General features: G+C 36.5%; 16 protein-coding genes and 4 pseudogenes across 28 annotated transcripts; 4 read left to right on the plus strand and 16 right to left on the minus strand.

Moving 5' to 3' along the window:
• Positions 1–2,053: 2,053 nt before the first annotated feature.
• On the plus strand, positions 2,054–2,869 carry LOC116127317 (V-type proton ATPase 16 kDa proteolipid subunit-like). Its single transcript, XM_031412971.1, has 2 exons — positions 2,054–2,316; positions 2,812–2,869. The coding sequence occupies exons 1-2, from the start codon at positions 2,054–2,056 to the stop codon at positions 2,867–2,869; spliced, it is 321 nt and encodes a 106-aa protein (XP_031268831.1).
• A 3,357-nt stretch (positions 2,870–6,226) lies between these two features.
• On the minus strand, positions 6,227–8,481 carry LOC116127345 (4,5-DOPA dioxygenase extradiol-like). The gene is made up of 3 exons (XM_031412993.1): positions 8,130–8,481; positions 7,300–7,670; positions 6,227–6,605 (listed from the first exon to the last, which is right to left on the minus strand). Exons 1-3 carry the CDS (start codon positions 8,352–8,354, stop codon positions 6,413–6,415), a joined length of 789 nt encoding a protein of 262 aa, XP_031268853.1. The 5' UTR covers positions 8,355–8,481; the 3' UTR covers positions 6,227–6,412.
• An 11,104-nt stretch (positions 8,482–19,585) lies between these two features.
• Positions 19,586–22,337, minus strand: LOC116127318 (annotated as a pseudogene).
• Positions 22,338–23,091: 754 nt separating this feature from the next.
• LOC116127319 (N-lysine methyltransferase setd6) lies at positions 23,092–27,599 on the minus strand. Its single transcript, XM_031412972.1, has 4 exons — positions 27,505–27,599; positions 27,020–27,397; positions 25,296–25,578; positions 23,092–24,080 (listed from the first exon to the last, which is right to left on the minus strand). Exons 1-4 carry the CDS (start codon positions 27,513–27,515, stop codon positions 23,397–23,399), a joined length of 1,356 nt encoding a protein of 451 aa, XP_031268832.1. The 5' UTR covers positions 27,516–27,599; the 3' UTR covers positions 23,092–23,396.
• A 10,452-nt stretch (positions 27,600–38,051) lies between these two features.
• On the plus strand, positions 38,052–39,002 carry LOC116127320 (protein BPS1, chloroplastic-like). The gene has a single exon (XM_031412973.1). It carries the CDS (start codon positions 38,052–38,054, stop codon positions 39,000–39,002), a length of 951 nt encoding a protein of 316 aa, XP_031268833.1.
• A 4,457-nt stretch (positions 39,003–43,459) lies between these two features.
• Positions 43,460–46,899, minus strand: LOC116127255 (putative nuclease HARBI1). Of its 3 annotated transcripts, none has more exons than XM_031412896.1 (5): positions 46,725–46,899; positions 45,635–45,871; positions 44,727–45,211; positions 44,407–44,638; positions 43,460–44,290 (listed from the first exon to the last, which is right to left on the minus strand). In XM_031412896.1, the coding sequence occupies exons 2-5, from the start codon at positions 45,843–45,845 to the stop codon at positions 43,818–43,820; spliced, it is 1,401 nt and encodes a 466-aa protein (XP_031268756.1). In that variant the 5' UTR covers positions 45,846–45,871; positions 46,725–46,899; the 3' UTR covers positions 43,460–43,817. The 3 variants fall into 3 exon arrangements, with proteins under 3 accessions (XP_031268756.1, XP_031268755.1, XP_031268757.1); XM_031412895.1 differs by having other exon boundaries at positions 45,635–45,897; positions 46,725–46,898; XM_031412897.1 differs by lacking the exon at positions 45,635–45,871 and having other exon boundaries at positions 46,725–46,898.
• An 821-nt stretch (positions 46,900–47,720) lies between these two features.
• On the minus strand, positions 47,721–58,897 carry LOC116127284 (CCR4-NOT transcription complex subunit 11). Of its 2 annotated transcripts, XM_031412945.1 has the most exons (12): positions 58,572–58,897; positions 56,012–56,122; positions 55,646–55,732; positions 54,856–54,909; positions 54,576–54,721; positions 54,285–54,435; positions 54,059–54,196; positions 51,366–51,437; positions 51,204–51,277; positions 50,958–51,099; positions 48,701–48,779; positions 47,721–48,202 (listed from the first exon to the last, which is right to left on the minus strand). In XM_031412945.1, exons 1-12 carry the CDS (start codon positions 58,716–58,718, stop codon positions 48,099–48,101), a joined length of 1,305 nt encoding a protein of 434 aa, XP_031268805.1. In that variant the 5' UTR covers positions 58,719–58,897; the 3' UTR covers positions 47,721–48,098. The 2 variants fall into 2 exon arrangements, with proteins under 2 accessions (XP_031268805.1, XP_031268806.1); XM_031412946.1 differs by lacking the exon at positions 56,012–56,122.
• Positions 58,898–98,574: 39,677 nt separating this feature from the next.
• Positions 98,575–100,418, minus strand: LOC116127417 (serine carboxypeptidase-like 12). Of its 7 annotated transcripts, none has more exons than XM_031413070.1 (8): positions 100,398–100,418; positions 100,094–100,202; positions 99,838–99,991; positions 99,630–99,675; positions 99,390–99,476; positions 99,045–99,295; positions 98,874–98,936; positions 98,575–98,756 (listed from the first exon to the last, which is right to left on the minus strand). In XM_031413070.1, exons 3-8 carry the CDS (start codon positions 99,879–99,881, stop codon positions 98,735–98,737), a joined length of 513 nt encoding a protein of 170 aa, XP_031268930.1. In that variant the 5' UTR covers positions 99,882–99,991; positions 100,094–100,202; positions 100,398–100,418; the 3' UTR covers positions 98,575–98,734. The 7 variants fall into 7 exon arrangements, 6 of the variants coding, with proteins under 6 accessions (XP_031268930.1, XP_031268928.1, XP_031268929.1 ...); XM_031413068.1 differs by having other exon boundaries at positions 100,062–100,202; XM_031413069.1 differs by having other exon boundaries at positions 100,299–100,412.
• A 4,122-nt stretch (positions 100,419–104,540) lies between these two features.
• On the plus strand, positions 104,541–105,734 carry LOC116127424 (annotated as a pseudogene).
• Positions 105,735–117,716: 11,982 nt separating this feature from the next.
• On the minus strand, positions 117,717–120,750 carry LOC116127423 (isoeugenol synthase 1-like). Of its 2 annotated transcripts, none has more exons than XM_031413074.1 (5): positions 119,857–120,739; positions 119,002–119,136; positions 118,597–118,825; positions 118,248–118,451; positions 117,717–118,132 (listed from the first exon to the last, which is right to left on the minus strand). In XM_031413074.1, exons 1-5 carry the CDS (start codon positions 120,118–120,120, stop codon positions 117,936–117,938), a joined length of 1,029 nt encoding a protein of 342 aa, XP_031268934.1. In that variant the 5' UTR covers positions 120,121–120,739; the 3' UTR covers positions 117,717–117,935. The 2 variants fall into 2 exon arrangements, with proteins under 2 accessions (XP_031268934.1, XP_031268935.1); XM_031413075.1 differs by having other exon boundaries at positions 118,002–118,137; positions 119,857–120,750.
• A 20,114-nt stretch (positions 120,751–140,864) lies between these two features.
• On the minus strand, positions 140,865–142,118 carry LOC116127322 (heat stress transcription factor B-4b-like). Its single transcript, XM_031412974.1, has 2 exons — positions 141,811–142,118; positions 140,865–141,437 (listed from the first exon to the last, which is right to left on the minus strand). The coding sequence occupies exons 1-2, from the start codon at positions 142,051–142,053 to the stop codon at positions 140,865–140,867; spliced, it is 816 nt and encodes a 271-aa protein (XP_031268834.1). The 5' UTR covers positions 142,054–142,118.
• Positions 142,119–145,232: 3,114 nt separating this feature from the next.
• LOC116127323 (pentatricopeptide repeat-containing protein At4g21065-like) lies at positions 145,233–148,139 on the minus strand. The gene has a single exon (XM_031412975.1). It carries the CDS (start codon positions 148,137–148,139, stop codon positions 145,233–145,235), a length of 2,907 nt encoding a protein of 968 aa, XP_031268835.1.
• Positions 148,140–151,270: 3,131 nt separating this feature from the next.
• LOC116127325 (zinc finger BED domain-containing protein RICESLEEPER 2-like) lies at positions 151,271–152,079 on the minus strand. Its single transcript, XM_031412977.1, has 2 exons — positions 151,738–152,079; positions 151,271–151,654 (listed from the first exon to the last, which is right to left on the minus strand). Exons 1-2 carry the CDS (start codon positions 152,077–152,079, stop codon positions 151,271–151,273), a joined length of 726 nt encoding a protein of 241 aa, XP_031268837.1.
• Positions 152,080–170,060: 17,981 nt separating this feature from the next.
• On the minus strand, positions 170,061–173,722 carry LOC116127391 (HIPL1 protein-like). The gene is made up of 7 exons (XM_031413036.1): positions 173,632–173,722; positions 173,354–173,511; positions 172,210–173,004; positions 171,904–172,120; positions 171,366–171,544; positions 170,896–171,137; positions 170,061–170,649 (listed from the first exon to the last, which is right to left on the minus strand). The coding sequence occupies exons 1-7, from the start codon at positions 173,720–173,722 to the stop codon at positions 170,247–170,249; spliced, it is 2,085 nt and encodes a 694-aa protein (XP_031268896.1). The 3' UTR covers positions 170,061–170,246.
• Positions 173,723–177,385: 3,663 nt separating this feature from the next.
• LOC116127279 (HIPL1 protein-like) lies at positions 177,386–181,351 on the minus strand. Of its 3 annotated transcripts, XM_031412939.1 has the most exons (7): positions 180,947–181,351; positions 180,645–180,787; positions 179,532–180,332; positions 179,233–179,449; positions 178,670–178,848; positions 177,969–178,228; positions 177,386–177,885 (listed from the first exon to the last, which is right to left on the minus strand). In XM_031412939.1, the coding sequence occupies exons 2-7, from the start codon at positions 180,723–180,725 to the stop codon at positions 177,492–177,494; spliced, it is 1,932 nt and encodes a 643-aa protein (XP_031268799.1). In that variant the 5' UTR covers positions 180,726–180,787; positions 180,947–181,351; the 3' UTR covers positions 177,386–177,491. The 3 variants fall into 3 exon arrangements, with proteins under 3 accessions (XP_031268799.1, XP_031268798.1, XP_031268800.1); XM_031412938.1 differs by having other exon boundaries at positions 180,645–181,351; XM_031412940.1 differs by lacking the exon at positions 180,947–181,351 and having other exon boundaries at positions 179,532–180,298; positions 180,382–180,762.
• Positions 181,352–181,502: 151 nt separating this feature from the next.
• LOC116127283 (protein EARLY FLOWERING 5) lies at positions 181,503–186,879 on the minus strand. The gene is made up of 9 exons (XM_031412943.1): positions 186,606–186,879; positions 186,182–186,275; positions 185,513–185,598; positions 184,838–184,887; positions 184,663–184,732; positions 184,492–184,573; positions 183,972–184,375; positions 183,206–183,727; positions 181,503–182,069 (listed from the first exon to the last, which is right to left on the minus strand). The coding sequence occupies exons 1-9, from the start codon at positions 186,684–186,686 to the stop codon at positions 181,845–181,847; spliced, it is 1,614 nt and encodes a 537-aa protein (XP_031268803.1). The 5' UTR covers positions 186,687–186,879; the 3' UTR covers positions 181,503–181,844.
• A 601-nt stretch (positions 186,880–187,480) lies between these two features.
• LOC116127281 (protein NUCLEAR FUSION DEFECTIVE 4-like) lies at positions 187,481–189,775 on the minus strand. The gene is made up of 2 exons (XM_031412941.1): positions 189,157–189,775; positions 187,481–188,931 (listed from the first exon to the last, which is right to left on the minus strand). Exons 1-2 carry the CDS (start codon positions 189,655–189,657, stop codon positions 187,738–187,740), a joined length of 1,695 nt encoding a protein of 564 aa, XP_031268801.1. The 5' UTR covers positions 189,658–189,775; the 3' UTR covers positions 187,481–187,737.
• A 129-nt stretch (positions 189,776–189,904) lies between these two features.
• Positions 189,905–192,597, minus strand: LOC116127282 (protein NUCLEAR FUSION DEFECTIVE 4-like). Its single transcript, XM_031412942.1, has 2 exons — positions 192,099–192,597; positions 189,905–191,348 (listed from the first exon to the last, which is right to left on the minus strand). Exons 1-2 carry the CDS (start codon positions 192,561–192,563, stop codon positions 190,146–190,148), a joined length of 1,668 nt encoding a protein of 555 aa, XP_031268802.1. The 5' UTR covers positions 192,564–192,597; the 3' UTR covers positions 189,905–190,145.
• A 543-nt stretch (positions 192,598–193,140) lies between these two features.
• On the minus strand, positions 193,141–214,610 carry LOC116127326 (annotated as a pseudogene).
• A 30,190-nt stretch (positions 214,611–244,800) lies between these two features.
• Positions 244,801–261,585, plus strand: LOC116127328 (annotated as a pseudogene).
• The last annotated feature ends 26,773 nt before the right edge of the window (positions 261,586–288,358 follow it).

The following is a 288,358-nucleotide window of genomic DNA, read 5'->3' on the forward strand; positions in this document are numbered from 1 at the left end:
TGATTCTTGCAAACTATCTTACGTCTGCAAACTTCACAAATCCCTGTATGGGCTAAAGCAAGCACCCCAGGCGTGGTTTGACAAGCTTAAGTTAACCTTGGTTAGTCACGGTTTTACTAATTCTACATCAAACTCCAGCCTGTTCTACTATCATCAAGATACTACAGTTGTCTACGTACTTGTTTATGTAGATAACATCCTATTAACTGGTAATAATGCTTCTCTTATTCAACATGTTGTCACCTGTTTGGATGAAACCTTTGGCCTTAAGATTCTTGGTCCTAACCACTACTTCCTTGGCATTTTCATCATTCATTCACCTTATAGTCTCCAACTAAATTAGCAAAAGTATGCTGAAGAAGTTCTCCAACGTTTTGGTATGCAACATTGCAACCCGTGATCTACCCCCATGGTGCTTGGTTCTAAGTTGCAGTTTGATGATGGACCTCCTTTTGATCAGCCCTCCTTGTATCGCAATCTTATTGGTGCTCTTCAGTATCTTACAATGACTAGACCAGACATATCTTTTGCTGTTAATAAGCTGAGCCAATTCCTAAAAGCTCCAATAACTAATCATTGACAAGCTTGTAAGCATGTTCTTCATTATCTTCAGGGCACTATGAGTCATGGCCTTACCTTTCGAAAGAGTTCTACCTTGCACCTTGAAGGATATAGGGATGTCGATTAGGCAAGTAATTTGTCTGATTGGAAATCTACCAATGGTTATTGTCTCTTTCTTGGGTCCAATTTAATCCAATGGAGTTCCAAAAAAAATAGCAGGTGGTAGCTCTCTCTTCCATTGAAGTTGAGTACCGTGCCTTGGCTCAAGCCTCAATTGAAGTGGCCTGGCTCCAAAATCTTTTTCGTGAGCTTCATATTACCATCCCCAGTGTTCCTGTTCTCTGGAGTGATAACACCAGTGCAGGTGCTCTTGTTGCCAATCCTGTGTTCCATGCACGCATCAAACACAATGAAATTGACATTCACTTTGTTCGCGAAATGGTTCAGTCTAAACGCTTGATGGTTCAATATGTTGCTTCTTAGTTTCAGGTTGCTGACATCTTTACCAAGCTGTTGTCTGGTTCTCGGTCTAAAATTCTTCGTGATGATTTGTGTCTTGTTGTTGCCTCCTCCCCATTTGAGCTTGAGGGACGATCCTTCGCATGTCAAGCCTCAAATTCTGAGGATTCAACAGTAGAAATAAACAATCCCTGAAAAAGAAAATCAATCCAAAAAGAAAATCAGTCCAGTTTTTTTTTACTCAACCTCTCCCTACATTATCATTTTTTTTACTTAAGTTCAACTTGAGGGATGATGTTAACCAAAAGATCAAGCTTCACATAATCAAAAAGATCCAAATAGTAGAAAACACATGCAGGGTCAAATTTGTGCCAACTTCAATTCACACTTTTTATCATCTACTAACGTCATGCAAGTGGGAAAACAACTTGCACTACAAGTTGCATGCAAGTGGGAAAACAACTTGGCCTTATCATCTACTAACGGCATGCATGTGGGAAATACAAGTTACAAAATAGATACAAGTTGGCCTGCAAGTGGAGATGCAAGTTGCAGATCAAACGAACCATATTTCTTATATTTACTTAGTTTGTTAGTGATCAAACGGTGGAGAAGAATAGTCTGCAGTATAAATTTTGTAATAGTTTACTGTTCACGTAATGAAATATGAAAAGAGTTTAGTGCTCTGTTTTTTCTTTCTTCATCCTCTCACATTTTCCTTTACAGTCAATTTTCTCTCTCTACTGTGTTGAAAGTTTTACAGTTATCGTAACATTTTAATATCAAGTGTTATCATAGATAGTCTATAGTAACACTTTAAGGAAAAGTGCTACTGTCCAGTGTTACCGTAGGCTATTTTTGTTATAGTGACTACTACTATCGTCATGTCCAGTGTTACCGTAGGTTATTTTTGTTGTAGTGACTACTACTCTCGTCATCTCCTGTAAGAACCAAACACACATCAAATTAATCTAGTTTTTTAGTGATTTATTTGGCTTTTCAATATGGGGTTTTAATTGGGTGTATCGCAGGTATGGTAGCTGCATATGAAACAGCGAAAAGTGGAATAGGTGTGGCGGTGATGAGGCTAGAACTGGTGATGAAGTTTATTGTGTCAGTGGTCATGGCAGGAGTGTTGGGTATTTATAGTTTGATTATTGCTGTTATTATTTGTACTAGGATTAACCCTAAGGCTAAATCTTATTACCTCTTTGATGGCTATGCCCATCTTTCTTATGGCCTCGCTGGTGTCTCTACGGGTATGGCGATCAGAATCGTTGGTGATGCTGGTGTTAGGTATAATCATTCTTTCCAATCTCAGTCATGTATCTAAAAAATTAAATTGGTAAATTTCTTTAATTTGGATTGCTTATAGTGAAGAATGGTTGATTTTTTGTAGCGCTGTAACTTTGATTGGATACTATATATTGATTAAATATGTGTCGTGTTTCACTTCCTTTGTGAACTCAATGACTTTCTATTTAGAATTATCTCATTGTGATATGAATGCTTTATGCTATGATTAAACATAGCTATTTAAGTAACGTTTGGTGCGGCTTAAAGAACCACCAAAAATGGCCACAAAAGATGAGGTCACTATTTTGATATATCTTCTGTAAAGTTTTGCTTGTTTGGTTCATAAGTTACAATGCTTAAAATGTGAATTTCATTTAGTAAATTATAGAGGCTAGAGGGTGAGCACTTCATGTGATTTTACAAGCTTTGCATTACTGCTCTTCATTTATTGTTTTATTTGTTTTGTTTTTCTTTTCTTTTCGATGTTGTAATAAGGCTTTATGGGAAAATTGTTAATCTTTTTAGAGGTTTAACCAAAGACATGAGTGGGTGAAAGGGGACTTGTAGTTGGCTCTATGTGCAAATGCCTTACATATTTCAATTGAGTTAATGTGCTATTGCTATCTGCTTTCTTTCTAATTTTTCTCCTATGTTTGTCATTGCATTTTGTGTCTGTCATAAGGTTACGAGGAAAACTCATATCGTGTCTGTCTTTTGTTTAAAATCTAAATAGATATGAATTTGCCTGAAATTTGAAACTTCTTAACTTTTGGGAAATGGGGATTGTAGTTGGAAAAGGAGGAAAGTGCAAAAGGATTAGGCTAGGGATGGGTTTTGGGGTAGAAAGCGAAAGAAAAGGGCATCTTGAATGCAAAATGCTCTTTTCTACAAATACAACATTTAGATATTTGTTTTTGACAAAAATTGAAAAAAAAAAAATAGATTGACTTTTTTTTTCAAACGAAATGGTTGTATGAACCATTTACAAAAGGTTTGTTATTACTTGTGCACAAAAAATTATAGCCCCTTAGTAATGGTTCACAGGGTAAGTTAAGATTGGACAAAGGAATATAATGATTCCCATGACTACAGAGGATTGAATATATGTCATCGTTAAGGCAGATATCTTGGTTGCATTTATGCCATCTTCTAGTTCTCATTGAGTTTTTTTGGCATTTAAAATTAATGTCATGAATCTGGTGTTTGCCTATTAGTGCTCTTATTTTTAGTTTGACATGATATGTTGTGTTATTTATTTATTTTTTAATGTTTTTACTGCTGAAAATCCTGATAGTGTATGGATGGAGACTTCGCACCAATGGTTGAACTTGTGAAAGTTCGTGGCTTTTAGTTAGTCTTAGATGATGTATCATTAAACATAATTATTATGCAATTTGCATTCCACTTTTATTCTCTGCACTCAGTCAAACAGTCAAACTGAATATTCATTTTTATTATTAATTTAAATAATTATTAATTAATATTACCGTTTTGTAGGTAAATTAAAACGACGCCACAAAATGCTTGGTTTGGGTAGAAAAGTACTTAATACTTATCCCAGTTTGTTGATACGAAGCACATCTATCTTATTACTCTCTCTCAGCGCATACACACAGTCACACACTTGAGTAACAGGAAGATTGAAAAAGAGCTCAAGGCGAAATGCCTTCACTGGACGAAAAATATGCCATGGAACTCGAGGAAGTCAATCATGAACTACTACTTTATAGTAGACTCTCATCATCACCTGTTGAGATTCCTGAAAAACGTCTTATTGGAACCTTCCAAGAAAGGACGGTGCTGGAATGAGCTTAAGAGTAGAGGGATGCTCAAGTGGGGTAAGAGGAAGAAAATTCAATTCCTGAGAAATGATGAGACAGAGAAATTGTTAAAGAAGCAATAGGATGATGTGACTGTTATAACATACAAATGAAACAGCAGTGATGGTGGTCTCATTTTGGTTGTTGATATTCCAGGTTGGTGGAAATTCTTAAATGGTCAGGAAAGATTGCTATGACATTGAAGATTCATATTTTGTAAAAGAAAATTAGTTGATAACATTTTAAATTACTAGGATAAAAGATTTTATAAGTAAACAATTATTTGGTTGAAAATGACTTTATTCATGTTTTATTTTTTATATTAGATTTTTCTTATGACGTCATACTATCTATTTAATATAAAAATATTGCTATAAATTTGTAATTATTATTAAATTTGTTAATTATAGTAATATTTGTTACAATTAATTTTAAACGAAGCAATAAATTATAAATTCTTGATATAAATTATTTGTTCCATTGCAAATAATTATAATATTTAGCTACAAATTAAAAGTATTCATAACAAGTAATTTCAATGTTTAGCTATTAACACAATATACCCATAACAATATCTTTTCATATATGTATATGACTTTTATATGTCCGTAGCAAATAATCTTTTTATTTAGTTACGAATTTAGTGGTTACATAGCTAAAATGTCAATATATTTGCTATGGATATTATTTTTGTAGCAAAAAATTTCAAGTTTTAGTTACAAATTTATATTTGTGTAGCTAATATGCAAACATAGCTATACAGACTATTCTCCATGGCTATAAAGGCAAAGCTTTTGCTACAAGCTTACTATTATTATGGCAAAAACATTTAAGTTTTTAGTTTCATATTAATCTCATCCATAGCAAAAAATATAAACTGTTAACTACGCAAGCAAAAAGTTACATGACCAACTTTTAGCTGCACGACTTCTAGCTACGACAAGCTACAAAATATTATATTTGTTGCTAAATCATTTATCCATGCAAATTCATATTTTTAGCTGCAATGACCGTCATGACTAGAAATGCATAATGTTGTAATGGATATTTGTTTACGGACTAATAGTGAGGCAGGGGAACAAAGCCTATCTCTACAAATCTAAAGTACAGTACTATTTTTGCATGGGAGAACGACATGTTCCCACCCAAGGTTTAGCGACAAGACAATTTTCCACTTATCAAGTTTCAAAACGTCACTTTTCCATCCACCGTTATTTTTTGTTACGAAAATCCTTTCTCTAACATGATATAAACAATGTAAAGGCCCTCACATAGCAGCCAAGCAGCAGGTATTTTCTTCTATTTTTTTCTGTGGGTTTGGAGATAAAGAAAAGGAAACTGTTTGTGGGTTTAGAGAGAGAACTGAAGGGAAAGATATGAAGTTGTAATTGCTTTAGTGTAGGTACAGCCGTATAGGTCTTATATCAAATGGTGGCTATGGTGATCTTTCTTAGGGCTACAATATATCGAGCCCGAGTAAGCTCGCCAACTGCTTGAGCCGAGTTATTGGAAGCTTGAGCTTAGCTCGACTCAACATGTGAGCTACTCAAGTTCAAACCCGAACAGCTCGCAAGCAGCTTGGCTCGAACTACAGCCGTAGGAAACACATGCTATAAAATAAAAATTGGGAATCAATGATATGATTTTCCTCCCAACTTGTATAATTACTCTCTGAATTCTCAATAATTTCTCTTATTTTGTCTCATTTATTCTCATTTTTTTCAGTAGCCAATCACCAATTAAGAACATAAAAAATATGAAGATTACTGAAAGAATTATTTTTTCTTCATATTTTATAAGATCTGAAGTAGTTATTCGATTTTCAGAACATAAAAGTATATACATTTAACAATTGAATTGACACTATAATACAAATTATCAAAATTATCTCTCTTCCCTCCCTCCTCTTGTCTTCTTTTCTCAATCTATTCTCATGTATAAAATGTTTTTAGTAAATGATACATTTAAACAACTTTTATATATGATAAGTTCAAGTCTAATACCGTTTGTGTAAGTCTTAGTTTTATAACAGATACAAAGTAAAAGACATTGAAAAATCTTAATTGTAGAAATTTATACGAAAATAAATATGAAGTCCCCAATGTTCTTATAATCCAGTAAAAACAATATTTTCACAATGATACAAAGATACCGGATCATGAATTATAATATCAATCTTTATCTTCTTCACTAAAACGTAATATTATAAATTCAGAAATGAAAATGGAATATGTATCAAAGAGGCTACAACACAGTTTTACTTTTACAATGGGAGTTTAAGCGGGTGTTGTGAACTTGTAGGAGGCATAAGAAAGAGTACCGCCTTGCCAACTACTGTGAATGAGTTGTGCCTTTGCAGTTTCGCCGGCGGCACCTATAGCTACATGTAATGGATAAAAATGGTCTGGCCAAGGATGAGCCATTTTTGGATTTGGTGCCTTCTCTTCATAGTGTTTCACATCCTCGTATCTGTAAAGAGTAGAATTAATAATAAAAATCCTTATATATAATGTAAAACAATTAACATGCAATGCCTAAAAATATATATTAGTCTTTCCTCCTTTATTAATTAAGTCAATTATATAAAACGTATATCATAAAAATATTTTACTTTGTATTATGGTTACATTGTATCTCGTGATATTATGATTTTTCTGAAAATATTGAAAGGTGTTTCAGTCAATCCACTTTGTACATTGAACTCATTTCCTCATATAAGAAACCTTCAACTCACATACACAATGTAAATTTAAAGACACAAAAAACACAAAATAATTCTATCATTGCAAACCAAACAAATACATTTAAACAATTCTAGACTGAGATATATCATATAAAAAAATATATAAAATCTTTTTTTTTCTTTCTGGCGAGAGAAAAATTATTTAAGAAGAAAGAATAAGGCCCTTCTATATAAAACCTTATGAATGAACAACACCGAAGTGGATTAGATTATCAGATGTATATATAAATCCATCTAATCATACTTTGATAATTGAAAGCAAGAAATTGTCGAATGGTACTAACCCATGTTGAATTAAAATCCATGAAATAACAAACTTGTAGGCCGGTTTCATATGTTCTTGTCCAGTTGATGCAAAATCAAATAGACTTTAAAATATTATAACTGAATTAAGAAAGGGCTCAAGCACTTAACAATTACCTTCCTTCAAGGAGAGTATCTTTAAGCCAGGTATCAAATTCCTGAGCCCATGAAGGAACAATATTGCTACTAGATCTTATAGCCCTCAGGTTATGCACAGCACTTCCGGAACCAATAATGAGGACACCTTCCTCTCTGAGAGGGGCCAATGCCTTCCCCATATTGTAATGATAAGTTCCGTCTTTATTTGTTTGAACTGAGAGTTGGCACACTGGTATATCGGCCTCTGGATACATTAGCATCATTGGAATCCACGCTCCATGGTCAAGCCCACGTTTTGTATCTTCTTTAACATCTTGGAAGCCTGAAGCTGTCAGCAGTTCCTTCACTCTCTTTGCCAATTCTGGAGCCCCTGGTGCCGGATACTTGAGCTGCAGATAATAGCTGGATTTGATGAGATAATTGAAACATGAGAGAAGTTAAATAATAATTTCTGCTAATTGATTACAGGACCAACATGTTTAAGCCCTGGAAGCAATTTCCTTTCCTTTTCAATGGCATAAAATCCATTTCAAGATGCCCTTTTTATTCGATTTAGCAAATTAATTACAAATAATGAAATCCCTCGGTTCCAGTTTTAAATTATGATAAGTCAAATATATAGGAAATTTAAGAAATATGAAATATTTCAAGCTGAGCCGCCAGAGCCGATGAACCGGGGAAAACAATAACCCAATAAAAAAGACTTCAGAGGCAAAATACTAAAGCAACAACTGAACATAGTCCATCAACCCTTCTAACTTCATATATTCATATTTAATCAACTGCCGTGTAAATGATCTTTCATTTATTATTTTATGTTTATTAACAACAAGAGCGTAGAGGCGTACCTTGTACATTTGGCTTGGGAAGCCATAGAAGTCATAGATGATGTCGTTCTTTTGAACAACATTGACAGTGGGAACATCGGTCTCCCAGTGGCCAGATATTATGAGAACTGAATTGGGTTTCTTCGTTAACCCTTGCTCTTGCCAAGTCTTCAAGAAATGTCTGGCGGGCAGCGACTCATCAATGGCCAACGTCGGAGCTCCATGTGATATGTAGAACGTGTCCATCACACAACTATCGGTTTATATGATCTATCTGTATGTATTTGATTATTAATACAACAAAAACGAAGAGAAGAGTTATATATAATATATGATCAAGCTTCCGTTGTTCAACTTTCTTTTGTATTTGATTATTCTATTGTATCGTCATAGATTTAATTTTTTGTTCAGATAATCTCATGCTTTCACGATAAGGACAGCAATGTTTTAAAACCCGGTGTCAGCAGTGACCCGGGTCTCGGGCCTAGCGATAGAACCGGTCCGACCCGCCCACTTTCAAGATAATCCTCTTCTTTGTTTTAGCCTCCACCCTCCATCTCCCTCTTAACCCAACCCAATCCAATCCAATTAAAGTTAAAAAAAAAGTACAAAACTTTCATTTCCTGAAATTAGTCTTCACAGTTTTTCATAACTTTTAACTCTAAAAACAACTTTAGCAATCAGTATTCAACGGACTCTAAATTTCGTAAAGCAAAATTGAAAAACGAAAGAAGATTTAATACCTTTATTGTCGAGGGTGAACTGGTAGCGAAACGAACAAAATCAGGACCGTTAGCAGACAAAAGAGCTGATCTAGCAAAAGAACTGCAGTTTCGCCGTTGAATTAATGCGTATGATGCGTACCTACTCTTTTAATTGAGTTTATACATAGAATAAACTAACTATTTAAGAGACATAAATCTCAAGGTTCGAAAGCGTATAGGATTATTAATTAATATATATTTTCAACCCTTTAACATTAGTTTAGGATGTGGTTTTTCACTGATTTGAAATGTAAGGTAAATTAATTATTATTTTATGAATTCGATTTTTTGTTTTTGGTAAATATCTTGAAAATGATTTATTTAAATGATTTCTAAAAACAGTATTTTGACAACAAAAAAGAAAAGCCTATTCTACATGTTTATATGGAAAGGTTTTTTTGAATCATTTTCTACTTTAATTTTAATAATTAAGCAATTATTAATATTCATTATTCTTTTTATTGATACTTAATTCAAATCCGTGGATTTTCCATATGAGTTTTTTGATGTTTTGTAGTAATTATTTATAATTAATTTCAATTTTATTTATTAAAGTTACTAAAAGTTTTAATAAGTTAGAATGGTATTTATATATGAAATCATTTAAAAAAGAAAAAAGAAACTGGTTGAGACACATTTTTATTGACTTTTTAAAATATTCTTTCTAGAATAACACATTCTGGAAAATATAAAATATTCTAGCTAAGGTGAAGTTTGGACTTTATATAGTAGGTGTTTGTGGGGTGGGGCTATTTGTTTTAATATATATATATATATAAAGGTCGTGGGTGGGGCTATTTGTTTTAATTTTTAAATAATAGTTAAACAAATATTATGAAACAAATCATTTACCACCGACAACAACCACTTAATGTTTGACCGAATAAACTTGATTGGGTTTTTTTTTTTTTTTTTTTTCCATGCGGAACATGAGAGAAATTAATAGAAAGTTATACTAATTGACATGTCTTTCTGAAGATGACTTGATTTATGTAGCTTTGATAATTTACACTTTGCATTAGTTAATTGATCACATTTATATGAGTTTTAGTTTAAAGGGAGAGTGTTATTTTTCTAAGTTGCGAATAATGCTTTTGTAATTTAATTTGTTGGTTATTATTGGTTTGATGTAAGAAGTTAATGTCTAACTCCTGAGAAATTTTATTTTGTCTTTAGCTTTGTTTTCATTTGTTTTTGAGTCATATGTGATGATTGTGGATAGCATTGTTGTAAACTCTCACGAGACTATAACTCGTCCACTAAAGGACCTTAAAGGGTTTAAAGCCCAAGGAGCAGAATAAGAGAGGAATAAAATGAAAAGAGCAAAATAATATTTGCCTTATAATTGCAAGTCCAAAACGCAAAGGAATTGAAAAAGCTTAACTTGCATTTAATAACATATGACCCATTTTTTATTATAATAGTAAGAGTCATTGGCATTGGCTCCATTGGTAACAAGTCTTTTACTATAAATGATGTATTACTTATGCATGGATTGAAGCATAATTTATTAAACATTATTCAATTGTGTGACAAAGGTTTTAAAACTGTTTTTCAATCCATGCGTTGCGAGGTTGTTGAGTCTAGCACCAATAACATTGCATTTATAGGTTATAGGCATTCATATGTGTATACTATTGACCTAGGTGACATTGCATTTAAGGACCTCTGTCTTTTGTCTACAAAAGAAGAGGATAGTTGGTTGTGGCATAGAAGGTTAGGACATGCTAGCATGGATGTCATTATAAAACTTTCTAAAAGGAATTTGGTAAATGGTTTGCCCAAACTTGTTTTAAAAAATGATCATATTTGTGATGCATGTGTAAAGGGCAAATAACCTTGTGTGTGTTTTAAGCCAAAAAATATTGTTTCAATCTCTAAACCTTTACAATTGTTACATATGGATTTGTGTGGTCCCGCAAGAACAACAAGTTTATAAGGTAAACACTATTGTTTTGTGATTATTGATGATTTCTCAAGATTCACATGGGTGTTTTTTCTTGTACACAAAAATGATGCATTCAAATCATTTTTGCACTTGATTAGAAAATTACAAAATCAAGTAGGTTATGCAATTGCATGTATTAGAAGTGATCATGGCAAAGAATTTGAAAGCACGGATTTTGAATTTTATTGTAATGATCCTGGCATAAAACACAACTTTTCTACCCCTATAAAACAAAAAAAAAAAAAAATAATAAAAGAAAAGATAGAGCCTTAGTTGAAATGGCTAGGACCGTGTTGTGTGAACATGACCTACTTAGATGTTTTTGGTTGAGGCTGTCAACACTTCATGTCATATCATAAATAGGGATATGATTAGGCCAATCCTTAAGAAAACTCCTTCAAAGTTATCCAAAAGGAGAAAGCCAAATATTGCATATTTTCATTCATTTGCTTGTAAATGTTTTGTTCTTAATAATGGTAAGGACAAACTTGAAAAATTCGATGCTAAATTAGATGAAGCAATTTTCCTTGGTTATTCTTCACATTCAAAAGCATATAGAGTTTTTAACAAAAGAACACTCTTAATTGAAGTATCTATACATGTGTTAATTGATAAATCTTCTTTTGAGGATATGGGAAATAATAATTTGGAAGAGATTGATGAGTTGATGAAGGACTTAGAGATAAATGATGAAGCATCACCATCTACCATGCTTAAAGAAGAAGAACATCAAGATGAGGTAATGCTGAAAATGATACACTTATGGAATCTCAAGAACAAGCAAGGGAGCCTTCATTTGTAAGAGTAAAAGGTGAAGTGAAGGATGCAGAAATCATTAGTGATCCTGCACAAGGAGTAAGAACAAGAGCTTATACAAGGAACACATCAATCCGTAGCATTCTTGTCTCAAGTGGAACCCAAGCAAGTGGATGAAGTACTAAGTGATGAGAGTTGGGTTCTCGCAATGCAAAAGAAACTTAATCAATTTGAGAGGAGCAACGTTTGGGAACTTATGGCAAGAACAAGAGATCATCCATTCATTGGCACCAAATTAATGGGTATTCAAAAAAAAAATGGATGAACAAGGTATTGTGGTAAGAAACAAAGCTAGGTTAGTTGCCCAAGGTTACTCCCAAGAGGAAGGGATTGACTTTGATGAGACCTATGCCCACGTAGCTAGATTAGAGGCTATTAGGATGTTACTTGCTAATACATGTCATTTGGATTTCAAACTTTTTCAAATGAATATTAAAAGTGCATTTTTAGATAGTCTTATACAAGAAGAGGTGTATGTCAAACAATCACCCAGTTTTGAAAACCCTGAATTTCCTGAACATGTTTTTAAACTCTCAAAAGCACTTTATGGTTTAAAACAAGTTCCTAGAGCTTGGTATGAAAGGTTGAGTAGTTTTCTTTTTCAAAATGGTTTTACAAAAGGAAAAGTGGATGCAACCTTATTTACAAAAAGGCATGAGCAAAACATTTTAGTAGTTCAAACATATGTTGATGGCATCATCTTTGGTGCCACTAATGAAAATTTTTGCTAAGAATTTTCTAAGATAATGCAAGGGAAGTTCGAGATGAGCATGCTGGATGAATTAAACTACTTTCTCGGACTGCAAATCAAGCAATTAAAGGATGAGATCTTGTTAAATCAATCCAAGTACATCAATGATCTCCTCAAGCAATTCAAGATGTATAAGGCAAAGGATCAATCTACTTCTATGAGCACTTCACTCAAATTAGATGTTGATGAGGGAGGTAAATATGTTAATACACAGCTTTATAGAAGCATGATAGGGGCATTATTGTATTTGACAACATCTAGGTCTTAGATATTGTTTAGTGTATGTATATATGCACGTTTCCAATCAAGTCTTAAAAAGTCTCATTTGAATGCTGTAAAAAGAATTTTGAGATACTTGAAAGGAACTCAAAACATAGGCTTTTGGTATCCTAGAGGTTCATCCTTTAGTCTTATAGGATATTTAGATACCAATTTTGGAGGTTGTAGAATAGACAAAAAAAGCACTAGCGATACATGTCAATTCTTAGAAAACATGCTAGTGTCATGGGTTTCAAAAAAACAAAATTTAGTTGCAACTCCTACTGCAAAAGATGAATATGTTTCAGCAGCAAGTTGTTGTGCACAATTTATGTGGATGAGAGAACAACTTGAAGATTTTGGTTTTAAAATGCATAGCATACCCATTCATTGTGATAACACAAGTGCTATTAATTTCCCAAAATGTGTAGGATTTATTTAAAAAAAAAATCTAGTCGTAAAATCTAGTGACTTACCAATTATACCCTTAATATAATAAAAAATGATATATTCCTAATATATATCGTTAGACTATGCTAGATTATACAAGACTCAATAGCCTAGCCTTTAACAATACCATTTGATAGTCTAATTAAATCATGCTAGATGGTGGTAGACTAGGTAGTTTAGCGCATTCCGACTATTTTTGTCCTTGTTATTTTCATGAATGGCAATTAGGTTAAGTCAAATGATTTTACGGCTAATTTGTCCTTTAAACAAAACCTTGACATTTTGGGAATTAAAATTAATAAGGATAGCTATATATGAGAATATCTTTTTAAATAACAAGTTTAGTATTGTTTGTCCATGTATGTGTTTTTTAAAAGATAAAAAGAAAATGATACTGAGAAATCATATATAGTTGTAGAAATTCATACTGAAAAAAAAAATATATATATATATATATAAAGTCCTAAATAATTTTTTTTTTACTCACTAATTATTGAAAAAAAGATTTCACAAAACAGAAGTTAAAAGAACACATACTTCTCAAATTCATTGTATTAATTTTTATCTTCTTCAATAAAACATAATATGTTATAACCCAAGCCTAATTAATCAACTTGCAACACAAACAAACACAATCAAGATTCAAGATCAAAACACACACACACAAAATCAAGGCACGAAATTTACCATGGTTCGTCTATCCAATCTTGGATAGACTACATTCACGTTGAGCTCCAAAATACGGATACTCACAGCACTAAAAGATTGTCCAACAATTACAAGAAGAAAAACCATACAAATCTGCCAAAACAGAGCAACACTCAACCTAGGCCTATTCGCTCAAGAATCTCTCTACAATCTGCAAGAAACCGAGGACTAACCCAGCCTCAAGAAGGAAACGCAACCCTCTCTCTAATCTACCCAGATTATTCCCAGAAAGCCTCAACAAATACCCAACCCTAGTTTTCTCTAATTTTTCCTCACGAATCCTAACCTTTCAAATTAACAAAAGCTGCGGCTGTTCACGACACTATTGCTTCTTTTATATATGCCCATATCAGCAAATGTCAGCCCTTGGATCTGTCTTGATCTGATGGCCAGGATTCCTTCAATTAACTTAAATGAAACGACCTCGTTTTGGCTTCACATTATTTTCAGTCTCCACCTTGAAGTCAACTCCCTTCCTTTCATTTATTTCCTTTTTCATTGTTGGACTCCTTTTTAGTGCAGTAAGCTATCCCACATTTCTTCTCAGCTCTAAGAGAAAGTGTTTATCTGATGTGAAGCAAGTTCAAGCAGTGCTTGAACTTGGCTATGGTCACTACTTTGGTTCCCATGTCTGATGGATTCTTTTCAGTAGGCACCTTCAAAAGATTAATTTCTCCATTTGCAATCAGGTCTCTGACGAAGTGATGCCTAACATCCACATGTTTTGTTCGTTCATGATACACCAGGTTCTTCCTCAGGTGGATGGCACTCTGACTATCAGAGTAAACTGTTGCTGTGCTAGTCAACAGATCAGCTTCTGTCAGAATCCCTTGCAACCATGTTGCTTCCTTGAATGCATCTGAGACTGCCACGTATTCTGCTTCAGTAGTGGAAAGTGCAACTAGTGGTTGCAACTGTGCTTTCCAGCTAACAAGTTGCCTCCCAATGTAAAGTAATAAGCAGTTGTGGACTTCCTAGAGTCTCGATCACCTGCAAAATCTGCATCTACATACCCAACCAGATCAAGTGATGCATATCTTTTACAGAAAATTAAACCAATCTGAACAGTGCCATTAATGTATCTCATCAACCATTTTAAAGCATTCCAATGTTCATTTTCAGGATTTGACATGAACCTACTTAATAGTGATATTGCATATGCTAGATCAGGTCTGGTGGATATCATGGCATACATTACAGAACCTATGACATTAGAATAAGGGACATTCTCCATTTTTAGCCTATCTGAATTTGTTTTTGGGGATTGAGACTTACTAAGTATGAAATGGTTTGCTAAGGGCATTGTCACTGCTTTGGATTCATTCATACCAAATTTTAAAACCAGTTTCTGTAAGTATGAGGATTGATGGAGTTTAAGGGTATTTGCACTTCTATCTCTATCAATCATCATTCCTAGTATTTTCTTTGCCTTCCCTAAGTCCTTCATATCAAATTCAGTATTTAATTTGGCCCTTAAAGCATTAATATGAGACATGGACTTACTAATTATTAACATGTCATCTACATATAACAGAAGATAGATGGGCAAGTTATTCATACAGGCAAAGTAGAAACAATTATCATACATGCTTCTAGTGAATCAATTTCCTATTATGAATGCATCAAACCTCTTGTACCATTGTCTAAGGGATTGTTTAAGTCCATACAGAGATTTATTTAGTGAGCATACATAATCAGGCAGTTTTTTATCCTTAAAGCCTAAGGGTTGACTCATGAATATTTTCTCATTCAACTCATCATGCAAGAAAGCAGTTTTAACATCCAGTTGTTCTATCTCTAAGTCATATTGAACAACAATTGCTAGCATGATTCTAATAGTTTTAAATTTAACTACTGGAGAAAATATTTCAGTGAAGTCAATACCTACCCTCTGAGTGTAGCCCTTAGCCACTAACCTTGCTCTGAATCTTGGTGGATCAGATTCATTTATCCCTTCTTTCAGTTTGTACAACCATCTGCATTCCACTAACTTCTAATTCTTTGGCTTTGGAACTAGTGTCCAGGTTTTGTTTGAGTGCAATGACTCCATCTCTTCTTCCATAGCAGTCACCCATTCTTTTTTGTCCCTTGAACTCGTTGCATCATCATAAGTGTTAGGTTCTAATCGATGTACCTCTAAACCAACCAAGAGTGCTGTATAGATCAGGTCAGCATAGCTGTACATAACAGGAGGTTTGATCTCCCTTCTGACTCTGTCTCTGGCTAACTGATATTGGGCCAGATTACCATGTTGATCCACTTCAGCATTGTTAGGAGGGTGATCTTCATCCTCCTGCTCTTGAGTTTGCTGTGGATGATCTTCAAGTGGATCAGTCTCATCTATTTGGATGTATTGATCAGGATTTGTTTCAGACTCCACCTCAAACTAAGTTGTCCCAGTTTGTCCAGAAGTTTCAGAATCTTCTTGTGAGCTACCTGCACTGTTAGTACCAGATTTGCAAGGAAAAACAGTTTCATTGAAAATCACATCCCTACTAACAATTACCTTAACCCCTGGGGCAGCCTTTTCCCACAGCCTATAACCCTTAGTTCCCTCTTGATATCCTAAAAAAACACACTTAAGAGATCTTGGCTCTAACTTTCCATCTCTGGTATGTGCGTATGCAGCACATCCAAAGACTTTTAGATGTTCAAGAGATGGTCTCCTCCCAGACCATTTTTCTTCAGGGTACTTAAATTCTATTGAGCTAGAAGGGCTTCTATTTATAAGATACGCTGTTGTACCTAGTGCTTCCCCCCAAAAGGTTTTTGGTAGACCAGTTGTGAATAAGAGACATCTAACCCTCTCTAGAAGGGTTCTATTCATTCTCTCAGCAACCCTATTCTGCTGAAGGGTTCCCCTAACTGTCCTATGCCTTAAAATTCCCTCTTCTACATAGTAAGAGTCAAAATCTAGATTACAGAATTCTAAGCCATTGTCTGTCCTAAAGGTTTTCACCTTCCTATTAACTTGGTTTTCAACCAGGTTTTTCCAGCCTTTAAACTTAGTAAAGGCTTCATCCTTGGACCTAAGCAGGTACACCCATACCTTCTTGCTATAATCATCCACTATAGAGAGGAAATAGCAATTCCCTCCATGTGTCCTAACCCTTTCAAGACCCCAAAGGTCTGCATGCACATAATCCAACCCTTTTTCAGCCAGATGAGTTCCCTTTTGGAAACTCATTCTGTGCTGTTTTCCCAACACACAAACTTCACAAAAAGTTAATTCAGATATAGATTCCTTACCAAAATAGCCTTGTTGGCTTAACACTGTCATACCTTTTTGGCCTATGTGGCCAAGTCTCAAATGTCATTTCTCTATAGCAGTCAGATCAGTAGATGATAGAGCAGAATTTACAGTGAATGCACAATGTTGATCACACAGAATGTACAACCCATTTTGTTTGACCCCTTCAAGCAAAATTTCATTATTCTTATACACAACTATGGACCCTTTTTCTGCCTTATAACTACATCCAAAGTTCCTAAGGAAATCAGGTTTCTTTTAAGGTCAAGTATAAACCTTACTTTGGTTAACATTATGACTTTACCATTATTTAACCTAATGGTTATGTTACCTATACCTTGAACCTTACAAGAGTGATTATTACCCATGAAAACAGTTTCTAACTCTCCTTTCCTAAAGTTCTGGAACCATTTGTTGTTTAGGCTCATATGAAAAGTGCATCCCGAATCTAGAACACATTCCTTACTACTGGCTTGGTTTGAGACAGTGAGGGCTTCTGAAATTTCAATGCCAGTGCTAGTGCTAGCTAAATTGCTCTCTGTATTGTGTTGTTTTTGTTTCTTTATCCAATCATAGCAGTTCTTCATAAGGTGACCTAGTTTATTACAGTGAAAACACTTCCCAGTTTCTCCCTTAGACTTGTTATTCTTCCCTTTTTTCTTAGTCTTAAAGTTCATGTGTTGTTGGAAATTCTTGTTACTATCCCTTCCTAATTGTCCAGGATCTGTCCTACTCTTGACAAACAAGTTATTCCCATTACTTTTCTGTATTTTCAACTCCAATTCCCTAGATATCAGGCCAGCTATAATCAGGTCAACACTAGGAACTGTCTTAGTGTATTGTAAAGCATTTTTCACCACTAAGTACTCATCAGGCAATGAATTTAACAGTATCATCGCCAAACTAGAATCTCGTAACTCTTGATCTGTACCTTTCAACACTAATGTCATCTTAAGAAACTCATCAAGGTTTTCTTCTACAGACTTAGTAACATCCATCTTATAAGAAAATAAGGGTCCTTTAAGAAATGCTAAGTTTGGTGCAGACTGTAAGGAATAAAGGGATTCGAGTTTACCCCAGAGTGTGAGCGGTGTTTCCATGCCATCTACCTTTCGCAAGACTGCATCGGACAGATTCATTATGATTAGATTATAGGCTTCCTTATCCACTTCAGTCTTCTTTTTCAGTTTCTCTTCAGACCACTTGGTGGTGTCTTTTTCCAGAGCAAGCCCTACCTTATTATGTGAAAGTAGGGCCTTTGTCTTTTTTTTCCATGTATTAAAATCGATCTTTCCATCGTATTGGGAGATCTCCATACGAGTAATGCTCATTGTATTGTAATGACAGGACAGGAGAGTCTAAGGAGTACGTGGCGTTGTTATACCAGAGGTTGCCACGTACTACCAGACAGTTTTTAAGACGGTTACTGGTGTTCCAGCCGAAATACCCTTAAACTTTATCAAACAAGACGAAAGTAACAATACTACTACAACCCCTAGGCAATACCAAGATTTCTCCCCTGACTCGTGTTTGTGACTCAGACTAACCAATTCGACCAGATTCAGGACGATTCGAAACCCTAAAGCTCTAGAAGCCTTTAATTTGAAAAAACCCCCAAATCCTAACAAAACCCTAATTTCGATTTTGCACGAATTTCGTTGATCCCCTGTGTTTGTAACCTAATCTCACGAATTAATCCCAAGACTCAACAAGATTCGAAGACCTAATGATCTAGGAACCTTTAAATCAAAAAACCCCCAAAAACTGACAAACCCTAATTTTCGAATTCGTCAAGAATTAAACGATTTCTAAACCTAGATACACCTTAGAACTTTGGCTCTGATACCACTGCTATAACCCAAGCCTAATTAATCAACTCGCAACACAAACAAACACAATCAAGATTCAAGATCAAAACACACACACACAAAATCAAGGCACGAAATTTACCGTGGTTCGTCTATCCAATCTTGGATAGACTACATCCACGTTGAGCTCCGAAATACGGATACTCACAGCACTAAAAGATTATCCAACAATTACAAGAAGAAAAACCATACAAATCTGCCGAAACAGAGCAACACTCAACCTAGGCCTATTCGCTCAAGAATCTCTCTACAATCTGCAAGAAACAGAGGACTAACCCAGCCTCAAGAAGGAAACGCAACCCTCTCTCTAATCTACCCAGATTATTCCCAGAAAGCCTTAGCAAATACCCAACCCTAGTTTTCTCTAATTTTTCCTCACGAACCCTAACCTTTCAGATTAACAAAAGTTGCAATTGTTCACAACACTATTTCTTCTTTTATATATGCCCATATCAGCAAATGTCAGCTCTTGGATCTGTCTTGATCTGATGGCCAGGATTCCTTCAATTAACTTAAATGAAACGACCTCGTTTTGGCTTTACATTATTTTCATAATATAACAAATAAAGGTATATATATAAGTAGCTTTGGAAATAATAGTTACTTTAAAATTGAGAAATGAAATATGAAATTTATATTTAACATAAAGGCATCGACATGGGAATCAAGTGGTTGTTGCAGACTTGTAAGAAGTGTAAGAAAGAGAACCCATTTGCCTTTGAATTTTCCCCAGCAGCACCAATTGCTACATGCAACGGATAGAAATGGTCTATCCTAGGATGGATCATTTTCGCAGGCGGCGCCTTCTCTTCATAGTGATTCACATCCTCGTATCTGTGTGCAAAAATTAATCTCATCTAAGTCATTATTAAAACATAAACAACCAACACTTGCTAAAAATATTAGCATCTCCTTCTCTTTTCCCAAGTCAATTAAGATACATATAAAAGAAAACTGTAATGTTACACATACAAAGTTAGTATCCTAATTTTGTATCTCGAGTGATGTCACAGCTTAATTCAGTATCATATAAATTACAAAGAAGTTACTAACTTATTCAATTATCATATAATCAATGTAATATTGACACATAAATAACCTCATCATTTGGGAACTTTGTATATGTATATTTAATATTACTGAAAATAATATATTACCTTCCTTTATTTAAGGAGAGCAGCTTTAAGCCAGGTATCAAATTCCTGAGCCCATGGAAAAATGGTATCAGTACTGGATTTTATAGCCCTCAGGTTATGAACAACATTTCCGGAACCGAAAATGAGGACACCTTCCTTCTTGGGAGGGGCCAATGCCTTCCCCATGCTGTAATGATAAGTTACATCCTTCTCCGTCTGAACTGAGAGCTGGCACACTGGTATATTCGCCTCTGGATACATCAGCATCAATGGAACCCATGCGCCATGGTCAGACTCACCTCTCTATCTTCTTCAACATCTTTGAAGCCTGACGCTGTGAGTAGTTCCTTCACTCTCTTTGCCAATTCTGGAGCTCCTGGTGCAGGATACTTGAGCTGGTAATGGCATAACAATAGCAACTTATTACACAGATTTGAGAGAATTGAAAATTATATCATATGAATCTTTACTAAACAACCGATTCATGACACAACACATGGTGAGTTGGTTTTTTTTTTTTTTTATTTATTTTTTATTTTTTTATTTTAGTTTCTAATAAGAAATAATATATATTATCGATGCGTAATTTTGACACCAACGACTTCGCACATGCAAAATGTTAATTGAGTCTTAGAAGTTACACGTGATTGGTTTGAGAGTTAGGATAAGGTTACAGTCAAGTGCAAAGGCTAAATAATAAAAGAGACAGTGAGAATTATATAGTGGTTCGGATGCTTAAAGCGATTCTTATATCCACTATTATTTTATATATAAGTGTTCTTGATTATTAGGCAAATTAGAAGAGGTCGTCAACAACGAATAGAAGTACAAAAACTTAGTATTCAGAAGAATATTAAGTTAGCCTCTTTCTAGTAGGTTGTCTTTGATATTTGTTTTTATGAAAATAGAGATCCTGATTTTGTAAGGGGGAGTCCTCTATTTATAGCCGCTGAGTTTAAGGTAATGATTATATGTCTATAAGTAGGTAGGTGTCGTGCAAGTCTTTCCTTGCGTCCCATTGACTAATAACTTAGGAAATATCATTAAATTATATAAGGCTTGGACAGGTGTACAGACCTCATTCATTTACAGATAAAACTTGAGCATGCTGAGTTGGTGACATCCGTATTCTCTCTGTCTTAGGGCGACATGACAGATCCTGAACAGCACAAAGTCTTGCTGAACTCTGATTGGTATTCACTGATGTAAGCTTACATTAGCTCTGATTTTTTAAGCATAACATATATTTACGTGGAAAATTAATGAAAGAAAATAATAATTTTGCTAGTTGGACATGTACTTAATTAACTTGAGAAGGCAAAATACAAAAATAACTCGCCAAAAAGAACTAAAGCACAACTCAACATAATCCGTCAACCCCGCTAACTTCATCTTATCATATTCAATCAAATGGCATGTAAATTTAAACCTTTCAAAATAATCCAATTATTTTTCTGTTTCTTAACAACAGAAGGCTAGCAGCATACCATGTACATTTCGTTCGGGAAGCTGTAAAAGTCGTGGATGGTGTCGTGTTTTTGAACGACACAGACAGTGGGAACATCGGCCCCCAGTGGGCAGATATGACAAGAATTGCATTGGGTTTCTGCAAAAATCCTTNGTGGAAAATTAATGAAAGAAAATAATAATTTTGCTAGTTGGACATGTACTTAATTAACTTGAGAAGGCAAAACACAAAAATAACTCACCAAAAAGAACTAAAGCACAACTCAACATAATCCGTCAACCCCGCTAACTTCATCTTATCATATTCAATCAAATGGCATGTAAATTTAAACCTTTCAAAATAATCCAATTATTTTTCTGTTTCTTAACAACAGAAGGCTAGCAGCATACCATGTACATTTCGTTCGGGAAGCTGTAAAAGTCGTGGATGGTGTCGTGTTTTTGAACGACACAGACAGTGGGAACATCGGCCCCCAGTGGGCAGATATGACAAGAATTGCATTGGGTTTCTGCAAAAATCGTTTCTCTTTAATTTCCAAGACTAGAAAAAATGTCTGGCTGGTAGTGAATCATCAATAAACAAGGTCGGGGATCCATGTGATATGTAGAATGTGTCCATAAGAACCGTATATATATTTGATCTACGTGTTTTGTATTTGATTATTAATACGACAAATACAGAGAGAAGAGAACAAAGTCCATTTTCTTATGTAGTTAATTATAGTATTGTATTGTGATACATCAGGATTAATGTATTCAAACTAAACAGTTAATTATATATACGAACATTCGTTCTATGGAAGACTTTTTCATCCTCATAAAAGGAACTATTAATAGCAATTAAAGTTCAAAGATAGTATAATAGTTAATAAATTAGATATAAACGTGAACTATCATTCTACTTATTGAAAGGGTTTAACATTTTTTTGGTATTAAAGACCGATAAAGGAGGTTATTGACTGATTTTGAAATGTAAAGAGGTCAGTTAGGATTTTAAAACATATGATGTCTCATCACCTAGCGCTAAAACCCCATGGGAGGGTAAAATAACACAAAAAACACCTATTTCATCATGTCGTATTTTGGTTGAGAACCCGTTTAATAATATAATTAATTAAATAGGTCTATACAACCCTCGATTACTTTTTACACACAATTACTACTTATTACAAGTTTTTTAACCAGAATTGGTAGCGGTAAAAGAAGTATTTGTCTCAATTATTAAAGTTGATATGGGGTGTAACTATAACACTAGTTTTACGGACTTATAACACCCCATCGACATGGAATACATTTGCTCCAATATTAGTGGTTGGTTTGTTTTGGTTATAGTATTTGGCTCCATTTTTGTATCAACATCTATAAATCTCTAAAAGCTTAAAAAAAATAAAAGGGTTATTTATTATTATAACTGCAATCCATCTAAAATACTTTTCATTCTACAAAATCTCTTATTCCGAAACAGCGCCACTTAATATGAGAATTTTATCCAAATTAGCCAATATGTAACAAAAGAAAAATATGAAAAGGAAGCTGTTCTATTGAACAGGAGAATTTGTCACCTTATTTGAAATCTTCCGAAAAACAAGCTTAGATGAATAAGTGAAACTCATATATTTGAATACAATTCAATCAATCAAAATGGCACAGAATTACAAACATAAGCTACATGGCATCTTAAGTGATACAATTGCATTTGATTAACACAACTATGAGAAAAATTACCTTAAATGAGATTGCCAATGTATTACTGACCAGTTATTGTGTTAGCATCATTGTACTCATTGTCGTTGCTTGATAAAATTAAATCTGACAAGATAACAGAGAGAAAGCAGGGAAAGAATAACCATGGAAACTGATTAGACGAAAGAATTAATGCTGCATCCCATTCCTCTTTAATCTCTTTCTCATAGAGCTTCGCTTAGCAGGTCTCAGTGACTGCATAAGAGCAGCTGCATAATTTCTTAAATTCTCCAGAATCCTTCTCTCACTTAAACGTAATACCGAAGAATGGTACAACTTCCTATCTTTTGTGGAACCACTTCTCAGGACTTCAATATCATCTTCTTTTGACTTGATGGCGTAACAACTCTCCCGCATATCCGCCAATGAAGAGAGCGCATTACAAACACTTTCAGTGAAGAATAGTTCTGTGCTCATATCTGAAGTGTTTTCCAATGCAATGTTGTTTTTCTTGGACAAAATCGTACATATTGCTTCATTGTAACTCTCACCAGCTGATAAACTTAGATCCAACGTATGATATGTATCTTCAGGTAGTAAAATGAAGTATAATAATATTAGCAACTCAATTTGGGGCTCTCCATTGAATGCTATCTCAAAATATTCAGAACTTTGACTGACACATCCAGAATACCCTAATCTTCTCCACAAGGACAACCTTGCTCTAGTGTATCGGCTAGAAAATAAAGAAGAACTCCATTGAAGCACCAACTCCAAATCAATATTCACAATATCATAGGAGTTTTCTGGCTCCGTGAACCCATATCTGTGAAGCAATGCAGCATTTCCTACCAACCCATAGGTATTGAAAATCTATAAAAAAATAAATGCCACAACAGCACGTAGAAAGTAATTAATAAGAGAGAAGCATCTTTCAACACCTTGACTAACTTATACATGATTTATAATGATGATCAGATTATAAATTTATATATATATAATTATGACATTTGTTTGAGAAATAATATTCTCAAACACTAATTTTTTATAATGATAACATTATAAAATTGGTGACTCAAGAAAAAAGAAAAATAAGAAATAATGATCACATTATATTGCCTCCCTAAGCTTAGACCAAAATCATCTACATGACAGTTTTTTTTCTCTTTCAATGAGAAAATATTTCACTGGGTCATATGTTCAACACACTACAACTACATTAACGCACTAAGTTAAAATCTCCATTTTGATAATTAAGATAAGTGATCCTATTTCACATGGAAAGTAGAGTGTACATTCTTATATACAACTTAATATACTAACTGTCAATAATTAAAGATATACGAAAATCTCATAATATACATCTTCTATGCATGAGACTTTTCATAAGCATGATGTAGATTATAACTCACAGACCCTCAATAGTATACCGTAATATCAAATTAATGGTAATCTAAAAGGGGCTATCATCATTCAACGGACAGAAGTTATAAAAATAAAAAGACACAATTATCATTTATATTTAGAAAACAATAAAAACCATAACCAATCACACCAACTTTACCAAATGAAAGGAAAAGACCAGAATGAAGAATATTGTGGAACTCAAAAAACTGAGAGCACAATTTAAAAGACAAATAAAGGCCTATATATGATAATAAATCAACTAAACAACAACTCAATAGCTCAGGCCAGTGACATATCTAATACTCTCACACAACCTTCAAGTTAAGCCTAGAATCATAAATTTCTATTACTTGTACATCTTTCTTATAATTTAAGGCCAACAAGATCTCGTTGGAAGGTAGCATAAGTTTCGCAAAGGAACAAATATAAAGCAATATTCAACAGGTAGATATGTTGGTCGCTTAAACACGAAACCAGATTGTTCAGTTTCACAACAAGATTAACCAAAAAATTGCTAATTAATTCAACTACTAGTGTATTGTTAGTTAAATCAACTCAATGCACACCAAATTCAAAATCTACCCAGAGAACCTCATCACTCAAGCCACTGATTAAAAAATAAAATAAAATAAATTATGAAGGACACAACACAAGGATATCTGTACAAGAAAATACACTAACCTCAATTCCAACTTTGACATCTTTCACCATAATCATTTGCAACACTGAGGAATCATCCCCTGAAACAGAAGAAGGTTCTGCATCACTGCTATCAGAAGAATTATTTCCCATGGAAGGATCAGTCTCATCTCTATCCTGGTCAGAATTTTCAGTTGATGGTTCATCATCATCACCAGAAGCATTAGCATATTCATGATTGTCATCATCATCGTCATTGACAGATTCATGATGTGAAGAAACAGAAGAGAAGTGTACATCCTCAGCCCCAGTTTTATGATTAAAGCTGCATTGCAAATGATATTACATGTAAGGACAATAAAAAGAGAATTATAGCACTGAGATACTGTAGGTCCATTTCTGGCAAGCATAAGCAGCAACTTATGCATCAATGTNTTTTGTCCATAAGTGATTATTGAACAAGCTACAGCAATCCAAACTAAGCCTTAGTCAATAATCACAGTAAATTAAACTTCTATTTTGGTAAGATAATAATACATTTATATTGCAAAGGTATGGAATTACCTGTTAGAGTTTCACACCGATTAGGCACGTTCAAGTCTACTGGTTTATAAGAGGGGGTAATCCTCCCATTCAAAAAGGTCTCAATGGGTGAGGAATCAGACCCACTTCAAATTCTATCATGGTATCAGAGTTCAAGTTCAGTTGAACTGAGTGCTTGACTAGCAGGTGAAAAGTTAGAGCCAACAACTACCTCCAATAACAGACCTGACCCAACATATGGGCTTGACACTAATGGAGAGTGTTGGAGTCTCACACCGATTAGACACGCTCAAGCCTACTAGTTTATAAGAGGGGGTAATCCTCTCATTAAAAAAACCTTATTGGGTGAGAAGTAAGACCCACCTCAAATTCTATCATTACCTATTTTAACTTTTTTGTAGTTTTATTTTATATTTTTTTGTCATAATCATATGCAAATTCTTTATCTACTAATTTAGGGTATTTCAAATGTAGATAATAGGTTCAAGGTGCTTATATTATAGGTAACTTATAATTGCTTTTGGAACTTGAAATTATTTGATGGTAACGGTTATGAGGGTAAACCACCGTAGCGATTTTGAGAGTAAACCACCGTAGCAGTTTTTGAAGAGTTTTTAGTAACGGTTTTAAAAACACCCAACCTATGCTTGGGAGTTTATTTTTCAGCTGTTCTGATAGATTTTTGAAATGATAAATTTACATATATGCCCATAAAAATACCCCAATTTCAACCAGTACTCGGGAGTTTTGTTTTTTCAATTACAAGGTAAAGGTTCTTTATTTGTTTTCTACTTATTAGTATTTTATAACTTCAAATGTGATAAAGTCTTTTTATTGTTCTTCGCCTTTCTTTGCAACATTTGGAATGATTGAAAAATTGTAACTCTACTTCTCCAAAAAAGCATCTAGAAATGAGATTTAAATTTTTTTTTTTTTTTAATCATTTTCAAACCAATAGTGGCAAATTAAGTCTATCAAACAATCCAAGATAACTAATATGCAGGCATTGCTTCATTACTCTGTCAAAAATACCTTAAAGCACACCAAATGTGAGGGACTCAAACTAGAGAACTTAAAAAAGCACTTGACCCGAAGGTCAAACAACTTGACCTAATCGAACCCAAATGCAGTTTTTACTGCAATTATTTGATAAAAATAAGCAAAGCAAATAAATTTTATTTCTTTATCTCAAACTAACAATTAAATTTCACCACACAATTTACAGTACCTTGTGGAGCTCAGTCCCACACAAAAGAGAATCAACTTCAGCCAGAGACCAAGCAAAAGGCACACACTCTTGATGAGGTAAGAGCTGAAGATAACCAGCCCAAGAAGATTCCTCACCCAAGCTCCTCTCATACATCAAAGCAACTGATAAGCCTAAAATACCACCCAAACCAGCTGCCTCAATCATTTTACAAGCCCCACTAGTTTTAACAGTGAGACATGCAGTTTTTGGAATTGTTGCCACCACATCACCTTCCTTCAAATCACATAAGGCGACAACGGAGATTCCTCTTTCTGGGTCGTCTTTGAAATGGAGTGCGTCGCTGTATTCAATGCCGTGGGAACTCATCCACCGCTTAAATGCTCTTACTCGCCTAAATAATTACAAAATATGTATTAAGCGCGTTGTGATTATATGGGAAGTATAAACAATGTGAGTATCAGACAAGAAAATAAAAAAAGAAGAGAGTTTAAGTTTTACCTGGAAGCCATGAGTGCGCAGGAAAGTAGGATGTTTGACCGGCCAGAGGCCCAGAGTTGTTTTGTCTGAGTTTCTAGTAGGGTTTTACGGTCTTGCTACTGCTATTCGGAATAAATCCATATAAAAGTTATACTTTAACAGATTAATTTATTCTTAAATAAACCTTCTTTAAATTCTCTTATGTATTTCCTTTTTGAATTATAATTTTTTTTCCTAATTTTTGTTATTATTATATGAGAGATGGTATATAATGAAATTAAGGCCAATATCTTTGCCATATAATCTAAATGGTCAAACCACATCCTTTTATTTATTTATTTTTTATTTCCAAATAAGAATCAAATTTGTATATATATGTATATATTTTTTTAATGTTCTATACAAAGCCAGTATTATTATTTGTAAAATTTACTTAATTAATTTGAGGGCGAATTGATAATCACAATTTTAAAGTCTCTCAACAAAGACCATCCTCACCATTTTCTCCCTTACACCATCATGTTCTCCTCAAAATAACATCTTTATAAGAAAAACAAACGGATTGGCTACATTAACTATGAATCTCTTAGCTTCTAAACAGACGTTTAAAGTGAATTACAAGATTGTTGTAACTTTTCTCATAATCACTTATTTCATAATCTATAATCCAAAAAGTAATGTTACATATATAAACTAATTATACAAATTATTTTCAACAAACTGATGTGGCAACTCTACATATTTGACATATAGTCTACCTTAATTGTTAAGTTTATCTCTAATTCAAAATTATTCAATCACATTAAAACACGTTAGTTTGTGTAGATGGGTTTTGTATGAAAAGTGATCGATAAACTAATTTGAAAAAGAGATTATACAACGAAATAATTTATTTTATTAAAGGATTCCAAAGTAAGTTTTTCTAGCTTTTAGATTTCACACGCTGCTTTTGAAAGGATTAATTACCAAAAACATCCTATGATTAACTTAAATTCTATTTTTGTTCTATAAATGATTTTTTAATTCAATTAATAATATTATAATAAAGATTAAAATTCAAAAAACTTAATTGAATTAAAAAGTTCAGAATGTTGAAAACTTTTAAAATCCTAGCCGATGAAATAACCAGCCGAAACTACTAGTGGTGACCAGCAGAGTCTCTGACAATGCATCCAATGACATTGTCAGCACCATTAAGATCGTCGAGAGATGAACTACTCGATTGTGCGGACTCATAAGGTGTTGCGATAGATTTTGAGCGTAGGAGGCCAACAAAGTTTTGGCCAAAACTTTGTTGGCTTCCTTCTACAAAACTCCACAGCCGATGGTTGACGCCCCGACACTATTGATTAGATTGCCTATTGATGGTTATCATGGTGCCAGTAGTGTCATCGGACACACATCTGGCGACTCCACTGATCATCGGTACAATTCTCGGCCAACTACTTCGTTGGCCAGGATTTTTTTTTTAATGTTTTAAACTTTTTATTTTAAAATATAGTTATTAATAAATATCCTAAAAACTAAAAGAAGTTATTGATAATAAACCTATTTTTGTAATTTTACACATACGAAAATCATTCTTTCAAAAACAAAAGTAAATTTAAAAATTAAACACCCTACAAATTTTATTTAAAGTTGGTTATTTTAAATTTTTGTCCATAAGTGATTATTGAACAAGCTACAGCAATCCAAACTAAGCCTTAGTCAATAATCACAGTAAATTAAACTTCTATTTCGTAAGATAATAATCATTTATATTCCAAAGGTATGTAATTATTACATGTTGGAGTCCCACACCGACTAGACACGCTCAAGCTTACTGATTTATAAGAAAGGATAATCCTCCCATTCAAAAAGGTCTTATTGAGTGATGAGTCAAACCCACCTCAAATTCTATCATGGTATCAGAGCCTAGGTTCAGTTGAGCTGAGTACTTGATCAACGGGTGAGGAGTTAGAGCCGACGACTACCTCCAATAACAGGCATGACCCAACATATGGGCTTGACCGTGAGGGGAAGTGTTGGAGTCTCACACCGATTAGACATGCTCAAGCCTACTGGTTTATAAGAGGGGATAATCCTCCCATTCAAAAAAGTCTTATTGGGTAAGGAGTCAGACCCACCTCAAATTCTATTATTACCTATTTTAACTTTTTCGTAGTTTTATTTCATAATTTTTGGTCATAATCATATGCAAATCCTTTATCTACTAATTTAAAGAATTTGAAAGCTAGATAATAGGTTCAAGGTGCTTATATTATAGATAACTTATAATTGCTTTTGGAACTTGAAATTGTTTGATGGTAGCGGTTATGAGGGTAAACCATCGTAGCGGTTTTGAGAGTAAACCACCGTAGCGGTTTTGAAGGGTTTTTAGTAGCGGTTTTAAAAACACCCAACCTCTGCCTGGGAGTTTAATTTCCAACTGTTCTGACAAATTTTTAAAATGATAAATTTACATCTATGCCCATAAAAAAACCCTAATTTCAACCAGTACTCAGGAGTTTTGTTTTTTTAATTACAAGGTAAAGGTTCTTTATTTGTTTTGTACTTATTAGTATTTTATAACTTCAAATATGATAAAGTCTCCTTATCCTTCTTCGCCATTTTTTGCAGCATCTAGAATGATTGAAAAATTGTAACTCCACTTCTCCAAGAAAGCATTTAGAAATGAGATTTTAAATTTTTTTGTTTTTTTATGATTGCATAAAATTATTTTGTATTTAATATGGTTGGAGATACGCACAATATGGTTAAAAAAAAAAAATTTGGATATAATTGTGATAGTTTTGTAGTGGATAGGGTATTTGTGGAAACAAAATTTTAAAATTAACCAAAACACCCCAAAAATACACTACACTGGTTCGGGGGAATTTTTGAGCGAGTCAAAACCAATGCATAAAAAATTTGGCAAGTAATGGTTTTAGAACACCTCAAAACCAATTTAATTAAAAACAACTCAAAACGAGTGAAAACAAAAAAACTCTCAAGCACACCCTAAAGGAATATTATCACTTACCTCCCTTGAGGTTTCCATAAATTAAGTTACATCCTTGTGGTATTGAAAATCCTACCTGACCTCCCTTCACATTTGATTAAATTTTCATTTACCTGCCCTCACCTAGAAGTGGAACAAATGGGTCGGGTTAGGCGGGTCAACCTTGACTCGGCCCGCATTAAAGAGGGTTCAACCCGAACCGCCTATAAGGTGGGCCGGGTTGAACCCGATCCGCATGCAACCCCCGGGCGGGCCGGGTTTTTATATGGCAACCCGGCGGGTTGGCCCAAAAAAATACAAAATTAATTTTTTTTTTTTTTTTTTTTTTTTTTTTACAAATGCCCATTTTACCCTTGAAATATAGCCGTTTTATAACAGTTAGAGGGGGCTTTTTAGTCATTTTCTTTTCCCATTTTTTTCTATAAATAGGCCATAAACTCTCATATTTTCTCACATCCCAAATTCTCTCGTTTTCTCTAATCTCTATTGAAATCTCTCAATTATTCTCTTTGTTGTCAATTTGCTCTCATTTTAATTTTTATTAGTTTTTGCAATTTTCAATTCATAATTCCAAATTCTAATTCTCCTTGTTTAATTTTTTATTTCTTCTATATCAAATTTTTTTTTAACTACAATGGATAGATATTTCCATCCCGTCAATTCTAATGATGAAGGAAACTACTATCCTATTCCCCCTGAATTTACTAACATAAATGCAGTAAATTCAGATAGTCTCGCTTTCCCAGTCTCAGAATCTGATACACCTCATAATATTCCTCCGATTCCTCCCCATACTGCTACAACTACCGGTGGTTCTAGAAGTTGTCCTCGTAATCGTCGTCCTTGTCCAACTTCATCTCAAGCTGAAGTGGGTTCATCAACTGCTGTCGAAACCGACGACAGACACACATCAGACGTTTGGGTGTATTTCGATAAGTTTTACGAGACAGAAAATGGAGTTCAAATGAAGAAAGCAAGATGCAAGTATTGTGGAAATATTTATAAAATTGATTCAGGTAATGGTACTAGTAATTTAAAAAGACATGCTAATAAACATATTGCTCAACATGGAAATAGAGAAACCAATCAAACTCAAATAACTAATATGAGTCCTATTTGGCGTTATAATTCTGATGTATATAGGGAGCAATTAGCTTTATATATTGCTGCAACTGATCAACCTATTAATATGACTGAAAATAAATATTTTGAAAGATTTATTAAAAAATCATTTTTTCCAGGATTTAAAAGTTATTCTAAAACTGCAACTAGAAATGATTTAATAAAATATTTTGGGAAAATGAAATTAGAATTAAAAAATAAAATGCATAGTTGTCATGTTAGTGTGGCTCTAACTGCCGATATTTAGAGTGGTAAAGCTAAACAATATTATATTTGTGTGACTAGTCATTATTTTGATAACGAATGTAAATTAAATAAATCTTTATTATGATTTAGATTAATGGATATGGATCATAGTGGTCAACAAATTTATAATAAAATTGTTAAAGTTTTAGAAGATTATGATGTTATTAATAAAGTGATAAGTTTAACTTTAGATAATGTAAGTGCTAATAGTACAGCTATAGATTTTTTTAAAATTAATTATCCTTTTTATAACAATTTGAAGTTTTTTCACCAACGTTGTTCATGTCACATTATTAATTTAATTGTGAAAAGTGGTATGAAAATAATTAGAGATAATATTGATAGAATTAAGGATTCCTTAGCTTGGATTACTAGTAGTAATAAAAGAAATGCTGCATTTCAAGATGCTTGTATAAAATCAAATATGTCTCCTAGAATTTTTGATAAGACATGCCTGTTAGATGGAATAATACTTATTTAATGTTTGATTCATGTTTACCTTATGCAAATTTAATTAGTTATTTTGTAGCAAATAATAAAGATCCTTATTATTTGGTAGAAAATGATTGGCATATAGCTAAAATATTTCATTCTTTTCTTAAATTTTTTTACCAATCCACTTTACAACTTTCTGATGTGTATTATCCTACTGGTCTATTGGTAATACATACAATTATAAAAATTTCAGAGTTATTTAGAAAAAAACATAAACAATGAAATTTTAGGGGGACCAATAAAGGCAATAGAATTTTTTTTTTTTAAATATTGGAAACCCATTCTTTTTCTTTATTGTTTATGTGCTATATTTGATCCTAGAATTAAAATAGTAGGTTTAGAAAATGGTTTAGACACATTAACTGAAAATTTACAAAACGAAGCATATGCCAATCAACTATGAGAGGTAAGAGAGTGTCTTATAGAGGTATATTGTCAATATGAAAACAAGTATGGGAACCAGCAAAGAGACGAAATACCCAGGGAAGTTGCATCAGAAGAAACAAATGAAGACTTCTACTCCTAAAGTGCACTTAATAGGCCGAAGAGGACCCGAACCCGAAGCACAACCTCCTCTTCAAAAGCACCTACAACGAATATACTGTCCTCTACGCAGTCACAGAATAATGAGCTTCACCAATATTTAGGAACCCCCGAAATGTTACTAGTAGATCCACAACAAAGAGCCAACTTTGATGTCTTAGAATATTGGAAAACCAGAAAATGTATTTTTTCGGTATTATCAAGACTTGCCTTGGATGTTTTCGCTGTTCTTGTCTCAACCGTCTCATCCGAATAAACATTTAGTGCAAGTGGAAGAATTTTAAATGAAGGGAAAACTAAACTTTTACCAAAAATGATTGAAGTCCTCACATGTCTTCGAGATTGGGAACGGTCACGCCATCAAGATCAATACGAGGTTGTCGACGATACTTTAATAAAATCATTTCAATTTTGTAATATAGATGATACGGATGAGGGAGGTCCTAGTCAACCCCCAAATTAGTTGTTTTGTAAATTGTAACTTGTAAATTAATTGTCAATTATTGCACTCTTTTTTCTTTACCAAGTTTTTGTCTCATTGGGTTTTTTGTGAGGTTTTTAAAGAGGCAATAATTGTTGTAATTTCTTATTTTATTTTTTGATAAGTGAATAAATCTAATTTCTTATATTACAATTTTATGTATTAAAATTGAATTATATTGAAATGTTAACAAAAAAAAAAATTAATTTAATTGAATTATTGATATTTGAAAAATAACTATACAAAACAAAACAAAAATAAATAAAGGGGGGGGGGGGGGGGGGGGGGGGGGTGGGGCGGTTTACTTTTCCAACATCCTCACCTTCGTTTTCTAACGATAATGTTTGACTGAAAATGTACAAAATCCTTTTTGCCCTTACAATCTAATTATACAATTTTTAAAGAATTATCCAAAAAACTTAGAAAAATTAAAAGAAAAAAAACAAGTAGAGGCAAAGGCCAACGGCGAAGCATTGAGGCATGCACCGCCAGGCCAGATCGGAATCAACTCCAGAGCTCAATGACACTTTCGATTTAGGCTCAAAAGAAGGTTGGTACAAAAGCGATAGACATTCAATTCAACAGGAGATGCTGGCAAGGACATCTCATGGCTAAAATGAATGAAGCGAAGCCATCCCTAGTCCCTAAATTGAATGAATGAAGCGAAGCCATCCCTAGTCCCTAAATTGAATGAATGAAGCAACCCATTGAAAGCTGTCCAAAAAGAAGAGAAAGAGCTAGAATGTTCCTACATTTTTTTTTTTTTTTTTTTTGACTAGGGATTTTGAGCCAACTAGCGCGTACCTCAACTAATCCCTCTGAAGCAGAATAAATCTCCTCAGTAATCACCCCTATTAGTGTCTGGGGGACTCAAACTCAAGAACTCATATCAGACCCTTTTTGCCATTTTACCGTTAAACCACTTAGTGGTGGTTAGAATGTTCCTACTTGTAGGTTTACAGGTTCCATTTTCTTATTTATCAACTGAAAGAAAGGAGATGAAGGGAAAAGGTTTTTTTTTTTTTTTTCTCAATTTCTTAATTTTAAGTTTGTTAATTTTATTAATGTATTTGAAATGCTTTTAAATCCACGTGTCACTATTATTGCTTTTTTTGACTTTTTTAATTTTATAACTTTTTTTGACTTCTTAAGTTCCAATTCTGTAAATGTAATCAAATGTAATTTTGTAAAGGGAGATCAGGTAGGCTTTTCAATACCATAGGGATGGGAGTGACAATTTATAAAAAAGAAAAGATAATACTCCGTTGTCTAAATTGGATGGCGAATTCTTGAGAACCTGGAAAACCCCTATTTTCTAGGTTCAAGTGCGACTAATGATTTTTCAGCACGCTAGGGCCAATTCACTTAAGCGTCTGAAATCCCCTACCATATGAATGAGTGAAAAAGTGCTTTCCTTGTTGCGGAATAACAAGTTAAGCACCTGGGCCGTCGGCCGCTTGAATGGGCCTTAAACCCAATTTTCTTTTCTAAATATGAAAATTTATTAAATAACTATATTTTATTAAACTAATATGAATAAATAATTTTTTTATTTTAAAAAAAAGTGAAATTTGTTAAAATACATAGAATAAATAAGGTGAGGCCCTCCATTTTTTTTTTTAAGTAAAAATTAATAGTAGAATATTTTTTTTTGTAAATAGATAAGGTTCTCCTAACTCCAAATGTTTGAGCGAAATTTGTAGTTACTCAAAATAAGATGGTTGAATGCATTCCCTTTTTTTATCATAAAAAAGTTCAAGACAATGACTGGATATAATATTTGTGAAAAATAGTAGTATGACAATATTTGATGCTCAGATTTTCTTCCTTGAGTAATACTAGTCTTACAAAGAGACATACAAAAACCCATACAAATAGTCAAATTCAACCCTTGAAAGAAGAAAAAAAGAGAAAAAAAAAAGAGACAATCATAAATTTTAAAGACTAAATTTTAACTCTTTGTATATATATCTCGTTAGTATTACTCTACTTCCTTCCCCTTTCTCCCTTGTGTCTTCATCTCGTACCTTGTCACGAACGTGAAGCTTGCTTCTATTGCTTTTATTATCTGAGGACTGAGGTGAGTGGGCGTGATTGATTTGATTCTTAACCTCTTGTCTTGTCCCCATTTATTTGATTTGGACCGTCTTAATTGATTTGCTTAAGCCTTGTATCAGTTTTGGGCTGAACATTTATTTTCATTTTGCTACGCTGAATAATTGGATGTTTAATGAATAAGCCATTAAAATTCTTATAAACCTCATTATTAGTTATCGAGTTTACTTCAATCCTAAAGTTAGGTTATATGTTCTCACTCTAAATCCTTTATTATATTTCATAATTGAAACTGAAATTCATCAAATTATGTTCCTTTTGCCTCAGCTAGAACTACGGAGAGTCTTCAAATGGCTTTTCTAATGTTGTCTTTGGCTTCAGTTTATTTGGGATTCAACAAGAAGATGACATGATATTCTTACCATTACTTGCATGAGCACCTTCGTCGACAGTATTGCCCATTAAATGCAAATTAACACACTAATCCAATAACCCATCAACCTAAAATATATCACTTATTAGGTAAACCAAAAGCAAAGAAACTATACTCTTTGGAAAATCAATTGTGTTCTTGAAAATTACAAAAGTGAATATTATTTTTTGCATAGTTACAGAATATGTGATTTAGAACTTTGTAATGGGAATGATTAAACAATTATACAACAAAGTGTTTTATCAGATATTCGATTATAATTTTTCCTCAAATGTCTAAAGTAAACAATTGCCTCATAAAATACCTGAAATATGTTATTTACAATTTTGTCCTTTAAATAACAAGATAATAAAGTACACATTAAAAAATACACACCTTGTGTTTCAAAATATCTTTGTAATTAAACTCAACTTGCAAAGACTTTGTCTGCCAACAATCACACGTCACAGCCTAAACCTAACTTGATTATGAGATGCACTATCATTCTTTTATATCAACTTACTTATATTATAATTTTAATTCTCTGTGGTGAACCCATTTATTATTTCATTAAAATATACTTCAAATTTATTGTTATCTTTTCTCTAGGATTCAACTATTACTACCTCTTACTTAATTTTAATTTCTCTTAATTATATAACTTCCTTGTTAAGAATGCATATTGCCTGTATTTGTTCTATAATTAATATATAATAAATAGATTATTAATGAGTACTAAAACTCTGAGAGCCTGTAGAAGTACACATGGTACATGAACATGTAAAGATGATGAGAAAATTAAGCATATATATAATTAGCTGAGAGAGCCAATCATCAATCTGCCAGATGCCCTTTCTCAAAAGGAAAAGAAGAGTATATAAAATTAGTGAAGTGAAACAGTTTCACCTGGGAATGGATTGGAGAATCCAGATCAAATCTAAACTTGTCTAGAGAATTGCTTTAAGTTTTAGTGGGCAAATATTTTAATTTACATTCATGCATTAGTCCTTGTATGTACGCAATAATTGTGCTGTACGGCTGGAGCAATGTATCCGTCGATTTTAATCAATTATTTGTACTAATGTTGTAATCAAATCTATCTGAGATTGTTCAATGTAACATTATTCAATATTGTTTGAATTATATAATTATGTATTTGTTCATGTGCCCAGCAATTCGGTAGACACATTCAAGTCTTGTTGCTTAATTACAAACCACCACAGCTAATATACATATTACATAAGGCATGCTTGAAGAATTATTTATCCATCCCAAATGATAGGAATTAACAATAAATAAATAAACAATCTGAAATTAATGTCTATCGAACAATCAATACTGATATGCATCAACATTTAACTACCATTGTTCTTTTTAGTCACTGATACCAACAATAATGATCATAATAACCTAAAAATTAAGAAAGCTAATATTATATATATATATATATATTGTAGATGATGAACGTGGCAAACAAATGGACAAGTTATGTAATATGCAGGTTGGTGCCCGCCATGTGGAAGAACTCATTCACGACACCCCCATTTCTTTCTACTCTTAAAATCTTTTGGAGATCTTCTTCTTCTCTTTTCCAATCTTTTTTCAAAATCACATTCCTAAACATAGGGCACATTGCCTTAACACATCAAACCCTAATGTTTTTATTTATTTTTAATTCAATGTTTGTTACATCCCACCATGCTTCTCCCTTTATTCTCGAATTATTCTTGATTGTGACTTCTTACTGAGTTAAAAACGAGTGATTTCCCAATGAACTCGGTCGTCCCCAAAAGACAGCTCAATATGTGCTTAGATTTGGATCCTACCTAGAGGTAGTACGTGGTACTCTCTTGCCAGACCACGATATCTAAGACAGCTCATAATCTTCAATTATCAATCCTCCCTATTATTACCTAATCACATCACCTGCTAACGTGGCCCCTCTCATCACCCTTCATTTGTCCCTCCTTTAAAGGAATCCAGGGAGCAACTTACTAGTAGTAGGACCCATTCTGCCTTTGTTTCTCCCCAAGCACTTGCTACTGCCTACCATATATTTTTCAGAACTAACTTTTGACACGTGTTAGCTCCTCCTTTTGCATTCTTTTCTATTTAATATTTTCACCCAGTCTCTGTATAATATGCACAATATATAAATGAAACGCTAGCTTTTCAGTCTTACATGTTCACACACAAACAAGAGAGGAAGAATAATGAAGCCATCATCCATTCTTAGAAGTCTTTCTTCCTTGGTGAGGCTTTCTGCTTCTTCTGCAGTTGTGCCTTTACCGATCACAAGCTCGTTTGATGAGCAAGTCACGGCGCACCTCGATGGTTTGCAGTTGCAGAAGGTTTCTCAGATTGAACAGATTTCTTTTTTGTTGCATGCTCTTGATGCTTCTACCACTACTCAACAATTAACTCTAGATGCTCTTGCTAATGTTCATATTCAAGACTCATATCGAGAGGTCATCGATAAGTATCTTGATTATAACACCAAAATGCTCGATACTTGTAACGAATTATCGGAGAAGATAGAGATTATTCAAAAGTATTTAGACTCATTGAGAATCGTCTCACACTTGCTTGAAGGAAACGGCGAACCTCATCAAACAACATTGGCACGAGCGGGAGACGTTTTAGATTCATGCCAGGAATTGGAAAGAAGATGCAACGAGATTGAAAAGTGTAACTCAGGTTTGAGAAAATCGTTCAGCTTTCAAAAGGTAAACCACTGCGAAACGTTCGGTTTGGGCGAGATCTTAAGTGGGTCAATGGCTGTGACTTCGATGGTATGTGCGATTCTTGGAGTTGCTTTGTCGTTCAATTCTAAACGTAGCTTACCATCAGTTCAAGCTCAGAGTTTTAGTTCTTCATGGTCGTATTCATTGAAAGAACTCCAAAAGCAAGTGAAAGAGCAGAAGAAATCAGGGTCAGGGATGATGTTAGTGGAGCTGCAACACTCAGTCGTGGCGGCTCGGGCGTTGCGGGATCAAATAAAACGTAGAAAGCAAAGTGAGGTTGAGCTCGATGTTGGTACATTGAAAACAAACTGCGGGAAATTAGAAGAAAGTATTGAGCCCTTGGAAGAAAGAGTAAAGGATTTATATAAAGAATTGATAAATGTTAGAATGGCTTTACTGGGGAAATTGTCTCAGATCTAAAGCATTATAAGATGGTACTTAGGGATCCCATTAAGGGAAGTTGTAAAAAAAGAGAGAAAACAAAAATCATTTTTGTTGATTAGTCTCTAATGTATAGCTTTGATGTGAGACATTATTAACAGAAATATCTCCATCGATCAAAATTCAAATACAATTTGCTTTCAAAACTTAATTATTCTGAGTGTTCTCTTTCAGCTTTAATGTTGTTGAATCATCTCTTTCCTAATTGTCACGATTAGAAAAAGATAGGGGTTCATCATAGCCCAAATCTCACCATTGATGTTAGAAATAATAGTAATAATTTTCGTCCTTCAAAAGTGTTGTTATAAATTTATGCAACAAGTAGCGAAAATTGATTCATCTAGGTGAAATCGGATTAGTTGTGAGTGTAATTAATTAAAATCAACAAGAATATGAAAGAAATAACACAAACGATTTTAAAGTGATTCGGTAAGTTCAAACTTAAACTTATATTCACTGTTATCTTATTGATGTTTTGTGTACAAGAATAAGTTTAATCTTTCTAAAATTGTTAACCCCTTACCATGAGTTTTATGGGGGTATTTATACAACAATTTGGTAACTGTTTATCGAGGGATTATAAAGATTGTGGCTTAATCATAGGAAGTTAATCACACGATTAGCTCGATCACGTTAAATTCGAAATTATATGATCTGATGTCGAATTTATCTCGGGGGATAATGCTTATCTGTGGCATCTGAGACAACTATTCATCTAGCTTGTCTTGCCGAGTTTAGCTTGCTGCCCCAAGCTTCACTTTCTCCAAACTATCACTGATTCCAATTTCCAAGCATACTGTAAACTCTTGCACGACAGAAAGGATAACTCAAATCCTAACAATGCTGTAAATTGTTATAGAGGGCTTGAAATTTTCTATTGTTGTATAAGAAATATAAATGTAATTAATAGAAAATAAGAAATCTTTGGATTAATTGATTATCTTAAAAGTCTATTTAATTAATTGAAAGGATCAAAATTATAATGGGATGTGAAAAATACTTAACATTTGACAGAGATGCGCAAGAATATGACAAAAATGTCAACATCTCTGTAAAGCAATAGCAGTGGCCACAACCAGAAGAAAATTAATATAAAATAGAAAAGGAATCGGAAAGAAAATTTACATGAAGATTTGGTTTTAAAGCTACATCCTAGCCAATAGCGTTAGATATATCAAACAATAATTAGATTAATAAATACAAAGCAAGTTGTAGATCAAAAGCTTGACTGATAACAATCTTTGTGAGATCACACAAACAATAATTTCTCTTCCTAACTTTAAAGAATACGAGATATACTTTCACCAAATTGTACATTCTCTCAATCTATAAAGAAGGAAGAACAAATCCGAGGATTCTACCACTTCTAACAGATATGAAAAACATACTATGGTGTTAGGAATCAAATATAATAATACATTTTTTATTTGAAAATACTATGCATCTTAAGTAACAACAACTTAATTTTTTTAATTCTCTTTTTAATCTCAAATATTGTTTTTCTATGTGACAATGATATATCAATAGAGTAGCATTATACTTACAACTTTTTCATATAACCCTGATATGACAGTTCGCAATAGATCTCATCTATCCAAATATAAATTGACCAATTGCGAACTACCACCTCAAAGTTGTATAAAAAAATTGTAAGTGTAGTTTTATTGATATAAATAATGAGTTAATGTGACCAATGATATACATTAATTAGCCATACACACTCACATACATCATTACAAAAAAAGGTATATTGTCCAATGAGTAATGTTAGGTACACAACTCAATCTCACAACTTTCTCTTACAACTCTTAACGTGGTAATTTATCATTGGTCAACTCGCAAAATAAGCCCCGCATGCTTGTATGTGTCTCGCTTGCTCATTTGCAAACTATCTAGTGATGAGTTGTCATGTCGGAGGTTGTAGATTTAACATTATTGATTGTCCAACATAATATGCGATCTTGAATGTGAATTATCTCCACTCAAACATTTTCATTTTTTCTTCTATGGCCTCAAACATTTGAATTTTATCATGCATTCGTCTCATTTTTTTTTAGACCATTAACGCATGATATCTCTCGATCTCAACATACATATTTAACAACAATTTCTGAAGGATAGTGTTCTTGTTTTATATAAGGAAACATAACCTTCAAGAAGAATGAAAATTAAGAGTTTAAAAGAGGAGAACTTTTTATTGATTATTACCTGTCAAACTTTTGCTGTTTTAGATTTTATATAACCTTACAAATTATTCTAATGGTAGAATGGCTCTAATTGTCTAATTCTAATTAAAGATATTCTAATTATTTTAATTGGATAATAACATAATTATAAAAAGGACTTAACCTAGTTCTAAAAGAATCTTAACAGTTTCAAATATCTCAACTTGATTTCTAGAAGTTTTCAAACGTACTCCAAGCTTATTTCCAACGACCCACCAATGCATTTACACCACCTATGAATATTTTCTATCTCCGGAATCTTTATCATTAAAGTGATTGGTAGTTGTCAATTTAAAAATCTATGTACAATAATGTATTGGTTAGTGGTATGGGTGACGAGGTATCCCTATAATTCATAAATTTTTTCAAACACTTGCTATGACATTTCTATCATCATGATTGGTGTTTCTTTAAGAATATTTTCTTCTTCCAATCTACACAGTGAGTTTAGAAATATGTTTAAAACAAAATTTATAAACTTATATAAATATATTGGTTTTCCAACCATCTACATCATTGTTATGAGTCTATTCTAAAACAAAATCATTTATGTTTCTTTAGGGTTTTTATACCCATATTTCATAGTGCTTAGAGCTTCTCTTATATTTCCTAATTAGGTCAAATATTACTCATCCTACCCTAAAAACTACATCTTTACAAAGTTACGTTCACTGCAATGGATCTTCTTTTACTAAAATGATTAACAAGAATGATTTTCTAAGGAGAAAGTGGATTCGCGTTGGCGAATCCGCGGAACTAGATAACTTCCTCCTCTAATCTTTTTGAGCTACTACTTCAACAAAATATTCTAATGTTTTAGTGTCTTAGCCCTTTAATTACTCACTAGTTTTGGTTTTTGCATCGGTCCAACCACGGGTGTAAGTGGACAGTTATAAATTGCTGGTTATTAGCCTCAACCAGCCCGGCTCACTAGCTGGGTCCTGGTTCAACCAGTCAGGCTAGACCGAGTTTTAAAACATTACTCATTTTTTTTCAAAAAAAAAATTATATCATTACACTGTGAAGGCGTGAACTGCTCTGTTTGTCGTCAGTTGGGGTACCGAGACTCTCCTTTCATTTTACGATCTCCTCTGTCCTCTCTTCACTCTTGAGTCTTCACTCTTCACCGTCGGTCTGCTCTGTTAATTCATCGTCGATCTCAAAGCTACACCATCAATCTCCTCCTCTTCATCTTCAACTGTAGCTCATCTTGCTCACGAACTGTCGCCTCTTCCTCACATTTGCTCGATCTCATCTCTTCACAGTTCATGGTCAAGCTCCACCTCTCTGAAAGTCAACGACAACTCATCTTCACCAGGTAACTGTCGCCTCTTCCTCCCAATTGTTCTATATACTCCCTGTTTACTTTTATTCATTTACTTTAATTCACTTTGTCATTTCTTTTGACGGACTGCAATTATCCGGCGGGTTGCCATTTCCTTTGTTCTCTATACTTTGGCTTGGTCATTCAGGTGTTGATAATCTCTTTGTTTTTGTGTGTTTATGATAAGTTTGCTGGTGTGTTTCAGTAGAATCAGTACTACTGCAGTACTGTGTTCAAGAACTTCTTAATTAATTCTTAAATGTATATGCAAATCATCTATTCCACAAATGCTTTCAATTATTAAATTCATTTACAATATTAGTTTGATTTAGTGCTGGAGCATAGTGATTGATAGCAGAGTATATCACTTTCACGCACAACAGCCTACTTATCAAAACTCATAGTCCAAAGTTTATGATGCTTTGCTAAGGACTTTTTATTTAGGAGTTTATGATTTGAATCCTGATTTGAGAATTCTGTAATTCTGAACTCTGTAAACAGTAAATTTGTTGACGTTATCATGTCAGCATAATAACGTCACTAGCTGAACCGAGAATCGGCCAGCTTGCTTGGTTTTGCGTCGGGTCGGTTTTTAAAACATTGGAAATGAGTTTAAAAGATTAGTCACGGAGTGTGGGATAAATCATCAACATAACATTATACTTTTACTCAACAAAATTGTAACAATTTCAAATTGGTATTTCGAAGGACAGCTTAGTCAATTTTACGAAAGATTTATTGTAAAAATAAGTAGAATTGCTTTCAAAACAGTTTTCGAATACAATCTTAAAAACTAATATAAAATCAAAAAACAATTAAAAGTCGTCTTCACAATTTTCTACAACTTTTAATCTAAAAACAATTTTTAAATTTTTATATGGGACACATTTTTTAATATTAAAAATATTAAGATACACATTTTCTAAAGAATCTACATTACCCACATCCCAGCATCTTAGAACAAAGCAATAGCTCGTGCTTAGCATCTGCTTTCCTAACTTCCAATCTCAGCCACACCGGTTTCCACCATGTTCAGCAGACAATCATTGATGCAAATTCTAATCATGAACAGAGACAGACTCGCCAATCTATAAGGCCAAATTTAAACTTAAATTTCCAAAACTACATAGCAATTGATCATCTTCCTGTAGGAAAAGGCACATAGGTGTAGCAATATATTTCCAAAACAAGAAACGAAAAAAACTATACAGCATCAGTACCAACTTCTAATACCTGAGTTCACAATCACCACTCATCCCATTTGTTTATAAAGTCACTCCACATAGCTGTTGCAATTGATTCTCGTAATGCTGAAGCAATTTGCTCTTGAATGGAAGAAGTTAAGTGCATGTCAAGTTGATCATCAAAATAAGGTAATTCTTCCACTGTCACTCCCTCAACATTATTAAACAACCAATCGTTTCGTTCTTCACGTCGGATGAAATTATGTAGAACACAAGTAGCTATAACAATATCCCTTTGGATTTGAAAAGCATACTGAGGGGCAAGTTTCAGAATAGGAAATCGAGCTTTCAGCAAATTAAAAGACTGCTGAATGACATTTCTAAGGGATGCATGCCGATGATTGAACAGTTCCTTTGCATTTCTAGGCAATTTATTAGCACCTCTATATTCATGCACGTGATACCGAACTCCTAGATATGGAGCTATAAATCCTTCTGTATTTGAGTAATCCATATCAACCAAATAATATTTTCCTGTAACATTCAAGACTTGATCAAAAGTTGAGTATTCATATCTATCATAATATGAAAAGTATGCAAAGTATATAAAACAATTGAAATCCTCAGCAATATATATATCTGGGGAGAACCTTCGGGAATGCTAGGGAAATTCTGATCTGGATCATCTAGGACTGCTCTCAGCACACGTGAATCTGCAGCAGAGCCTTCCCATCCTGGATAAATGAATATGAACTGAAGGTCAAATGTACAGGCTGCCAACACATTTTGTGATAATAGACCTTTCTTATTACGAAATTGAGATTGATCTTTTGCTGGGACATGTGCAGGGATGTGCATGCCATCTATGACCCCGATACAATCCTGAGCACAAGGAGATGAAATGAATGGCAAACAATAATGCAAAAATCAGGAGAAAAAAAAAAAAAAACAGAAGTGATCAGATATAAACCTTGAAATATGGGTAAAATCTATTACAATTGATAATTTCAGGAGGAGTGTTAGGTTGAGGTGGCAATAAAAATTCACGTGAGAGGGACTTGATTGCCTTCAGCACATTATTGAAATGTCGGCTTATGGTTTCACCTGAATGTTGAAACCGCTCTTGGATTACTCTGTTACGCTCATTATGACCCACAATGTTCAAAAAAATTGCTAGTTGTTCCTCTATCATAACACCAGCTGTATCGCGTAACATGCCTCTTTGTCGAAGTGTGCCACAGAATTTGCGAAAAACATGTTTATCCATTCGAAACATTTGCCGGCATACATCATCATGTCCTTCCAGCACTTGAGTCATAAATCCACTTCCAGCAGGTGAGATATTATGTTGAGGTAGCTTACTTAAACTATTGCAATAATAATAGCCAGCAGCTGCAGCAACTAATTCCATCTCGTCCAATTCTAAGTCAAATTCATCCATGGTGGCTGAGGCATCTGTAGAAATTGAATTAAATGCAGTATGTATAACGAAATAAACTAAAGTATATATATGCAGTGAATTTCTATTGAAAGCATTCTAGTAACTTGTAACCTTCAAACACAAGCTCTTATAAACCAAGATCGGAAAGCAGACATTCCAGTTATCATTTAAAACCATTTGACAAAAATAAAACAGCCATCAACCACATGGTCAAACTAATTACAGATGTAAGTGTTCCTCAGTAGTACTATGACCAATATCAGGAACCAAAAAGTACAGAATCAATTATGTTACTTAAATTATTCAAACTGAGGAAGCACTACATTTTCCCTGCAACCATGGCAACCGTTTCTCACTCTTAAGAGAAATAAATGTTTCTCTGGCATTGGGATTTTCAAATAAGTCCAATGCAAGAAAATAAATTCTTTGATCAACACCTTGCATGTCATCCAATACTTTAATGCATTTGCTTATTGAAAACCGATCTTCATTCTTCATGATTGCTGCTGCCCTCATTTTTGAAGCAGCAGCTATTTCTAGCATAGCATCCACAATGGCATCACCAGTAGCCTTACGACTTCTCTTGCGTCGACCAGAACTTGATGGCATCATGGACTGACGCTTGTTGTGTCCATCTAACATGTTCATATCATCTCCAGAGCCCGAAGTAGCATCTTCATCCAGATAATTCATTGGTGCACTAGGATCAATAGACATTATTTAAGTTTAAACACATATCAACAATCATGTACTTATGTTTTAACAGTATTCATTTAAAATAAAAATAAACCATAATCAAATCAAATCACAATAACCACAATTTTTTTTTCCCAAAAGCAATTAAAGCATCCGTGAACACAAAGGCTTAAATAAAGGGTAAAAAGGAACACACAGACACATTGCAGGAAGAATAGGCATATATCAATCATGAACTTCTATTTCACAGAATTCAACATTTCCAAGTTACTTTTATTATCTATATTGGCATCTCCATGGTATCTCCCGCAAACACAAACCTGAATCACTTAACAGTAACTCTTTATATCCTCTTAATTGAAATAAATTTACAGTCAGATCTCTTGCGCCTAAAATCCTTGACCCCAAAACTTCAGTTCCCATGAAAACACAAGTATAAACAAGATAGACTTTTTGCATTATAACCATTTTGTATTCCTTACCACCTTTCACTCCAAAAACTCATAAACTTATGGAGAGCTTAGTTTCAAACAGACAAAATCACTAATTAAAAAAAAAAAAAAAAAAAAGTTTTCTAAGAAGCCCTTTCCATAAACATTTCCAAAGGTTGAAAATCTATTGTAGTTCACTCTAACTCTGAAGCATGAATTGACCCATTAGAAATCAGATCAAAATAGAGAATTGGGTTAACTTATTTGTCCCCATCAAATAGCATGAGAACTGCAGGAAGAAATAAGAATTAAAGAACGCAAAAAATTTATAGAGTAGACATAAAGCTTGGATTCTTCGTACATTTACTAAATAATTTAAAAAAAAAAAAGTAGAACTCACAGTTTAGAGAATGGCAGTTGGTGGGTGTGATTTGGTGAATTACAGGGAGAATTCAAATTCTAGGGTTTCGGGGGGTTTCAGTTTGAATAGAGGGAAAAATGTTGTGAATTCTAAAATTGAACAAGTAGGCGTAGAGCTAATTTAAGTTTTGATTTGAAGGGAAAAGGTAATAAAGAGAAGAGAAATGATATCTACCCGCTTGTGAGATTCTACCAGAAAAAGACGACATGTCATGAGCTTAGCTTATGTGGGCTGGGGTTTATTTTGGGGCCCATACAACCAAATATTAAATTAAAGGGAGGATTTATTTGTATTAATTTTTATTTCAAATTCTAAAATAAAAAGAATGAGATTATTTTTACTTTGAAATGATTGCATACGTCCATCTGTTGGACAAATTAACTGACAACATATTGTGAAACATCTTCTAAGTGCATCATATGTGACAAAGTTTAAACAAAAAATAAAATGGTAGTTCATAAATTCTTATAAAAACTCATTTTCTCAGTATTTTCATTAAAAATATACAAATCACTGACTGTTTAATTATAATGACTCTTAATATACTATTGTATTTAATTTCATTCATGAATGTTCGAGAGCCCTTTTTTTTGGGTCAAATTTTAACATATCAGTTTCACTTAAGTGTATCAGGATATTAAAATGGACAATTATTGATAGAAAGTATCGGTTAACTGACATTATGTCTATGATACTGTTAAATCCCAATAGTATCATAATATATCATCAATTACTCCACCTTTTTTTCAAAAAAAAAAAAATTACTATATTAATTTAGGTAAAACAAAAAATTTTAATGCATTAATGCTTTAAATTTATGAAAACAATTTTCCAAAACATTTATATAAAAAATGTACTCTTTGTTTCATTAATTTTCTTTTAAAAAAAATATTGTATCAAAAACTGCCATCAAAGTTTCCGTATTTCATGACCTGGTATTCAAAATGGCTATCAAATAAGCAAGGAAATACGATATGAAAATACCTATAACTCCATTGCTTAATAAGGAATTGTCACAAAGTTCACTACAATCTGCTCAATTATAATATAATCTACAAAAACCGTCCATAAATAAAACGGCTGAAGTAAATAAAGCCAGCTGCTAATACTAAAAATTAAAATCTCATTCTGCACACAAAATCAACAGAAAGTCCCGGAAATGGTTTGACGAACTATGCCAAAATTATCTACCTTATTGCATAAATGGCCAACGGTATTCTATTCCTAAACTTCCATAACTAACGGTAACTTAACTAGAACTCCAATACCAATGTTTTTATCTACAAACCCAGAAAAGAATAGAAATGAGATACAGCAGTAGGACTAGGACCAACTTAGAATTGCTAACGTCATTCATTCCAACCCCAAGGTCTTCAGAAGCCTAAATAATGTCGCTGCTTCTCTAATTCGTGAGAACTCGATGCAAAAAGCCTGAACTTCGATGAAAAGATCCTTAACTGCAAAGCCAAAATCAGAACTCCTGAGAATCAGAGAAAATTGCTGCCAACACACATTGATACATGTGCCTTTCTTACTTGCTCCCAATGTAGTTAGTTATAGAAGAATGTGAAGCCAATCAATAAAATAAACATGCATCTAGTAGTTCATCCAATCACCAGAGTATTTTCACAAACAAAAATTTCCAATGGGCACCTAAAAAAGGATCTAGGCATGTAATTTTAGTGCATGTGTACCATGATGATAAGCATAAGCTTTATATATATATATATATATTTTTTTTTTTTTTTATTGGGAGTACTCTAGAGAAGCACACATATACAAACACAGATCCCTTCTTCTATAACTTCTGACTCCATTCTTTCCAAGTCCATTTCATAGAACTTTGAATAAAACATACATAAACACATAAACACAGCCAATAATCACTATATTAACTACTATGACAAGACACTATAACTAACGAATACAAGAAAGATACTGCATAAAAAACTCACCATCAATAATTCTATTACGGATTAGACTCTGTAAGAAAACACAAACAAGCCGTACCAGTCTGTTCTGCATGTACTTATCCTGCAAAATAGTAGAAAGATTTGTGAAACTCTACTCTAACAAACTTAACAAGACTAAAGATTTTAACCACTGAATCAAATAGAAAGGCTAAAAATGTGTAACCATTTTAAATTTTCACGTAAAATATTTAGGTTAAAAGATCCCGAACAAACTAACATTCTATATAAGTTGCAGGATGAAAGATCAACAATTCAATAGGCACAACGCATCCATCACAGCTTCAGACACTTGATCCACTATTTTGACAAAACTTCAACGGTCTTAGAACTTGTATGGCCATAAAATTTTAAATGTTAATTCACCAGAATAAAAATCTTTTGAGGGAGAACTAGCACACCAAACATCATCGTATGAACTGTGTTGCATTTGAAACTCTCACTGTATGAACTTCAAGGTTCCTTTGATTATGTCTGAGCCAGAAAACAAAAGTACCAACTACAGCTTCTAGCTTGGACCACAGTGCATGAATTAATAAATACTACTGATTTTTTTCAATGAAGTCCCAAAAATCTGTTTGTGCCCATACTGGTGTGGGCATTGTTAGAGTGTAACAGACAACATAGATCACTTGTTTCTCCTTTGCACAATGGCTTTAAAATTAGGGTATAAATTGTTTCAGGTAGTTGTTTTGGGTGATTCTGAAATCTGGTGCTTCATTGGTTATTCAGGATTTTTGTGCTTTCAGGGGGTGTATTAAAACCGGTAGTGTATGGAGCTGTGAATTTCAGGTCGCTAATTTATTTCAGGTTATTCGGACAGGAAGTAAGATTATTTTAATGAATATAATGAGGAAGATGTTGAAATTTTATGGATTAATTCTCATGTTCTTGCTTCGCTTTGGGCTTAGGTGACGGTAGTTTTTAGGGTTATTTTATAATACTTATGTATCATCAATTAAATAATAATTCTAATAATTTTTATCTCTTGATACAGTTAGAAAATTGTTTAAATATTTTTAATTCAATTAAAAAGAGCTTTAGATAATCTCTTATCTATCTCAAGACAAAGAGGCAACCCTAGGATGCTGATAAATAGCTGTTATTGCCATGAGTGAGAGAAGGGACAAAGGATCATGGGAATCTCTCTGCAAAGGATCAAGGGAATCTCTCTGCAACTTACCACATAATTTGTATATCCAAAATGGTTTGATGTTACTCATACACACTAATTGATAGAGAGACATATGAGCAGTGATTTTGTGTGTTTTACTATGGTTGCATTTGTACAAGCACACACATTACAATGGTCACGAAGGCAGTATTTTAAGTTACCAACATTACAAGAAAGATAAAGCTTGAGGCTTGTCTGTGTAAATCATAGTTCATTACCATGGTTTCTACTTGACCAAGGTCATCAAGCTACACGTGGAGAAAGGCTTGTTAGGAACAAACTAGCAAAAGAATATTAAATCCTTATTGGAGAAAATAGACGGTAGATGCAAGGCAACACTACTAAAGGTGACAAGCTGTTAATAATATTTGACCTAGCTTTCGTGAGGGATATGGTCCAACACTACTAGTAAGAAAGTGTGTTGTATCACCATTTAATCATAGTGGATTATCACTTGGTTGGATGCTGTCCCATGGTTTTTTACCCCCAAGGAATTTTTCACAATAAAAGTTTTTGTCTATCCCAAATAGTTGGCCATAATGAGATAGATACTTTGACCCCTTAATTGGAACTAAGGGTCACATAGTTCAACCCATCCCTTGGGTGTAAAGGAATATAAATCTCAGAATGCACTGACAAATACAAAGTACTGCTTGTATTACCAGTGAATCAGAATGGTTGAATGCATAAATCCTTGTATAACTTTAATTTGAATTTCTCAAAAGTAGTCTAGTAGTAAGGAACTTACTATGCAAAGTCTCCCACATTCTGATCTCATCTACCTTCAAACTGTATCCTGCCTATTTATGAACTCAGTCTATCTCTCTGTAACGTCCTAACTGTGGGTACAAACTAGTTTAGCTAGTACAATTTCTAATAAGTGAATAAAAGATATTGGTGACTTGTTTACTTGCAACTCCCCTATATCATTGACCAGTTAGATCAGATCCACTACCCCAAATCCAGCAAAACGAAGCAGGTACCACATTTTACTATCTTTCATTATACAATGCTTTACATATGTTTAACAACTAAGAAAACTACAGGAAAACATAGCAAAGAGTTTACCTTGATGTTCTGACAAGATGATATACAGTTAGTTATGTACATGCGTACAAATTCCTTTGGAAGTTCAACAGCAGTTGTAAGCCTGTTTACGACTTCCATCGAATGTAAACTCATATCCATATTGACAAGAACTGTATAGTACCTGCATGTACATACACTAGGAATCAGAAACTTCAAATATCAAACAAAGGACATCACTTCAACAATAATAGAAGAGAAACATGAATCAATATGACAGAAACATACTCAGAAATTTCAGGCGAATTGATTAACTTCGTAAGAACATCGACTGCAATCAGTGGATTGTTTTCCACCAACTCCTGATAGCAAGAGAAGAGGCCTCGAAACATAAATGCATGATAAATTATGTACATATAACAAATGAACCATGGGATTATCAAGTCATACTGGTAATTTCCTCGGTGTCAGTCCACAATGATATACGAGCTTCGGATCATTTGCCAACTCAACTACAACTTGCTGTAAAAGAAAAGGGCAAATTTAGCCTCTTTTTTCTCTTCAAACTATTGATATAGCAAATAGTAAGAGTGATGACTAGTTTACAATGTTTCTTTCTTGAAAGTGATGCAAACAAAGAGCTTAAACAAACCAATAGCTTAAACTATTTGTAATTCCAGTTAGTGCATTTAAATGTAAATAAAATTATCAAAGGATTGAACTATTCTTCAAGCTATTTCCCCTGCTTCCTCATGACAATAGAATAAAGAGACATGAAAGAGATTTATTTTCTACTCTTCTGTTTGCAATTCTAATTCTTGAAGGATTGAAAGTACAAGAACCTAGAAATCCAACAATAACTCTTTTTGTTCATCCCTTCAGATTTCAAATATAGCTTGATATTGATAACAAAATGGAAGCTACCAAAGGAGACTGTTAGAACCCACTCACTCAACCAAATCAAACAATACAATAGTGACAGCCAATTAAACAGAAAATCAGAATATAAAGATAAACAACCAGAAATATCCAGAACTGATGAAGATAGATGTATACATATTTGGTAATGGAAGATGATAACAGCTACACCAAGAAGGAAATAGCCAACCCCAACCCAAAACAGAAAGTAAACAACAAAGAAAGACACAAAACTATTAAGAACCAAGCTGGACTTCGAGGGCCAGCATCCTCCCCAAGTTTTCCCCTACTATTTTCAATAATCCCTTTTCATTTCCCTTTTCCTCTGCTATATTCCTTTGCACTCTCTCTCTCTCTTTAACCGAATCCTTCTCATGTCCCACCTATCACTGCCATCTATCCACTCTACAACTAATTTTAACACCTCACTATCAGTCGAAACTTCCTACCAACATCCCATAATCCACTACATGGCTCTCTTGGACTTCCTATCATACACCACTACTCTGATGGTCTCATCATTACCCTCCCCGAGTAGAGCCACCTTTTCCTCAAGTGGAAAGAAGGAAACTGACAATTGAGAGTGGTGAAATCTTCCCACGTGTTTTCATTAGGAGGCAGTCCCAGCCATTTAATAAGAACTTCGTGGTTTCCATTCAGTAGACGCCATATTTTCAATACTTCTTCAAGTTCAACAGTTAGGACCAGGCTCTCATCAAGGTTGTCCAGAAGTGGTTGGGTATTAGGTGGTGGTGAAACAGCTTTTTTGAGCTGTGAGACATGAAAAAATTATGGATGCGGGTTGCAGGTGGTAGTCTTAATCAGTAAGCGACTGCCCCTATCTTTTCTTTGCCCTGGATTTTTGCCCCTTTCCCTGCACCTGCCCTTGGTTAAGGATTCTTGCCCCTCATTGGGTTTCTTCAAACCGATCAACAAAGAACAAAATAATCCATTAAAGAAGAGGTTACCAGAAAGTTCTCCTTTTGGAAAATGCTCACACTGATACCAAGCAACAAAAAGCTGATAAACTGGATATGGGAAACCCACAAAGTACATCAAACTTGTCTCAATCAAAACTAAACCTCTCACAAAATGAACGCCAAATAAATAGATGGTAAGTAGACTGCAAGCTTCTCGTGTGACACCACTTTGGTGGTGAATAGTTTCAGGAATGCAAGATGACAGGAAAAATAAAAGTTTAAATTCAGTAGAGATAGACAAGAGTTCCAAATTAAATAAATGATTACTCATCAAGATCCACACTTTATCTTGTTTAATCTTTAAAATAGATTACAAAATGCATAACAATTTTCAACTTCCTATTGCATTGCACAGTCCTCTTTTTATTAGCATTATCATTACTCAAGAAGACCAAAAGAAATACCAGCCTATTTTATTATTAATTTTTTAGTACGTAATAATGATTAAAAAGTGGCTAAGGGAACACTATTCACAACCTTGTGGTAACAAGCTGTTACAGGGGTCATTCTAATATGAGTAATGCTACACCCACAACCTCTTCTCATAAATTTTCTCTCACAACCCCGACGTAGCAGCTCGCAATTGGTTAGTCACAATTTATCAAGTGGGACCCATTGTGAGTTGACCAATTGCAAGCTACCACGTCGAGGTTGTAAAAGAAAGTTTGTGAGAAAATGTTGTAAACGTAGCATTTGCCTTCCAATATATATTGGCCACAAAAACGTCAAGACATCAAAATCAACTAGAACTAAAATCCATCATCTAAACAAGCTTACTAGGTTTTAATATATCTATCTTACATGATAGAGAGTTAGTGAACTTAAATACTAGCCAGATTCCAAAAATAAAAAATAAAATATTAACATCTTTAGAACAAGGAACAAATTTTTTTTTGTAAAAGAACAGAAATTATGCATCATGTCTCATCTATTTAACCCAATACTATAATGCTTTTACCTATGGTCTTGTACTAAAAAGATCTGATTAACTAATAACCACTCGCAAAGAGATTAGTCTTAGTTGAGAGAGGCAAACATGAAATTGAACTAATAACATATTTGTAAAAAGAAACCAGATAAATTTCAAAAAACCTCACCACCAATTGAGAACTTAGTCCAACCAATGAAACAGATGCATAGACTATACCTTGCTCGGATAAGTTACAATTAGATTTTTAAATAATTAAAATTTGAGGTGTGAAACAGGTAAAATGTGCATGTAAAATGTGAAGTATATGTTAGAACCTCATATTGTGTAGGCAGTAGGGGTCCTTTTAAAGCTTTAGTGATCAAATCCCTAACTGCAGCTCCTCTACTTGTATCAGCACACATACCATGATCCCAAACAAGCTCATGATTGTTATCAGGAATAAGCCACTCAAGCTGGAAAATGATAGACAGGTTTAAGAAAACAGTTAAATAGAACCAATATCTTAAATCTTAATAATAAATATCTTCAAAAATGTCGCACCTCCCTGTCCAGAACAGGGAACCTTGGTGGAAGAGGCCTGATCCATCGAGGACCTAAGCCTTTCAATGAAAGATTCGCCAACAATTCAGTTACAGCCTCATCTCGATCCCCAGCTCCAAGTTTAGATTTGGCTCCAGTTTGCACATCAAACCTAAAATGAGACCCTCAATGGCATAATGAACAAAATAAAAAATAAAAAATAAACGAGCACATAGGAAAAACTAGAATTGAATCTGAATTATAAATGAAACGGAAAATAAAGGTCTCATAGCATAATCCCAAAAGACATACTCTGGTGAATTTGCATCACAGCCACGGGGTACATCAGGGTCTGGCAACACATTGTTCACGGCAGCATTTCTATATAAGGAATTGTATGGTTCCGGATGTACTTTATCACAATACTGCTGCTGCAACTGTTCTTGTTCGGGGAAAGACTGGCAGTAAGCAGATAAAACAAAATATCAACCAAAGGGGAAAAAACATAATTTTTAGGGAATATTTTCAGTTATTAGCCCCAAAATGAAAAAATTTTGTTGAGCCTTAAGGTCCATCTACATGAGTGACTTACATGAGATGAAGGATCAAAACCGTTGATGTAGTCGGCAACTGACTGTTTAAGAAACTGCAACAACAGAATAAAAAGTTTCGTAACCAACCCCAACAAGAGGCATTACAGAAAAATGGTTAAAATGTCATGACAAACAAAGCCAAAATGACAAATACCAGGTTTGTCATCAACTAAGCATTATAATCAGCCACAGAAATCAAACATCTCCTAACCAACTAATTTTGTTGAAAAATTTTATGCAGGCAAGTTTAATGAGACATACAGTAAAACTGAAATTCCATGATGCATGGAGTACAAGTGTCTTCAGAATGCTGGATACAGACCCAACAATATAACTAACTTGCTAAAAGACTACATTACTGGATGAGAAAAAATAAAGATACATTTACTATTCTATCTCTGTAATACCCAGGGAAAAATATAAAATAAAAATTCTGGTCCACTTCAGTACCTGCCAATACACCAGGTTCTGATATCTGAGACATAAACATCTCTAACACATGTCCAAACCTCATAATTCCATTTAAGACAATATATAAATTCTTCAACTCAAAAAAAGTGCTTCTAGATTACACAAAAGTCTCAAGCAGCACAATTGACGATCACTTCTAGATAATACAATTGTTCATAAGGACATCAATCATTAATCTGCAATACGTTTCTAAGTTCTAACTTTAAAAAATTCAGTCTACTTCCATAGCAACATAGCAGTAGCAACTTTAAAACAGCACAAACAACTTTATAAGATCCCTCAAGATGACAAATCATAGGGATATAAAGAAAGTAACACCTCTTTACTACTACTGGAGCTTCCGGAGTTTAACAACTGGAGAATAAATGCTCTCTCATATTTTTCAGCTTCATCATCACATGCAGTCTGCAAAAACCAAGGATTAATAAATATAAATAAATACATGAAGGGATCACATCATCTATCAGTAAGCAACAAATGTGGGAGGGACATTGCCATGAAACACACCCACATATTCATACATTTAACATATATCAAGCAAAATATTAGACCCCACAAGTAAAATACTTATAATTAGACCCCACAAGTAAAATACTTATAATTAGACCCCAACCATACATGGCCCACTCTCCAAAAAGTACAAAACAAATATAGATAAACTTTCTTAATAACAAATTAGATTACATTTATTATTAAAGATATAAATGGGTTTGCAGAAGATTTTTGGGAAGAATAAGCCTGATATAGAATGGAAAATGCAACTAAACGTTCGGTTGCATTCAGCGCCCTTTTATCCTGCAAGTTAAATATCAAATGGTCAGCAAGATACCATAGAAAAACTTATAGTAAAAGCATGATAACTACAATAATAAAAATAAAGACTCAACTCTTATATACGTGACAACTAAGAAATGTCGATCCCCTGTTTGTATGAGAGAGATTGAAACAAAATTTTCAACAATAATTTAATCTTTAACCAGAAAACAGTAAGCTCAAACTCAAAAAAATGTGCCCCACCATATTATCTTTTTAGATAGCATAAACCGAAAAAAAGTCAATCTTCTGTTTGATAAAAGATTTAATCTTTTATTTTCATATCCATCCATAAACAGCTCATAATATTTTTCTAACAAGAGCTATTAGTATAATACTTAAACAAGCTGCAAAAGACAAAGGATTGTTTGACCTGACGATGAAGGCCATTAAGGGCCTTAAAATCTTTTCCATTTTCAGAAGGGTGTTTGGTGAAAAAAGTTACTTCTTGCAAGAATAAAACACTTCTAGATAAATTAAACTTACAAAAACCTGAAGAATTCAATAGCTTTTTAATATGTCATCTGCTGGAAACAGCTGAAGTAAATAAAAAATAACATTAACGGATGTACTAACATTTCGATGTGCAGCTTGTAATTTTTCCCTTATACCAAAAAGGAGGCAGCATCTGGGCAGAAAATCAGATTATGGAAAGGTATTTGAGTAGGTGAAGCAGCTTTCTATCCACTCTTTCCTAGGTTGTACAAGGTGTCTGATGGCATAATACTTGTATTGCTAACATGGTAAATGTTTGCTATTCTCATTGGGGGTAAAACCTTAAATTTTTATAGAAACCTAAACGAGAAAGCGTCTCATTAATATGCTGAGATTCTATCATGGTTAGAGAGTGCTCCTCTTAATGAATTGCAGGAAGATTGTGAGGTATGACTTCCAACATGTCTGAAAAGTTTTCTACAAAATCGTTTTTCAAGAGTCTCGTTGAATCTCCTACAACCCCTCTTAATGAGCCATCCCATCAAGAGTGGTTTGGAAATCTAAAGTTCCCACCAAGGTGAAGGTGTTAGAATGCACTATAGCTCTAAAAATATTAATACAAACAAAATATCATTCGAAAAAAAGAACTTCCTTCATTTTTCCTAAATTGGTATAAATTGATATTTAAAAAAAAAAAAAGAGAGATTTACAAAAGGGTGAACAACTATTCACACAAAGTTTATGCAAGTGTTGGTCATGACAGCTCAAAAAACTCACAATCAAAGAAAAAAAAAAAAAAAAAAAAAAAAAAAAAAAAAAATAGAAAGGAAAAGAAAAGAGTTCTGAAGTAAGCAAAAGTAGGTAAATTCAAGATTTAGATAACATAGACACCCAAATAGAAACATGTCCTAGTTATGGCAAAAGCAAAAGAAAGGTACATCTGGAATTTTGATGGCACAGAAAACAAAGACACCGAAAGATAAACTCATGTCTTGATCTCAGAAGAAATAAGTCTCCCCTCTCTTGTCTTCAAAAATTCTTCTATTTCTTTCTATCCAAAACAACCCAAAAATAGCCATAATTGCACAACCCAATAACAGTCCAGTTCTTCAGCTCCCTCCAAAAGTTTGACTTCTTTCAATGAGGACCAAGTGACATGAGAAAGAAACTTCCATCCGAGCTTAGAAGAAGAAATGAGACTAATCCACAAGTGCAAAGCAATAAAAGCTAGTGTAAACTTATCAATTCTTTGCTAGACATAATGCAACAAAGGAGATATATGCACATCCTAGGTCTTCTTATCTGAAGCATCTCATTTGTATTAATATCCCCATGGCCATACTCCCAAATCCTTGCTGTGGAGGAGAATTTGGCTTTCCATAAAAAATTTCTGGCTTCAGGAAAGGAGGATATTATGATCTTCAACCAAACTTTTAAGAGTAAGACTTGGTAGAGAAAACACCGAACCCTAGTTCTATAATCCTCTCTCATTATCAAACGGATGACTCTTATTACGTTTAGATGATCAGGAAGCTGTAAACCCTCTCTATGGTTCAAGTTCCTACAGAGCTTAAGATCCCATCCCCTCCATCCTAACAACAGAAGCATTATGCCAGGATGAAAGCCTATAAATCTATGGCAAAGACCACAGAAAGCAGCCTTCCCCACGCCAAAATGATCTCCGAAAATCTTAGACTTAGCCCATTACTCCCACCAACCATACATCGGACAAGATTAAGCGACTATCTAACAAATTCAGGCAAACCGCTAAGAGCAAAGAACTCGTTGAAACATAGTGAACTTTTCACTAGCGGTTCAGTCACTAACTAAAATTTCACTACTCAAAATTTCAAAGACATATGAACATACAAATAAAACCCTAGCCAAAATCGTTCTTCAATTAATATTTGAATACCTCACAAAATCTTGACGAATATTGATTTGAAACCCTAACCAAGAGGACACGAATAGCAAAAGCGAGAGGAAGAGTAATTACCTCTAGCAAAAGAAAGAGAGAGTAGCAAATAGCAAAGTGGCGCTGGAGAGGGAATTTGGATATGAAATCGGAGACTATCTCCTCCACCGGCTTTTGGTCTACTTTCAAGATTGCAAATAGCCTAACGGATTCTTCTTGATTCAACATCTTCTTCCGTACTTGGCTTTGCTCTGTTTCAATTTCAGTTTCAGACAGAGCACCAATGTTTACACGACGTCGCGCTGACCGTTAAGAGAGAGTGAAAGGGAGTTCTGTTTACAGTGTTGAAGAAATCGGGGTTCGGATACTCTCCGGTTACCTTCGGGTCTCTCTTTTAATATGACCAGTCCTGCGTCGACACGTAAGGTGTAAGAATTTATGAAATTAACTGTATGACGCTATTTAAGAGGATCAGATTCTCTCTAAATCTAAATTTATTTATCTACGTATAATATTATTCATAATTAATAAAAAAAATTAAATAAAAACAAATCTCAATCATATATCTTTAGCAATGTACATGTATTATAAGAATTGTAAAAGTTTTAGAACTCAATCACATGTATATTACTATTTTCACATGTCGGTTTGATTTTGTAAAATTTTATAGAACTAGCACGAGAAAAACATCTTAATTGGATTTTCTGAAGTTAACATCGATTCAATCGAATGATTTTTCTAAATGAGAATTTTTTTTTTAAGAGAATGAAATTAGAATTAGATTTATTATTTAAATGACCAAAAAATGCGAGATTATATGAAAAGAACTTGTTGAGAATCTCAAAGTCGCCAGACTCGTGCCACTTGTCCTTTAACCAAGCTAAATCGAAGCAATTAGAATTATCTCACGTGTCACCTCCGTGGAAAGCGATTTAACCAATGAGCTCATCAGTTTAAGATATGATTATTTTGGCCTAATAATTACCCATGTATAATGATTAGTTTGGTTTAAATATAGGTGAAATGCTGACTTAGATCCAAATTAGAAGGGATTGTGCATACAAATCGCCCCAAAATTGTCAACTCCTAGCCACTGGAATGCGGAAAGGAAGCTAATTCCATTTCAAAAGAAAGGGAACAGCCCGAGGAGTCATCTCACTCTGCACATGCATGCAAGTTGAATGCTACTTTTAAGTTAAACATTGCCTACAAGTAAAACACTGACAACAAGCTAAACTTCCATGACCATCATAAGTTTACTACTATTACAACCTATATAAGCTAATCTTTCACCCCAAACGAGGCTCTTTTCCATTCATGTTAACCCTCATGAACAAAGACATATTCTTTCTTCTACCCAGATATCTCATGGAGAGACGAGAGCAACTCTTTGTAATTTGCAATCAAAGGAAAAAACACCCAAAGCAATAACATAACGGTAGATGTAGACATGGTTTTAACTTACCGAACCATTTTAAAAATCCTTATTTGTTTCTTCTTACTTTAGACCTGTTCATATCTCATTGTTGGTGTAACGCAACCACACACCCATCCAACTCAATCCCAGCAAGGTCTATCGAGTCTCACTAGTTGTTGTGAATTTCCGTAACAACATAACTAAAATTTGAAACCCTATGCCTTTGAATCCAAAAAAGTCAGTTTCCCTATTTTGCCCCTCATATAAAAGGGCAAAATTTCTCATTTTTGCAACTTTCCTTGCAACAAAATATTGAAGTCACCATGGTTCTCGACAAAATTGGCCACTAAAATTCGACAAGTCAGCGACAAAAGATTGTATACTCGAGTTCATTTGCATGAAATCAAGATGGGAAAGAAGCTTTGTTTTGTTTTGAAATGAAAAGTTAAAAGTTTCGTTATGTTTTGGGTTAAGGTTTATGATTTTGTTAAGTTTGTGTGTGTGTGTGTGTGTGTTTTTTTTTATTTTTTTATGATGTTAGAATGACATATATGAAGTTTTTGTATGATTACTTGTATAAAACTATGTTTTTGGTGTTAGAAAAATATGTTATCGGTTGATTGGAATCAATCCATAGCCGAAATCGATGGTTGTATGGTCGATTCTCGATTAGTGTTCAATTTTCGCATGAATTGATCAATCAATGCGAAATTCTCACACTAACTGAAATTTTTCGCACGGACTAACGGAATGTTAATTTTTTTTTGGCAGAACTAGCAAAAAATATTAGTCTGTGTGAAATTTCTACATGTATTATGAATTTGTTTATTTTATGTTAATTATTTTTATTTTCTTTTTATTGTACAAAAGAATATCTATTAATAAGTTAGAATGTTGATATTTGTTTACAGAATGTAATTTACAAGAAACAACTAAGTTTTGTCAATATGTCAGCTAGCTAATTCACGCCCAATCTTCTAAATAATTCCAGCTAATTTGTGAACAATCAATTGCCAGAAGTCAGGTTGATATCTTGTCAATCAAATACTGAATTGTGGGCTGGAAATCGGGAATGATTGATCCTGTTTATTAGAAAAAAGGCCAGACTGATGGTCAAATTTTAGTTCTACGTACTTTGACTGGTTCTTATTCTTAATAATATATGCTCAAAGAGTCATTGATTTTATGAAAATTTGTTAGCATTGAAGGCATTTCTATAAGCTAGTTATGAATTTTTTTATCGGTTGGGTTATTGTTGTGAGCAATAAGGGTATTGAATTCAATATCTCAAAAATGGGAAACACAAGAAGAGCCAGTTTTATGGAACTCTGGTGGAGACTGGAGATCCATGCAGTGGAGCTCACATGTGACTGTTCCTATGAAAATGGTTCAACTTGCCTTATAACTCAATTGTGTACTTTCTTTCTCTCTACCAAATTTCGGGAAATTTTCGTTTTTAACTTGAAATTTGCTCATCATAGACATATCATATTAAACTTCTCCTTTTTTATAATGGGTTTTGGGTTAATTTTGTGTTATTGGCATCGATTTTTGAGTTATTAATAACCTTTAATCCAACTCTTTTAAGTTATACTCTATAGATTACTTTGTGATGCTTTAGATGGATCTTAATTTTTCTAGTTTGTTTACTCTTTTGTAAATGTAAATAATAGCGTTACGGCTTCTTCTAAAAGTTTGTGTTAAAACCTTCCCTAAAGTTGTATATAAAATTTATTTGGTAAGGAAGTGTGTAAGGGAGTGTGCAACTGTAGTCAAATTAAATTTGAGGTTTGGTCCATTAATTGGATGAGATCTGGATTAGATAGTCTTATAGTCTCAGGTATTGTGGATATATTTCATTCACATTATTTCTAGTGAATGTCAAATAAGTCGAAACATCTTCATCATCTTTGATGTCCACAGACATATTGTTCGTGTATATTTTGGCTTCATAGCAAGTTTAATGTAACACCTTGTACAAACTATAAGTAGACGCTTGCTTAGTAAATCTACCAACCCCTTCCAATTCAATGCAATATGCAATTGCACAATCTTTTGCCTCTTTCTAACATAACTGTGTGTGCCATCAACCATTCTCCATTCTCCTCTATAACAAACCATTGCAACGACGTGTTCCATTTTGAATGATTTTACAATTCCAACACATACATTTGAGATATATGGTTCCAAAAAAAATTACATAATAAAAACGTAAAAAACATAACTAAAACCAAGTTCGTGTGACTGTTAGGGCCAAAAATCGTCCTTGGCCCAATTAGGGAAACAGGATCGCTGGTGAAGAATGACCAGGCCCAATCTTGCAGAGGCCCAATTCGGATTAGCCCTATTTGATACGAAGTATAGCCGGCCCGAACTACATGGGCGCAAGCCTCTTAAGCCCTGTCCAATTTCTAGGCCTATGGGTAAGTCCAGAGCCCATAGCCCCTTCAATATTTTCCCATTCTTGATCAATCCCCTATTCAAGGTCGCCTTCCTCTTTCTTGGCGACTTTCCCACTTGGGGGTCATTCTCCTAAATGGAATTAACTTCCTATCTGGACACTGATAAAGACAACTGATTACGGCCCTGATTCTTCTAGGGTTGGCATCAGAGTCCCACTAGGACTCCTGCTCCCACCAGGATTGGAAGACCAGACGACCACTATATAAGCAGAGGCTAGCCCTCTCACAAAGGACATCGACATTACACCTTCACACCCTAAACACTTGAGAGTTTCGCTTATTCGCCGTAGTCACGGTCTCCGACTAGACTTTCGGTAATCTCTCATTCCCTAGCCCTCACTATATTAGCCTTTCAGCCTTGCTGACTTGAGCGTCGGAGTGCCTACGGCAAACACCACCCTGGTGTTTCCCGTTCGCTTCACGCATGTGTTTCTCTATGTGTGCAGGTACAGCAGATCGCTAGTGGCCTCAACCTCACGGGATCAGACCCCCCTCTCCGTACAGGTAGATTTTTACGTCTACAGTGACCTAACTCAATTAGTGTGAAAATTTCATACTAAATAGGAAACAAAAGTCAATTATTGTGAAATTGTTCTAGTTAGTGCAAAAATTCAGCATTGATTGAGAAAATTTGTACTAACTGGGTAATATGCGAACGTATGATCTAGTTAGTGTGTAAATTTTGCACTGATCGGAAAATTTCACACTAACTAGGAAATTTTTCACTAACAGACATTTCTCTCCATTTTCCTACTTCAATTTACCTTCTGCATCCCGTTAGCACAATTTTCATAACATCAAAACCAAATACATGATAATTGAACATCAAATAAACATTTATACATAAAAAAATCTAATAAATTCTTAAAATGTACCATCGCATCAACTCAAAAATCATACCCTAACCTATAAAAAAAATTGTGCGAAATATAAAAAAGTTATACAAATTGACGATCTTACATGAATATGGTGTTTACACGTTTCAAATGGGAGATGTTTAGCTAATCTTGAATGATTTTTATGGATTGGAATGTCGAGAAAATTGTTTGAAAAGTGTTAAATAGCTTAAGTAGTCAAAGGTTAAGGGTAAGGGTATTTTGGGCATTATGTGGACTCAAAGGTATAGCATCTAAAAAGTTGGTCATTTTCAGTTGGTAATTTTTTATAGCCCCCTCAACTTTTTGTCCTTTTTAATTACCCGCAACATTATCTATAAATTCAATGATGTTTTTCTGTATGCTTTTTCTTATCAAATACCACTATCATAATTGATGATTTCAATATAATACATGTTTAGAAGTAAATTCATGATGGAGAAGGAGTAATCTTGGGTGGACGACAAAACTATAGCTTTAAGCCTAAGGTGGAATATCAAATAGTGAGTTTGAATATGGATGGCAACCGGTCAAGGATATCATCTTCTCCATCCCCAAATTAAAAATACAGCCCCATCCTCGGTCCGATCCCTACCTACTGTATACAGGGAACAAACAAGGGATCCTCCAAAATTTTGTTCAATTCTTGCCTCGAACCGAATTCTTCATTTGTCTAGATTTTTCTATTTACTAATCATATTTTGCTTTAATCATAGAGCTTGAAGTAAACAAAACATAACAAAGGCAGACCACACAAAGCTACCAACTTTGAGTGGGAAAAACCCTAACTAACTAAAAAGACAATCTTTGGACTTCCATTGGATGAGAATGAATTGTGTTAGAGATAGTTTGTGATTTATGGACTTTGAAGTTGCACTTCAAGAAAAAAACAGTATTAGTAACCAAATGTTTAGTGATTAATCCAAATTGCATAACTAAAAATGGCTTTTGGCCATGAATCACTTTTTGCCTGGGTAAAGATGGTCGCTAATTGCTCCTTTATCCAAACATGTTATCAAGAAAAATTTCCTCACCAAAAAAAAAAATTATTAGTAAGGAAAATTTTCTTCCCAAAAAATGTTCTACTCTCAGGAAAATTCTTTCTAACTAAATATTTTGGCAAGGAATATATTTTCCTCACTAAAGATTGTTGGTGGAGGCAAAATAATCTAAAAAGCACTAATTACCGGGGAAAGATTTCCTTACAGAAAAGTGTTCTATGGGAAGAAATTTTTTTCATTAAATAAAGATTTGGGTTAGGAATATAATTCCTCACTAAAGATTTGGTGAAAGCAGGAATAATCCAAACTTGTTTGGCAAGAAAAGTTTTCTTGCCAAAAAGCACTATTATTTAGGAATTTTTTCAAGCAAAAAAATATTGTGTTGTGGAAATTTTGCTTGATAAATGAGTATTTTAGTCTTTTGGGATTAGTACTATAAAACCCACAAGGTTGTTCCAAAACTTGAAAAAACCCTATCACATTCCCATGCGCAACGATATACCTTTCCACCACCCAAACCCGAAACTTGAATCCAACACATCCTACCACATAAACTTGAAACCCGAACCCAACACATCCTACCACCCAAACCTAATCGGGGCATTTTATTAAAAAACCATATGAAGTTCAAATTTAATTAAAAGGCTATGTAATTTTAAAGTGTTAACTAAATAACCTTATTATTGATTAAGGTTAATTAGACATGATTGGTGGTTAATTAGGATTAATGAAGTATTCGTAATCTTGTAAAAATTAAATATGTCCCGCAAAACCCGAAATTCTTGCAAACAAACCCAAACCCAAACACCTTCTTCTTCTTCCTCCTGCCATTAACGCATCCCTCCCCTGGTTATTGTTTCTTCTAAGCTTCATCTACATCTTCATCTTCCTCTGCATCTTCTTCTTCCCGCCATTAACACTTTCTTCTTCCTCTGCCATTAACATCTTCTCCGCCACAGATCCGCCTCCTCCTCCTCTTGACATTTTGTCTAGGTATGTGTATCTCCTCTTTCCATTTTATATTTCGATTTATAAAGATTTAATAATGGATTGGGTTTGAGTTATGATTTTGATTTAATTGTTTAGGTTGTTGGGTTGTGTTTGATGCAAGTTGGAAGGAGTGAAATTTGTTGAATATTTTCTTGCATTATGGATAGTTGGGGTGGTAGCACCAATTATAGGTGGAGATGACTGAAAATGTGTTCTAGATCTGATGGATCGCTTAAGCAATCTAGTGTATCGCTTAAACGATCTAGTATGTCTGGTATAATGTAGCAGATCGCAGACCGCTTAAGCGATTCAATATATGGCAGAAGATCGCTTAAGCGATCAGACGTATTTATACCAAATCGCTTAAGCAATCTAATAAGCGATATACTAGATCGCTTAAGCGATATACTAGATCGCTTAAGCGATACACCACATCGCTTAAGCGACTCTTCAGATACTTTTTAAAAATTGTCAACCCTTAATATATCAGTTAATAATTTTTGTTTTCTTGCATTATAGGTACTTGGCTATTATTAGACATTGGACAAGTTGTTTTGGGTGTTGGATATTTCGGTGAGTGGGTGGAGGAAGAAAGTTGCTGGAAGTGGATTGGGAAGAGCGAACAAGTTAAAGCCATTGTTGTGAATATAGAAGTTAGTTTTGATGAGTTGATTGATGAAATCATTAGAAGAGGTGGGTTGAGTTGCTCATATAGTGATATAGTTGTGAAGTATGTTTTAAGCAGAGTTCCTGCAAATTTTAAGGTACCCCCTATTGTATTAATGTCTGATGAAGATGTGAAGTTATATATGCTTGATGTGGGCAATAATGGTTCGAGGCCGATTTTAATGGTTTCGATTGTGGATAAAGCTTTGGAAGTTAGTTCAAGAGTAAGCAGTGATCTGGGTGGGTAGGAGGACACTATAGAAAAGGTTGATCATGTAAAGAAGAATGAAAATATGGACGAGGAAGACCCTGTACATGTTCCCGCAAATGTAGAGATTCCTATAAATACAGATTATGCAGAAGGTGTAGTTTGTGTGGAAGAGAACACTATGGTCATTTATGCACGTTCAAAGGCGACAATTGCGGGTACTAGTGAATCACCTCATATATTTACTGATGGATCAGACTTGCGCGTAGGGTATTTATTTAACAACAAAGAGGAAGTGATGAGGAAGCTAAAACTTGTTGTCGTGAGAGATAATTTTGAGTTCATCACTAAAAATTCTAATTCATCGGTAGTGACGGTTGCATGTCGTGACCAAAAGTGCAAGTGGCAGGTTTATTGTAGAAGGTTGGTGGAGTCCGAATTTGTTTTTGTTAGCACATATATTCATGAACACACATGTGGGTTGGGACATATTTCAGGTGGGCATCGACAAGCCTCCGCTGATGTTATTAGAGAATTTGTCAAAAGTCAGTTTGTTAAAGGGAAATGTCCATCTCCTAAGGACATTCAGATACTTGTGTGCATAGAGTTGGGATGCAGTGTTAGTTACTGCAAATGCTAGAAAGGGAGACAACATGTACAAGATTTTGTGAGGGGCACGCCAGAGCATGGGTACACAGTATTAGAAGCATACTGTTATATGCTTGAGTTGACAAAAAAAAGTAGCAAGACAGCTTTGAAGTGGGACAAGAATATGAAGTTTAAATATTTTTTTGTTGCTTATAGTGCTGCTATAAAGGGTTTTGTAAACATGAGAAAGGTATTAGTCGTGGATGGTTGCTTTTTAATGAGAAAGTATGAAGGTACATTGTTGGTGGCCACTGCACAGGACTGCGAGAATCACACATATCTCGTTGCATGGTGTGTGGTTGACTCTGAAAATGACAAGTCGTGGACTTGGTTTTTTCAGCAATTACTTACGATAGTGCCTGATAGTGATAAGTTATGCATAATATCCAATAGGCACAACTCTATAAAGAAGGGGATTGCCACTGTTTACCCTCAAGCACATCACGGATTCTGTATGAGGCACCTTGGCGAGAACATAAAACAAAAGTTTAAGTGTGTTGGCCTCTTTCAAACATATTACATGGTAGTAAAAACTTATCCAGTTGATGAGTTTGAGGAGCACTTCTGGCAAATCCGAATCAAGGATGATAGAATTACTAAGTATCTTGAGCATGATGTTGGTTTCGAGCAATGGAGTAGATCTAACTTTCCTGGAAGAAGGTTCGACGTCATGACCACAAACATAGCTGAGTGCATAAATTTGAAGTTGTTAATAGAAAGAGAGTTTCCAATTGTTGCTCATTTTTTATGCAATCTAGAGGACATTGCCATGGTGGTTCCATGAGCGTCGTATTGAGTCAGATAATTTTACCACAACTCTTGTTCTGTCAGCTAAAAAATTATTACGAGAATGTATAGACCTGTTAAATGCACTGTTTACCTATCCTCTCAATGCTCAAGAGTTCATAGTGTGCGGCTATGGTCCGGATGCCCTAGTTAACCTTCATAGTAAAACTTGTAGCTGTAAAATGCTTGACATTCAATGTTTACCTTGTCCTTATGCACTAGTAGCACTGAAACACCAACGCAAGCCGGATTTTGGTTCAAGAATTTACACGGAACTTTGCTTCTCTCTCTATATGGCAAACCATTACATGTTGGCTTATTCAGAAACGATATATCCAATTCCTCAAAAGAGGAGTGGGTGGTGTCGATAAAGTTGCTTGACATTATCATTCATCCGCTATTCAAGAAGATAGAAAAAGGGAGAAAAAGAGTTAAGCGTATTCCATCAGCCTGTAACGTTCCTCGGAGGATGAATAAGTACTCAATTTGCAAGCAACCTAGCCATAAGAAAAGAAGTTGTCAGAATCGATCACATGCAGATCAAGAAAATTAGGTTCGAATCGATCAGAAGCAAGCAAGCAAGCAACCTGCTGTTAGATGTGCAAATACTTAACCGATCTTCTGTCGCTTAAGTAATCTGCTGTTATCTGCACAATTGAACAAAAGATCACTTAAGTGATAGAAGATCGCTTAAGCAATCTACTGCTCAGATTAGATCTGGTGAACAGCAGATCGCTTAAGTGATACCAAATCGCTTAAGCAATCTGATGAACTTATTATGTTTCTCTTGGCTGTATGTCAATCTTTTGTGGTGCATTAAACTGATTTTATGTCCTTGTAATTCCAGCTATGCCATCAAGAAGAAGGATGAAATCGATAGAGTTGCCAAGGCTAACCGTTGAAGGCTTATTAGTGAATCGAGAGAGTTGCCAAGGCCAACCATTGAAGACTTGTTGTTTTCAATTTTTTTATGTTGACAATTGGATATGAACAATGACTCCTACCAACACAATAAATTTTTCAACACAACAGCTATATCCTGTAACACAACAACTATATCCTGTGAATGTGTGATGACATTACATTTGTGTTTTAAGAAGCTTGAATAAATCATCCTTTATATCGTATTAAATAAAATTAATTATTTTTCACTTTAATCCATTTTAAAAAGGGTTTACGTAAAATTTCTCATATTACCTTTGTAAGGCACTGACTGCTGCCCAAAAAAGTAAGACATGCAAAATAAATATTATCAAAATAATTGTTGTGTCAAATCAATCAATTTACTGAATTAGTCACGAGTGAGCTGCAAAAGGTAGCACCAAGCCTAAGCTTATTGCAATTTTCAGTTTCATTTGCACTTTTCAAGTAAAGTAAATCTTCAAAAAGCTTTTTAAGATTTTATAGAAGATTAAAACTGTTGTGCTGAAAAACTTATTGTGATAACAGGAGCTCTTGTTCATAGTAAAAAAGTTTCTGTAAAATTCTGGCACTCTTTCGGTCTACAGAGTGCAAAGCAGATGGTTGCAGAATTCAATTTTATATAAATTTTATATTTATTTATATATTATTTTCTTGCCAAGAACTGATGTAAAAAAATCATACCAGGCATCGCTTAAGCGATCAAGTCCAAACAATCTTTTGACTGGTCATTCAAACTTCGTTTAGTCCTTGAAATAACAACTCTTTTTAAAATTAGATCGAGAAGAATCTCAAAAGAGTGTAATATTTATCAATGCTCTAAAAATTTCACTATCTTTTTCTTCGTCTGTATCTTAACTATGAAGCCATTTTTTTGCTCGAACTCTTAGGCTGCGTTTGTTTAACATTTGGGAATACTACTTTTAGTATTCCCAAAAAAGTTAAACAGTAAAATACCCAAAAATTCAGATTTTTGGGAATACTACTCCCAAAATTATTCAACTTTTTTTAAACCCATTAAATTTGATAATTAAATTAAATACCCCTAAATATTTTTTTTTAAATTACAAAAACACCCCAATAATCCACATTTACCAGATTCCGGCCACCACCACCGGAAAATGGCCAGAATCTGGTAGAATGGCGCACTACCGGCTGAATCTGGCCGGCAGTGCTCCGATCTAGCCTTTTCCGGCCAGATCCACGGTGGATCTGGCCGGAAAAGGCCAGATCTAAGGCCAAAGATCTGGCCGTTGACGGCCAGATCTTTGGCCGTAACACTCGGTCACGACGGCCAACAAACGGTCGTCGTTGACCATCAACGACGACCGTTTGTTGGCCGTCGTTGAGAGTAAATACGGCCAGATCTGGCCGTTGACGGCCAGATCTGACCGTAGATCTGGCCTTTTCCGGCCAGATCCACCGTGGATCTGGCCGGAAAAGGCCATAGCGACGCATGACCGGCAAGATCCAACCGGTCATGCGCCCATACGGCGACTCCGGCCACCTCCGGTGGTGGTCGCCGGCTGGGGGTGTTTGAGGGTGGGTTAGGGGTATTTTTGTTAACTTTTAATGTTTTATTATAGGGGGTATTTTGTAAAAAAACAAACATAAAGGAGATTTTATTAATTTATAAATTTTACCTCGTAATACCCGCCCAATTCAACTTTTTTTTAACTTTTTTCAAAAAACTTTTCCCAAAACCCCCAAATTTTGAACCAAACGCAGCCTTAACATCTTTATGTTCCGAAGAAAGAAGAAGAAGATCTGTTCATTAAGCTTGCATGGTTTTCTAGTTCTCTTCTACCCAAATCCCTACCCTTGAATTTGAGAATGATTATTATAGAGTACAAAGGAAATTAGCCTTGATCGCTTAAACGACGTGGGCTATCGCTTAAGCGATCACGGCTTATGTACACTAGATCGCTTAAGTAAGATTTGACATCGCTTAAGCGATTCTATATTTGAGAATGAATTATTCCAAGTATAAAAGGAAATTTACCTTGATCACTTAAGCGACGTGGGATATCGTTTAAGCGATCACGACTTATCTATACTGGATCGCTTAAGTGAGAGCTGACATAGCTTAAGCGATCCTATATTTGAGAATGAATTAATGTAGAGTACAAAAGGAAATTAGACTGGATCGCTTAAGAGAAGTGGGCAATCGCTTAAGCGATCACGATTTATGTACACATGATTACTTAAGTGAGACATGACATCGCTTAAGCGATCCTGTATTTGAGAATGAATTATTGTAGAGTACAAAAGGAAATTTGCCTTGATTGCTTAAGCGACGTGGGTTATCGCTTAAGCGATCACGGCTTATGTACACTGGATCACTTAAGCGAGATCTAACATCACTTAAGTGATCCTGTATTTGAGAATGAATTATTCCAAGTACAAAAGGAAATTAGCCTTGATCGCTTAAGCGACGTGGGTTATCGCTTAAACGATCACGGCTTATGTATACTGGATCGCTTAAGCGAAAGCCCACATTGCTTAAGCAATCCTATACTTGAGAATGATTATTAAGTACAAAGAAAATTAGCCTTGATCGCTTAAACGATCACGACTTATCGGTACAGCATCACTTAAGCGAAACATTACATCACTTAAGTGATCAAGGAAAATTTCCTTTTATACTCTACATTAATTCATTATCAAATATAGGATCTTTAAGTGATGTCAGATCTTGCTTAAGTGATCCAGTGTATATAAGCCGTGATCACTTAAGCGATAACCCATGTCGCTGAAGCGATCAAGGCAAATTTCCTTTTGCACTCTACAATAATTCATTCTCAAATACAGGATTGGTTAAGTGATGTCATATCTCACCTAAGCAATCCTGTGTACATAAATCGTGATCGCTTTCCTGTGTACATAAATCGTGATCGCTTAAGCGATCACTCACATCTCTTAAGCGATCAAATCCAAGGCAAAATCAAGATCATCCCCAAGTGCACGATCGCTTAAGTGATTCAGGTCTTACTTAAGCAATCCAATATATTTAGCCTTCGTCACTTAAGGGATACCATACATCGCTTAAGCAATCAACTCCAAGGCAAAATCAAGATCATCCCCAAGTGCACGATCGCTTAAGCGATCCAATATAGGAAACCCCTGATCGCTTAAGCGATATACTCCGTTACTTAAGCGATCATTCCCAACAACTATTAATTCCATATTTTCTCCTCAATTTGACAACCTATTTGCATTAAGACATATTAATTCCATTTAAAAAGATCAATAAATAAACTCAAAGTCAAAAAAGAGAAAGAAATTTTGAATTTCTCTTTTATAAATATGAAATGTGTCCTTTACATGAAAATACAACATTATACACAAGAAATAAATGTCCTAAAGCAACCCAAAATATCAACAGCCTCTACAACCTCCATCAACAATAAATATCATTGTCTTCAGCCACTTCCCCATCATCCAGAATTATCCAGCACCCATTCAGCATCAGCAGCAGTTTCTTCGTAGCTGATCCAATTCAAGATAACCCAATTATCCGTATAAGAAATGCAATTAACATAAACTAAAAAACTCTAAAGTCCAACTTCCATACCTGTTGATGACAACATCAACAATGACTTGGATTGGGTTCTGGTCAATCAAATGTTTGATAACTTCCATGGCATGCTTCACAATCCTAACAGCAATCAGCAGAATCTCTATTAATAATGAAAACAGTAGAATTTCCATATTCAAGTTACCTGTGCCCCAGCAAACAACATTTCATTAGCAAAAACCATGCAATAGACTTGGCCGACTGGTTTATTAAGGCTAAATTCAACCGATGACTCAATGATCCATGCCTACAACATCACCAACAAACACAAAATAAAGAACTGGTACATCAAGAATTGGTACAGATTAGTGATCACAACATACCTTCCGTAGTAACTAAGGGGTCCACATGACCGTGAAAGCACTTAACAGCCAAGCGCTCCCGAAAGTTGCTTATTGTATCATCATTCAAGTTATCCATTGGAGTGTTGGTCATGTCGAACTCAAGAAATTTTAGTGCATATACCCGCAATCAGCACTAAATATGAGGAAGACATTAGTATTAGAATCAGCTTATACAACAATTGTATTATGTAAGTTTTATACAAAATTTATCTCGCGTCATTTGTCGAGACGGGAACGCGCTTGTGTGGCCACTTTCCCGTCAATAGTTCATCACCCAAGTGCTGAAACATCCCGCTATCTCACAATAGCCATGGGAGTAATGTACACAGCGGTTGCATCTCCGTGTCTAACTGTCTCTCCTGACAAATACTCAAGTTCCAATCAAAGACCTAAGCAAGCCCTCCTCCAGTAGCCAAATGACAATTATCCAATGCATATCCTTGATGTTCACAATGCAGTATACTATTTTCATGTTTGCCCAACTCTTGCCATATTTGGGCCTTTCCCCCCTCACATACTACATCATCCTCTCATAAAACCGATAGTCAACAAGGACACCGTCCAACTCCTCTGCGGACATTCTTTTCCACTTGCCTCCCTTTGTTGCACCTCCATCATTGAATTTTTTCTTTAACATCTCAGATGTACTTACTAGGCTTTAGCCAAGGGGCAAATTGGTGATGGCATAGGGCAGATACAAAAAATCACCATTAGTGCTCTGTCGCAACCTTATAAGTGCCAAAACCTCATCAATTTGCTGCATCAAATCAAAACAACATAATAAGTTTCATCAAATCAAAACAGATCGTTTAAGTGATCTGTTAAAAAAAAAAAAAATAGATTGCTAAAGTGACCTCACAATACCTCATGGAAAATATAAGCAAAAATAAGGAAAAATGTGGAAAAATGACTCATCGAGTCATCAAGCCAGTGGCCCATTGTCAAAATTTGATCAAACCACTTTCGAGGATAATTCCCGATCTTGCACTTCACAACCACATTGCTTCCTTCATCATTGTAATAAGCATAAAAGGAATTTTTCTCTTCCTCGTCTATTGTCCTAAACAGATCAAGCTTTAATTGCTTCACTTCCCCACTTCCTCGTTGTTCCTCCATATCAGCTTGCTTCACTTCCCCACTTCCTCTTTGTTCCTCTGTATTAGCCGATTTAGCTTCCCCACTTCCTCTAGCTTCCTCCCTATCAGCCGATTTAGCTTCCTCACGTCCTCTGGCTTCCTCTTTTTCTTTCCTAACTCTCCTCTTTTTTCCATACCTTAATTATGTGAAAGGGGATTTCACATGCTTGCTTTTTCAGGTCTCTCTTTTCTTTGGTTGAACTTCAACCATTTCCAAAACCACATCAACCTTCTCCTCCACCTTTTGCACTTTCTCTTCCAATTTATCTACCGTCTCATAAACGGTGTTACTCAACATGTCAAACTTGTCGCTTAACACATCAAACTTGTTGTTTAGACCGTTTATGAGATTAACCAACTTAGATTGAGGATGCGTTGGAAAACCAATACTTGGTGGTGTACCGGTTTGACAATTAGGAGGAGGTGTACGAACCTCAGCCTCCATGTCTTCCTCCTCATCTATCCTGCCTATTGCACCTTCAGCCTCAAACACATGCTTAATAAGCGGCCCTTCAACTATAGTCAAATGCGTGACTCTTTCTAAGTCCCGCATTAGGCGGTCTATCTTCTCATCAGAAACATCGTCCAACAATACAAACAATGTAACATAATCCATCACCTATTCAGCCCTAGTAGGAGTGATGAAGGGATGGACTACTCCATGCAAAAAGAAAAAAAAATCAATCAAATGTACAAAATCATTTAATCTATTACATATTCAAAAGACAAATCCTTTAATCTTACCCGAGCCACTTGGATTTCCATTTATATTTTGTCATAGTCCTAGTGGGTGCTCTTCTTAGTGTGCCACCATAACATCCTAGGAAATTGCAATGTCTCATCCGAAGTCTCCTTCTGCCCCCTTGCCTTAGCCAGGACAAGGACAACCTCATACATCCAAGCCTATATTGTAAAAAAAAAAAAAAAACAATCCATATTAGAATTAAAACACACATATTACAAAAAAAAATAAAAATAAAAAATAAACAAAAACCTATTAATATTTACCTGCAATGCCCAAGAGAAGCCAAACAAATTGTACGTGCTGGGTTTCCCCTTCTCGACATATTGGCAGTATTTTACCGCCATGTCCTTTCCTCGCAAGGAATCAATGGTTAACTGAAAAGATAACCTTCCCCATAGATAAGAATAAAAAAAGTCTTGGTTACTTGCATATCACACCCAATCCAAGTTTACAACTTTCGTTGAGTCACAAGCCATCAGGATTGAGTGCACAAACCATACCAAGCACATTCAAAACTTCTCTAAAGAGGTATACTGATTTCCTTCCGCTTCTAACCTTTCCTCTAACTCATGACCTGAAATTGACTGCTGCCCTGCGAGAACCTTTCTAACTAACATTTCAACAACTTTGCTATTCTTTACCCTTTCTTCAACTTCTACTTCTAGAAATGGCACACAATTTAGGCCCGTCATTAAGTAGAATTCCATCATCCCAAACTGAATCGGCTTTCCATCAACCACAAACCACATTTCATTCTTCTTTTTGCATTTAATAGAGTGCACCAAAAGATAGTGTACACCCTGCCCCCAGAAGGCCTTACTCCAATTTTCTCCCAAGTCCACAAAATGATCGAAACATGAGCTTTTGAATCGGTTCATCCATTTTCGATGCTCAACCAGAAAGTCCTTAATTTTCCTAAACACTTGCCAACTAGAACTAATGGTAACCCTTGCTGGGAAGTATGGCACAACATCATTTACAACCACAAGCCCATACCTTATAATTTATGCTCCTAGAGCACTGCACAATCGATATACACTACATATCAGCACAACAAAAAACCAAAACAAGCAACATGTTAGAGTGCATTGGGGGAGTGGCTGCTTTTGGCTTCTAGAGTCCGATGAAGACAAGGGAGGCTGTTGTGGCAGGTTCGGTGCTCTAGACTTCGCCGAAGAAAGCTGCATAGGGGGGCTCAGGGCTTGCCTGCATATTATAGGGCTGGCTGCACGTGGACAACCCTGCAATATGTAGAGCAACCCCCCAACCCCCCTTATTCCACTCTCTTTGCCAACAAAAGTCATCCAAACTGCCAAAAACAATCTCCCTAGGGCCTCCCTTAACTTCCCCAACCCTCTAGAAGACCAAAACACCCACTTCTCTAATGCCCTCCAATTACTTAACAAAATGCAACAATGACCCTAACAACAAACACCAACCAAATATCCCTAAATTGGCAGAAACAAGCAATAATTTCATAAAATATATAGATTATTACCTTTTCTTCATCTTCTTCCTTCTCCCCGCCTGAAGTTGAGTCGACATTCTCCTCTTAATTTTCAATTTTGACTCATGCCCTCCCTTGTTTAGCTGGCAAGATGTCTTATGCTAGCGCCGTATTGTCTCCTGGTGGAGCAACTTCAGTCATCGGAAGTTACTCCACTGCAACCTCTAATTCTCCAATTTTTGAACCACTCGCTTCCACAATTTGGAGAGGGGCTGGGTCTTTGTCAAAATATTTGTTTAGGTCAACTATTGTTTCTTTGTAAGTAAGAAGGAATGTCTTAATATAAACAGCAAACGATTTCGACAATGGGTGGTAGAAAACGAGAAGAAAAACATGGTAAAAGGTGGCTGTTTTTGTCAGGTTTCTTAGGTCGCTTAAGCGAATTGAAGGGGGGGGGAGGGGGGGGGGGGGGGGGGGGGGGGGGGGGGTGATTTTTAATTTTCAAAATTTAGCAAATTTTTTTAATTATACTATTATCCACATATGTTTAAATCTTTTAGTTAACCCTTTTTACATTTTAGTGATTCTTAAGTGTGCCACGTCATTTTTTCAAACTTAAAAAAAAAAGAAATTTCTTCAAGGTCATTTTTTAAATGCAAACTTGGGAGGTCTGGCGAGTTAAATTTCCTCAACTAACCCCACAAACTCTATCACCATCATCAATCTCCACCACCATAAAAACACCTTCAATCCTCACCATCAACCTTTCCAACCCTACCATTAATAATCATACACACTTCAACACTTGAATCAAAAACCATTTAACTTCACATCACAAACCAATTAAAAAAAAAATAAATGATAAACAAAGAAGAATTCAACATGACAACCTTTCTCAAGGCATCAACCTTCAAATCCCCACCATTGGTTGTGGCCTTTCAAGAGGTTTCAGGTTGCCTTTTTTAGGGTGTGGGATGTGGGGGATGGTGGTTGTGATGAGGGAAGGGGCAGTGGGTGGTGGAGGATTGATGAGGTTTGTAGAGTGTAAAGGATGGATGGGGTTTTTGGGTTAGATTTAGGTAGTGGGTGTGGTGGGGGATGAAGGCATTAGGTGTGGGTGGTGTGAAAGGAGATGAAGTTGGCAGGAGGAATGTTTGTTCGTTAGATTAATTGTTGATAATGTTGGTATAAGTTGATTTTGAGTTAGATAATATGTTCGTCGAGTTCGAACAGGGGTTGTTCGTTCGAGTATGTTTTGCGAACTGTATACGTTCGACTGATCCAATCCGTTCCGCGGTGGTTTATGTTCGAAAAACATGGTATGCATTATTATAATTTAATATATTTATTTTCATTTTTATGTATGTTTTGATTTAGTTGGATGAAAATTTTTTTAATAGGTAATCTAATAAAATATATGCTACTTTTGTTTTTCTATATATATATATGTTTGGATTTTTTTTTTTCAAATGTCATAAATATAAATATATAAGATTATAGCATTTTAATTAAATAAGTAATAAATTATATGATACAAGTATGACAAATTTTAATACATAACTAGATTATATAATCAATGATAAGATAATTATAGTAAATCCAATACTATAAGTTCATATTTTTCCAAATGTAATAAATAATTAAATATGTATAAGATACTCATTCAGAATAAATTAAATATAGTATGCGTAATACTTGATAAACAATAACATATTGTATAATCAAGTGATGATATAACATAACAAATTAATTATACACATAGCACTAGTAAAATACGTATCGGCTAAATGATGAACATAAATTATTGTTAATTAAGGTATCTGAGCCATAACAAATTTAATAAAATAGCTTAATTAAATATATATATGACAAATTTATGAATATAACATATTGTATAATCAAGTGAGTATGCCTCCAAATTTAATATATAATGCTTAAAGTAAACTTAAATTAATCACACATTTAGTATTGTATCATAATTACAATAAAACCTCATTCATACCCACGTAGAATTTATAAAGTGTATGTACAAAATATATATATAGACCGGAATGATATATATATAATAAACCTATAATTTGATAATTTAATAACTATGGATTAATATAGTATGATATAATTGTTGTATATACATAATTTAACACTTAAATATTATATATATATATATATAGTATAGTAGTATATAAACATTATATAATTATATAGAGAGAGAGAGAGAGAGAGATAACAAATTAATCACACATATGATTGATCCATTTTACAAATTTAAGAACTTCCATTCTACTATAAATTTATGGGTGTTGATACAAAATATATATGTAAACATTTAAAATATTTATGATAATTTATGTAATGATAATAAATATATGATAACCTATAATTTTGGTAATTTCATAACATATTTAACCTATGATTAATATATGTATGATAATAATTTTGTATACACACATACACATATATATATTTTGAAAATCCAAAGCCCAAACCCACATTTTCCCAGCCCAAATTTTAAAAATCCAAAGTCCAAACCCACATTTTCGAATGAGTTAGTCGAACGAACACGAACAAACATCCTGTGTTCGTTCGAGTTCGAACACGAACTCAAACAATCGAACATGCTTATCGAACGAGTTTCGAACGGGGCATGTTTGTTTGTGTTCAGTTCGATTGCAGGCCTAGGTGTAGGGGTGTGGAGGATTAAGGGAGTGGATGGTGGAGGATGGATGGAGTTTCGAGGTTAGATTAATTTTGAGTTTAGATTAAGGTTGAGGGTATTATGTTCTTTTAGTTCTTTTTACACATTTATAAATTATCCATATGCTATGAGCATTTTGCTCCTCTTCTAACAAATGTAACATGAATTCATTAATGTTTAATAGACAGCAGGGGTTTTTGCATAATTCCTGATACTTGAGGGGGTTGGGAAAACATCGGAGGCTTTCAAATAATCCCTTTGGTTAGTAGGGTAAGTTTGTCCAAGTTTCCTCTCCAATAATGTCCTATGGTGAGGAAATATTCCTAACAAGAAAGCACTAATGACGAGACATGATTTCCTTGTTAATAATGTCCGTGACAGTTTTATATATTTTAAGATTTAAATGTATTAGTAAATAGGAGGTTATATTGGCAATTTTATTAAAAGGCAATTACGAAAGGGTATAATTGTAAGATGAACAAACTTTTGTGCAAGGTCCGATGATTTAATTGATTTGTTATATGATGTAGGATATGATGAGAATAAAGGTTCCATGGAATTTTAGTGATATAAAAGAATCATGTCATTTTGAAGACTAAAATCTAATAATATAAACCATTTGCATTATCTCTTATTTATTTATTTTAAATTCAATGAATGTAGACATGCTTATCTCTAGAAAAATGTACTATTTCCATAATTTTATGTTAATAAAATTATTAGAGATTCATTGAGTAATTATCTTTTATTTAAAAAAATTATTTTTCTAAATGTATTTAGACTTATTTAAGTCTTTATTATTTTCTAATGGATTTATATTCTTATATAAATCCTAAATTTTAGTCATCTCAAATTTACTAATTATTAATTATTCTATTTATCTTTTTCACATATCTATCATTTATCTCCGAGCTTATTCAAGGCGTCATGAAACCTTCATTCATTGGTCTTTAAAGAATTTTCAGCATCCAAATATCATTCATTAGCCATCTTTCCAAAGGAAAAAAGAAATCAAAGGATTTTATTCAAAACAATAGTCATTTTCACTTTTTTTTTCATTGAACTTAACCACTCAAACACTACATCCTTCATTCCTAAACACCATAACCACGAAATTCATTGTTTTAAAACCCGGACCGGAGGGCAACCCATTTTATTGCCCGGGTCACGGGTCAACCAGTCCAACCGGTTGGACCGGCCAGTTGGACTGATGACATCAGCGACAATTTTATTTTAAAAAATTACATATTAATCCCTTAAATTTTAATATATTATAAAACTCCCCTAAAAAAATTAATTAGTCCCTAAAATTTTTATTTATTTCAAACATACCCCAAAAAATTACCAATTAATTCATAAACTTTTGACATATCTCCAAAACACCCCTATAAAATTACAAATTAACCCTTATCATTTTGAAATATTATAAAAACCCCCTAAGACCTGAACCGAACCGGAGAAGCTGCCGGGTCCAGGTCCGATTTTTAAAACAAAGATGAAATTAACCCCCAAACAAATCAAAATCACCTCTCTAAGTTTTCCTTGCTGCCCTTTTGCATTTTTTAGGAGATTTTTGATATTTTATGTTCACAAATCTCTTGGGTATCTTTTCTTAAGGATGCATGCTTTCTCTAACTAGCTTAATGCTTGATTGCCACACCTTTTTCCTACAAAATTTTGCCTTTGTCTTGCTTAACTTTAATGATGACAAGGTTACAAAGAGACGCTCTTTGGAGTGGACTCTTATAAGGAGGTTACAAGTTGGCTCATTGATGCTTAGAAAGTTGTGGTCGAAGTCAAAGAAAAGGGGTGCAACGATCCAACATTTGGCCCGAGCCAATAGTGGACCTTTTCCAATTTGGAATCCGTTTCACTGCATTATTTTATTGTTTTTGTTAATTTTCCAGAAATACAAAGACGCCACCAACATAAATGTTCTAAGAACCCTAGAAAACTTATCTCCCTTTTCCATTTCTTTTCTTTTTCCTCCCTTCTCACCGCAGGTAATGGCCTCAACGGCGTGTGACGAGGCCAAATCTAGGTTTAATGGTGCCGAACCAGCCTGTAACGGTAACGCCTGTAGGCCAAATTTAGCATTTATTGACACTGAAAGGTCGGATCTAGCTCTACATCGTCATGAGGCTAGATCTCAACTCTTGGAGCCAATTTTGGCCAAATCAATGTCGTTTGAGACTAGATCAGTGTTGCTAGATGCCAAATCTAACCTTGACAGTTGTTGAGAATATTTGGCCTTAATCAGCGGCGCCATTAAGCCTTCATGGCTTTTGATACTGCCACAAGGCCTCTTATGGCCAAGCCTCCAGCAATGCTGAAATCTGATGAAGGTTGTCGGTGCTGACAACGTTGTGATTTTGAGATGGTGGGGGGTTTATGTTATTTTGCGGTGGTGGAGTTTTCTCGTATTTGGTGATGGTGGGGGTTCTGGTAATTTTACAATAAGTTAAGTAAGGATAGAAAGGACATTTTGCAGTGTACTGATTTTTATTAACAAAATTCAACGAAATGAGGATAAGAATTAAGGCCGAACGACTTATGCATACTCAAGGTTTGTTGAAATGATAAGTTGGTCCCTAAAAGGTTTTAAAACGACAAATAGGTACCTTCCGTCATGTTTTATTAGTGATTTTCGTTAGATAATAGTGAAAAGACTAAAATGCCTTTGAGAGTTTAATTTTTAGTTTTTTATAAATTTAAAAATTTCTAAAAAACTCCCTAGGTTTGCTAATTTGACTAAACACCCCAATATATAAAATTTTTATAAAATAACAAAAACACCCCCTCCACCTGCAGTGCCAGATTCCGGCCGCCACCGCCGGAATCTGGCCGGAAAATTGCGTTACGACACAGATCCATCGGATCTGTGTCGTAGCGCGTAGATCTTTCATTTTTCGGCAAGATCAGCCACTGATCTTGCCGGAAAAGACCAGATCTACGGCCAGATCTAGCCGTCGAGACCGGAAGCTTGCCGGAAAATTGTGCTACGACACAGACCCATCAGATCTGTGTCGTAACACGTCGATCTGGCGTTTTCTGGCCAGATCCGTGGATGATCTGGCCGGAAAAGGCCAGATCTGGCCGTCGAGGCCGAAAAAGGCCAGACAGAGATCTGGCCTTTTCCACGGATCTGGCCGGAAAAGGCCACATCGGTGTGTTACGACACAGATCCGACGGGTCTGTGTCGTAACACAATTTTCCGGCCAGATTCCGGTGGTGGTGGCCGGAATCTGGCACTGTGGTGGCGGGGTGTATTTGTTATTTTATAAAATTTTTATATATTGGGGTATTTAGTCAAATTAGCAAACATAAGGGGTTTTTTAGAGATTTTTAAAAAACTAAAAATTAAACTTTTAAGGGCATTTTAGTCTTTTCACTATTATCTAACGAAAAACACTAACAGAATATGACAGAAGGTACCCATTTGTCGTTTCAAAACCTTTTGAGTACCAACTTGTCGTTTCGACAAACGTTGGGTATGTAAAAGTCGTTCTCCCTAAGAATTAAACTAATAGGTCCTCACATGATTAGGCGAAGCCTATGGGATTTTACCATAAACAAACCTTAAAATATAGTTTGATGTTATGTAATTAAATATTTATTCATTTTAATAAGGCCTCCATAACATTAAGCTTTTTATTTCATATAATAACTATTATTTCTGATATAGGTGTGCTTGTTTCTCTATTCTATCTAGAGCTGGTCAAGGACCAGTCCCAAGTAGGCCCAGGCTTAGGCCCGTTTGGGACTGGTCCCAAATGGGACCAGTCGCTCATGGGCTTGGGAGCAGTCCCAAGCCCATGAGTAATATTAGGGCCTGGACCGGTCCCTAGGACTGGTCCTATGGGCTTGGATAATTTATTTTTCCCCTTGATCTTTTTTTTTATATTTTAGGGGAGAAATGAAAATTTTTAGGGGGTTTTTAATATTTTTTAGGGGTAGATTAGTAAGTTTCTAAAAATTTAATTAATTTTAAAAAATAATAAAATAATAAATAGTTAATTTTAATTTTTAACATAAATTCACGTTTCATACATTCACGTTCACAAATAAACAATTAAATAATTTTTTTATTAAATTATTCATTTTCATCGTCAACAATATGTACATTATTCAAATCTGTATTCTTAAAGAATTCTAGTAGTTTGGGATCTTCAGGGTGCTGTTGTAGTCTTCTTTCTGCATGAGTCCAATCCCATAAACACATTATCACTTTAATGATCTCATCGGTTAAAGAACATCTGTTGTCTTCAACAATCCGACCACTCGTTGAAAATATTGACTCGGATGTAATTGTAGAAGCTGACACAGATAAAATGTCATGTGCCATTTGGGCTACAATGGGGAATTGACTTTCATGTTGGTTCCACCACTGAAGAATATCCATATCATGTTGCTCCTTCATCGTCATAAAGGACAAGTCCACTTGTAGGTAGCGATTCAGCTCATTTGGTCCATGTATGTATGAGCTGGAGCTGCTACTTTCGCCACATTCCACATACATCCACTTGCTCGATCCTTGACGGAGGGCTGCATGAAGGTCCTGATCCTCTCTCCTGAACGTTCCACTTCCACTTCCATTGCACCTGTTCTCATATAAAGAAAACAAGCTATCCAATTTTTGTTTAAAGTTAGTCAAATAAGACATATAATCATGTCCTAAATGCTGGTCTATCTCAATAATTATATAGTTAACTACATGTAATTTAAACCTAGGATCTAGAACAAGGCCTAATCCATATAAGAATAGAATATCTAACCAATATCTCTCATATTTTTCTTCCATCTTTAAAACAATTTCCCTTAAAATGTTATTATATCTATATTGAGCAAAAGTTTTAGCAATTTGAAGTAAAATATCAAAAACTATATTAGTAGTTGGATAATAAATACCACTTAATGTATTAGTAGCATCATAAAAAAATTGAAGAAATGAATAAAAAAGTTCACATGCCGCCCAATCATCATAGTTAACAACTTCCTCTGGATAGTGCTTCCGGTTAATGAAATTTATAATTTGTTTCACGGTTGGCAAAGCTTTTTCCAACATCAAATAGGTGGAGTTTGAATGGATATGCATGTCTGTACATAACTTCAAAGGTCAAATCGGTGGGTCCTCTTGCTTACAATATTTGACGTACTCCTGCCATCTTTTATTGCTACCGCCGACGATAAATTTGATAGCCACGCGCACCCTCTTTATCTTCGAATGTATAGCATCTAAACATGCTTTAACTATCAAATTGATGATGTGGCAAGCACATCTCTGGCGAAAAAATTTGCCTTCACCACGCGGATCCAATCTCTTTTCAAATAAAGAGATTGTCGCGGTGTTAATAGCTGCATTATCAAGCATTAGCGCTACGACTCTATCAGTTAATAAATATCCTTGCAAAACTTCAAGAATTGTAAAATAAATAGTTTCAGCACTATGTTTTCCATATAATGGTTTAAAACCCGTCAATTTTTGTTGTAAACCCTAATTATGATCTAAGAAATGTACTGTGACAGTTAAAAAATCAGTTTTTGATCTACAAGCCCATATGTCTGATATAAGTGCAATAGATGTATTCCTAAAATTTTGAAATTCATTTTGAAATTTATTATTTATTTTGTTATAAAGTTTTAGTATATCTCTTCTACTTGTACTTTTACTAACAAGGGTATATGCTGGACAAAATGCAGTTTTAATTATGTGAATAAGGATTCTCAAATAAACAAATGGGAGAGTCCGTAGCAACTATGAATCTTGCTATTTCCTCTCGTGCAACATGTGCATTGTATTGCCATGTTAAAAGAGTTGAGGATTGTGGATTAAAATTAAGTTAAGTTTGAATTTGTCTACCTAATCCACTTGAAGATGTATCCGGCAACTGCATTATTTGGGGGTGCTTCTTCTCCACATGTCGTTGTATCATCCAAGTCCCCTTCTCAGTGCCAATAATGGTTCTACAGAAATTACATATCCCACACGATTCTTTCCCCTCCTCATTTGTCTTTGACCGTTTTGATTTGGTGAAGTGTCGCCGTACATCGGACATAACCCTTTTTGACGGTCGGGGGGGGGGAGGTCGGTTGAGCTATGTCCGTGCCTGTTGACTCGCAGCTCGCATGTGTTTGGCTACACCTCGTCCCGACCGAATGTGATTATGGAATTGCAGCTGCTTCCTTTGGAGGAAATGGTGAAAATGGATTGAACTCTTCTATTTCTTCGATGGATGGAACGTAAAACTCATTTGGGGAATCCATTATAAATTTATGATAAAATAATAAATAATTAAAATGAAAAGAAATTAAATAATAATATGAAATTATGATGATATTGAAAAATAGAAAAAAAATTGAATAATATGAATAAATTATAAATATAAATATAAATTGAATGAGAATTTGATTAGAGATTTGGAGGTTAAAAAAAAAATTATAACTGTTGGCAGCAGCCAACGGTTAGTAAATTTTTTTTTTTTTTTATTTTGTAAAATTTCATTTTAACCCTTGTAATTTATGTTTATTTTAAAATTTATAGGGGGTTTTAATAATTGTACAGGGGACTAAACTAAAAAAATCCAAAAAAATTTGGGCCCAGGCCCTCCTCCTTAGGCCTAGTCCCAAAAATGGGACCAGGCCTCCTAGGACCGGGTTTTTGGGCTGGATTTTTGGACCTAGTCCCAAATGCCCCCCTCTAATTCTATCCTATCATATTCTTATCATACTAAAAATATATATTTGTTTTAATATTCTCAAAATTCATTTTTATTCTATTCAACTCAAAATATTTAGATTTTTTAACCTCCCAGGTTTGTTAATTTAACTAAACACTCCAAACAATAAAAGTTTATAATTAACAAAAACACTCCCATCCACCCACATATTCTTGATAACCATTCACCATCGTCAGAAGGTGGTTGGAATTTATTGGAATGGCACACGATAGACTGGATGTGGCCGTCAGGCGCCGATATGACCTTTTCTAGCCAGATCCATGGTGGATTTGGCCGAAAAGGCCAGATCGACACACGACCGGCAAAATCTAGTTGGTTTTGCGCCATTTCAGTGACTTTCAACCACCCTCCGATGGTGGTGGCGGGCTGTCAGCATTTAATGGGTGAGTGAGGGTGTTTTTATTAATTTTCAATGTTTTATTGTAGGGGGTATTTAGCTGAATTAACAAATGTAGGAGGTGTTTTTGTTAATTTTCAATGTTTTATTGTCGGGGGGGTTTAGTAAATTCACAAATGTAGGAGGTGTTTTTGTTTATTTTCAAATTTTATTCTCATAATAATAACCCAACTCAACTTTTTCAAAAATACTACTCAAAATACTCTACCAAGCACACTCATAATTATAAATTTACATCTATTTCCATTTTCCATTGTTGTCTCCTAATTAAAACATTGTTTTATATCATTTAATTAGGCTGCGTTTGATACACTTTTTGAAATAGCATTTCTAAAATCCTATTTTGAATAGGATATGATAGGATTTTGAAATTGTGTTTGGTATATTATTGGCAAACATTTTCTAAAAATATTTAGAGTATTTTTAACCCCCTAGATTTATTAATTTAGCTAAACAGTCCCTCAAAATAAAAGTTTATAAATTAACAAAAACATCCCCATCCACCCAATGGATTGCCGACAGTTGGCCACCATCATTGAACAGTGGTTGTCAGTTGCCAAAATGGGCACGACTAGTTAGATCTGGTCGATTGTGGGCCGATCTTGCCTTTTTCGACCAAATCCATCATGGATCTAGTCGGAATAGGCTAGATCGGCTAACGAATCTGGCCGTCGTCAACGACCAGATCTGGCAAGATCTAGTCGTAGATCTAGTCGTTTCTACTAGATCCATGGTGAATATGGCCGAAAAAGGCAAGATCGGCATACGATCGGCCAGATCTAGTCGGTTGTGCATCGTTCCGATGCTAGCAGCCGACCTAGTTAGTAAATTCGTGTTTTATACGCAAATTATACACCCAGCCGTATAATTCGCGTATAAAACGTGAATTCTCGTATTCTATAAGCACAATCGAATTATACGCGAATTATATGCCCTAGTCGTATAATTCGCGTATAATTCGGTCGTATTTTTGAAAATAAAATTTTGTTATTTAATGAGCCAAAACGACATCGTTTTAGGTGAAATCTGATCAAAACGATGTCGTTTTATGCTTAGTCTCTTTTTTTGGCGCCCTCTTCCTGCCTTCTTCTCTTTTCTACGCCTGCTTCCTCTCTCTTCTTTTTTGGCGCCTCTTATTTCTTTTGGCGCCCTCTTCCTCTCTTTTTCTCTTTTTTTGTGCCCTCTCCCTCTCTTCTTCTCTTTTTTGGCGTCTCTACCACTCTTCCTCTTCAACTATTCTTCAACAAACACCTATAAGGAAATTGTTCATCTTATCTTCTTCTTCTTCAACTCAATGACAAATAAAATTGTTTGTTTTATTTAATAATTAGTCCGCTTCTATAATATTTGTAATAATTGATTACGAATCAAATAATATATTTTTTTATAAACTAAAATATTATAATTAAAAAAGATATAAATCATACACCTATAAAAAAAAATAGAGAATGATTAATTCAATGATCATAAAAAGTACTAAAATCAGGATTAATATTGCCGCATTTTTCAAAACGTATTATTGATAATATACCGTATTAAACCCGTATATACCCATACCGTATTTTTCCCTTATCCGAATTTTTATAAACGTATTTTTTACCGTTTGTCGTATCATACCCGTAAAATTCCCGTACCCTTTTTTTACCGTACCCATATTTACTAAATATGGCGGCCGATAGTTGCTGGCGGGTGATAGTGGCTTGGGTGGGTGGGGGAGTTTTTGTTAATTTATAAACTTTTATTGTGAAAGGTAATTGTTAAGTGTTTTGAGTTGAATAGAATGAGATATGATTTTGAATTGAATAATCAATATTAACACAAACACCTTTTTTATTGGACTGGATAGGATAGTAAAATATAATGGAGTATGAAAAGTGTACCAAATAGGGGGTTAAATATTTTTTTTTTCTTATAGTCTTGTTTTCACATTAAGATTTTGTTTCATAGAATATCTATTATTTCTTATTTAATTTTAATTATAAATATAAACTTCTGTATTTATGAATAAAATGTTGAAATAATCACTTCTCTATTTCAATAATTTTCCAAATACTGTACTATTTTTGTAGGTCTAAAAAAGCATGAACTAAAAAGGAAAATTAGTTCAAACTCATTATCAGTTACAATTAGAAATAATTTCAAAATATTTTTTCTTTTTTAATTACCAAGCTCAAGTTCAATTTTAATTTAACAATTTTATTTTCTATTAAATGTAAAACACCTAATTTTAAAAGTTTCACTTTAATCCCAAAATTTCCTTAAGCTAGCGTTGCAACAAACAATCACGCTTTTATATTAAACTAGATGAAAAGCCCGCGCATTGCGCGAGTATGTTTATTGAATGTTTTTGAAACAGTTTGTAAACAAATGCTTAAACATTTATGCAAAAAGATTTGTCTTAACTTGGAATTAAGAGAAGAACATGACTTAGAAATTTTTAGAAAAAAGAATATGTGAGAGTATTAAAATTTGAAGCTGAGCATCCAAAGGATTTTGATGGGACGTACTATTCAGTTTTGAATGAGAAAGTACAGAAACATTTAACCTTTTACTTCATATGTATTTTAACGATAATATTTTTGCAATTTATTGTTATATTGCTAATAACTTTGAATATTCAATATGTTTTGAATAGAGGTGGAAAAAATGGGCCGGGTTAGGCGGGCTAACCCTAACCCAGCCCGTAAAAAAGAGGGCTCAAACCGGCCCGCCTTAATGGCGGGCCGGGTTGAGCCCAACCCGCCAGCAACCCTCGGGCGGGCCGGGTTACACAATGGTAACCCGGCGGCCCGCCGGGTTGCTAATTTGTCCTCTTTGCAAGAGGCCCGCAACCGGGGGTTGCTGGGGGTGGCTATTGCCAACCCGCGGGTTAGCTGTTGCCAACGGCCAACCCGCGGGTTGGCTGTTGCCAACGGCCAACCCGCCGGGTTGGCCCAAAAAAAAAAAAAAATTGTAAATATTTTTTATTTTTCAATTACATTTTTACCCTTGAAATCTAGCCGTTTTATAGCGTTGGAGGGGTCTTTTTCGTCATTTTCTGTCCCTATTTTTTTCATAAATTGGACCTAACTTCATATTTTTCTCACAACTCAAATTCTCTCATATTCTCTATTCTAATCTCTATTCTCTCAACTCTCAAGTCTCAATTATTCATTTATCTCTTAATATTTGTTATCAATTTGCTCTTATTTAATTTTTATTAGGTTTTGCAATTTCAATTCATTTCCAATTTCCATATTCCAAATCTCTTTCTTTAATTTTATTTCTTCTACATCATTTTTTTTTTCAACTACAAGTCTACAATGGATAGATATTTTCTCCCATCAATTTCAATGAGGAAGAAAACTATTATCCTAGTCCTAGTCCCGCTGATTTTACTATGAATGCAGGAGATTCAAATAGTCCCGCTGTCCCAATCCCAGTCTCAGAACGAACACCTCAAAATATGCCGTCGATTCCAACAGCGCCCGGTGGTTCTAGAAGTCGTCCTCGTAATCGTCGTCCTGTCCAACTTCATCTCAAGCTGAGGCGGGATCATAAACTGTCGTCGAAAGCGAAAACAGACACACATCAGACGTTTGGGCGCATTCGACAAGTTTTACGAGACAGAAAATGGCGTTCAAGTCAAGAAAGCAAGATGCAAATATGTGGAAATGTTTATAAAGCTGATTCAGGTAATGGTACTAGTACTTTAAAAAGGCATGCTAATAAACATATTAATCAACATGGAAATAGAGAAAGCAATCAAACTCAAATAACTAAATGGGGACTACTTGCGGTTATAATTCTGTGTATATAGGGAACAGTTAGCTTTATATATTGCTGCATCTGATCAAACTATTAATATGGCAGAAGAAAAAATATTTTGAAAGATTTGTTCAAAATTTTTTTCCAGGATTTAAAAGTTATTCTAAAACTGCAAATAGAAATGATTTAATAAAATTGTTTAAAAAAATGAAATTAGAATTAAAAAAATTCATACTTGTCATATTAGTGTGGCTTTAAATGCTGTATTTGGAGTGGTAGAGCTAAACAAGATTTATTGTTGTGACTAGTCATTATTTGTAATGAATTTAAATTAAATAACTTTATTAGGATTTAGATTAATGGATGTGGATCATAGTGGTTTAGAAATCTATAATAAATTATTGAAGTTTTAGAAGATTATGATATTATGATAAAGTGATAAGTTTAACTTAGATAATGCAAGTTCTAATAGTAAGCTATAGAATTTTTTAAAAATAATATCTTTATATATAATTTGAAGTTTTTTCACCAACGTTGTGCATTCATGTTATTAATTTAATTGTGAAAGGTATGAAAACAATTAAAAAAAAATTGATAGAATTAGGGAATCTTTAGCTTGGATTACTTAGTAATAAAAGAAATGCTGAATTTCAAGAAGCTTGTATAAAATCAAAAATGTCTCCTAGAACTTTTGCATTAGATATGCCTGTTAGATGGAAAGTACTTATTTAATGCTGATTCATGTTACCTTATGCTAAATAATTAGTTATTTGTAGCAAATAATAGAGGTCCTCATCATTTGGTAGAAAAAGATTGGAAGATAGCTAAAGTATTTCATTCTTTTCTCAAATGTTTTACCAAGCCACTTTACAACTTTCTGGTGTGTATTATCCTACTAGTCCATTGGTAATACATGCAATTATAAAAAAATTCCGAGTTATTTACAAAAACAAAGATGATGAAATTTACATGCACCAATAAAGGCAATGGAAATTTTTTTTTTGAAATATTGGAGACCCGTCCCTTCTTTATTGTTTAGGTGCTATATTTGATCCTAGAATTAAATTAGCACGTTTAGAAATGGTCTTGACAATTTAAGTGAAAATTTACAAAACGAATCATATATCAATCAAATAGGAGAGGTAAAAAATAGTCTTTTCGAAGTATATTTCCAATATGAAAACAGGTATGGGAAACCGCAGTCGCAAAGAGGCGAATATCCAGAGAAGCTGTCAAGAAGAAACAAATGAAAACTTATTCTCTTGGAATGCACTGAATAGGCCGAAGAGGACCCGAGTCGAAGCAAGCCCTCTTCAGACGCACCACCACCAACAACAACAACAACTAATATGCTGTCCTCCATGGAGTCGCAGAGTAATGAACTTCAACAATATTTGGCAACCCCCGAAATGTTTTCAACAGGTCACTTTGATCTCTTAGAGTAGGAGAGCCAAAAATGTATTTTTTCCGGTATTATCAAGACTTGCCTTGGATGTTTTCGCTGTTCCTGTCTCAACCGTCTCATTCGAACAAACATTTGTGCAATGGAAGGATTTTAAATGAAAGGAGACTAAACTTGCTCCAAAAATGATTGAAGTCCTACATGTCTTCGAGATTGGGAACGACGCGCCATCAAGATCAATACGAGGTTATCGACAATGTTTAGTAGAATCATTTCAATTTGTAATATAGATGATACAGATGAGAGAGGTCCTAGTGAACCACCCCGATTTAGTTGTTTTGTAAAATGTAATTTGTAAATTAATTGTCAATTATTGCACTCTTTTTTCTTTACCAAGTTTTCTCTCATTGGGTTTTTCTTGGGGAGGTTTTTAACGAGGCAATAATTATTGTAATTTCTTATTTTATTTTTGATAAATGAATAAGTCTATTTTTCTTATTTACAATTTATTGTATTAAAATTGAATTAATATTGAACTGTCAACCCCCCCAACAAAAAAATTGAATTGAATTGAATTATTGATATTTGAAAAGTTAACTAAAAACAATTATATTTATAATTATTTATTTGAAAAGATAAATTAAAAAAACAAAAAAAAAAAAATCGGGCTAACCCGGCCTGGACCGTGCCTAACCCGGCGGGTTAGGGCTGGCGGGCCGGGCTGGGCCAGCCACTTTCCCTAAATTGGCGGGCCTAACCCGGCCCGCCTTTGTTGGCGGGCGGGTTGAGCCCAGCCCGCCAAATCATGTAACCCGCCGCGGGCCGGGCCGGGCGGGTTACTTTTCCACCTTTAGTTTTGAACAATGTGGTGTTTGCTGAACAATGTGATGTTTATAAACATCAAGAAGCCTAACCATTTAGATTTGTTAGATTTTATTAGATTTTTATTTTAACTTAAGTTATGGTTCAACAACTTGCTTATTTCAATTAAGCATCCATTTAAGTTATGATTCTGCAAGTGGTTTATTACAATTAAAAATGGTTCGGCATATTTTTTGAATATGTAATAGTAATGGTGATTAGTGGATTTCTTTCCTATCATTGTTCGGCGTTATTACAAACGCAAAAATCATAATAAACTCTCTCTTGTTGCATATTATAATCATCATAATAAACTATCTCTTGTTGATTTGCAACAGCAGTTAGACTTCAATTCAAACACAAAAATGTATGATTTGTTTTACCACACACCATTCTAACCATATACAATTAAACACTTAATATAATTCAAAGTAATATATTATTCTCTGCAAATTTATATTTAATCTGATATAAGATCACCTTATCAATTATCACATGATTGCAACATTTTCATTGTCATTATGTAAAAATGTCGAACCATTGAATCAAGCTATTATCTAAAAGTTTGTTTCCTTTTGCTGTTTAACATAAATTCAACCGATTTATGTTGCACTTCTTGTTAGTGTATGCCCTAGGAACATATCGTGTCGTCGGTTATAGGGTATTATATTTTGTATAAATATGTTAATGTATATATTTTGTATATAAATTTTTATCTTATTAATAAAAGAAAGAAAATGTTCTTATTTCACATGTGGTTTATTACTTTATATGTGTGTGTGTGTGTGTGTGTGTGAAATGTTTGGATGATACAAATATTTAGAAGATCAAAATCATCAAAGTATTCCCTACATAGGTAATATTAATTGGGCAATAATATTACATAGTAGGCATGCTGAATGCCTCCGTTGAATATCATGTGATGGCATTAGAGTGAGTGATTATAAAAGTTATATCACTAGGGCATTAGCATGGATAAGCGGTTAGTGAACTGTTTATCGAATATAACCATTTATGATGAGTCACATGGACTTTAGAATACAGTCAATGATGCATCATAAAATCGTACTAGTATACTATCAATCCTTAAACCTGAGATATCACGGTTGGATTCCGCATGAATGCATATAATTCATATGGTGTATAAACACGAGGCTAATTATGTCATGTGTAGAAAAGCCGATTTGGCCATGTGATATTTATGTGTGAAGACAAGTGATAGTCAAGATGGGATCTGTTGACTTGGTATAGAAAACACTATATGAAGTATGGTATGGAAAACTACCTAGTCTTAATTATTTAGAAGTCTGGGGTTGTCCAGCTTATGTCAAGATCGTCAAAACAAATAAGTTGGACGTAAGATCTGAAAGAAGTTGGTTTATAGGGTATCCTAAAGAAAGTTTAGGATATTATTTTTACTTTCCTATTGATCAAAAAATCTCAATCAGTAGAAACACACATTTCCTTGAAAAAGAATTCTTAGAAGAAGGAGGTGTAGGAAGAAAAATTGAACTCAAGGAATATTCCGAAGAGTCTTAAATCGATAATAGTCAGATAGGTGAACCAGATCAAAAACCTTCAACGCATGACACAACGGTTCCAGCCTAAAAATCTTCTAAAATATCTCGACCCCTAGAGAGATATTATGGCTTTCTACATGAAAAAGTTTTTGAATCTTTTTCAGTGGGACAAGTTGATCATGGAGATGATTCTAAAACTTATGAAAAAGCAATATTAAATATCGATTCTGGAAGATGGCTAGAAGCGATGAATTCTAAAATAGAATCCATGCATGCTAATCAAGTTTGGATACTTGTTGATCCTCCAGAAGGAATAGTTCCTCTTGGTTGTAAATGGGTCTTCAAGAGAAAGGTTGACAAAGATGGAACGGTAGAGACCTATAAAGCTAGATTGGTAGTGAAATGTTATACTCAGAAACAAGGGTTGGATTATGAGGAAACTTTTTCACTAGTTGCAATGCTTAAATCCATTAAAATCATGCTAGCCATGGCAGCACACTATGATTATGAAATTTGGCAGATGGATGTCAAGATCGTATTCCTCAATGGATTTATTGAGGAAAACATATATATGCAACAACCTGAAAGTTTTGTATCCAATACTGAGAGACACAAGGTGTGCAAATTACATAAATCTATTTATGGATTGAAGCAAGCTTCCAGAAGCTGAAATATGTGGTTTGATGAAACGATCAAAACTTTTGGTTTCATAAAGAATCCGGATGAACCATGTGTATACAAGTGGGTAAAAGATCATGTCATGATTTTCTTCATATTATATGTAGATGACATATTATTAATGGGAAATGATATTGGCATGATGATCGAAGTTAAGATGTGGTTCTCAAAGGCTTTCTCAATGAAAGATTTGGGAGAAGCAATTTACATCGTAGGAATTCACATCTATAGAAATAGAGCAAAAGGACTGATAGGTGATGTGTGCTGAGTGCAACCAAAAATTAAATTACTCTAGTCACAGCTTGTAATCATAGTAAGTACATGTCAATCCACAGAGACTAGCTAATCAGATTACCCAGCTTAATATCACACTGAATTAATGAAATAAAAAGGGAGGAAATTTTACATCTAAAATTAATTGACACAAGAGTAATTACTACTAACATGAATTAAGTAAAGAGAATTTAATAAAAAATGATTTCGACTCAAGGACAATTACCCATGGTTGCAAATTGATCACTGACTTCTAATATATATTATTCTTTAATTGAATATTTAACAAAAGATTATCAAGAAGCCAGACTATCTTTATCTTTCCTAAGTTCATTAATCTGAGCCCAACACACAAATTAATTCTTATCAATAAACCACTTGGTATTACGCAATCCTTATGAATTTACTGATAGCATTACGAATTAGGAAGTAGTTAAAGATGAATAACAATAGAACAAGCGTCGGATTATTTAATTCATTCTATGATTCTTTTAAACAATCAACAAAAGCTTGGATCACAATTTTTTTGCTTAATTACCACTCGAACTGAATATTATAACAATTACGGATTACAAATTCAGTTTAGCAATCAATCGCACAATCAATCAATTAACAGGCCTCTTTAATCAATTAAATCATGCAACCATAATAAATAAAACAAAGAAACACAGATATACAAATATAAGAATAACTAAAATTAAGAACAAAGTCTCACAATTATGCTAACCGGATTGGTGTGAATCGAACAAAAGAAGTTAGCCCGACATGATGAGATGAAAGGCACAAAGAAAAGGAAAAATCAAATTTCGTCCTGTCTCTAACTCTAAAAACCTAGCCGCCTAAAAGCTCTATTTTCTATCTCCCAAAGAAACGTATCAAAACTTCCCTTTTAAAAGCCAACTCCTAAAATTAAGGCAAATAACCAAACCCTTTTAGAAAAACACTTCTCTCTCTCTCTTCAAACCCGCCCTTAATTTGTGCAAGTAAAATTCCAGCTCATACACATGAATTTCCAGCGCTCCAGACTTGTATTGAACTCCCTCTTGAAGTTGGACTAAGTCTTTATACGAGTCATGCAAAAATGATCCAAATCGGCTAAGGTTTAAAGCTTCTAGGCTAAAGCCGTAACTTCCAGGCCAGTTTTGGACAAGACAACGAGCTTTCTGGACTTCAACTCCTTCATAAGAATTGTAGTTCAGGATGTGTACTTCAATTTGGGTTTTTAATCGTCTCATTTGATTCCTGAAACTCCAGTTATGCCCTTTTAAAGCTCCAGTGGTCGAACATAAATCCTACTCCAATTAGGATTCGATTTCAATTTTTAGCTCTGACTTTACACCAACAATTGGAGGCCCAAACGAAGTCGTCTGTGGACGTGCCACCCGAACTTGGAAAGCTTAAGATGTCTACTTTAACTCATAGAATGTCTAAAAACCAAACTGTAACTCCAAGTCCATCAAAAATCTACAAACAGCCCAAAACATCCAAAAGTAAAAACGTTGGAAACTTCTGATTTTACGTATATTTTACTAACTCATGACCACAAATACCTTATACATAAAAGTCATTACAAATAGGCACCATAAGATATTAAACATGCCTAATAAACTAAATGCAAGGATAATAAAAATATAAAATTATAAGTCTATCAATAGGGTTATCTCAAAGCACGTATATAGAGAAAATGTTGAAAAAGTTCAACATGCAAGACTCCAAAAGAGGCTTTTTGCCTTGCGGTCATGGACTATATCTTTCTAAGGATATGAGTCCTAAGACTGATCAGGAGCGACAGCGGATGCGTAATATACCCTACACTTCAGTCGTAGGTAGTCTTATGTATGCAATGCTATGTATAAGGCCTGATATAGCCTATGCTATGAGTGTTGCAAGCATATATCAATCAAATCCAAGAGAGAAACATTGGTCAACTGTTGAAATAATCTTTAAGTACTTGAGAAGGACTAAAGATTTAATACTGAGTTATGGAGGTTCAGAATTGAAAATCCAAGGATACTCAGATTTTGATTTTCAATCAGAAGTGGATGATAGAAAGTTTACGTCTGGATTCATCTTTACATGTAATGGAGGAGTAGTTAGTTGGAAAAGCTCCAAGCAGTCGACCACTGTAGACTCCATTACAGAAGCTAAATATATTGTCGCTTCAGAAGAAGCAGAAGAGGGTGTGTGGACATGCAAATTTGTAGCTGAACTTGATATGGTTCCGAACATAAGTTATCCGATAACCTTGTTTTGTGACAATAATAGTGCTATTGCACAAGCAAAGGAACCAAGAGCACACTAAAAATCAAAACATGTTCAACGTAAATATCATATTTTGAGAGACCTTGTTTGAGCTGGAGAAATTTTGGTGCATAAAACACCTTCAGCAGATAACGTAGCTGACCTACTTACTAAAGCAGTGACACATAAGCAATTAGATCATCATCTTGAGAAGATGGGTATTAGATACCACAATGATTGACTCTAGTGCAAGTGGGAGTTTTGTTAGTATATGCCCTAGGAACCAATCGTGTTGTCGGTTCTAGGGTATTATGTGTATGTATATATACATGTGAAATGTTTGGATGATACAAATCTTTAGAAGATCAAAACCATCAAAGTATTTTCTACACAAGTAATAGTAATTGGGCAATAATATTACATAGTAGGCATGCTAAATGCCTCCGTTAAATATCATGTGATGATATTAGTTTGTGTGATTATAAAAGTTAAGCGGTTAGTAAACTGTTTATCGAATATAGCCATTTATGATGAGTCACATGGACATTTAAAATGCAGTCAATAATGCATCATAAGATCGTACTAGTGTACTATTAATCTTTAGACATGAGATATCACGATTGGATTCCGCATAAACGCATATGGTTCACATGGTGTATAAACACGAGGCTAATCATATCATGTGTAAAAAAGCTGATTTGGCCATGTGTTATTTATTTGTGAAGACAAGTGATATTCAAGATGGGATCCATTGGCTTGGTATGGGTTGATATCAAGTTCTTAGACAAATGTCAAGATACATTGGAAAAGAGAAATCTTCGGCCTGGGTATATAAAATGTTACCTGAGAGGTTGTTTAATGGTGACACGTTCCAAATGTATTAATTGTCAATTTGATATAAGATTAAAACAAGGATTTTGACATACTATGAATCTGTTCTTAATCGGGATTAAACAACGGAGAGATTATATTACATGTTGTGCACGATTATAAAAGGGTTCATTATATTATATTTTTGTTGTGACTTAGGGGTTATAAAACATTGCTAGATGTCTACCATAATCGGTGAGAGTTTCAGTCATAAAGAGTTATGACGAAACATATCGAAATAGACTACGATATTGGGCCCACGGTGAACCTAAGAGGTCACAAATAAAAACTAAGGAAAATGAAGGAATAGCCAAAGAGAATTGATTATCCAAGGTTGGCTAATACCTACCAAGGGTAATAAAATTATTTATATTAAAATCATTGAATTAGATTCAATGGAGGGTTATATTAGTAATTATGAATAATTTAAGAGTTAAATTGCTAATTGAATTAAATGGAATTCCAATTCATAATTAATTATTTTCTTTATATTAAATTGGATTAATATTGGGCTGTAATTGTAAACATATAAACAATTTAAGGGTTAAATTATTATGTAAACAATTTAAGAGTTAAATTGTTAATTATGATTAAATGTTAATCCAATTTCATAATTATGGAATTAGTTATAACCATAAAAGAATTATGAAATTGCATAAGGGCATCCTTAAACAATTATTGAATTGTTTATTGGCTCATCTATATAAAGAAAATGATATTCAATTTTTAATAGAATGAAAAATTGAAAAAACCCTAGCATTTTTCTCTCCTTGGTCGAATTCTCTCTTTCAACTTGGTGTGGACTTTCTTTTGCTAATTTCTCTGAAATTGGAAGATCTCCTAGCTACTAAGGAACTAAGGTAATAAGTTTTTACCTTATTTAATTCAAGTTTTTTGAAATTTAAAAAAAAAAAAAAAACCTAATATGCATAATAGAATGATATATGCTTCTAATTCATGTTCTTTCATGCAATCCATCTTTCACTTCTTTTACGGATATAATGATTGAGTTAAATGGGTAGTTGATACTTACTATAAACTAATAAATATACTTCTTCAATAGCGTTCCTTATCCATATGAAAACAATTTAATGCGATTGAGTTTTAGCTGACTCGAGTTTGTTCAAGCTCATTGCATGTGATTTGTTAATTTGATTGGAGATAGTTTTTTATGGGCTTCCTCTAATTTTTTTTTTTTTTTTTTTTTGCTAAGTTGGTTTCCTATTGTTACAAACAACCAAATTTGGTTTATTAGTTATCTTTAGCTTATCATAAACTCTTTGAGCCTTTCACCAATCAATGATTTTTCTACTATAAGTTGAAATGTTAATTGTCTTGATGTTTTTGTACTGAAGCATTGTACATGTTGTAGATTCCATAATCTTTACACGGTGAAATTCCTTTAACAATATACTTTCCAGGTGCAGTATAACCATTATTGAACATATTCATGACAGCATTGGTACACGAAAAGTTCTCACCATCTTAGTATTAGATTTTAAACAATTGTCATGATTTATAATACATAATACACAAAATTTGTCATTAAGACATCTCTGAAGGTGAAACTTTTTTATATTCCCATTCGTGTTCTTTCCATTCAGGCAGTTGTTGATGACAACCTGCAGCAAATATGAAAAAGCTTCATCCAATTTTGGTACAATAGCAGTCCATCAAAATAGATGTTGAATAGCACTAATTGAAAACCATGACAAAGTGGAAGAAGAAAGATTACAGACCAGCCCTGTATGTCCAGGAATTCCAACAGTGGTTTGGCAAGCCAATCTCCAGATTTTTGGTTGCTGCATAAAACCCATCAACACCAGCATTACTAACTCTTCGAAACAATTATTTTCACCTCATCGCCAATTATATTAGATTATGAAATATTTCCTTAAAATTATTCTTACCCTCTTAAGATTTTGTCAAAATGTTGATGATATTTCACTGCGCAACAATTTAAAGAATTCAAAATATCAGAATGATAAGGAGAAAAATTGTCAACCCGGCACCATAAATCAGGAATTTTGGGAGGTGAAAGGATAAAATTAGTAGGATTTTCTTGTAGAGCTCTGCGAGGCATTTCTCTTTGGTCCACTTTTGGCGATGCAAAAGTACATTTCGGTTCCAAAATGTCACTGCAAAATAAATGTTTAACGCACTGCAATTTTAAAAATAAAATTAATCAATCATTTCTGGGAAGCTTGAAGAAAAATATTTGTTTTTAATAGGAACTGGACTGCTAATCATCTTACTTTTTCGTAAAGTTCATAAGCAGCTACACATTTTGTATTGGCTGGATCTATATTCACATAGTTCTCATTGCACTGTACTTTGAGGTCCTGAAAAATTGCAGAATCTAGAAATAAAAAATCCATAGTCGAAAAGAAACAGAATTAATTAAAAAGAAAAAATATATATACACAAAATTAAATATATCTAAAATCACCTCATTGAGGTCATTAGATATAAGCGTTGCCCAAACAGACACCTACATGCTTTTCAAGATCTGGCTGCTTACCAGCAGCTGCCCAAACATAGCTGTAGGCGGCTGTAGCACAGAAATTTTACAGTAACAATCAAAGGATTTTCATCTTATTCGGCAAAAAAGTTGTGTTTCTCCAAACATTTTAGTTTTCAAAGCATTTGAGGAATAAATAAACGTGAGCTGAAATAAGAAAAATATAAATATAATATGCTTGCCTGTAAGGACTCCTCTTGAACTTCTCTGCAACTGCTAACGTCATCTCAAGGTACTTATTTCTCCCATAGTCCCATCAGCCTCGAAGTCCAAAATGTCGAGAAGGAAAGAAACAAAACAGATGGCTGCAGAGCCATACTTCTCTTCCATAACATCCTATGTGAAAAGATTACAGTTTCATAAATCCACAAGATATGCATTATCAATAGAAAAGAAAAGGAAGAACCTGGGTCTCTGACAGTAGTATTGACAGAATACCCCTTCTGAAGCAATAGCTCGATGAGCAAAGATGCGACATGTCCAGTGCCACCCACAACAAAAGCAATCTTTTTTTCCGTGAAATTCAATTCAATCAAAGAAACCCTAGCTTTCAATAGAAAAAAAAACCAAGAAAAATAAGAAAAAAAAAAAGAAAAGAGAAATTGAGAATAATAAGACTTAGATAGATCACTGTGAGAATTACCTTAACCGAAGCAAGAATTAGTATTGAGAAATTGAATCAATTATTTAGTAGGAATCAAACTGCAGTGGATTTGAGAGACAAATTAGAGAAGAACCGTACCGGTATTTGCAGAATCATGACACCGAAATAGAAAATCATCTGCGCCAGATCACTGGAATGCTAGTCAGTTGCTCTGACGGCGATTATTATAATATTTTTTTATTGATTTCTTTAATTATTAATTCAATATAAAATAAAATTTAAAAAATAATAATAATAAACATGCGCAACGTAGGGACGTGCCACCCAGTTTTACTTACAAAAGTAAATTTATACACTTATAATTAAAATGTTCAAAGCCCCGCTCAAATGATATTAAAATTAATACTATTATTTCCATTCTTGTCTCGTAATTAAAATACTATTTGATATAATTTAATTGAATATTAAGTTCTTCTCATAACTATTCTTTTCGAGTTAAGATTTTCGTTTCATAGAAAATCTATTATTTCCCTTTTAATTTTAAATATAAGCTTCTATATTTATAAATAAAATGTTAAAATAGCCACTTCTCTCTTTCAATAATTTTCTAAAGATTAATTTTTTTAAAGTCTAAAGAAAAAGGAAAAATAGTTCAACATCATTATCAATTTATAATCTGGACTAATTTCAAATTCTTTTTTTCTTTTTAAATTACTAAGATTGTTATAACAAAAAAAACTATAATACAAGGGAGGTACCAACTTAGAATGTTGAGTTGGTAACACTAATCACTCATAATTTAACATTTGTCTAAAAAAAAAAATCATTGTTTCTTTTTTTTCAAAAATTATATAAGCGAGACGGTAGAACTACCATTGGTTTTGCACACCACTACTATTGTCGGAGACTTTGGTAGATATCACTCACAAAACCGTGTTCAAAATATTGTATTCATCAAAATAAAAGTCTATTCATGAATCTCATAATTATCCGACAAATCTAAATGATATGATTAAAATTTTCGATACAATTTTCACGGTCGCCATCCTTTCCACCACTGTGAAAACCAACCAGTGGATTATCAGCTCTTTCATTTTTAAACTCCTACCCAACCGATTTAATATTCCTTCACCATTGAATTACTGCTCATCCAATATGCATTTCCCTGATTTGGTTTACCTCATTTGCCTTTGCTGGGAAATAACCCAAAAGTAAAATCGTCGTGTATTTGGTTTATTACATTTTAGTCCTACTCCTTATTTTAATATGGTCTTCTATTTCATACTTCATTTACATTTAACCCTCAATTGTCTTTATTAATTTTAAGTTAAATAAACAGATGTCAAGTTATGCATAGTAGACCTGGCAAAACGGGTCCGACCTGCAACCCGTATCCGGGTAAAAAATATAAGGTACGAATCTAATAAATTGAACCCGTTTTTTTTACCCGTATCCAGCCCGACCCATGTAACTGACGGGTTAAAGGGGTGAACCCGCGGGTACCTGTTTTTGCAAAATGTAAAAAGCTAAAAAGTGACCTACCCTAACTCAGCAAAACTCTATCCCGCGCCACGCCTCTCATCTCTCTCGCGTCTCAATCTTCAACATAAGCCTCTCAATCTCTGATCGGTCAACTGAGTAACTCCCTCTTCGATAGTTCGATTAATCGTCACTCGTCAATCATCACTCATCAGTACGACAGTCCCTGATTCATTCATCCAGTCCGTCATTCCCATTCCCAATACCACAGATGACGGTCGCCGTCACTCATCCTCGTCGGTTGGTCATCTCCTCTCTCTCACATCGTCGATTAGTAAACAATTGCCTTGGTTTTCGACTAGCTTATGTTATTGAAAGTTTCTGCCTTTGAAGGGTTCTTAACTTAATCTTATGATTTCCTAAAATTAGGAGATAATTTGAAGATGCGACATGCTATGTTACTTTTGGAATCCAATTTTCCCTTTGTTAAAGCTATGGGAGCTCATAAAGTAGCCCGTTTTGTAACAGATGGTAAAAGTTTGTTCTTTCTTCTTTAATGACATTATTGTTAAGATTGGAGATTGTTTATGGATTGCATCTGATATTGTCATTTTGTTTTGCTATTGGTCACAAATGAAAGGAGGATGAACATGGTGGAGATTTGTGGTGCGTAGGAGCTTGTATATATGTTGGGGGATGCTGAAGACTATGATACACGGATAGGAGCACTGAAGGCTCTTGCTGCCCTTTCTGGCTTAGGTTAGTTATGTTTGCATTTCAGATGCTCTTATGAGTTAATCTATGGATATAAAAGAGAATATGATAACATTTACTAATATGTTGTAGCTGTCAAACAATAGTTGAGAGGCAAATTTGTGTAGGGTAAGTGAACCATGAGTAATCACCCACGAGAAGCTATATTATGCCCTGAAGTGGGCAAATTGAATGTAGAGATCCATAAGACTTTTGTGTTTGAAATGTGGAATGGAGTAAGTGATGCCTATTATTGCAAATATTTGTTTTCCCATTGTCCTGTTACACAGACGAAGCAGTTGGAGCTTTACATCGTGTTGGGGCAATATCAGTTATAAAATCCATTCCACGATCCTCTGATGGGGCAATATTATTTTTGGGGCCACTCCAGAATCCTTTGAGGCTGATATCGAGAAATACAAGTCAAGCCTACTGAAGAGATTCCAAGATCTGAGATATGATATATCATCCTGAGATTGTGTGATGATAAAACTAGCTTGTTCAACTTTAAACGTGAGACACAGTTTTGTTAGGAACCAATCTCCGAAATTAGAAGAGAGATGTTTTTCACCTGGGAAAATTAAAGTGCCTCGTATCTTCTTGTTCACTCTAATAAAACGAGTTGAAAGCTTATCCTTCATGCAATTGTTTTTATCTCTCATATGCAACAATATTTTCTGTTTGCTTATTTTGTGTAACTGGTGGTAAATCATAGGGGTCTATATGCCGATGTCTCTGATTAGTATTGAAAAAACGTGTTTCTCTGCTCTAAAGTTGACAATTTAGTGTATTAAATTATTGTGTACTAGGCAAGGCATGCATCGTTGATGGCTTTGTTCATGACCTTGGTAATTCGTTTGGCTGTGAGGCAGACTCATGCCAACATGTGTATATTTGTATTGAGGCAATGGAGCTGTCAACTTAAAAGAGTTGATTAGGGGGTGTAAATGTAAAAAATTAAAACTGCAGGAATTTTGGGGGTGTAACTGTCATAATTAAAAATTATTAGGGGTGAAATAAAAACTAAAATTTGGAGAGAGAAAAAACGGGTCCACCCGTACCCATATAGGGTAGGGCACGGGTCCAATATTTTTGACCCGTATATAGACCCGTACCCGTTTGACCCGGCCCACCCACCCGTTTTGCCAGGTCTAATGCATAGGTACCTAGCTAATGGTATCAATTACCCTGGTAATATATCTTATAAAAAAAATGTTATTTAATATTCTTATTTTTTTAATTAAATATAAAACACCTAATTTTAAAACTTTTACCTTAATCCCCAAATCTCTTTAAGCTAGCCTTGCAACAAACACATTGTTATATTATATCAAAGTTAATTGCATAATCTCTTTATCGTTAAGTTTTAGATGTTAAAATAAACAATAGACGAGTAATTTAGTAATATTTACTAATTCATCACAGTGCAAATTTTAACAATTCATTAAAAATAAATGAATTTTTGTTATTTCCAAAACCTTGGAAAAATTTTATTATTCCGTCATAACTTAAGAAGATTAAGGTCATTTAACTCATTATATCATTAAGTATCATCATTCATCCACCCAACTTGTCTTTAGTTCTGCTAATTAGGTAGAAAAGAAACAAAATTCCACCCATTAAAAAATGAGTCAATCTTTTTTTTTTTTTCTGGGTACTCAAATTAGTTTGTAGGTATCTCAATTAATTCTTACTAAAATGTGAACATTTAGTAAGACTCAAACACAAAATATCTAACTAACTTAAGGTCTTTATCATTGAATTACAAGTTAAGTGGTTAAATGAGTCCATTATTGATACCTAAACAACTCCCAAAGGGTGTTCTCGTAAAAAGAAAAAAAAATTGGAATTTCTTCTCCTTTAAGGTAAAGGAGCACTGGTACAGTTACCAGAAAATGCATACCAAATTATCCTCTTTTGTAAAAAAAATTATAATTAACGGAGGGCATAATGATGCCACGTGTAATTTGGTATACATTTTATTTGTGACTGTATCATTTTTCTTAGGCAAAGTATTACTTTCACAGTGACAACGAAGAAAAGAATCTAAAAGATTTGGATGTTACTTGTCCTTTTCTCACCCCAGTCCATCCCCAGACAATTTGCATCCTTTCTTCCTTCTTGCTCCCCATAATCTCTCCCAACACACTCTCCGCCTTTCTAAAATGAGCTCCACTAAAACAAACTCCGATCAACCACCCAAGCTCAACCTCCCATGGAAAACAAGGATCGCCATTTCATTTCTCTCCGCTCTTACCGACACATGTCGTCGCTCCGACGGTACTATCAACCGTCGGCTCATCAAGTTTTTGGACTTTCAGACTTCTCCCAATTATAAACCCATAAACTCCGTTTCCACCTCCGACACCACCGTCGATCCTGCCCGCAATCTCTGGTTCCGTACCTTTTCTCCCATCTCAGTCTCCGGCCCCACCCCCGTTGTCATTTTCTTACACGGAGGTGGCTTCACTTTCCTAAGCGCTGCCTCTAAAGCCTACGACGCCGTTTGCCGCCGTTTCGCGCGTAAAATCCCTGCATTTGTTATTTCTGTTAATTATCGTCTGTCCCCTGAACATCGCTACCCTTGTCAATACGACGACGCATTTGATGTTCTTAAATTTTTGGATGACAAGGCAATACTTCCACAAAATGCTGACTTGTCAAAAGTTTTTCTTGCCGGTGATAGTGCAGGTGCTAATATAGCTCACCATGTGGCAGTTCGAGCCTGTCGGGCTCAATTTCGGGTGTTGAAGATAATCGGGCTGGTTTCAATCCAACCGTTTTTTGGTGGTGAAGAGAGGACTGAATCCGAGACCCGATTAAAGGGGTCACTTTTGGTTTCATTGGCCCGAACCGATTGGATATGGAAGGTGTATTTGCCAGACGGGTCAAACCGAGACCACGAGGCAGCTAATGTGAGGCGGGCCGAATGCGGTAGATATATCGTTTTGGATTATCCGAAACGCTGGGTTTGTGGGGGGGTTTGACCCGTTAGGGGATTGGCAAAAGATACTATAAGTGGTTGAAAAATCAGGGAAAGAAGCAACGTTGATCGAGTATCCACACATGATTCATGCTTTCTATATATTTCCTGAAGTACCAGAGGCCTCTCAGTTAATTGGACAAGTTAGAGATTTCGTGACCCAGCGATTGTCTAAATTATGAGTAGATGAAGAACGTGTAAGTTTTTATTATTATTATTAGTTTAATGTGTATTATTGTATTTCTCTGGTGTTCAACAAATGTAGTCAGTTTTACTTTTATTACTATTTAGTCCAATTATTTATAATTTGTTAAACTTATTTTAATCCAATTATTACATGCCTTTTTAAATTCATATAAATAAAATTCATGTCCATAATTAAAGTAGAAAATAAAAAGCTTTAGATAATAATTAAACTATTTCTTGTTAAAATATCGTAATATCCATTTTCGTCTATATTTTAAATATTTCATACAATATAAAAAGCTCACGGCCACCTCTAATTCTTTTCTTTATAATAGTATATGCGTATATATTAATTCAAATAAATTGTTCTCGTATACATATGTTTATAATAGATTGACAAGGAAGAAACCTATAACACGACATGGATGCAATATCAATCATGCTACATACAAAACAATGAATCATGTGCCTACATAAATAATTAACGTAATATTACTCCATAATAAAAGTTTGGATTAGTTCACCTGTTTGTCACCAACCTATTCTTACAAATTAAAGCTACGCCGAGAATTAAATGCTCACATGTAGCATCATCCATCAATCACCAATAAAAATTTATTAGTTTCAACTTTGAAGGGCAAAGTTGGGCCACCAACTCGGGAGATCAGGTGTCACATATTAATGTGCATTTAATATCCGAATCGATCCAAAGTTAGCCTTAATGACACTTTCACACCGAAAAACTTTCAAAATGTCATTTTTTAATCTAAAGTTTATATTTCGTTAATACTCAAAATACACTTCACTTTTTTAGTCAGCGTTCGGCAAGTTACCAAGACCTAGGATGAGAGAGTTTTTATAGAGTAGAGGCTGGTAAATCGAATGGTTGTAATTGACTGAATATTCGTTGTTAGAAATTAGCTAAGAACAAGAAAATCTAGCTTTGCGGTGACCGACAATCGGTGAGAAATCAAGTACCGAATATTGGGATTGTGCCTTGAATCTCATATTGCTTGGGAATGAGAGTTGCAAAGGAACTCTCCCCTTTAAATAGACTAGTAGATTGGACTTTTAAAGTATCTCAAAAAGTGTAAAATAAACACTAAAAGAATAGTCATTGTGGGTTTTATTAAGAGTGTAATTGGGCTTTTTGGGATAGTGTAAGGAGTTTGCAATTTTTCTCTTCTAAAAATTGTATAGTTGTAAGCTTTTGCTTGGTAGATTGTTTGAGTGGATAGTGAATGTAGGCAACATTGATTGGGTCGAACCACTTTAAAATTCTTGTGTTTGGTTTGCTTTATTTTTTGTTGTTTGCTTTAATTTTGCGTTTGAGTTGTGGGTATCCTTTTTCTACACCGAAGTGAGAAATGTTTTATATAGAAGATACCAGAGGTTTAAATGGTGGTGATAGAGAGAATTTTCGATGTCGGAATTGGCTTTGGGTATTAATGGAATATAAGCTTTGGGTGAAAAAGTGGTATTTTGAAATTTTTTGGGTGGAAAATGTCATTAAGACAAACCTTGGGTGGAAAAAAAGTCGTTTACTCTTCCAAATTCAATTTTCTTTGGAAGCTCCACAGTCAAATGTGATGGAGCCAACGCAAGTTTCCTATAAGAAAAATGAACGGACAACTATTACTCATTAGTCACATTAATACTACGAAATTAAAATGACATAATAAAATAAACTAAAAAAAGACTCTAAAGTAAGAAAATAGACTTAAAAGGGGTTGGAATGAGAGTATTTGAATATATTTATTTTGGATCTCTCAATTTTTTGTGTATTTTAGATTAAAGGGGAAGGGGGCTACAATAAGCTTGATGAAAGAAAAACAGGGCTAAAATATGTTTTTAAAGGCTTAGACTGGTTAACTAGTGATAATAATATAAAAGGGTAGGGTTGCAAGACTCAACCAGTCCAAAAATAACATAAATCATTTTTTAAGTAATGTGAATTCTAAGATTTCGCTTCAAGTGGTTATCAAATGAGTTCTAGAGTTTGTTGAGATAACTACTTCTGTAAGCATTTAGACTAATAAAAAAACTCATACCAAAAACCATGGTCTCAAACTAGATGCAATTAATGCTCAAAATCTCCTTTAAACCAAGGCAAAGTTTAATGTCTTCTAAAGTTAATGTGATCGTGATCACATTAATATTATTGACATACAAATTAATCCAATAACTAAACAAAATTCAACCAAAAAAAAAAAAAAAAATTCCTCGTAAATTTATAAATTCAAAATTTTTGGAAGAAACTTACCTTACCCCCAATCTAAGATCTACATTGTCCCCTAAATACAATTCTAAACAAAAGAAAAAAAGAGAAAAAAAAAAGTTGCCCTCGTTTTGCAATAGTGAAGTGCAAAAACACGTGAAAAATCGATCACCAACTCGTTTCATTCCATTGTTGCTATTTAATCACACTACAACAAAAAGGGCTTTTAGCTAAGAATTTTTTCGTTGCTAAAAACCTAAAAACCGTTGCAGTTTACGTTTAGCAATAGAAGAAAATAGTTGTCATGATCGTCGTGGTAGGCATGTCGCGCTTGATTTTAGCGACAATTTGTTAAAATTCGTCGCTAAATCTGGTGACAAACCAAAAACTTGTCGCTTATACCATTTTCGTCGCTAAAACTAGTTACCGGTGAAATATTAAATGTCGTCGCCTAAAGTTAATAGCGGCGTACTCTCTATTTTGTCGCCTACACTATACTGTGATGAGATGTGTATTTCTGTTGCCTAACGTATACCACGACGAAATGTGAATTTTGCTCGTCTACAATATACCGCGACGAAATGTGCAGTTTTGTTGCATAAAGTTAATAGCACGTTATAATTGTGTGCGTTGCTTAAAGTATATAGCGACGAAATATGACGTTTCATCGCCTAACATGTAGTGTGATAAAATATGAGTTGTTGTCGCCTAAAGTTAATAGCGACGTAATCTCTGTATGTGTCATTTAAATTATAGCACGACGGTACTTTATATTTCATCACTTGAAACTATTAGTGATAAAACGTAAAAGTCATTAGCAAAACTTTTCAACGTTGAATGTATTTCATAGCTAAAAGTCTACAACGTCGAAATATAATTGTTGTCGCCCATTTTGTATATATATGATTGAATAATATTTAATTTATCTTAGACATTTTAAAATCTAATTCTAAAACGTAAATATCAATTTGTAGATGTAATTAATTGAAATCAAATAAATATACCAAACCAAATATATTATAGAACTATATATCTTCGTTTTTAAATAAAAAGTTGAAAATATATAAAGTTGACTAAATTGTTAATGTTCAACAAAAAGTGACAAATAAAAACTCAAATTGTTGCAAGTGGTGGAGGATGTGGTGGAAATTGGCCCGAAAATATCTGTGAGCCATTAGATCGAGAACCCATATTCCCATATTAATTGAGATGAACTATTGCATCTTCTCCATCGTTTGCATATATTGGTGAAATTCTTCCCTTATGCCTCGTAGTTCTTGCACCTCCTCATGCAAGTGTGTGAGTTCCTCTAAAACTTTTTGATTGGCTCACCTTGAAGTCTTAGAAGATGTAGGTGGTTTTGGACCATAACCTAATCCACGATAATAACCAGGTTTTTTTTTCCTAAAATCTGTGAGTGATCTCTAATTGAGTAGGTGGCTGAGAACCTTCCTTAGGCTCTTGATTGAGAATGTTCTCCATTTGTTTCTAAAAAAATTATATATATGTACATACGCACAAATATATAAATAAAAACAATATACTTTTATAAATTAAAAGATTAAAACGTATTAGGTTATAATATAAAAATATAATAAACTTTTATACCAAAAAAAAAAAAAATACACTACATAATACTTACATATCAAAGCTTGGGTTCATCATTTATCCAAGTATTTCTTTTACTGTTAAAATGAGTGTCATGAAATAAATGCACCTCTCCTTAGAATTGGCCTTCAAGAAGATCCTCAAAAAATAAACAAATAAATAACAACTTCAATATACACTTTAAATAAAAAATTATTCAAAAATAAATATTTCAAACCTCTGAATTTTTTGTTCAGTGAAAAACAAAGGGTTTTGACCCACCATAATGATTGTATGGCAACTTAGCACGATTGGCCTTGTTTACTTTCAAAAGTTTCTGAAAATTGAATAATGATGCATAATGAAATATATAATAATATTTTAATTAGGCCAAAATAAATATTAGATAATATTTCAATAATAAGCATTAAATAATAAGCAACTGAGTATAAATCATCCACATAATGTTATTAGTAAAAATTATAAATATTAAAAATTATTACCTGATAATCTTTACTAGCAAAATGTGTGCATAACCAATCCCAATCTTCTGGTCACACATCTTTATAAGGGTGTCGCCGTGCTTCTTCAGGATCCTTAAAGCTTCGAAAATATTGGGCATGATCACAACGATTATTGCGATAAGCCCTACCCATAAGACAATTAAGGTACTCAAGGACTAAAGGATCATTCAAATCAATATCAAACTTTGTCTACAAAAAAAAAAAAAAAAAAAAATTCAATATATTAGTAATTAAAAAATTGTAATTAATAAAATTAAAAACAAGTTTACCAATAAACGAGTCACAATCAACTTTTTATCATCTAGGTCAATCTTCATCCACTTTTTAGCTTGATATGGAGCCATGGTTCGTACCGAAAACCCACATTAACTTGATAGTCACTTTGAAGCTAATTCGCACTTGGGTCTCCTAGTTTTAGGATCCATCACAATCCTAATCTTCCCAAAGACCTTGGCAATATCTTTGATGCCTACTCCACCTGTCGTCATACGTAGTTTCTTCTTTGAAGGAGGAGGTTCTTGCAATATTTAAAAATTTAAATTCAATATTAATAATGAATAAAATAAAATAATTATAAACATTAACATATACAAATACTACTTGATATACTATCATCTCCAATAGGACTGGTAGGTGTAATATGTATTGAAGCTGGAGGAGTCTAATAAGGACTCAATGTTGGAGGAGTCCATGTCGGAGGAGTCCATGTTGTAGGAGTAGACGAAATATGTGTATTATGAGAAGTATTCATGTTCGGTGTCGAATTTTTTAACCCTTGTTCCTATTCTTATTTAACATCTAAAATAGATATAATAATTAATCTCAAAGTTTTGGTTAATCATGCATGGATAGTTTTATAAAGCTGAACTGGTTAGTCTATTACTTAAAAAATTGCGTTCATGAAATATTTAATAGAAAATGGTCATCATAATATTTCCTATTGTTTTTTTTTATCCGTCCAACTAGCTTTTAGATTTAAAAAATAAAAAATAATAATAATTAAAAAAAGCAAACCTAATGAGATGAGAACATAATTCTGACTTCTAAATTTTATCTTAGTTTCTCAAAATATTCCTCAATTTTGAATAACAAAACTTTCACCGCCTAAAAATTATCTCAACTTATAAAGCACACACGAACAAAAAAAACTTTAAATTGTACTATTAACAAAGCCCTATCCTACTACTATCATAAATTAAAATTAAACAAAACTAATCAACACTAATTGCCCTCAAAATGTTCGATAGGTTATATGCATCATTTTCTAGTGATGCATGAAAGGTTCGATTGGGACTTGCTTCAGATGGTTTTAATCCTTTTGGTAACATGTCTAATTCGTATAGCATGTGGCCAACTGTTCTTATACCCTATAATCTACCATCGTGGAAATGTATGAAAGAGCCATACTTGATGATGTCTCTTCTTATAACAGGGCCACAAGTACCTGGTAGAGAAATTGATGTGTTTTTATGTCCATTAATTGAAGAACTCAAAGAGTTATGGTCGACTGGTGCGTTGACATTTGATTTTTCAACTAACAAGAGTTTTCAAATGAATGCTACTCTCTTATGGACGATTAACAACTTTCCAGCATATGGAAATTTATCGGGTTAAATCACTAAAGGTTATATGGCATGTCCAGTATGTAACAAGGAAACTTCATCTACATGGTTGAGAAGTAAGATATGTTATACACATTATCGATGATTCTTACATTCTGGTCATGCATTGAGACGAAGTCGACTACACAATAATAAACTAGAAACTTGAGTTGCACCGAGAGAGTTATCAGGAGTCGATATTCTGAATCAATTAAGAATTTTTGAGATGGTGAAATTGGGAAAGACCCAAAGTAATCAAGATAGAAAACGAAAACGTACACTAGCATAATTGAATTGGACGAAAAATAAAATATTTTCTTCGAATTGGAATATTGGTCATCTTTAAAAGTACAACATAATATAGATGTCATGCATGTGGGGAAAAATATTTGTGATAATGTTGTTGGGACAATTTTGTGCATTGATGGAAAATCGAAGGATACTGATAAAGCTCAAATGGATTTGCAAGATATGAACATGAGGAAGGAATTGCATTGGTGAAAATTAGTGATAGATACATTAAACCACGTGCAACATACACTTTGACATTGCAAGAAAGAAAAGACTTTTGTAACTTTCTTAAGTCGATTAAATTTCCTGATGGTTATGCAGCTAACATGTAAAAAAATGCAAGTGTTAAAGATGGTAAACTTGGATCACTTAAAAGTCACGATTGTCATATTTTACTTCAATGAATTCTTCCCATTGGCATTTGTAAATTTTTGCCATGTGACATTTATACTGCATTGGTGGAGTTATCTTGTTTTTTTCAACTCATTTGTGCAACACATTTACAAAGGATGTGTTGCACAAGTTGGAGGAACAAATTGTGTTAATACTTTGTAAATTAGAAAGAAATTTTCCATCGGCCTTTTTTGATATCATGGTTCATGCAATTGTTCATTTATCACATGAGGCAAGACTTGTAGGACTAGTAGGATTTTGATGGATGTATCCAATTGAAATGGCTTTAGGAACTTATAAATTTTATGTAAAGAATAAAGCAAGACTCGAAGGCTCTATTGTCAAGGCATACATTGTTAATGAGTCATTGACATTCTGTTCTATGTATCTTCATGATATTGAGACTAAATTCAGCTGACCAGAGCGTAATTTTGATGACAATGACAAAGTTGGTGATGCATCTATTTCAAGCATAGAGTTAGTCCATATGGTGGGAGGCAACTGATGCAGTTACCACAAGCATAAATTGATAAAATACATTGGTATATTCCTAATAATTGTGTGGAATTGCTTGATTATTTAGAGTAAGTGATATTTTGCCAACCTTATGAATTTTTTTGTTTTTGTGAGGTTTTTATTTTGTCATTTTATATGATATGTTTTAACTTTGTTTAATCTTTTGTTGTATCTTATGAAAAAATGTTTAGTGAGCACATGCTTGAATTAAAGAAAGTGAAGGCACTAATATTTCAGAGATGGAAATATTGAAAAAGCAACAAAAAATTGTTTCCTAATTAGCTTGAACATCGGGTAAGTCGTCAAACATTTTGGAGTCTTATTACTTTTTTTTTTTTTTTTTTTTTGTGGTTTTCAACTTTTATATTGATCATATATTTTAATCATTTTTTTTTTTTTTGGTAGATGAAAGTGTTACGTTCTCAAGGAGCAGTTGAGGCTACTGATGATTTGTATTCATTAGCGTGTAAGCCTAATGAATGAGTGTCTAAATATACTGCTTATATTGTTGATGGAGTACGATTCACTGTGAAAGATCGTGAGGATCGACTCACAACCCAAAATAGTGATGTTTTAGTGTATGAGGAACTTGAAGATGATGACAATGGTGGTGGTAGTGGTGAGAGGATGGAATTTTATGGAATTCTTGATTCAGTTATTGAAGTGAATCATATTTATGACAGAAGTGTGATTTTGTTTAAATACACTTGGTTGGACACTGACCGTAAAAAGAAATGGGTGCAAAGGGATTTTCACTTTACAAGCATCAATGTGAGTCACAAATAATATGCCGATGATCCTTATGTGTTAGCATATCAAGCTAAACAAGTTTTCTACATTGATGATCCTAAGTTAGGGGCCAATTGGAAAGTTATACAGAAGGTGCAACATAGGCATTTGTATGACATTCCCGATAAAATTGAAGAAGATCAATCAACAATGCATGATGCATATCAAGCCAATAATTCAAATGAATTTAGTTTCCATATTGATGCAGAAGTTAATGAATAAGAAGAACTTCATAGGGTAGAAGTGGAACCAGAGGTTGTTCAATTTGTGGAGCCAAGTAGTAGATTTAGTGATGATGATACCAGTTTCATAAATGATGATATTGAAAATGAGATGAGTGATGAAAATTGTACCACTGAAAGTGAAGATGTGTAAGTTGAAGATGATATTGAGAATTAATAATATTTATTATTGTCATCCAAATTTAATTTCCATAATTGTGATGTGATTTTTCTTTGTGCATTAATTTTAATTTGTTTGCTTTAATATTAATAAATATTATTAATTTAATGCACTAAATTTAACATTTAAATATAAATATTAAATAATATTATAAATTTATTATAAAAAAATAATACTAACACTAACGACTAACCTAATAATAATAACAATAATAAATAATAATGACTCTAAACAGCAACAAACAAGTACCAAACTTAAGCTACCAACAGTGGAAACCTAAAAAACAATTTACCCTATGGTGCTTTTCGTATTTACAAAATAAATAATAATAATAATTTTGATTTCTTTTATTAATTACTGATTGGTTTTACACTTTCAGTTATTGTCATATAAATATAAAATTATATTAAAAATTAAATTCTAACATACTAATGGCAATGATTTTAAGAAAATTGACAAAAAAATGTTTTCACGACAAAACATAGATTGCATTGCAATACGTTTTTGGCGTTGTTTTTTATATTTGTGTCGCCAAAAACGTTTCCCAATGAACAATTTGTTGCGTAGCCAGATGAATTTTGTGTCGTTTTTTATATTTTTGTCACCAAAAAGTTCCCAACGAACAATTTGTTGCGTAACAGATGGATTTTGCATCATTTTTTTTATATTTTTGTCAACAAAAACGTTTCGCAACGGACAATTTATTGCATAGCTAGAATGATTTTGCGTCATTGTTTATATTTTTGTCGCAAAAAATGTTTACTGACGCACAATTTGTTGTATAGCCAAATGGATTTTGCGTCAATTTTTATATTTTCGTCACTGAAAAGTTGTTAGGATGGGACTTTTGTTGTGTAGCTAAACTTTGTTGGCATTGCTTTATATATTTTCGTCACCAAAAACATTGTATGGCATCGTGCATTTGCATTGCTAAATACTTTTGACTACGTTTTGTATTATTTTTGTCTTAAAAGTATCCACGGCGACATATAATTACGTTGCAAAACAACTTGAGTGTCACTTTTTTTATGTTTGACGACAAAAACATTGTATGATGAATTATGTCGTCGCTAAGTCCATCGCCAATTTGCTTTCCGCCATCTCGTGCGAGGATTAGAAAGTCCGTGAAACTGTTGGCAACCAATTTCATATTTCGTCGCTAATAGTTACCTTTAGCGATGAATTTTGAAATCGTTGCTAACAAAATCGTAGCTAAAAGCTCTTTTTGTTGTAATGTATTAACCCATCAATAAACTTGATCAAGTTCTTCGCACTCAATGCCATTATCATAAATGACTCCAAGCACTACAGTTATCTTCGATTAGAGGCTAAGTAACGAACACTACTCCTGGATTATCAAAATGATGGAGAAACATTGGAAGATTTGGATTTTCATGGGAACGGTTGGTCTTTTGTTTTTTTGACATTGATTGCTTATATGATTTGGATTGTTTATCTGCCATCGTGTAATGGAAAAGATAAAAAGAATTTTCTTTTGTGTTTGTAAGAATGAACAAACTTGGGGCTAACTTAGCTAAAATGAGCAAGAAAAATAAACGAATGACTTTGCTATATCAAATGGCTTTGCTGCAATGAGCAAAAAGAATGGGGCCAAGAATCATTGCTCTGATACAATAATCAAAAGCAAATGACTTGAATATTTATGTGTGTCTTATTCCTTCCACAAAGGAGGCATGGAGAGGTGAAATAAAATCCCGTAGATTGTGGTATATCCCGTAAATGATTTGTGGGAAATTTGGTTTAATTTGTATAATTTGACTTAATTGTTTTATAAATGTGTTTTTTTGAAATTACGGATATGTTTGACAAATTTTCAGGTCATAAGTGCTTGAAAATAACATGTGGATGAAAAATGATGTTGGTGAGAAAATTTGTAACAACTGGAAACGAACAGTTTTGAATCGGAGTTGAAACGAGAAAATTATGACGTTTGAAGTATCACTGGTTCACATGGCCATGCCGAGTCAAGTCTAGTCAGCTTGCACTTGTGCCCACGAGTTTGAGACAGAGGCACGCCAAGGCATTCAGCATCTTGTGTCGTGGCAATGATGTCTCAGGTTTGCATTTGATATGAAAAAGGATGTGCGTTGCGGCATTACAAATTGCGCACCGTCAACCTAGTTCTATGTTAAAAGATATTGAGCAGTTTCTCCATCGTAAAAATTCAAAACACAAAGAAGGATGTCTTTTTATCTTTATTCATCACAAAAACTTGGACTTGGAAGATATACCACAATTATATCATCAATGCTAAACCAGAGATATTATGCTCTCGAGTCAAAGTCAAGACGGGCTCCACTTTGTGCATATAAATAGCGTAGCGGTACTACTGATTGATGGATATTATTTGCAAACATTTTAGGTGCCTTTGTTTTTTACAATATTTTATTATTAAAAAAGATAAGAGTACCAATAAGATAAATAAACTTAAAAGATAAACAGATATAAATTATTATTGTGTTTGGTTTGTATGGATTGTATAAATAATTAATGTGTTTGGTTGATAGTAATTATAAAATACTTAAATATTATTTTATTGAAATACTTTTTATAAGATTATTTATATAATTAATTAATTAATGAGGTTAAAGAAATCATTCAACAGGTTAGGTTAATTGTTATTTGACATCAATAAAAGGGCATTTGTGTCTAGAATTTTTATTAAGTAAGGGTAAAATTGGAAGAAAAATAAGGGCTCCGTTTGGCTTATTATTTCTACCTATATTCCCAAAATACTTGTTTGGCTGGTTATTTGAGAAATATTAGTATTTTTTAATTACTTTTAGACCCCTTAAGTTTATTAATTTCATAAATACCCTAGAAAAAAAGTTTAAAAATTAACAAAAACACCCCCACCCACCCATACTTGCCAGATTCTGACAACAACTATTAGTGGTAGCCGGAATCTATTAGAATGGCCTACAAATGATCAGAACTGGCCAGTAATTCACTGACCTGGCCTTTAGCGACGGCCAGATCTTGACTTTTGCGGCCGTCGAGGGCCAGATCTGGCAGTAGATCTGACCTTTTCTGGCCAGATCCGTGGTGGATCTGGCCGCAGAAAATGCCATATCGACGCTCTACCCGCCAGATCCAACTGGTCTACGTCGTAACGCTATTTTTCAGCCAGATTCCGACGATGGTGGCCGGAATCTGGCACTGTGGGTGGGTGGGGGCATTTTTGTCATTTTACAAAATTTTTATATATTGGGGTGTTTAGTTAAATTAGCAAACCTAGGGGTCTTTTTATAAATTTTTAAAATTTACCTCGTAATATTCTCCTGTTCAACTACCCAATATTATTCCCAAAATCCTATCCAAAATAATAAAACAAACGAACCCAAAATAATACCTGGCAGATCCGCTAAAGAATAATGGTTCTGTTTGTTTTATTATTTTGGATAGGATTTTGGGAATAATATTAGGTAGTTGAATGGGGGAGTATTACGAGGTAAAAGGCCAGATCGGTGAATTATCGGTCAGTTCCGATCGTTTGTAGGCCGTTCTGACAAATTCCGGCTACCACTGACAGTGGTTGTCAGAATCTAGAAAGTATGGGTGGGTGGGAGTGTTTTTGTTAATTTTTAAACTTTTTTCTGGGGGTATTTATGAAATTAATAAACTTAAGGGGACTAAAAGTAATTAAAAAATATACTAATATTTGTCAAATAACAAGCCAAATAAGTATTTTGAGAATAGGATTGAGAATATGGGTAGAAATAATAAGCCAAACAGAGCCAAGATTACCACAATAATATTAAAATATCACATTTTGAGTAGGTAATCACATAACTCCTGTATCACCTCTCATATTACTTGATTAATAAAAGATTATCGGAATCTTTTATTACCTGCTCAACTAAACAAGACAATGGCCTTATTAAAAGATAGATTACCAGTGTAATCTTTCAGGAGCCCTAACCAAACGCAACCTTAAAATGTAGCCAATTTGACCTTCGTGGGTTTAAGCAAGCAAATGTCCAGAAGTTCATCAACTGAAGTGTACTTGTATTCAGGGTATAGCTGGGAGGCCTCCAAATCCTCTGAAGTTAGTTCAAAACTCATTTGATCACCTTTGATAAATATGTTGTGCAAAATTGCAAGAGGGACATTCCCCGGTGGTGGTGTGACTACACTTAAAAAAAAAAAAAAAAAAAAAAATTAGATTCATAATTATTATATAGATGTTTCAAATAATAATAATATTATTAGTTTAAGATAAATTAGTTCAATTAGGAAACTTACCCTCAGAAAGTTTTATGATTTCTTCCTCAGCAACATGAATCTTCTTCAAATTTCTTCCGGTTTTCTTCTCCCAAGCAGAAATTAAATCTAATTGTGATACAATGTTCCCTGGGGGCCTGTAGATTATTATACGATTGGCAACCCTTGGATCTGTTGCTGCTTTGACTGTATAGGCTGCAACATCTTCCTCATAATTCAACACAGCTGTTTTCAACACATTTTAATATGGATGTTAATGAATGAAAGTAAATATTCTATTTTTTTGTTTTTTTTTGTTTTTAAGATATCGTGTTACTTCTCGAGAGCTTTCATGAGAGAATTGTTATATAAAATAGAATAACTTACTTACCCTTAATTAAACCACTTCCATAAACTATAACTTCATTGCGTTGCTCGTTTGGATGGAGAAGATAATGGACAAAATAAGTTGCAAATGAGTTTGCGGAGACATAAGTATATGATATTCCAGCTTCTTCGGTTGCCCTTCTAATTTTCCTCTTGTTTTCAAGCACAGCTTCAAAAGGAGGGAGTGCGCTTACCCTGTCAACTTCATTACCATATTCCGATGGAACAAATCTCTACATATGATAAAATAATTATATTTTTAATTAACAAAGAATTGTACTGTCTCATACGTAGGTATCGGTATGAATTCTTTTATTCAACTTTGAGAGAAATTTGGCTCTCAATTTTCCTCTATGTGCCTTGATGCAATGCATTATAAAATGAAAGACTATCGAGGAAAAACATGCACCTTTATGTTGCCAGCTTTTTTTATTGCAGAAATTAATTTGAGTTGTTGAAGATGTTGAGGAATTGCAAGAGTAGAAATCACAACATCTACTTGTCGAAGCACTGAAACTAATTTCTCATGCTCATCAATCTCTCCCTGTTTATGCATGCATGAATTGAAGTTATTGAGCTCGGTAGTGTTTTTTTTTTAGAAGAAACATATAAATAGACTAATCAAAATAAATAAGGAAAATTCTTTTATTGGGTAATTCCAACAACCACCCTCAAGTTTTCCTGGATAACAAAGGTGAAAGGTGGGAGAGAAAGATAAGAGAAAAGAAAATAAAGAAATATGTAGTTATTGTCAAAAAACATCTTTAAAGTATCAAGAGGTTTAAATATTTCCAGTAAGGTATTTTCATAAATTTTATTTAATTATTATAATTTGAAGTTATCTCATTTTCTGTGTAAACTTCTCAAAACTCCCAAAAAAAAAAAAAAAAAAAAATTACAATGACTTTGTTTAAAGTACAAAAACAGCCATAAAATATTTTGATCTGACATATTTACATTTAAGAAAAGAATTTCAAATACACTCAGCCCTTGTACTACAAAATTCTTCATATATAGGTACATATTATTTAAGATAAATTTTATATAACATAACTGTTATGGTATAAAGTGATAATATTATAATAAGAAATCAATTAAATGTCAGTTTATATGAATGGTTAAGTTCACAAATTTTAATACAAATCCAATGATTGAAAAGAGAAATTAGATATAGTTATAAGTCAATAACTTTTAAACTAATGCATTGTCTTGAATAAATGGATAAAGATTTATATGTATTATTTAATAATAAACATAGAAATACTTGGAATAGAGTGACTCCCATGGATTGGAATTCTTGGTGAATTTGTAGCTTGGAAGGATGAGCATTCGGCTTGAGAGGACGAACAAAGGCAAAGGTTGAATGGCCCATAGAAACGCTGGCATTCACCATGTATTTCCCAAGATACCCAGTTGCTCCAATTATCAATATCTTGCTTTTTTCACAAGCCATGCCTCTATCTCCTGTACCCTTTCCTTCTTCTTCAGCCCTATTTATAGGAACCAGAAGGAAAGATTTTTTACACATATAGGAACAAATAATTCTTGACTCAAATAAAAACGTCTCTCTAGTAAATATGCACGCACAACAATCCAATTCTGTCACAAGATGAATGTTTAACACATTAGTTGGCCCTCAAAATTTTATCTTTATAAAACAATATTTTATTTGTGTATCACGTTTTCTCTTTGCAAAGATTATAGAAGACAAAAATTGAACAGGAAAGAGATATTAAAGCAGGCAAGAGTGAAAAAGAAAGAGATATTGAAACCGCTGGGAGGATTTTGCAGCCACAGAAATTTTGATAAGATGCATTTACGGCCAATGTGACGGTTGGCCTGATTACACTATTCAACCACACAGATTATTCCGCGAGATCGCCATGTCACCAACATCAATTCAATGAAATCAAATTCGGTGAATGTGTCCATAGAATCCTAGTTAGTAAAAACACGTATTATACACGAATTATATGGCAAATTCGGTGAATGTGTCCATAGAATCCTAGTTAGTAAAAACGCGTATTATACGCGAATTATACGGACAGCTGTATAATTCAAGTATAAAACGCACGTATCCGAATTTTGTAAAATCTGCCGTATAATTCACGTATAATAAGGTGTACCGTATAATTCGCGTATAATTCGCGAATTTTTGAAGAAAAAAAAACATAATCTCACACCCCCAAAACGACGTCGTTTTGGTGGGTTTATACAAAAAATTAAAATAGATCTGGTTCACTGGTTCAGTCGTTCTTCTTCAATTCTTCGGCAGTTCAGCAGCAATTCTTCTTCTTCCTCAGTTCTTCTTCAGCTTTTCTTCCTCACAAATTTCCACAAGCAATCAATCAACTCCCACAATCAACACACAACAATCAACTCCAGCAAATAATCAATTTCCACAACCTTCGTCTCTTTTGTATAGACATAAGTTTATACTTTATACAAGAGAGCCGAAGTTTAACTTTTAAGAAGAAAGTGAAGACTGAAGAGAAGGTGGAACAAAGAAAGAGAAAGAAGAGAAGAAACTTACAGAAGAAAGAGAGAAGAAAGTTTTGAAAAGAACGAGAAAATGAAAGAGAAGAGAAAGGAGAGAGAAAATTTAATAAAATATATACTTTTAAGTTTTAACTTTTACTTGATACATTTGTAATTTTTGTAAACTGACTGTAGGGTGTATTTGTAATTTTTATAAACAATTGGTTTTATTATGATTGTGTTTGAGTCTAGAGACTATAATTTGAATATCAGTTATATTTATATATTGTGTATTTGTGTTATTGGTTAATTGAATACTTTGCATTTGAAATGTTATATTGATTTTAACCAGGTAGTCCATAAAAATGTTAAAACTAAGATTGATATTGCCGTATTTTTCAAAACGTATTATTGACAATGCACCGTATTAAACCCGTATATACCCGTACCGTATTTTTTCTGTATCCGAATTTTATGGCTGAATTTTTATAAACGTATTTTTCACCGTTTGCCGTATTATACCCGTAAAATTCCCATACCGTTTTTTTGCCGTACCCGTATTTACTAACTAGGCATAAAATACAAGGTTTATTTCAATTAATTTGGCAAACACGAGTACACGACATGAGTGGAAGAAAATTGTACCATTTTTGTTTGGGTGTGCTGAAGTGATTGGGCTCACATTGATTTAACTTTTTTAATTTTATTCTATTTTATTATCTTATCTTAAAAAGTAAAGAAATGGTTTGTTTTAATATTGACTATTCAATTCAAAATCAAATTATATTTTATTCAACTCGAAATATTTAACAATTACCTTTCTTAATAAAAATTTATAAATTAACAAAAACACCTCCATTTACCCAAGCAATAGTCGTCTGCCAACAACTATTGCCAAATGCCAGCGCCGAAACAACCATCACCATGAATCTGGTAGGAAACGGCCAAACCTACGACCAGGGATCTAGCCGTTAACGACTAGATCTATCTGGTTGTTGACGATGGCCAGATTATGGCCATAAATCTAACTATTTCTAGCCAAATATAGGTGGATCTGGTCGAAAAATGTCAGATCGACGCACGACTGGTCAGATCCAACTAGTCGTGCGCCATTCCAATGACTATCGACCATTGTCCGACGGTGGTGGACGACTGCTGACAATTGATTGGGTGGGTGGGGGTGTTTTTATTAATTTATAAACTTCTATTGCGGAAGGTGTTTAAGTAAATTAACAAATGTTGGAGGTTAAAAAATAATCTAAATTTTTTTAGAAATTTTTTTCCAAAAAATACCAAACACATTTTCAGAATCATATCCTATTTGATTAAATCATATCATATTATATTCAGAACGAAATATTGTTTTACATAATGTACCAAATAGACCCCATTATCTATAGTACTCCCCGCCTATTGCAAGGAACAGCAATGCTACAGACACCGGTGTTTTTACACCGAAATTTTGTACCGGCTGACGTGTGTGCTGACTCAACCATCCAACGTGTTTTGGCGTTATTAAATTTGATCTAATGAACGGCCGTCCATAACATATGGACGGCCGTTCACTCATATGGACCCCCGTCCATATTATATGGACGGGGTCCATTTACTACGGACGGGCGTCCTGATTTAGAGGACGCCCGTCCATTGCTAAATAAAAATAAAAAATAACAAAAACTCCAGAACAAGAGATAGTCGATTTAGGCATATTTCATATCGTCAACAAGTCGATGTTTGATCAAATATTCAACCAAATACCCTCAATCCCAGAGAAAATATTGTAATGTCACAGGACTTCAAACAATAAAAAAATCTGAACAAGAAAAATAAAGAGGCCGAAAATTAAAGCAGAACCGAACACATCCTCCTCCTACCACCTTTTCCCTCGCATTTAATACGGAAAATCTAATCGTAGCCTAATATTTAAGCTAAGTGATTCAAAGCAACATTGTCCTGGCACAAAACAACATTCCTTTCCGTTTAATACCAAAAATCTAAAGGTAGCCAATCACTAATATCCCATCTTCAATATATATAACTCTCTACTGCTTAATAGCTACAGCATTGTAACTCTAATAACTGAAAAAAAAAAAAAAAAAAAAAAATTCAAACCCAACCCCACAATTTTTCTAAACGCATAAATTAACTCCCCAAAACACCATATTAAACAAAATAAATCGAACCCATTAAAACCCATGTTCCCATAACAATACAAACGCTAGATAATCCCAAAAGAAGTGAAAAATTCTCGAGCTTTTCATCTAAATACCAATGCGCATGAAAAATAAACACCAAAATCAACAGAAAGAGATCAAGCAATCAAGTTGAACGCCCATATATATATAAATATATAATCATACCTTGAAATTCAACGGCCATGATGATGATGAAGACGTTGTTTCTGATGGGTGATCAGATCTCCCTCTAAATTTTTCCACCTGAATTAACCGCCAAACTAACAAACAAAAAGAGTGAGAAAAAGGAACAGAACAAATTGAATAAAAAGAGAAAGAAATTGTTGGTTTGGCATTACGTGATGGTGGTAACAGAAATTAGGTGAATAAGTTGTTCTACATCTTTCCCAAAACAAAACCAAACCGGAACCAAAACTCTGAAACCAAACAACTTACACGGTATTTATCTCTTACCGTCATAACACTTCTCCATACTAGTGGCTCGTGTACGTCTTCGTATATACTCGCTGTATTTTTTATTTTTAACAACCCTCCAAACATTAATAAGAGAAATACTAAACAAACAAATTTTATAAAGATATTCATAAAAAATGATGTAAAAAAAAATGAATAAAAGACTAAATTTAATGAATTTGACTTTCACTTTTTCATTCATTTTTTGTCACCTTTGACTTTCACTCTTCCATTCATTTTTTGCTACCTCTCTTTGTATAGAAATCTTTGTAAGTATAATATTATTGTATTAATAAAGACTATTTATTTTGAATCTTTTCTTATTTATATTTGAGTTAATGACTTAATTGTCCTTATTAACAAAAATCTCTATAAAGTTTTCCAAGTTATTAGTATCCCACGATATGTATCCTACAATACGATTCGATATGAGTTGTCAACGATACGTATTAGAGAATATATCCTAAACTTTTTGATACGTTGATATGTATCTTACGATATGATATATGTTGATTTGTATCCTTAAAAATATCGATATAAACCGATATAACTTTATTAAATTGGGCAAAAAAAAAAAAAAAAAAAAAACAAAAATCAGGTCTAATTCGGGTCACCTGGCCTGGTTTACTAGAACCCACCTAAATTTATCCTTCCCTAATTTTATCCTAGCAAGATTCACTCCTAATTAATTAATCAGAGGGATGGTATTAATTTAAAAAAAAAAAATATTATTATTATTTTTTAAAAGCGTATCCTATGATACGATATGATACGATACAATACGCGATACACGATTCGAAAAATTAAGTTTTCGATACATGATACGATACGCGATTGGACAACAATGTTTCGAATAACAAAAATTTCTTTATAGTTAATGAACAATTATTAAATTCTTAAAATTTATGCTATTATGAGTTAATAAATATTATTAAAATTTTTAAAATTGTTGATGCGTGATTTTTATACCAACGAAACGCATATGTGAAATGCTGAGCTGGCTCAGAAGACACACGTGAATGCAAGAAAAATGTGAGTAAATACAAATGTGAACAACTTTTAAAGTGGTTCGGATGCTAAGGAAGTAAGTCCTACGTCCACTGTTATTTTATCAATGATAGGGGTTAGGTCGCATTAGCTGACTGACTTACAGATGATGATACAAGCGAGTGAATGCTATAAATTATAGAGAGAGTAGCTAATCAAGAGTAAAAATGAGCGAATCCCTTGAATGAGAGAGGAACTCTCAATTTATAGTAGGATGCATTGAGCTAATGATTAGTGGATCTGTGAGTTGGTGGGATTATCCGTGCAAATCCTTCTTTATGTCACATTGTCCACCTTTTAGAGTGATTTGCACGATTTGGCGCAAGGATTGGACATGTGGGATCACCACAGCTTCTTGCTGGTCTGACGCGCACCCACTATTCTGATAGAAGCAGGCTGCGGGTGTACCCATGTTCTGACTTTTACACTCTGACTGGGCCTTACGTCAGCCCTATATTTTTCAGGTATAACAGAAGTCCCCTAGTTTTTAAGGTTTGAGGATCGAACCTTGGAAACTATAAGCCATGCCGCGATTGGATGATTTCTGGAAATTCTGGTGATTCCGACCTGTTTGAAAATAGGTCGAGGTAGCACTCTTTGCGAACACGGCCTCGCATAGTCACTGCTCGCTAAGGATGATCGACCTGACTTCGTCAGGTGTCCCCTATTGTGCTTTTGGTATGGGTGCATTTAATGAAGCAATCTCTCCTCTGACAGACGTGTCATGTGCTTGATAAACGCCAACCAGGCGCATTAAATGCGTTGTATGCTGACACGATACCACTTTCTTAGAACATTAAATGTGTGACATACTGAAACGACAACCCTTATCAGAACATTAAATGCAGATTGGGGCGCAATTAATGCTGGGAGAGAGAGAGTGTTGTTGCTTGAGCTTTTCAACAGAAAAGATGAAGATTTGATTTTTCTTTAATCGTGACGCTCACTCTTCCCACTGATCTGCGACACGTGGTCGTAATCAACGGTGATAAATTTTGCCGCCCAAACGTCGTTTTGATTATGAGAAAAACAAGCGCTGTTTCATGCGCTATAAAAACTCAGATCTTTCTCAGGCAATGTCACCACACTCGTCTTTTTCACAGAGAGCAAGAGATTTTCGCAAGCTTAGAACCTTTGCCTTCCAAACTAGCATTTTTTCGATATTCGAAGCAGAAGCCATTTTCGTACTTCGAGAGGTAAGAATCTTTTTCTGCTTTTATTTTCTATTCCCGTGGTTGGTAAATGGCATTAGTCTTCCGGTAGCTCATCAGAGACGAAATGCCCATATCAGGTTCGGGCCATAAATGGCAGCTCGAATCATGCTGTTAGAGTTTTCTCTAGGTTTTAGGGAGTCTGTTTCCTTCCACGTCATCGTACGGAGTAGAGTACGATGGCTAAATGACCCTCCTGCTTGTCGCTTTTGCAGACCAGTAGGATGGACCCCTCAACGACCAGATCCAAGGAAGGAATCGGTTCGTCCTCGCAGGGTGCTCCGAGTGCCACTCCTGAGGTCTACTCGATACTTACCGGGGAAGAGCTCAAAGGGTGGTAAAATAGTACGGTATTGACGTGGAAGTTTTTCGCGACGTGGCCCACTCATCTCGATACCCATCTAGTAGGATGGCCGCGATCTCCGAGGAGATCATCAAGGGTGGGGGGCTGATTCCCTTCCACCCTTTTGTCAAGTCGATCTTGGATCACTTCGGGATAGCACCGATGTAACTCACTTCGAATGCGTATGTCATTGCCGTTGCCATGTACATTGCATGTCGTGAGAACGAGATAGGCGAGCTAACCGCGATGGAGCTCAACTGCTCGTATTACTTGAAAAAGAGCAAGGACAAGGATTCTTATTACTTGTCCATGCAACCTTCTATTGCCGAGGGGATACACAGCTACCCTAGCAACGCGGGGGCCTACAAAACAAAGTTTTTCTTCTTTCGTTACGACGGCCATTGCCACTTTCAGGACCCGAGTAGGCTCTTTTCCCTTGGCGGATTCATCAAATTTGAAATGTGCTTTCTTTCTAACGACCAATTTCTCTTTTTTGGCAGTTAACAAGATGACCGACTTAGGGTTGCTCTTCGATCCGGAAAGGATCGTATCTTTTGGCTTATTGCCCGAGGCTAGCCGCGACGCAAAGAAGCTCGTGATGACTGCGAATCTACGAAAATACAGTTTCTTCAACGCAAACGCTTCTTTAAAGTCCCCATTGAGTAAGTCTTGCTAATTGGGTCTTTTCTGGTCGTGAAATGAATCACTTGCTAACTATGCTCGCATGCAGCAGCCATGCCTCTGAAGGAGTCAGAGCAGCCGCGATGAAGACAAATCAATTTTCCTCGGTCAAGGAAAGCCAAGGCGACCGATGCTGCTCCTACCGTTCCCCCAGCTGAAGGTGCAACATTGGGCCCCCCGGTGCGACCTTCTGGAACTCAGTAACAACCTTCGGAAGATGCACCAATCTGAACCGTGAAGGCTTCCCAGCCATCGGCTGTTCGCCAGAGGCTAAAGACAACGGCTCAGCGACCAAAGAAGAGAAAGCAAATTCAGGTCGAGGAGTCTAAGACCGAATCCAAGAGCGATCAACCTGGGAGGTCGCAGCCAGATGTCAGGAGGAGGTTGGGCAAGGAACCGACGGGCGACATGACCCCTACGGAAGGCGCGAAGAAGGGAACTCTAGTGCTAGACTCGCTGGGGAACCTGCCAGAGTACCTGCAACTGATAGTCTACACTTTGCTGGAGTGCGGACTCTCGGAAACATTCGAGCAGTCCGTAGGCTCCAGCGACATGGACCTGATGTCCATATTGCTCCAGCATTTAAGCAAGGTAAACGAACTATCCTCGACGAGGACTTTCCTTAATTTCTTTTAATAAACTAACTTGCTATTTTTTCTTGTTCGCAGGCCCTGCTTTCCATGCAACTGTCCTTGGAGAAGGTTCGGCTGGGAGCTGCAAAGGGGGAGGTCGCACTAAAGAAAGAGAACGCAACGCTCAAGCGAAGCTTGGAAGCTACCGAAACAGAAAGAAACCTGTCCTCTGAGTCGACGAACTGGTACCTGAACGAAAGAGACGCGACTCTTCGCACGGTGGACTTCCAAAAAGCGGAGCTCAAGAAGCATGGGGAGGAAATAAAGGAGCTTCAAAGGACCATTGCTAGACTCTCCAAAGAGGTCGGAGAGAAAGACCAGGAGTTCAAAGTGACCTCTCTGCAGGCCTTGCAAGCAGAACAAGAGAGGGATGCCTCCGAGAAGCACAAGCAAGGTCTCAAGGCCGAACTTCAGGTAAGTCAAGGAAAAGTTGCTTCCCTGACCGAAGAGATGTAGAATTAGGTAGTAGAGGTTGAGGAGAAGGCTGCCGAATGGGCAATCGAGTCTATCTATGCCTTGCGGCCGAAGAACCCACATATTGATATGTCCGACCTCTTGGAGGATTGGCAGGAAACTCTCAAGTCCATGGCGCGGCAGGATGATGAAGCGGCGGCCGCCCAAAGATCCCGAGCCGACCAGCCTTAGGATGACGAGGTTGTTCCTCTAGGAGTTAGATCAGGGCTAACAGTCGTACCATTTTGCCTGCTGTACTCTTCACATTAATGAAATATATTTTGCTTTTACCATTTCTGTTCACTTTATTATACATGAGTTTACATTCTGATTGCTTACAGTATTGGAACAAGTCTATGCGAACATAACACATTTATACGAACAAGATTACATGCGAAGACTGTTCAAGCGAACAGAATAATACTTTACAAGGAAATAATTTACAAAGATCAAAAATTAATTTACAAGGATAACTGAGTTCGGAATTACTGATAGTAAGGTCGAAAATGCTCAACATCCCAAGCTCGGGGTACTTTGGAACCATTCAACCTTTTGAGATGATAAGTCCCCGGTCTTATCACTTTGTCGATGCGATATGGACCTTCTCAGTTCGGTCCCAACACTCCCGCACTTGGTTCCCTAGTACATCGAGAAGAACTTCCTTTAATACAAGGTCGTCGACCAGGAAGTCTCTTCGTCTGACCTTCGAATCAAAGAACCTCTTCTCGCATTGCTGATAGGTTGCTATTCTTAGCGATGCCTTGCTGCGATGTTCTTCAACAAGGTCTAGACTTACTCTCATAAGCGCTTCGTTCACTACAACAAAAAGGGCTTTTAGCTACGAATTTTTTTGTTGCTAAAAACCTAGAAATTGTTGCGGTATACGTTTAGCGACGAAAAAAAATCATCGCCATAATCGTCGCGGTAGGCATGTCGCGCTTGATTTTAGGTGACAATTTTTTAAAATTCGTCGCTAAATCTGGCGACAAACAAAAAAATTGTCGCCTATACCATTTTTGTCGCTAAATCTAATTACCGGTGAAATATTAAATGTCGTCGCCTAAAGTTAATAGCAGCGTACTCTCTATTGTGTCGCCTACTTTATACCGCGACGAGATGTGTATTTTTGTCGCTTAACTTATATCGCGACGAAATGTGAATTTTGCTCGCCTATAATATACCGCAACGAAATGTGCATTTTTGTTACATAAAGTTAATAGCGACATTATAATTATATGCGTCGCTTAAAGTATACAGTGACGAAATGTGACGTTTTGTCGCCTAACATGTAGTGCGATAAAATATGAGTTGTTGTCGCTGAAAGTTAATAGCGACGTAATCTCTATATGTGTCGTTTAAAGTATAACATGACGGTACTTTATATTTTGTCACTTCAAACTATTAGCGATGAAATGTAAAAGTCATCGACAAAACTTTTCAACTTTGAATGTATTTCATAGCTAAAGTCTACAACGTCGAAATATAATTGTGGTAGCCCATATATATATAATTTATCTTAGACATTTTAAAATTTAATTCTAAACGTAAATATCAATTTGTAAATGTAATTAATTCAAATCAAACAAATATATCGAACCAAATATATTATAGAACTATATATGTTTGTTTTTAAATAAAAAGTTAAAAATATATAAAGTTGACTAAATTTTTAATGTTCAACAAAAAGTGACAAATAAAAACGCAAAAGAAAGTGAAGGCACTAATATTTCAGAGGTGGAAATATTGAAAAGGCAACAAAAAATGTTTCCTGATTGACTTGAACATCGGGTAAGTCGTCGAACATTTTGGAGTCTTATTATTATTATTTTTATGGTTTTCAACTTTTATATTGATCATATATTTTAATCTTTTTTTTTTTTTTGCCAGATGAAAGTGTTATGTTCTCAAGGAGCAGTGGAGGCTACTGATGATTTGTATTCATTAGCTTGTAAGCCTGATAGACGAGTGTCTAAATATACTGCTTGTATTGTTGATGGAGTATAATTCACTGTGAAAGATCGTGATGATTGACTCACAACCCAAAATAGTGGTGTTTTAGTGTATGAGGAACTTGAAGATGATGATAATGGTGGTGGTGATGATGAGAGGATGGAATTTTATGGGATTCTTGATTCAGTTGTTGAAGTGAATTATATTTATGACAGAAGTGTGATTTTGTTTAAATGCACTTGGTTTGACACTGACCCTAAAAAGAAATGGGTGCGAAAGGATTTTCACTTTACAAGCATCAATGTGAGTCACAAATGGTATGCCAATGATCCTTATGTGTTAGCATATCAAGCTAAACAAGTTTTCTACATTGATGATCCTAAGTTAGGGGCCAATTGGAAAGTTATACAGAAGGTGCAACATAGGCATTTGTATGACATTCCCGATAACATTGTGGAAGATCAATCGACAATGCATGATGCATATCAAGCCAATAATTCAGATGAATTTAGTTTTCATGTTGATGCAGATGTTAATGAACAAGAAGAACTTCGTAGGGTGGATGTGGAACCAGAGGTTGTTCAATTTGTGGAGTCAAGTAGTAGAGTTAGTGATGATGATATCAGTTTCATAAACGATGATAGTGAAAATGAGATGAGTGATGAAAGTGAAGATGTATAAGTTGAAGATGATATTGACAATTAATAATATTTATTATTGTCATCCAAATTTAATTTGCATAATTGTGATGTGATTCTTCACTGTGCATTAATTTTGATTTGTTTGCTTTATATTATTAATTTAATGTACTAAATTTAATATTTAAATATAAATATTAAATAATATTATAAATTTATTATAATAAAATAAAAAAATAATACTAACAATAACCTAATAATAATAACAATAATAAATAATAATGATTCTAAATAGTAACAAACAAGTTCCAAGCTTAAGTTGCCAACAGTGGAAACCTGAAAAACAATTTACCCCATGGTGCTTTTCGTATTTACAAAATAAATAATAATAATAATAATAATTTTGATTTCTTTTATTAATTACTGATTAGTTTTATGTTTTCAATTATTGTCATATAAATATAAAATTATATTAAAAATTAAATTCTAACAAACTAATGGCAATGATTTTAAGAAAATTGACACCAAAATTTTTTCACGACAAAACATAGATTGCGTCGCAATACGTTTTTGGCATTGTTTTTTATATTTGCGTTGCCATAAATGTTTCTCGATGAACAATTTGTTGCGTAGCTAGCTGAATTTTGCATCTTTTTTTATATTTTTGTCACCAAAAACCATTCCTGACGCACAATTTGTTGCGTAGCTATATGGATTTTACATTGTTGTTTATATTTTCGTTGCCAAACACATTTCCTGACGCATAATTTGTTACGTATCCAGATTGATTTTGCGTCATTTTTATATTTTCGTCGCCAAAAACCATTCCTGACGCACAATTTGTTGCGTAGCTAGATAGATTTTACATTGTTGTTTATATTTTCTTCGCCAAACACGTTTCCCGACACACAATTTGTTGCGTAGCCAGATGGATTTTGCGTCATTTTTTATATTTTCGTCGCCAAAAACGTTTCCTGATGCACAATTTGTTGCGTAGCCAGATGGATTCTACTTTGTTTTTTATATTTTCGTTGCCGAAAAGGTATTACAACGGGTTTTTTGTTGCGTAGCTAAACTTCATTGGCGTCACTTTATATATGTTCATTGCCAAAAACATTTTATGGCGCCATGCATTTGCGTTGCTAAATGCTTTTGGCTATGTTTTGTATTATTTTCGTCTCTTAAAAGTATCCACGGCGACATATAGTTACGTCGTGAAAAAACTTGGGCGTCACTTTTTTTATTTTCGTCGGCAAAAACATTGTATGAAGAATTATGTCATCGCTAAGTTCATCGCCAATTTGCTTCCCACCATCTCACGAGAGGATTAGAAATTCCGCGAAACTATTGGCAACCAATTTCATATTTCATCGCTAATAGTTACCTTTGGCGACGAATTTTGAAATCGTCGCTAACAAAATTGTAGCTAAAAGCCCTTTTTGTTGTAGTGGTTGTCAGCTTCATTATACAAGTCCTTCCAAAGCGAACCAGTTCCTACCTCCACAGGGATCATTGCTTCGCAACCGTATGCTAACGAAAAAGGGGTTTCTGAGGTAGAGATTCTCGGAGTTGTCCTGTACGCCCATAGGACTTCGGGGAGGTCGTCAGCCCAATTCCCTTTAGCCTTACCAAGTTTGGCTTTTAGAGTGTGCTTGATGGTTTTGTTGACAGCTTTAACTTCACCATTTGCTTGCTGTCTTGCGACTGAGGCGAATTTTTTATGAATGCCTAACTCGTTGCAAAACTGCTTGAACTCCTCGTTGTCGAACTGTTTACCATTATCTGAGATGAGGGTATGAGGAATTCCGTAGTAGCACACAATATTCTTGAAGACGAAGTCTTTGAGCTTTTTGGTCGTGATCGTGGCTAGCAGTTCGGCTTCCACCTATTTGGTGAAGTAATCGACCGCGACCACGGCATATTTGATTCCCCTTTACTGACTGGCATGGGACCGATGAGATTGATTCCCCACATGGAAAATGGCCAAGGGCTAGTCATTGTTATCAGCTCGTGGGAAGGAGCTCGCGATATGTTCGTGAACCGTTGACACTTGTCACACCTCCTGACAAAGTTGTAGGCGTCTTCTTAGATTCGGGGCCAATAGTACCCTTGACAAACAACCTTGTTCGCAAGAGATCGTGCGGTGGTGTAATTACCACAGATCCCTTCATGTATTTCTCTCATGATGTAATTTGCTTCGTTGCTAGTTACACATCGGAGGAGAGGGGCGCTAAGCCCTTACCTGTACAGCCGGTCTCCGATGAGGGTGTAACGAGCAGATCTTGTTCACAGAACCCTTGCCTCGACTTTGTCGTCAGGCAAGGTCCTATCCTTGAGGTATTGGAAAATGGGAGTCATCCAGAAATCTGATTTTGTTACATTCACGACCTGTTCGATCGGGCTAATACTAAGGGCCTCGATGAATCGAACAGGAATGCTATCTGGTGCCTCTGAGTCCAACGATGAGGCTATCCTTGCCAAGGCGTCTGCCACAGAGTTGCTATCTCTAGGAATCTGAGTGATCGCCAAGTGCTTGAACGGCTCGAGTGAGGCCTTAGCTTCTTTCAAATAGCGGATCATATTTTCTTCCTTGGCTTGGTATTCTCCTAAGATCTGGTTAACGACCAGCATGGAGTCACTATGGATACTGATCGCGATTGCACCTATTTCTTTGGCCAACCGCAATCCAATGAGCAGAGCTTCATACTCGGCCTCATTGTTGGTTGCCTTAAATCCGAACCGGAGGATGCCGTGAACGCGAGCCCCTTCGGGACTCAAAAGGAGAAGACCTGCATCGACCCTCTTTCTGTTCGATGATCTATCGACGTAGAGGCTCCAGGTCGATAGGATTCTGAGCAGTTTCCTGAATGGCTTCGCTGGGTTGTTACTCCGACTCACTTGGAAGATAGGAGAATTCTGAGATGAAGTCAGCAACAGCCTACCCTTTGATAGTCGATCTTGGCTTGTACTTAAGATCAAACTGACTTAATTCCATGGCCCATTTAAGCAATTTACCCGATGCCTCTGGCTTCTGGAGGATCTGCCTGAGTGGGTAATTAGTCATTACATGGATCGTATGGGCATGGAAGTAAGGTCGCAACTTTCTGGAAGCGATCAGTAGGGCATAGGCTAATCGTTCCATTTTTGGATACCGTATCTCGGCATCCAACAGATGCTTGCTCGCGTAATACACTGACCATTGGACATTTTTCTCTTCCCGAACTAAGACTGCACTGACCGCGAACTGAGAGACGGACAGGTACAGGAGGAGGATCTTTTGCGGGAGAGGCTTGGACAGGAGAAGTGGCTTCCCGAGGTGTTCTTTTATACTTTGGAATGCCTGTTCGCACTCGAGAGTCCACTCGAACTTCTTATTGGCCTTCAAAACATTGAAGAATGGCAAGCAGCGATCTGTTAGCCTCGATATGAAGCGACTCAGTGTTGCTATTCGCCCATTAAGGCTCATGACCTGCTTTTTGCTGGTCGGGCTTTCCATATCGAGGAGAGCTTGGATTTTCTCGGGGTTGATCTCTATTCCCCGTTGGTTAACCATGTATCCTAGGAATTTTTCCGAGGATACTCCGAACGAACACTTGAGAGGATTCAGCTTCATTCTGTATAGTCGGAGGATATCAAACATCTCAGCGAGATGTGCTACGTGATCTGAAGTGACATGGGATTTGACTAGCATGTCATCTACATAGACCTTCATTGACTTACCGATTTGGTCCGAGAACATCCGGTTAACCAACCGCTGGTAGGTCGCACCAGCGTTTTTGAGGTCGAACAGCATAACTCTATAGCAGTATAGTCCCTGATATGTAATAAAGGATGTATGCTCTTCGTCTGGTGCGTACATCGAAATTTGATTATATCTCGAGTATGCGTCCATAAAACTTAACAGCTCGTATCCCGAGATGGCATCTACGAGCTGGTCTATTCTAGGCAGAGGGAAGCTATCTTTTGGGCACCCTTTCTTGAGGTCGCTGAAATCGACACAAGTTCGCCACTTTCCATTGGGCTTCTTTACTAGAACCGGGTTGACAACCCAGGTCGGGTAGAGTGCTTCTCGGATGGATCCGTTTCGGAGAAGGTTATCCACCTCTAGCCTTAAGGCAGCATACCGCTCCAGATCCATCGCTCTTCTTTTTTGGCGAACTGGCTTAGCTTCGTTGTCGATGTTCAACGCATGGCAGATGATATCCGGGCTGATCCCGACCATATCTGAGTGCGACCGTGTGAACACATCGATATTTTCTTTTAGGAAGCTGATCAGCTCGGAGGCAAGCTGGGGGTTGAGATTGCTCTCAATCCTTAAGACTCGGTTCGACTCCTTCTGGTCGACCGATACCTCGAATAAATCCTCAACTAGCCCATTGGAAGGGCTTTCCTGAATTCGAGGATCTATATTATCCTCGGTTGGACCAGGCTGTGGCTCGATTCGACGGATCGCCATAGCCTGTCATGGAATGCCACACTAAATACCCTTCCTTTTGCACGCCATCTGCACTGCTTTTATGTAATAGTCGCGAGATGCGCTCTGAGATCCGCTAACTTCCCCCATCCCCGTCAAGGTAGGGAACTGCATCTTCAGATGGTATATCGAAGTGATTGCCTTGAAGCTTCTTAGTAGAGGTCACCCTAGGATTCCATTGAAGGCAGATGGGCAATCCACGACCAAGAATTCAGTAACCTTAGTCACTTCGTCATAGTCACCCAGCGTGACAGGAAGTTGGATCATTCCTTTGGGGATCAAGTAGTCCTCTGTAAAACCATAAAAAGGGATCGAGGCGGGCTTTAGGTCGGCCTCGTCCAAGTTCATTCTTTGGAAAGTACTATGAAACAGGATGTTCACAGCACTTCTGTTGTCTACTAGCATCCTACAGACATTATGGTGCCCTATGAGGGGCGTGATCACAAGTGCGTCGCTATGGGGATGATGCAGATAAGTTGCATCCTTCTCGGAGAAGGTAATTGGCTCCTCCTTATGAACCTTTTGTGGTCGCTACGACGTGTTCATCACGCTGATTAGGTCGTGATGAGCCGCGCGAGCATATCTTTCCTGGGCATCTCGCATGTTTCCCGCGAGGTGCGGCCCCCCAAAGATCAAGTTGACATTGCAATATCCTGTGCGATCATGATGCTTCTTTCCTTGCTCCCCTTGACTTTTCTCTTGTGCGGGAGCGGAGTCGTCAATATACTCCTTGAAATGCCCCTTCTTGATGAGCTCTTCGATTGCCTGCTTGAGAGCTTGGCACTCATCGGTGTGATGCCCGTTATCCCGATGGAAGCGACGGTATTTTTTATTATTTCTGGCTGTCGCGGGAGTTTTTATGGGCTCGGGCTCTCTGAGCAGGCTGGCTTCTTCGGATTTATCAAGAATAGCCGATGCAGATGCATTCAGAAGCATATATTGGTCTCTGTCGTGATCGTGATGAGGGACAGGAGCATAAGACTTTTTGGGCTCGTAGCAAGGTTTCTTTCCTTTTCGCTGATCGTCAGTGGCCCTTCCGTGATCAGCTCTTCTACTTTCCCCCCGACCAAACGTACTACCTGAAGCGCCGGGGTCGCGACGGTGGAGTGCCGCCAATGAATTTTCTATTCGGAGGTACTTCTTCGCAAGGTTATAGAATTCTGTGAGGGAAACATCGTCCTCAGCTTGTAGTTCTTTCCACAGGTCGGTTTGTGGATGAACTCCTGCTATGATGAGAGTCCGAACAAACTCTTCGGGAGTATGAGCCACTTTGTTGAGTTCCCTATGGAAACAGTCAATGTAGGACTGGAGGGATTCATCCCTTTCTTGCCTTATATTGCTGAGGTAGCTCAAAGGCATTGAGAACTTTCGGTTCGCTTGAAAATGCCTTAGGAACGTCACGCTCATCTAAGGCCATGAACTGATCGATCCCGTTGGGAGCGACCTGAACCACCATTTCACATGGGAGGTTAAAGTCACTGCCAAAGAACGGCATTTTGCTAGATCCGAGACCTGGTGAAGCTCTATCAGGTCGTTGAATTCATATAAATGATCCTACAGATCAGAATTTCCATCGAACGCCCGCATGTCGAGTATCTTGAATCCTGGTGGGAGTGGAGCGGCTAGTACTTCGGGAAAGAAGGGGGAAGTAGACGCGACCTGCCCTTGCTCATTGCTCTTAGTCGGTCTAGAGCTCGCTGCAGCTCCTCAATTTATGGCAATTGAGCCACTTGGGGATTGCTTTCACCTATGCGAGTTCGATCCTCGCGATTGTGGTTGAGGAAAGTCCAAAGGTCGGGTTCCTCTTCGCCTCAGCCGACGGTTCCGGCCACTCTCGACACACACTGGCTAGAGGCGTGTGATGGCGATGAACGGTGTGGGTATTTTCACGACCTTCGCAGTGGTAAGAACCGCCCCGCGAAGTGTGGGAACCTCTCGCACGATGATGATCTGGATCGTTTTGCTGGCGGTGATAAGAATTGCCCCGCCTAGCACTTTTATGGGGGTGTACTTGCGACATGGCATGGGACAACTCGGGCTGCGTCCTTTCACCGAGTCTTAACGAGACCGATATTCTACTTGGACGCGGTTGGTGTTTGCTAGCCCTTTAGAGCCCGTAGGCCCCTTTTTTGCCATTTGCTTACCCTTTCGTCTACGCATTGCAGTGCTCGCGGCACGGGCTATTTCCCTTTGCCACACTTTCGCACGACCTGCAGGCGTTTTTGGCGGTTGTACCGCCCCAGCTGATTTGGATGGCACGCCTTGGTCCAAACGGTCTAACCTTCGGTTGACCGTCTGGAGAGTATTGTCGAACCTCTCCAGGTAGCTTCTAATGACAGGGTCCAGTTGTGAACTTGAAGGGATATCCCCTACAGCATTTTGTGGGACAGAAGGTATTTTGGAAGAGGTGTCCCCCTGGACTTGGGGGATCCTCTCAGCACCCTGGTTGGTTTGCTTAGGTTCAAGTTGGCGGGCCATTTGCTGTTGTAGGACCAGTAAGTTAGAGATTCTCCTGGTGAAGGATGAACACTAAATCAGGGCCCTCATTCTAGCGCCAAACTGTTGATGCGTGATTTTTATACTAACGAAACGCACGTGTGAAATGCTGAGCTGGCTCAGAAGACACACGTGAATGCAAGAAAAATGTGAGTAAATACAAATGGGAACAGCTTTTAAAATGGTTCGGATGCTAAGGAAGCAAGTCTTACGTCCACTATTATTTTATTAATGATTGGGGTCAGGTTGCATTAGTTGACTGACTTACAGATGATGGTACAAGCGAGTGAATGCTATAAATTATAGAGAGAGAGTAGCTAATCAAGAGTAAAAATGAGCGAATACCTTGAATGAGAGAGAAACTCTCAATTTATAGTGGGATGCATTGAGCTAATGATTACTGGATCTGTGAGTTGGTGGGATTATTCGTGCAAATCCTTCTTTATGTCACATTGCCCATCTTCTAGAGTGATTTGCGCGATTTGGTGCAGGGATTAGATACGTGGGATTACCACAGCTCTAGCTGGTCTGGCGCGCACCCACTATTTTGATAAAAGTAGGCTGCCGGTATACCCATATTCTAACTTTTGCATGCTGACTGGACCTTAAGTCAGCCAGGCATAACAAAAACCTCAAAAAGGTTTTAAAATATTATATCATTCCTGATAGGACTTATGTCATTGACTCTTCATATTTCGTTAGATTTTCAATATAATATTTATTATACAAACTGCAATAAAAATAAAATTAATTTCCTACATTACAAATAAATTATGTGCACATTAAAAAAATGGGTTTATCATAGTACCACCTCCCAGGCTTGGCACGAAAACGCTTTTGTTTTAATTTTGGGAGATTAATGTTGTCACCCTGGAATTGTGTTATCACTATTCTTATTCCTCGTGTACTGGTTACCATTCTTATTCCTATTATTTTTACTATTTCTATTTCGATTCTTATTCGTATTCTTGTTATTATTCTAATTCTGATTCTTATTCTTATTCTTGTATTTAATTAGAATTTATAATGTTAATTATAATAATTTTTATTAAGACTAAACTTGTTAAAAACGAAAAAAATTAAAAGTAAGAAATGTTGATAAACTTGATGGGGTTCTAAAATCACTTCCCTTCTAAAAACGAAGTAAATTGGACCAAGAAAGCGAGATCTTAATTCAATTTTGTGAATTGGGCTGAAAAACGGTTGTGCGCCTATAATTTTATATTTTAGTATCTTTGAACATTGGGCTTAAAAAGCGGATTTCAAATTCATTATTGAAATCTCAATTTTAATTTTGATTTCTTAAATTTAATTTCAGTTTAAATTTGTATTTCTATTATTGTTTTTGTTCTAATTAGTAATTACTATTCTCATTCCAATTCCAATTCCTATTCTTATTTTGTTTTCTATTCCTATTCTAATTATTCGCTATTGGTGCAAACAATTGCATTTAGCTCAACATGCTGCTTGCACTCATTCTAAGGATGAATAGTAACAGTTGCATGAACTTGTACTAGTGAAGATTGATCGTAGTCTAAATGGGAAATAAATATTGAGCACAGGATCAACCACGCATTATATGTTATGCCTAAAACATCATAATCGACATAAACTTATATCAATGAGCATCAATCAGAGTTTATGAATGTTTTGGATCACGCAGAATCTGTCACATCGCCCCAAGACAAAGAGAATATAATTGTCACTAACCCAACATATTCAAGTTTTGTTTATAAATGAATGTGGTTCGTACATCTGTCCAAACCTCATATAATTTAAGGATATTTTCTAAGTTATCAGCTAATGGGAAGCAAAGAAGGACTTGCATAACATCTACCCATTTGTAGATTTGTAATCATTACCTTGAACTCAATGACTATAAATAAAGGACCCCCCTCACAAAATTGGGATGAACGAATGCATGTATAATCAAACTCTCTAAATTTATAAAAGCAAATAGTAAAGATAACCTACAAGAAGAGACTCTTGCAATTATGTTTGTTGTTCGTGACTCTTTGTAAACTTGGCTAATCACCAAGAACTCTTGTATAAAAGAAAACAATGGATATAAGAATTGTTTTAAGCATCCAAACTATTATCAAAATTCCCACTATCTCGTTTATTTTAAATGTTTGCATGTAATTGTGATCTTTAATCAAAACTTTATAATCAATCACGTGTAATTTCTAAGACCTTTTAAATATTTTGTATGTACGAAATCGTTGACATTAAAATAATGCATCAATGATATCCCTTGAGTATGATATGACAATTCTCTATTTCTCACTCAAACTTCATCTAATGTCCAATTTTATTTAATTTTTGTTGCGCTAAAGAGTAAGTCGTCTCTCTCATCTCCATAATTGAATTTATAAGAAAGAAGGCTACTCGAAAAGATGGGAAACAAAATCGAGGCATGAAAAAGAAGCGCATTATATGACTTCAATCCCGAAACAGTCTTTCTCAAAGAGTAATACTACACATACATCATTTTCATACAACATTTCTCATACAACATTATGTGACAAGATATGATTGGCTAATTTAGAGTTAAAATTAAACTTTCACCCAATCATATATTGCCACATAATGTTGTATGAGAAATGTTGTATGGAAATGATGTATGTGTAGTATTATTCCTTTCTCAAAATCTCCTTTTTGCTGTCTCTATTGCTTGTATAATCCCTTATTTTGATCCCTTTCTCTACTTTTTGTGGGGGAAAAGGAAAAAAAGGCAATAAAAGTAGAGCAAATCCTCCTAACGATACAAAACAAAAAAATGATACCCTCCTCAAAAGTTGTGATTCTTCACTAATCGTGAGATCATAATGGTATGATAATGAAAAATAGGATGGACGAGCGATGAATTATCATTTGTGATCTAAATTTGGAAAAATAATCATTAAATTCTAGCTCTTTGAACACATATCAATCAATGGACATATCCCAGATTTTGTGCTGATTATTAAGTAGCTACCTTAACTTAAATAAACTTATCAAAACAACCGTAACGGGGCTAGCTTTAACATGAGAGATCGGTTAGAGATTCGAGATTGGAGTGATTGTTTAATTCGCTTGAGGTAGGTGAGAGTTTCTTAGATAAAGATCAATAACTTTGACACCATCTTAAATTACCATTCTCTTAATTGCTTAACCTACGTAGTAATAAGAATTCAACGTTAATATCTAAATCTTACAAAACTGAACCACAAAAAGGTTCACTATTCAAGTTCTTGTTCATCTACCTTTCCTGGGTGCAATCTCTTCTTTGCACTGAGAGCAACCCCAAAGAGCTTCACAGTACCGTTGGGCTCCTCAGTTACAGCCGCTGACGATGACTTAATCAATTCTCTCAGCCTAGGCTCTGAGTAACTGTGAACCGTCAATCCATGCTCATCATACTCACACGGAACAGCCGGTTTTACATGATTCTGAATGAAGAAGATAATGTCATTGTAGAGGTTCTTCATGTGAGTGAGTTCAGATAAAAGCATGTAGTTCCTTCGGCGCAAGCGTTGATTATCTTCAGTGAGTGCCGTTAGAACATCGGTTGGAGATTTATTATAATTATCTGGTGATGGCAATGGAGAGTCCACCCAACAGAAATTTTCCTGATCCGCTTGGAGAAAATGAACCGGTTGTTCATGGAAGTTTACTTCTTGTTGATGATGATGATGATGAGGATGATTCTGGGCATTTTTTCTTCTGTGGATCTCTAATAGTAAATGCTTCGCTCCTTTTCTGAAATATTCATTTGCAAACTCCCATCTATCTGCCACTATCTTCTTGAATCCCTGAAAATATATATTGTTATACCATTAATAACAGGAAAAAATATACTGTAGCAAAAGAATAATGGAGCTAGCCATAAGTTTATAATATAAAATCATTACAGGAAAGATGAGCTTTTCCGAGACATGTAATGCATCGGAATATAAAAAAGAAAAACATCGCAATCCATCTATTCGTACGCCAGAAACAAGCATCGCGCTTGTGTTGGCATTGTAGGCCAATAAGGCCTGTTCTGACGCTACATGGCATCGGAACATCTCGTCGGGAAACAACAAAGTTCTTGTAGTGAATTTAGAAGCAAAATGAACTTTCAGAATTAGAAAGTTACATGTATTTAAAAGAAAGATGTGGAGAAGAGAGATGGATAATCCTTACATAGGTATTAAGCTGGCGAACAAAGCTTGAGAAATTGTTGTGTTTGAAGTAGTTGGGAAGAAGATCCCTGGCAAACTCAGGAGGTCTCCACACAACAAAAGTGGTTTCATCTTCACCCCAAGAGACAATGTGGTCAGTGACAGGATCATCAACAAGTTGGTATGTTTTTGTAAGAAATGGAGCTGGAACTGCCTTCTGAGGCTCCACTGAAAACACCATTTCTTCACACCCCATAATCACCATTTCCTAAACTGATATATGCCTCTTCTGAATTGAACTATATTTAACTCTCTCTTTCTTTCTTTCTTTCTTTCTCTTCTCGATTCACTATCACATTATAATTTTCCAACTTTACGAAACAGAAACATATGACAACGTCAGTAAATTAAATAAAAGCTCTTCTTTTTCCTGGAGCTAGCTAATACTGTTGTTTCTAACTTTAAGAACCATATGACCATGTTAGCAAAATTAATTAATTAATGTGCACAATTAATTATTTTTGATATTAATAGGATTAATTTTTATTTCCTTGATCAGGGCACTCCAATCTTTTGGTATTCTTGTGCTCATCACAATTTCTGTCCTTTTATGCTAAAGGGTTTTGGCAGTTTTATTTCAGTGTACTTAAATGAGAAGCAGCTGATGCTTCTCCTGTTCACAGAAAAAACAAAATTTCCAGATGCTAACAGCCCTTTAAGATATTCATCTGGGATTTCTCTATATGAATAATATATTATCAGAGCATATAAACAAAAGGCCTGGTCCTTGAAACAAAAAGAGAGAAGCATATAAAACATATGCTTTCTGTTTTTATATAAGGGGATATGAAAGGGCGTGCATGATTCTGACATTTATCTCCCGTAGTGAAGCTGCAGATTTTAAAAATGAAGAGAAAAGAGAACTAGAATATGATTATTCACTAATTAACAGAGGACCAGTTTCTATATATATCACGGGTGTGCCTTGGAATTCACAAATCAATAAATTAAGAAACACAAGGCCAGGAATGTTCCTCTCTACTTCCTACTACAACTAACATAATTCACGGCTAAATTATCTCTATACTGATTATCATTTGCATTAACTAACTTAATTTATAGAGATTACTGTTGAGAACAAGTTTTCTGATAACTGATCCATCAAACAGATGGTCTAAATACATACATAAGATCTTATGCATATATCTGTTTTAATGATTTGATCTATGAGGCGTTTGTATTTACATGGTTAAAAGTTATTGTTTTTCGCTTCTAAAAAAATTATATGTTTCTAAAGATTGTAAAGTTTGATGAAGTCTTCAATTTTGAACTTGAAATATTTGAATTTAAAAAAAAAATGTATATATGTAATCGAATATTTCTTCTAAAACTTTGATGATGCGAGTAACCGGTTAGATGACATTAGGCTTTTTATGGTACGAGAAGAACAAGAAATATACTTTTGTGTTTCTAAGCTTAGAATATTGTACTAGCTGAATGTTTGTTGCTCATATTCACATGCAACGCATTTAGATTTGTGCTAATATGAGACAAATCTCCCCTCTCGTTCTCTCTCTCTGTTGAAAAATAAAGAGCAAGTAGTGGGTCACATGGAGATCGATTAAAGATGGATCATGTTTTGAAATAATGCATAATATTTTACTAATCAGAGGTGGGTCATCTTTGGAATTGAATCTTGGGAGAACGACATTTTACCACCCAAGGTTTGGCAAAACGACACTTTCCCACACGTCAAGTTTCAAAATGACACTTTCCCACTTTTCATCAGGTTCTGTTAGTGTTTTCTATTAATATTTGATTAAAATAACGAAAATACATTTAAACAGTTTATTTCTTAATTAGTGTATTATAAATTAAAATTTAATTAAGTCAAAATTTTTACTCGATTATTTATTAGTTCAAGTGTAAAGATATATTTTTTCCTTTGTTTATTTAATTGATTATGAATATTAATTTTCTATATTAATTAGTAAAAATGAAAATCCTTATATTATAAAAAACATTATAAATTTAGTAGATTATTGAATAATAGTGATGTGATATTGATGACGTTATAAATAAATAAATAAATATTTAGGTCATTTAATTTTAAACAATTCCATAGCATTATTCCTAACTTTTTAGGTGGGGTTAACTATTTTTTTTTTTTAACTTTTTAATAGTTGACTTTTTGACTAATTAAAAAATAATAAAAAATTTATAAAGTCAAATATTTAAAGGTATTTTCGTTATTTTAGTAAAATATTAATGAAAAACATAATAGAACCTAACGAAGGGTGAGAAAGTGTCATTTTGAAATTTGAAGGGTGGGAAAGTGTCATTTCACCAAACCTTGGGTGGGAAAATGTCGTTCTCTCTTGAATCTTCCTCGTTTATTATTCAACTGTTTCAAATTCAAACCTCTGAGTTCTAAGCAGCATTTGCCAATATGGTTGTGGCTATAATACATACTATAAATAGAGGAAAAGTAATAATACCTAATCTTGGAGAAATGATGAAATTTCACATGCAAAGGGTAATGTAATTGTATAGATCTCTTAGAAGAAAAGGATTTGCAATCTTGGATTTTAGCATCATTGCATCTCATGCATTTGTCTCTATTAAAAACAGTATGACTAAACAAAAAGTTCATATAATATTTATTGAAATTCTAATCATGAAGCCATTGTTCCTTGTCAGTGTTTTGGTCCACAAAATTTCTGGTATCTTTAAATTTTTTTACCCTTCTGAAAGTGGGTCGGAAGATGCTTGAGAATACCAAGAGTTATTGGAAGAAGCAATAGGGTTATTTTTATGAAGCTTTTTTAATGTAATTTGAAAAAGATAAAGGTGGGAAAAGATACCCTTTGGGATGAGATGGTGGAAAGACAAAATATGTTTTAGAGAAGACAATTATATTGGTCTGGCCAAGCTGATGATGATCTGCAGAGCATTATAAAATTCAATGATGTTTGTGTACTTTAAAGTCATATGGAAAGATCACTTTCAGAGAGCAGATCAGAGTTCACACTGATTTCTTTTTTCACAATGGCAAATGTTACTGTTATGTATAATTTATGATGATTCTATAAACTTAATGTTTAAACAAATAAAAATGAACAAAGATTGAGGTTTATGCAGTATTAATCTAATATAAAAATGGGTTTATTCACTAATTATGTTTGTTCATATTAGCCACCAGAAACCCAAAACACAGTTGGGTTAAATCCAGTTTACCGTTGGTATTCAATGGCAGAACCAGTAAATTGTATTTGAAGGGCAAAGTGTAAAGTTTATATATCTACTATAAATTTGACTACAATGCTTCGGAAGTACCTGTATTCCCGCAGTACTCTTTACAAGTTATCGTGGAATGTTACAAGTCTATCAAATTGCAGAGAGCCAATGTACATTTTCTGATTACAGCTAATCTAATCAAATTATTTACCAGTAATCTCCACATGAGCATGCACCATTAACAAAGTGATGAAAACTATAGTTGTCCCTCATTATGATCTCTCTCTTTTCAACCTTGGATATATACTTGGTTGCAGAGTGGCAATCTCCACACATTCTCAAGTTCTTGATTATTCTTAAAGGGCTTTCTGCCTCTGTACTTATCAAACCAAATGCTAAGGCCAACTTTTCACTATGTCCACACAGGCTGAACTCCTTTTCGGCTTCTTCAACATTCTGCAGCACATAATTTGTATCTGGAACATATCCAATTTTCTTTATCTCGAAATACAAGCTTTCTAATTTGTTCAATATTTCATCCATCAACCGGTGTGAAGTATCACCAACAATGAAGCTATGAACTATGGCCTTCACCTCAATCCAGCTGCAACCTGGAGATTTTGTTACTCCTCTTTCTTTCATTAAACATCGTACTTTAGCCGCGTCTTCCCATCTTCCTGCTGCAGCGTAAACATTGGCTAACAGTATATAATTCCCCGAAATTTGAGGCTCAAGTTCAAGAAGATACCCTGCAGCATATTCAGCAAGGTCTGGGTTACAATGTATTCTACAAGCGCCCAATAAAGATCCCCAAACAGCTGAATTGGGCTGAAATGGCATCTTCTTTATGAAATCTAGCGTTTCATCAAGCTGACCAGCGCGTGCCATTAGATCCACCATACAACAATATTGCTCCATGGCTGGTTCCATGTTGTACTCTTTTTTCATCATTTCAAAATACTTCCACCCTTCATCTAATAATCCTGAATGACTACAAGCAGATAAGAGATTTGTAAATGTCACATGGTTTGGCTTCAGTCCCATTGCTCTCAAACGTCGAAAAAGGTTTACAGCATCCATCCCAAAACCATGCATACCATAAACCGAAATCATGACATTCCATGAGACTAGATCTTTACGGGGCACTAAATCAAAAACTTTTCGACTTTTTTGGATTGCTCCACATCGTCCATACATGTCAATAAGAGCATTCCAAACAAAACTACCAACACTGAGCCCATGCCTGATGATGAACTGATGAATTTCTTTACCCTGGCGCAGAGCAGCTAATTTTGAACATGCAGGAAGGACTGAGACTATTGTTACAGTATCGGGTTTCACATTACTGAATATCATATGTCGAAGTAAGTTTAAAGCATCAATAACTTGTCCACTTTGTACAAAGGCAGCAAGAATCGAATTCCAAATGACAATGTCTCTTGTGGAGAGCTGGCTGAAAATAGAGAAGGAATTCTTTAAACAACTACAAGCTGCATACATTGAAATAAGAGCACTTCCTACACCTGTTGACAGTTGAATACAGTGCCTTATAACATAGCCATGAATCTCCTTTCCTAACTTCAAATCCTTTACTTGGGTACAAGCAGCAAGAGCACCAGATATAGAAGTTATGTTCAGGTCCATATCTGCTTGGTTCATTCTATAGAAAAACTCAAGAGCTGTCTCCCCTTGTCCATTCTGGGTAAAGCCTGTAATCAGCCCATTCCATGTAACAGTGTCCGGTTCAACACCCTGTATCTCCATCTCATTGAGAAGTTTAATGGCATCCTCATAAGAACCTTTAACTGCATAACCAGCTAGCATTGTATTCCAAGATACCAAATCCTTTTGTTTAATTTTATCAAATTCTAGACGTGCTGCATCTAGACACTGGCACTTAGCATAGAAGTCAACCAATGAGTTACCCACCATTAAATCTGAACGCAAACCGTCCTTCTTTATACAATAGCCATGGATCTCCTTGCCATGCTGAAGCATAGACAAGTTGGTACAAGCTGAAATTACACTAGCTATGGTTCTAGAGTTTGGTTTCACTCCTTGATTCAGCATTTGCTTAAACAAATGCAACGCTTGAGATGAATAACCATTCTGCTCATGTCCAGCTATCAAGGCAGTCCAAGACACTAAATTTGGTTTAAAATCTTTGGAATCATTCATTTGACTAAACCACTTAGAAGCCTCCTTCAGTCTTCCACTTTGAGCATATCCCGTGATAATCGAATTCCATGTTACTTGATCAGGCAAGACGCCATCAAGCTTCATGTCCTTGACACATGTTAAGGCCTTGTCAAAATCTCCTCTTGACGCATAACCCGAAACCATCATGTTCCACATCACGACATCCTTATACTCAATTTCTTCAAACAACTCTGTTGCTATTTCCATTCTTCCACATTTTATAAACATATCAAGTAAAGCTCTCTTAACACAAGCATTCCCTTCAAATTCAATACTTATCATATAATCATAAACATCCTTCCCTACTCGAAAATCCTTCAGCTCCGAGCACGCCTTAAACACTTTCGGAAAAACAAAGTGATCAGGTCTAACTCCTTCACTAATCATCAAATAAAACAAATTTACAATTTCTTCATAACAACCCAACACATTATACATTCCCATCATTGAAGTCCAACTAAACACGTTTCTTTCAGGCATTTTTTCAAAAACTTTACGAGCATCATTTACACAACCAAGTCTACAATACAACTCCAGTAATTGACTACCCAGAAATGCACACAATTCAACTCCACAAACAATCAAATGGGCATGAAGTTGAGAACCCAGTTCCAGATTATTGAGTTGTTTACATTTTTGAAAAATGAAAGCATAAATTTCAGTACAAGCATCAGGGTTTGTGAAGTCCAAAGATTGAAGCATAAGGGTTACGTTCTGAACAAAAGAAGTATGTTGAGCGGAATACCTGGCACTGGGTAAATGGGTTTTGGCTGTTGTTGAAGAATTGTCAAATTGGGCAAGTGTTGAAGCTAATGTTTGATAATTTCTTGTTGGAAAAGAGTGAAATGTAGGCTTTTTTGTGGGTTGTATTGAGAGAGAGTTATGAGCAGCAAAAGGGATTCCAAAGATGGCCATTATTTTGCTCTGGTCTGATCAGAAATTCATGGATAAATTATTGAGAGATATTTTCTTTTTAGTTTTTTTGTTTTATATAATATTTTATTTGAAAAAGTGCGACTCTTTTCCATGTAAAATTAAACTCAATTGTACCAGAAGCAAACATTATAATAGTTTGATTGAAACTTACAATTAAAGAAATAATTAATTTGTCGCAAATTTTTTACCAATAATGAGGAAAAGGGTTTTTAATTTTCATCTTAAAACAAGTACTTTGAAAGATAGTAATCGTAGTAATAGTAGTACTAGTACTGTAGTACATATAAATTACAATACAACTGGGCTAATTTATACACAAAATAAAATAGTACAATGGGAAGTGTGAGCTAGGTTCATAGTACAAAGTTGTACTAACACTCATTATTCAAACCATTACTACATTTTTGGAGTACCATGCCCAGCTGGCCTTTTGTGTAGTACAATCAAGCCATTTGCCATACCAAGTCAACTTAAACTCACCCAATCGATTTCTGGTTCTGCTATATATATTTAGAANTGTGACTTTAACAGGTAGGTACCTTCTATGTTGGCAGGAGAGAGCTGCATTCTCAGAATTCCAACCTGATCATGTTTTTTAATGTAGATTTAACAATGCAAAGAAAAAGAACAAGTAGAGTATCAGTATGAAACTGAATCACTGGCCATGGTCATCACCTAAAGTACATATCCACATGAGAATTTCTATTTTTTTGTCATGATATTATATCTCTGTCTCTCTGTCTTCTCGTTTCCTTCTGTAGATAAAGTCTGTGACAGACTGATAATATCATGATTGTCCCATGAAAGGGCAAAAAAGTTTACACATGAAAGCTAGCTACCATGGTTCAAACGTTAAACTAGATATTACATTAAAACATGGAACTTTTTTTTTTTTTTTTTGTTTAATTTTCCTTTCTCTTGAACATTAAATTTAGTTGATACATGCCCGAATTTTCCACCTTAAGTGTGTTGTCTCTAGTCTCCTAAAAGATGTTGTTTCATCATGTTCTGGATCATATATATCTCCCATAAACCACCATGAGATATGGGAAGTACATCTACTGTTTGTATCTTGGACATTGATGAAGTCATGATATTTTGCTAGAAATGCAATGTTCAAGGGCTGGTAGTTTGAAGATGTTTTTTTGGCGCCAAGGAAGACCAGTGTGTTGTCCTGGAAGAAGTGGTTTAGGGGCAGCTGGATAGTATTTTTTGTTGTGATGTAATTAGGTAGATGCAACCGAAAATATGGCTTTATGTCCCTTAATTGTAATGTATTAGTTCACATTGTGTGGCTTAGTTTTAATTATGCAAAAAGGTCCCTGATATAGTGGTTGTAACAGTGGACTGCAAGTATTATATTGTGTATAAGTTGTGCTTAATGGTTCAATGAATGTAGCTTGTTCTCTTCAGATTTTTTCTTTCTTTATGTAATCTGGCATTCAAACCAACAAAATGGTATCAGAGCCATCTTACCAGACCTCTAGATAAAATCACAAAACCGATCCTTAAGTTTCGTCACCCTCCAGCTTTCTTCAAGAACAACTCTGTCCCAAGTCACAAAACCTGCATCTATGGCATCTCAGTCAGCCTCTCTTTCACCTCCTGTCTTCAATGGTGAGCAATACCATATTTGGGCTGTAAGGATGAAGGCTTATCTAAGAGGGCAGAGGCTTTAGCAATACATTGAAGAAGAGAAACAGCCTCCTCAGCTGGGTCCAAATCCCATTCTGAATCAAATGAGGCTGTATGAAGAAGAAATGTCGAAGGCTCGAAGGGCTTTATCTCACATTCATTCGGCTGTTATAGACCTTGTGTTTACAAGGATAATGATATGTGAAACAATAAAAGAAGCATGGGATAAGCTGAGAGAGGAGTTTATGGGAAGTGATACAATGAGAAATATGCAAGTGATGAACTTGAGAAGGGAATTTGAGATGTTGAGAATGCAAGATGTTGAGAAAGTAAAAGAATATGTGGATAGATTGATGAGTGTGGTTAATAAGGTCAGGTTACTTGGAATGGAAATGAGTGACAAGATGATTGTTGAGAAGGTGCAAGTGAGCTTGCCCGAGAGGTTTAAATCAAAGATTTTCTCTCCAGAGGATTCCAAGGACTTGTCTCAAATCACTCTTACTGAGTTGGTCCATGCATTGCAAGCTCAAGAACAAAGAAGATTAATGAGGCAAGAGTAGGACTGCAAACGAGCCGAGCTTTCAGCTTATCGAGCTCGACTTGTTTACTATAGGGTCGAGCTCGAGTTCGAGCTTGAGCTTGACGAGCCTCAGAATTGCGACTCGAACTCGAGCTCGATCAAGTTCAAGTCGGCTCGCGAGCTGGCTCAAACTCAAGCTTTAAACCCAGGTTTAATCGAGCCAAATTCCCCTTTTTTATAGCCTGCTTACAGTCTTCCTACGTACAACATTCCTTCTTTACATCCAATGTTGAATTTACAGAAAAAAAATAACATAAATAAGCACAATTCAAACTTCATAAATAGGTATGTACAAAGAATTGAACCATGACAGTTAGTATTTCCAACCATAGTAACCATGACAATTTCGGACTTTACAAAATGTCTATTACTTTACAAAATCAAAAAAAAGTTCAGAATATACACAAATAACATTCCAAGATATGAAAATACAGTCCACCAATCAAAATCACTATCCACCAGTAGTCTACAGTAGGACTGTCTTCGACCAAAACCACCATTTCCCCCTGGCTGTATAAAATGTTCAATTTAGTAATTATTTTTTAAGGTAACTATGACAAGAGAAAAATATGAAAATATGTATAATCATGAAACAAAAGCAAAAGGAATCAAACTTTTACCTATGCATGCCTCTTACCACATCCAAACCATGCACTGAACACTGAATCCCAAGAACTTACGGGATAGGAAAGTTGATCTCCAACGGTTGATGATGACAAAGGAGGAGCAATTGAAGTTTAGTTAGTATAAATATAAAGTAATAATTAAATTTAATAAAAACAATATTCAATATAAGTGTACAACCTACTTTACATCATTTCTTCACCCCATTCAAAGTCCTGCACCAATCACATCCACATAAGAGCATCTCTATTGTGTCGAGAGACAACGACAATCAGTACGTGTCAATAACCCTACTGTTGGCACTAAAAGCAGACTTAGAAGCAACCGTAGTGATAGGGATGACTAATATGTCACGAGCCATGGTAGACAAGATAAGGAACTTTGTTGAATTAGCCTTCCACCACGTCAAAGCATCAAACGTCGTAGGGTCCCCGACATATTTATGGCATCCTTCTCCCAGGTAACAGTCTAACTCTAATTTCGTTGGCTCAATCGTCTCAACGACATCCAGAAACTGACTAAAATCATCCCAATCGTCTGCCCTCTCTGCCGTTGCCCTTGACCCCTCACCAACAACCTTAACTCCATCCCTTGTAGATGTAGAAGCGTGGGCAATAGTCAATGTTTTACTGGCATCAACATACTCCATATATACCTTATACAAGGCATCTCGAACAACATCAGTATTTGCCGTGCTTCACGTTCATGATACATCTTAGAGAACGCCCATTGAATCACCCTCATCTTCAGTCTGGGGTCCAAAATAGCAGCCACACCCATCAATAGATTACATTCTCCCCAATATTTGTCAAACTTTTCTTTCATTTTCCAAATCATGGACTGTATAAACTCATCTTCATCCTGACTCTTACTATCCAACATAATTTTGATTGTACAAACTTGTTTTAGAAACAAGTTTGATGTCGGATAATCACTCCTCGATATGAGATTCGATGCACCACTAAACACCTTCAAAATTGAACAAATTTTCTCAACTTTGTCCCAATCCTCCTTCTTGGGACAATAATGATAACTCAAATCCCTCTCCTTCAAATAAGGAAAAACACGTCTAAATTTCATTGCCGTTGTCAACATATTATATGTTGAATTCCACCGTGTTTTGCAATCAAGAATAAGCTTGTGAAATGGCAATTGTCGCTACTGAACAATCTCTGCAAACACCTTTAGTCTACTCTTCGATGAATTGATATACACCACGCTATCATGGATGTCCTCAATAATGTGTCTAATCCGATAAAGACCATCTTGAACAACCAAGTTCAAGATGTGTGCACAACACCTCACATGAAACATCTTGCCCCCACATATAAGCTTCCCTGTAGCTTGGAAATTATCTTTCAACACTTTTACTACAACATCATTGTTTGAACCATTATCCACTGAGATCGTGTGGACCTTAGCTTCAATTCCCCACTCCATCAAACACTTGAAAATTGCATCAGCAATGGCAACACTAGAACGAGGAGGAGGGAAATGAATAAAGTTTAACACCTATCTATTAAACTTCCAATTATCATCAATCCAATGCCCAGTCAAGACCATGTATTCCATCATCTAGTTGCCTGAATGCCATATATATGTGGTCAGACTTATCTTCCTAACACCCTTCAATAGGGTTAACAACTTCTGCCTCTCATTTTCAAACACTCTTATACAATCATTCTTACAAGTATTACGGGAAATCGAAGTCCATTGAGGAATCCCGTACTTTATCATGTTGTTCAACCGCTCTTCCTCCACAATAGAAAACAGATGCTCATGCATCAGCACCCAATGTGCAATAAGTTCCCTCATCTTCATCATATCTAATTGGCCCCGTAGAGTAGGTAAGACAGTAGAGACACCCTGAGAACTGGAAGCGGGGAAATTTATTTGTTGTTGCATCAAGTTAGCTATTCTCTTCGCACACCTTTTCAAATGTCTATTGAATTGTGTAGTGCTTCCAGTGGTAGTCATTTTCAGCTTTGTTTTACAATGAATGCACTATGCCTTCCTTGTACCACCAGGGTGAACCACCTCCCTAAATTCTGACCACACAACTGATGTCTTTGCTCTTTTCTTCCTTTGTAGTGGATTGTCATTATCCTCTACATTTTTAGGGCTACTGACACTTTGCTCCGTACCACCTGTGCTTGCATAAATGTTACGTCGATCGACTGCTCTTACCGTAACACAATCGTCGACGTCATCCAATGTAGGGGTGCTTGAGGAACTGTCTCCCGAGGCCATACCTACAATCGAAAAATAAGACACCATTATAGAGCAATCCATGTCGCAAATTTCAAATATGATACCAAGCAAACATCTAATGCTACATCCCCAAGTTTTAGATTACTACTCATTACAAAGCAATCCATGTCACAAATTTCAAATATGATACCAAGCAAACATCCAATGCTACATCCCCAAGTTTAGAATTACTACTCATTACAAAGCAATCCATGTCACAAATTTCAAATATGATACCAAGCAAACATCCATACCAACCAATGGCCAATTAGCACAATATCTTCATAATTGCAATTCAATATGGGAGAGAGAGAGTACCAATTATTGTCAACAATCAAATACTAACTGGAACTGGGAGAGATAGCCATGGTGAGCAATGAAGGCTATCTATTACATTGTTAACACATAAACATAGAAAATGTTCCAGGGGCCATTTCTCTTAAAGGACAATCCAGTATTTTAACATGAATGTATTGGCTCCAGCATTGTGACTTCTTTAATGACTTCTGGTAGGACAAACATTTGAGTCAATAATTGATATTTTGGGTTGTACAGAGAAACATATACTTATGTGAAATTTTAGATCAAAGATCACATTTCTCCTAGGAATTTATTGGTACCTTTCCTGCCTTGAGATCTCAAAGGCAAAATTTTAAATGATTAGATTTTTCTTGACTGGCTTTATAACAAGCATAGCACATGTGGATATGTAATCTATGCTATGTTAGCCACATGCTATAATAGCAGAAAAAAGAATGCACAGTTGCAAAATGGATGGAAAAAAGGTTAAATGAAATTTACATAGAAGAGTTTAATTCAAGGCAAGAAAATCACAACTTAACTAAAACATAAAAGAAAATTCAAAGGCAAGTTCTCTTTTGACTGGTGAAGAATTAGGGAAGTTCATACGTACGTTTTCCTTTTACTAATGATGAACCAACTTGGGTATTCTCCTTATATTTCATAATTCAAGGCAAGAAAATCACAACTTAACTAAAACATAAAAGAAAATTCAAAGGCAAGTTCTCTTTTGACTGGTGAAGAATTAGGAAAGTTCATACGTACATTTTCCTTTTACTAATGATGAACCAACTTGGGTATTCTCCTTATATTTCAAGCAAAAAGCCAATTCCTGGAATTTAGATTGAATATCTCTTCGTATGTCAGCAATTGTATCTCTTTAAAATGGAATCTGCTTCTTTTGGGAGTAATAAGCTTTCAACCAATCCAACGCCTGAAACATCATATATGACTGTTTAACTTAACAAGCTATTAATTAACACCATAGTATTAAAGATACACAGAGGAACAAAGGACTGATTACCTAAGCCATGTATTTGATAATGTATGTCATGACTACGGTAAAGCAATTCCTGTTAATGTGATAATTAAATACTTCAACATCAATTTGAAATCGGACAAATTCAGTGTGTATAAAACAGTAAAGCAAAATCATTACTGTTAATGTGATAATCATCCTCTGGAATGCAGCGTGAAATCAATGAACAAACAACTAAAAAACAAACATAAATTCAAAACCAAAACAACTCATAAGCATAACAATAAGTTTGTGAAATCATTGTGCAACCTAAATGAAGTAGTTAATCCTCTGGAATGCAGCGTCAAAGGGATGAAAGAAGAGATGAAAAACTCACCGGTGGTTGCAAGAACACGGGATGAAGCCTGTCAGTTTCACAGTGGTGGCTGGTGTGATTTTGTGATTTCGGGCAGTCGATTTCACGGTGGTGGTTGGTGCGATTTTGCGATTTGGGGGTTTGTGTGACTGTGTTTTCTCCTGGCGAGATTGACGACGGCGATGGAGAGGATTGATTTCATGGCGAGGAGCTGAGGACTGGTGTTTGGTTCGCGGGTTAAGGACATAGGGTTCTTTGTTTGCGATTTGGGAATTAGGGCAAATCAAATTGATTTGGGGATAAATTGGGTGTTTTACGATTTTGCACTTTAGGGGGGGGGGGGGTAATTGTCATTTTTTTTAAAGTTTTTTCACTGCAATATATCAGTTTAATACCTCATGGTTTATAAAACTCACCAAAGCACCCTATGTAAGTGCACAGTGCATACACAAGCCAGCCTAGGCTCGGAACCCACGAGTTGAGCTCCCCAATGTTCAAACTCGACTCGATTAATAAACCGAGTTTGAGCCGAGTCGACTCAACAATTATCGAGTTGAGCCGAGCCAGCTTGTGAGCCGCTTGACTCGTCTGACAGTCCTAGGCAGGAGGATGCTAATGAAGGTGCTATGATGGCAACTCAAAGAGGAAAGATTATGCAGGGGAATAATAGAAGGTATGCTGGAGTTAAGAAAGGGAAAGAAAATACCAGTGGTCAGTGGGGAAAATCAAGTGGAACAAGGGGCTATCCACCATGTCCCCACTGCAAGAAAAAGAGTCACTCGGAGAATAGGTTCTGGTTTAGGCCTGGAATTCAATGTAGGGCCTGCAAACAATTTGGCCACATTGAGAAGATATGCAAGAACAAAGGAACTCAACCACCACAACAAGCTCAAGCTGTAGAAAATCAACAGCAAGGCCATGAGTCTGAACAATTGTTTGTAGCTTCTTGTTACACAGCTTAGGCCAGCAATGAAATGTGGCTGATAGATAGTAGCTGCACCAACGCAACAGATTTGTAGAATTTCATCAGGCTGGACAAGTCTTACTACTCCAGAGTCAAAATTGGGAATGGAGACTATGTAAATGGTTTTTCCATTGTACTTTTAAACTTAGATCTTTGTGCATATGAATATCTTCTCCTGAAGATTAATCTGTTAATATTTCTACTTAGTCATTAATTAATAAAGTAGTTTGCATTTGGGTTTTTGTGGTATCAGTTTGTTTTACTCCCTTGTGTTTCTTTGGTTCATCATTTAATTTAATTTTGGTTTAATTCAATCAACTAAACCACTGCTAATTTACATACCATTATATTAGAAGAGTTTTTTAAGATAATTCATATCCATAACATATTGAGAAATCGAATCAGAAGGCATACCAAACTTTGAACTTTCCAAATATGCTATCAAACTTTCATTTCATTATTAAATATAGACACTGTTATCAACTGATTTGCTCAACTTTCTCATCGTTTATTACATGATTATGACTATTCCTGTGACTTTAATGGTTTAGGTGTACATGAACAACACTACTAGTTAATCTAGACGCAAGAAAAATGGTATTTATGCAATACATGTATGAAACCATGTAAAAATGCAATATTATAAGTTTTATGTTTTGGTTCACAAGTTTTTAACTTCTTATTACGACGAGTTTTACATTGAAGCAGTATTACAATGTTGTATTGTAACAAAACGTAGAGACACAAGATGCAAGAAATATACAATGGTCCGTGAATGTTCATAATTTAGGTCAACTTTCTGAAAATGGTATATTGTATTTTATTTCATTTATATACTAGTTTCTGAACCATTTTTTTTTAATTAAAAATCATCGACGCTAAATGCAGTAGTTGTAATTCCTACATGTTCTTGTAAATGGTCTGGAAAACGAACTGTTTCAAAGTTCCTTTCTGTACGCTAGCTGCAGCTCATCTTCTATATATATATATATATGTGAAATGGGCCCAACTTTGAATTATAGTAGGAAAATCAGTACAGCAACTCTTATTGATGCAATGATGGAGCTGAGGCTAACATATCATATGGGTTGATGATCATACAGGAAATAAAGTAGAAACTTGTTTATTCAAATGGGCAACAATTTTTTTCAGCTTTTTTATGCAAAAATAAGAGTTTGTAGACAGAAAGAAAGCAAACTTGTCACTGAAAGTCATTGCTAAAATATATTCTTGCATAATCTTCCATTAAATGTACGTCACAGCCATTGACTAAACAAAACTAATGCCACCAAAGAGACATAGATTCATCGAAATCACCACTAGGTGGTCGGGTGGGACTATAAAACTCTTGAGTGTATTACTTAAGAGATTTTGAGTTCGATTCCCCTCAGTTGCTAATAGGAGTAACCACCGAGGGTTTACCCAATCGTTAACTTCAAGACCCTGAAGATTAGTTGATATGCGCGTAAACTGGTCTGAATACTTCCGTTATCCAAAAAAAAAAAAACATGGATTCATGAACCATGAATATAATTTATGTGACTCGTTGTGTGAAAAATCATTGGTCTCAACAAGCAAATATATCTAAGTCAAGAAGACTATTGTAATCCAATTCCATCTCTAAATTGGAAAATAGTATCTACCTTAGTTACTGTCCATACTTTGTTATCAATCAGTTATTGAACGTTGCCAATTTGATGCCGAACTTTATTTACTTCTTCTTGTATAATAAAGTTGCTGGACTTTTGTATCAGGAAACATAGCCAACCCACCGGGAAAGCTTTCCACTAATCGTGTGGACCTTAGCTTCAATTCCCCACTCATCAAACACTTGAAAATTGCATCAGCAATGAAACACTAGAACGAGGAGGAGGGAAATAATAAAGTTAACACCATCTATAAACTTCCATTATCATCAATCCAATGCCCAGCAAGACCATGTATTCCATCATCTAGTTGCCTGAAGCCATATATATGTGGTCAGACTTATCTTCCTACCACCCTTCAATAGGGTACAACTTCTGCCTCTCATTTTCAAACACTCTTACAATCATTCTTACAAGTATTACGGGAAATCGAAGCCATTGAGGAATCCGTACTTTATCATGTTGTTCAACCGCTCTTCCTCCACAATAGAAAACAGATGCTCATGCATCAGCCCACAATGTGCAATAAGTCCCTCATCTTCATCATATCAATTGGCCCCGTAGAGTAGGAAGAAGTAGAGACACCTAGAATGGAAGCGGGAAATTTATTTGTTGTTGCCATAGTTAGCTATTCTCTTCGCACACCTTTTCAAATGTCTATTGAATTGTGTAGTGCTTCCAGTGAAGTCATTTTCAGCTTTGTTTTACAATGAATGCATATGCCTTCCTTGTACCACCAGGTGAACCACCTCCCTAATTCTGACCACACAACTGATGTGTCGCTCTTCTTCCTTTGTAGTGGATTGTCATTATCCTCTACATTTTTGGGGCTACTACACTTTGCTCGTACCACCTGTGCTTGCATAAATGTTATGCAATCGACTGCTCTTACCGTAACACAATCTCGACGTCATCCAATGTAGGGTGCTTGAGACTGTCTCCCGAGGCCATACCTACAATGAAAAATAAGACACCATTATAGAGCAATCCATGTCCAAATTTCAAATATGATACCAAGCAACATCAATGCTACATCCCCAAGTTTTAGATTACTCTCATTACGCCCCGTGTCACAAATTTCAAATATGACCAAGCAAACATCCATACCAACCAATGCAATTAGCAATATCTTCTAATTGCAATTCAATATGGGAGAAGAGAGTACCAATTATTGTCAACAATCAAATACTACTAGAACTGGAGAGATAGCCATGGTGAGCAATGAACTATCTATTACATTGTTAACACATAAACATAGAAAATGTTCCAGGGGCCATTTCTCTTAAGGACAATCCAGTATTTAACATGAATGTATTGCTCCAGCATTGTGACTTCTTTAATGACTTCTGGTAGGACAAACATTTGGTCAATAATTGATATTTTGGTTGTACAAGAAACAATACTATTGTGAAATTTTAGATCAAAGATCACATTTCTCCTAGGAATTTATTGGTACCTTTCTGCCTTGAGATCTCAAAGGCAAAATTTTAAATGATTAGATTTTTCTTGACTGGCTTTATAACAACAACACATGTGGATATGTAATCTATGCTATGTTAGCCACATGCTATAATAGCAAAAAAGAATGCACAGTTGCAAAATGATGAAAAAGGTTAATGAAATTTACATAGAAGAGTTAATTCAGGAAGAAAATCACACTTAACTAAACATAAAAGAAAATTCAAAGGCAAGCTCTCTTGACTGGTGAAGAATTAGAAAGTTCATACGTACTTTCCTTTTACTAATGATGAACCAACTTGGGTATTCTCCTTTATTTCAAGCAAAAAGCCATTCCTGAATTTAGATGAATTCTTCGTATGTCAGCAATTGTATCTCTTTAAATGGATCTGCTTCTTTTGGGGTAGAATAAGCTTTAACCAATCCAGCCTGAAACATCATATATGACTGTTTAACTTAACAAGCTATTAATTAACACCATGTATTAAAGATACAAGAGGACAAAGGACTGATTCCCTAAGCCATGTATTTGATATGTATTCATACTACGTGTAAGCAATTCCTGTTATGTGATAATTAAATACTTCAACATCATTTGAAATCGGCAAATTCAGGGTGTATAAAACGTAAGCAAAATCATACTGTTAATGTGATAATCATCCTCTGGAATGCAGGTGAAATCAATGAACAAACAACTAAAAAACAAAACAAAAACCAAAAACAACCACATAAGCATAACAATAAGTTTTGAAATCATTGTGCAACCTAATGAAGTAGTTAATCCTTTGGAATGCAGCGTACAAGGGATGAAAAGAGATGAAAAACTCACCGTGGTTGCAAGACACAGGATGAAGCCTGTCATTTCACGGTGGTGCTGTGATTTTGGGGGCAGTCGATTTCACGGTGGTGGTTGGTGGATTTGCGATTTGGGGGTTTGTGTGACTGTTTTTTCTCCTGGGAGATGACGACGGCGATGGAGGGGATTGATTTCATGGCGAGGACGAGGACTGGTGTTTGGTTGCGGGTTAAGGACATCTCAGAATTCCAACCTGATCATGTTTTTTAATGTAGATTTAACAATGCAAAGAAAAAGAACAAGTAGAGTATCAGTATGAAACTGAATCACTGGCCATGGTCATCACCTAAAGTACATATCCACATGAGAATTTCTTAGGGTGCGTTTGGTTTAATATTTTGGATAGGATTTTGGGAATAATATTGGGTAGCTGAATAGGGGAGTATTACGAGGTAAAATTTAAAAATTTATTTAAAAAACCCCTAGGTTTGCTAATTTAATTAAACACCCCAACATATAAAGTGACAAAAACACCCCCACCATCTGCAGTGCCAGATTTTGGCCACCACTGTCGGAATCTAGCTGGAAAATTGAGTTACAACACAGACCGGTCGGATCTGTGTCGTAACTCATTGATATGGCCTTTTCTGGCCAGATCCACCACAGATCTGGCAAATATGGGTTGATGGGAGTGTTTTTGTTAATTTTTAAACTTTTTTTATGGGGGTATTTATGAAATTAATAGACTTAAGGGGTCTAAAAGTAATTAAAAAATGTTGTAATATTTATGGAATAACGTGCCTCGTTTGCTATAGGGTCGAACTCGAGTTCGAGCTTGAGCATGACGAGCCTCAGAATTGTGACTCGAACTCGAGCTCGATCGAGTTCGAGTCAGCTCGCGAGCTGGCTCGAACTCAAGCTTCAAACCCAGGTTTAATCGAGCCAAATTCCCCTTTTTTATATCCTGCTTATAGTCTTCCTACGTACAACATTCCTTCTTTACATCCAATGTTGAATTTACAGAAAAAAATAACATAAATAAGCACAATTCAAACTTCATAAATAGGTATGTACAAAGAATTGAACCATGACAATTAGTATTTCCAACCATATTAACCATGACAGTTTCAGACTTTACAAAATGCCTATTACTTTACAAAATAAAAAAAAAGTTCCGAAGATATACAAATAACATTCCAAGATATGAAAATACAATCCACCAATCAAAATCACTATCCACTAGTAGTCTACAGTAGGCCTGTCTTCGACCAAAACCACCCTTTTCCCCTGGCTGTATAAAATGTTCAATTTAGTAAGTATTTTTTAAGGTAACTACGACAAGAGAAAAATATGAAAATATGTATAATCATGAAACAAAAGCAAAAGGAATCAGACTTTTACCTATGCATGCCTCCTACCACAGCCAAACCATGCACTGAATCCCAGGAACTTACAGGATAGGAAAGTTGATCTCCAATGGTTATTGATGACAAAGGAGGAGTAATTGAAGTTTAGTTAGTATAAATATAAAGTAATAATTAAATTTAATAAAAACAATATTCAATATAAGTGTATAACCTACTTTACATCCTTTCTTCCCCCCATTCAAAGTCCCGCACCAATCACATCTACATAAGAGCATCTCCACTATGTTGAGAGACAACGACGATTAATACGTGTCAATAACCCTACTGTCGATGCTAAAAGCAGACTTAGAAGCAACCGTAGTGATAGGGATGGCTAATATGTCACGAGCCATGGTAGACAAGATAGGGAACTTTGTTGAATTAGCCTTCCACCACGTCAAAGCATCAAACGCTGCAGGGTCCCCGACACATTTATGGCATCATTCTCCCAGGTAACAGTCTGACTGTGATTTTGTTGGCTCAATCGTCTCAACCACATCCAAAAACTAACTAAAATCATCCCAATCGTCTGCCCTCTCTGCCGCTGCCCCTGACCCGTCACCAACAACCTTAACTCCATCCCTTGTAGATGTAGAAGCGTAGGCAACAGTCAATGTTTTACTGGCATCGACATACTCCATATATACCTCGTACAAGGCATCTCGAACAACATTAATTTTTGCCCGTGCTTCATGCTCATGATACATCTTAGGGAACGCCCATTGAATCACCCTCATCTTCAGTGTGGGGTCCAAAATAGCAGCCACACCCATCAATAGATTACATTCTCCCCAATATTTGTCAAACTTTTCTTTCATTTTCCAAATCATGGACTGTATAAACTCATCTTCATCCTGACTCTTACTATCCAACATAATTTTGATTGTACAAACTTGTTTTAGAAACAAGTTTGATGTCAGATAATCACTCCTCGATATGAGATTCGATGCAGCACTAAACACCTTCAAAATTGAACAAATTTTCTCAACTTTGTCTCAATCCTCCTCCTTGGGACAATAATGATAACTCAAATCACTCTCCTTCAATAAAGAAAAACACGTCTAAATTTCATTGCCGTTGTCAACATATCATATGTTGAATTCAATCGTGTTCTGCCCCCACATATCATAGTCTACTCTTTGATGAATTGATATACACCACGCTATCATGGATGTCCTCAATAATGTGTCTAATTCGATAAAGACCATCTTGAACAACCAGGTTCAAGATGTGTGCACAACACCTCACATGAAATATTTTGCCCCCACATATAAGCTTCCCTGTAGCTTGGAAATTATCTTTCAACACTTTACTGCAACATCATTGCTTGAAGCATTATCCACTGAGATCGTGTGGACCTTAGCTTCAATTCCCCACTCTATCAAACACTTGAAAATTGCATCAACAATGACAACACTAGAACGAGGAGGAGGGAAATGAATAAAGTTCAACACCCATCTATTAAACTTCCAATTATCATCAATCCAATGCCCAGTCAAGACCATGTATTCCATCCTCTAGTTGCCTGAATGCCATATATATGTGGTCAGACTTATCTTCCTAACACCCTTCAATAGGGTCAGCAACTTCTGCCTCTCATTTTCAAACACTCTCATACAATCATTCTTACAAGTATTACGGGAAATCGGAATCCATTGAGGAATCTCGTACTTTATCATGTTGTTCAACCCCTCTTCCTCCACAATAGAAAACAGATGCTCATGCATCAGCACCCAATGTGCAATAAGCTCCCTCATCTTCATCATATCGAATTGGCCCCGTAGAGTAGGCAAGATAGTAGAGACACCCTGAGAATTGGAAGCAGGGAAATTTATTTGTTGTTGCCTTGAGTTAGCTATTCTCTTTGCACACCTTTTCAAATGTCTATTGAATTGTGTAGTGCTTCCAGTGACAGTCATTTTCAGCTTTGTTTTACAATGAATGCAATATGCCTTCCTTGTACCACCAGGGAGAACCACCTCCCTAAATTCTGACCACACAACTGATGTCTTCGCTCTCTTCTTCCTTTGTAGTGGATTGTCATTATCCTCTACATTTTTGGGGCTACTCACACTTTGCTGTACCACCTGTGCTTGCATAAATGTTATGCCAATCGACTGCTCTTACCGTAACACAATCATCGACGTCATCCAATGTAGGGATGCTTGAGGAACTGTCTCCCGAGGCCATACCTACAATTGAAAAATAAGACACCATTATAGAGCAATCCATGTCACAAATTTCAAATATGATACCAAGCAAGCATCCAATGCTACATCCCCAAGTTTTAGATTACTGCTCATTACAAAGCAATCCATGTCACAAATTTCAAATATGATACCAAGCAAACATCCATACCAACCAATAGGCCAATTAGCACATATCTTCTAATTGCAATTCAATATGGGAGAGAGAGAGTACCAATATTGTCAACAATCAAATACTAACTAGAACTGGGAGAGATAGCCATGGTGAGCAATGAAGGCTATCTATTACATTGTTAACACATAAACATAGAAAATGTTCCAGGGGCCATTTCTCTTAAAGGACAATCCAGTATTTTAACATGAATGTATTGGCTCCAGCATTGTGACTTCTTTAATGACTTCTGGTAGGACAAACATTTGAGTCAATAATTGATATTTGGGTTGTACAGAGAAACATATACTATGTGAAATTTTAGATCAAAGATCACATTTCTCCTAGGAATTTATTGGTATTTTCCTGCCTTGAGATCTCAAAGGCACAAATTTAAATGATTAGATTTTCTTGACTGGCTTTATACAAGCACAAACATGTGGATATGTAATCTATGCTATGTTAGCCACATGCTATAATAGCAGAAAAAAGAATGCACATAGTGCAAAATGATGGAAAAAAGGTTAAATGAAATTTACATAGAAGAGTCTAATTCAAGGTAAGAAAATCACAACTTAACTAAAACATAAAAGAAAATTCAAAGGCAAGCTCTCTTTGACTGGTGAAGAATTAGGAAAGTTCATACGTACTTTTCCTTTACTAATGATGAACCAACTTGGGTATTCTCCTTATATTTCAAGCAAAAGCCAATTCCTGGAATTTAGATGAATATCTCGTTATGTCAGCAATTGTATCTCTTTCAAATGGAATCTGCTTCTTTTGGGGTAGCAATAAGCTTTAACCAATCCAACGCCTGAAACATCAATATGACTGTTTAACTTAACAAGCTATTAATTAACACCATAGTATTAAAGATACAAGAGGAACAAAGGACTGATTACCTAAGCCATGTATTTGATAATGTAGCTCATGACTACGGTTAAGCAATCCTGTAATGTGATAATTAAATACTTCAACATCAATTTGAAATCGGCAAATTCAGTGTGTATAAAACAGTAAAGCAAAATCATTACGTTAATGTGATAATCATCCTCTGGAATGCAGGTGAAATCAAGAACAAACAACTAAAAACAAACATAAATCAAAACCAAAACAACTCATAAGCATAACAATAAGTTTTGAGAATCATTGTGCAACCTAAATGAAGTAGTAATCCTTGGAATGCAGCGTCAAAGGGATGAAAAAGAGATGAAAAACTCACCGGTGGTTGCAAGAAACAGGGATGAAGCCTGTCAGTTTCACGGTGGTGGACTGTGCGATTTTGGGCAGTCGATTTCACGGTGGTGGTTGGTGGATTTCGCGATTTGGGGGTTTGTGTGACTGTTTTTTCTCGGTGAGATCGACGACGGCGATGGGGGATTGATTCAGGCGAGGAGCCGAGGACTGGTGTTGGTTTGCGGGTTAAGGACATAGGGTTCTTTGTTTGCGATTTGGGAATTAGGGCAAATCAAATTGATTTGGGGATAAATTGGGTGTTTTACGATTTTGCACTTTGGGGGGGGGTAATTGTTTTTTTAAAGTTTTTTCATGCATATATCAGTTTAATACCTCATGGGTTATAAAACTCACCAAAGCAACCTATGTAAGTGCACAGTGCATACACAAGCAAGCCCAGGCTCGGAAGCCCACGAGGAGCTCCCATGTTCAAACTCGACTCGATTAATAAACCGAGTGAGTTTTGAGCCGAGTGACTCGAGCCGAACCAGCTCGCGAGCACTCGACTCGTCGACAGTCCTAGGCAGGAGGATGCTAATGAAGGTGTATGATGGCAACCCAAGAGGAAAGATTATGCAGGGGAATAATAGAAGGTATGTGGAGTTAAGAAAGGGAAAGAAAAGACCAGTGGTTTGGTGAAAATCAAGTGGAACAAGGGGCTATCCACCATGTCCCCACTGCAAGAAAAAGAGTCACTCGGAGAATAGGTTCTGGTTTAGGTGGAATTCAATGTAGGACTGCAAACAATTTGGCCACATTGAGAAGATATGCAAGAACAAAGGAAATCACCACCACAAAAAGCTCAAGCTGTAGAAGATCAACAGCAAGGCATGAGTCTGAACAATGTTTGTAGCTTCTTGTACACAGCTTAGGCCAGCAATGAAATGTGGCTGATAGATAGTAGCTGCACCAACGCAACAGATTTTGAGAATTTCATAGGCTGGACAAGTCTTACTACTAGAGTCAAAATTGGGAATGGAGACTATGTAAATGGTTTTCCATTGTACTTTAAACTTAGATCTTTGTGCATAGAATATCTTCTCCTGAAGATTAATCTGTTAATATTCTACTTAGTCATTAATAATAAAGTAGTTTGCATTTGGGTTTTGTGGTATCAGTTTGTTTTACTCCCTTGTGTTTCTTTGGTTCATCATTTAATTTAATTTTGGTTTAATTCAATCAACTAAACCACTGCTAATTTACATACCATTATATTAGAAGTTTTTTAAGATAATTCATACCTAACATATTTAGAAATCGAATCAGAAGGCATACCAAACTTTGAACTTTCCAAATATGCTATCAAACTTTCATTTCATTATAAATATAGACACTGTTATCAATGATTTGCTCACTTTCTCATCGTTTATTACATGATTATGACTATTCCTGTGACTTTAATGGTTTAGGTGTACATGAACAACACTACTTGTTAATCTAGACGCAAGAAAAATGGGGATTTATGCAATACATGTATGAAACCATGTAAAAAGCAATATTATAAGTTTTATGTTTTGGTTCACAAGTTTTTAACTTCTTATTACGACGAGTTTTACATTGAAGTAGTATTACAATGTTGTATTGTAACAAAACGTAGAGACACAAGATGCAAGAAATATACAATGGTCCGTGAATGTTCATAATTTAGGTCAACTTTCTGAAAATGGTATATTGTATTTTATTCATTATATACTAGTTCTGAACCCTTTTTTTTAATTAAAAATCACGACGCTAAATGCAGTAGCTGTAATTCCTACATGTTCTTGTAAATGGTCTGGAAAAGAACTGTTTCAAAGTTCCTTTCTGTACGCTAGCTGCAGCTCATCTTCTATATATTCATATATATATATATATATATATATATATATGTGTGAAATGGGCCCAACTTTGAGTTATAGTAGGAAAATCAGTACAGCAACTCTTATTGATGCAATGATGGAGCTGAGGCATACATATAATTGGGTTGATGATCATACAGGAAAAAAGTAGAAACTTGTTATTCAAATGGGCAACAATTTTTTTCAGCTTTTTATGCAAAAATAAGAGTTTGTAGACAGGAAGAAAGCAAACTTGTCACTGAAAGTCATTGCTAAAATATATTCTTCATAATCTTCCATTAAATGTACGTCACAGCCATTGACTAAACAATAATTAACATGCCACCAAAGAGACATAGATTCATCGAAATCACCCATTGGTGGCGGGTGGGGCTATAAAACTCTTGAGTGTATTACTTAAGAGATTTGAGTTCGATTCCCCTCGATTGCTAATAGGAGTGGCAACGAGGGTTTACCCAGTGTTAACTTAAGGACCCCGGAGATTAGTTGAGATGCGCGTAAACTGGTCTGGACACCCGTTATCCCAAAAAAAAAAAAAAAAAAAAAAAAAACATAGATTCATGACCATGAATATAATTTATGTGACGTTGTGTGAAAAATCATTGGTCTCAACAAGCAAATATATCTAAGTCAAGAAGACTATTGTAATCCAATTCCATCTCTAAATTGGAAAATAGTATCTACCTTAGTTACTGTCCATACTTTGTTATCAATCAGTTACTGAACGTTGCCAATTTGATGCCGAACTTTATTTACTTCTTCTTGTATTATAAAGTTGCTGGACTTTTGTATCAGGAAACATAGCCAACCCACCGGGAAAGTCAAGGAGGTAAGGGTCTCTCTTAGTCTTAATGGAAATTATGTAGAAGCCGGGGATATGGTACTGTCATCATTAGGGATCAGTTGATAGAACAGAGGCCAAACTGGAATGAGATTCTCAGAACAAATTTCCCACTCACTGTGGTTTAGAATGATAATTGATCTCTGTTGAACCTTGGACTTTCCCATAGAATGTTAGCATAGCTTAGAGAAAACGATAAAGATGAAGAGTAATAAAGAATTTAATGGTATTTAGTTAATTAATTATGCTATATACTTGTGAAAATTAATATTATAAAATATAATTTCAGCACCTTATCCCTCACCAGATGTTAGGAAAGATAGCACAGCACGTAAAATAATTGAAGTGCTAACTTTTCCACTACTGACCGTGAAATTGGGGTATGGTTTGTACTTTTTGTAATTCTCATGAAGCAACGCTGTTTTATTTTTTTTTTTATTTTTTTTTTTTTTTTTGAGTTTTACATGTTCGGTTCTCCCCGGCTTTTACATAATTTCCACTAAGACAAAGAGAGACCCTTACCTCATTGAATTTTATAAATAGAGTCCAGTTGTTAGCAAATGAACCAACATTGATTAATTCCTTCTCTTCTAGAGCTCCAATTTAAAAGTGTGTGTTAAGTTGAGGGTGGTTTTGAAGGTAAGCACATATGCAAGCGAAAGATGTGATCAAGTAGGGATATGGTGGAGTTCTCTGTCGCAGGAGAGATGGCACCTTCTGTCACACACACACACACACACACATACATATATATGTATCGGTTGCAGTAGCTGCCATCTCTTTTGGGCAGAGAGATCCCCTTGATCCCTCCCAAACAATTTCATTTCTCTCATACACAAGGTATATGACATGCATTTGGGTTGTGCAAAACATAAATCACAGCTATCCCAATTCATTGACAATTACATATGGTAGTCATTTTTAAGAATATTTTATCTTCATTATATATTAATCTTGAATCATGTACTCAAAAGATCATATATATATTGTGACTTTAACAGGTAGGTACCTTATGTTGGCAGGAGAGAGCTGCATTCTCAGAATTCCAACCTGATCATGTTTTTTAATGTAGATTTAGCAAATGCAAAGAAAAAGAACAAGTAGAGTATCAGTATGAAACTGAATCACTGGCCATGGTCATAACCTAAAGTACATATCCACAAGAGAATTTCTTATATATTTTCCATGATATTATATCTCTGTCTCTCTGTCTTCTCGTTTCCTTCTGTAGATAAAGTTTGTAACAGACTGATAGTATCATGATTGTCCCATGAAATGGCAAAAAAGTTGACACATGAAAGCTAGCTACCATGGTTCAAACGTTAAACTATATATTACATTAAAACATGGAACCTTTTTTTTTTTTTTTTTTTGTTTAATTTTCCTTTCTCTTGAACATTAAATTTAGTTGATACATGCTCGAATTTTCCACCTTAAGTGTGTTGTCTCTAGTCTCCTAAAAGATGCTGTTTCATCATGCTCTGAATCATAAATATCTCCCATAAACTGCCATGAGATATGGGAAGTATATCTGCTGTTTGTATCTTGGACACTTAGTTTCTGGAAATTAACTATCACTAAAATTGATACAATTTACTTCATGAATAAAGTTGATCAATTAAGGCTGCTTTCTGTTTTATGTTCGGCGCAGTTCCGGGAGTTATAGGTGAATGATAGATTGATGCATCCTAGCTATTGACATTTTTGTATCAGCTTTGTGTGCTGATCTTGTAGACAGCATATTGACTTGCTCATAATCACACTAAGAAAATATAATAGTGGTTCAAAAAGGTATAAATTAGATGCAAATTATGGCGAACGAATCAAATTGGTTGGTCGTGCAGGGATAATTCCATACATGAAATAAATAAGTGCTTAGGGTCAGACAGTTTATCATGATGTAGGCCAATGTAAAGACTGGAAGCAGCCATAATGAAATTCCGCAGACTTTTTAGGTCAACTGGCTAATGCAAAATTCTCTATCACATGGCTGATTCTTCGAGAGAACGACCTTTAATGAGAATGCAAGCAAGCAGTTAACATGAATCTAGATGGTGAAGACTGAAGAGGTTACTTTTTCTTATTTGTTCTCTGAATTACATCCTCTCTGTGAGTTGTTGATGTTAAAAACCAATAAGGTTTACTGTAACCATTCTTTTAATGGAATCAAAGTATAATTTAACCTTGTGATCATCTTCCAGTCAACAGATGCCATCCTGGAAGTTTTCTATTGCTTAGTCTTCTCCATCTTTTTGAACTTTGTTTCTAATACCATCAAGCTATATATTTGGTGGGGCCATCAAAATATTTCTTTGGTTGTGTGAGCCTGGATATCTAAGATTCTGTTGGCTGGAAAAAGAGAAAACTTCCAAAATTCAATAATACAATAGCAATTGACAGACTTGGCTGCCCAGAACAAAGAACATGACAATTATCTTTCATTATCCATGGAAAGGCAATTTATTTATTTAGTTTTATGATGAGTGCAGAAAACTAAATCTAATAGCTTATCCTTGACAGAGATGATTTCCATTTACAAAAAATCTCAAGCCCTAGTTGGGTTTATGTCTAATTATGATAAATAATGATAAATTAGTTCTCAAATAATGAAAAGCAGACAGTTGCAACTGCAGCTTGCTGGAACGGATTATAAAGGAAGTCAAAAAAACTGAACCCAAAGGCCAAAATTCATAAAGCATTTGATACATCTCTCTCTAACCATCCTGATATACAAAGAGGAAAGATAATTTAGGGTACAACAATTTCATCTACTGGATTCAAATGTCACCTTATCTTTGTCTAACATTCAGCAGTCATAACTTACAGAAGGCACAGTAGAAGAAACATCAAAGAAGAGAATAGGAGCACCAGACTACCATATGCACTTCTCAACTGGTTTGCATATGAAGGGGGAGATGAAGTAGGACTCGGGGTTTCAACAGCTGTAACATTTTCCTTTGAGCAAGTATAATTGCAGCGACTTGGACGAACAACTCTATAAACTCCACCACTGGTAAGGATAAAGATATCCTTCTGGTTGTCTTCCCCAAATGAGAAAATGTAACCCAAACTGGGAAGATCACTTCCTTGGACAGAGCTGCACTGTATAGGTGAGTCTTTTGCACAACCAAAAGGAATTTTGCTAGTGGTAAAGTTGCCACTGTTTTCCGGGTTTTCACTGCCTGCCCACAGAGAAGTAGCATACAAATCTGCATACAAGTACCTGAAAATCCAAATTAAGAAAAATCAGTAAAATCGTTTAAGGTTAGTAGTGGTGTAGTTCCACAGAAAAGCCTCATACTGCAGGAACATCTTTGAATCATACAGAAGTGACTGAACTGTCCATTTTCAGAGAGAATATCAATGCTCTTTAGAGGTCTTCAGTTGTCATATATATACTACCAACTTGTAGTTCAACTTATCAATACTATAGTCTGAAGTTAAGACCAATACAAACACCACCACTTACTTTCCGGACGTGCATGGATCAGTTGTGGACCGATAGAAATAACCTCCTGTGATTGATGCCGATCCTTCCTTCTTGTTTACTTCAGAGTGGTTGTATCCCATAACTGGGGAAATTGGGTTAGTGGAATTTAGAGGTGTACTTCCTCCAGGTGTTGCTGGAGGAGTGTAAGGATAGGGTCCTTCAAACATACGCCAGCCATAATTTCCACCCTTGGTGATGAGATCAACCTCTTCATATAGATCCTGTAAGATGACATTGATTAAAAGTGTCATGCATGCTCTGAATTTATGAACCATTGCCACATACTTGGCATTCTAATTGCATTAAACTTGAATATATGAATAGGTAACAAATTACAGACACCTAGTGTTAACCACCATAATACTCTTAGTTGAATAGGAGTTTTCCAAGTTTCACCAATCAACATACTATACTCTTAGTTGAATAATGACAGTACTTGAAGCTCAAACCTGTCCAACATCTGCACACATAAAGTAGGAAGGTCTCTCTGAATCAAAACTGCAGCGCCAGGGATTTCTTAATCCTAAAGCCCATATTTCAGGTTGCAAGTCTCCATCTTCAGTGGAAGGATTGTCTTTGGGAATAGAGTAGTTCCCCCACAAACCAAGTTGTTCAATTTCCGCAGCACCTGAAAATGATAGACAAGCAATCAAATTGAATCAAAGGTAAGTAAATAAACCGAAGAGAATAAACCAGTCTATTAGTCATATGGATTTACTAAAATCAAATAAGAATGATTTCTCAAAGTATCCGAACTAAACCGGTGATATTTGATATGTTTCAATTGACATCTGATGAACCACCTTCCTTTTTCGGAAAGGCAAGAACAATCAAGTGCCATGGAACTTAGGACATTAAAAGACACAATTAGATATGAAAAACTGGACTTTGAAAACTGAAACAATTTCAAAGAAAGTATGCGAACAGAATCAGATAGTATTAACAACAGAAAAAAAAAAGTAGAAGTTATTCCATGCTGTTACTCACTTGGTACATTATCAACATCAAGCCTCATGATTTTTCCTAGCAATGATTTCTTATTCTGGGAAAAGTTGTAGGGATCACCCACACCACCACCATCTCCCATCATGAAGTACAAATACCCATCTGCAGGTCCAAAGAGTATTTGTCCACCATGATGACCAGTAAATGGAAGGCCCATGGTAAATATTCTTCTAATTTCTGTTGGTTTGGCACTTTTTGCCTGGGAAGATGTGAAAATTTGATGAGAATTATTGAGTTGAAATAATATGATAAGGAATTAGGTAGAAATTATGCTTTATAGATGCATACCAAGGAAGGCGCGGATGCAGTACCATTAGCAGTATACTCTGCAATAACAGTTTGATACTGGCAAGGCTGGGCACCATTATCAGTACCTAGTTTAGAAGGATCACAATTCACATCTGAATTGCATGAACATCTTCCAGCACATCCTGGCCACAGAACCTTATCACAGTTGAATGAAGCAAAAAATCGGCCATTTTGAGCAAATTTTGGATGAAATGCCATTCCCATCATCCCAAATGTAGTATCCAAGTGAACTTCATCACTTAGATCTACAAAGGGACTGGATTCATCAAAGTCCAATGCTTCTCCCGATCCGTGGTTGGGAATAGTTGCCAACCAAATCTTGCCAGCTTGGTTAGAGAAGAATGCACGGTTGGACCCATCAGGATGAGCAACCATATTGAGGTAGGAACCATTTCCAATTTTCTCAAGGCACAGTCCGTTCGGAGGACTAGGTGTTTCAGTGTCATTTAGTGTGACAGGTTCACCATCAAAGCACACTGATTTTTCAGTAGATGCTCCCCCAAAAGCATTGCAGAAATCAGCTTTGGACTGCCAGAAATCAGTCAATTTGGTAAAATTGGAATTGACTGGTGCTCCAGCTTGACCTTGTAATGAAGGGGAGAAGGGGGAATTCAGAATAGATACATTTTGGCATGTATCCCATACTCCAGAGCAGAAATCACTAACTGCTTCTCTAGACTGCGATGAGTTTGAAGTAGTGGAGTTGCACAGTAGAGGAACTGGTCGAGTTACAGAATTAACCATAAATAACTCTGCTGAAAACTGATCGCATTTCTGCAATGATAATAAAACAAGAAATAAATCACATGGTGAAACTTTTATCATGACAAATGTAATGAAATAAACAACACAATAAAACAAGAAAAGAGAACCTTTATACGAGGTTATTCAATTGGAATCTTATAGTTTAAGCTAAAATGCTAACATCAAGTCACTCCAATTTTAGGAAGAGCTTCAAGCAAGCAATCATTAATAAAAGGGGAAAATATGTAAGCCTAATTTGTTAATGCTCAATTGATACATATTGGGACACATCATGCTCTGAGGCATCAAGCACTCAACCACGTAGATATGAAGATGAACAGGTGAATCATATTTTATTATCGGAGAAACAAGAGCTTACAGCACAAAGGATTGATTTCACAGCAGAAGCACAGCCAGGATCAGAGATATTCATGGCTTTAAATTGATTCTGCAATTGCGTATCATCTGTGGAGTTGCAGCATGTCTTCCCATTGTAAGGGCAAAACTTCAGTGTGGTGTTCAGGGTAAATGGAGCCGCTATACCATTTCATTCAAGGATTAAAAAAAAAAAAAAAAAAAAAAAATCAAATGTCAATCCACGTAGATATTAAGTTGAACAGAAATCAAATAAGAAAACAGTGAAAGAGAAAAACCTACTTGAATCAGTGCATAAGGGAAGGGAAAATGAAGGATCTGGAAGCAACAGAAAGTTGACAAAAAGGAAGATCATAGCAAGAACACCTTCCATTCCACCAAATGGACAGAGAAAAAAGCAGATATTGCAGTATAAAAGCCCTTCCTTTTATACTAGGATCATCTTAAGAAGCAATAGCCATGGCATTGTTGACTCAAAAATTAGATTATTTACAGACTAAAACCTTCTGTGTTTTGAAACATTCTGCCCACTACCAACTGCTAAAATCTTTCAGTATCTATATCTCTCTGTCTACTGCTGGCCAACTAGATAGTCTCTCTCATATTAAGAACTCTTCAACTCAGCTTCCAGAAGATAAACCATTTTCAAATCCCTTTCGCTCTCTCTTTTCCTCTTAAAATATAAAACTATTGACTATTCTCAATTCATCCACTATCTTTTTGAATTCTCTGTCTCTCTCTACATCAGTTTCTCCTTATTTATTTCCAAAAGGAAAATTTGTTTCAACTCTTACTTTCTCTCTCAACACACTCTCTCTCTCACAAGCCTTTGACATTTTCATTCTTCATGGATAATGGTCACCAATAGCTTTGAACCCAAGTGAGAACGTTATTGGGCAGTCTCTATAGTTGACTTCAAACGAAATCTTAATTTGGAAATGAATGGGTTGGTTGAAGATGAAACCCACCCACCTGCTTGCCTACTAAACCAAGTTGGAGAGACTGTATTGTGCCTGCAATTATTGCTCCAACATGTTCAGTGTCTTTAAACCCAACACCAAAAGGCAACCCATAAAAAACAGACCTTAAAAGAGATTAAAAAAGGGAATTCAATGGTGAAGCTGACATCAAAATGGTTGCATCTAGTTCTGCACATCATCATCAATGATAGACAACATTATCTAGTTGTGCAAAAGCATAAAATATTAAATGGGTCAAAAGTCTACTCTCACATTAATTAAGTGACCAAGTAGCAAGTAGCTGTTAAGTGCTGAAAAGTGAACATGGAGAGAAGACAAATTAGAATAACTTATAGATTTAGTTTGTTATTCATGTTACAGTGGTTTCCAAGAAAATCCACAAGAACATGAAACTGTTTTTATCTTCGGTTCCATATGATTTACCATGTAAACTTATAGATTTGCTTTGGAAGACTTCTGATTGGCTTGCTGTTTTCTGCTGTTATGCTTTTCAACTGGGTTTGTTAATGTGTTGAAGTGACACTTTTTAACCCCACGCTGAAGCTGAAGTTGCCATTGTTGACCTGCCATAAAGGTAAGATCTTGTAGATTTTAGAGACAAAGCCGAAATTGACCAACTCCTTTGAATGGCACGTGTGACCTTGGACCTGATTAAACAAACTTCCATCGATCAACCCACTCTCTAATTATATACTTAAACAGTATATTGTAATAGGAAGGGATTAAAAAAAGCCTAATTATCTGTCAGTCTATCATCATAGCACGACAAGAAGATCAACTTGCAAGTGTCTTATGAGATCTTGTAAACTTGGCAGTTGGCTTGGCTTCATGTTTTGTGCTTGTTTTGTGTTTGTTTTGTTCTGTTTTCTAGAGTTCGTGTAATTAATGAGTAAACGACTTTTTCCCACCCAAGGATTGCCTTAGCCACGTTTAGCTATCCAAAAAGTTTAAAAATATTACTTTTTTATTTAAAATTTATATTTTATTAATATTTAAAATACACTTCGTTTTTTTATTCGATATTCACTAAATCACCAAAAATAAGGGAAGAAGAATTTTATAGAGTGGTGATTGATAGATCAAATAGTAGTGACCAATTAAATATTCGTTACTAAAATCAAATAGAAATCAGCTAATAATAGAAAAATGTAGCTTTGCGGTGGAAAATAATTGGCAAGAAATCAGGTATCAGAGTAAGAGGGGACTGGAGGTTCAAATGGTTGCAATGGAGAGCATTTTTGCTATCGGAATTAGTTTTGGATAGTATCGAAATATAAACTTTGAGTGGAAAAGTGGAATTTTCAAACTTTTTTGGGTGGAAAAGTGCCATTAAGGCAACCTGGGGTAGGAAAAACGTTTACTCTATAATTAATTCATATAATGACATGTTGTAGTGATTAGTGATTAGCTTTTGCTTAATCTCAAGTCAATATGGACACCTTTAAAATAAACATTGATCAAATTTTATTAAAGATTTGAACACTAGCTAATTACTTAAATTTGCATTATTGTTTTTGTAATCGTGTGTATCAAAAAGATACCAAGTTGATTGATGATTGATGCTTTAATTATTGTTGTGTGTAATTTTTCCACCAAGCTTAGGTTACTGCGAGGATGTAGCTTGACCTAAAATCAATCCGACTCCACCAGTTGTCCGACTCAGCATAAACTCGGCAACATATAGCTTGACCCAACACAAGCTAGTCGTGAACAACCTGAATGATTATTCAATCAATTCTCAGATAACTTCAAATCCCAGATATTGCAGGAATGACTAGATCAACAACAATCTATGCGCAATTACAACGCCCAATCACGAGAATATTGGAATTGCAGTTTAGATCAATTGCAATCCCTTTATTTTCGCTCTTTCTTTTGTATAAACCTTATATATAAACCCCTTCAAATGATGAAAAAAGGGTTACGACATTCACACAGAATTCTCATTGTAAACTCTCACCGCAAATACAAAAAACAGTGGACGTTAGCTCAAGAGTTTACCTCGTCGAACCACTTAAAAAATTCTCATTGTCGTTTACTTTATTGCATTCAATACTTGTCTATTGCTGATTATCCGTAATTATGCACACATCCATTCTGATCCCACCAGGGTCGATCGGAATTCTCTGGTTGATGCAGATTTCTGTATCAACAATTATATTAACTTTTTTTTTATTATTGTTTGAAAACCACATAAATGTCGCTCATAAGTTTAGTTTAAGCCTTAGAAATTTTATCTAAAATGTTTTAATATCATATAATTATTTACAAAGACTTCTTGCCGATTTAAATTTTTTCTAGAAAACCAAATTTGAAATAGGTTTCATTTTCTCACTAGTTGATTTACCCAATGATGTTATTGTTGTTTATTTTTGTTGATTGCAAGTTGAATGCATGATAACCATGGTTTTAAAACCCAGCCTATCTTGGCCAATTCAACTGGTTGAACCAAGAATTGATGGTTCAACCGGGTCGGCTCGACTAAAAAACCGAAATTTTCAAATGATCCAGTTTGAACTGCGGTTAGATCTGATTTTTTATTACGAACCACCGGTTCGACCTAACGGTTGAACCTCTTTTTTATGTCATGTTGATGTTAGAATGACGTCATCACATTGACATCAGCATAATAACATCATGGTTCGACCGGCCAACCCGATGACCTAACTGGGTCACTCTCCAAGTTGGGTTTTAAAACCTTAATGATAACTACCTTTAGGTGGTCGAATAGTTCGATAGAGACTCTTGAGTGTATTATTTAAAAGGTCCTAAGTTCGAACCCTTTCTCGATTGCTAATAAGGGTAGTCATTGAAACTCTTACTCAACCGATATTTTCAAGATCTCGGGAGGATTAGTTGAGGTGCACATAAACTGGTTCAAATACCTCCGGTCATCGAAAAAAAAAAAAAAAAAAAGGTTGAATGGATGATGGGAAATTATTTAAGTCATTCATCACATGGTTTATATGATATACAAGTGACCAGTATTATTATTATTATTAGTAGTAGTAGTAGTAGTATAAATTATGTGAATCAATCTTTGACTCAAGTCGTGTATCAGAGAGAAAAACATTTTATTGTAATATAACCCAAATGATAATTATACTCCAGTGACTGAATGACGAGTCGGTTATTACAAATTTACGTGGATGACAGATCGTTCTAGCCATATACAAATGACATGTCATCCAGGATGAGTAACAAAACAGAAAGAAATAAAACAATAATTTTCCTCCCACTCAGTAACTTTGGAGAAGAAGAATGTGGAGTTGGAGTTGCAAAATGTTGTTCTAAACATGTGAAATTACAGCGGCTTGGTCGTGCTATTCTATATACACCTGTGCTGGTTAGAATATAAACATCCTTCTTATTATCTTCTCCAAATGAGAACACATAACCCACGTCAGGTTGAGGACTTCCTGCCATATAACTACATTGGATTGGAGAGTCGTGAGCACATTTGAATTGAATTCTGGTGGTGTTGAATTTCCCACTGTTTTCAGGATTTTCAGTGCCGGCCCATAAACCTACTCCATACAAATCCATGTACAAATACCTGGTATTTCATTGGTAAAGTAAAATGGTCAAAAGAAGATAAACTTTGGTTTAGACTAATGAGGTCTTTATGGATGTACTCACCTGCCATACAAGCATGGATCAATCCTGGAACGATAGAAATAACCACCCGTTATTGAGGCTGATCCGATATTGGTATCTATCTCAGAATGGTTATAGCCCATTACAGGAAAAATGGGATTTATTGAACTGATAGAAGTGTTTCCTCCAGGAGATTCTGCTGGAGATTCTGTTGGTGCTGGATGGAAAAGCAGAGGACCTTCGTAAACTTGCCACCCATAATTCCCACCCTTTCTGATAATGTCAACCTCTTCATAGTGATCCTGCCTCACACAAAAAAGAATTAAAAAGTAAAATATAATGTAAAGCAAATTATGTTGTCAAATTATCATCCAGAAAGTAAACAAGGAAAAAAGAATCTACACATTTCTTATGGCACATTCTGGTGCAGAAGATTATGCATACAATAGATATAATGGTAGTTGGCTAGCTGAGCAACATGTGTGATGAGGTAGAGCTGTCAAAAGATTCCAGAATGATGTTTCCCGGGAAGATTAAAAAAATTATGAAAATGTCGGAGGTATAACAATAATGTAATTCAGAACATGGTCGTGATTCATGTTGTCAATAAATAAATTTGAAAATTTTAACGAAGAAGAAACTCTGTTTATAGATAACTTTGGAAATCTGATGTTAAAAAGAGGCAAAATAATGAGAATGCAAGACCTACCAAATATAATTAGAGAAAAGATAAATTTCCTAACCTGTCCAGGCTCTCCACAAATGAAGTAGGATGGTCTTTCTGAATCAAAACTGCAACGCCAAGGATTGTGAAAACCTAAGGCCCAGATCTCGGGTTCTAGTTCCTTGTCAGCTATATATGGATTATCTTTTGGTATAGAATAATTTCCCCATAGACCTAGCTCATTAATTTCCGTCACACCTAGTAATATTGTGAAGTTAAAACAAATGGAACAGAGAAATAATGATGAATCCATTATTCTGGTTTGCTTCACATGATAAAATTTAAGAATATAAAGGGCCATTATACAACATAATTTCATTGTTTATAGCATCTAACACAATCTGATCAAATAAAAGTTGCATAGAAGAGACCGAAGTCAACCGTAAGTGATAACGTGGAACAGATTATTGAGTAGCAATAGTTCCACCAATCTTATTAATAAGAAGAACTAGCAATACCAATTACAATTATATCACAAGTGGTTAACAATTTCAATCACCAGAAGATCATATTTCTACAAACTAAAGAAGGGAAAATAAGTAGAGTGTTTCTATGTGAAGCAGTGGGAATTACATTACTTACTTGGTTTATGATCTACATCAATTCTCAAGATCTTTCCCAGCAATGTTTTCTTGTTTTGTGCAAAATTGTAAGGATCATCTCCATCTGAACCATCTGCAATCATAAGGTAGAGATACCCGTCTGCAGGTCCAAAAAGAATTTGACCCGCGTGACCGCTGCTGTATGGAAGGCCCATTGTTAATATCCTTGTCACTTCTGCTGAATTTGCTCTTTTTGCCTGGAAATAATCATAAAGCAAGGCCATAAGAATCTGGCAAGAAATTTCTAAAAGAAGCTAGAAGAAGAGTTCAAATGTGTACCAAGGAAGGCTTTGATAAAGTATCATTAACAGTATACTCTGCGACAATGCTATGATATTGACATGGCTGGACTCCATAATCGGCACCAAGCTTTGCGGGATCACAATCCACATCTGTATTACATGAACATCTCCCAACACATCCTGGCTGTTTCATTTTATCACAGTTAAATGACATAAAGAAGCGGCCATTGTTTACAAAGTTTGGATGAAATGCCATGCTAATTAAACCGACCCCAATATCGAAGGCCACTTCTTTGGTTAAGTCTAGAAATGGTTTGGATTCAACAATGCCCAAAATCCCATTAGATCCCCTGTCAGGAACGTTTGCCAACCATGTTTTCCCTTGCTGGTTCGACAAGAAGACACGGTTGGAACCATCAGGATGCGGAACCATATTAATATATGCCCCATTTCCAATTTTCTCAAGGCACAGACCATCTACAGGCCAAGGAGCTTCTACTTTCGAGTGGGAAACAGATTCATCACAAAAAGGCAACTCTCCTGTATCTAAAGATCTAACTAATGCTTCACAGAAACCTTTCTTCAACTGCCATTCATCCATCAGTTTGGAACAAGAGGGACACATTTGCTTACCAGCTCTTCCTTTCTTTGAAGAAGCAAATGGGGAATTCAATATGGATATATTTTCACATGTATCCCACACCTTCATGCAAAACTCAGTTGAAGAATTATCCTGAGAACGACTAGACCTCTCTAAAAATGTGAAGCTGCCCTGAGCAGAGACATTTCTAAGGCCTGATTCCCCTTTAAAAAGTTCAGCAAAAATCTGGTCACATATCTGCTCGTCAAACAATTAAGAAGATTACACCAATTGAAAATCACTTTACCAAATTTAAATGTACTATTTATTTCTTCAAAATCATGACAGCATCAAAGTAAACAAACCCAAAGAAGAAAATATCAACCATTAAAACCTGCACTTATGAGAACTGAAGTTACAATTTCATTCAATCAAAGGCTTTAAGTTTATTACAATCCAACTTCCCATAGATTTTAGTGAGACGGTAACATAACTCCACCGTCTCAGGTTTCCATGTGCATAAAAAAAGCATAATCACAGAAGGTTCATTTTAGGTTCAAGGAGGCTTACTGCACATAAGACTGACTTTTGGAGAGAAGCACATGCAATATTGGAGATGTTGAATGTCTGAAATAGCTGCTGCAAATGCATATCTTTGGCAGAATCGCAGCAAGCACTTGCATTATAAGAACAGAATTTCAGAAGGCACTTCTCTGTTCCATCATATGCCAAACACCCATTAGATGCACTTGAATTAATGCAAAGATACGATGAAAAATGACTAGGAAGCAAGAATACAGAAAACAGCAACAGAACACGGACAATTCTCATCTCTGGTATATAAAAGAAGCACAGGGATACTGAAATAATACCACTTCTATATTTAAAGCCCAAACTGATGTTGGATGATCATGAAGCTTGAGGGCATCATTCCCATACCTCAGTCCACCGATTTCCGTGATGCGAAGTTCCCAGTTTGCCAGATAAGATATATTAATTTCAGAGTTTCTCAACTTCGTATTGTACAAAGTTTATAAAAAGGATTATTGTAAAGCATTGCAACAACATCGAGGAGAGTATACTTGAATTCTGGTGCAGAAAAGCAGATACAAGGCGTTTCAATTGACAATCGTTAAGCATTTCCATGACCTTGCCATATGTGTGTACAAGTTGAGAAAATAAGGAGACCGCTCTTTCAAGTGAAAGTCTTCAGGTCGGAAAGTACCCTGCCACTCTATCCAACATTCCAACTCATATAAAATTTTCAAGTGGCACATAAATGTTGAGAAATCTGCATATTGACATTATAATAACTGAAGGAATATAAATTATAAATACATAAATTAACTACGCAAAAGGCAACTCGCACTGAACATATATCAATAATATGCATCCAGATAAATGATATGAGAAGCCCAGGCAGAGTCATGAAAGAGAAAAAAGCAGGTGGGAAATATGCCTACTTTTGTTTTAAATTTCAATCTAGTACACATTTCCATGTCCTCCAGGTTAGAGTATCTATCATTCACTGAGGACAAATCGCCCCAAAACATTTATCTCAAGAACTGGCTAGTCTAAGAAGACTTGATCATGAAAAAGATGAATAACTGATACAAAGAGGTCCCTGAATCTGAACAACAAGGGAACTAAGGAACCAAAGGCCAGCAACCAGCAACAACAAAATAATATATCCGCTCTAAGATTCGCCTGTACACAATTTGATCCTTCGCATGCCTCTTCTTTACCTTGTCCTCTCATCCACCAATAAAATTATGAACTATCAAGTGCACCAAGCGCTTTCATATCCTCCAAAAATGCCATATATGAGTCATCAATACTCTGAGGCTTAGGTGCTGATGATGAGCTAATTGATTCTTGCTTCTTCACAACAATTGGAGCTGCAGGCTGAATGGCCGCTACAGTTGTCGACACTGATGACTTCGGTTTTGCTTTTGGGAGGGTAGTTTCTCGCCTGACTCGGACAGAAGCAGGAACCTGAATTCATACAGAATATTAGGCTAAAGATATAGAACACCAAGCATACATACTACAAGCATAAAAGGAGATCTATCCAACCAAACCAAAATTCAAATTCTAAGAACTCATGCAAGCTCTTTTTTAACCATACAAAAGAAGATATTCTTGAACAATAATGCAAGGGTAGGTAGAAGGGTTAGCACTGTGAAGTAGCAACATTCCAACTTATTTGACATAGGTCCCGCAAAATTATCAAAGAATAAAACTCTCCGCATACATGCAGCATTTCATATTATGCGTAGCTTAAAGTTGTGAATGCATACCCTACCAAACATCATGAATTCAAGAAACCCTAGACCTTCACAACATAATAAATAATTATTCAAATTATCAACATTATTACATATAAAGTATATTTCCCATACTGACAAGTGGTGTGGAGCTTATCATCAACTATTTTTACTAAATCAACAATTTATTCCCTCCTCCACAGGGTACCATCATACCCATTCTAATAAACACACAGATGAACATGGGCACATACAAAATATTAAATTCAATGACACAGAAACATCTCACTACTCACCCATGTCTGGAATTAATTTTACATCTCATTTCAAGTCGAAATGAAACATTCAAGTCTATGTCCACATATCATGGCCAACTTAAATCTTTTCTGCACATTACACAAAGCTGGCTACATGTTCGAGTTGAACCCTCTTAAATGGACCGTTTAAAGTCAATATGTTACAAAAATACAAGACAGCCTTGGCTGCAAACAGCTGTCAGTTCTAGACCATATCGTAGCTCACCAAGGCATTGTAACTTCTTGCCAATTCATGTCATCCATTTATACCCAAAAGTTAATTTGAACCGTGGACAAATTCCAGAATACTTAAACCTGAGGAAAAATAACTCTATCATCACAATATTTAAATTCCCTCATTAAATCCCCTGATGGTTTTTTAAAATTGAAAAGTAATCTTGACCTAAAAAAGGCGCTTCAACAAAAATGCATTTCCACAACACTTGACACTGATATTGTACGACACATATCAACAAAGAATCATTTACAATCACCACATGTAGCACTAGAGTCCGTAATGCCTAAAGCATTGATGCAATATGAGAATAGAAGAGGGAAATCTACTTACCATAGCTGTAAGTTCAGGAGTGTGCTGAGCTAGTGGCCTTTTTACAACAGTTGAGGCAGCAGACTTCACATATGATGGCTTCTGTGGCCCCGGCAGCCTGTTTGCAGGATACTCTCCTTCCTGTACGGTAGGTGGAGGACCGGGTGGAAGTGGTGGTCTCATCATTGGGGGAGGACCAAATGGTGGTCTCATCATTGGAGGAACCATCATACCAGGATGGGCAGCCCCACCAGGAAGCACAGGAGCAGATAGCGGTGGGTGCATGTCTAGAGGAGGTGGAGGTGGAGGTGGGGGGAAACGTGATATTCCTGGAGGTAATACATCAGGCTGTATGGTTGGAATCAATGCAGGTCCAGCCACTGGAGGTTGTTGCCTTGGAGGTGGTGGTGGTGGTGGAACCATGTTAGGAAGATCCTTGGTTGCTGGAAGATTATTGCCATCAGCTCCAGATGAAGCACCCTCAGACTCATTACCTGCCGACTGTTGTGACATCCCAGGTGGCGGAGGAGGTGGGAGAGGCACCTAAATGAGAAAGAAAAGGAAGCATCAGCCTTTTATCACAATGACTGAAATAATTGGGGGACAAAAAAAGATGACATATATCTTTTCACTTTCAGGCATGGACCAAGTATAACCTTTGGCCCTAGAACCAAGCAGATAATTGCACCATACATCAAACAAACAAAAACAATAGCATACCTACGTGTAATGTTTATGCTTCTCAAATCAAAGCATATCCAAAGTAGGTGAATTAGAAAAGGATTACCTGAGCTGACACCTTGGAGGGGTCATCAATTCTCTCCCTTTCATTAGCACTGATGCCAGCAGGAGGTGGTTGTGATAATTGTTGGAGGGGTGGAGGAGGAGGAAGTGGTGGACGACCTGCAATTTGTTCTTTGGGTGGAGGTCCAGGAGGTGGTGGTGGCAAAGGTGGTGGAGGCAATGACATAGCTAAGCTTCCTGCAACAGTTGGGGGCATCGGAGGTGGAGGTGGAGGTGGTAGTGGCAAAGACTCTGGGACAACAGAGCCATCATCAGAATCCAATCTTGCAGTATCTGGCAACGGAGGTGGTGGTGGTGGTGGTACGGCTAATGCAGCATCATCTGATTCTGTTTTCGAGGATGATGCCACATCACTTGCTGAACCACCAGATAAGGGAATTCTGGGTCCTAAAGCCATATTCAAAGCAGACTTTGAGTGAGGGAGGGAGAGAGTTTTCAGCAAATAAAACTAACAAAATACTCAAGCAGAAAATAAGAAGGAAACAGATGAAGAAGATGCAGACCTATTGAGGATAAATACATTGGAGGCTTTCCAGGTGGTGGAGCGCCACTAGGATTCAGGGTTGGGTGATAATAAGCAGAGTCCTGCAACAAAATAAGAAAAAAAAGGGTAAATCTAGGTACACAAATAAGCAAAAAGCACTAAAATAGCAATCAGAAGTCAGCTGATTTACTTCTGGCTTGGGGTGTTTCACTCTCTCTTCTTCTTCCGCACTTGTTCTTCTTCGAGGAGGCCCCAAATGACTGAAACAGATGAAAAAGTACAGTTAGTAAATGAGAACAAAAAAGGTTAAATCTATAAAGTTCAAACCATACACAAAAATAGATCAGAAAGTGAAATTTCTTTACCTAAACATTACAGGGGTCTCACCCTTCTCCTTCATTTTCTCATGAAGTTCCTGCAAATTGAGTAAATAGTACCACTTGATCATGTAAGATAACAAATCATTAAACAATGCACAACATACATGAAATTAAGCCACTGATGATTTTAAAGCACAAATAAAGAACATAATCCATAAATTTCCCAATGAATTAATATGCTCTGACTGAAATTGAGATGATATAAAACTCATTGATACCAGCTTCCACCTATATACATTTGCAATCCAAAGTACAGTACTCCAGATTATTCATTGTTTCCACCCTTTTCCACTAAATACTTATAGTAGAGTCGGGCACATTTTCATTCAATGCAGGACTTATTTACAGAACTCTCAGCTAGAAAGGTAAAAGACTATTTAGAAGTCAAGTTTATTTTTTCATACATGCACACAAGTGGCATGAACCTACCAACTCAATAGCACCCAACACTTAGGTCCATAGAACAGTGGCACAATGCCATTTGCTACTAGCTGAACCGTTACTTTGGGTGTTAGGGGTTGGATGAAACGTACGTGTGTGTGTGTGTGTGTATGTGTACAGTGGTTTTCTTCTCTCTCCTCCACATTTTGCGTACGTGTCTGTGCATGTCTTAGGGGAAAAAAGGAGTGCTCATTAATAAGTCTGCTTCACAAACATTACCTTCCTTTTCTTAAGAACAAGATTAAGTGTGTCCTCGAGCTGCCTCTTCTTGTGCTTTCTTGCTTTGTCCAGTGCACCATCAGCCTCTGCAAATACCCGTAAGACAGTAAATTAAACAAAAACGAAAAAACACTAGCAATCCAATTTGGATTTGAAATTAAAATTATTAACAATACTCAACACATGCACACATAGTGAAGTGCAGGATGAGCACAGGTCATTAAGTACAAAGGCATCGTATCAACAGAGCTTAAGACTCTGAAATCCAGAGACCAAGCTGTTTAAACAAAACACAGCAATTCAACAGAAATAAAGAAGAAAAGTACTACAGAACAGAGGCAAATGAGATTGGATAGTGGAACATAAATGTGCAAAAACTGCAATTCATGTCTTGAAAAACTTCATTCAGTTGAAAAAAAAAAAAAAAATTTTGTTTTAATGGTACTTACAAGTTTCCTTACCATGTTCTTGTAGTGCCAACATTTCATTTACAAAAGTTATCAAAGGAAATTCAATACTTGTAGAAGTGTAATGACTAATCATAAATTCACTGAGTTCAGCTATAATATTGCAATTTCGTGAACAAAAACAAATGAAACATTTTGGTTTGGAAAAATGAAAAAGAATTCCAAGGACATATTATAAATAACCAAATAAATCAAGACTTACTCATCATTTCCAGTTTCTCAATCTGATCCCTGATTGCCTCCGGATCCTTCTTCAAAATACCCACCTCCCTCACCTTCTTTCTTTCTTTTTTATTCTGTTAAACATAATTAACATAAAGTCAAAAACGTTTCTTAACTAGTACATGCCACTTCACTCAAGAAATCCACTAAACCTCGTAAGAAAATTTTAGCCGATATCTTATTTTATAAAAACTCAAAAGAACACTAACAATAATTTCCCGATAACATCAATTTCCGTCATCTAACTCGAGTTAGGGCAATTATAAGATAGTACAGTAAACTAGTAAACCATGCAATTGGATATAAAATTAATTAGTTATAACAAGCTGTAATCAGGAGAAAGAAAAATCAATAAAAAGATAAAGAAAAACAAGTAAACGACGTAGTAATCGATTGAAAATTACCCTTTTGAGTTCCTTTTTACGAAGCTCCTTACGGTAGGCATCCGTAGGGTTCATGACTTTGCCTCCTTTTGTTGTCTTCATCTTCTTCTTTTACTTTATAAAACGTCTACTAATTCTTCTTTCAGTTTGACAGAAATCGCAGGCGGTAACAAACTGAGCCTGCAAAATTATAAAGATGATTCAGAAAGTCGATCTCCCCCCTTCCCTCTGCGTGTGCGATATTTTTTTGTTTTTTTTAAGAGCTCAGGCGAATAGAGTCACGAACTTCTCACTTCTCCCCAATTATTGATAAAAATAGAAGATCTGCTTGGGCCGGGCCTACAGTTTGTCATTGGTTGCATGCTTCGGATTTGGACTGGGCTTGAGCTAGTCTGGGCTATAGTGATCAATTTTTTTTCACTTTTCAATTTAAAATTGGTCTTCAATTTCCATTTTTAAACCATGAAACAAACAGGTCTGTCACTAACATTTTTTACCCAAAAATGTCAATAACAACCTATACTTTCCCGCCTTTACGTGGACCACAAGCAGCCCAAAACAGATCAGTTGATAGAGAGCTAGAACTCAAATAATAGCTATTATGTATGTGCAGTATAATAAGATCATAAGGATTGTTTCTTTTTATTTTGCAAACGAATTATACCCTCTTTTGCAAAAGACAATAAGTAGTTTATAATCGTATGTTACAAATCTACTATTGTATTACAGTCGACACCAACTAATTTGAGGTCAGAAGTAGATGCTCAGTACAGTCCACTGGTTGATGAGGATGATCTCTTTTGACAATTGAATTTCAAGGCCTCATCTGGCATCAAGAACACAAACTTTTGAGTTGCAGCAAGAAAAGTAGAGCACTGCATATCTTGTCGAATCCATGTTAAAACTCGCAGAACTGTTCATATTAGTATTAAATTCTAAATCAGATGTGCCACTGGGAGAAAATATACAACAGTATTTTGGTAATATAGCCTAACAAAAACAGTTCGCATCCTCCTTTTTCCATTACATCTCCACAGGTCTAGTAATATCCAGTTCAAAATCATATTGCCAGAAGCATTAGAAAGCATTGCAGAGATTGCCTTTCACCCACTTCATCGCAACAAAGGAAAAAAAAAAATTGTGTTTGAATATTCTACTCCCTTGCAGAATGTAACAGTCTTCGAAGTATAACCTCATTATAGAACCTTTTTGTCCGAAAAAACAATCCCAAAGCAGCAAGAGAACCCAAAAGAGTAGCAGATGCCATTATGAGAAAAGATAACATGAAGCAGTGAGTCCCAATGCATGTATTTCCTTCTCCTGATGCTTCTCTGTCATAAATATACCCAACCACTCTAACAGAGAAAATATAAGATCCAACAGGACTGGCTATAGTAATGGTATTGAATATGGTGCCCAGATGGCCTACTCCATATATCTCAGAAGCAATTGTGGGCATCAATGACCACTGAGAACCATAACAAACACCCACCAATATTGAACCAGCATAGAGAGCACCACGCAAACCAGAAGCAATCACCAAATGACCAATGCTCATGGTTGCAAGAGTGATGACCATGAACAAAGGCCTTGCCCATCCTCTAACATGGAGGATATAATCTGACACATAACCAGCTCCAAAACGACCAAGAAAATTCCATATGCTCCACAAAGAAACCAAAGAATTTGTTTCAAAGCTTGAATAACCAAAAGATCCTCCTATCTGACTGATATTATTGACCGTGGCAAGTCCTGAGCCCATACCACATGCCATAGCAAGAAACAAAATCCAGAAGTCCACTGTGCACATGGCTTGCAACAGATTCAGGTTTTCGCTCCATTGTGAAGCTCTTTCATCGTTAGTATCCATCTCTTCACCCAAGCTGCTAGGCAAACACTGATATCCAGTAGGATCTTGTCTTGCAATAATTTTCCTGGCATCCATCTGATGAGGGTCAGCCGTTATCTGCTCCCCTTCACAAAAGGAAGTCCCTGAAATCCTACCAAAATCCCTTTCCTGTTCTCTAATTGCAAAATAAAGGGGAGACACAAGCAAAAACAGAAGTACAACAAATACAAAGAAGCGCACTAAACCTGGAAGAGTAAAAATGTTTTCCAATATTATAATGACCATCAGATAAGCAGCAACAATCAGAGCAGTCAATGAATAACTGTTCAAGTTCTTCACATCTCCTTCATTCTTGTCGTAGATTCTCACAAACCACATGAGCAACAAAGGGTTGACAGTCGGCAATATTGCCAGCATCAAAAGATATGAGGTCGGATTATTGTTAAAAATGGTCTGATATACTTGGATCAAAATGGCTCCACTTAGACCAAGAAATCCCTACAAATAAATAACTTCATAAACAACTCACATGAATTCCCAATAACGCATGAACAAGTTAGCTTCAAGATCATAGAATCTATCATAGTCAATTGATTACAAAAAAAGAAGCAGAAGTAGCAAGTACACCATACTCTTCAAAACCCTTTCTTTTTTTTTTTCATATATGATCTTCAATTTATCAAAAGTTCAACAATTTTAGTAATTAGAGTTCAAAAAGTGTACCTTCATTATGCCGACAGCAGTCCCACTGTAAGAAGGAAAATTCCTTACAGAGGTGACAACATCAGCCGTGTTAAAAAACGTCATCGCATGAGCCGCCAATAACATAAACAAGCACATGACCGGAACCGGCGGCCTTGGAATCAACCCCACAACGGAGGCCCACATTAAGAAGTAACCCGCAAAGCACTGGATCGCCCCAGTCATGTGGACCACCCAAGGCCCCAGAAAACGGGTCCATCGTCGTCGTTGTTGTTGGTGAGGACAGTGATGATCTTTAGTGGCGTATGTGTAGAGAAGGCCAGAGAGAATTCCGGAATTGGCCCCGATATCCTTAAAGACGGAGACAGTGTCGAGCGTTGATTGGTCGTAGTGTTGGGTGGTTTTGAGAGTGGAAGAGTAGATTGAAAAGGTGTAAAGTGAACCGCTGGTGCACTGGATCCAGATGCTGGCTACGGTTGAGATCCACTTGGTATTCAATGTCAGCTGTCTCACTCTATCCATTAGCTTCGTTTCAGTTCTCGTTTTGCGTTACGTCGCGCTTATTTTTTGCTTCTTCCAGGTAACAATCTTAGTAATTCATCATATTCTTGTTGTTTTGTCCACGTGCAGTCTCGGCGCTTGGCCAGAGCTTGTGGGCTACTGTACTCTATATTCGAATCAAAAGAAATTCATTTGATTCATCTGTATGGAGAATTCCGCATATGAAGTTTGTGCTCTTATGCAATATACTCTTACTAAAACAGTTCTGTGACCTCGTAAACAGTGCAGATAATTCTTTTTTTCCAGAAGAAATGACAAACTTATATGGCAAGCTATACTGTTTCATGTTTTCTCCCCAAAAAAACCAGAGAAATGAATTACTTTATAATCGGTAAAAATGCAAAGAATACACACTTTTAAAAATTTATTTAACACCTGCATCACATTACAATTGCAAATAGGGAGTTTTCATTGGCCATTATTTTCTGCCACTATGCCTCAGCTAATGCTCATGATCTGGAAGAATGCCACAACCTTCTCAGAATAACCTGGCTATAGAACTTCCTCGTTCGAAAATACAACAGGACTGCAACAAGACATCCAAATAAAGCAACAGATGCCATGATAAGAAAAGATAACATGAAGCAGTGAGTACCAGAGCAGGAGTTGCTTTCACCACTAGCTGCCTTGTCGTACAAATACCCGATGACTCTCACGGAGAAAATATAAGATCCAACAGGACTTGCTATGGCAATGGTGTTAAAAATAGTTCCCATGTGCCCAACACCAAATATCTCAGAACTAATTGTAGGCATTAACGACCACTGGGAACCATAACAGACACCTACTATAACTGTACCCACATACAAGGTGTAAGGAACACCAGAAGCAACAACAATATGACCAACAGACAATGTTGCTTGAGTGATAGCAATGAAAAATGGCCTTGCCCAGCCTTTTTTATGCAGGAATACATCTGAAACATACCCTGCTCCAAAACGACCAAGAAAATTCCATATACTCCACAAAGAGACCAGAGAACTTATTTCAGTGCTTGTGTAACCAAGAGATTCCCCTACTTGACTGAGATTATTTATTGTGGCAAGCCCAGAGCCCATTCCACATAACATTGCAATGAACAACAGCCAGAAGTTCAGAGTTCTCATTGCTTGCAAGAGATTCATGTCTTCTTCCACCGGCAATATTCTGTCACTAGAAACATCCTCCACTTCACATGTGTCACCAGGCAGCTGGTGATACTCTAAAGAATCTTGTTCTGTGGAAAACTTTGGGGATGTCGTTGTCCCACTCCCAGGGTAGTCCACAAATGGACTCCTCTCTGGAGAAAATGTTTGTGCTAATCTCTCTGTATTCTCCCTCTGAGCTGTGATTGCGATTTTAACAGGATAGGCAAGTAGAAGCAGCAGAATAACGAATGTAATGATGTGTGCACAAAATGGAAAACTGAAGATGTTCTCCAAAATTATGATGATCATAATATAGGCAGCTAAGGTCAGAGCAACTACAGAGAAAGCATTCAAGTGCTTCTTATCATCAGCAGAGTTTGTTCCATTGATGTTTACAAGACACATGAGCACAAGAGAAACAAAAGTTGGCAAAAGTGCAAGAATCAGAAGGTAGGCACTCGGATTGCCCTTGCATATAGTTTCATATGCTTGGATTAGCACTGCTCCACTTAGACCAAGAAAGCCCTGCCCAGGATGAGAGTATTAAGTCATACTACCCAATGTGCATCGCATACTTCAAGTTGGAATATAGACAAACAGACTTTAAGATTAATAAACTGAAATTGTGGAGAAGATAAATAGTAACATATCTACGCTTCATTAGGAGCACTGAACATGCCATGGAAACAAAAACCATTCCTTTTCATTTGCAAAAGAATACTTGTCACTTTAGAACAAAACTTTTCACTTACAAGAATGTGTCATTACCAAGCATTAATACTTTTGTCATTATGGCATGATGTTACTATGCTAATGAAATATCATGTCCTAGCAGTCGTAAAATCCACCTCGTCTTCTTGCAGGTAAACATAAGATAGCGATGTTTTGGAAGTTGTTCATAATAAAAATAAGCTTTATGATTTTTGTCAACAGATGAAAACACAAGCCAAGTTCAGTAATTTATTCAAGTAGGAGACGCAACTGTCAGTAGCCAAGAACAAGAGAGTCCAAAGAAAGTGTCCATCACTTTATTTTGTTAATTACATTGCGTAAAGCAATAATTGTTTACTTTGTCTGGGTTGGCCAGTGACAACCCATCATCGACAATCTAGTTCCGCCAACTAATTCGGATTCACTTCTAAAGAATTGAATAAAATAATTAACTCAAGAAAATCATCAAACAATAATTCAAACTCTCGTCAAAAATAAAATTTTTCATTTTAAGCCCAATCAAAACAAAAACCAAAGTATCGATCAAAGTAGAAAGCACGGTACCTTCATGATACCCACAATCGTGCCACTGTAATCACCGAAGTTGATGACACCCGTCACAACATTAGCCGTGTTAAAAAACGTCTGCGCTTGAGCCGCCATAAACATAAACAAGCACATCAACGGCACCGATGGCCGGTGAATTAGCCCCACAACAGAAGCCCACATTAAGAAGTAACCGACGAAGCAGAGGAGAGCACCCACCACGTGGACAACCCATGGCCCCCGTAAAAATCGGAGACGGGTATGGTGGTTGAGTGTGACAAAGGAGTAGAGGAGACCCGAGAGGACGCCAACGTTGGCACCGATGTCTTTGAAAACTGAAACAGTGTCAAGCGTTGACTGATCATAGTTTTGGGAGGATTTAAGGGTGGAGGAATAGATGCCGAAGGTGTAGGACGCACCGCTACTGCACTGAATCCATATGCTGGCAATGGTAGCTATCCATTTTGAGCTCAGGCTCTCCATGTTTTGTCTTTCAAATTATGTTGGGCTTTGTATTAAAAGGTTTTCTATTTATCTCGTAATTTTATTTTTTTAAATGACCGGGGGGTGTGCGGACATTTCAAAATCTCCGATAACCTCGGAGAACTACCAATTTCAACTAATCTTTTGAGAGTTTAAAACTAGTTAGAACTACCAATTTTAATTAATCTTTTGAGAGTTTAAAACTATTAATCAGATAATAATTTTGATGATTATTCCAATTAATACCCTTATTATCATCTGATGAGTGTCTTAAACTCAAAACTTCTTAGTATACACAAAAGCTCTATCAAACCAACCAAAGGTAATAGACTCATTTTTATCTCTCATTTTCTTTTATCCCACTAACAAAGGAAAAACATTTACACTATTATGTTCTATGTTTACTTCGTTGAACAAATACATACAATAATTTTGTTCCTATAATAACAAAACTTAATAATAATAAGGCATATTTCATTGTCATTTTTCCAATTCCTTTGATCAAAACAATTGCACAAAACAATACCGAACAGCCTGATTAGCCATTATTTTTTAGCCTACACACCTTCGTTACTTTTCATGTTCCTGAAGAATGCTGCAACCTTCTGACAACTACCTGGTTATAGAACTTTCTTGTCCGAAAGAACAACAAGAAGGCAATAAGACATCTGAATGCCATTATCAGATATGCTGACATGAAACAATGTCTGCCATAGCACGAATTGTTTTCACCATTTGCCACTTTGTCGTAAAGAAACCTAATCACTGTTATAGAGAATATATAAGACCTAATAGGGCTTGCTATGGCAATGGTGTTAAATATGGTTCCCTGTGCCCAACACCAAATATTTTTGAGCTTATTGTCTGCATTAATGACCCCTAGCAAACATAACTGTTAATGCTTGATTTTGACACCAACTAATCGCACGTGGGAAATGCTAAGTGGACTCAGAGATCTCACGTGTATATGGGGGTATTGGATTGAGTAAGAGATGAAAAACAATGTTTAAAGTGGTTTGAATGCTTAAATAAGCAAATCCTACGTTCACTGATATTGTATTAAAGGGTGAAATCAGGTTGTGTTCAACGAGCTGATTTATAGCTTAAGAAATACAATAGGGAGTGAGAGAATGTATGCTATTTCAGAGAAAAATTAGTTAATCCCACAAACGGGAGAGAAGCACTCTATTTATAGTGGGATGAATTGAGGTAATGATTACTAAATCTGTGAGTAGGGTAGATGTCGTGCAAATCCTTCTCAGTGTCTCATTGCTCACCTGCTCGAGTGATTTCCTCGACTTGTGCAGGGATTGGACACGTGGACCGTTTCCAGCCTTTCATCAATCTGGCACATACCCACTGCACTGGCAAGAGCATACTGCTCACGTCAGCATGCGACGTGGCTGCGCCTGAATGGTTGTAGAACCTGCCTAAGCTCTGACCGCCCATACTGACAAGGCTCGATGTCAACCCTACTTTTCCAGGTATAATAGAAGTCCCCTAGTTTTTAAGGTTTGAGGATCGAACCTTGAGAACTACACAATTATGCCTTGATTTGATGTGCGGTGAATGGACACTGGTCGATCCGAGCTGGTTGCAAAGAGGTCACCAAAACACATCCATGCAAGCGACCTAAAATGATCTTCTTTAAAGCCCGCGACCTGTTGTAGACCTTATTCAGTGCCATAACGATGATTCTGGTTTCGACCGAGGTTCACGACCTGATTACACTTAGCGTATTTTTTTGTTGAAAGCAAAGTCACATCTCTTCGCAACTGACATGCGACAAGGGCAAAAAGTCGCGTCACTTTGCAATTGACACGCGACGAAGAGTGTTTCACATAATGACCTCTTCAGATGTTTTCCGTTGCACTTTTGTAGCTGATACATTAATGAAACACCTTTTGCTCTGACAAGCATGTCCTGTGCGCAATAAGTGCCAACCATGCACATTAAATACGGGTCATGCTGAAACGACATTCCTTATTAGAACATTAAATGCGGATGTGAGTGCATTTAATGTGGAGGAGGGAAATGAGCCGTCGCTTGAGTGTTTCAATGGAAAGAAACGATAATTTGGTTTCTCGAAACGTGACGGTCACTCTTCCTTTCCACTCAAACGTCATTTGACTTCGGGAAAGCCAAACGCCACTTCCTTCACTATAAAACCCAAGGCTCACCTCAGGTAATGTCACAATATTCACTTCTTCAGAGAGAACAAGAAACTTTCGTGAGCCTTGATTTTCCATCTTTCAAACTGGTGCGCGCTTGACACTTACAGCAGGACGATCAACCTTCATACTTAAGAGGTAAGGATGGTTCCTCTGTCACTTTATCTTTTCTATTTTTGATAATTGCCATGCGGTGACAGTAAGCGTTTACCGGTAGTCGATCGAAGAATAAACTTTCTCCTAGGGTTTGAGCCATTGGGGGTGGCTTCTAAGAATTCTTTTAGGGTTTTTTTAGGGTTTAAGGGAGGAAGCATTTACTTTTTCCTCCATGTCAAATAGTCTACAATGACTGAGTGATTCTTGCATGTCACTTTTTTTAGACCACAGAAGAATGGAGCCCTCAGCGACCAGGACAGACGAGGGAGCGCGCTCGCTAGTGCAAGATGCTCCAGTGGGTCCCTCTGAGGAGATTCTATCGATAACCACCGTGGAGGAAATTCAGAAAGCGGTTGACCAATATACTCTCAGCGTAGAGGTCTACCAACATAGGACTTACACAACTCGGAATCCGCCAGAAGGGATGGCTGTGATCTCCGAGAACATTTTTAAAAGTGGAGCGTTGATACCTTTCCACCCTTTTGTTAGGTCGGTCCTCGATCACTTCAAGGTCACACCGCTACAGCTTATGCTAAACGGGTATATGATAGTCGTGGCTATGTATATCGCATGCGGCGAGAACAGTTTGGGTGAGCTAACCGCGCTAGAGTTTGGTTGCTCGTATTACCTGAAGAAGAGTAAGGACAAGGATTCCTTCTACCTTTCGAAGTGATCTACGATCGAGGTGGGAATACACAGTTACCCCAGCAATGTCGGGGCGTACGAGACAAAGTTTTTCTTTTTTCACTATGATGGCATTTGCCAGTTTAGGGAGTCGAGTAGGTTTTCCTTTCTTCAACTTGGCGAATTTCCTTTTAATCTTTGCTAATGAGTTTTTTTATTCTTCGCAGTCAATAAGACGACCAGGTTATCGGCTCTCGAGGATCTTGATAGAGTCATTGCCTTCGGCCTTCTGCCCGAAGAAAGTCGCGACACGAGGCTGCTCGTGACAATTGCAAACTTGCGGAAATACGGTTTCTTCAATCCCGAAGTGACCTTAGAAACCATACCGAGTAAGTACCATAACCTTAGGCTGTTTTGTTATTTGCATGCAGCGAATGGTTTAGCTAACGGTGTTCGCATGCAGCGACCATGCCTCCTAAAGTGCCCAGGTCGCCGCGACCAAGGCAGTTCAACTTTCCCCGAGTTCGAGTCACTGGACTAGCCGGGGCAGCTTCCAACGGTCCCTCCGTTGGAAGGACTCCGGCGGGTGCACCGGTTCGACCTACAGGTGCTTCTAAACCTACGGTTGCTTGCCCCAAGCAGAAGACAATGGCCCAGAAGTCTAAGAAGAGGAAGCAGCTTTGGGTCGAGGAGTTTGAATCCAAGTCGGAGGGTTTGAGCGTTCAGCCCGAGAGGTTGCAACCTTATTAGGCATTCCGCTCGAGAAGGCCTCCCGGGGGCGCGACTAGCATTACCATTGCCCTGGAAGGTACGCGAACGAGGCAAAGGGAGGTTGCGGATCTTGGTAAAAGGACGGATAAGGAACCAGCGAGTGAGACGCTACCTGCTGCGGGCACGGGCACGGGCACGGGCACGGGCACGCCCGTGCTAGACTCTATGGAGCAACGTTCAGAACATTTGTAGCTAGTGGTGTTTACCCTGCTAAAGTGCCATCTTGCGGAAGCGTTCGAGCAGTTCATGGCCTCCAAACCCATGGATCTCATGTCCACGTCCTTTCAGCACTTGAGCCAGGTAAAATGAACCATCTTCGGCGAGGACTTTTTTACATTTCCTTGCTTTTTTCAATAGAAATGAAATTAACTCTTTACTCTATTCGCTACGCAAGCCCTGCTCGCCATGCATTTGTCCTTGCAGAAGGTTCAGTTGGGGGCTATTGAGGGATTGGTTGAACTGAGAGAAGAGAACGCACGACTTAAACAGGACTTAGAAGCTGCACAAGCATAGAAAGACCTATCCACCGCTCAGGTGAATTAATACCAGTCTGAGAGGAACGCTGCACTTTGCTTGGTGGATTTTCAAAAGGCCAAGCTGGAGAAGCAAGGAGAGGAAGTTAAAGAGTTCCAAAGGACAGTGGCCAGGCTCACCAAAGAGGCTGGCGAGAAAAAGCTGGAGCTACGAACGACCTCCGAGCAGGCCTTACGAGTAGAGCAGGAAAGGGCACAACTGTGGGAGACCACCGAGAAGCAGAGATGGGCGCTTAAGGCCGAACTCCAATTCGCCCAGGGTCGTGTTGCTTTGTTAACCAAAGAGATGCAGCGACAAGAATTAGAGATTGAGAGTAGGGCTGCCGACTGGACGATCCCGTTCATCTATGCCCTTTAGCCGAAGAACCCCACCATCGATCTAACCAAACTCCCCAATGAGTACCAGAATATCCTTAACTCTGTGGCAGCTCGGGGACCTGACTCGGAAGAGGAGCATCTAGAGTATGTCCTAGAGGAGCCCACACCCGAGCAGGTGATTGGCGACCATCCCGAAGATGCTGAGTCATACCTCCGAGACCTGGAGAGGAGGATCAATGATTATTCCTGCTTTTGGACCATCTTTCCTATGCTTGCTTACATGTACTTATTATATTATCAATAAATGAAGGCATTGCTTTCTTAATCTTTTATGAGTACTTATAATTTTTCATACCCCACAAACGTTACATATGAGGTCGCTTTCTAATTGTTTACAATAGCATTTGTACAAGTAATGTCTCATGCGAACAGAATTATATACATGTGGAAAAAGAGATTACAAAAGAATTTGTGTTATTTACAAGGCTTTGAGAAAAGTAAAGTCTTTACAAGGGAAAAATGAGTTTGGAATTACTAAGAATATGGGCGGAGATGTTCAGCATTCCAAGCTCGCAGTACTTCAGAACCGTTTAGCCTTTTGAGGTGATAAGTCCCCGATCTTATCACTTTGACGATGCAGTACGGACCTCCCCAATTTGGCCCCAATACTCCCGCACTCGGTTCTCTTGTACTGAGAAGGACTTCCTTTAGAACGAGGTCGCTGACCTGGAAGTCTCTTCTTCTAACCTTGGAGTCAAAGAACCTTTTCGCGCGTTGTTGATAGGCTGTTATTCTCAGCTGAGCCTTGCTACGATGTTCTTCAACTAAATCCAGACTTGCGCACATAAGCATCTCGTTGTCTGTTTCATTGAACAGGTCTCTCAGAAGTGAACCAGTGCCTACCTCCACAGGGATTATCGCCTCGCAGCCATATGCTAGCGAGAAAGGTGTTTCAAAGGTAGAGGTTCTTGGAGTTGTCCTATATGCCCATAAGACTTCAAGGTTCCCTTGGCAGCGGCAAGTTTGGCTTTCAGAGTGTGCTTGATGGTCTTGTTGATAGCTTCAACTTGACTATTTGCTTGCGGTCTCGCGACTGAGGCAAACTTTTTGTGGATACCCAGCTCATCGCATAACTACTTGAATTCCTCGTTATCGAACTGCTTTCCATTATCGGAGATGAGGGTATGAGGAATCCCATAGCGGCACACAATGTTCTTGAAGACGAAGTCCTTGAGCTTTTTGGTAGTGATCGCAACCAAAGGCTCCGCTTCGACCCACTTGGTGAAGTAGTCTACCGCGACCACCGCATACTTGACTCCCCCTTTACCAACTGGCATGGGTCCAATTAGATCGATTCCCCACATGGAGAATGGCCAAGGGCTGGTCATGGTTGTCAGTTGGTGGGAAGGAGCTCACGTTATGTTCGCGAACCGCTAGCACTTGTCACACTTTTTAACAAAGTTGTAGGTGTCCTCTTGGAGCAAGGGCCAGTAGTACCCTTGAGGAACAACTTTGTTGGTGATGGATCGTGCGGCCGTGTGATTACCACATATCCCTTCATGTATCTCCCTCATGATATATTATGCTTCCTCATCGGTTACACATCGGAGGAGAAGGGCGCTAAACCCTCGCTTATACAGTTGATCTCCTATAAGTGTGTAACGAGCAGCTCTGATTCGCAGGGTTCTTGCCTCGATCTTGTCGTTGGGCAAGGTCCCATCTCAGAGATACTGGATGATTGGGGTCATCCAAGAAATTGACTCGGTCACATTCACAGCCTGTTCAGGCGAGTCGATACTGGGGGCCTCTATGAACCAAACAGGAATACTCTCTAGCGCATCTAAGTCTAACGACGAGGCTATATTTGCCAATGCATCTGTGACAGAATTACTATCTCTAGGAATCTGTATGATCGTGAAGTGCTTAAATGGCTCGAGTACGGCCTTAGCTTTCTTCAAATAGCCAATCATGTTTTCTTCCTTAGCCTAATACTCCCCCAAAATCTGGTTGACAACCAGCATGGAGTCGCTGTGGATGTTGATTGCGGTTGATCCCATTTCTCTTGCCAATCCCAATCTAGCGAGCAGAGCTTCATACTCGGCTTCGTTGTTGGTCGCTTTGAACCCAAATCGAAGAATGCCATAAATGTGAAAGAACAGCATGCATGCATGAAGAGTGGTGGAAATGGAGAAGAAAGCATAAAAATGGATTCAAGAAAACGGTTTTAAAAACAAAGCTTGGAAAAGAGATTATACCTANAATATGTCCCCAAAGAGTCGAAATTCTTGCAAACAAACCCAAACACCTTCTTCTTCTTCCTCCCGCCACATTAACACATTCCTCCGCCATTAACATCTTCTCCAACACAGATCCTCCTCCTCCTCCTGACATTTCGTCCAAGTTTGTGTATCTCCCCTTTCAATTTTATATTTCGATTTACAAAGATTTAATGATGGATTGGGTTTGGGTTATGATTTTGATTTAGTTGTTTAGGTTGTTGGGTTATGTTTGATGTAATGGAAGTTGAAAGGAGTGAAATTTGTTGAAAATTTTCTTGCATTGTGGGTAGTTGGGGGTGGTAGCACCGATTGTAGGTAGAGATGACTGAAAATGTGTTTTGGATATGATGGATCGCTTAAACGATCTGGTATGTCTGGTAATGCAGTAGATAGATCGCTTAAGCGATCAGGTATGTGGCATAAGATCGCTAAAGCGATCTGCTAAAAGTTTGGTGTATATCAGCAGATCGCTTAAGCGATCAGTAAATGGCATAAGATCGTTTAAGTGATCATGCTTATTTATACTGGATCGCTTAAGCGATCCAGTAAACAATATACCAGATCGCTTAAACGATACACCAGATTTGTCAAGCGGCTGTGCAGATGGTTTTTAAAATATTTCAAGCCTTAATACATTAGTTAAGAATATTTTTTTTTCTTGCATTATAGGTAGTTCGCTATTATTAGACATGGGACAAGTTGTTTTGGGTGTTGAATATTTTGGTGAGTGGGTGGAGGAAGAAAGTAGCTGGAAGTGGATCGGGAAAAACAAAGAAGTTATACCAATTGCTATGAGCAGAGAAGTTAGTTTTGATGAGTTGATTAATGAAATAATTAGAAGAAGTATGTTCCTGAACATTATAAGGTACCTCCTGTTATATTAAAGTCGGATGAAAGTATGAAGTTATATATGATTGATGTGGCCGATAATGGTTCAAGACCGATTTTAAGGGTTTCTTGTGTAGAAAAACCGTTGGAAGTTGGTTCAAAGGAAAGGGATAACAAGGAAGTTGGCGGAGATTTGCCTAGTTTTAATTTGAACTATGAGGGCATTGATTTGTTAGTTGAAAAATCAAGAGTAGACGGTGAATTGGGTGGTGAGGAGGACATTGTCGAAGAGGTTGGTCATGGGGGGTAGAATGAAAATGTTGAGGAGGAGGACCCCATACATGTTCTCGCAGATGTAGAGATTTCTTTAAATACAGATTATGCAAAAGGTGTAGTTTGTGAGGAAGAGAACACTATGGTCATTTATGTAGGTTCAGAGGGGGCAATTACAGGTAGTAGTAAATCAGCTCATGTTTTTATGAATGGATCGGAGTTGCGTATAGGGTATTTATTTGACAACAAAGAGGAAGTGATGGGGAAGCTAAAACTTGTTGCCATGAGAGGTAATTTTGAGTTCATCACCAAAAAGTCAAATTCATTAGCTGTGACGGTTGCATGTCGTGACCGAAAGTGTAAGTAGCGAGTTTATTATAGAAGGTTAACAGAGTCCAAAAAATTTATTCTTAGCACATATACCCATGAGAACACATGTGGTTTGGGACATATTTCAAGTGAGCATCGACAAGCCTCCGCTGATGTTATTGGACAATTTGTTAAACGTCAGTTCGTTGAAGGGAAATGTCATCTCCTAAAAACATTCAGAGACTTGTGCACATAGAGTTGGGAAGTGCTGTTAGTTACTGGAAATGCTAGAAAAGGAGACGACATGCACAAGATTTTGTGAAGGGCACGCCTGAGCACGAGTACGTAGTATTAGAAGCGTACCGTTATATGCTTGAGTTGACAAACCAAGATAGCAAGACAGCTTTGAAGTGGGACAAGAATATGATGTTTAAATATTTTTTTGTTGCTTACAGTTCTATTATAAGGGGTTTTGTAAACATGAGAAATGTGTTGGCTATTGATGGTTGCTTTCTGACGGGAAAGTATGGAGGTACATTGTTGGTGGTCACTACACAGGACAGCGAGAATCACACATATCTTATTGCATGGTGTGTGGTTGACTCTGAGAATGACAAGTCATGGACTTGGTTTTTTCAGCAATTATGTACGATAGTGCCTGACAGTGCTGAGTTGTGCATAATATCCAATAGGCACAACTCTATAAAGAAGGGGATTGTCACTATGTACCCTCAAGCACATCATAGATTCTGTATGAGGTACCTTGGTGAGAACATAAAACAAAAGTTTAAGTATGTTGGCCTCCTTCAGACATACTACATGGCAGCAAAAACTTATCGAGTTGATGAGTTCGAGGAGCACTTCCAGCAAATCTGAATCAAGGATGATAGAGTTGCTAAATATCTTGAGCATGATGTTGGTTTGGAGTGATGGAGTAAAGCTTACTTTCCTGGAAGAAGGTTTGATGTCATAACCACAAACATAGCCGAGTCCATAAATTTGAAGTTGTTAATAGAAAGGGAGTTTCCAATAGTTACACTTTTTGATGCAATCCAAAGGATATTGTCACGGTGGTTCCATGAGCGTCGTACAGAGTCAAATGATTTTTCCACAACCCTTGTTCCGTCAGCTGAAAAATTATTGCGAGAACATATGGAACTGTCAAATACACTGTTTGCCTATCCTTTTAATGCTCAAGAGTTCACTGTGCGCGGCTATGGTCCGGATACCTTAGTTAACCTTGTTAGTAAAACTTACAGCTATAAAGTGCTTGACATTCAACGTTTACCTTGTCTTCATGCACTAACAGCATTGAAACACTAACGGAAGCTGGATTTTGGTTCAAGAATTTACATGGAACTTTTCTTCCCTCTCTATATGGCAAATCACTACATGGTAGCTTATTCAGAAATGATATATCTAGTGCCTCCAAAAGAGCAGTGGGTAGTGCTGCCAGAGTTGGCTGACATTATCATCCATCTGCCATTCAAGAAGACAGCAAAGGGGAGAAAAAGAGTTAAGCGTACTCCATCAACCTCTAAGGTTCCCCGGAAGATGAATAAATGCTCAATTTGCAAGCAACCTGGCTATAAGAGAAGCAGTTGCTAGAAGTAATCACATGCAGATCCAGAAAATTAGGTTCGAAGAAAGATGAAATTGAGGGAGTTGCCAAGGCCAATCGTTGATGAGTTATTGTTTTCAATTATTGATGTTTTAAATTTTATTGTTACCTTGAATAAATCATTCTTTATATTTAGTATTCTTGTTACATGGCCTAAATATGTGTTGGTAATTTTAGTTTGGAATTAGGTTGTCAAATTGAGGAGAACGTATAGAATTAATATGTGTTGGTAATTTTAGTTTGTCCAAATTCAGGAGAAAAGATGGAAAAGCATGTATTTCCCATGATCGCTTAAGCAACTAGGTATATCGCTTAATCGACAAAGGGTTTTTCATAAATAATCGCTTAAGCGATATCATGGATCGTTTAGGTGATCGTGTACTTGGGTAGATATTGATTCTGCCCATCACATGATCGCTTAAGCAATCTACGATCGCTTAATCGACGAAGTGAAAAAGAGAAGAATCGCTTAAGCAATATCAGTGATCGCTTTGGCGATCATGCACCTGGGCAAATATTGATTCTACCTCGGACTTCATCGCTTAAGCGATTCTTCTCTTTTTCACTTCATCGCTTAAGCAATCTAAAATTGCTTAAGCGACACAGTGTAAAAGCAAAGAATTGCTTAAGCGAGACAGTAAATCGTTTAAGCGATCGTGCATCTGGCAGGTATTAATTCTGCGTTGGACTTGATTGCTTAAGCGATCGAAAATCGCTTAAGCGACCTTGTGTAAGCGCAAAGAATTCATCGCTTAAGCCAAACCTAGTGTAAGATTTGAAAATTAATAAAACACCCCCTAGGTTTGTTAAATAACTAACACCCCCGTAATGAAAACATTAAAGTTACAAAAACACCCCCACTCACCCATTAAATTTCAACAACTGGCCGCCACTACCGGAGGGTTGTCGGAGTCGCTGTATCAACACATAACTGTCTGAAACTGGCCGGGTGTACCCCGAGATGGCCCTTTCCGGCCAGATCCACTGTGGATCTAGTCGGAAAGGCCCAGATATGGCCATGTTTGGTCGTCAACAATGGCCAAAGATATGGCTTCAGAGTTGAGATATGGACGAAGTAAATTACCCTTAATCAGTTAAGCGATCCAGTCTATTTAGCCTTGGTCGCTTAAGAAGGTTACAACAGTTGTGTTGAAAAACTTATTGTGATAACAGGAGCCGTTGTTCATAGTGAAAAAGTTTATGAAAATTTTTGGCACTCTCTTGGTCTACGAAGTGTCGAGCATATGGTTGCAGAGTTCAATTTTATATTAATATTATATTTATTATATATTACTTTCTTGCCAAGAACTAACAAAAATAATAGAATAACAATAGATCATTTAAACGATGTTATAAATCGCTTAAGCGATCCTATATACATAAGTCATGATTTGCTTAAGTGATCTCTCGCATCGCTTAAGCGATCATGCCTAATTTCCTTTGTACTCGACAAAAATCATTCTCAAATTCAAGGGTAAAGATTTGGGTAGAAGAGAACTAGATAACCATGCAAGCTTAATGAATATATCTTCTTCTTTCTTCATAACATAAAGATGTTAAGAGTTCGAGCAAGAAAATGGCATCAGAGTTGAGAGCATTGATAAATATTACACTCTTTTGAGATTCTTCTCAGTCTGATTTTAAAAGAGTTGTTATTTTAAGGAGTAAACGAAGTTTTAATGAGTAATCAACAGATTGTTTGTGCAAATGGTTTTGCAGAGTTACAACTCCTTTACATAAAACTAAATGATCTACGGTTAATCTATTACTGGTGTTAGTCCTTTTTTATTTAATATTTATTATTATTAATAATTTTTTTCATTTCAATAGAATGTGAAAGATAATTGTGTTAAATAAAAAATAATTAAATAATAATATTGGGTCCGTTTGTTTTATTATTTTGAATAGGCTTTTGGAAATAATATTGAGTAGTTAAATATGGGAGTATTACGAGATAAAATTTAAAAACTTACAAAAAAAAACCCCTAGGTGCCAGATTCCGACCACCACTGCCGGAATTTGGCCGGAAAATAGTGTTACAACGCAGACCGGTTGGATCTGCCAGGTAGGGCGTTGATATGGCCTTTTTCGATCGCAAAAGTCCAGATCTAGGATTTGGCCATTATTGACCGTCAACGACAGCCGAAAAAGACCAAATAGGTGAATTACCGACCAGTTCCGGTCGTTTGTAGGCTGTTGTGACAGATTTCAGCAACCACCATCGATGGTAGCTAATCGACGGTGGTTGTTAAAATCTGGCAAGTATGGGTGGATGGGGGTATTTTTGTTAATTTTTAAACTTTTTCTGGGGGTATTTATGAAATTAATAAACTTAAAGGGTCTACAAATAATTAAAAAAATATACTAATATTTCTCAAATAACAAAATAAACAAGTATTTTGGGAATATGATTGGGAATATGGGTAGAAATAATAAGCCAAACGGAGCCATTGTTGTTAAATAATTTTTTTCATTCTATTGAAATGAAAAAAATAATTAATAATAATAAATAATAAATAAAAAAGGTCTAACAACAGTAATATATATAATAACTGTAGATAATTTAGTTTTATGTACGGAGTTGTAACTCTGCAAAACCATTTGCACAAACAATCTGTTGATTAGTCATTCAAACTTTGTTTACTCCTTAAAATAACAACTCTTTCAAAATCAAACCAAAAAAAATCTCAAAAGAGTGTAATATTTATCAATGCTTTCAACTCTGAAGCCATTTTCTTATTCAAACTCTTAACATCTTTATGTTATGAAGAAAGAAGAAGAAGATATGTTCACTAAGCTTGCATGGTTATCTAGTTCTCTTCTACCCAAATCTCTACCCTTGAATTTGAGAATGATTATTGTAGTGTACAAAGGAAATTAGGCATGATCACTTAAGCGATGCGAGATATCACTTAAGCAAATCATGGCTTATGTATATAGGATCGCTTAAGCGATATATAACATCGCTTAAACGATCTATTGTTATTCTATTATTTTTGTTAGTTTTTGGCAAGAAAGTAATATATAATAAATATAATATTAATATAAAATTGAACTCTACAACCATATGCTCTGCACTCTGTAGACCAAGAGAGTGCCAAAATTTTTCTGAAACTTTTTCATTATGAACAATGGCTCATGTTATCACAATAAGTTTTTCAGCACAACTGTTGTAACCTTCTTAAACGACCAAGGATAAATAGACGGGATCAGTTAAGTGATTAAGGGTAATTTATTTCAATATTTCTTTTTCAAGTTTATAAACATATGTTTAATATAGACGTAAACATTCTACACCATATATGTTTAATATAGATGTAAAAGAACTATATGTTTAATTAAAATATAATAACGGTCATGTTCCACTGAACGAATTATACACCTTATATGTTTAATATAGATGTAAACATTCTACACCATATATGTTTAATATAGACGTAAAAAAACTAATTTAATTAAAATATAATAACGGTCATGGTCCACTGAACGATTCCTACACCTTATATGTTTAAGATAGCGTTAATCGCTTAATCAATCTTCTAAAATACAATAAAAATAATCCAAATACAGTGGATCGCTTAAGAGATTTCATTTCTCGCTTAAGCGATCCTATGTATTTAGACTTAGTCGCTTAAGAGATCTAGTGGTATTTATGATATCGTTTAACCGATTCTATACTTTTACATTTGGTTGCTTAAGCGATTTACGATCTCTTAAGCGATCACGAACAAAGAATACATAAGTGCCCAAACGAAAAATCGCTTAAGCAATTGACAACATCACTTAAGCGATCATTTGCTTTTAAACATGATCGCTTAAGAGATTTGTAATTGCTTAAGCAATCATATCCGAGGCAGAAAGAATGAACTTCTGCCCAGATGAATGATCGCGTAAGCGATTAAGTGTATCGCTTAAGCGATTCGTCGCTTTGACTCCTGGTCGCTTACGCGACTCAGTTTATCGCTTAAGCGATCATTTCTGAGGCAGAATCAACATTTGTCCAGATGCAATATCGGTTAAGCGATCTTTTGTATCGCTTAAGAGATTGTTCGCTTTTACTCTTGGTTGCCTAAGCGATCGCTGATCGCTGAAGTAACCATGTCCAAGGCAGTATCAACATCTGCCCCGATGCAAGATCGCTTAAGTGATTTAGTTTATCGCTTAAGCGACTATGTTCGAGGCAAAATCAACATCTGCCCAGATTTCACTTTTACTCTTGGTCGCTAGATCGCTTAAGCAACCATGTCCGAGGCAGAATCAACATCTGCCTAGATGCAAGATCACTTAAGCGATTAAGTGTATCGCTTAAGCAATTTTTGCTTTTACTCTTGGTCGCTTAAGTGATCTCTGATCGCTTAAGCGATAGTGTTTGAGGCAGAATCAACATCTGCCTAGATGCAAGATCGCTTAAGCGATTCAGTTTATCGCTTAAGCGATTTTTTATTTTACTCTTGGTTGTTTAAGCGATCAGTCCGAGACAGAATCAACATCTACCCAGATGCAAGATCGCTTAAGCGATTAAGTTTATCGCTTAAGCGATTCATGGTATTTACTCTTAGTCACTGAAGCGATCGTTAAGCGACCATATCCGAGGCAGAATCAACATCTGCTCAGATGCAAGATCGATTAAGTGATCTTTTTTATCGCTTAAGTGATTGTTCGCTTTTACTCTTGGTCGCTTAAGCGATAATGTCTGAGGTAGAATCAACATCTGCCCAGATGCAAGATCGCTTAAGAGATTTAGTTTATCGCTTAAGAGATTCAGTTTATCGCTTAAGCGATTCATCTCTTTAACTCTTGGTCACTTAAGCGATCCTTAAATCGCTTAAGCAATAATGTCCGAGGCAGGATCAACATCTGCCCAGATGCAAGATCGCTTAAGCCATTGTTAGCTTTTACTCTTGGTCGTTTAAGCGATTTAGGTGATCACTTAAGCGATCCTTTTTTGGAAACCTCTTTCTCGCTTAAGCGATATATTTGGTCACTCATATATCGCTTAAGCGATCATGGGCTATACAGTTTTTTCCTAGTTTTCTCTAAATTATGTAATAATCTCTCTTTACAGATCTAATTTCTAAATTACTGTGATTATGATACATTTCAACCTCACTCATTTTCATAAGTAGTATTGATATCAATTAACATTTGATTCTACTTCCTTTGTATTGCGATGAAATTGGTGCATTTGAGACTGACAAGAGACTATTCCGCACAACATAAAATTAATAAAATTTGACAAAGATTCATTGGATATGGGCACCAAATCAGAAGAATCAAGTACTCTGTAAATTCTGCACAAATCCAAAAAGAATAACCAGCAAAATTAAGTAATTTATATCAAGCTAATTCATCATAAATCAAAATATAAGAGACATCAATGTAATTGAAAGTTTAAACTTAAAATCATCCAAAATAGTGCCAAAACACAAAAAATCCTAAGACATTTAACTCTAGTTCTGATTGTAATCAAATTTCCTCCACCCAGACAATTGAGAAAAAAAAAAGTTCCAAAGAAAAACCCAATTCCAAGTACCATTTTTTCCTGTCATCACTGTCTGGTACCATGCCTTGCCAGCAACCTTGATTGCAGATGTCTCCTCCTCGCCAGCAGCCTTGATTGCAGATGCCTTGCCGGCAGCCTACTGTGACACCCCAAGCCACTTTGAGAAGTTTCCTCTCATTGTTTGCTAGCAACTTGCAAAATTATCAGGCACACCTACAGCCATGTCAGCTTTTCTAAATGAAAAAAAAAATCAAAAAGATTTTCAAGGCCATTTTGTTAAATGGAGTTAAATTTTCTCTCTTCACGAACCTAACTGTTGCTTTCACCATCTGTTAATTTATTTAACCAAACTAAGCTTAAAGTAGGAGTCTCACTTGCTTTCACGAACAGAGAGAAGCTGAAACATGTGCTTTTATTGTGTAAAATGTTTACGTCCAAAGAGGATAAGTTATGAAGTGCAAGATTGAGAAGTTCACTGAGTTTGTCTCTTTCGGTAAAGCCGTGTATAAGCATGACACCTGCAGCATCGACATGATAACCCAAGTATCAACATCAACATCACATAAACTATAAAATTCAAAGTCCAACTTCCATACCTTTTGGTTGGGTTCTGGTCACTCAAAAGGGATCCATATGCCCATGGAAGCACTCAACAGCCCAGTACTCCCGACAGTTGCTCATTGTTTCATTATTCAAGCTGTCCATCGAGGTGTTGGTCATGTCGAACTCAATAAATTTCAGGGCATATGCCCCACAATCAGCACTACAATAGGAAAAAGACATTAGCCTTAGAATCAGCTTATAGAACAATTGTATTATGTAAGTTAGTTTTATACAAAATTTACCTTGACTTATTTGTTGGGACGGGAAAGGGCTTCAGTGGCCACTTTCCCGTCAGTACTTGATCACCGAAGTGCTCAAACATCCCGCTATGGCGCAACAGCTGTGGGAACAACACGGATAGTGGCTCCAACTTGGTCTTCAACTACCTGTCTCGACAAATAGTTGGGTTGTAGTCAAGGATCTTCAGCAACCCCTCCTTTAGAAGCGCGACGACTGCCATCTAGTGCATATCCTTGATGTTGATGATGCAGAAGACTTTTTTAAACTTTGCCCAACTGTGGCCATATTTGGGCCTTTCCCCTTGTACATATTGCATGATCCTGTCATCAAACAGAAAATCATCAGGGAAGCAGTCCAAGTCTTCTGTGCCCAATCTTTTCACTTGGCTCCTTTTGCTACACCTTTACCAATTACATTTTTCATTAAACTGTGATATATCATTACTAGCGTTAGGCCAAAGGCCACATCGGTGATGACACAATCAGGATACAATAGATCACCATTACTACTCTATCGTAGCCTCATCAGTGTCAATACATCATCGATGTACTACATCAAATAAAAACAACATGATAAGTATACAATATCTCGTGGAAAATATAAGCAAAAATAAGGAAAATTAAGCGAAAATAACTCACCAAGTCGTCAAGCCACCTGCCCATCATCAACATCTTTTCAAACCAGTCCCAAGGATAATCCCCGGTCTTACACTTTACATGGGCATCACTTCCAGATTCATTGTAATAGGCATAGAAGAGTTTTTTCTTTTCCTTCTCTATTGGCCTATACAAATCGACCTTTAACTCCATTTTCGCTTGCCCACTTCCTCCCCCTTCCTCCATTTGTACATCCTCGCTTCCTTCGCCTCCTGCCTTACCCTCTTCTATTATCACTGCCCCACTTCCTCCAACAACCTCTTTAACCTCCTCCACTTTTTCTTCTTCCTCAATTTGTTTCTTCATTTGCCTCTTCTTTCCATGTGTTACTACGGTGTAAGGCGATTTGACAAACTTGCTCTTTTGACTCTCTCTTTTCAGCCCAGGTTGCACTTCAACCGCCTTCAATACTCTACCAACTTCCTCCTCCACCCTACCAACTTTCTCTACCACCTTATCCACTTTCTCCTCCACCATTTTCATCCACTCTTCCATCTTCTCAAACCTCTCATAAACAGCTGTTGTAAAACTCTCAAGCAAACCATTTATAAGGTCAACCACCTCATTCTCCCGAGCTCGATGCCTCGACAAAGTGGTACTTGTTGTACCGGTTTCCCAATTGGGTGGAGGCATACGAACCTCTTCCTCCTCCTCCTCCTCCTCCCTCCCGTCGATTAGAGCTTCATCATCCTCGGTGTCAACCGCATTCTTAAGCACTGGCCTGGCAACTGCCCTCACATGCGTGACCCCTTCTTGGTCCAGCATTAGGTGGTATATCCTTTCATTTGGTTCATCCTCCAGTGCTTGGAAAGATGTGACATACTGCTTTTCCGCTGTACCCCTAGTAGCAGTGAGGAAGGGACATATGACTCCCTGCAATAAGAAACAAAATCAATCAGATTTAAGCCACATTTTAAAGCAAGTGCATATTCAAAAGCTTAATCCTTTAATCTTACCCGAGCCGCTTGAATTTCAATTTCTATTTGGTCGTAATCCTAATGGGTACACTTCTCGACGTGCCACCGCAACATCGTAGGAAATAACTGTTGCTCATCTGAAGTCTTCCTCCCCTCCCACTGCCTTAGCGAAGACAGGGACGGCCTCATACATCTAAGCCTACATTGTAAAAAAATAGTTCATATCATTATTCAAACACATATATTACAAAAAATATAACAAAAAGCTATCAATATTTACCTGTATTGCCCATGGGAAGCCAAACAAATTGTACATGCTCGGTCTATTCTTCCAGACCCATTGGGAGTACTTTAACACCATGTCTTTTACTTGCGGGGAATCCATGGTTCGCTTAAATGATACCCATCCCCACGGATAAGCATTAAAGAAGTCCAAGTTGCTTGCAAACATCACCCAATCCATATCAACGACTTTTGTTGAATCAGCAGCCATTAAGATCGAATGTACGAACAATGCCAAGCAGATTTTGAACTTCTCTGAAGAGGTTAACCCACCTTCTTCTAACCTCTCCTTAAATCTTGTCCCGTAATAGACGCTTGCCCCCGCTCCCCACCCCCAAAACCTTGTTAGCCAAGCTTTTGGCTGCCCTACTATGCTTTATTCTATTTTGCTAAACCACATCTAGCAATTCCCTACATTTTAAGCCTGTCACCAAGGCATATTCCATCATCCCAAAACGTAGTGGCTTTCCATCCACCACAAACCACATTTCTTTCTTTATTTTGCTTTTTATTGAGTGCAACAACATATAATGCACTCCCTGCCCCCAGAACGTCTTTTTCTAATTTTTTTCGATATCCCAAAAATGACCAAAACAAGTCTCTTTGAATCGGTCTTCACCATTCCTCAGTCCCTATACAATCCCCCTTATTCTCGTAAAAACTTTCCAACTCGACCTTATTGTCACCCTTACAGGAAAATACGGTACCTTATCGCTTACAATATCCAACCCGTAGTCTTTATAGTTTACGCTCCGGATAATCTGCACAATCGATATAAATAAAATATCAGCCAAAAAAATAAACCAAAACAACTAATAGGCTGCCAACATACTTAATAAACAAAGAAAAAGTATTATACAATCAACTTTTCAACTAATCTTTTCACAAAAAAAAAAAAAAAAAAAAAAAAAAAAAGGCTTTTTGTGGTTTCATCAGAGCAATACTTTATAAGAAAAAGTATCAACTTTTCAATTAAGGGAGTCCAGAAATTAATATTGGTTCCTAGTTCAAGTAAACCAGCCATGTTCCATTTTATAAAGCCTTGAAACACTCACATTATTTTCTCAACTGACGTGACAAGAGATTAACGAATCTGCTCTAACGTGAATGTAATGTATACTTGCTTTCTAAACTATCCATTATATCATATAAGCCCAGCCACAAAACAGGGGCAAAAATAAAAAAAGAAAAGAAAAATCCATGAAAATAAATATGAAGAATATGATTATTTATTTTAAAGGAACAAAAGATACATACTAATGCTCCTGTAAGAACAATCACTGGTTACAAAGAAACGTGGACAAACTCACAGAGCATGTCCCACTCAAGAAAAAAAAAATAGTGCAGCGGCATTGAAATGCTATTTCCACTTTACTCTTTTATTTTCCAATACCGCATTTTCTAGGTAATCAGATCACTACTTTGATCATTATTAAGTTTCCTGACTACTATAGTATATGAGAATTGCAAAAGACAATATGTCCTCTCGCCACCTCAAGGAAGTGGGATGGTGATCAAATTAGGCAAAAAGCAGCCTTCGCTTCATATCAAATTGTTTTTAACTCACAACAACAAAGCTTTAGCTTTATATATAAAATTCCTAAGTTGACTGAATACCTAGTTAAGGCCAAATATGAAACCATTGAAGACCAATTTTCACCAACTTTACTACATCAATCCTACTCTAAACATAGTCTGCTCATGCTTCATCCAACCCCACCAAGGACATGGCACAATCAAGTTCAATATAAAATGTAATTCTCATTGTTAACATTGTCCAAAAAAAAAAAAGGTTTAGCCACATGAGGAAACCACCAGCAAATGTTCGTAGTGGCACTGTTAGGATATTAGAGTTGCATTCTATGAAGTATACATATATTACAATTTTCTAGTTCTTACAACCATAACAGATGACAAAATTATAAGCAGTATATCCATAATGAGAATTAACTTAACCCTATTAAACCAAATCCATCCAACTACTAGGGGTCAGATAAATAAACCTAGTTTCCATTAACAAGCTAATCATAAATTTAAATCTCACTTCTTTAACTCTGTTCTTTCAACTATCAACTTATCCTTTTGTTGCCATCAAGTCAGTATCATTACTGTCAACACCATATCGCACTTCCAACAAATTTGAAACCCCTCGGTCCGAAGAGGGTGTGCCAACAAAATTCCATGTTTTGAAACCCCTCGCACAACAAAATTCCCCCAAATTCGCACAAACCATCCATTTTCTCATCCAATAAAAAAAAAAAAAAAGTAAAAATACGTACCATTTCTTCGCCGGTGTCCTCCTCTTCAGAACCATTTTGAGATTCTTCTCTCTGTTGTTGTGCCACCATCGTCTCCTCTGCCTGTGGACTACCTTCACTGATCGGATCATCCACCGAAGTAGCCATTGAACTGCTTGCACCACCGGACTCTAGGATTCAAAATGGCATTGGGTTTTCCTTCTCATTGTGAATGTTAGCCATGGTTTTAAGAAAGGAAGCTTTAGGATTGAAAATGGATTGAAAATGGATCAAAAATTTGCAGGATTGTGGGATTATAGTCGCTGGAAATCGCAGAGAATGGGCTTAGGGTTCGTCGGTTGATTTTTGCCTAATATGTTCAATTAAGCGATTTGAATGGGTGGGGCTCATTTTTAAATTTCAAATTTTAAATAACTTTCATTAATTTTTTTTACCCACATATGTTTAAATCTTTTCATTTTAACCCATTTTACATGTTTAATGAATCCTAACTGTGCCATGTCAGCTTTTCTAAATTAAAAAAATCAAAAATCAAAAATATTTTCAGGGCCATTTTGTTAAATGGAAACTTAGGATGTCCAGGGAGTCAAATTTTCTCAACAATGTCTGCCATAGCACGAATCATTTTCACCATTTGCCACTTTGTCGTAAAGAAACCCAATCACTCTTACAGAAAATATATAAGACCTAACTGGGCTTGCTATGGCAGTGGTGTTAAATATAGTTCCATGTGCCCAACACCAAATATTTTTGAGCTTATTGTCTGCATTAATGACCACTGGCAAACATAACAAACACCTGCCAGAAGTGACAACTACATGACCAACACACGTTGTTGCCAGAGTAATAGCAATGAACAGTGGCCTTGCCTACCCATTGCTACGCAAGAATATATCTGAAACATACCTCTTTTCGAAATGGCCAAGAAAATTCCATATACTCTACAAAGAGATTAGATAATTTGTTTCAATCGTTATGTAACCAAGAGACTCTCCGACTTGACTGAGATGATTTATTGTGGCCATCGCAGAACCCCCAGTCCACATAACATGGCGCTGAATAACAATTAGAAGTTTACAATACTCATTGCTTGCAAGACATTCATGTCTTCTTCAACAGGCAATATTTTGTCCCTGGAAACATCTTCAGATGCATCACCAGGCAGCTCATGATACAATAACGAACTTCGTTCAATGGAAAACTTGGAGGTTTTCAATTTCTGACATAAGTCTATTATTGGGCAATACTTGGAGGAAATTAATATTTGTGATAATCTCTCAATATCCTCCCACAGAGCTTTGATTGCGATTTTAAGAGGTGAGGCAAGTAGAAGCAGCATGATTATAAATATAATGATCCGTGCCCAAAATGGAAAAGTGAAGAGGTTCTCCAAAATTGTAATGAACTTTATATAGGCAGCTAAAGTCAAAGCAACCATAGAGAAGGCATTAACAACCGAGTTTCTTCGATAGATTCTTACCAGACACATGAGTAATAGGGAAACAAAAGTTGGGAATAGGGCAAGAATCAGAAGGTAAGCACTCGAATTGCGGATTTCCCTTGCATATAGTTTCATACACTTGGATTAGCACTGCTCCACTTACACCAAGAAAATCCTGCCAAAGAAGAATCCATCAAATTAAGTTTAATGCAAAGCATGATGTAAAAGAACTGATAACAAAATGTTCAAACATGAAACATTCATACTGCAAATACGAAGTATTGATTAAAGGGTAATGTTATGCCTGAAAAGGTAGGGCTGATGTGGAGACTCGTCAGTAAAGGATGGTCAGAGTTTAGAGAGGTTTTGTGCCATCCAAGTGTGGCCACGTCGCGCCTAGCGCAAGTGGTATGGCTCCTATCAATACAACAGGTGAGTGCCAGGCCAGCAAGCGGCTGGAGATCGCTTATGTGTCAAAGCTCTGCTTTAGTCGAGAAAATCCCTCGGGCAGGTAATCAATGGGACACAGGAAAGGATTTGCACAACATCTACCCACTTGCAGCTTTTATAATCATTACCTTGAACTCTCCCACTATAAATGGAGGACTTTCCTCTCATTTTTGGGGGATTAGCCAACTTTACCTGAAATAGCTCTCTCTCTCTCTCTCTCTCTCTCTCTCTCTCTCTCTCTCTCTCTCTCTCTCTTGTATTCTCACTCTACATTGTAACTTAGCTCGATGAACGCAACATGATCTCTCTCTTTTTAATACAATAGCAGGGGACGTAGGATTCACTTTTGAGCATCTGAACCATTTTAAATATTGCTCTTCACCCTTTATCTAATTCGATATTTCATATCACGTGTGACTTCTAAGCCTTTTTAGCATTTCGCATGTGCAAGTAGTTGGTGTCAAAATCGAGCATCAATAGTTTGGCGCTAGAAGAAGGGTCTGATTTAGTACCTACTCTTCATCAAAGAAATCTATGACTAATCGGTCCCATAACAGCAAATGGCTCGCGGCTTCGAATCTGAGCGAACCAATCATGGTAATGAAGCAATCCCCAGGTACAAGACACTTCTCTCGAACTGCCACCAGTCCAGCAAAATATCATGGGGGATATTCCTTCAAGCTCACAGCCCGACCCAGTAGTCATGAGTTACTTGGAGAGTTTCAATAATACTCTTCAAATAGTCAGCCAAAGGCTAGACCGACTAGATCGGGTCATGCCACCCGAATCTAATGAGGCAATGCTACTGCCAAAAATGCCTGCAGGTCACATGAAAGCGCGAAAAAGGGCGAAAGCCCATGCTGAGCGCACTACAACATGTCAGAAAAACACCGATCGTGCCTCGGGTAGATTACCCATGGCATTACGACTCGACGATATGTCGCAGCATGAGCTATCCTATGCCATGTCGCACGGGCACTCCCACGAAGGTGCAGGACGGGGAAATTCCCTATTCGCCAGAATGATGATTTCGATCGTCATCGTGCAAGAGATCCCCATCGTTCGCGGGTCGGTTCGTACCACCGTAGAGGTCGGAAAGACTCCCAGAATCGTTCAATGTCATCACACGGCTCCAGTCAGCATGTATCGATATTGGTCAGGGCTCCCGGTCGAGATGAGGAAGAGTCTAACTTATGATATTTCCTCAACTGTAACCGTAAGGGTCGAACCCGCGTTGTGGAGAGTGATCCCCAAGTAGCTCCGCTGCCTCAGATTAAGGAACTGCAGTGAGCTTTAGATCAGCTTAAGGCTCAGCAGAATGAGCAAAGGCAGGTCACAGAGGCGTCTCCCTTTTCTTTGGCAGTGTTGGCTGACGGGCTATTCGCAAGTGTACGAAATCGTGCAAGTAGTAAAACTCGAGTAAACGAGTGTCGAATCCCAAGGGAACTACCTACCAAGTACCAAACTACTATATTCTATTGCTATTTGATTAAACTGAAAGTTAAAAATGAATTAAATGAAAAAGTAAATAAACTAAAAACTAAGAATTAAGTACTGAATAAAAGTAGAACTTGTAAACACTTTGGAGTGAAAATCAATAAGACTAAACCTAGGGCATAGATTTCACACCAATTTAATCATATGCATTGACATTTGTTGTTAACCTAATCGAGTGCATTCTAAAAGCCAAATCCCCTATTATTCCACTAACTCTCTCTCGAGCAATTAGCAAATTAACCCTTAAACAACAACCCAAGATATCTCTAAATTGGATTTAGGAGCTAAGAGATCATTAAGCTCTATGGAATTTACCGGAGCCTCACAGATCGCGGTAACCTATCTCTAGCGTTCGCTCAATCTATGGTTTTATTACCTAAGACAAATCAGGTTTCATCTCTCGATCTCAACCTAACCCTTGAAATCATTCAACCCTCGGGCCCTTGAGAATTGAAAGCATTATGCATAGTAATAAAACTTAGAATTATAAACTCAGTAAGGATTAACAACCATTCAAGTCAACACATATTCATAAATCGGGCTACATCTTAGCCCTAGACAAGAAAGTTAGTTCATAATGAAAATAACAAAACCCATCATTCTCATTAATAACATCAATCTAAGAAAAAGATAAACTTCTCTAATCGGTGAACGAGAGCTTTCAGGATCCCGATCTCCCAATTGGTAGCCGTCCTCTTCTTCTCCCCTCCAAGTCTCCCCTTAACTTCTTCAAGACTCTCCTTTATATCCTTAGGGTTCTGGTCGTGCTTAGGAAAAATATTAGAAAACTTGGCCCATTCAGATTTGGATTAGGATAATGAATTAACACAAACCCGCGACCCATCGCCGCGGCGGTAAGAATGATCGCCGCGGCGATCGTTCCTTCTATCCAAAGAATCTGTAAACTTCAGAATTAGATGAAGTAATCAACACGAACATTGTAGCTCTTTGAATAAGCTTTCCAACGCCACCAGAATCGTCAAATTCCGACTTCTACAGCTCAAGTTATGATAGAAACATCGAGGCATACTCATGATGAAGAATTTCCAGATTTTCCGTAACATCTTCGACGTACCACAACTCCCTCATTTCGACCCTGATTCTTGTGCCGTTTGTTCCTGCGTGTCGTGAATCCTATCGATAGCTTTCTTTTCCCTTCAATAACCTGTTTGAGCCTGAAAACACTTAAAGTGCACCCGTGATCCCATAAATGGTATTTATGAAAGAAATAATCCAAATTCCACACTTTAAGCACATTTTTCCATAAATAAACCAATTAAATCACTAACAAAATATCAACATTCAAGCTCTTATCACAACCCCCAACCAGCTTTTTGCTAGTCCCTAGCAAAATAAGCGATAAAATAAGTCTCTAAACTTGACAATAAAACAACCAATTAAAACCTATATCTAAACTATTCTAAACCACTTTCGTAGATTGACACGATTGCATTTAGCGTATGCAACAAGCCTTTAAACCCCTAGGCGGCCCTAGTTGGACGAGTTGTAGTCTCGTGAGGGTTTCCAGTGACGATACCCACAAACATCCACACTAAACTTATCCTAAACTCCAAAAGTAACAAAAACATAAACATAACAAGAACACTCTAAAAGAAAAATCTTGGATCAATTCATAAAGACGTCTCAAAAATTGCATATACACAAAATAAATAGATTAATTAAAAATCACCTAAAACTCACAGACAATGCAAACATCAATTTCATTTTCGTTATCGACCCTAGAACATCCATACAACCACAAACCATTAGTCTACAAACTCGGATGGTGTTATGCACAACATTCATGAACAAAATTTTGATCTCAGTATTCGGGTTATGACTTATATGTGAATCATGGAATCAAACTCCATAGGCTCACTTTTCAAACCACTCTCCACTAATGTAGAATTTCACATTACCTGGGATCAATAGGTCTTTGTAAAGGTTGTAACTTTAGGCCAGGGTATGGGTCCAAGGAAATGATATGAAAAACAAAGTAAGAGACTCAATTTTCCTTATGCAACTTCTAAAATCAAATCGAACTCCACTTCTTCTCAACCACCAACCAGTGTGTCCACTAATTTACACGCCTCAAACTTGTATCTTTTTTTTTTTTTTTTGATACCATAAATGCGGCGAGGGAGATGCGTCTAAGGTGTACGTGGCGTTGTTATACCAGAGATTGCCAAGTACTGCTAGGCAGTTTTTAAGGCGGGTTCTGGTTTCCAGCCGAAATACCCTTAAACTAGTCAGAATGTTTTTTTTTTTTTTTTACTATAATAACAATAAGAATGCTGAAACATGCACATCCCAACTGATTTTACAAACACTTCGCAACCCCCAATCAATTTCTTCGCACGCATGGGTTGTGACAACCACACTTTCTTACCAAAACTCATAAAAAGCTTGAAGAACAATAAAGTCTCTTAATGATAAAACGGGTATGACTGTGTTTTAGGCTCAAAATCAAGATAGGGTAAACATTAAGTTCAAAGAACGAAAGAAACAAGGCAAAATTGTGTTTAAAAAGGCTCAAAGGGCTAACTAGCGATGACAAAAACAAGGGTTGACTTGAAAGGCTCAATCGGTCCAAAAACAGCCTAAATCATTTCCTAAGTGATGCAAACTCTAGGATTTCGCCTCGAGTGGTTCTCAAATGAGTTCTAGAGTTTGTTGAGATCGCAAAAATGTTCATGGAAAATTCACACATAAAACGTCTCTACGTAGGTAAACTTAACCACTTTCAATCCACAAATCGCTAGGGTCTCAAACTAAATGTCATTAACATTTACAATCATCCGTAATTAAAGGCAAAAATTAATTTCCTCCATTTGTTACATGTTATTGCAATCACATTCTTATCATAGACATATGACTTCATCCAAGAGACAAAAACAAATGCTGCTCAATTTAAATTTCTTAAATTCCTACCCCCAACGAATAAAATCAACATTGTCCCCAATGTTAAGCGTAAGAGTAAAAGAAAGAAAACGTTACCACATTCCTCAACAAAATAAAGCCGTCCAGTCGCATACACCAGTCGTTCTATCAACACAGAGAAACCGCTAAATAGACTTTGTCGGCTATCAGAGTTATGCAAAATAAAAGAATGGATAAAAGGAGCAGGAACAAAGAAAAAAAAAAATAAACAATTAAATAAAACAAACAGACTAAAAGTTCACAAAATGTCTAAACAACACAGTAGACAACTGTTAGTACAGGCAAAACAGAAAAATAAGCAACGACCGACATAAACTGCACTAACAACATTAACAAAAGTTTACTCCTCTATACTCTCCTCAGAATCCTCATCAGGAACATCACCCTGCTCCTCATCCGCCTGGTACACAAAATCAGTCCATTCACACCCCGGTGCTACTATCCCAGCATGTGCAAGTTGCAATCTCTGCATCTCATGTTGTACCAGCATTTGCCCACTCATCCATGACATCCAGGCCTCTTGACGATTCTGTTGCTGTTTCACTTTTTTGATGTCTTCATGCAACTTCAGCAATTGATCTCTTTGGGAAAGCTTTGACAATGAAGATGATTTGGTCCTGGGTACCTCTACTCTGCCCCCACTGGTTAAATTTTGCATAAACTGCTCAGTTAGGCTCACTCCTTGCGNAGTTGGTAATCTCACTCCTCAGTTTGGCCGACTTGGCAGGTGGAAAATACTTAGTGAGGAACGCTTGAGCCAACTCATTCCATGTCGTGATGCTCCCAGATGGCAATGAAATCAACCAAGCCTTAGCTTTATCCAGTAGAGAGAATGGGAAAAGCCTTAGTCTGATTGCATCCTCGGATACCCCAATATGCTCGAATGTGTCGCACAACTCGAGGAAATTTGCGATATGCAGGTTGGGATCATCATTTGGTAACCCAACGAATTGGATTGACTGCTGAATCATTCCAATAATTACTGGCTTAAAATCGAAATTGTTCGCTTGAACGGGTGGTCTCCTGATACTTGAATAACAACCATCAATAGTAGGACTAGAATAGTCCTTCAATGCTCTCTGAACCACTGCTACTCCACCCATTGAATTTCCTCCCAAATTATCCTCATTCTCATTCTCTTGATTTTGCATATTAGGATTGACAACTCCTGTGTTAGCCATTGCTTGTTCAGATTCAGCTTGCCTCTTTTCTCTTCTCAACTGTTTTGCGGTTCTCTCGATCTCAAAATCAAGTGGATTAAGATGACCACGACCTCTAGAACGTAAACTCTCCAGATTCTAGCTAAAAACCACAAATAAGACAAACAAAAATAACAATTAATCAGTAAATAGAAATAAACAAATCAAATTAGCAACTAAATATTTCATATTGATATTGGTAAAATAAAATAGTTCCCCGACAACGGCGCCAAAAACTTGGCAGGCTTTTCGCAAGTGTACGAAATCATGCAAATAGTAAAACTCGAGTAAACGAGTGTCGAATCCCAAGGGAACTACCTTTTTCCTTAAAAGCACTAAATGCATCTAAACACTCTTGACTGAAATTAAAAGGAACATCCTTAGCTATATAATCACAAAGAGGTTTAGAGATTTTAGAAAAATCCTGTATGAATCTCCTATAAAAGCCTGCATGCCCAAGGAAGCTTCTGACAGTTACTAATTGGAGGTGGTAGTTTTCAATAACTTCAATCCTGCTGATCCACCTCAATGCTGCTGATACCGATGACCCAACAGATCATCTCGTACCATGAAATGGCATTTTTCCCAATTGAGCCCCAAGTTAGTGTACAACATCTCTGCAAAACATTTGACAAATTAGTTAACAATCATCGAAAGAATTTCCAAAAACAGAAACGTCCATGAAAACTTCAATGGACTTCTCAACCATATCGGAAAAAATCGAGATACTGCAAAGTTGAAAAGTGCAGGAGCGTTGCATAGGCCAAAAGGCATCTTCTCGAGGGAATGTTCCGTATTGGCAATGAAAGTGTTTCTCTGTATCTTCCGCGCTATTGCAATTTGGTTGAGCCTGAATATCCATCTAGGAACAGAGTAGAACTCATGGCCTGCTAACCTCTCTAACATTTGATGATGAATGGCAATGGAAAATGACTTACGAGTCGCGAATAGCTTGCGATAATCAATACATACTCTCCATCCGTGACTGTTCTGTCGGATCTAGCTGTTGTCATTCCGGACCACTGTCATTCCTCCCTTCTTCGGTACCACCTGGACTGGCTCACCCAGATATCTGAATTGGATATATTATTCCTGCCTAAAAGCTTTAAACCTCCTTCTTGACCACTTCTGCATCGTGGTTCAATCTTCTGTGTTGGACAGTAGGCTTGAAACTTTCCTCCATTAAGACTTGTGTGCGATTGAAGGACTGTACCTTTGATATCGCAATTGTCCATCCCAGGGCCTTCTTGTACCTTATAAATGCGCAGCAACTTTCTTCCTCTAAAACACTCAAAGAAGCATTAATAATGACTGGAAAGAATTTATCCTCTTCTAAAAAAGCATACCTTAATGAGATGGTAGTTGTTGAGTCAGTGTAGGCGCCTTCTGATGGTAAAGTGACTGAGACCACCAGCTCATTTCTCTGATCAATTTACCCTCGGGACGACCTAAGGGTGGTAAAGCTCTTAAGTATCTTAGACACTCACTATAACTCTTCACTAACAACTCATCCTCTTGGGCTCTAGAATTATCAAACAATTCTCTAAAGGCAGATTGGGTAGTTCTCTTCAAAATTCTGCTCCACTACGGTGTCGAGAACATCATCTTAAAGCATGAATCTAATCAGCAGGAGTTCATAGATTTGAATAATCAATTTTCCATCCCCTACCTTAGATCAATTTCTGGTGGACTCATATATGTTCTACCCGTGGCCAGAAAAGGTCTCCTAAAATTAAAGGTATTTCCCTATCTTCCCCATATCTAGCACTATGAAATCTACAGGGAATATCAGTTTATCTACCTTAATCAGGACGTCTTCGCACACCCCTAGGAATGTGACTGATCTATAGCTAATGGAGAGACACGGTGGTTGGCTTTACTTCCCCAATCCAAGTTTCCTGTAAAAGGAAAACGGCATTAAGTTAATACTAGCCCCTAAATGCCATAGCACTTATCAAAATAACAACTACCAATAATACAAGGGATGTAAAACTCTGGATCTCGTAGTTAGGTGGTAGTTTCTTTTGAATCAGCGCACTGCATTTCTTGTCAGCATGACTTTCTCGTGTTCTCGAATTTTTCTTATGCGTGAGGATCTCTTCAAAAATTGATACTTCGGCATTGTTCAAACATATCACAAAAAGGAAATTAATATGTAACGAACATGTCAATGAACTTACCGAATTGTTGTCTACGATTCTGATTTCAACCGTGTGATACGGCAAGGTTGCCTGGCTTGAGGATTTTGTGATGTGTACGGTCGCGCGACAGATTCATGCGCCGGGTCCGACGCGACGATATCTCTGACGAAATGGCTGTATTTTCACGCGCTCGCGCGGGCGATCTCCTTTTCTGATGGCACCCTCGTCTTCTTTTCTCCTCCTTCAGGTTTTGTTCAACCTCTGTTTTTCACCTTCGAATTTTCCAAATTTTTTCCACTCTCAGGGTGATTGCATGTGGCTGCTTCCTTGGGATTTTTCTCCGTATCAGGTAAAACCTGACCTCTTCCTGCCAATATGTTTGAATTGCCCAATTTGAGTCTCTAGGTTCCTTATAGATGCAGATTGGTTTTGAACCAGGACGTCGGTCTTCTCAAACCTCTTGCTTGTCTCCATGAACTTGGTTAATGCAGTTTCCAAGTTTGATTTGTGCTTGAGGTTGAAAAAGGTGCTGTTTTTGCTCGTTATTGTCCATGAAAAATTGGGGTGTTTCCTCCATGCTGGATTATACGTATTGGATACAGATTCCCTTGCCCTCTTTGGAAATTGTTGACGTAGTTGGCTTGTCATGTTGAGCAAACGGTTTCCCTCTTGGCAATCGCTTGACGCATGATTTCTGCACAAAGGGCACAGTTAGAGATGACGATTCAATTGGATTAATTTTCAATACTTACCTAATTGCTTCTGGATGTTCGTAAGTTGAGCAGCCAATGCAGTGTAAAGTCGATTCGTGCACTCCCTGCTGATCTCCTTGCTGAATTTCTTTCTGGAGTCCTATATAGTTGTTGTTTCCATTACCTGATCAGATTATATGCTTTCTGGTGTTTTGGTGTCAATGCTCCCCCACTTGCAGCATCAATATGGCTTGAATGTTTGGTAGCAAACCTTGGTAGAACGTTTGCACTTGTGACCAGATTGGTATACATGATGTGGGCACCTCCGTAGAAAGTCCTTAAACCTTTCCCTGCTTAACAAATGACTCGGATCCGTTTGGTGGTCAAAAGTTCTGGTACATTCATCAATCCCCTCTGGATTAGATGAAATTTCGAAAATCCCCAAATCTCTTTTGAAAACCCTAACCTTGAATTTTCGCAATTTCTCCTCTTGTTTCTTTAATCTGCGAAATGGGATGGAAGGAGGAATGTGTTAGTGATCAATGGAGTAAGGAAAAGGAATGATTTGAACAAAAATTGGTGGAGAGCAAGTGTGAGGGAGATAAGCTCGTAATGAAAAATGATGAAAGCAAAAGAGGAAAACTGCTGATTTAAACGTAGTATTCTGTTTCCTGGTGCGATCGCTGCGGTGATCGTATGCGTCACCGTGGCGATCGTTGTTAGCGTCACCGTGGCGATCGTTGTTATCGTCACTACGTTGCTTTAAGTCACGCTCGCTGCAGCGATGAAACTCGTTGCCGCGGCGAGCGTGATTTTATCCAGATGTAGTCCATCGTGCGCGTAATCACGCTCGCTGCAGCGATATTTGTTACCGCCGCGGTGAGCGTGATCAGTCTTCTGCCTGATCCTTGAGTGCGTTTTGTCAGTCACCTGAAAATCAATCCTAAATCCTGAATTAACAAACTAAAAATGCAACATGATAACACAAAAAATAAAAAAAAATTACTGACTAAAAAAAATGCACTGAATAAAATAAAATAAAATAACATAAAATAAAACTCAAACGGAATCGAAAATTTGGGTTGCCTCCCAAAAAGCACTTGTTTAAAGTCTTAAGCTCGACTCCTTTTCTGTCGTCAATTAGGATTCTGAAGAAGAATTGAAACCCTCTCGTCTGCATTGCCATTCTCAATATAAGGTTTCAATCTTTGCTCGTTGACTTTGAATGTGCCTTTCATCGAGTGGTGTAGCTCTATTGCCCCATGCGGAAACACTAGATGAATGATGAATAGGCCAGACCATCGTGAGCGCAATTTTCCTGGAAAAAGTCGCAGCCTCGAGTTGAACAATAGCACTTTTTCGCCCTCCTTGAATTCCTTGTTCACAATGTGTTTGTCATGCCACTGCTTAGTCTTTTCTTTGTAAATCCGGGCATTCTCGTAGGCATCATTGCGAAACTCTTCCATCTCATTAAGTTTCAGTAAACGTTTTGCACCTGCAGCTTGTAGATCAAAATTCAGAAACTTTACTGCCCCATACGACTTGTGCTCTAACTCTACTGGCAAGTGACAAGCTTTTCCGTAAACCATCCTATAGGGCGACATTCCTATTGGTGTTTTGAATGCCGTCCTATATGCCCATAGTGCATCATCAAGCTTAGTTGCCCAATCCTTTCGGGATGTGTTCACTGTCTTCTCCAGGATTCGTTTCAGCTCACTATTCGAAACTTCGACTTGGCCACTGGTTTGCGGATGATATGGGGTTGCAACTCGATGTGTAACTCCATACTTGCTTAACAGTGATGTGAATAGGCGATTGCAAAAATGAGAACCACCATCACTGATAATGGCTCTAGGCGTGCCAAACCTTGAAAAGATATTCTTCTTTACGAACTTGATAACGACACGAGCATCGTTTGTTGGCAACGCTGCAGCTTCCACCCACTTCGACACATAATCTAAAGCAACCAAAATGAAAAGGTTAGAAAACGAAAAAGGAAAAGGTCCCATAAAATCTATCCCCCAAACATCAAACAATTCTACTTCTAGGATATTATTTAAAGGCATAGCATTTCTCCTAGAAATATTCCCAACCCATTGACACTCATCACAACTCATCACAAATTGAAAAGCATCTTTAAAAAGAGTAGGCCAGAAAAATCCTGATTGAAGAACTTTTGCAGCTGTCTTTGTCGAACCGAAATGACCACCAACTTCCATAGAATGACAGTGGCGAATTATATTCGTCACCTCTTCCTCTGGCACACATCGTCTTATCATCTGATCAGAGCAATGCTTGTACAAAAATGGATCCTCCCAGAAGTAGTACTTTAAATCTGCAAAAAATTTCTTTCGTCTCTGGGAGTTCATTCCAGGGGGCATAACCTTTCTTGCCAAGTAGTTAGCAATGTCCGCAAACCATGGTCCTTCCTGAATAGCAAACAACTGCTCATCAGGGAAGTATTCGTTGATTGGCTTTTCTTCCTCTCGATCTTCTTCATTGGATTCCAATCGGGATAAATGGTCGGCTACTTGATTTTCTGTTCCTTTCTTGTCTTTGATCTCCAAGTCGAATTCCTGTAGGAGTAATACCCATCGCAATAATCGTGGCTTGGAATCCCGTTTTGCTAGGAGGTACTTCAGTGCAGCATGGTCCGTGTACACGATAACCTTGGTACCTAGCAAATAAGAACGAAACTTATCAATAGAAAACACTACTGCTAAAAATTCTTTCTCAGTAGTGGCATAATTCAGTTGAGGGCCCGTTAACGTCTTACTGGCATAATAAATCACATGCAATACCTTACCTTTTCGCTGTCCTAAAACAGCCCCTAAAGCATAATCGCTCGCATCACACATGAGTTCAAAAGGTAGTTCCCAATCGGGCGCAACAATAATAGGAGCAGAAATTAATTTTTCTTTCAAGCACTTAAATGCATCTAAACACTCTTGACTGAAATTAAAAGGAACATCCTTAGCTAATAATTCACAAAGAGGTTTAGAGATTTTAGAAAAATCCTGTATGAATCTTCTATAAAAGCCTGCATGCCCAAGGAAGCTTCTGACAGCCTTCACTGAATTTGGAGGTGGTAGTTTCTCAATAACTTCAATCTTCGCTCGATCCACCTCAATGCCGTTCGCTGATATCCGATGACCCAACACGATCCCATCTCGTACCATGAAATGGCATTTTTCCCAATTGAGCACCAAGTTAGTGTCAACACATCTCTACAAAACATTTGACAAGTTAGTTAAACAATCATCGAAAGAATTTCCAAAAACAGAAAAATCGTCCATGAAAACTTCAATGGACTTCTCAACCATATCGGAAAAAATTGAGATCATGCAACGTTGAAAAGTTGCAGGAGCGTTGCACAGGCCAAAAGGCATTCTTCGATAGGCGAATGTTCCGTATGGGCACGTGAAAGTCGTCTTCTCTTGATCTTCTGGAGCTATTGCAATTTGGTTGTAGCCTGAATATCCATCTAGGAAGCAGTAGAACTCATGGCCTACTAACCTCTCTAACATTTGATCGATGAATGGCAATGGAAAATGATCTTTACGAGTCACGGAATTCAGCTTGCGATAGTCGATACATACTCTCCATCTCGTGACTGTTCGTGTCGGAATCAGCTCGTTGTTGTCATTCTGGACCACTGTCATTCCTCCCTTCTTTGGTACCACTTGGACTGGACTCACCCATGCACTATCTGAAATTGGATATATTATTCTTGCATCTAAAAGCTTTAACACCTCCTTCTTGACCACTTCTTGCATCGATGGATTCAATCTTCGCTGTGATTGGACAGTAGGCTTGAAAATTTCCTCCATTAAGATCTTGTGCATGCAGATTGAAGGACTGATACCTTTGATATCTGCAATTGTCCATCAAAGGGCCTTCTTGTACCTTCTCAAAATGTGCAGCAACTTTTCTTCCTCTACAACACTCAAAGAAGCATTAATAATGATTGGAAAGAATTTATCCTCTTCTAAAAATGCATACCTTAAATGAGATGGTAGTTGCTTGAGCTCAAGTGTAGGCGCCTTCGTGATTGGTAAAGTTGACTGAGACTCCACAGCTCCAATTTCTCTGATCAATTTACCCTCGGGACGACCTAAGGGTGGTAAAGCTCTTAAGTATCTTAGACACTCACTTAACTCTTCACTAACAACCTCATCCTCTTGGTCTCTAGAATTCATCAAACAATTCTCTAAAGGCAGGATTGGGTAGTTCTTTTCAAAATTCTGCTCCACTACGGTGTCGAGAACATCAATCTTAAAGCATGAATCTAACTCAGACGGACGCTTCATAGATTTGAATACATCAAATTCTACTTGCTCATCCTCTACCCTTAAGATCAATTTTCCTTGGTGGACATCTATCAATGTTCTACCCGTGGCCAGAAAAGGTCACCCTAAAATTAAAGGTATTTCCATATCTTCCTCCATATCTAGCACTATGAAATCTATGGAGAATATCAGTTTATCTACCTTAATCAGGACGTCTTCGACTACCCCCCTAGGATATGTGATCGATCGATCAGCTAATTGGAGAGACAAGGTGGTTGGCTTTACTTCTCCCAATCCAAGTTTCCTGTAAATGGAAAACGACATTAAGTTAATACTAGCCCCTAAATCGCATAGCACTTTATCAAAATAACAACTACCAATAATACAAGGGATAGTAAAACTCCCTGGATCTCGTAGTTTAGGTGGTAGTTTCTTTTGAATCAGCGCGCTGCATTCCTTTGTCAGCATGACTTTCTCGTGTTCCTCGAATTTTCTCTTGTGCATGAGGATCTCTTTCAAAAATTTCACATACTTCGGCATCTGTTCAAGCATATCAACAAAAGGAATATTAATATGTAAACTACGAAACATGTCAATGAACTTACCGAATTGCTTGTCGAGCTTCTGATTCTTCAACCGTTGTGGGTACGGCAAGGTTGCCTGGCTCGAAGGAGTTTTCTGCTCATTTGTACGGTCGCCGCGGCCATCAGATTCATCACCGCGGCGATCGTAGGATAATCCTGACGAAGTTTGAATATTTTCACGGTCGCCGCGGCGACCAGTTTCATCGCTGCGGCAATCGTCCTTCTTTCTGACGGGTAGTTCTTCCTGCTCACGCTCGCCGTGGCCATCATCTCCATCGCCGCGGCCACCGTTCTTCTGATCATCCTTCAGGTTTTGTTCTATCCTCTGTTTTTCACCTTGCAAATTTTCCAAATTTTTTCCACTCCTCAGGGTGATTGCATGTGCCTGTTCCTTGGGATTTTTCTCAGTATCACTCGGTAAAACCCCTTGACCTCTTCCTGCCAATATGTTGTGAATCTGCCCAATTTGAGTCTCTAGGTTCCTTATAGATGCAGATTGGTTTTGAACCAGGACGTCGGTCTTCTCAAACCTCTTGCTTGTCTCCTCAATGAACTTGGTTAATGCATTTTCCAAGTTTGATTTAATTGATCACTATAAAATGTATACTTTCAGCTCTTACACAACCCCCAACCAGCTTTTTCTAGTCCCTAGCAAACTAAGCGATAAAATAAGCTCTAAGCTGAAAATAAAACAACCAATTAAAACCTTATCTAAACTACCTAAACCACTTTCATAGATTGACACTTGCATTTAGCGTATGCAACAACCTTTAAACCCTAGGCGCCCTAGTTGGCCGAGTTATAGCTCGGTGAAGTTTCCAGCGATATACCCACAAACATCCACACTAACTATCACAACTCTAAAAGTAATAAAACATAAACATAAAAAAAACACCTAACAAAAGGTCTTGGATCAATTCATAAAGATGTCTCAAAAATTGCATATACACAAATAAATAGATTAATTAAAATCACCTAAACTCACAGACAATGCAACATCAATTTCATTTTTGTTATCGACCCTAGAACATCCATACAACCACAAACCATAGTCTACAAACCCGGATGGTTGTATGCACAACATTCATGAACAAAATTTTGATCTCAGTATTCGGTTATGACTATATGTGAATCATGGATCAAAACTCCATAGGCTCGCTTTTCAAACCACTCTCCACTAATGTAGAATTTCACATTACCTGGGATCAATAGGTCTTTGTAAAGGTTGTAACTTTGGCCAGGGTATGGGTCCAAGGAAATGATATGAAAAACAAAGTAGAGACTCAATTTTCCTATGCACTTCTAAAATCAAATCGAACTCCACTTCTTCTCAACCACCACCAGTGTGTCCACTAATTTACACGCCTCAAACTTGTACTTTTTTTTTTTTTTTTTGTAACCATAATGCGGCGAGGAGATGCGTCTAAGGTGTACGTGCGTTGTTATACCAGAGATTGCCAAGTACTGCTAGGCAGTTTTTAAGGCGGTTCTGGTTTCCAGCCGAAATACCCTTAACTAGTCAGAATGTTTTTTTTTTTTTTTTTTTTTTTTTTTTACTATAATAACAATAAGAATGCTGAAACATGCACATCCCAACTGATTTTACAAACACTTCGCAACCCCCAATCAATTTCTTCGCTCGCACGCATGGTTTGACAACCACACTTTCTTACCAAAACTCGTAATAAGCTTGAAGAACAATAAAGTCTTTTAATGATAAAACGGTAGGATTGTGTTTTAGGCTCAAAATCAGGATAGGGTAAACATTAAGTTCAAAGAACGAAAGAACAAGGCAAAATTGTGTTTAAAAAGGCTCAAAGGGCTAACTAGCGTGACAAAAACAAGGGTTGGCTTGAAAGGCTCAATGGTCCAAAAACAGCCTAAATCATTTCCTAAGTGATGCAAACTCTAGGATTTCGCCTCGAGTGGTTTCACATGAGTTCTAGATTTGTTGAGATCGCAAAAATGTTCATGGAAAATTCACTACAAACTCTCTACGTAGGTAAACTTAACCACTTCAATCCCAAATCGCTAGGGTCTCAAACTAATGTCATTACATTTACAATCATCCGTAATTAAGGCAAAAATAATTTCCTCCATTTGTTACATGTTATTGCAATCACATTCTTATCTAGACATATGACTTCATCCAAGAGACAAACAAATGCTGCTCAATTTAAATTTCTTAAATTCCTACCCCCAACGATAAAATCAACATTGTCCCCAATGTTAAGCGTAAGAGTAAAGAAAAAAACGTTACCACATTCCTCAACAAAATAAAGCCGTCCAGTCGCATACACCAGTCGTTCTATCAACACAGAGAAACCGCTAAATAGACTTGTCGGCTATCAGAGTTATGCAAAATAAAAGAATGGATAAAAGGACAGGAACAAAGAAAAAAAAAAAAACAATTAAATAAAACAAACAGACTAAAAGTTCACAAAATGTCTAAACACACATAACAACTGTTAGTACAGCAAAACGAAAAATAAGCAACGACCGACATAAACTGCACTAACAACATTACAAAGTTTACTCCTCTATACCTCCTCAGAATCTCCTCAGGAACATCACCCTGCTCCTCATCCCCTGGTAACAAAAATCAGTCCATTCACACCCCGGTGCTACTATCCCAGCATGTGCAAGTTGCAATCTCTGCATCTCATGTTGTACCACATTTGCCCACTCATCCATGACATCCAGGCCTCTTCGATTCTGTTGCTGTTTCACTTTTGGATGTCTTCATGCAACTTCAGCAATTGTCTTTGGGAAGCTTTGACATGAAGATGATTTGGTCCTGGGTACCTCTACTCTGCCCCCACTGGTTAAATTTGCATAAACTGCTCAGTTAGGCTCACTCCTTGCGGAATAAAAACTTCTTCAGCATTCAATGGCACGTCCGCTTTCGTACACAATGCAGTGATCAGGTGGGGAAAATAAAAGCCCGTCTTGGAACGCTTTGCCAAATGAGAAATCTCTTGAAAGATAATTTCACCACATTCATCCTCATTTTCTGGTGGATAGCATCATTAAGATTGCCCTAGCTTTGCTCACAGTACTCATGTGCTTGGATGGCATTAATCGGGAAGATACAAAGTATAACCACATGCGGGAAATTGAGTCCAAGACTTACTTTCAAAACGGATGTGTTCCCCAGCTGCATAAACCATGTAGCTCTCCCCTAGTCAGAGTGTTAATTACTGCATCAAAATCCACTTGCTGCTTGAATGCGGCATAGGCATCATCATCGAACCCAACTTGCGGCAGCTCATAAAATTCATTGATCGCAGCGGCATTAACACTATCTCTTTGCCTCTAACTAAGTTCTCCCGTCAGTGCTCTCCGGAGCGTTGGCATAAAACTCTTTTACCACAGAGGAAACAGCGGCGCCGAGGCTCTTTGCAGAATTTCACCCAACCCAGAGCTTGAATCACAAGCATATCCCTCCAAACTTCTGTAAACACCAACCCTCGTTCTTCAATAAATCGCCCCGGTTGTTTTGCAAAATTTTCATACCTTTCCTGGGCGCCTAGCTAACAAACTGAGGATCACTGGAAGCCTGCCCTTTACCTTTTTCTCTCCTATCAATTTTAGTTTTCTTTTGGGTGCCATTTATCACTATGTCGAACTCACCCCAAAAATTCAGTCGAACTACGAACACTGTCCAACGAAATCAACTCACTCCCACAAAGCAACTACCCTTCTTCAATCAGACACAATCACAGAGAAAACACTCCACGAAAATCACCAAAACTCAAGCACTATTCACAACCATCCACACTTCCACACACTCAATTCAATGGATTCACCCTTCCACACTCAAAATTTCAATGCAAAATGGTTGAGAAACACTTACTTGAAACGTGTTATGTCCAAAAACGCCTTGAATTGAATTGTTAGATGAAATTTCAAAAATCCCCAAACCTTTTGAAACCCTAATCTTGATTTTTGCGAAAAAAAATTCCACTTGCGCCCTTTAATCTGTGAAATTTGATATGAAGTGAGTGTGTTGTGAGCAATGAGTAAGAAAAGAATGATTTAAACGAAATTTGGTGAGAGCAACTGTAGAGAGGAGAAGCATGTAATGAAAAGTGTTTGAAATGGAGAAGAAGATTGCTGATTTAAACGCAATATTGCGTTGCCTGGTGCGATCGCTGCGGCGATCGTATGTGTCGTCGCGACGACGTTGTTATCGTCGCGGCGTTGCTTTAAGTCACGCTCGCTGCAGCGATGAAACTCGTTGCCGCGCGAGCGTGATTTTATCCAGATGCAGTCCATTGTGCACGTAATCACGCTCGCTACAGCGATATATGTCACCGCCGCGGATCGTGATCAGTTTTCTACCTGATCCTTGAGTGCGTTTTGTCAGTCACTGAAAATCAATCCGAAATCCTGCATTAACACACTAAATGACATGATAACAAAAAAAAACAAATAAAAAAAAATTTAACTAAAAGAATGCACTGAAACAAAAAAAAATAATAAATAAATAAATTAAAATAACATAAAATAAACTCAAACGAATTGAAAATTTGGGTTGCCTCCCAAAAAGCGCTTGTTTAAAGTCTTAAGCTCGACTCCTTTTCTGTCTTCAATTAGGATTCTGAAGAAGATTGAAACCCTCTCGTCGCATTGCCATTCTCAATATAAGGTTTCAATCTTTGCCCGTTGACTTTGAATGTGCCTTTCGTCGGATGGTGCAGCTCTATTGCCCCATGCGAAAACACTCGATGAATGATGAAGGGCCGACCATCGTGAGCGCAATTTCCTGGAAAAGTCGCAGCTCGAGTGAACAATAGCACTTTGTCGCCCTCTTTGAATTCCTTGTTCACAATGTGTTTGTCATGCCACTGCTTAGTCTTTTTTTTGTAAATCCGGGCATTCTCGAGGCATCATTGCGAAACTCTCCATCTCATTAAGTTTCAGCAAAAGTTTTGCTCCGCACTTGTAGATTAAAATTCAGAAATTTTACTGCCCAATACGACCTGTGCTCTAACTCCCTGCAAGTGACAAGCTTTTCCGTAAACCATCCTATAGGGCGACATTCCTATTGGTGTTTTGAATGCCGTCCTATATGCCCATAGTGCATCATCCAGCTTAGTTGCCCAATCCTTTCGGGATGTGTTCTTGTCTTCTCGAGATTCGTTTCAGCTCCCTATTCGAAACTTCGACTTGGCCACTGGTTTGCGGATGATATGGGGTTGCAACTCGATGTGTAACTCCATACTTGCTTAACAGTGATGTATAGGCGATTGCAAAAAGAGAGCCACCATCCCTGATAAGGCTCTTGGCGTGCCAAACCTTGAAAAGATATTTTTTCTTTACGAACTTGATAACGACACGAGCATCTTTTGTTGGCAACGCTGCAGCTTCCACCCACTTCGACACATAATCACAGCAACCAAATGAAACGGTTAGAAACGAAGAAGGAAAAGGTCCCATAAAATCTATCCCCCAAACATCAACAATTCTACTCTAGGATATATTTAAGGCATAGCATTTCTCCTAGAATATTCCCAACCCGTTGACACTCATCACAAATTAAAAAGCATCTTTAAAAGAGTAGGCCGAAAATCCTGATTGAAGAACTTGGCAGCGGTCTTTGTCGAACCGAAATGACCACCAACTTCCATGAATGACGTGACGAATTATATTCGTCACCTCTTCCTCTGGCACACATCTGTCTTATCATCTGATCAGCGCAATGCTTGTACAAAAATGGATCCTCCAGAAGTAGTACTTTAAATCTGCAAAAAATTTATTTCGTCTCTGGAGTCATTCCAGGGGCATAACCTTTCTTGCCAGTGGTTAGCAATGTCCGCAAACCATGGTCCTTCCGAATAGCAAACAACTGCTCATCAGGGAAGTATTCGTGATTGGCTTTTCTTCCTCTCGATCTTCTTCATTGGATTCCAATCGGGATAAATGGTCAGCTACTTGATTTCTGTTCCTTTCTTGCTTTGATCTCCAAGTCGAATTCCTAGGGTAATACCCATCGCAATAATCGTGGCTTGAGTCCCGTTTTGCTAGGAGGTACTTCAGTGCAGCATGGTCCGTGTACACGATGACCTGGTACCTAGCAAATAAGAACGAAACTTATCAATAGAAAACACTACTGCTAAAAATTCTTTCTCAGTAGTGGCATAATTCAGTTGAGGGCCCATTAAGTCTACTGGCATAATAAATCACATGCAATACCTTACCTTTTCGCTGTCCTAAAACAGCCCCTAAAGCATAATCGCTCGCATCACACATGAGTTCAAAAGGTAGTTCCCAATCGGGCGCAACAAATATAGGAGCAGAAATTATTTTTCTTTCAGCACTTAAATGCATCTAAACACTCTTGACTGAAATTAAAGGACCTCCTTATTCAAGTCAACACATATTCATAAATCGGGCTACATCTTAGCCCTAGACAAGAAAGTTAGTTCATAATGAAAATAACAAAACCCATCATTCTCATTAATGACATCAATTTAAGAAAAAGATAAACTTCTCTAATCGGTGAACGAGAGCTTTCAGGATCCCGATCTCCAACTTCGTAGCCATCTTCTTCTCCTTCCAAAAGTGCTCTTAACTTCTTAAAGACTCTCTTTTATATCCCTCGGGTTCTGGTCGTGCTTAAGGAAAATATTAGAAAACTTTTCCCATTCAGATTCGGATTAGGGTAATGAATTAACACAAACCCGTGACCCATCGCTGTGGCGGTAAGAATGGTCGCCGCTGTGATCGTTCTTTATGTCCAAGGCATCCGTAATATTCAGAATTTGAATATGTCATCAACACAAACATTGTAGCTGTCTGAATAAGCTTTCCAACGCCACTAGAATCATCAAATTCTAATTTCCACAGCTCAAGTTATGATAGAAACATTGAGGCATACTCGTGATGAAAGATTTCCAAATTTTCTGTAACATCTTCGACGTGCCACAACTTCATTATTTTGACCCCGATTCTTGTGCCATTTGTTCCTACACGTATCAACATCATTCTTTTCCCTTCAACAACCTGTTTGAGCCTCAAAACACTCAACATGCACCCGTGATCCCATAAATGGTATTTATGAAAGAAATAATCCAAATTCCATCCTTTAAGCACGTTTTTCCATAAATAAACCAATTAAAACACTAACAAAATATAAACATTCAAGCTCTTATCATTCATGTGTAGTAACGGTTTCCTCAAATGCCAAGCAGACCATTGTTGTTATTTCAAGAAACTTGGTAACTCCTATATCATCCTATTACTATATGTAGATGACATGTTGATTGCAAGGGCTTGTAAATAGGAAATAGATAAGCTAAAAATGCAACTGTCAAAGGAGTTTGCTTTGAAGGATTTGGGAGCTGCAAAACAAATCCTTGGTATGATGATTACCAGAGATAGAGCCAAATGTTTCTTGAAGCTGTCCCAAGAAGAGTATGTGAAGAAAGTACTCAATAGGTTCAACATGGATGGAGCGATGGAGCAAAGCTAGTAAGTTCCCCTTTGGTTAATCATTTTAAAATATCCAAAGATCAGTCACCTACAACAGAGCATGGGCGAGACTACATGGCTAAGATACCCTATGCATTAGCGATTGATAGTCTTATGTATGCCATGGTGTGTACAAGGCCAGACATAACACATGTAGTGGGAGCTGTGAGTAGGTACATGAACAATCCAGGAAAGCAACATTGGGAAGCAGTAAAGTGGATTCTCAAATATTTAAAAGGTACTACAAATTCAGAATTATGATTTAGGAAGTAAGACTTAGAGCTACAAGGTTATGTGGATGCTGATATTGTTAGAGTAGGTATCCTAGAGCCAATCAATTATTGTAAAATTGACTCTGTAATAAATATTTATTTATCAATAAAAGGCATATTATTCTATATCGTGTATGTAATGATATATGTCCTTAGGATGGTAGAACCATGACGAGGGTATCAAGTGTTTCAAATCTTGATAGTGAGAACCTTATGATCACATATGGTGGCCATTCTAAAAATATTTGTAGCCCTAATATTATTCTGACCAAGGACACAGATAATACAGTAAGGCTATCAAAATGTTGAACGACCCTGTCGAAAGGTAGTGATTGATCTCACTTGTCAAAGTTGTTTGTCGACAACCTGGTGCAACGCATGGGTGCTTGCTAGAGGCAAGTTCACTGGACAGACCCACCAGAGGATTCCATATGGATGGTAACCCAATGTCTATGGAATAAATCCTCTAACGGATGGTAGTGCATGTGATCCTTAGACTTGAGATCACCGGAGTGCCTTGTGCACCAATTGGTGTAGTTTGACACTAGCCCAACGTAGTTCTATTCAGAGCTATCAATACGGTAGTGATTGGCTACATTAAGAAGTGTATCGAGACTATGGTGAATCGACAAAGGATTCATCACTCTTGGGTACGGGAGAAGTTATCTCACTGGGTAATTCAGTAAATGACAATGACACTAAATCTGTGGCCACAGTGGGATTGAGTTGATGCTCAATCCAATTTAATATTCTTGTCATTGATCCAATAACTGAATACAAACATGTCAAGGATATCTAAGGTTNTCCAGATTTTACGTTGTAGTTTCGACGAGTCACAACTTTCTCGTTTCAACTCCGATTCTTGCACCGTTTGTTCCTACTTGTCATGAATTCCATTGACATCATTCTTTTTCCTTCAAAAATCGGTTTGAACCTGAAAATACTCAAAAAATACCCGTGATCCCGTAAAAGGTATTTATGAAATAATAAATTCAAATTCCAACAATTAAACACCTTTTTCCACAAATAATCCAATTAAATCACTAATAAAATGTATACTTTCAAGCTCTTATCATGTTCAAACACCCATTTTCAGCTCTATAACAGCATCCTGATTCATCTAAGGTGGCCACGGATATCAGGTTTCTTTTAAATTTAGGGATATACCTTACCCTAGTTAGTTTGATCAATTTCCCAGTGTTAACCATTAGTGTCACCATGCCTATCTCTCTTACCCTATATGCATTATTATTTCCCATGTAGACAGTCTCATTATCAGTGTTTTCAATCTCCTGGAACCAGTCTCTTTTAGGACTCATGTGAAACGAACACCCTGAGTCCAACACCCACTCTTCACCAGTGTCAGACATTGACACAATGAGGATTTCAGGTTCCTTTAACAGGTTTTTAGAGGTGGCTAAGCTATTCTCTATATTCCCCTGTTTCTGCTTTTTAATCCATTCAAAATAGTTCTTTTTAATGTGTCCAGTTTTATTGCAAAAGAAGCATTTTCTAGGTTCTACTATGTGCTTGTTACTGTCCTTCCATTTTTTCTTATTTTTAGACCCCTGATGAGTCTGATTTCCCTTCCCAGTCTGATTGGATTCTATTATACTCTTAACAAACAGGTTTATGCCATTTCGTTTCTGTGTTTTTAGTTCTAATTCTCTGGCCCTAAGTCCTGCTGTTATTAGGTCAAGGTTTGGTACAGTACCAGAGTACTGTAGGGCATTCTTGACTAACTGGTAGTCATTAGTCAGGGAGTTTAATAAGATCATGGCTAGAGTCGTTTCTCCTAGTGCTTGGTCTGTCCCTTTCAAGATCATAATCATTTTTAGAAATTTGTCAAGGTTTTCATCTATACTCCTAGCACTGTCCATCTTATATGAAAATAAAGCCCCATTTAAAAAGGCTAAGTTGGGGCCAGATTGCAAAGCATACTAGGTGTTGAGTTTACCCCATAGTTCAATCAGTGATTCGATTCCGTATACCTTCCAAAGGATGTTGTCGGACAGATTCATGACTATCAAGTTGTATGACTCTTCCTCGATCTCCTCTTTCTTCTTGAGCTTCTCCTCTGGCCACTTCTTGGAGTCCCCTTCCAGTGCGATGGCCACCTCGTTGTGAGAAAGCAACGCTTTCATCTTTTTCTTCCAACTCCGGAAGTCAATCTTCCCATCATATTGGGAGATTTCCATTCGGGTGGTGGTATTTGTCATGATGAAGTGTTTGATTGATTTGTGAGATAGAAAGATCAAGAACTAGACTCTGTTTTTGAACTTCAAGAAACGAGAATACCCTAGGTTTATACTCTTAGTGAGATCTATACTAATTCATTCAGAATAGCACTTTTCTAGTTCCCAATTTGATTTCCAAACCCTAAAATTGAGAAAGCCCCAATTTTAACAACTGCTCTAAAAAACCCTAGAAATCTCAGATTGGAATTGAAAACCCGATATCTCCCTAATTTGTTGTAACCTAATGCTTTGATACCACTGTTATAATCACATACACAGAGAGAATCAACCAACCACAAATCACACAATGAAGAATCACAACCACACACACAAGAACACAGAGAATTTACCATGGCTTACTTGCTCAATCTGAGCAAGCTACGTTCACGTTGAGCTCGGGAAACACACAAGCTCGCTGCACTAAACACTGCCAAGATTACAGTCCAGATTACACACAGTAACGAAAACCCTCTAAATCTCTTCCTCAACTTGTAACTCACCCTAATGACTCTACCCTTTGAATCCCTATTGATTGCGTATACAAATACACCCCTAATGACCTGACCCAGTCATTCAATCACCAAGTTACAAGATTCAGAACACCCAAAATCATAAACCCTAAAAGACTCAATTTTGTATCACAAAGAAGAAAGAGTTCACGCGAAAATTATTGTGTTGCTATCTGCCAAAAAGTTCAACTTTTATATGGTTGACCGAAGGGTTAATTTCCAGCCTTTGGATCTTCTCTTCATCAACGCTCAGGATTGTTTCTTCAGTTCTGCTCATAACGATGTCGTCTCATTTAAGCTATAAAACAACAACGTTTCAAGCCATCACACTAATAATCATCACACTATATTAGTGCATACATCACATTCAATATAGTGGCAGACATACATATATACAGGCGGCCACTCCAGGTCCTACTTTAAGTTTTGTGAATAAATATATTAATTTAATACCTTGAACTTCATGTTTCCCCTTTGGCTTCTTCATTCATTAAATTTTAACTTCGATCTCATCATTTAGGGATGTCCAAAAAACCAAGTTCAATTTTGATTTTAAATTTCTCGCCCAACATAACCAAAAACCAAAAACCTTGTGAGTGCACCTTTGGACTATTTAAGCCACTTTTTCTACATCTTACCTACCTCGTGCAGGATATAAGTCAGTGGAAAAAGTATGCATAAACTTGCCACAGACGCTCACGGCCCCAACGGTCTACTTCACTCATAATACAAATTCTTTTTCAAAAGTTAATTTTTCATTGAATTTGAGAATATAGAGCTAACTCATCAACTTTTTCTTTCAGTTTGTTGTGAGGTTCTTAGCAATTGCTTTAACACTTGACGGAATTCTTTTTTCACACTTGATGACCATAAGGAAACTGAATATTAGTCACCATCCTGATAATTACTGTATTTTCTCATTGCTATAGTGACATTTGACTGTAACTCACGAAATCCTTTTTTTTTTTTTTCAGCAATGATGGGTATATATAAATATAAGTATACATTAACTTTCCTTAGAACAAGTTATAGGGAGATGAAGGGGTTAAGGACTTTCCACCATGCATTGCTTGCAGGTTTCACTCTTGCTGTATTGATTCACACTGAGGATCAAGCAGGTTTGAACTTCTAAACTTTTGCTTTCTGAAAATTAGTTATTTAATCAGAGCCCGTTTCATGTGTCGGAACTATGACAACCAGAATAGTGTGCCACAGTTTGATTTTTATCTGGGAGTTAATCTCTGGGGAACTGTGACACTGGACCCGAAAAACCCTTCTACAAGTGTAACCGCGGAGATCATTCATGTGCTTTCAACGAGTTATATATTTGTGTGTCTTGTTAATGTTGATCAAATGATATTATGCTGGAAGGTCATGAAGTTGGTCAATATTTTGAAGTACTGGAGCTGCATGTTCTGGTAGCAAAAATCTGGTGTTTTGTTGCTGTTAGCTTCTACCGTAATGCACCAGCATTTCTTTGTTTTTTATAATGTATATCTTAGGTAAATTCAGCTAAAAATCTGCTGTTGATTTGGTGTTAATGTAATGTGATGTGTTTGTAGTAGTTAGTAAAGTATGGCTGTTTAATTTTGATTGTAAGTCTGCTGCAGAGTAGGTGTAACTGCAGTGCAAACCATGTTTTATATTCAGTTTTTTGTTCAATGAAAGTGTATTCCCGTTTGTAACTTTTTTTCAGTGCGTGTGCCATCTCAACAGCAGTTTTTCCTTAGAATTCTCCAGCTCCAAAACCTTCAGTTAATACGGGTCATGGAACACCGTGCATATCATCGCTAGAGCTTAGGCTTTTGGATAGTGCAATTTACACCACTGTGAGTCTGTCTGATTCACTTCTACTCCAAAGACGTTATGATTTTTGTTCTACAACCAATCAATCAGTCAGGTGAAACATTTAGTTATCTCTATTTATGGTGTGAGGTATAAGGTATTGTATTTCTATAATTGGTGATTTATTGTCTCATTAGGTACAAAGATGATAAATATGATTGCATTTGGATGCCCAGAAATTTCCGTGACTGGGAAACATTAAGCCAAACATTCCCAGTTGATGCGCAGGTTCTGAATGCTACGCCTTTCGAACCACCAATCGTTGTAATAGGTACTGCTTGCATACCAGCAAATGATGAAGAAATGATTTTTTTTTTTTTGGGATTATTCCAACGATTCAAATTCCCAGTATTATTTTTACATTCACTTCGCTGAAGTTCAGCTCTTAGGCAACCAGATCAGAGCATTCAACATCTACCTAAATGGGATCTTCAGTCATGGACCTGTTACTCATATGTTACGCCCACAAACGGTTTTCACCCGCTCACCAGTGACACAAGGAACTGGAACTGTCGAGCTTAAACTCAATAAGACTGAGACATCAGACCTTCCACTCATTATGAATGCCATTGTGAATGCCATTGTGGATGGTACACCGAACTGTGCTTAAGAGTGGTTCCACTAAGGGTAAAGAGTTCCTGCCAAAAAGCACTCAAGAAAATAGGGTCACGGTCAGTAATAATTGATTTGGGTAAGCCATGAAGTTTATAAACCATCTCCACAAACAGGGCCGCAACTCTAGTTGTTGTAAATCCTTTTTTGAGCAACCCAAAGTGAGCGTATTTTGTTAATCTATCCACCACTACCAAAACTACTGAATAACCCGCAGACAACGGAAGACCTGTAACAAAATCCATTGCGATCTCCTCCCATATTTAAGTAGGAATCGGTAAGGGTTGAAGCAAACCAGCAGGTGCTTGTGCTTGGTACTTCACCTGTTGACAAATATGACAAGCTCGAATGAATTGTTTGACGTCTTTAGCCAAACCTGAACAATAGAAATTCAACGCGAGTTTGCTCAAGGTTTTCTTGTGGCCGCCGTGACCGCCCAATGGAGAGGAGTGGAACTCAGCCAGAAGTTGTTGCCTCAAACCAGCGTCGTTGGGCACCACCAAGCGGCCCAAATAAAATAAGAGCTGATCATGCACTGCATACCCAGGATGAGTTGATGGATCGTGTTGCAAATCACTCATGATTTTAGCACATGAACTATCAGTCAACAAGGCCTCGCGTAGTTGCCTTAGGACATCAAAAATCAGAACAGATAAGGCGAACAACCCTGGATTGTTGGCAGATTCTGCACTCTCATGTTGGCGGGACAAGGCATCTGCCACCACATTCGTTTTGCTGGTTTTGTAACACATTGTAAAATCAAATCCCAAGAGTTTAATGAGGTAAGTGTGCTGTTCAGGCGTCTGAATGACTTGGGTCAGGAGATTACGCAAACTTTGATGGTCTGTGCGAATTATAAATTTTCGGCCCAAAAGATATTGACGCCATTGAAAGATTGCTTCTGTTACTGCGTATAATTCGCGGACATAGGCAGACGCTCGCTGCAGCCGTGGAGAAAGTTTCTTACTGAAAAAAGCAATAGGGTGAGCATGCTGCATGAGGACGGTGCCAACTCCTGTTCCAGACGCATCAGTCTCTACTTCAAATAACTCATCAAAATCAGGAAGAGCCAACACTGGAGTCTGAGTCATAGCCTGTTTCAAGTTTGTGAAAGCCTCTTGAGTAGCATTAGACCATGCAAACTTGTCTTTTTGGAGCAGAGAAGTGAGTGGGGCTGAAATGGAAGCATAATCACGCACAAATCTCCTATAATAACCAGTCAAACCCAAGAACCCCCGTAGTTGCCGAACTGTAGACGGAACTGGCCAATCGATCATAGCTTTAATTTTGGAAGGATCAGGGGCTACACCAGCGCCTGAAACAATGTGGCCAAGGTAGTCTAAACTCTGAGCACCAAACAAACATTTCTCACGCTTAGCAAAAAATTGGTGGTCACGAAGGCACTGAAGGACAGCAGAGAGGTGATGTACATGTTCTACAATGTCAGGGCTATACACCAAAATGTCATCAAAGAAGATTATGACAAACCGGCGAAGGAATGGTCGGAACACCTCATTCATGGTACTTTGGAAAGTTGCTGGGGCATTGGTGAGGCCAAATGGCATGACCACAAATTCATAATGGCCATCATGAGTGCGAAAAGCTGTTTTTTCTATATCCTCCTCAGCCATTCTAATCTGATGGTAACCTGACCTGAGATCAATTTTGGAAAAAATTGTAGCTCCAAATAACTCATCCAATAACTCATCTACTGTCGGGATAGGAAACTTATCTGGAATGGTGATTCTGTTCAGAGCTCGGTAGTCAACACAAAACCTCCACGAACCATCTCGCTTTTTAACCAGCAAGACCGGCGATGAGAAAGGACTACGGCTAGGGCGAATCAATCCACTCTCAAGCATCTCAGAAACCATTCGTTCCAATTCTCCTTTTTGAAAATGCGGTTAGCGATAAGGGCGCACTTGTACTGGTGTGGCATGTCGCTGCAAACAAATGCGATGGTCACTGATACACGACGGAGGAAGACTCTTGAGAGGCTCAAACACATCAGGAAACTGATCCAAAACAGCTTGGATAGGTGGAGGTATATCTGTCATTGTGAACATCTGTGACAAAGGAAAATCCCTTGTTGGAATAGTATAACAGTGAAAAAAAACATCAATGGAATCCACACACATCAACCTTTCCAATTGATGCAATTGAATCGGCTCTAGTCGTTGTGGAGGGCGGCCTTTCAATGTCAATGATGCACCATCACAATTAAAAGAAATAGTCAATTCCTTATAATCCATTATAACCGGACCCAAAGTGGCTAACCATTGGGCACCCAAGACAATATCTGCGCCCCGAAGAGGAAGAACAAACAAATCCACCACAAACTCATGACCATCCAAGTTAAGAGCAACATCCGCACACATACCCAAATACCCCATGGTATCTCCATTGCCAATCAGTACCTGAAATTTCGTCGAACCAAGGATCGGTAGGCCAAGGTGGGTGGCTGCTCGTTCTTGAATAAAATTATGCGTCGATCCCCCATCAATAAGGACCTCGAAACACTGGCTAATAACAGTACCATGCATACGAATTGTACTGGGATTCCTTTGCCCTACTAACGCATGGAGACTGATAGCAGCAACCTCCTGATCCTCGCTAGAGTTATCCCCCACCTCAGGTTCCAAAACAGGAGAATGAAAGTCCTCTGCCTCCCCCATTAAAAGATGAAATTTCGCCTTACAGCGATGACCGGGCGAAAAACGCTCGTCACAATTAAAGCACAACCCTTTATCGTGACGTTCTTGAAGCTGAGCTGCGGTGAGACGCTTCATCGGAAGCGTGGAAGAACGAACAACCATGGGATTGTCGATGCAGGGTGGTGGTCCAGGCAATAATGGTGGTAGATTGGATGGTGTAAGGCTCGATCGAGGAAGGTCCCATGTGCGAGACCCAGTCTGGCGAAATGGTGGCCGAAGCTCTCTCAACTTATCTTCTTGAAGTTTTGCTAACCCCATAGCCTGCGTCAATGATTGTGGTCGAAAAGAGCGAACCTCTCGCTGAATATCAGAACGCAACCCTGAAACAAAACAACTGAGTAAAAAAGAGTCAGAGACACCTGAAACCTTATTGACCAATTCCTCAAACCGATGTTGATAAGCTGCAACAGAACCATCTTGAAACAGCTTTGCCAATTGCCCTTGGTAGTCGACAAAATTCGACGGACCAAAACAAGTCTGTAGATCCTGAAGGAAAGAATGCCACGTTCTCAATTGACCATTAGCATGCATCCAACAATACCATGACAAGGCAGGGCCATCCATGTGAAAAGAAGAAATTGTCATGCGTTGCTCTGGTGGTGTCTCATGATGATTGAAAAATTGCTCCGCTTTAAATTTCCAACCTTCCGGATCCGTACCATCAAATCGGGGACCTCTAAACGAAAAAACATTGGAATCCCGGAAGAAGTGGCGCGCAAACTACTCAAACCCTCGGAGGATGCGCTGCCATCAACCCCTGTCAACAACACACCCCCTCCTGACGGTGTTTGCCGTTGAAACTGCTCCCACTTCCCATCCAAGACCGAAACCTTCAGGCCCAAATCCTTAAAATATTGTTCTAAGGAATCCAACTTCTCCACCATGGCAACTTGGGCAGCCATAAGTTGACATACTTGCCCATCTAAAACTTTGGAACGAGTTCCTTCCACCATTGAAGGGAACAAAAGCACCAAATGTTAGAGTTAATTTGTTCAATATGAGGGAACAAGCCTCCAAGAATATAGAGAGAGAAAAGAGTTTGATTTAAATCTCCATTCCTTATTCATAAGAGTCCAGACCTTAAATAAGCCTTACAAGATAACAACGAAACACCTACAGGATGACAACCAAAATTATGAAATGACTACAAAACCCCCACTACACTTTATTTATTTCTAGCCAAACTATTAACTAACTGACAACCAAACATTCTAAATAATAAATTAATAATAAATTCTGCTACTTTCTTCTTCCATAAATATTCTTACTTTCTTCTTCCACCAGCCGAGACATCTCTAGACCACATATTCTGTAGACCACTTCGGCAGTTGACGAACTCTGTTTGACCTTCTTAACTCTTGTGAGTCCACGATCCTAACAAATTCTCGCAACAGCAAACAGACCAAAATGATGGTATGCTTTACTGAACATATGCTTATCACTACATGCACATAGTGTGAGTTTTTTTTTCTTCTGAAAATTGTAGTTCGTGCTATTATTAATATAAAATCAACATACGGTGTCAAAAGAAACTGGCAAGGAGATCCATGTGCCCCCAAAGGTTGTTGAAGGTTGATGCTATGCTGGAAGTTGGTTGCCGAATGTATGTGAAACCTGGAAGAGTTTTTGCTCTGCATGGACTGCATGGGAGTGCTTCTCCTTTTTAGTAACTTAAGATGTATTGTAATTTAATGTTAATCCTTTGTTTAATGGCTCAGCTTTTGTAATGAAGTAGTTAGCCTTTTATGTGGTTTAGCTGAGATTAAGGAAAAGTGGTCTGCTGGTTGTTGAAACAGTAATTGAAGTATGTTATATGCAGTTTTTGTCTAATGAAAAAGTGTGTCCAGTTTTTGGTTTTCATCTCTCTTCTTCTTTGAATAACCAGCATCACAAAAACGAACAAAGGTTACTGGTGGGATGGCCTTAACTGCAGCTACGAGAATAATTATTCCCCCAGAATCGTATCATTGTAAGTCTAATTATGCCTTTCAATAAGTACACAAGAGTTATATTTTTATCTTAGTTATGTCAGAGTCTCTTTAATAACAATTGAACCTTAATTAGGAACATGTCTTCGAGTGGATTAACTGGGGAAATATCGCTACATTTCGCTGAACTGACATTACTAGAATCTTGTAAGTATAAATTCCTACGTCATTAACCCAAGTAAGAAATATTCATAATAGAAATTGAATTTACAGGGATTTATCAAACAATAGCTTAAGTGGAACAATACCTGAAGTTTTATCTCGACTGCCATCTTTGAGAAACTTGTGAGTTAATTACATTGTAATTAATTATAACTGAAATTGGTGATATTTTAATAGGACAAATAAGGGGCTAGCTATTCATGTTTATTGTTTAACTTTCCAGAAACTTAAAAAGAAACAATCTCAGAGGATCACTTCCAGATGAACTCAGGGAAAGATGGAACAGTGGATTGCTTACTTTAAGGTTTGCCTCTTCTTGTAAACATCCAATGAGGGTAATTTTGTTGGATCCCATGAGTTTTCTAAAATATCAGCCCCCTGAATAGTTTCAAAAAACATCACAAAACTCTCTGCAGTTAATATCTGTCCAATATAATATTTTGAAACTTTGAAACAGAGACCTTTGGGTGGCGTTGAACTTTCAGCAAATAAAAGGGATCCTTGAAAATTACATCATCAAGCATTTATTTATGAATTGTGAATTGTGCATGACATTGTGTAATGATTTAGTTTGTTAAACAAAGAGATTGCTTTCTGGTAATACAGGAGATTGTCACTATTTCTAATCATTTCTTATTTTGTTGTCAATCAATTGATGCAAATGTGGACGAAATTCCAAATATTTGTCTCTCGGCTTCATGTGAGAAAACGAAAAACAAGTATGTTGTTCCAGTAATAGCATCACTTGCTACATTTTCCGCTTTCTTAATAGCATTGGCTGTCTTCTTCAGCCTAAAAACGAGGAAAAAGAATGGTAAGCACTCGATACATAAAAAATGTAACATAGTATGATATACTGTGGGATACAATTGACTATTTTCTTGATATATATATTTATTAAATTTTTTTATTTTCAGTATTTGGGAAGATGGAAACAGAGTTAAAAGATAGAAATGATTCTTTTGAATCAAGAAATCGGCAATTTACATATTCAGATGTTCTATCGATTACCAAAAACTTCGACGGGGTTCTTGGTAAAAGAGGATTTGGAACACTTTATTATGGCTTCCTGGATGAAAATTATCGCTACTTGGATCACACTGAAGTAGCTGTCAAGATGCTGTCTCCATCATCCGCCCAAGGTTACAAAGAGTTCCATGCAGAGGTATGCGATAGCAGAGTATTAATTCATGCCAAATTGTGAGGAAATTCCCATGTCTTACTGTTTCATATGTGCGTTGAATTACAGATTAAGCTCCTGATGAGAGTCCACCATAAAAACTTGACAACCCTTATTGGATATTGCATGGAAGGCACAAATATGGGGCTTGTCTATGAGTACATGGCCAAGGGAAACTTGGAAAACTATTTGTCAGGTTACTTCAAATTTGTCCTAAATATTTATGCAAGCGTGGACACCATTTGACCTTTATATGTTTCCAAGTATATCTTGTGACTTCAATTTAATTAATCGACCAATGTGATAAATTCACTGCTGATTTTGATGCACAGGTACAGATGACTACATCTTGAGTTGGGAAGATAGATTGTGCATAGCAGTGAACGCTGCACAAGGTTAATCTTAATCAGTATGGAATGAGATATTATTATTTTTCATTTTCCGATGCTTAATATACACACATATATATAAACACCATTATATTTGAAATGTAGGATTGGAGTATCTGCATTATGGTTGTAAGCCACCCATAGTCCATAGAGATGTGAAGCCTGCAAACATCTTATTGAATGAAAAGTTAGAAGCTAAAATAGCTGATTTTGGCTTATCCCGAATATTTCCAACTGAAAGTAGTACTAATATAATGACTGAGTGTAACGCCTAATATGGAGGTACATGATTTAATTTATGTTTTTGTAGCCCTTAGTTAATTTTTGTTAAAGTTATTTTAAGAGAATATGAAGAAATTGCCCTAAACTTTGATTAAGGGAAAAATGGTCTTTTCACTCAAAATTAGTTTAAATTGTGGGGAGTAAAAAGAGATAGAATGTCATAGAGAATATAATAAAATTGAGGAAATTATGGTAATTGACTAAGGGACAAAGATGGAATTTCTAAGAAAGAGTAAGGGCAAAATGGGAAAGTGTGTTTACAAAATAAGATGATAAGGGTTTGTAACCCTTATTTCCTTCATTCCACCGCCACTCTCCTCCTCCATTTTCTCTCAATTTTTCATTTACTTCTCCAAGGATTTTGAGGGCTTTTGAGTGAATTTTAATAGGGTTTTGATTCTAGGCATCAAAAGGTAAGAATTCTTGCTCTTTATCTATGATTTATTTGTGTAAAAGTTGAGTTCTTATGAAGTTTATGCTTAGGGTTAGAAGAAGGTTTGAATCCAGCAAGAGTAGAGAGATTAGTAGGGACTGCTCAAGCATAAGGTAAGTAAATTCCACTCAAAATCCAACTTAAGTTAAAGTTTAAGAAATCAAGTGAGTAGAGATTTCTTGTAAGCATGCATATGATATGATTATTGAGAAATTGAGATGAAATTGATGATTATTTATGCTTGTTGTTGGATATATTTGAATATGAGAAGTGTATTTGATGATATGATGATGGGTTGAAATTGGAAGAATTGGAGAAAACTTTTAGGAGTGTTCTTGTCGTGTAGGTATGGTGATGATACAAGAGAGTTTTTCTCTCTTTTTGGATGGTTTAAGAAACAAATAGAATAATAATTAAATTAGGGTTTGTATAAGCACATTTATTGTTTGATGAAATGCCTAAGAGAAGTATGAGTACGAGTAGAAACCTTAATTTTATGCAACATTGCATATTTGCATTTCATGAGTGCATTTAAGTAAGAATTTTAAGCATAAGCCATCTATTTGCATATATTTGTATATGTGTAGTAACTTAAGAAAGAATAAAGAATTTTAAGAATAAAACACTCTAATAAAGAGAAAGAAAGAAAAAGGCATTAAAGAATTAAAGAAAGAAAAAGTGTTAAAGAAGAAAAAGAATAGGTTGTTGTGATAGGGAACCGTGAGTGTTAAGAAGAAATTCTCACATACACACCACCTTAATTGAGTGGCATAAGAAGAAGAAGAATTGTACGACCCGTAAGAGTGTATGTGGATGAGGGTTGTACCAAGAAGAATTTCCTATATGCACGCCACCTTAATTGAGTGGCCTAAGAAGAAAGAAGAATTTGTACGGTCCGCAAGAGTGTATGTAGATGAGGACTGTACTCACTCACATGGCTAAGGTTCCGAATCCATGCATCAACCGAGTCCAATCGGTAAAGAATAAGAAAAGAAAGAATAAGAATAAGAATAAGAAAGAATGACAAAGCTTGAACAAGCAAAGAAAAGAAAGACAAGAAAGAAAAGAAAAGCTTGGGCAAGCAAAACAAGAAAGAAAAGAAAAGAATAGAAAGAAAAGAAAAGAAAAGAAATAGAATAAGAAATAGAAAGAAGAAAGAAAATGCATTTTTATGCATTATTGCATATACATTCCATTCATGTACATTACCATGAATTCCATCATGGTTAGAAAGAATAGAAAGAGTAGAAAGAATAGAAAGAGTAAGGAAGAAAGAACAGAAAGAAAGAGAAGAACAGTGAGAATTAAAAATAGAGAAAGAACTAAGGAAGAAAGAAAGAAGAAGAGCATTAAATAAGGAAATAATCAAAGAAGAAGAAGAGTTAAGGGATTTACTTACTGAGTATTTTTATGCTCACCCCATTGCTTTTCCATGTTTTGCAGGAAATAGGTAAAGATGCGGTCGGATGGACGTCGGCAAGTGGAGAGAGATGGTTACACTGTCCACTATGTTAATAGTTTTGTACATGTTATTTTGTATGATGTAAAGAATGTATATATTTTGTAAAGAAAAATATGGGCCCAACTAATTTCCTTATGCTATTTATGTATGTTTTTATTGTATATGTTCTAAAGTATACTAGTAGAAAAAAGTCATTATATTTTTGGTATCAGAGCAAAGATTTTGGGATTTGATAGTGTGCCATTCTCACCACCGCGACGTACCGTAGCCGACCGTTGTAAGTTCAATTTTCATTCCTTAATAAATTGTTGCATGTGTTGATTAAATGTGGTTATTTTGTAGATGAGAGGTAGAACACGAGCAAGTAGTAAGAAAACAGTGAGTACGAGGGAACCTTCTACCCCACCAGAACCTACTCCCCCTACCCTTGATGAAGCTAGAAATCGGGGGATTGTACAACAAGTCTTAGGAGAAAGACAGGGGAGAGTCAAACCAGAAAGAATTGAAACCCCCATTCAAGTACCGCCTACTAGAGAAGAAAGAGAAAGGCCGGTACGTCAGACAGTACAAAATCGGATTGAGCCGATTTATGGGCTTCCAAGTCAACATCAGCCGTCAGAATTTAAAGGTACAATGGACCCTTTAGTGGCAGAAGAATGGCTTAGGTCCGTTGAGCGTATGACGGCACTGTTTCCTATGACGGACAGGGAGAAGATCTGATATGCTAGTTTCTTGTTTCGGGGTGATGCCCGAATTTGGTGGGAATTGATGGAAGACACTCATGATGTTTCTGTGATGACTTGGGGTGAGTTTAGAGGATTATTTGAAGCTGAGTATAGAACGGAGGACCAAGTTCATGAGAAGGTCCAAGCATTTATCTGTTTACAACAGGGGTCTAGTACAGTGAAAGAGTATTCAGTGAGATTTAATTCCCTTGCTAGGTTTGCACTCGGAATAGTCAATACTCCAAGATTGAGAAGAGATAAGTTTGTCCATGGGTTGAAGCCGGAGACAGCTCATGATATAATGACAGGTGCCGATCCCCCTCAAACCTATAGTGAGGCTTTAAGGCGAGCATTGAGGGTGAAAATATTTGAGAATAAAATCACCCCAGCAGGTCCTAGTGAACCATCTCCCGCCCCGCTGAGAGAAAGATTTGAAAGTGTAAGAAACAGAGAAGTGAAAAATAAGAAGAAGTTTCAGCCGAAGAAGAACAAGAAAGATTGGTAGAATAAACAGCTGAGAACAGTGGAGTTTCCCCCATGTCCTAAATGTGGGAAGACTCGTCTAGGGGAGTGTTTGAGAGAGTTGGGCCGTAATGTATGTTATCAATGCCGGCAGCCAGGGCATTTGATGAAAGATTATAAAGCTACTCTTTCATCGGTAGCACAGACTTCTAGAGGCACTAATGCCAGGGTATTTACAGTAGCACAAGATGAAGCAAAAGCCAGTCCATCAGCTGTTACGGGTCAGTTATTATTTCATGTAGTTCCTCTTTATGCTTTAATTGATTCTAGAGCCACTCATTAATTTATATCTTATGGGATGATAGAAAGATTAGATTTGAAACCTACTAGAGTAAGCCAACCCATTAAGATGGAGTTACCTGATGGGGTTAGTGTTTTGACCCATGAGATGTTGTTAGGAGAGTTTGTAGTGATCCATGGTTGGGAGTTAGCAGTTGATTTAATAGTGTTTGATATGCCCGACTTTGATGTGATTTTGGGTATGAATTTCCTAGGGAGGTATGGAGTAGAAATTGACTATCGAAAAAAGAAAGCCATATTTAATCTTGATAGTGTAGATAAGTTTAGTTTTGGAGAGGGTCATCAGCTGAGTATGTTGATTAGTAGCATGAAGGCTAGAAAGATGTTAAGAAAAGGGTGTTCTGGGTATATAGCCCATGTGGTGCAAAGTAGAGAAGTCCCACAACCAGAATTGCAGAGTGTCCCAATAGTCCAGGAATTTCTAGATGTATTTTCGGAAGACTTACCGGGTTTGCCTCCAGAAAGAGAAGTTGAGTTTAGCATTGAACTGGCACCAGGGACAACATCGATTTCTAAAGCCCCTTACCGAATGGCCCCAGCCGAGCTCCAGGAATTGAAGAAGCAACTTCAAGAGCTCCTAGATAAAGGTTTTATCCGACCAAGTAATTCTCCCTAGGGAGCTCCAATCCTGTTTGTAAAGAAGAAAGACGAGTCATTACGGATGTGTATTGATTACAGAGAATTGAATAAAGTGATAATGAAGAATAAATACCCGTTACCTCGGATGGATGACCTTTTTGATCAGTTAAAGTGTGTAGCAGTATTTTCTAAGATTGATTTGAGGTCGGGTTATCATCAGGTAAAGGTGGCAGAACAAGATGTAGCTAAGACTGCCTTCCGGACAAGATATGGGCATTATGAATTTGTGGTGATGCCTTTTGGGTTAACTAATGCCCCAGCAATGTTTATGGACTTAATGAACCGGGTATGATTGTTTGGATCGGTTTATAGTGGTCTTTATTGATGATATCCTGGTTTACTCGAAGTCAAGAGAAGAGCATGAGGAACATTTAAGATTTGTGCTGTAGCAATTGAAAGAAAAGAAGTTGTATGCCAAGTTTTCTAAATGTGAGTTCTAGCTTGATCAGGTGATATTTCTAGGCCATCCTGTTTCTAGTGAGGGAATTTCAGTGGATCGTAGTAAAGTAAAGGTAATCCTAGAATGGCAAAGGCTGAAGACAGTAAAAGAAGTGAGGAGTTTCTTGGGATTAGCAGGTTACTACCGCCGGTTCGTGGCAGGGTTTGCCCAGCTGGCTAAGCCATTGACAACTCTTACCAAATAGAGAGTTCCTTTTATATGGTCAGTTGCCTGTAAAGAGAGTTTTCAAGAGTTGAAGAAAAGATTAATGACAGCTCCAGTGTTAGTATTACCACATGAGGGTGTAGATTATGACATTTATACATATGCCTCACTGTAGGGACTTGGTGCCATATTGATGCAATTAGGTAGGGTTATAGCTTATGCTTCTCATCAATTGAAAGAGTACGAGACCAGATACCCTACGCATGATTTAGAATTGGCAGTAGTAGTCTTTGCCTTGAAGATTTGGAGGCATTACCTTTATGGTGCCAAGAGTAATATCTACACCGACCATAAGAGTTTAAAGTATTTCTTTACTCAAAAGGAGTTGAATATGAGACAGAGAAGATGGTTAGAGCTGGTTAAAGATTATGAGTGTGAGATTAAGTATCAACCGGGGAAAGCTAATGTAGTAGCCGATGCTTTGAGTAGGAAAGCTTATTTGTCCCAACTCACAAGATAGAAAGAGTTAATAAAAGAGTTGTGTAAAGTGAAAATTGAAGTCGTACCAGGAAGGATTTCCAGGTTAAAGGTTCAGTCTACCTTACTAGAAGAAATTAAAGAAAAGCAGCTAATTGATGAGTGGTGTCAGAAAATAGTTCAGCAAGTGCATGAGGGTAAGACATCAGAGTTTCGATTGTTGGATGATGTTCTCTGTTTCGGGAGTCGGTTGTGTATTCCTTAGGATGATGAGTTGAGGAAGAGAATCCTTATAGAGGCTCATGATACCCCGTACACTGCTCATCCTGGAGCAACCAAGATGTATCAGGATTTAAAGAAAGGCTATTGGTGGCCAGGGATGAAGAAAGATATTGCAGAGTTTGTAGCTAAATGTTTGGTTTGTCAGCAAGTGAAAGCAGAACACCAAAGGCCATCAGGGTTGCTTCAGCTATTTAGTATTCTTGAGTGGAAATGGGAGAGTATCTCGATGGATTTTATTACAGGTCTCCCCAGAGTGTAGAAACGATACAATGTTATATGGGTTATTGTAGACAGATTGACTAAATCAGCCCATTTTCTTCCAATAAAGGAGAGTACCACTTCGGATCAATTGGCCCAGATGTATATTAAAGAGATAGTGAGACTTCATGGTGTACCCAAGACAATAGTATTAGACAGAGATTCCAGATTTGTTTAAGCTTTTTGGATGAGTTTACAGAGGAACTTAGGTACCAGGTTGGCTTTTAGTACTGCCTATCATCCTCAGACAGATGGTCAAATAGAGAGAACAAATCAAGTGCTTGAGGATATGTTGAAAGCATGCTATATGGATTATAAAGTATCCTGGCATGAGATGTTACCCTTGGTGGAGGTTGCTTATAATAACAGCTACCAGTCTACAATTAAAATGGCTCCTTACGAGGCTTTGTATGGTAAGACTGGCTCCTTACGAGGCTTTGTATAGTAAGACGGTGTAGATCTCCACTGCATTGGGATGAGATGGGCGAGAGAGATGAATTGAATATAGCTTTTGGGCTAGAAATGACTCAGAAAATGATAGAAGATGTAAAGCTGATCAAAAGCAGAATAAAACAAGCCCAAGATAAGCAAAAAGGTTATGCTGATCTGAAAAGAAAAGAAGTTGAGTTTGAAGTGGGTGACAAAGTTTTTCTGAAAGTTTCCTCCTACAAAGGGGTGATGCGTTTTGGTAATAAAGGAAAATTAGCACCGAGATTCATTGGTCCATTTGAGGTGTTACAACGAGTAGGAAAGGTGGCCTACAGATTAGCACTACCACCCAGTATGGACAAAGTTCACAATGTATTTGATATCTCGATGCTTCGAAAGTATATAAGTGATCTCTCCCATATTCTGAGCATAGAAGACATAGACTTGGAAGAGAATCTTGTGTATGAGGAGCATCCAGTGCAGATTTTGGACAGAAAAATTAAAGAGCTCCGGAACAAGAGTATCCCTTTAGTGAAAGTCCTCTGGAGAAATCATAAAGTTGAAAAAGCTACATGGGAGACAGAGCAAGACATGCAGAATCGTTACCCGGAGTTGTTCGTTTGAATTTCGGGGACGAAATTCTTTTTTTTGGGGGGGGGGGGGGGGGGGGGAAGTTGTTAAGCACAAATGGAGGTACATGATTTAATTTATGTTTTTATAGCCCTTAGTAATTTTTGTTAAAGTATTTTAACAGAATATGAAGAAATTGCTTAAATTGCATCAGGGTAAAATGGTCTTTTCACTCAAAATTAGTTAAAATTGTGGGGAGTGAAAAGAGATAGATGTCATAGAGAATACAATAAATGAGGGCATTATGGTAAGACTAAGGGACAAAGATGGAATTTCTAAGAAAGAGTTAAGGGAAAAAAATGGGAAAGTGTGTTTACAAAATAAGGTGACAAGGGTTTGTAACCCTTATTTCCTTCATTCCACCGCCACTCTCCTCCTCCATTTTCTCTCAATTTTTCATTCACTTCTCCAAGGATTTTGAGGGCTTTTGAGTAAATTTTAATAGAGTTTTGATTCTAGGCATCAAAATGTAAGAATTCTTGCTCTTTATCTATGATTTATTTGTGTAAAAGTTAGAGTTCTTATGAAGTTTATGCTTAGGGTTAGAAGAAGGTTTGAATCCAACAAGAGTAGAGAGCTTAGTAGGGACTACTCAAGCATAAGGTAAGTAAATTCCACTCAAAATCCAACTAAAGTTAAAGTTTAAGAAATCAAGCGAGTAGAGATTTCTTGTAAGCATGCATATGATATGATTATTGAGAAATTGAGATGAGATTGATGATTATTTATGCTTGTTGTTGGATATATTTGAATATGAGAAGTGTATGTGATGATATGATGATGGGTTGAAATTGGAAGAATTGGAGAAAACTTTTGGGAGTGTTTTTGCTGTGTAGGTATGGTGATGATACAAGACAGTTTTTCTCTCTTTTTGGATGGTTTAAGTAACAAATAGAATGATAATTAAATTAGGGTTTGTATAAGCACATTTATTGTTTGATGAAATGCCTAAGAGAAGTATGAGTATGAGTAGAAACCTTAATTTTATGCAACATTGCATATTTGCATTTCATGAGTGCATTTAGGTAAGAATTTTAAGCATAAGCCATCCATTTGCATATATTTGTATATGTGTAGTAACTTAAGAAAGAATAAAGAATTTTAAGAATAAAACACTCTAATAAAGAGAAAGAAAGAAAAAGGCATTAAAGAATTAAAGAAAGAAAAAGTGTTAAAGAAGAAAAAGAATAGGTTGTTGTGATGGGGAACCGTGAGTATTAAGAAGAAATTCCCACATACACGCCACCTTAATTGAGTGGCATAAGAAGAAGAAGAATCATACGACCCATAAGAGTGTATGTGCATGAGGGTTGTACCAAGAAGAATTCCTACATGCACGCCACCTTAATTGAGAGGCCTAAGAAGAAAGAAGAATTTGTATGGTCCGCAAGAGTGCATGTAGATGAGGACTGTACTCACTCACACGGCCAAGGTTCCGAATCCATGCATCAACCGAGTCCGATCGGCAACGAATAAGAACACAAATAATAAGAAAGAATAAGAATAAGAAAGAATGAGAAAGCTTGAACAAGCAAAGAAAAGAAAAGAAAAGAAAAGAAAATAAATAGAATAAGAAATAGAAAGAAGAAAGAAAATGCATTTTTATGAATTATTGCATATACATTCCATTCATGTACATTACCATGAATTCCATCATGGTTAGAAAGAATAGAAAGAGTGTAAAGAATAGAAAGAGTAAGGAAGAAAGAACAGAAAGAAAGAAAAGAACAGTGAGAATTAAAAACAGAGAAAGAAAAGAGAAAGAACTAAGGAAGAAAGAAAGAAGAAGAGAATTAAGTAAGGAAAGAATCAAAGAAGAAGAAGTGTTAAGGGATTTACTTACTGAGCATTTTTATGCTCACCCCGTTGTTTTTCCATGTTTTGCAGGAAATAGGTAAAGATGCGGTCGGATGGACGTCGGCAAGCAGAGAGAGATGGTTACACTGTCCACTATGTTAATAGTTTTGTACATGTTATTTTGAATGATGTAAAGAATGTATATATTTTGTAAAGAAAAATATGGGCCCAACTAATTTCCTTATGCTATTTATGCATGCTTTTACTGTATATGTTCTAAAGTATACTAGTAGAAAGAAGTCATTACATTGAGCATCTTGCTGGTACCCCGGGGGCACATTGATCCTGAGTATGTACTTGGTTAATGCCATTGGTTTTCTCTCAAATTATTGATATGAATATTTGCAAATTGCAGAATAAAAACTAAACGGAAACTTATTTTCTTGTTTTGGCATTCAAATTGAACAACCGGATGAATGAGAAAAGTGATGTTTATAGTTTTGGAGAATTGGAGTTGTTCTTTTAAAGATAATTTCAAACCAAGCGGTGATTGCAAAAATATATCGACAGACTATTCATATAAGTGAATGGGTTCAATCCAGGCTTGCAGAAGGGGATATTAGAAAAATTGTTGATCCACATTTAGGTGACAATTTTAATACTAATTCTGCATGGAAAGCTGTGGAACTTGCACTTGCTTGTGTATCTCACAGTTCCTCTTAAAGGCCTACCATGACTGAGGTGGTGATCGGACTGAAAGAATGTTTTGCTGTAGAAATTGCTCGAAATGATGAAGGCCATGGACCATTGAACAGTGTTAATTGGGATACTGACGTTGCTCCCCTGGCAAGGTAGCATATTTTTTGAAGACTTGTAGGCATCAAAGTTTATCTTCACTAAGTGGTTGGATAGAATAGCATCATAAAATCAGCCTTTTACTTCAAAGAAAAATAATTAAGTGAAACGAACATATATCATGTTATTATGTTATTTGTATGCTAATTAAATGAAATATTTTTAATATGTACATTATTGTTCTCATATTCATAAACAAATTATCAGAGCCGTTATTCATATTCTTAGAAATGACTTAATATATAGCAAACCTTTAGTTATTATATACAAATATAGATGTTCCTCACATGCACCGAACTCTCCTAAGGTAAACTAGTAACACCAAAAATAAATAATATATACATTTTAATTTAAGAAAAAAGAAGAACAAGAAGAAGAAGATCAGAAAAAGAGCAGAATACAAATTATAAAATTAAGGTCGTGTCAAGCCTGCCAACTTGCAAACTGTTTTATTCGAAAACTAAATAAGTTGACTCAGGTCAATAATAGAATTGCTGACTTAGGTCAATGCTTCTTATCCAGAGTTGTGTGGAAGCTATTTCTCCCTTCTCTCGATTTACACTATTCATCTTGTAAAATTATTTGGTGCCAACTTTGAACAAAATATAACGGTTATATTATCAGTGTTCTGTGTGGAAGATATTTTAATTATCTTGTATTACACTATTAATCTTACAATAATATACCTTGCCAATTTGGAAAACAAATGACTTTCTTTTTTTCAATGATATATATATATATATATATATAATAATAATAATAATAATAAACCAATTATGAAACATGTTTATATATATCGATGTATAATATATATACAAGTATATAATAATTAATTCGTTATATATACAATAGCTGCAAGGAAAACTCTCCGATTACAAAGCAAAATTTTATATAATGTATTAAGATTTTATCTATGTGACATTGTGCCTCATCAGTTTCGTCATATTAAGCATTATTAATAGTGTAAGTATTTTTGTCAACTTATGAAGATGTATGTGCATATTTTACATATTTATTTGGTTAAGCACAATCATATTTGTAGTTTACACATATCATAACATCTTGCATAAATATGTGTACATTTTCTTAGTATGAACTTATTGCAAATATATGCACACATTTGAGTCAGTTGTGTAAACATTTTTCTTGTCAGACCTTTAGCACATGTGTTGAGTTTTTATTGCTTGTTAGAATATTTTTCCAATACTGAAATATGCTTGAGTGGTCCAAATACAGGTGTTGATATTTCATAAGTGGTCCTGGAAATTGTTATGGCTTTTTCGGATGTGGTCTAAACAAGTTGTTGAAAACTTTTCTAAAATAATCAAACATGTGTAAGCCTTTGTCGGTTGGCTATCTAAGGGTTTGATAAACAAGAATTATATAATATCTTCTTCATCCTTGCGTTTTTCTTGACCCTGAATATTCCATTTTGTTCTTTCAAAGTTTCTTAGAGAGTTTCATTTTTGGTCCAGCTCCTTACATAGTTTTTTATGCTAAAAAATATCCTTGGTTTATCTTAGACATAGGATTTATGCCTAGCATCCAAACCACTGTAAAAATCTTTTGTTGTTTGTACTTTTCATACATCTATTGATCTTCCATCATATCGCAAATTTTTTATAATCTCTTATGTAGATTTCATCATGGATTTTATGTACTTCTCGTTAGTGCAAATCACAATATCAATATTTTGGTACTAGAAAGAGGGTCCCGCAAAACTCTCTTCATTTTCCAGCAGACCTAATTCCATTTTCCAAGATCGTAGATTAATCATGATTGGTGCCAACAGAGCCAATTCAAAGAACAAAGTTGATAGCAGCCAGGCTGTGGAGGCTTCTCCAAGTCACCTGAGGGCAGCCTCTTAGGAACATCCTCCACTTGGATCGGAGGGCAGATCAGTCATTCCATAGGTAGATCCACAGATAATGAATGTCCTCGGAACGCCTATTGCCACACTCCAAACGCTAGTGCAACGCTTGGAGACCGCCCTAGTGATGGCACCAGGGGAACTAACTCCTGACCAGCAGAACGTTGTCCAGATTGTGGCACCAGGGACCCAGCAATCCTGGCCGTTGCGTACTGCAACTCCCTCGCTTAACTCAAACGTGACAAGCGAACGTCTCTGCCAGCAGAGATGGAAGCAGGATGCCTCCCGGCACGGGCTTTCAAACTCTCCCAAGCATGTTGGCAACAGCTCGCACCAAGAGCTCGCTCGTGGTGTCCATAACCAGCATGCTGAGTATAACTCACGTTGCGAAGGCACCCACGAGCGACGTTTTAATAATAATTAGTCACAAGGGTGCCCATACCCAACTTGTTGATCGCTATCCACGTTAAGAAAGAGCAAACCTCGCGTAAACAACTTGCTTTTCTTGAGCGGTAACCCACTCTCGAGCGTGTTCGAAAGAGTGGGATGAGCAGAGCAACCAGTCCTACGTGGAGACCTCCGTCACCACTTAAATGCGTTATGAAAGAACCAGAATGCCCATATCGACGTAGCAAAAAGCAGCCATCCAGCAGGCTAGCAGTTGGACGTGTTGTAGAGAGCCCTTGACAAACTCCAGGCCCGACAGGATGAGTAGGAAACCGGACACGGAGAGTCTTCGTTTTCCACCGTGGTACTCCACGCACCTCGCCCGTCAAGGTTCATAATGCTCAACATGAAGGCTTTTAATGGGAATGGAGACCCCAGGATCACCTGGATGCCTTCAACGACCTGACAGAAGCCAGGATCCAACAAAAAAATTGAGTCTTTTGAATCGAAAAGTCAACAATTCTCATAGTCTGAGGTCGTGAAAATCACTAACTTGGAGAGAATTCTTGGTAAAGGAGGATTTGGAACAGTCTACCACGACCGCATGGATGAAATTGATGTGGCTGTTAAGATGCTCTCTCCATCATCAGTACAAGGTTTTTAGCAGTTTCAAGCAGAGGTATAGAGTCAGATTAAAGTCATTTTTTAGCTTTTGCTTTTTCTCAGCCCAAATCATCATTATGTAAATATAAGCAATCGACTTAATTCTAGGTCATAAGTTCATCATAAAAATTTGACATCCCTGGTTGGATATTGCGATGACGGCGAACAAAAGCCACTCATTTATGAATAAAGGGCACATGGAAACTTGGAAGAACGTTTATCAGGTTGGTGTCCACTCAATTTTTTCAGAATTTCATATGCAACAAAGAATTGGCGCATGTTCAGCATATCCTAAATTAATGTGAATGATCTCAAAATTAATGACGTGATGCCTTTCGGAGAAAGTGAGAGATTTGTTTAGATTTCTTTTATGTAATATGAATGCATTTAGCAGCAGAAATGTACCTTGAGCTGGGAAGGGAGACTTCAAATGGCACTGCATGCAGCACAAAGGTTAAATAGCAGATAATTTACTTAAATAATTTTCTTATTGTGCTTATTATACCGATGTGAAGGGTTCATCTGAAATTGAAATTGTAGGATTGGAATATCTGCACCATGGTTGCAAGCCACCGATAGTCCACAGAGATGTGAAATCTGCAAACATCTTATTAAATGAAAACTTCCAGCCCAAGTTAGCCGATTTTGGGCTGTCAAAGTCTTTTTTATACCGAAGTTGAAACCCATGTGTCAACAGTTGTTCCTGGCACTCCATGATACCTTGACCCTGAGTAAGTATAAAGAAGTTTTTCTCCCAGTTCATTGTTTGTTTCATCAATTTTCCAGTAGGAACAAGGCCAATTTGGCCACACATTTTCAGGACATCTTGACCCTGAGTAAGTGTAAAGAAGTTTTTTCGCCTGCAGGTATTATATATCAAATAGGCTAATATAAAATAGTGATGTGCATAGCTTCAGAGTTGTTCTCCTGGAGATAATAACTTGCAGGCTCGCAATTGCAAAAATCAGTGCCTATGAGAAGATGCACATAAGTCAATGGGTGAGTTTTTTTCTTGCCAAAGGAGATATCAAAAGCATTGTTGACATGAGATTACAAGGAGATTTTCACATCAATTCCGCCTGGAAAGCTGTGGAATTACAAATGGCTTGTGTAGATCCTACTGCTAATAAAAGGCCAACCGTGAATCAAGCAGTGATTGAATTGAATGAATGTTTGACAACAGAAATGGCTAGGACTAAATCAGCCCATGGTTTCAATTCAAAAGACTCGGTCAACCATATGATCTCCATGAATCTTGGTACCGAATGAAATCCGCGGGCAAGATAACAAATCTTTGTGTAGAAAATACAACTTGTTTGCTGGTTTCTTTCCTTAAATTTATGCTTCAAATAATCGTGAACATCTATATTCTCTTAAAGATGTATACATATTCTGGAATTCTTGTGGGAACAAATATTGAGTAATTCAAGTCTTTATTGAAATACTTGAGGATGCTAAATGCTTTGTTACTTGCTTATATATTAGGGTGATTTCTGCTGCTATGATTTTAATTCCTGTCACCAAACGCGGTTTCAAGTCTTTGTGATCAACTTTGAAAAGTTTACTTTGTACCCTTTGACTTGTCTTGATATTCACAAACTAATAAATGTACCCTTAATTCTCAAACCATTTATTTATAAGTTTATATTAATTATATTTATGTAATGAAGTTGACAAATACTCTCTAATATCATTTGATTAATGTATTCAACAATTATTGTTGGGCATTATAGAATCACTTTTTGCAGTTAAGAATTACTTATTAATTATTGTTATGAGCTACCGTCTACGTAGTGGCCGGAGAAAATTAATAAAATACAACTTGGGATGCTCAAATTCCAGCATATATATATGTATTCACAATAATTTATTTGGTAGACTTTTTTAAGTTGTTTATGTAAGGCAATGCCAATCTTATAATTAAAGGAAGTTAATTACTCATCACATGGGGAGTGTATAAATTAGCTTCCCTACTCTGTTTTCTGTTGATGAAAGAATCCCAAAATTCCAGAATTCTCTTCGTCAAATTCACTCTTTTCTTGTTTTCTTGATTTCTTGATTTTTTTACTTCTTGTTCCTAAATTCTTCATGGTATCAGAGCCCTAGACAAACGTTTGTGACTGGAATTGAAATGTTTGTGACTGGAGAGAGAACGTGTCCACCGATGTTCTTGATTGAGAAAACAGATGATTCTGAACAAGCTGTCAAGAAGCCGAATCCAAATTATTTTGCGTGGAAAAAGATTGACTAGTTTCTGGTAAGTTGGCTATACTCTACAATGTCTGAAACTATGTATCGTCATGTAGCTAAGTGCACTTCTGCGTATGAGATTTGGAATATTTTAGAGATGCACTTTCAGTTTGCTTCTAAGGCTAGAACTCTTTACCTTAGAAATTTGCTACAAACTACAAAGAAAGATGCTAGCACTGTTAATGAGCATGTGTTGAGAATGAAAGAACTAGGGGATGAATTGATTGTAGTGGTGTCAATTTAACTGATAAAGAGCTGTTGTTGTATATTCTGGATGGCCTTGGGCCTGAATATGATGAGGTAGTAGCCAATTTAGTTTCAACCAGTAGCCAAACCACACTGCAGGAGGCATAATTTTTGCTCCACAAACATGAAATTAGACTAGAAAGGCAACATGCATCCTTTACCAACTTTCATAAGGCCCTTATGGTTTCAAAGCAAGATCTGAATGATTCTAACACAACCTCACAGGTCATTAACTCTCATACATTTGATGTTGCTAATACCAGACCATATACACAAACCTCTCACCCACAGCCACAACCCTTACAGTCCTTTCCTAGTAGTCCTTATCCTGCATCTCATAATCAGTTGGTCAACCACAATCCTGTAATAGCCACTACTCCTCAAAAGTTTATAATGAAATACATATAAAATGAGATAAAGGAATTGGGCCCAAAAGTTTCTTTTATTAAACATATATACATATTCTTTACAAACATACACATTTTTACACAAAATGCATAATATATACAAAAGTCATCAAAAACATCAGGGACAGTGTAGCCACTCCTTCTCGAACGCCGACATCCATCCGACAGTGTCCTCACCTAGGTCATGCAAAACAGAGGAAAACAACGGGGTGAGCACTAAACAATGCTCAGTAAGTAAATCCTCTACTCATACTAGCCCCGTAACTCTCTTTCTCAAATTCTTTCCTTACAACTCCTCGTTCAATTTCTCTTTGGGCACTTCTCTCCTTTTCTCTTTCTCTTTCTCTTAAAAACTCTTTTCTCATAACTCTTTCATAAATCACGACCCCATCTCACCGGGGGCACGGCCGGGACTCACTCCCGCTCTACGTGACCTCTATTCACTCTAGCCGATCGGACTCGGTTATGCATGGATTCGGAACCCTTGGCCATGTGAGTATATAATCTCTCTCTCTCNTCATGTCTTTAGTATAATTACACTTACTTGAAACGACTGAGTTTTGTGTAAAATGGGGAGTGTATAAATTAGCTTCCCCTTCTGTTTTCAGTTAATGAAAAAAATCCCAGAATTCTCTTTGTCAAATTCACGCTTTTCTTGTTTTCTTGATTTCTTGATTTTTACTTCTTGTTCCTAAATTCTTCATGGTATCAGAGCCCTAGACAAACATCTATGGCTGATTTTGTCTTTAACTCAGAAAATTTCAGCTCAAAATCAGTAGCAATGAACACTGAGGGTTTGAATTTCGTTATTCCAAGCAATCCACCCACCTTACCCACCATTTCTATGAAATTACTTGAAAGAAACTATTCTTTCTGGAGGTCCCAAATTCTACCAGCGCTGACCTCTCATGGAATTGAAATGTTTGTGATTGGAGAGAGAACGTGTCCACCGATGTTCTTGATTGAGAAAACAAATGATTCTGAACAAGCTTTCAAGAAGCCGAATCCAAATTATTGTGCATGGAAAAAGATTGACCAGTTTCTGGTTTGGCTATACTCTACAATGTCTGAAACAATGTATCGTCATGTAGCTAAGTGTACTTCTGCGTATGAGATTTGGAATATTTTAGAGATGCACTTTCAGTCTGCTTCTAAGGCTAGAACTCTTCACCTTAGAAATTTGCTACAAACTACAAAGAAAGATGCTAGCACTGTTAATGAGTATACGCTGAGAATGAAAGAACTAGGGGATGAATTGATTGCTAGTGGTGTCAATTTAACTAATGAAGAGCTGTTGTTGTATATTTTGGATGGCCTTAGGCCTGAATATGATGCAGTAGTAGCCAATTTAGTGTCAACCAGTAGTCAAACCACCCTGTAGGAGGCATAATTTTTGCTCCACAAATATGAAATTAGACTAGAAAGGCAACATGCATCCTTTACCAACTTTCATGAGGCCCTTATGGTTTCAAAGCAAGGTCTGAATGATTCTAACACAACCTCACAGGTCATTAGCTCTCATACATTTGATGATGCTAATACCAAACCATATACACAAACCTCTCACCCACAGCCACAATCCTTATAGTCATTTCCTAGTAGTCTTTATCCTACGTCTCAGAATTAGTTGGTCAGTCCACAATCCTTACAGTCCTTTCCTAGTGGTCCTTACCCTGCATCTCAGAATCAGTTGGTCAGTCCACTACAAAGTCAGTTTCCTAGACCTGAATTTGGGCTTATACAACAACATCACCCGCAACAACTAGCTCCAGGAGATGGCTTTACTCCATTTAATCAATATCAAGTTTATAACTCTCAATTGGTATGCAGTAGAGGCAGAGGGAGAGGTTATTTTCAATCAAGGTTAATTTGTCAAGTATGTGGTAAAGGAGGTCACTGAGCATTGCAATGTTATCACATATTCAATCATGAATACCAGGGATTTGTCAATTCTGGATCAGGTTATAATACTGGGGTTGGATACAATACTGGAAGTTTTAACAATGCTGGACAACCTGTTCACAATACTGGGACAACCTACTAGATTTAACAATGTCAACATTCCATAAAGCTCCTTGGTTGATATGCACTCTCATGAATCACCATAAGCTTTATTAGCAACTAAAGTCGTGCCAAGCCAGTTTAGTACCAATCTGGCTCTTACTTCATTCACCTCAGCAAGGACAAGTCTACCAATTAACACTCAAGCTAAGTACTCTGGAAACCATGCTTCTAATTCACAAAATACCTATAATACTGGATACCTTCATTAGTCTCAGTATGTTCTATCTCCTACTTCAGATAGAGAACCACAGATCTCACAACAATAGTCTGCCTCTTCCTCATTTGGTACATCATTTGCTACTCCACACACTGTGAAAGATCAGACATGGTATGTAGATTTTGGAGCCATAAATCACATGACCTCTGATCTGAAGAATCTGGTGATTCAAGACAATTATCACGATGGAGCAACTGTTCAAGTAGGAAATGGCCAAACAGTTTCAGTCTCACACACAGGTGTGTCCTTTCTTAACTCAAATACTTCCTCTAGAGTTTTATTTCTCAAAAATATGCTATGTGTCCCTCACATTGCTAAGAATTTATTAAGCATATCTCAAATTACAAAAGACAATGGTGTGATAGTTGAGTTTCAAACTAACCATTGTCTTATAAAGGAAAAGTGGACAAGTGAGATATTGCTTCAAGGATCTCTCAAAGATGGCCTATATCAACTGCAAGTTTCTCTACCCACTACTGCATCATCCACTTCCTGTTTGTCTCCTGCTGAAGCTATTTCTAGTTCAAATAATAATAGTTGTAGTTTTAATAAAGCTCTTGTTGTTTCACAAAAAACCAATGTACCTCTTAGTTTGACAAAGCTGTGGCATGCTCGATTGGGGCATCCACAAGCCAAAACTCTTAAGAGTGTGCTGAATAAGATTCATGTAATTGAGTCCTTTGATAATAATGATGTTTATGAATCCTATCAATTTGGCAAGTTGTCTCAAGCCTCTCTTCCCAAGTCTGATTCTACAACTACAAAACCCCTTGAGTGGGTCTATTCTGATATGTGGGGTCCTGCACCCGTAAACTCCTCTGAGGGCTTTAAGTACTGCATATTGTTTGTAGATGATTATAGTAGACACATGTGGATATACCCCTTGAAGTTTAAATATGAAGCATTTAAGGTTTTTACCTATGTAACAACTGTTGTAAACTAGTACAATGCATGCATAATGACAATCGAAAATGGGCCCAAAACTTTTCTTTTTATTATAAGTCATACGTCTTTTATACACAAAGGGCATCGTTTACAAAAAGCCATTTTTTAAAAAACGAAAACAGGGGAAATAGTGTAGCTATTGCTTCTCGCTTGCCGACACCCCTCCGACTGCATCATCACCTAGATCCTGCATCCACAAAGGAAAATAACGGGGTGAGCACAAAATAATGCTCAGTAAGTAAAACTCTCTATCTGTTTATCCCCGTATGTAGTTCTCTTAATTCTTTCCTTTCACTACTTCTGTTTTCTGTTTCTACTAGATGCCATGGCCTCATCTTATCGGAGGTACGGCCAGATGGCGTTCACACAGCACCATCTCACTCTTCATGACTGTCGGGTGGAGTTCACACAGCACCAACCCGTTCTTAGTGACTACCGAGTGGGGATCACAAAGCACCTACCCGGTTTTCGTAACTATCGGGTGGAGACCACAAAGCACCTACCCGTTCCTCATGACTTTCAGGTGACGATCACAAAGCACTAACCCGTTCCTAATCACTGTCGGGTGATGATTACAAAGCCTTAACCCACTTTTAGTAAATGTCGGGTGATGATCACAAAGCATCAACCCCTTTCTAATAACTAATCGGGTGATGGTCACAAAGCATCTGCCCATTTCTAATACCTACCGGGTGATGATCACAAAGCATCAACCCATTTCTAATGGCTATTCGGGTGGTGATCACAAAGCATCAACCCAATTCTCATAACTGTCGGGTGATGATCACAAAGCATCAACCCATTTCTACTACTCTTCTCATTCACTCTATTTTAGCACTTCTCATTCTTTCTACCCTTAGAGTAGTTGCATCCACAAAGTCCTCTACTCATAGAGTAAGTGCATACACAAAGTTTCCTACTCTTTCTTAGGTCACTTCTCAATGCACAATTAATGCCTATGGATGGTTCATCTCCACTAATGCACTTATGAAATGCCCACATATAATGTTGCAAGAATTAAGGTTCACTACTCATATTCAAACCTCTATTAGGAATTTCGTCAAACAACTCAAGTGCATAATAAAACTCTACTATAACAATAATTCTAAGTCTTTCTCTAACCATCCAAAATGGGGAGAAACCCCCTCACATAGCCATAAATCCTGCCAAAGAAAGACACTTCCAAAAAGGATTCCTCAATATCCTTCAATTCCATCTCAAACTACCTTTCCAACCCACATCTCACTTCTTATATTTGAAGTGTATAAACAATCACAAAGCACTAATAATCTCCATTTAAGGTTCACTAACATGGCCTATAACATGTATATAACATACATACATAATGGCTATCAAAACCCTAATCAAGAAAATTCTCAAATCTCAACTTGGATTGGGATTTACTTACCTTGTTATGGAGAGATTTCACTAACTCTTCCTTTCACTTGGTTTGCTTGACTTTTTCTCTACTCTTAAACAAATGAACAAAAACCCTCAATATTCAATATATTCAAAAACTCACAAAGCTTCACAACCAAGACAAGAATCCTCACCTTAGGATGCCTTAGGTTGATTTTCTACCCCAAATCACTCCAAAAGCCCTTAAAACTCATTGAACAAAAGAAAGAGAAATTGAGAGGAAGAAAGAGAGGAGAGTGGCGACGGAGAAGAAGAATGAAGGGTTTGCAATGACTTAATTCCTTTTAATGAAATTTATACACAAGCATTCCCATTTTGTCCTTACTCTTCTTTGGGAATTCTATCTATATCCTTTGATTCATTACAAACACACCCCCATAGCAACATATTCTCCATGAAAATTCCTTACATTTTACTCTCCACTTTTCCTGCTAATTAGGGGTAGAATGGTCAAATTGCCCTTAGGGAAGAAAATATCTAAAACTTAACAAACATTTTGGTCGGCTTGTCGCCGCAGCGAAACTGTCCAGCAGCTTCCCGTGGCTTTAACACCTCTTCACCGCGGCGAAGATTCTTCTTCGCCCCGGTGAAGCTTGGAACATTGAACTTATTCTATTTTCAACCAATTACAGAGCAAGTATTCAACATAACACTCAATCAAAGGTCAACCAAACAATAATACCAAGAAACCAACTCAAATAAGAGCAAAAGAAGAAACAATAACTACGTACCTCAAGTGGGGCGTTACAACCTATTTTCATTGCTTTGCTGAAAAACAATTAGATGTTAAGCTTAAGTGTTTGCAAATTGATTGGGGGGGTGAATTTCGATCTTTTACTGGATATTTGCAGCAACATGGTATTAGTTTTAGGCACCCTTGTCCTTATTTACACCAACAAAATGGTCGGGTAGAGAGGAGACATAGGATCATCATTGAATTCGGCTTGACTTTGTTAGCACATGCTGGTATGCCATTGTGTATTTGGTGGCATGCCTTTAGTACATCAGTGTATATTGTAAACAGACTGCCATCTTCAACACTAGAAGGTATTTCTCCTTATCAAAAGTTATATGCAAAGGAACCTGATTATACTGCCTTGAAAGTGTTTGGGTGCTGCTGTTATCCTCTTATAAGGCCTTGCCAAAACATAAACTATCCTATCATACTGAGCAGTGTGTTTTTATTGGATATAGCTCAGCTCATAAAGGATACAAGTGCCTCTCTTCTACAAGCAAAGTATACATTGTAAAACAAGCTAAATTCAATGAAGAGGTTTTTCCCTACAAGACTGGTTAAGTGTTTTTTGTTCAAAGATTTGGATTCTGTAGAGTTGAATTTATACTCTAATATTGAAGGATTACACTCATCTTGGAACTTATGTCTCACTGTTTAAACTCTAATGTAGAAAACATGATAAATTCTGGTGTTGTTGGTGAGGGTTTTTCTAAGTCTAGTACTAATCATATAGCTGCAAAGGCCTGTTCTGATTCACTAGCTCACTCTCATACACTGTGTAATTTGAATGCTGGTGTTGCTATTAATAACTCTGATGTTGATGCTGTTGTTAATAACTTTAGTGTTGCTGTTGAGTCTTCTACACCAAAGTTAGTTAGTAGTGACTCTATGTTATCTCTAAGAAATTCTAATACAACTGAGTTACCATGTCACCCTCCTGATAACACAAACTCAGCTTAGGATATCCCAGATTGTGATGGACAACAAAGTTTCTCGTTGGCTAATCAGGTTGCACCTTCTGGAATACAATTAGAAGTGGTTTTACCCATTCAACAACCCAAACCTGTCACCAATAGTCATCCCATGATTACTAGATCAAAGTCTATTTCCCTCACTCTATAGGTCAAACCTATACTACAATTCTGTCTATTTTACCAACCAATATCTGCTGCAGAAGCTGTCACAGTTATTGAATGGAAAACAGCCATGAATGAGGAATTTGGTGCTTTGTTGAAGAACAACACCTTGGAACTGGTACCTCTTACTTCAGACATGAATGTAGTAGGCTGTAAGTGGGTTTTAAGACAAAATTAAAGCCTGATGGTACTCTACAGAAATATAAGGCAAGGTTAGTTGCCAAGGGGTTTCAGCAGACTCCTAGATTGGATTACTTTGACACTTTTTCCCCAATAATTAAACCAGCAACTATAAGGATCATATTGTCTCTTGCTGTGCACAATAGTTGGAAAATACAACAAATTGACATCAATAATGCATTTTTTAATGGAGAGCTTACAAAGACTTTATGTTACAACCTAAGGGCTTTATTAATCAACAGTACCCCAAACATGTGTGTAAATTGCCCAAAGCTTTATATGGCTTAAAACAGGCCCTAAGGGCCTGGTTTGATAAATTGAAAACTGCCCTCATTGAGTGGGGATTTCACAGCAGTGTATCTGACACCAGTCTGTTTTTCTATAAGAAGGGAAGTCAAGTTCTTTACTTGTTGGTTTATGTAGATGATATTCTCCTCACGGGAAATGATTTTACCCTCATCAAGCAAGTTGTTACTGAGCTAAATAGTAAGTTTGCACTAAAAACCTTAGGACATCTTAGCTATTTCTTAGGCTTTGAAGTGTGTAGGAACAAGAAAGGCCTGTTACTTACTCAAGCCAAATACGCGCAAGATCTTCTAATCAAAGTTGGGCTCTCAGAATGCAAACCTTGTAATACTCCTATGGCAACAGGCACAAGACTTCTAAAAGAAGATGGTGATTTTTTTGACCAACCCTCACTCTATAGAAGCCTTATAGGTGGCCTGCAGTATCTAACTTTGTCAAGGCCTGATTTGGCCTTTGCTGTCAATAGGTTGAGCCAATTTCTTCAGCACCCTACCACCAATCATTAGACAGCCTGTAAGAGGGTTCTTCGGTATATTAAGGGGACAATCCATCATGGTTTATTTTTTAAGAAACAACAGCACTTTCAGTTAGAGGGATATGCTAATGCATATTGGGCTAGTGACTTAGGTGATAGAAGATCCACTACAAGGTACAATATCTTCCTTGGGGGCAACCTGGTTCAATGGTGTTCTATGAAACAAAAGGTGGTTGCATTGTCTTCAACAGAGGCTGAATATAGGGCTCTTAGTCAAGCCACCACTGAATTAGTCTGGATCCAAAACCTGTTTCAAGAACTTGGAATAGTAATCAATTCTGTCCCCACTCTTTGGTGTGACAATATGAGTGCAGGGGCCTTGTCCTCCAATCCGATGTTTCATGCTAGAATGAAGCACATCGAAATTGATGTGCATTATGTGAGGAAGCTGGCTGCTGAAAAAAGACTATAGTCCAATATGTGCCTTCAGAATATCAAGTTGCTGATGTTCTGACCAAGGCACTTGCAGCACATAGGTTTCACACTCTTAAAGAGAAATTGACTATATTGTCTTCCTTACCTGAAGAAGAGTTACAGAGCTGATGGATTGATTAGAGTTGAATTTGTTGCTATACTAATATATTTGAATTGTTGTAGCTATTGTGTGGTTCTTTTTCTGGTTTCCTTAAAGCTACTGTGTAGCTGGTGTACTCTGAGAAAGCTGGTGTGTTTGAACTATTGTATCATCCTCTGTAGAAGTTGCTTTACAGCTGGTGTGTTTTGATATTGTAGATATTGTGTGGTTCTTTTTCTTCGAAGCTGCAGTATGTTAGAGCTGGTTAGTGTGAAGATTTACTTAAAGCAGTTGTGTAATTGGTGTATTCTAAGATATCTGGCGTGTTTGAAGAGTTATGTGATTCTCTTTAGAAGCTGTGTTATAGCTGGTGTGTTTTGAGAGCTACTGTGTAACTGGTGTAGTCTCAGATTTCTAGCGTGTTTGAACTATTGTGTGATTCTCTTTAAAAGCTGTTTTATAGCTGGTGTGTTTTGAGCTTTTGTGTGAATATTCTTGGAGCTGTAGTGTATTAGAGGTGTTGAGAAAGCTGATGTACTTAATGAAAGATGGTATTGAGTATGAGTAGATGGTTGAAAAACAGATTGAAATTTAGTTTAAAGAGAGATATTGAGTATGACCAGATGGAGAAAATAAAAATGAAAAACAGAATTGGAGTTTCATTGAAGGGGAGATATTGAGTATCAGCAGATGGTGAAAAACACATAGGGAGTTTAGTTTAAGGGGAGATATTGAGTAAATAGAGTTTGATTAAAGTTGATTAGTTTTAAATGTAGTGATTGGGTTTAGTTTGCAAACTTTACAAATGTCATGTCTTTAGTATAATTGCACTTACTTGAAACGACTGAGTTTTGTGTAATATGGGGAATGTATAAATTAGCTTCCCCTACTCTGTTTTCTGTTAATGAAAGAATCCCAGAATTCCAGAATTCTCTTTATCAAATTCACTCTTTTCTTGTTTTCTTGATTTCTTGATTTTTTTACTTCTTGTTGCTAAATTCTTCAAATGGGAAGCAATGGTATGGACCTTTTAGCCCTTCATACTTGTCCACAACCACAGTTTTCAACTCATACGCCTTGGGCGGTGGAAAATATTCGTTTTCAATCTATAAAACCGAAACTTCAACACATCCTCCCATCCTTAACGCCCTCGAAGTTTATTTAGTGAAAGAATTGTTGCAGCCACAAACTGATAAAAAAGATGGTACTTTCTTACTGATGTATACTTTTAGTACAAATTTGATTTGATTATCACATTTTGATAAGCAATATATATTAACAATATATTCTTACTTGCAAATGAACATTAATTTAGATGAGTAACGTCTTGAGTTGGGAAGGAAGACTTCGGATGGCAGTGGAATCAGCACAAGGTCAGATAGCAGATGTTCATTTGTATCATTTTGTTTTTGTTTTTTGTTTCATTTTATTTTATTTTTGTTTTGTTTTGTTTGGTTGTGAAGTGAACTAACTAGCTACTTTGAATTGAATTGATTAAAATTACAGGACTTGAATATTTGCATAATGGCTGCAAGCCAGCAATAGTTCACAGGGATGTGAAGTCCACAAACATCTTATTAAATGAAAATTTTCATGCCAAACTTGCTGATTTTGGGCTGTCTAAGTCTTTTCCGACTGAAAATAACACTCATGTGTCCACGATTGTGGCTGGCACTCCAGGATACCTTGACCCTGAGTAAGTACATAGAATTCACCATTTTTTATCTAGTTTTCTCCAAAGTCATTGGTCCTGTTACCCAATATTTTTCTTAACTCGCAAAGATTAGTAAAATAAAGCTGCAAACTGAAGAAACTAGGCCACATATTTGATGTGGCCCATAACTCACAAGGTTCTGTTTTTGGACTTATTAAAAAGGTCTTGTATTTGTACGAAGAATCAGGGTCTAGACTTTAAAATAAAGATTTCGGATCAAATATTTGTACTAGTTTCATAATTTGACATGCATTAGCAGGTATTATGCATGTCAAATTATTCTTTTAAAAATACTAGGGTCTTCTAATAATGCATCTTTAACTCCTGGATTAAATTTCTGATCAAACTCATATGAGGTGAGTTTTAAATTCTACTCAAGAGGAGTATCTGCAGGCTTTGCACTAGACAACCCAGCCTCTGAAATGAGTTCAAGAGCATACTCTCTCTAATTTAATGTAATGCCTTCAGAATATCTGACCACTTCTATGCCAAGAAAATATTTGAGGTGGCCAAGATCTTTTATTTTGAAATTGTTTTGAAGAATTCCCTTTAACTGATCTACCATTTCCAAGCTACTGCTAGTGATCAAAATGTCATCTACATAGACAAGCAAGATGACAATGTTGCTGCCTTCTCGTTTGGTGAATAAAGAGTAATCATGTTTGCTCTGTGAATAACCACTTTTGATCAAGGCATTAGTGAGTTTGAGTTTCCATTGTCTGCTAGCCTGCTTTAATCCATATAAGGATTTGAGCAATCGGCAGACCATGTGATTCTCCCCCTGATTACCAAATCCTTGAGGCATAGACATGTAGACTTCCTCATATAAATCTCCCTGTAAAAAGGCATTAAACACATCCATTTGAAAGAGAGGCCAATCATGAATGGCAGCCAAAGCTAAAACTGATCTTACAGTGACCATTTTAGCAACTGGGGAAAAAGTCTCTGTGTAATGAATGCCAACTTGCTGGTTATAACCTTTAGCCACAAGCCTGGCTTTATACCTCTCTAGACTGCCATCTGAGTTATACTTGACTTTGTAAACCCATTTGCAGCCTATAGGGTGTTTGCCAGGTGGAAGGGATACTAGAGTCCAAGTTTGGTTGGCCTCCAAAGCTTCTATTTCTGTTTTCATAGCAGTAACCCAATTGGGGTCTTAAGAAGCTTCATGAAAGGATATGGGTTCTGGAATTTGAGAAATGGAAGACAAGAAGCAGTTATATGAGGTGAAATATGGGAATAGCATACATACTTGGAGATGGAATAATGTGCATGAGTGATATAATCTTGAAGCCAAATATGAGGCTTATGATGCCTTTGAGATCTTCTGACATCAACAGAAATAGGAACTGAAAGAGGAGTAGGTGAGGTTGAAGGAGACGTATCATTATTAGATGAAGGTAGAGGTAAAGTGTCTGGTGATGCGGGAGTTGATGGAAAGGACTGAGGCAGAATATCAAGGGAAGTAGTGATGAATGGATCAACTGGAAAGACAGGAACATGTGAAGCATTCTTGTGTTGAAAAGGAAAGAAATCCTCAATGAACTAAACATCACGATTGACAAAGAAACTAAAAGTTTCCAGATTGAGTAACTTGTATCCCTTGTGAACAGAAGAGTACCCCATGAAAACTGCAGGCACATGTTTGAACCCAAATTTATCTTTAGAAGCCACATTAGAAGCATAGGCAAGATAGCCATATACTTTGAGATGTCCAATAGGTGGAGGGGAACCATACAAGATCTCATAAGGTGATCTGCCATGAAGAATATCAGTAGGAAATTTGTTGATCAGATAGCAGGCAGTAAGTATGCAATCCCCCTAATATTGAATGGGAATGGAGGCCTGAAATCTTAAAGCTCTGGCTACTGTGAGAAGATGCATATGCTTCCTTTCCACTACTCCATTCTATTGTGGAGTGTGGACACGAGTTCTTTGATGTACAATACCAAGAGAGGTGAATAAAGCTGCACACTGGGAGTTGAGGAACTCAAGGCCATTATTAGTTCGAATGTGCTTAATACAAGTTGAGAACTGATTTCTAATAAGAGTAAGAGAATTCTTAATATGTATAATGACCTCATGTTTGTGTTTCATGAGATAAACCCAAGTGATGCGAGAATGATCATCCACTATGGCAAGGAAGAATTTATGCTGATCATGTGTGAGGGTGTGATAAGGGCCCCAAACATGCATGTGTAATAGATGAAAACAAGTAGATGATCTGCTAGTACTGAGAGGAAAGGGGTGTCTAACATGTTTTGCAAGTGGACAAATATCATAGTGCATATTATCACCAGAAACAACAGATTTTATTCCAAGAAAATATTTCAGTTTGACATGAGGTACATGTCCAAGGTGCATATGCCAAAGATTTGCAGAAACTGAACAAGAAGTACCCAATGATTTATTCAAAACAAAATGATGAGCTGCTGGAACATGACAAGGCATGAAGAAGTAAAGTCCTTCAGCTTCTCTACCAATCCCTAGCACTTTGCCATTGGAAAGGTCCTGAAATATGCAGAAATCAGGATAAAATGAAACAAAACACTTTAAGTCTCTGGTAAGCTTTGCTATAGAGATCAGGTTGAATTCGAAATCAGGCACAAATAAGACATTATTTAGCCTTTGATTAGGACTAATCACATAAGAACCAATATGAGAAACCGTTGAGTGATGTCCATTAGGTAACCTGGTTAAAGAAGGAGAAGTAGACACCATCAAATCTGTTAGCTTGTCCAAAGATGCTGTCATATGGTAACTAGCACCTGTATTAAGGATCTAGTAATTTCCATGATTTAGTGATGAAAAGTAAGAGTGGATACCTGCCATGTTGACATTGGCATCAGTTGATGGTGTCATGGAAGGTTCTTTTTGAAGTAACTTCAATATCTCAACATACTGCTCTTTGGAGAAGACTGAAGCAGTTTGATTTTCAATGGAAGAGGAAATAGGATCTGGCTGTGTAACAGAAGTGACATTGCTGGTAGAAGATTCATTAAAATTCTTCTTCTTTGTAAATTTAAAATCTGCAGGATAACTAATTAGTCTGTAGCAATTGTCTTTCTTATGACCTCTCACATTGCAATGTTCACAAATTATGTTCCAATTTTTCTTTTATTTTGATGACTGTTGATTGGAATTCGAAGATGAGTAGAGGACAGTTGGCTCAAGTGAAGATGATTCCGTTGGGATAGCACTTATAAGGCTCATTTGGCTTTCTTCAGTAACATGCATGGAATAAGCTTGATTCATATATGGCAGAGGATTCATCATTAGTATTTGACTTCTAGCATGTAAATAGGTTTCATTCAATCCCATTAAAAACTGAAGAAGTTTCTGATTCTGCATGTGGTCAACATATGTTTTTGATATGGAACATTCACATGTTGGAAGTTGAATTATGGATGAATACTCATCCCATACCAGTTTCAGTTTGGAGATATATGTGGAAATCTGATGCGTATTTCTTACAACATGCAAAACTAGCAAGTGCACTAGTCGCTCAAGTAATAAAGTGATGGGTAGGATATCGTTCCCACGAGGATTGTTAGCAAAACACTAAGTTTCCTAACGTTATCAAGTTGAAGTAATCGAATTCTTTGGATTGGTGGGAGCAAATTGTAATGAAAAAGAAAACAAAAATGAAATTAAACAAAGAATTAAATCTTAATTAAGAAAGCAAAATGAAACACAGAATATCAATTCAAGTAAAACGGGTAGGGTTTTGACTTCGTTTGGACTTTTATGGGTTAAACCTAAACATCACACTATTTTCACATTCATGCGCAATGGTTGTAAATCGGATTCACTAATATGTTAACATACCCTCTCGGGCTATGTTTTCCTATTCATCCTTATTAACATTCCGCACCCAACAAATTGAAGGTTAATAATTCTAAATTCATTAAGCACAAGAATCCTAAATTGATTTCATTAATTCTTGAATCTATCTCTAGCATCCAATACTATAATGGTGATTACCCAAGAAGCCTAACATGAATTATTTCTCAATCTCATCATGTTCATCACATACAGCATTTAATTTCAGAGTAACACACAACCAAAGCTTATTCACATGGAAATAACACAATCAAATACTTAACCCATTTAAAATCCAAACTACAATCAAAACCCTAACCCATAGAAGATTAGTTCATAGCTAAATTAACACTACAAAAACGAAAAATAGAAATAAACAAGTTAAACATAATGAAACTGAGATGAAAGATAAGAAATCTCCCCAAAAGATGAATCTTCTAGTCAAAATCTGAATCTTCCTTTAAACAATCCGAAAAACTCAAAGCTTTACTCTAAGAAAAGTGTAAAAACGGCTAAACCTAAAAAGCTCCAGATCCTCTGGCAAAAGGTTAAGTTTTTCTTTTATACTTAGTCCAAAAACCCAGCCAAAACACGCACAACATGAAACTGTGCGTTTACAAAATTGAATAAGTTGACTGTCGCCGCGGTGAAGAATGAGGAAATCCCACATCGTCTCTGGCTTACTTCACCGCGGCGAAGACAATTTCTTCGCCGGGGCGAATCTCCTTCAAAAGTTCTGAAATTTATAGAACTGTCACTCTGCTTGCTTCTTCGTTCGATTCTTCGATTTTCGGCTCTCTTCCTTGGAAACAAGCTTCATCATGCTTTGTCCTGCTCTGGAACTCTCCTATCTTCTGAGATCCGCTAATTTCTGAGTCAAAACTATCCAATTTTGTCTTTATTTGCTCAAAAAGTCCATTTTAACCTGAAACACGAAAAGTAAAGAATTAAGCACCAATTCAGGTAAAAATGCACTAGAAAGTACCTGAAATCCGACAAAAAGATCAAATAAAAACTATATTATTTATGGATTATCAAAATCGAATAAGTCCCTTGCACTAGAGTGACTATCTCCCTATGTAATTGAAAAATTCTGGAGCCATTTACTTTATCAAATCTTTCTTGTAAATCCTTCCATACTAGATGTGCACTTGAAACATAGACAATTCCATTTAAGAGTTCTTTTGTTACTGAATTCATGAGCCATGAGAGGACTATGGCATTACAGCTATCCCATGGATTATGTAAACTAGCAGAAACTGTGTTCTTTGTGCAAGTGCCATCAATAAATCCAATCTTATTCTTTGCTAACAAAGCAATTTTCATAGACCTATTCCATGATGAATAATTGTCAATTCCACTCAATTGAAAAGAAACGAGTACTGCACCTGGTGTATTCGAAGGATGCAGGTAGAGAGGATGGTTAAAATCAATAGTTAGAGAGGATGCACGTTGCTGAGGTGTAGAAGATGCCTTATTGCCAGCAGCTGTCATCTTCAATTAAGCTAGGTACGGAATTCTGATTCTTCAATTGAATTTAAGAATGAGCAGAAAGCTGCCTCTTGAAAGATTAAAAGAAAAGAGCTGAGGAATAATCTTCAGAAATGATCAAAGAAGAAGTGCCGAAGGAATTGAGCACTGATTGATTCAAATTTTCCAGCCATTTTCTCAGACAACTTCTAGCCCCAATTTTTGCTCTGATACCATGTTAATTTGGGGAAAATGAATTTAAGAGAGAAGAATGAGAGAAGAGGAAGACTCGTGAAGGTGAATTCTGGAAAATGAATATCAAATTCAACTTAACTTTTTCTGCTCAGTTACAAAGCTATATATACATTCTGTTATAAACTAACTGCTAACTAACTTTTATAAAACAACTAACTACTTTTGTTGCACTAACCGAATATAACAAACTTTGCCACCTCATGTTGCCAGCTTGATTCTCAACATAAACCTTGCCCTTTAGAAGAAATCCAATGACAATTATAAGAAATTCAGAATGTATGGTTTCGATTAGTAAGTACTCTGTTTTGTACATCAAACTAGGAACTTGTCTTCTAGTGAATTGACTGGCGAAATAGCTCCATTCTTTGCGGAATTGGCATCACATCAATATTTGTAAGTATTCTGGCTACCTCACATAAAAAATCTAAGTAGTATATAAAAAATCTAAGTAGTATATCTTATATTCATCAATATTGAGCTATCAACTCGTTGACACCACAATTACTATCAATTAGAAGTTACTTGAATTTCATCTCTCACCACTGACATCGAACAAAAATTGCTGGATACAGGGATCTATCAGGTAATAGCTTAATTGGAGCAGTGCCTAATTTCTTATCTCGACTGCCATCCTTGAGAGTCCTGTAAGTTTATGTTAGTGTTTTTGTTAATGCCGGATGTGCAAAGAAAGAGAATGGAAAGGAAAAATTGAACTGATTTCATTAGACAACAAATCTGCATATAACATACTTTGACTTACTATTTCAACTACTGTCAGTAAGCTTTTACTTAATCTCAGCTAAACCACTCAAGTCTAACAACTTCATTACAAAATAAGCTGAGTCATCAAATTCAAAATTAACACTAAAGTTTACAGTAAGACTTAAACTACTAAAATCTGAAATAGCTCCATGCACATCCCTGTATAGCAGCAAAAATAATTTCAAACTTTTAGTTTCAGTAAACCATACTTCCAACATAGCATCAACCTTCAACACTCCACCTTGGCGCTTTGGCTGGAAACACCAAGTTCTAGCCTTAAGGCTTCAAACTTGGATTTACACAATGCCTTTGTCATAATGTCAGCAACTTGATCTTCCCCTCTGCAGTGCACTAAGTTCACTTCTCCACACTGTTTAGCTTCCCTAACAACATGATACTTAATCTTAATATGCTTAGTTCTGCTATGGAGTATAGGATTCTTTGCCATTGCTACAGCCAACTAGTTATCACATATAATCAAAGTAGGACCACCTTGCACTTGATGCAAATCATTCAGCATCTTCCTAAGCCGTACAGCCTGGTTCACGGTTGCTGTAGCAGAGACATATTCACCTTCAGTAGTAGACTATGCCACAGTCTCCTGCTTCCTTGACAGCCAACTGATTTCACCCTTATTCAGATAAAACACATAACTAGAAGTGCTTCTAGCATCATCCAAGGATCCACCCCAATCACTATCAGTGTACCCCAACAACCTTAGACTTCGGATTTCCTAAACCAGATGCCTAACATGCTGGTTCTTTTCACATACCTCAGCACATGTTTGGCAGTTTTAAAGTACAATTTACCTGGGTTGCTCACAAACCTTGAGAGGTAGCTTGTAGTGAACATTAAATCAGGTCTGGTGGTTGTGTAATACATCAAATTTCCCACTAAGCTTCTGTACTTCCCTTCATCTACCCTCTCTTCACCATATGTTTTGCTCAACTTTAGGTTGGGAACTAGTGGAGTATTCACTGGTTCACAATTCTCCATTCCAAACCTCATTAGAAGCTCGGTTGCATACCTCTATTGACACACGAAAATCTCACCATCAGCCTGCCTTATCTCCATGCCAAGGAAGTACTTCGTCAATCCCAAATCTGTCATTTCAAATTCAGCTTGCATATCTAACTTAAACTGGTCCAATTCTTCAGGATTACTTCCTGTCACCAATAAGTCATCAACATAGAGAGAAACCATAGCCAATCCTTTTTCACTTTTCCTAATGTAGAGAGTGTGTTCGTTAGGACTTCTAGTGTAACCAAGGCTGCACAAATGGTCATTTATTCGGCTGTACTAGGCTCTAGGGGCCTGCTTCAAGCCATACAAGGCTTTCCTCAGCAGGTACACATAATCCTCTTTTCCTTCAACCATGTAACCTTCGGGTTGCTCTACATACAGCTCCTCTGAAATCCACCCATTCAGGAATGCTGACTTGACATCCAGCTGGAAACTTTTCCAGTTGAACTGAGCTGCAAGTGCTAATAGCAGCTTGATTATGTCTTATCTAGCAACCAGGGCAAAAGTTTTTGAAAAATCAATACCTGGTTGCTGTGCAAAGCCCTTTACCACCAGCCTTGTTTTGTGCTTGTAGATTGAGCCATCAGGATTGATTTTCAGTTTGAAAATCCATTTCACCTGAATGACTTTCCTTTTTTCAGGTCTTGGTACCAATTTCAAGGTTTGATTTTTATCAATCATACTGAGTTCTTCCTGCATTGCAGCCTCCACAATTCAGACTTTGCAGCATCAGAATAGCATCTTGGTTCTGCCACTGCCACATTGCACTTTTCGTACACATTAGCCAATGATCTTGTCCCTCTAACAGCATGTTCTTCTTCCTCATCTGAATCTGCCTCTTGAATCAGCCCCTCATTCATCCCATCCCGACTTGATTCAGCTTGCACATAAACCCTTTTTTCTTCCCAGTTCCAGTCTCCACCTTCATCAACCTTTATGTCTCTTGTGATTACAATCTTCCTAGACTCAGGAATATATACTCTATAAGCTTTAGGGTTGTTTCTGTAGCCTACAAATATCCCAATTTTTGCCTTGTCATCCAATTTGGACCTTTTGTTGGCTGGGATCATAACATAGGCTATGCTTCCAAATACTTTCAAGCTCCCTACAGCTGGGTTGACTCCACTCCATGCCTCAATTGGTGTTTGATGTTTGACTACCCTGGTGGGTAGCCTATTCAGCAGGAAAACTGCTGTATTAACAGCTTTTGCCTAGAACACTTTAGGAAGGTTCTTTCCAGCCATCATACACCTAGCCATTTCCATAATGGTTCGGTTTCTTCTTCCACAAACACCATTCTGTTGAGGGGTGTATGGTGCTATGAACTGCTGTTGAATTCCAGCTAGACAGCAGATTGTTCTGAATTCATTTGAAGTGTACTCTGTCCCATTGTCACTCTTACTATCTTGATCAAGGTTCCAGCTTCATTCTCCACCAAAAACTTAAATTTCTTAAACACAACAGCCACTTCATTTTTCTGCTTCAAGAAATAAACCCAAGCCACCCTTGAGAAATCATCAATGAAGAGTACAAAGTACCTGCTGCCATTTAAGGATTCAGTCTTCATTGGACCACACACATCCGAGTGGATCAATTACAGCTTGTGACTTGCTCTCCAGGCTTGATCCAAAGGGAATGATGGCCTGCTGAGTTTGCCAAGCTGGCAGGCTGTGCACAAGGTCCTTTTCTCCTCTATCTCGGGCAGGTCTAACACCATGTCCCTTGACTTGAGTTCTTTAATTCCTAGGTAGTGAAAGTGCCCAAGTCTTTTATGCCATAACTCAGACTCTTCAACCTTGCTGGTTAATGCTGAGTTTTCTGGTTTTTTCCAGTCCAGTGGAAAACTTTTACCCAGCATCCTAACACTCATTAATTCATTTCCCTCACTATCCTTTATAATGCATGCATGGTTCTGAAAATGCAAGGTGTGATTTCTCTCTAACATTTGACCTACACTTAACAAGTTCTATGCAATTTCAGGTACAAATAGAACATTAGAAATAACCTTGGTCCCTACCTGAGTTTGGACTGCCACATCTCCAATCCCTCTTGCTTCCACATAGTCACCATTTCCAACCTTGACTTTGGAGCTGTAGGTCCTGTCCAGCCTAACAAAATTCTCCAAATTTGCTGCCATGTGGTTAGTACACCTATTTTCTTTCACCCAAACATCTCTGTTGGTCTGCATTGAGTAGCATGAAGCTACAAATAGCTGTTCTGGTTCACTGCTCTACTGCTGGTCTTCTGCACTTTGTGCTTGCTGTGGTGGCTGTGCACTCTTGTTCCTGCACATTTTTTCAATGTGCCCGAACTGCTTGCATCCCCTGCATTGGATCCCAAGCCTGAACCAACACTTACTGTCTGGATGTCCCTTCTTTTTGCAGTGGGAACATGGTGGATAATTTCTTCCTCCACTCTGCCTTCCCCATTGTCCACCAGGTCTCTCTTTTCCTCTCTTATCTCGAACATATTTTCTACTACTTCCCTACACATTCACTCGCTTTTGAGCAGCCAACATAGCACCTTCATTTGAGTCATCTTGCCTCATCAACCTTCTTTGTTCTTGGGCCTACAGGGCATGAACTAATTCAGTGAGGCTGATTTGGGAGAGATCCTTTGAATCTTCTAAGAAAGATATCTTGGACTCAAATCTTTCCGGTAGGCTGACTAACACTTTCTCAACTATTATCTTGTCACTCATCTCAACTCCCAACAATCTGATTTTGTTCACCACACTCATGAGCCTATCTACATACTCTTTAACTTTCTCTACCTCCTACATTCTCAGTATTTCGAACTATCTCCGTAGGCTCATCACTTACATGTTTCGGGCTGTATCACTTCCCATGAACTCCTCTCTCAATCTATCCCAAGCTTCCTTATAGTTTCACACGCCATTATCCTTGTAAATACAAGGTTTGTTATTGCAGAATGTATGTGAGAAAGGGCTCTTGGAGCTTTGGACATTTCCCCCTCATACATCCTCATTTGATTCAAAGTTAGGTTTGGACCAAGCTGCGGTGGCTATTTCTCCTCTTCCACATATTGCCACAGCCCTTGCCCTCTTAGGTAGGCTCTCATTCTAACAGCCTAGATGTGATACTGGTCCCCATTGAACACTGGAGGTGAGAGAGAAGCCGATTGAGTAGCCATGCAAAAACTGGTTGCAGTTTTTCTGGAAAGTTTTGTTCTTGCGGAAGATTGAAGTTTGATGGTGATTTAGGATGAGTTTTTTTTTTTTTTTTTTTTGAGTGAATTTGTTAGATGATAGTTGGTTAATGTAGCTCTGATACCATGTTAGTGTTTTGTTAATGTCGGATGTGCAAAGAAAAGAGAATGGAAAGGAAAAATCGAACTGATTTCATTAGACAACAAATCTGCATATAACATACTTTGGCTTACTGTTTCAACTACTGTCAGTAAGCTTTTACTTAATCTCAAGCTAAAACCACTCAAGTCTAACAACTTCATTACAAAATAAGCTGAGTCATCAAATTCAAAATTAACACTAAAGTTTACAGTAAGACTTAAACTACTGAAATCTAAAACAGCTCCATGCACGTCCTTGTACAGCAGTAAAAATAGTTTCAGACTTTCAGTTTCAGCAAACCATACTTCCAGCACAGCATCAACCTTCAACAGTTTATAGACTTCATTTGACAAAGAGTTTAACAGGGAAAATATATTAAGGGGCCATTCATATTTTTATCTTTATCACTTAAAAGGAAACGGGTTCACGGGATCACTTCCAGCCGAAATCAAGAAACGGTCGAAGGATGTGATCGTAAATTATCTACACCATTAAGGTTTGCCTTTTCTTAGAACCATCAAAAAGCATTTATGTGATCATAAATTATCTACACCATGATCACAAAGCGAATAAAGAAAGGTCATTAAAATATAAAATCAATGAATAGTTATACATAACTAGGAATAATGTGCCAATATAGTAGCAATGCTAAGTCCTCAAGTAAAGTATGTATATGATATTTATATTTATATTTATATTTATATTTATATTTATATTACTCATCTTACATATATTTCCATGTTTGTTATTTAAAGTTATACCTTCTAATTTGTTGTCAATCAATTGATGCAAGTGTGGACGACCTGTCTTCTTCAAGCCAAAAAAAGAACGGGTTTGTTATTCCACTAGCAGTATCAATTGCTGCAACATTGTCCGCGCTCATAATTGGATTGGCTATCTTTTGCAGCCTTAAGGCAAGGAGAAAACATGGTAAGATTTTCATAAACATAGAACATATTAAAAAATATATACTATGATCATACCGGACACTACTTGTTTTAATTTCTTCATAGATATTTACTACTTATTAAAATTGTTATGTTATTATCAGTTGTTGCAAAGGTGGAAACCCAACTAGCAAGTAAAACTGATTCATTTGCATCAAAAAATTGGCGATTTGCATATTCTGATGTCATAAAAATCACCAAGAACTTCGCAACAGTTCTTGGTAGAGGAGGATTTGGAACAGTTTATCACGGCTGCATAGATAATATTGAAGTAGCTGTGAAGATGCTCTCTCCATCTTCCGCCCAAGGTTACAAAGAATTCCATGTAAAGGTATCCTGTAGAGTAAATCATAATTCATCATGAAAATTAAAATTATGCAGAAAATAACATTTCTGATAATAGCGTGTGGCTTCGAATTGTAGGTTGAACTTCTGATGAGAGTTCATCATAGAAATTTGACTGCTCTCATAAGCTACTGTATTGAAGACGCCAATATGGGGCTTATTTATGAGTACATGCCTAAGGGAACCTTGGAACAACATTTGTCAGGTCACACACTTTTATATCATTGCCCTTAATGAATAAATAGAAATTTATAAGTTCATTTCAGTACAATTTGCATTGATCTTATATAGGTAATAAAAATCAATATTCCTTGAGCTGGGAAGAAAGAATGCAAATGGCATTGGATGCTGCCCACGGTTAGTGATTGCACAATATATCAGTTTTTGTTTATTGCTTATAAGATTTATACAAGAATTATGATATCAAGTTTGTATGTAGGCTGCACAATGGTTGTAAGCCAACCATGGTCCACAGAGATGTGAAGCCTTCAAACATCTTATTGAATGAAAAGTTACAAGCCAAGATAGCTGATTTTGGCCTATCCTGTGTATTTTCAAATGAAAGTAGCATTAGTATAGCAACCATTGCTGCCGGCACCACGGGATACCTTGACCTAGAGTAAGTACTTAAGCAATGCGGGTGTGACGCATGTTTTTGCCTATCTTTCACCTTTATCGATGTTGTTTTTGCATCGTGAAAGGTGAAAGTTCTTGTAGTATAACTTTGTTTCATTCCTGAGTCTTGTGTTAATTGATCTGAAGGTTTCATAATATCAGATTCTTTGGTATGTGCAGGTGCTTGGTTGTGCCCAGTCGGTCGCGAATGAAAAGAGTGATGTATATAGCTTCGGACTTGTTCTTTTGAATATAATCACAGGCCAACCGGTGATATTGAAATCCTACGAAAATACTCACATAAGTGAGTGGGCAAAATCCAAGCTTGCAAGGGGGAATATTAGAAAAATAGTTGATCCACGTTTAGGGGAAAGTTTAAACATCAATTCAGTGTGGAAAGCTGTGGAACTAGCACTAGCTTCTGCTTCTCACGCTTCCTCTAAGAGGCCAACCGTGATTGAGGTAGTGATGGGATTGAAAGAGTGCTTAGCAATACAACTTGGCCAAAATGATTACGCCAGTGCCACAGTAATTAACAGCACTCATCTGGATTCTGAATTTACTCCCTTAGCAAGGTAGTAAAGCTTACTTTTATTTCTTTCTAGGAATCTTGTGGATCGTTGAAGTTGTGTAGTTCAATCCATGTAACAATTATAGTACACTTTCCATCTTTGCTGGATTCGGGGAAGATGCATGGAGATGGATTATGTTGGTTTCGTTTTGTTTCTCAAATATTAATCTGAGTAAGGTATTACTGTTTTATCATGTAGGAGTCTCTATTAATTGTCAAAATCAATTTCTATTAATTGTCAAAATCAATTTCTAGTTCACTCTTATATATAATTAGCCTTGTAAACGAGCCTCAAACTCGACTAGAGTTGAGGTCGAACTCGAGTAGCTCATGTGTCGAATCGAGCCAAGTTCAAGCATAATAATACTCAACTCGAGCAATTCGTGAGTTTACTCAAATTCGACATATTATAAATATTTTAATTTTATATATAAATTAAAATAATTAATAATTATATAATTAATAATTGTACGAGTTGAACTTGAGTTGATCATATATATATATTTATCGAGCTTATTAAAAACACTAAGACAAAACAGAGAATAAAGAACTCAGAAACAAAGGGTAAAAACAACTTTGAAAAAATGAGTACTGAAGCATTATCTATTTTTTATCTGCCTTTACGTCTACAATTTATAGAGAAAGCAAGTCAGGTGTTGTCCTTGTTCACTGGAATCTCAGCCACTCAATCTATTTTACAAAACTTTCACTCTAACCATTGGATTCATTTACGTTGATACAAGTTGCATGGCAACCTGTCAACTTGCATAACTAATGGATAACAACTTATCAACTAGCATAACAATATCAGCCGCAACTTGTCAACTGACTTTGATCCACTTGCAGTTTGTTTGAGAGAAATGCGAAATGTGTTGATATCTGAGAAATGAGATCTTTAACTGCTTGAATTGAAGCTTGCTGCAGTTTACATCGTCCCTCACGCTGAAGTCCAAGCGGTCAAACCAGATATGTTTTCTTCAAAAACAAAAAAATCATTTGTTATCTTCCTGATCATCCCTCAATTTGAAGTTTGCAGCTTGCCTTGAACCTGATCGTCCCTCAAGCAAGAACGAGGAAGAGGGAGTAAAGGAAGATAAGTGAAGTTAATCACGAAGAGTGCAAAAGCGAGAACCAAAAAGAGGTTTTGTTAGGATATCAAATACTTGAAAGGCAGTGGCAACATATTGGACTACAAGTCGTTTGGAACAAACTATCTCATGAACAAAATGGACATAGATTTCGATGTGCTTTGTGCTAGCATGGAAAACAAGATTTGAAGCGAGAGCTCCCGCACTAGTGTTGTCACACCAGAGAATAGGGATTCTAGGAAGGGAGATGCATAACTTTTGGAACAAGTTTTGAATCCAAGCAATTTTGGTAGAGGCTTGAGCAAGGGCTGTATACTCAGCTTCAATGGAGGACAAAGCCACGACTAATTGTTTTTTGGAACACCACTGATCCAGGTTGGAACCAAGAAAGATGCAGTATCTGGTGGTGGATTTGCGATAAAAAATGTTACCAGCCCAGTCAACATCAGTATAGCCTTCCAGTTGCAAAGTGTCACTTTTGGTGAAGGTTAAACCATGATGAAGAGTCCCTTGAATGTACAAATGGATATGTTTGCAAGCTTGCCAATGATTTATTGCTGGAGCTTTAAGGAATTGGTTTAGTTTGTTAACCACAAAGGACAAGTCAGGCTATGTGAGGGTAAGAAATTGGAGTGCACCAATAAGACTTCGATAAAGTGAAGACTGATTAAATAGTGGACTATCGTCGAAGGACAATTTAGAACCAAGTACCATTGGTGTGGAGCAAGGATTGCAATTTTGCATTCCATATTTGACTAACAGGTCTTGCACATAAGTGCTTTGATTTAAGAGTAAAGCAAAAGGAGTATGGTGAACAGCAATGTCGAGGAAGTAGTGTAGTTTACCCAGAATCTTAAGACCAAAAGTGTGGTCAAGGTCTTGAACAATTTGGTGCATCAGCTTAGGATCACTCCCGGTGAGAACTATATCATCTACATAGACTAAAATATATAGTTTAGTTGTTCATTGATGGTAAAAAAATATACTGGAATCAGAGGTGGAGTTGTGGAAGCCGTGAGACATGAAAGATCAGCATGCATGCATGCATGAAGAGTGGTGGAAATGGAGAAGAAAGCATTAAAAAAATTGGATTCAAAAAAACGGTTTTCAAACAAAGCTTGGAAAAGAGATTATACCTACTCCTTTGCTTTGGATTGATGAAGATCAGCCTCAAAGTAATGAGACCTCCACACTTTAACACCACCTTGAGAGGTTTAGAGAGTGGTCGTGGCTTTTAGAGAGAGTTTTGGTTTTGCTTTGAGTGAACAATGTGTGTTATGAACAAAAATGCAACCTTTTGCATTTATATATACTTGGGCAATTTTGCAATTATTTATTTTTCAC

Source organism: Pistacia vera, unplaced genomic scaffold, assembly GCF_008641045.1.
Source record: "Pistacia vera cultivar Batoury unplaced genomic scaffold, PisVer_v2 Contig190, whole genome shotgun sequence".
Lineage (NCBI taxonomy): Eukaryota > Viridiplantae > Streptophyta > Magnoliopsida > Sapindales > Anacardiaceae > Pistacia > Pistacia vera.

Bases quoted from the DNA above. Each gene is read 5' to 3' on its own strand.
- LOC116127284 (XM_031412945.1), bottom strand. From the start codon at position 58,718: ATGTTGAATCAAGAAGAATCCGTTAGGCTATTTGCAATCTTGAAAGTA. The intron at 56,123-58,571 runs GTAATTACTCTT...TTTAACTTGCAG, and splicing joins CTCTCTTTCTTTTGCTAGAG to GATAAAAGGGCGCTGAATGC. The intron at 54,197-54,284 runs GTGCGACATTTT...ATCATTTTCCAG, and splicing joins TCCCTGTTCTGGACAGGGAG to CTTGAGTGGCTTATTCCTGA.
- LOC116127279 (XM_031412938.1), bottom strand. From the start codon at position 180,905: ATGAGAATTGTCCGTGTTCTGTTGCTGTTTTCTGTATTCTTGCTTCCT. The intron at 179,450-179,531 runs GTACACATTTGA...GATTATTTCCAG, and splicing joins CTTTATCAAAGCCTTCCTTG to GCAAAAAGAGCAAATTCAGC. The intron at 178,229-178,669 runs GTTAGGAAATTT...TGTGTGAGGCAG, and splicing joins TTTGTGGAGAGCCTGGACAG to GATCACTATGAAGAGGTTGA.
- LOC116127255 (XM_031412895.1), bottom strand. From the start codon at position 45,890: ATGAATTATCTGGATGAAGATGCTACTTCGGGCTCTGGAGATGATATG. The intron at 45,212-45,634 runs GTGTTGATCAAA...CAATTTCTACAG, and splicing joins AGTATTGGATGACATGCAAG to ATGCCTCAGCCACCATGGAT. The intron at 44,639-44,726 runs GTTTATATCTGA...CCTTGTGCTCAG, and splicing joins GATTTTACCCATATTTCAAG to GATTGTATCGGGGTCATAGA.
- LOC116127323 (XM_031412975.1), bottom strand. From the start codon at position 148,139: ATGGCCATCTTTGGAATCCCTTTTGCTGCTCATAACTCTCTCTCAATA.
- LOC116127320 (XM_031412973.1), top strand. From the start codon at position 38,052: ATGAAGCCATCATCCATTCTTAGAAGTCTTTCTTCCTTGGTGAGGCTT.
- LOC116127423 (XM_031413074.1), bottom strand. From the start codon at position 120,120: ATGTGTAAAAAATCTTTCCTTCTGGTTCCTATAAATAGGGCTGAAGAA. The intron at 118,452-118,596 runs GTAAGTAAGTTA...TGTTGAAAACAG, and splicing joins TGGAAGTGGTTTAATTAAGG to CTGTGTTGAATTATGAGGAA. The intron at 118,133-118,247 runs GTAAGTTTCCTA...TTTTAAGTGTAG, and splicing joins AATCATAAAACTTTCTGAGG to TCACACCACCACCGGGGAAT.
- LOC116127317 (XM_031412971.1), top strand. From the start codon at position 2,054: ATGGTAGCTGCATATGAAACAGCGAAAAGTGGAATAGGTGTGGCGGTG. The intron at 2,317-2,811 runs GTATAATCATTC...TGTTGTAATAAG, and splicing joins GTTGGTGATGCTGGTGTTAG to GCTTTATGGGAAAATTGTTA.
- LOC116127391 (XM_031413036.1), bottom strand. From the start codon at position 173,722: ATGGAAGGTGTTCTTGCTATGATCTTCCTTTTTGTCAACTTTCTGTTG. The intron at 173,005-173,353 runs GTAAGCTCTTGT...TTATCATTGCAG, and splicing joins TGAAATCAATCCTTTGTGCT to AAATGCGATCAGTTTTCAGC. The intron at 172,121-172,209 runs GTATGCATCTAT...ACATCTTCCCAG, and splicing joins CTGCATCCGCGCCTTCCTTG to GCAAAAAGTGCCAAACCAAC.
- LOC116127345 (XM_031412993.1), bottom strand. From the start codon at position 8,354: ATGGACACGTTCTACATATCACATGGAGCTCCGACGTTGGCCATTGAT. The intron at 7,671-8,129 runs GTACGCCTCTAC...TATTATCTGCAG, and splicing joins TCCCAAGCCAAATGTACAAG to CTCAAGTATCCGGCACCAGG. The intron at 6,606-7,299 runs GTAATTGTTAAG...TACTCTTTACAG, and splicing joins GATACTCTCCTTGAAGGAAG to ATACGAGGATGTGAAACACT.
- LOC116127322 (XM_031412974.1), bottom strand. From the start codon at position 142,053: ATGGTGATTATGGGGTGTGAAGAAATGGTGTTTTCAGTGGAGCCTCAG. The intron at 141,438-141,810 runs GTAAGGATTATC...ATATATTTTCAG, and splicing joins TTCGCCAGCTTAATACCTAT to GGATTCAAGAAGATAGTGGC.
- LOC116127281 (XM_031412941.1), bottom strand. From the start codon at position 189,657: ATGGATAGAGTGAGACAGCTGACATTGAATACCAAGTGGATCTCAACC. The intron at 188,932-189,156 runs GTACACTTTTTG...ATTTATTTGTAG, and splicing joins CTGCTGTCGGCATAATGAAG to GGATTTCTTGGTCTAAGTGG.
- LOC116127325 (XM_031412977.1), bottom strand. From the start codon at position 152,079: ATGAAATTTAGACGTGTTTTTCCTTATTTGAAGGAGAGGGATTTGAGT. The intron at 151,655-151,737 runs GTGATTCAATGG...GCCTTGTATAAG, and splicing joins ACCCCAGACTGAAGATGAGG to GTATATATGGAGTATGTTGA.
- LOC116127283 (XM_031412943.1), bottom strand. From the start codon at position 186,686: ATGAAGACAACAAAAGGAGGCAAAGTCATGAACCCTACGGATGCCTAC. The intron at 185,599-186,181 runs GTAAGTCTTGAT...GGGTATTTGCAG, and splicing joins TGAGAAACTGGAAATGATGA to AGGCTGATGGTGCACTGGAC. The intron at 183,728-183,971 runs GTAATCCTTTTC...TTTCTCATTTAG, and splicing joins CCTCCAAGGTGTCAGCTCAG to GTGCCTCTCCCACCTCCTCC.
- LOC116127417 (XM_031413066.1), bottom strand. From the start codon at position 99,881: ATGACGTTAGCAGTTGCAGAGAAGTTCAAGAGGAGTCCTTACAG. The intron at 99,676-99,837 runs GCAAGCATATTA...AGCCGCCTACAG, and splicing joins TTCAAGAGGAGTCCTTACAG to CTATGTTTGGGCAGCTGCTG. The intron at 98,757-98,873 runs GTCTGTAATCTT...TATTTGCTGCAG, and splicing joins TTCCTGGACATACAGGGCTG to GTTGTCATCAACAACTGCCT.
- LOC116127282 (XM_031412942.1), bottom strand. From the start codon at position 192,563: ATGGAGAGCCTGAGCTCAAAATGGATAGCTACCATTGCCAGCATATGG. The intron at 191,349-192,098 runs GTACCGTGCTTT...CATCCTGGGCAG, and splicing joins CGATTGTGGGTATCATGAAG to GGCTTTCTTGGTCTAAGTGG.
- LOC116127319 (XM_031412972.1), bottom strand. The intron at 25,579-27,019 runs GTAAATTGTGTG...TTTGCAATGCAG, and splicing joins ACTGAGCTCCACAAGGTACT to CTTTAATCATAAAACTGGGG. The intron at 24,081-25,295 runs GTTAGTGTATTT...ATTTTTTTATAG, and splicing joins ATGTCAAAGTTGGAATTGAG to ATTTTCAATACCTATGGGTT.